This window comes from Pan troglodytes, chromosome 1 (assembly GCF_028858775.2).
Source record: "Pan troglodytes isolate AG18354 chromosome 1, NHGRI_mPanTro3-v2.0_pri, whole genome shotgun sequence".
NCBI classification, from domain to species: Eukaryota; Metazoa; Chordata; class Mammalia; order Primates; family Hominidae; genus Pan; species Pan troglodytes.
The window spans coordinates 205,538,370-205,824,030 of record NC_072398.2 but is presented as its reverse complement, the minus strand read 5'-3'; the positions used below and the strand labels follow the sequence as shown (position 1 = coordinate 205,824,030).

Sequence of the window (285,661 nt, the reverse complement as noted above, 5' to 3'; positions counted from 1 at the left end):
GAAAAAAAACAAAGAGTACATACTATAGACTCTATTCATACAAAATTCCAGAAGATGCAAACTAATGTATCTTAGTAGAAAGCAAATCAAGATCACCTGGGGACAAGAGGAATGGATTACTAAGCGCGTGAGGAAACCTTTAGGGGTGATGAAGCCATTCACTATCTTGATTGTGGTGATAGTTTAACAGGTACATACATATGTTAAAATTTATCAAATTGAGCACTTTAAATATGTGCAGTTTATTATATGTCAATTATACCTCAACAAAGCTGTAATAAAAGTTGTTGTAATTTTTTTGTATCTTCCTATATAAAAGCAATTTTTTTTACTTTTTTAATATAAAAAGGGAAGCCAAGCATGGCAGCATGTGCCTGTAGTCCCAGCTACTTGGGAGGCTAAGGTGGGAGGATTGCTTGAGCCCAGGAGTTTGAGAACAGCATAGGCAACATCCCAAGACCCCGTCTCTTAAAATAATGATAATAATAGGCTGGGTATGGTGGCTCACACCTGTAACCTCAGCACTTTGGGAGGCCGAGGTGGGCGGATTGCTTGAGGTCAGGAGTTCAAGATCAGCCTGACCAACATGGCGCAACCCCATCTCTACTAAAAATACAAAAATTAGCCGGACATGGTGGCATGCACCTGTATTCCCAGCTACTCAGGAGGCTGAGGAAGGAGAATCACTTGCCCGGGAGGCAGAGGTTGCAGGGAGCAGAGATTGCGCCACTGCACTCCAGCCTGGGCGACAGAGTGAGACTCCATCTCAAAAATAAATAAATAAATAAATAAATAAATAAATAATATGGCGTGGGGTTTTGTTTGTTTGTTTGTTTGTTTTTTTGTTTTGAGACGGAGTTTTTCTCTTGTTGCCCAGGCTGGAGTGCAATGGCACAATCTCGGCTCACCACAACCTCCGCCTCCCAGGTTCAAGTGATTCTCCTGCCTCAGCCTCCCGAGTAGCTGAGATTACAGGCATGCGCCACCACGCCCAGCTAATTTTTGTACTATTAGTAGAGACGGGGTTTCACCATGTTGGCCAGGCTGGTCTTGAACTCCTGACCTCGTGATCCGCCCGCCGTGGCCTCCCAAAGTGCTGGAATTACAGGCATGAGCCACTGCGCCCAGCCATAAATAAATAAATAACATGTTTTAAATGTTCTCTTAGCCTTAGTGCCACCTTCTTAGAAACCTACTTGCCATGAGAGCCAAACATAGGCTAAAACGCAAAAGAAGAAAGATGGGGCAGAGGTTCAAGCCTGTGTACCCATGGAGGCAGAGGGAGTGCCAGAGGCTGAGGACACTGGTACAACCGTTGGACTGCGTGCTACTGTCTACAACTTGTCTTTCAATGGATCCAGAACATCCATCACCATCTGATCACCAAGAGCACCTCTAAGAGATCCCCCTTGGTCACCAAAGCAGTCCCTTTTGTCCTCTGCCCTGGACCTGGGACAGCCTGGACTAGTTCTGTTCTCAGTGGTGGCTGAGTGTAACACATATACACTAAATCATCTCTTCCGTTGTCGCAGCCAAAGAATCAAAAAAAATTTAAAAAGGGGAGGGGATGACAAGTAAAAGAAGAAACACAAGGAGGAAAACAAGGTACTAGAAATGGTGTCAGGATGCAGAATATAAGCCATGCTACCTGCTAGAGGTGGGACTCAAATTTGTTTCTAAGTTTTCTAGCAGTGAAGGCAAAGAAGAGGAGGGATATTAACGTGATTCCAAGTCCAGGAGCTAGAAATGAAATCAGTTGTTTAGGAAGACCCACTCCTGAGCACATAAGGCTGTTGGTCTCATAATTTCTCTGAAATAGTACACACCCATTGTCAACGAGATTCTTAATAGTGCAGGCAGAAGCTGTGGTGTGCTAGTAAATGTCTAACAACAAGCTCATGGGGTGGACTGGGTGATGTGTAGTGTTTGCCAGTTTCTGTGGTGTAAATACTCCCACCACAGCCAATTTCAAGCTACTTAAGTGAAGTCACCGAACACCAGGTAAAATAACCTCAAGAGTATAATAATAGCAAAATGTAGAAAAATCATTAGGCCGTGGGGAGTTTTGATACTTATTGTCTTTTTAAATATAATCCAATTGTAAGCTTATATAATTTGATTTTGTTTTGTTTTGTTTTAGACAGGGTCTCACTCTGTCACCCAGACTGGAGCACAATGTTGCTGTCACAGCTCACTGCATCCTCAACCTCCTGGGTTCAAGCGATCCTCCCACCTCAGCCTCCTGAGTAGCTGGGACCCCAGGCCTGGGCCACCACGACTGGCTAATTTTTGTATTTTTTTGTAGACACAGGGTTTTGCCATGTTGCCCAAGCTGGTCCCAAACTCCTGGACTCAAGCCATCTGCCCACTTCAGCCTCCCAAAGTGCTGGGATGACAGGTGTGAGCCACCGCACCTGGCCTATAATTTGATTTTTAATGCTGCTGGCTCATGAAATGCCTGAAGATTGAACGAAGTTGAGCACACCAACTTAGACGCTGTGGCCAAATCCAAAGTTCCCACGTGTCCCAAGTCCCGTGGTTGGATGTGGCGATCCCAGCTGGGTGGCAAGGGAGGTGACAGAAGACACCTGTCAGACACAGATGGAGATGGTGCTGTACGTGGTACTAAGGCTGTGCAGTAACAAGGAGCTAGTTGGCTGCTCCGTGGGCCCTCAGGGAGCGACAGACCAGCAACCTCTGAGGATTAAGTCAGGGGCTCCCAGCTGAACACATGCTTCAGAAATGCCCTCAGCCACGGGAAGTTTCTCTGTGTGTCTGGATATAGACTCACAGGATCCAGGGCAGGCAGGGCCTTCCGAGGACAGCCCAGTGAGTCCCTAATGCATGCGTGCCATCTATGGTAGCTCTTTGCTTGAAAACTTCCACTGCCGGGGACCTCACTGCTTCCCATCATTCATTCTCCGAGCGCATTTCTCGAGTGCCCTCTTGCGCCAAGCACTGTGTTAGCACTGACTGGACAGTGGTGATCCTCCATACAGGGAAACTTAAAGTCTCATCCAGCTGTTACAGAATGCCACTGGGGGCTGTAGAGTCAGACCCCCCACCAGGCTTTCTCTCAGCTCCACCTCCTCCCAGCTATGCAACCCCGGGAAATTGCTCACCTTCTGAGTCTGTTTCTTCCCTTGTGGAAGGAGGCTGATAGACCTTGCTGCAATGTAATGTTTGAAATATCTGGTACAGGACAGGTGCGGTGGCTCACACCTGCAATCCCAGCACTTTGGGAGGCCAAGGCAGGCCGATCACCTGAGATCAGGAGTTCGAGACCAGCCTGGCCAACATGGTGAATCCCCGTCTCTACTAAAGAGACAAAAAATTAGCCGGGCTTGGTGGCGCCTATAGTTCCAGCTATTCGGGAAGCTGAGGCAGGAGAATCACTTGAACCCAGGAGGTGGAGGTTGTGGTGAGCCTAGATGGCACCATCAACTCCAGCCTGGGCAACACAGCAAGACTCCGTCTCAAAAAAAAAAAAAAATGAAATGTCTGGTACAGGGCCTGGCTCACAGTGAATGTTTGCAGGGGCCTTGCTCTACCCTTCAAAGCCACACAAAGTGTGATTCCTTCTGTACATGAGATCCCTCCAAAAAGTGGAAGCAGCCCTCTTAATAATAATAGTAATAATAATAACACAGAGAGATCGAATTCTGTGTGCCAGGGGCTGTTCTTGAGGCTCTGTGTTAAAACACTGAATGATTTCATCGACCATGGAAGATGGCTACTATCATTATGCAAATGAAAAAATGAAGGGCCAGAGAGGTTGAGTAACTTCTCAAAGTCACACAGCAAGGAATTAAGTGGTGGCCTCAGGACTTATATGCAGGGGAAGCAGACTCCAGCCAGACATCCCCTCCTCCTGAAGCAGGGTCAGGTACCACACCCACCCAGTTTCTCTCCCCTTCCCACTGCCCCAGAACAGGACTCACTGCTCCACACAGGTTTCCACCACCCCAGTGTGGAAGGCGCAGGGCTGATGGTCCCTGCCCATTGCTGGGCTCACCCCACCGTGGCTCCCAACCCCTAGGTCCTGGAAAGATGCCTCCCCCCTCTCCGCCTTGAGGACATTTTCACTGGCTGAAGGCATAAAATGTTCTAGTAAAGTTATCGACTTTTCTTTGTTAGAAAATACTGCTTTTTAACCTGGCATATGTTGCTTGCTTTTTTTTTTTTAAGGTCCTTTCTTTTATGACATGATGCCTCAACTGGCAAAATAAACAAGCTGTCACCTCAAGTTGTCCTGAGATTGAGAAAGGTGGATTTTTACAAATCCGTGAAAGCCCAAAGCCAGGGACTCGGCTGTCCCCCTTGGGCTGGGACTCTCCTCGAAAGGCCACTAGGGTCCCGGCGCCACCCCAGTGGGATGGTCTCATGGAGGACCCCTGCCTCTTCAGTGTCTACTTTGGGGTGGCTCAGCCTCACCTCCCTCCCAAGAATTCCAGAGAAAATTACTCCCATCCACCACTACTGGCCCATTTGCAAAAAGGCTCTGGTAGCTCCACTGACCCACTGAGGACAGAACCCTTGCTCCCCAGGTTGCGCCCTGAGGGTCCAGTTGACGGGTTGGCTCAGAGGAGCCCCACTGTCCCTGGCAGGGGGAGCAGAAGTAGGGCTTCACCCTGGAAGGAGGGTAGCATGAGGGTGGTCCTGAGAGCTTGGCCTAAAAACCTGTATGCCCAGAGCTGGGGGCAAGGGAGGGAGGAGGAGACTGAAGGAGGTGCTGCTGCCAGGACCCAGGCAGCGGGGCCGGGGGATGGGCATGAGGACAGCTCCGGGGCTCTCAGGAGTCGGGGATAAAGTCCACAGAGGAGCTTTCCTTCCGCCCCAACTGGGGGATCCAACAGAATTCCTCTCTCTCCCTCTCATACCAGCCCCCCAGACACCCTCAGACGTGTGCACACACACTGCTTCTCACACACACACATTCTCACTCATATTCACTCTCACACTCACACAGACACACACCCACTCTCATCCACACACTCTCATAACACACCCTCACGCATATAGTCACACACTCATACTGACATGCTCATACACCCACAGAACACACACACTCATGCTCACACAGTCACTGACACACTCACACTGACACACAGTCTCACATTCTCACACTCATTTACTTTTTTTCTTTTCTTTTTTAAATGATCTTTGGGAAATCTTTTTTTTTTTTTTTTTGAGATGGAGTCTCACTCTGTCGCCCAGGCTGGAGTGCAGTGACGCCGTCTCGGCTCACTGCAACCTCTGTTTCCCAGGTTCAAGTGATTCTCCTGCCTCAGCCTCCCGGGTAGCTGGGATTACAGGCACCCACCACCATGCCCGGGTAATTTTTGTATTTTTTAGTAGAGATGGGGTTTCAGCATGTTGGCCAGGCTGGTCTCGAACTCCTGACCTCAAGTCATCTGCCCACCTTGGCCTCCCAAAGTGCTGGAATCACAGGTGTGAGCCACAGCACCAGGCCAACACTGTAATTTAGTCACACACACTGACACATTCTTACACTCATATAATCACACATTCTCACTCATATGCACACTCTCATGCTAACACACAGCCATATTCATTCACCCACCCTCATAACATTCTCACGCATATATTCACACACTCTCCACACTCATACTGACACACACTGACACCCACGGCACACACCTCCATGCTCACACACACTCCCACCCACACCCTCACACCCACAATCATGTACGCACTCTCCACACTCACACTGACACACTCACACTCACCCACAGCACACACACCCATGCTCACACACACTCCCACCCACATCCTCGCACCCACAATCATGTGTACACTCTCCACACTCACATTCACACGCACACACACACACACTCTACTCCAAAATCTTTCCACCAAGTCGTCCCAGGCACATCCCCACAGCTATGCCAGCCACGCCCCAAAGTCCCCCCACCTGGGTCTAATCTGGCTCAGGGAGCTGGCTTTCCTGTGGCTCAGACTCAGCCCTGCTGGGGTAACACTGAACCCTGATTTGACATTTCAGTCACTGCCTGCGTCAGGTCTGGCGGGGGAACAAAGGGACGTCAACAGGGAATGGAGCTGCACCGTCAGCCAGGGCCCTGTCCCTGCATGTCCATAGATGCCTTCCCCCAGGGCTGCGGCAGCCGCGTGACAGCTCAAGCTGCTGCAGTCAGTGAGAAACGCAGGAGTGACAGGCCGGCTCCTTCTTGCATAGGGGGAAACACCAAGGCCACTTGGCAAATGCCACGTCAGCTCTACACAAATGCCAGTGTCATGAGATGGTGGAAGGTCATGCCTACTCAGGCCTCTAGAGAAACAGCACCAGCAAAACTTCCGTTCCACAGAAGGAGACACCGAGGCTGGGCTGTGACCTGGTACCCTGCCAGCTACCTGTCCTCACTCAGCTCCAGAGCAGGTGCTGCTGCAGCCTCCGCACCCGGCCGAGGAGCCCAGGGAAGAACCAAGTCTCAGAGCTCAGCTGCATCTTCCCATCCCATCCTGGCAGCACCCCCTCCCATCCCATTCTGGCAGCACCCCCCAGAATAGGGATTGGGAACGCTCCCATTTTGCAGATAAGGAAACTGAGACTCAGCGAGGTGGGGTCAGTTGTCAGTAATCAACCTGCAGGTGGTAGAACCCGGAGCTGAGCGCGGGCCGGGCCAGCCCAGCCCAGTGCCTGAGCAGCTCAACACCATGCCTATGGATGAGAGAGTAGACACTCAATTAATATTTGGGGGATGAATTTTTTGAAGTTCCCTGGGTGATTCAGAAGAAATTTCCGTCACAGATGGCGAATGGTCCCACCCAAGCTCCCAGTGGACACTGGACTTTCCCACAAAAATGGGGCCCATCCACCCCGCCCCTGTCCTGATTCCTAATAAAACAACAAACATTCAGTACTGGCTTCCTCCATGCCAGGCACGGTCCTGGACGCTTTCTGTGACAGAACTCACTGAATCCTCCATTATAGCCCTGTAGTGTAGGAATTGTTATTATCCCCATTTGATAGATGAGGAAACTGAGGCACAGCACAGCCAATAGGAGGCAGGGCTGGGCTTTAGAGCCAGGCAGGGCAGCTCCACCCTCCACCCTGGGTGGTGACCCTTGGCACTGCCCCCCTGGCACATCCCTGAGGCTGTCAGCAGCCAGGGCAGCAGCATTGTTGAGCAGTGTGATTTTTATCTTGACAAGTGGCCCTTTCACAATTGCTATTTCCCCTCCACAGCCCAGGGCGGAAATGAGAAGGGGAGAAAAAGAAAGAGGGGGCAGCGGAGCCTGATGGATGTGCCGGGCAGGATCACACCTTGAAACCAAAAATCCATTCTCTTTTGTCTACATAAACAATGCGTGCAAGCAGTGGGCCGGAAGCAAAGGCACACCCCAGCCACCCCCAACCAGAGAGCTTGGCACACCTCTGGTGCCCACGCAGACACCCTCCTTCCTAGGGACAGTGGGGGCAGGGGAGGGGCAGGTGCACACAGGTTCTAAGCAGATGGTAATGTCAGGGAGGAGTGGAGCAGGTAGCGTGACAGCCCAGAGGACAGGCCTCAGGGAAGACGCCCAAGTGCCCCAGAAGGACAAGCTGGAGAGACACCTTTCAAACCACCAGGCCACAGCCCTCCCATCTGCAAACAACCAGGAAAGAGTATCAGGAAAAACCTTTCCTATGTGGCCTCAAGTCCCCAAGAAACCCAGCCTGCCCCTCCCAGGCTACAAGACTCAGGGAACCTGGGGACCTGGGGGTGTGCGGACCAACACCCGGGTCAATTTGACACTGAAGCCTTGTCTGTGCTCCTCCTACATGCAATGCCTAAGGAACAGAGAGGTCTTTAAGGGCTCCCAGAAATGAGCTAGATGGCTGGGCATGGTGGCTCAAGCCTGCAATCCCAGCACTTTGGGAAGCTGAGGCAGGTGGATCACTTGAGGCCAGGAGTTCGAGACCAACCTGGCCAACCTGACAAAGCCCCATCTCTATAGATATTACAAAAATTAACTAGGCATAGTAGGGGGGGTGCTTATAATCCCAGCTTACTCAGGAGGCTGAGGCAGGAGAATTGCTTGAACCCGGAGGTGGAGGTTGCAGTGAGCTGAGATGACAGCACTGCACTCAAGCCTGGGCAACAGAGCGAGACTCCATCTCAAAAAAAAAAAAAAAGAGCTAGACACACACATTAAGTGTGACACCAGGCAGTCCGTCTCACCGAAAGGACTGGCAGGTAGTGTCTGACGAGCTGGCACAATGATGATAATAACATAAATAAAAAGTTCACGTTTATCAACCATTTGCTACGGGCCAGGCACTTACATGGGTTATCGCATGCAATCCTACAACAACCCTACAACCACGTAGGCACTTCTGTAAAAACCTGCCCCTTACAGATGAGAGAATGAGGCCCAGGGTGGTTAAGTGATGTGTCCAAGAGCACACAGCAGTGAGTGACAGAGCAGGAAGCTGAACGGGCAGCCTGGCTCCAGAGGATGAATGAATACCAGCAGGGATGGGGATTTGGAGGGCTGGTGGTGGGGACGAGCCAGGGCACGGAGCAGGTGGAATCTGGGTGGAGAGGCAGTGTCCCTGCCCCGGCCCTGAGACCTGCCATTTAGGAACCCTAAGGATCCATGTCTGCTAATACAACCAAGCCAGAGGTTGTTCTAAGTGTGCAAAGCCACCCCGGGCCGGGGTGGGTTGGAGGGGTGGGAGGTGGAGGCAGCCTGGGAATGGAATAGCTGGGAAGAGCCGTGGGGCAGTGAGGACTCGCTCCACCCCACTGGGCAGCCCGGGAGTCAGGATCCCGGCTCAGCCCCCTGCCTGAGTGTTGAGGGCAGGAAAACAGTGCATAGAGCGCTCCTAGCCCCACGCCTGGGTAAACAGCAGCAGCCACCAGTCCCATTAAGGGACCACACGCCCTCTCTCATGCTGACTAAGACTTGCTGTCTTTGAGCCACCCGTGTGGCCATCATTTGCTGTGTTGGGCAACTCCGTATCTTTTAATGCCTGCGCTGGTAACCTGTGGCTCCCCCAAAACTATGGCTGGGCCCATAAATCCTCACCCGGCACCTCCAAGATGTCAGCCGGCCCCTGGGACACCCCGCTGAATTTACGAGCTCTGAAGTCCAGATTTGCTCTGATGAGGGAAGCAAAGGATCATGTTGCCCATCTGGGACCTGGTGCTCAGAAGCCATAAACCACGCTGGTGACAGCGCCATGACAGGTCGAGGGCCCTCGGCGGGTCATTTGCACGCTGGTTAATGGCCACGATGATGAGGCAGTAGCTAGCTGCTTGAGAACCCCTTGTGGGCCACTAATGAAGCTTTAAATCTGTCACGGGAGGTTAAGGGAGGAGGTGCCTATTTTATCTTCTTTTTGGGGTGTTTAATCCCAGCTTTTGTCTTTTTTCTCTCTTACTCCTTTTTGTTCGTTCTACCTGGGCAGGCGCAATCTCACCACGGCCCTCTGAACACACACGTCGAATTCTAACTTGAAGGCACTGGGGAGTGACAGCCACTACATTTCCCAATCTTTTTTTATTGTCTTTGGAACAATAGTCTGCTGTGTTCCAAAGCACACAGGCTCATCTCAGATGGGGCAAAACAGAAGGAATGGGGAAGTCTGCGGGGAGCAGCAGCTGAGCGGGCAGAGGAGAGAAAGCTGCCTGGGGGCAGTGCCCACCTGGAAGCAACGATGGGGAAGTCAGGGGCACTAATGTCCCCACCGGTCCTGCCAGCCTTAGCATGGCCTCAGCCACCACTCCCTTGACTCCTCTCTCCCTGGACCCAAACCTCAAGCCCACAGGACTAAATAGCCATTGGAGAAAAGAGCCGGGACTAACTCTCTTGCCTTGTCCTGGGGCAAAAACTATCAAGAGTCTTAACCAAGGAAATTACTAACAACTAGTACTCTTATTTGATCTAAGACTCTGTGGGCGTGGGTGTGGATGTGAGTCTGTGAGAGAGGAAGAGAGAAACAGACAGAGACACAGATAGACAAAAAGAGAGAGGCAGAATTGAGGGCAAAAGAGGGGTATAAGAGGAACTATTTGTTGGCACAGGAAAGAAAGATCTAGCATCTCTTGGCAGGCTGTGAATACCCTTTAATTAAGTAATAAATTTGGAACCAGGGAAATAAGCATCAGTAGGGAAACACTCGGTTTAATTACCCATTCATCTGCTTGGCTCTGCCAGGGCGCTGCTGGGCCACTGTTGCCAAGACACACCAGCTCGTGGGCACTCGGGACTGAGGCTGCCCAAGCACACATTCCAGTTTGGTTCCAGCTCCTTCCGTGTTGACAGAGAGAAAGAGAAACAGAGGTTGAGCGAGACGGAGGCAGAGAGACAGCGACGGCCCAGAGGAGCAGCTATAATTCCATCAAAGGGCTCTGGGGACCCTGTAAGCCACCAGACACAACCAGAGTGGTTTGTCACCAGAGCCCCAGTGGAATTGACTCAGAAGGCATTGTTGCAGATTTTTCCAACGTGAAGCCAAAATACAGAGGCTGAGTGTGTTCTCGGAGCCGTGCGTTATTGCGAAGGAGCAAACCCGGCAGGGTTGATCCCGTGTTCACCTCCTATAGCCACTGCAGTGAGCAGTGTAGCCAGCCACACACTGTGTGCGCCTCCACCAGGGACTCAGAGCCCCGCAGAGGGCGAGGCAGGGTCCGGGGACACAGCCTAGAAACCAGGAGCAAAAAGCCTTCAGGATTCTATTTCCATGTCCAGGGTAGAGCTGAAAGACCTGAGGCTCTGGGCCTAATTACAGAGCTTGGGGTCCTGGGTCAGTGCCACAGAAGCCACTCACAAGGCCCTCCCAAGGTGTCGTGCAGAAGGAGAAGGTGGGAGGAGCCGAGAGGAAGGGAAGACTCCCCTGAGCAACGTGAGACCAAGGCTCGTGAGACCTACACTGCCTTGTAGGTCTCTGGGGTCTGTGGCTTTGAGTTCGGCAGCATTTCTAGAATCCAAGAGAAGAGAAAAGTGAGGAGGCTTTGGGAGACATCTCTAAGGTGCCCAGGGGTGACGGAGGAGGTACTTCCTGACCTCCACCAGGGATCCCAAGCCTCAGTCCCCTGTTTCCAGGGCTTCTCCCCACGTGGAGGATGGGGGGAGGTGTGCTTAATGGGATGGACCTAACCTTTCTTGCTTTAGCCTCTGATTCCTAAAATCTGCTCTTATAAACAGCTCTCGCCCAGCAGGCCCCTTGTGATGTGTCAAGAGTAAACGAATCTGAAACAGCAAAGGAGATCGCCTTCCAAATAGTCTTGACTTTAAAAATTAAGGCAAAGAAAGCATTTGCCGAAGGACGTTTCCAATTTGGCCAAATCCAGGGCTTTGGAAAAATATCTTAAGACATTTCACCAAACCCAGAGCAAAGCCGGCAGGGCCCCACTCTGGTCATTATGAGTTATTTGCAGCTTGTTTCTTGCTGAAATCATTTTCTTCTATCTGCAGGCTGAGCTCTTCTGAGCCAGCTTGATTTCTGCAGCTGTTATGCACAACTCTTCGCCTTTACAACCTGACAGGCATTTGGAGACAGTGCTGGCAGGCAGCAGGAATGTGAGGGCCCCCACTCCAGCCCGAGCCCTCAAGGACCCTGGCCCAGTCTCTTTGTGCTACAGAGGCATCCACCATAGTGCCCTGGGACGGCGTGCTCACAGGACGACACGAGTCGACATTCGCCCAAGCCGGGCATGGCCAGGCTGGCAAAGGCCTGCCTATCTGGGCCAGGCCCAGATAGGGGAGAAGCATCTACGGGAGAAGGCCAAGTACCACGTGGTATCCAAGCTCTGACAGGCAGGGAGTCAGGACAGATGGCAGGGGCACTGGGAGAGGGTATGCGGGCACCTGGAGCTTCCGAGAAGAGCCTTAATGAACAGGCAGGGCTGAGAGGAAGTGTGGCTTGGTGGATGAGCAATGCGGCTTTGGCAGCCGATAGGGCTGGATTCGAAGCCTCACCTTGCCACTCACAGCAGTGTGGTCTGGAACCGGTAGCGTAAACCTCTGAGCCTTTGCTCCCTTGTCTGGAGGGCAAGGACCACCACAGTGCCCAGCCATAGGGCTCTCACGCTCCGAAAATCAGCTTCTGTGTGTGAAGTTTTCTCTACGTGAGTGGAGTGGCTCTTTAGGCTCCCGCTTGGTGTGTGTTTGTTTGTCTGTTTGCTTTTTGAGACACGGTCTCACTCTGTCATCCAGGCCAAGGCTGGAGTGCAGTGACGTGATCATGGCTCACTGCAGCCTCAACCTCCCAGGCTCAAGTGATCCTCCCACCTCAGCCTCCCAAGTAGCTAGAACTACGGGCAGGCACCACCACACCTGGCTAATTTTTTTTACTTTTTATAGAGATGAGGTCTCACTATGTTGCCCAGGCTGGTCTCAAAATCCCAGCCTCAAGCCATCCTCCTGCCTTATCCTCCCAAAGCATGAGGATTACAGGTATGAGCCACCATATCTGACCCCTCTGCATCTTTTCTGCATTTCTTGATCCTCCCACCTCATCATATTTAGTCCCTCCTCTGTTACAGTTGTTCCTGGACTTGCCACTCCCCTGAGCTTCATTCCATCCCACACGGGCCTGCCCATCCAGTAGACCCCACTGCAGCTCCTCTGACAGTCATGGCCATCAGCTTCCATGTTCACCCTTCACCCACAGCGCTGGAGGTCGCCTGTCGGGAACAGGCTCTCTGGAGCCCTCCACAAGATCCGGTCAACAGGTAAACAAATCCCCGGGAATGTGTCCTCTGAAACTGCCTCCTCTCCCTCAGTAATGTGATCCTAAAGGCCTGTCCCACACCTTTGTTCTCCAATAGCGTGGCCAATTGAGAAATAGGGAGGACTTGAGGCCAAGGAAGGATCTAATTACCAACAGCTTATGCTCATAAGCCACCTACCTATTTCACCTTCCACACCTCCTGCAAAAAATGAGAGTGGGGGCTATTGAGAACCAGGGGATGTCTTTCTATACGGTTTGGATGTTTGTTTGTTCCCCCCAAATCTCACACTGAAATATGATTCCTAATGTTGGGGGTGGGGCCTGGTGGGAGATGACTGGACCACCAGGGCAGATCCTTCATGAATGGGTTAACGACATCCCCTTGGTGATAAGTGAGTTCTTGCTCCATGAGTTCACATGAGTTCCGGTTCTTTAAAAGTCTGGAACCGCCCCCCAACCCCACTCTTTTGCTCCCACTCTCGTGCCTGCTCCCCCTTTACCTTCCACCATGATTGTAAGCTTCCTGAGGTCCTCACCAGAAGCCGAGCAGATGTTGGCACCATGCTTCTCATACAGCCTGCAGAACCGTGAGCCAATTAAACCTCTTTTTATAAATGACCCAGCCTCAAGTATTCATTTACAGCAATGCAAAAACAGCTGGCCAGATGCGGTGGATCACTTTGGAGGGCCACTTGGCACTTTGGAGGGCCAAGGCAGACAGATTGCCTGAGCCACAGGAGTTCGAGACCAGCTTGGGCAACATGGCAAAACCCCGTCTCTACTAAAAATACAAAAAAAAAAAATTAGCTGGGCATGGTGGCGGGCACCTGTAATCTCAGTTACTCAGGAGGCTGAGGCAGGAGAATCGCTTGAACCTGGGAGGCAGAGTTTGCAGTGAGCTAAGATCGCACCACGACACTCCAGCCCGAGCGACAGATCAAGAGTCTGTCTCAAAAAAAAAAAAAAAAACAGCCTAGCACACCTTTCCTCAAGAGCACCCACAAACACTTTTGTTATTACTTCTGCCTTGTGTACCTGTCAACACTTCCCAAGACAACAAACATAGAACGCTGGGGAATAAAACACCAACATGCCCCAGCACATTTATTTCCAGATGCCCTAGTGTGACTCTGCTTACAAAAGGGACCTTTTTCCAGCAGTCAAAGTCAGTCTCGGGGTGGGATCATGAGCCCACTCCTAGGCAGGGTAATGCGTTCCTCTACAGGCCAACACTGAGAGTTAAAAACTAGCCCTGGATCTAACAAATCGTCCTGACCGTGCATTTGTTTTTTGCCTCGTTTCCTTCCCATGGCCTTCCGACGATGGCAAGCTGCAGGTACATCTGTTCTGAAGAGCAGCCTCCCGCCCTTGGTCACTCTGTCCCGTGTCTCTCAGATGTTTAGTCCCGCGGACTGGGACTGCTACACTTGGGCCAAGGCTTCTGGCTTCTCTCACTAAAGGCCTCAATTTAACTTAATGGACTAAATAAGGAACCATTTCTATATGATTAATTAATTAGGGTTCTGCTAGGAAGGATAATAATATAATAACGTAAGTAAGACTGCAAGGCCTAGCTACCAGCCTATAAAAAGAACACCAAGCATAGCACAATTAGGAAGACATTCAAGATGGAGGAAGCTTGGAGCCGTGGACTCAGCTCTGACAAATGCCAAGATTGGTTCATGGGGTTCAAATTCAGGGTCCAGCTGGCCTGCCTTAGAGAGTTACCTGACTTTTTTTTTTTTTTTTTTTTTGACAGAATTTTGCTCTTACTGCCCAGGCTGGAGTGTAATGGCATGATCTCGGCTCACCGCAACCTCCGCCTCCCAGGTTCAAGTGATTCTCCTGCCTCAGCTTCCCAAGTAGCTGGGATTACAGACATGAGCCACCACACCCAGCTAATTTTGTATTCTTAATAGAGATGGGTTTCCTCCATGTTGGTCAAGCTGGTCTTGAACTCCCGACCTCAGGCAATCCACCTGCCTCAGCCTCCCAAAGTGCTGGGATTACAGGTGTGAGCCACCACGCCCGGCTGAGAATTACCTGACTTCTCTGAGCTGTTGCCTTCTTCTGAAAGATAGAAGAATTGATGTGTATTTGTCAGAGTATTGTGGAAATTCAATAAATGCAATATATGAAAATTACCCAGCACAAAATAGGCTCAAAACACCTGGAAAATATTGCTTAAGAAATTCCAGACTGGGCGCAGTAGCTCACACCTGTAATCCCAGCACTTTGGGAGGCTAAGGCAGGCAGATCATCTGATGTCAGAAGTTCGAGACCAGCCTTACTAACAAGACAAAACCCTGTCTCTACTAAAAATACAGAAATGGTGATGCATGCCTGTAGTCCCAGCTACTGTGGAGGCTGAGGCAGGAGAATCACTTGAAGCCAGGAGGCAGAGGTTGCAGTGAGCCGAGATCACATCACTGCACTCCAGCCTGGGCAACAGAGTGAGACTCTGTCTTAAAAAAAAAAAAAAAAAAGAAAAGAAAGAAAAAGAAAAAAAAAAAAGAATGAAATTCCAGTGCAGTAGCTGGTACTAAAGATGGAAATAAATGCAAAGAGGTTTGTGTAATGTGGTCCATTCTGTTTTATTGGCAAATGTCTTCTTTTTCTCTGCACTTTTAATATGCACACTCACAAGTCCTTTGAAAGAAAGTGCATGAAAATTTAAAACAGATGTAAATTAAAATCCCAACAGGAATCATCTTCATTGATTACAGATGGATAAATAGTTGTTATTTACAGATGAGCCAAGGTGATCCTAATTGGTGGGTTTTCTGGTTGGTATTTGTATTTGAGGGCATTAGCATAGCAATTGAAAGCCTCTCGATATCCCCTTTCCACGCCTCACCCAAGCCTCTTATCTCCTCCATACTGCTCCTACTCTCTCCCCACCCCCCAAAAACACTCTTGGCCACTTCAGTACTCAAGGTCTCCCACCTTGGGTCCCTCAACTCTCCTGGAGCTAATGACCCAATTCCTCAAGGCCTTGCTAAATAACCTCTGCATCTATCTAACCCTTTTTCTGCAAAGAGCCAGATAGTAAATATTTTAGGCCATCTGTCAACTCTGCCACTGTAAGCTGAAAGTAGCCACAGACAATATGCAAATAAGTGTGGCTGTATTCCAATAAAACGTTATTTACAGGCCGGGCTTGGTGGCTCACGCCTGTAATCCCAGCACTTTGGGAGGCCGAGGCAGGCAGATCACGAGGTCAAAAGATCGAAACCATCCTGACCAACATGGTGAAACCCCGTCTCTACTAAAAATACAAAAATTATCTGGGTGTGGTGGTGTGAACCTGGCTGAGACAGGAGAATCACTTGAACCTGGGAGGTGGAGGTTGCAGTGAGCCAAGATTGTGCCACTGCACTCCAGCCTGGGCCACAGAGCAAGACTCCGTAAAAAAAAAAAAAAAAAAAAAAAAAATTAACCGGGCGTGGTGGTGCACACCTGTAATCCCAGCTACTCGGGAGGCTGAGGCAGGAGAATCACTCGAACCAGGGAGGCAGATGTTGAAAGTGAGCCGAGATCACGCCACTGCACTCCTGCCTGGGCGGCAGAGTGAGACCTTGTCCAAAAAAATAAAAATAAAAATAAAAAGCAGATTGCTGGGCCCCACTGCCAGAGCTTCTGATTCAGTAGGTCTGGGTGGAGGCCAGAGAATTCACATTTTTAACAAATTCCTGGGTGCTGCTGTTCCAGGGACGACACTATGGGAACCACTGGCTGCATGTTAAAAAACCTGAAAGTACACTGCCACCTAGTGGGCAGTTCCTAGAAGTACCCTATGCCAAATATTGCTTTGATTTTAGAATATACAAAAAATTGCATTATCTTTTGCCATGGAGAAGAATCAAATTCACAAAGCCAATTTGTCATTCATATACTTGGGATTCCATAACCACATTCCAAGCTTCTCTCAAGAAATGAGGTGTCACATTATTTACAATAACATGGCAGTGATTTAAAATCAAGTTAAACCAGAAACATATTATTTTCCACCAGGGGAAAAACACTTTAAATAATCTAAATAGAATAAAACTGCTGCTGGCTCTGTTCTCTGGCCACTCTCCCATTGCCAGACGCACAGACCTCTCCTGAGAAGCAAAATCTACACCCGATCCGAGCTGAGGCAGCTGATGAAATTCAGCAGGAGATGGGTCAAAATCAGCTCGTGTCAGACCCCAGAGTCTGTGATCTTTGGACACACAGAACTGTATTAGTGGTGAAGGACCCCATTAATAGGCAACTGTTAAATATTTGCTACACATGGTAGAAAACAATGAAAGCTTCTTGTTAAAGCTGAGAGCTCCTGCTCACCTCTGGTTTTCGTTTCTCACATCATATTTACATTAACCCAAATTTGTCACTGGTTTCCACCGTGCATTCAAAATTTCCACAAAAGCACTTCTGTTTTCCCCATGAAAACTGCATTCCAACATGCCGGAAGTGAAATTACCCACTCCTACCTATCTGTCCCAGCAAAAGACCTGGGTCTCTAACTCTACCTCTCACAAAGTAAAAGGGTGTTACAGTCACCAATGGCAGATGACTTGGGAGTCCATGCTTAGCACAGCAAGCTGCAGGGTTTTGGCAGCATAGAGAAATGTATTAGAGCCATGCTACAAAAGATGGCCTGGTACCAGGAGAACGGAAATGACAGGGACCGGAATGGTTTTTGAGGCCAAAAATTTATATTTGATCTCCAGATGTGATGCAGCTGACAGCTAATTAGTTTGACTTAGATCTACACAAATCCAACCCCCCTTTCTTCCACACATGCTGTGGGGATGCTGGTGTGAAAATGTGTCTGCCTGGGGTCGCGCTTTGATTGAGAATTCTCTGGAATGAACACACTTGGAATACCTGAGAACACTGAAGTCCCAGCACGTGGGACATCTGGTGAGATGCTCTTTCTCCTTTCTTGACCCAAGAGCAGGTAATGAAGTGGTATTCTTTATTCAAGTGGCTGATTCCATCCTAACAAGGCTGGAGTAAACTGTTCAGCTTCATGTTTCAGTGTGCGAGGCCACCATTAACTGCAAACCTCAGTGGTCAAGAGCTACCGGATGTGAATGCTGCGGCTACTAATGAAAAAGCAATTGTGGTACATTAGCTGCAGAGCTGTTTGTGAGCAATGAGAAAGACACACAGAGCAAGATGGGGGCCCTCCCTGGTAGGACACACTGAGGCAGACACAGGTCCTGCTTGTCCAACTGCCATTCCTCCCTGCTTCCTTGCTGGTTAGGATGTTATAGCTATCGAGGACAGCAGAAGTACCAAGACCTTAGCTACCCCAGAGGATCAGAGCTAACACTTATGGCACCTTACTATGTGCAAGGCAATTTTAGAAGCACATTTTTTTTTTTTTTGAGACGGAGTCTCGCTCTCTGGCCCAGGCTGGAGTGCAGTGGCACAGTCTCGGCTCACTGCAACCTCTGCCCCCTGGGTTCAAGCAATTCTCCTGCTTCAGCCTCTCAAGTAGCTGGGATTGCAGGCGCCCACCATCTACGCCCACTAATTTTTGTATTTTTAGTAGACACGGGGTTTCACCACGTTGGTCAGGCTGGTCTCAAACCCCTGACCTCAGGTGATCCACCCACCTTGGCCTCCCAAAATGCTGGGATTACAGGCATGAGCCACCGCGCTGGGCCTAGAAGCACATATTAATATAATCATCGCAACAACCCTAAGAGGTAGTACTGTAACTACCCTCATTTTACAGATGACGAACCCGAGGCTCAGAGACATAAACAAATTGCTCGAGGACAAATAGCTAGCAGGAGGAGAAGCTGGGATTTGATCCTAGAAGTTCAACTCTACAGCCCATGCTCTTAACCACTACACCATATAACTTCATAAGTTGTGCTTGGACTAAGCTGTTCATGGCAATCCCAAATCCTGTTGACTGGTCTCGGGAAAGGCAGGATGTTTGGCCTTGAGTCCCCAGTAGGGGAATGATACCTGTACCCCTTATCATGTCTTCATGGAAGACTAAGTGGATTTCCTGCCCCTTTGACTTTGGTCTTGGCCACATGACTTGCTCCAGCCAATGGGACATTTCATAATATCAAGCAGGGGTTTGAAATGTGCTTGTGGCTGGGCGCGGTAGCTCATGCCTGTAATCCCAGCACTTCTGGAGGCTGAGGTTGGTGGATCACTTGAGGTCAGGAGTTCAAGGCCAGCCTGGTCAACATGGTGAAACCCCGTCTCTGCCAAAAAAATATAAAAAATTAGCCAGGTGTGCTGGTGCGTGCCTGTAATCCCAGCCACTTGGAAGCCTGAGGCAGGAGAATCGCTTGAACCCAGGAGGTGGAGGTTGCAGTGAGCCAAGATCATGCCGCTGTACTCCAGCCTGGGCCACAGAGCGAGACTTCATCGCAAAAAAAAAAAAAAAGAAAGAAATGGCTTGTGCCATTGGTGTGTCCTCTTGCGCTAATGGGCCCCAGAACGAGACCCATGGAGCCCACCCAAACCAGACCTGAAGCCTAGAGCCACACGCAACTGAGCCCAGCCTGAATCAGCAAACCCCAACCAACCCAATGAGTGTTCACTGCACACCAGCATGGGGCTGATACACCTCATGATCCTGTTCTAGTCAATGACACCAGGAAAGATTTCCAGAATAAGCAGAGCCTCCAGAGGAGAAACATTTTTGCCCCTGCCCCTCTGCTCCCTACTGGGCACTGCTATGAGGACATAATGTTTAGTGCCTGGTGACCACAGGCAACCAGGACAAAGGCAACAGGCCAATACGCTGAGGATCCCCAAGCAGAAAAGACTGAGCCTAGGGCCGTGATGATCTTGTCCAGCCACTGAGCAATCACTCATCTCTATATTTTTGTGAAAAAAACAATCTCCTCTGTTTCCAAGCCTTTGTTAGTTGAGATTTCTGCTGCTAACGGCCAAAGCCATTCCTCACTGCTGTTGACTTTCCCAGGTATGGCAAAATCTTTTACAGATGCTAGATCTTTATATATCCTGCTTTTTTCTTTGGATTGGCTTGTTCCCCCCCACACCTTAGAATAGCAGGAAGGAAGTCACAAATTCTTTTTTTTTTTTTTCAGACGATTAGACTTTATAGGAGTTACCTGCTTTTGTTCTTTGAGAGGGTAATAATGTAGAAAAGATAATAAAACACCAGCCTGAATTATTACAAGTACATTAAATGGACTCTGAACTTAAAGGTACAGTTGGGAGCTAGGAAAACTGTAAAAACTGTTATAATTTTTTTTTTTTTTTTAGTATTTATTGATCATTCTTGGGTGTTTCTCAGAGAAGTCACAAATTCTTGCTAATATCATTCAATCAATACCTGCTGCTACTTGCCCCAGAGGGAGCAATTTAGAGTTGACCATGTGAGAAGCTGCATCTCCATCAACCTAAAAACATCAACCCTTGAATTCAGAGCTGCTGCATTTCTACTTGAAGCTCAAGCTCAAGTTCTGTTTTCTCTGCTCATCTGGATCCACTCCAGCCACACTGGCCTCCTTGCTGCTTCTCAAAACACACCAGCCTCATTCCTGTATCTAGTTCTATGTTTTTGTTTTGCCATAGCACTTAAAACCTTTGGACATAGTATATCATTTACTTATTCATTATGTTTCTTTTTTATTTGTTTGTCTTCCCCTGCTAGAAAGTAAGCCAAAGACAGGAATCTTTGTTCTGTTCATTGATATAGCCAAGGTTCTAAAGCACTTCCTAGCATATAATGGGTGCTCAATATAGCTTGTTAAATGAATGATTTAATTGATTTATTGATCTTTCTCTGCATGGGCAATCACTTGTGTCTCTTGAGAATCTGTTTTGGCTGCTTTGTCTTTGTCTTCTCAAGGCGCCCCCTAGAAATCATAGCCAAGTGAATTCTGCAGAGACCACACAGCCTACATATCAAGCAGACCTTCCAAACTCAGTGGAAGTCTTTTCACAGTATGGTTACAAACAGAAACCATAGCAGCTTTATTGAGATATAATTCACTTACCTTAAAACTTACCCTTCTAGGGGCCGGGCACAGTGGCTCACGCCTGTAATCCCAGTACTTTGGGAGGCCAAGGCGGGCAGATCACAAGGTCAGGAGATCGAGACTATCCTGGCTAACACAGTGAAACCCCATCTCTACTAAAAATACAAAAAAATTAGCCGGGCGTGGTGGTGGGCGCCTGTAGTCCCAGCTACTCGGGAGGCTGAGGCAGGGGAACGGTGTGAACCCGGGAGGTGGAGCTTGCAGTGAGCCGAGATCGCATCACTGCACTCCAGCCTGGGTGACAGAGCAAGACTCCATCTCAAAAAAAAAAAAAAACTTACCCTTCTAGAAGGCACAGTTCCGTGATTTTTACATATTCACAGGGTTACGCAACCGTCACCACAATATAATTCTAGAACATTTTCATTATCCCAAAAGGAAACCCCATATCCATAAGCAGTCACTACCCTACCTCACCCAACCCCTGGCAACCACTAATGGACTTTTTGTCTTTTATGGGTTTGCCTATTCTGGACATTTCATACAAATTGAATCATACAGTATGTAGTCTTTTGTGTCTGACTTCTTTCACTTATCAAAATGTTTTAAAAGTTCATGCGTATTGTATCATGAGTCAGTACTTCATTCTGTTTGTTTGTTTGTTTGTTTGTTTGTTTGTTTGTTTTGAGATGGAGTTTCTCTCTTGTTGCCCAGGCTGGAGTGCAATGGCGCAATCTCAGCTCACTGCAACCTCCACCTCCCGGGTTCAAGCGATTCTCCTGCCTCAGCCTCCCGAGTAGCTGGGATTACAGGCATGCACCACCATGCCTGGCTAATTTTGTATTTTTAGTAGAGACAGGGTTTCTCCATGTTGGTCAGGCTGGTCTCTAACTGCTGACCTCAGGTGATCCGCCCGCCTTAGCCTCCCAAAGTGCTAGGATTACAGGTGTCAGCCACCGTGCCCAGCCAGTACCTCATTCTTTTTTATGGCTAAATAATATTCTGTGACCCTGGTCACCAAAATCTGTGGAGATTTCTCCCCACCAACCACCAATCAATTCTGTGGCCACGCCAGCTGGATGTCCTAGAATGTAACCCAGTTCTGACAGTATCTACCTGGAGACAGCATCGGATCCCACAGGTGAGGGCTCAGTCCCACAAGACTGCCCCCACTCCACATACCAATTGCAAGTAATAGGTTGTCACCTACACTTCTGACCAACTGGCTATAAATTGGAGTTCCTACTACCCCCTCCCTGGGTTCAATTTCATTTGCCAGGACAGGTCATAGAACTCAGGGGAACACATTTGCCAGTTTATTATAATGGATGTGATAAAGGATAGAGATTAATGGCCAAATGGGCAAGGTAATGGAAGGGGCACAGAGTTGCCATGCCCTCTCTCGGGCGCCACCCTCCAGGAGCCTCCATGTGTTCAGCTGTTGGGAAGCTCTCTGAACCCTGTCCTTCTGGGATTTTATGAAGGCTTCACTATGTAGGCATGACTGATTAAATCATTGGCCACTGATGATCAGCTCAATCTCAGCCCTTCGCCCCCCTCCCCTCCCTGAGGTCTGGGGGTGGGAGGAAGGAGAGACTGTGGGGAGGAGTTGAAAGTTCTAACCTTCTAATCAATCACTTGTTTAGTTCCCCTGGGAACCAGCCCCCATCTGAGGCTCTCCAGGAGCCCACCAAGTCACTTCACTAAAACAAAAGATACTCCTATCACCCAGGAAATTCCAAAGGATTTAGGAGCTTTGTGTCACATGCTCCTATCACTCAGAAAATTACAAAGGCATTAGCAACTCTGTGGCAGGAACTGGGGTCAAAGACCAAATATTAAAACAAAAGATTCCCCTAGTGCCTCTTCTACATGGGTTTTAGTACCTCTGTCTCAGGAACCAGGGGCAGACACCAAATATATATTTTACAATATCAGCCAGGCACAGTGGCTCACACCTGTAACCCCAGCACTTTGGGAGGCCAAAGAAGGAGGATTGCTTGAGGCCAGGGGTTCAAGACCAGCCTGGGCAACATGGTGAGACCCAGTCTCCAGCAAAAAATACAAAAATTAGCCAGGTATGATGGTGTACACCTGTAGTCTCAGCTACTCGGGAGGCTGAGGTGGGAGGATCACCTGAGCCCCAGAGGTTGAGGCTACAGTGAGCTGTGATCATGCCACTGCACTCCAGCCTGAGTAACAGAGCAAGATTCTGTCAAGCAAGCAAGCAAGAAAGAGAGAGAGAGAAAGAAAAAAGAAAAGAAAAGAAAAGAAAAAAGAAAAAGGGAAGAAAGAAAAGGAAAGAAAAGAAAAGAAAAATCAACCCTACCAGCATCTTGGTTTAGGGCTTTTGCCCTCCAGAACAGTGAGACAATACGTTTGTTATTTGGTCCACTAGTTTATTGTACTTTTTTTTCACATCTTAAGACCCCTTTTTTTTTTAAGACAAGGTCTCACTCCAGTGCCCAGGCTGGAGTGCAGTGGTGTGATTAGGGCTCACTGCAGCCTCAACCTCCCGGGCTCAAGTCATCTTCCCACCTCAACCTCCTGAGTAGCTGGAACTACAGGTGCATGCCACCATGCCCAGCTAATTTTTGTATTTTTGTACAGATAGGGTTTTGCTTTGTTGCCCAGGCTGGTCTCGAACTCCTGAACTCAAGCGATCCTCCCACATCAGCCTCCCAAATTGCTGGGATTACAGGCATGAGCCACTGTGCCCAGCCTTGGTACCTTTTTACAGCAGTCCCAGGAAACTCGTATGTCACTTCCTGATGGAGGACCATCAGCGCCATATTGCAAGAAGGGCACAGATGTTGGTGTGGCCAACCTCAGAAACTACAATCCTCCGCAGCCTGTCCTCTGGCCACAAACATTTATAGTCCTCCCACACGCAAAATACATTCGCCCCCCTCATTCAAAGTCACCAGTCTCATCCCTTTCAGCATCAGCTCAAAGTCCGGAATCTTTTTTTTTTTTTTTTTTTTTTGAGACAGAGTTTCACTCTTGTCGGCCAGGCTGGAGTGCAATGGTGTGATCTCGGCTCACTGCAACCTCTGCCTCCCAGGTTCAAGCGATTCTCCTGCCTCAGCCTGCCGAGTAACTGGGATTACAGATGCCCACCACTGTGCCCAGCTAATTTTTGTATTTTTAGTAGAGACAGGGTTTCGCCATGTTGGCCAGGCTGGTCTGGAACTCCTGACCTCAGGTGATCCATCCGCCTCGGCCTCCCAAAGTGCTGGGATTACAGGCGTGAGCCACCACGCCCAGCCCGGAACGTTGTCCTCTAAATCGAGTCCACCTGAAGTTGCAGCTTCAAAGAACAGTTAAAGAAGACGGCTCCTCTCAACCTGAAGAGTTGTCAGTTAAAGAGACAAGTTATCTGACCCTCCCCCCACCTCCCGACAAGCCACACACAATCGTGGGACAAGTCATTGAAGACTTCGCCTTTCAAAGTAATCATTATTCTCCTGAAGAGCTTGAGGCCATCAACTCTAAAACGACATCAAGGATCTCTCTCCAATTTTATTCTTCCCTCATTTCCTCCCTTCTTACAGAATCAGGCAGTCTCAAAGTTGGAAAGCAATTTAAAGTTGAAGCTAGTCCTACACACAGCCTGGACAAACTTCACAGACAAAATGCTGAGCAAAGAAAGTCAGACTCAAAAGAGTAAATACTGTAGGATTCCATTCGTAGGAAGTTCAAAAACTGGCCAACAAATCCAAGGTGATAGAAGTCAGAACATATTTCTGGAATTTTCCACTTAAAAAAATGCCTGTAGTCTCAGCTACTCAGGAGGCTGAGGTGGGTGGATCACTTGAGCCCAAGAATTCAAGGCGTTGGGCAACATATTAAGACCCCATCTCTATGAAAAATAAGAATTAAAAAAAATGCTTATAAAAGAAGTCAGGGCCAGCTGCAGTAGCACACGCCCATAATCCCAGCACTTTGGGAGGCCAAGGTGAGTGGATCACCTGAGGTCAGGAGTTTGAGACCAGCCTGGCCAAGATGGCAAAACCTCATCTCTACTAAAAATACAAAAAATTAGCCAAGCATGGTGGTGTGCACCTATAACCCCAGCTACTCAGGAGGCTGAGGCAGGAGAATCACTTGAACCCGGGAGATGGAGGTTGCAGTGAGCCCAGATTGCACTACACTCCAGCCCGGGCAACAGAGAAAGACTCTGTTTCACAAAAAAAAAAAAGTCAGAATAATGGTTACCTTTGAGGGATGGTTTGACTGGGAGATGTTATGAGGGATCCCTCTACAGTTTGAGCTACTTGGTGGTTGCACAGATTCACAAGTATGTAAAAATGTATCCAAATATACACTCAAGAGGGTGTAGTTTATGGTTTGTAAATTTTATCTTAGTATTTTTTAAAGAGTATAAGTAGTCCTGTGGTTCCCATACTTCAGTATTTCATAAACCAATAAGACTTCACACTTCCCTCAATCCCTCTCTTCAAAATCAGAGGAAGTAACTTTATACAATGACTATGGATTAATATTATAACTCAAAAAAATGCCTTTTTTTTTTAAGGCTCTCCCATAACAACGCCTCTAGTGGAATGCTTGCTGCTTGGGTTTTAAAAATACAGAACTGGGGCCAGGCGCAGCGGCTCATGCCTGTAGTCCTAGCACTTTGGGAGGCTGAGGGAGGCGGATCACCTGAAGTCAGGGATTCGAGACCACCTTGGCCAACATGAAGAAACCCCGTCTCTACTAAAAATACAAAAATTAGCCAGGCATGGTAGCACATGCCTGTAATCCCAGCTACTCGGGAGGCTGAGGCAGGAGAATTGCTTGAACTAAGGAGGCAGAGGTTGCAGTGAGCTGAGATCGTGTCACTGCACTCCAGCCTGAGTGACAGACTGAGACTCCATCTCAAAAAAAGAAAAAAGCAGAACTGGGCCAGGCAAGGTGGCTCAAGCTTGTAATCCCAGCACTTTGGGAGGCCGAGGTGGGAGGATGGCCTGAGACCAGGAGTTCAATACCAGCAAGACCGCATCTCTAAGAAAAAAAAAAACTTTGCTGGGCATGATGGTGCGTGCCTGCAGTCCAATCTGCTCGGGAGGATGAAGTGGAAGGGTCACTTGCGCCCAGAAGTTCAAGGTTATGGTGAGCCATGATTGTGCCAGTGAACTCCAGCCTGAGTGACAGAGTGAGATCCTGTCTCTAAAAAAAAAAAAAAGAAAAAAAAAATTTGATTTTGAAACTATGCTTCTCCAATCATCCCATAAAAGGGCGATAAACCGTTGCCGTGCTCACTTCAAGGAGCTGTTTAATTTTTCCCAGATTCCCAAAGGGGAATGCTCGGTCACTAAACACACGGGCCTCTGAGCAACAGGAAAGGACTAAGCTGGTCTTTATTCAAAGGCTCCTATTATAGTAATAAGAATGAGAAATGGCTCACGCCCGTAATCCCAGCAATTTGGGAGGCTGAGGCAGGCGGATCACCTGAAGTCAGGAGTTCGAGACCAGCCTGGCCATCAAGGTGAAATATTGGCTGTCTCCCGTCTCTACTAAAAATACAAAAAATTAGCCGGGCATGGTGGGGCATGCCTGTAGTCCCAGCTACTCAGGAGGCTGAGGCAGGAGAATGCTTGAGCCCAGGAGGTGGAGGATGCAGTGAGCCAAGATCGGGCCACTGCACTCCAGCCTGGGCCACAGAGCAAGACTCCATCTCAAAAAAAAAAAAAAAAAAAAAAAGAATGAGAAATGCCAAGACAGGATTTCTAAAAATTGTGGTATATTTTAAATGTTTTACTTTAACCTTTACATATATGTGGTGAATACCTTACACACATTCTAGGGTGTATTTCTGAAATTACTGGGTATTTTCTGCATCTCTCCCCAGTGGACCATTTCCAGCTGAAGAAACACGCACATCTGCCCCCTGACTCTCACATACACTCGTGCACCAGACAGGCGAGACGTCAGTATCTCCCAATTTCTTGTGGTCCCTCCAGCCTGTAGAGCTCCCAACAGCCTGTAGGTTTCCAAACAAAAACTCAACAACCCCATCCACAGGGACAAGATTGAATCCAAAGCTAGATGATTCATCCAAAATGGGACTTTTTTTTTTGAGACAGTCTCACTCTGTCGCCCAGGCTACAGTGCAGAGGCACAGTATCAGCTCACTGCAACCCCCGCCTCCTGGGTTTAAGTGATCCTCCCACCTCAGCCTCCTGAGTAGCTGAGACTACAGCCATGCACCAATAGGCCCAACTAATTTTTATATTTTTAGTAGAGACGGGGTTTCACCATGTTGGCCAGACTGGTCTCAAACTCCCAACCTCAAGTGATCCACCCACCTCACCTCCCAAAGTGCCAGGATTACAGGCATGAGCCACCATGCCCGGCCTTAAAATGTGAACATTTTTAAAAGATATTTTGGATTGTTGTTTTTAACAAATTTACCTGAAGTGCTGCTTCTGTTCCAGCAAAAAGCCAAGGAGAACCTCCAGCCCTCAGATCCCTGGGTTCTGCAAAGAGTCGCCATTTCTCAGAAACTAGATTTTGACTCTAACTGCTTTGGATTGGAGAAGCCGACCAGCGAGCGTGTAAAATTAATCTTGCATAAGTAATGAGCTTATAAAGAGAGCCCCAGGGGAATGAGGCTAGCACACTGCAAAGCATCACTTAGCTATTGCTACCTGGCCGAGTGTTGCAGGAGAAGAGATTCTGGGGAAGGGAGGCTTCAAAGCTCCCGGATGTCCTATCGTTTCAAACCATCAGATTGGCAGAAAGAGGAAGTCTCTGCTAGTTCTTCTTGAGAAAACGGCCAACACCTTCATGAGCAGGGAGCAAGTCACATGGGAATTCTACCCCCCTTGATGATTTCTGAAAGTTCAGTTTGGCATTATCCTGATTTGGAGGTGAGGAAAGAAGAGCAGATAGAATGCAGGAAATGTCCATGAGGATGATACTACTTACTGATTATATTATTACTATAAATGGCTTCTTAGCCTTTTGGCTAAGATCAAGCGATGTATTATTACTATAATGACTCAAACTGCCGGGCCCAGTGGCTCACACCTGTAATCCTAGCACTTTGGGAGGCCAAAGCGAGCAGATCACAAGGTCAGGAATTCGAGACCAGCCTGGCCAACACGGTGAAAACCCCGTCTCTACTAAAAATACAAAAAAAAAACTAGCCAGGCATGGTGGCAGGCACCTGTAGTCCCAGCTACTTGGGAGGCTGAGGCAGGAGAATCGCTTGAACCCAGGAGGCAGAGGCTGCAGTGAGCAGAGATCGCACCACTGCACTCCAGCCTGGATGACAGAGTGAGACTCTGTCTCAAAAAAAATAATAATAAAAAAATAAAAATAAACAACTCATACCATGCCCACTTTGAAGCAGGCACTGCTCTGTACACGTCACACTCATCTGATGCTCACAATAACCCTCTGAGGTAGGTATTAATAACACTTTTTAAATCTGGGGAAACTGAGGCACAAAGTGGTTGGGTGATGATATGCACTGAATTGTGTCCCCTTAATGTATCTGTTGAAGCTTTAACCCCCAATGCGACTGTATTTGGAAACAGGGACTTTCAGGAGGTAATAATTAAGGTCAAATGAGGTCATGAGGGTGGAGCCCTAATCTAATAGGACTGATGTCCTTATAAGAGGAGGAAGAGACACCAGGAATGTGAAGGCAGAGGACAGGTCATGTGAGGACACAGGGAGGAGGCAGCCATCTGCAAAACAGGGAGAGGGACCTCACCAGAAGCCAACCCTGCCGGCACCTTGGTCTTGAACTTCCTGTTTTCCAGAACCATGAAAACATGAATTTCTGTTGTTTGAGCCACTCAGTCTGTGGTATTCTGTTATGGCAGCCCAATTGGACTAACAGAGTGAGTTGCCGGAGATCTTTCACCCAGCAAATGGAAGAGCTGGCATTTGAATCCAGGCCGTTTGGCACCTGAGTCTGTGCTTTTTATCAGCTACGGAGTGCTCTGGAGAAAGGAGAGAGTAAGAGTGAGAACTATTGGAGAACATGACAATGATCATAGGAGCCGCCAACACTCGTGGGCATTGACTCTGCACCAGCCCACCTCGAGAAGCACTTCCCATGGATTAGCCACTTAATCCCAACAACAATCCCATGAGGTTAGTATTATCATCGCCCCCATGTCACCAAGGCCTGAAGAGAATTCCAGTGGGGCACACTCCCACCAGAGCCATCCCAGAATACGATGCTCTACTGCAAGCCATTCTAAGGATGAGACCATTTTGTTGTGCTCAGCTCCACCACCTGGCCAAAAGCTGTGCAACTGTGCCTCCGACAGAGAGAACAGTGTTGAGTCAAGTCATAATGAAGCCCACATCTCTGAGGAGGTCTTTGAAATAAATGGGCTAATGAGGAAGGCATCTTCACCAAGATGTCACACCCTTGGAGAAAAAGGGCCCATGGGGAGGCAACCCTTCCCTGATGGGCAGGAGCAGGGCAGAGGGGAGCACCATGAGAGGAGCAGAATTAGCCAGGACTGTTGCAGCTGGGGGTGAACACAGCCGCCCTTCCTCCCTTGAAATAAGCAATGGCTGACAAGGATTCAGCAGCAGTCAGGTGAGAGTCAAGGGTGGCTTAACATCATCCCTGTCCCCAGCCACATCCACCTAGAGAGAGAGAACACCCCATTTCCATTTCCACCACTCTCCTGTACCTCCCCGCAAATAGGCCTTGTTTCCTTGTTTAGGTGCCCAATTTTGTCAGTCCCATGGATAGGTTAGGAAGGACTGAAATAAAAGCTCTCCATTCTGTGGGCACAGCATTTTCCAAAGGGTTAGATGTGTCTCACAGGTAGGCACACCTGAGACAGGCCCTTTGCAATTCTTCCTCACTCTTGCCTAGTCAGTGCCCAGGAGAAAGCCTCAACTTGGTGCTAACATATCTTTCGTACACCTCTCATATTTGCTCATATTTGAACAGAGAACAGATTTGAGATCCAGAGCCTTCCACGGGGGGCAGCGTCTGCCCTTCTACCTTTGAGGAACTCCAGATCACACGTACAGGGTCCCATGATTCACGGAGGCTTTGTTCCTATTTCTTCATTCTTTTTACTCTCTGTGCTTCACGTTGGATGGTTTCTGTTGCTATATCTTCAAGTTCACTAATCTCTTCTGTGATATGTCAACTGCAGTCAAATCCATGCTGTACATTTCCCATCTCAGAAATTGTCGTGTGCATGTCAAGAATCTCAGTGTGGGTCTTTTTATATCCCGTGTCTCTTTTTAACTTTTCGATGATATAGAGTACAGTGATAACTTTTAATTTCCTTGCCTCTAACTCTAACATTTGTGTCAGTTCTTGGTTAGATGGATTGATTTTTCTTCTCCTTATGGGTCCTATTTTCCTGTTTCTCTTATGAGACACTGGGCATTGTGAATGTGACGTTCTTGGGTACTGAAGGTTTCTCTGTTTCTTTATAATTATTCTTGGTCTTTATTCTGGAATGCAGCTAAATTATTTGCAAACAGTTGGATTATTTCAGGTCTTTGAAGATTTGTTGGGCAAGACTCAAGCAGTGTTTAGCCTAGGGCTAATTATTTTCCACTGCTGAGGCAAGAACCTTCTAAGTATTCTATCCAATGCCCCGTGAATTACGATAATCATAGGAGCCGCCAACACTCGTGGGCATTGACTCTGCACCAGCCCACCTCAAGAAGCACTTCCCATGGATTAGCCACTTAATCCCAACAACAATCCCATGAGGTTAGTATTATCATCACCGTATTTTCCATTCTGGCTGGTGGGAAAAGCACTATTCCTGGCCATGAGTGCCAAGTACTGTCCCCTCTTAATCTTTTCAGGTGGTTCTTTCCCTCGCCTCTAGGAGTTCCTTGCCTACACATGCTGATCAGTACTCTGCCTGGTATTTGAGGGGACCCTCTACAGACATTCTTGTAGCTCTCTTCTCCCCAGTGCTCTGTACTGCGAGCTCTTGCCTTGGTCCCTCTAGACTTTCAGCTCTAGCTCCTAAACTAAGGGAGTCTTCTGGGCTCCTCTGGGTTCTCTCTCCACACACCACAGCCTACACAGCCTGAAAGTTCTCCAAAGACAGTAAGCTGGGGCATTCATAGCTGGCTTTCCCTTGGGCATCACTCTTCTTCTGTGTCTCATTTCCTGTATCTTGAAAACTGCTGTTTTATATATGCCATCCTTTTTTCTTTTTTTTTGGTTGTTCCACTGGGAAGGTAAACCCACTCTTTGTTAGTCCTTCTTGGTTTGAAGCAGAAGTCTCCTATTTACTCTGTTTTTGTTTTTGTTCTTGAGCCGAGTCTCACTGTCACCCAGGCTGGAGTGCAGTGGCGCAATCTCAACTCACTGCAACCTCTGCCTCCCGGCAGAGTTCAAGCGATTCTCCTGCCTCAGCCTCTCGAGTAGCTGGGATTACAGGTGCATGTCACCACACCTGGCTAATTTTTGTATTTTTAGTAGATACAGGGTTTCGCCATGTTGGCCAGGCTGGTCTTGAACTCCTGACCTCAGGTGATCCGCCCGCATCAGCCTCCCAGTGTGCTGGGATTACAGGCGTGAGTCACTGCGCCCAGCCCTGTTTACTCTCTCAATCAGATTTTATAATCTTCTTCACATAGATCCTGTGCTTTCTCATTAAATTTGTGCCTAAATATCATTTTTGTTGCTATTATAACTGGACTATTTATTTCCTCCCCTTCTCCATTTCTAGGTACTTACTTCTAGAGTGGAGAAAAACTATTGATGTTTGCTTTCATTTACATTTAATTTGTTGACATTTGCCCTGAAATTGAACCACCCATGGGTAGGCTACCACAAAAGTAACTGCCATTTTTGCTATTGAAAGTAATGGCAAAGGCCGGGCACGGTGGCTCACACCTGTAATCCCAGCACTTTGGGAGGCTGAGCTGGTGGATAACATGAGGTCAGGAGTTTGAGACCACCCTGGTCAACATGGGGAAACCCCATCCCTACTAAAAATACAAAAATTAGCCAGGTATGGTGGCAGGTGCCTGCAATCCCAGCTACTTGGGAGGCTGAAACGGGAGAACTGCCAGAACCCGGGAGGCGGAGGTTGCAGTGAGCCGAGATTGTGCCACTGCACTCCAGCCTAGGTGACACAGCAAGACTCCACCTCAAAAAAAAAAAAAAAAATAGTAATGGCAAAAACTGCAATTACTTTTGCACCAACCTAATAAATTTATTCAACAGCAAGTAAGGGTAAAAGAGGTGAGCATCCAGGTGCAGATGCTCAGCACTGCAACACAAGCTTTACTCCACTCTCCTCTTCACGCTGACTTTCGCCCTCATGCTTGCTACTTCATGACACAAAAGGGCTTCTGCAACTCCAGGCCTCCTGGATGTGATCCAACGAGGAAGGCAGGAGAAAGGGAGGAGCAGCACCTCCTCCCATATCAGGAAAGAAAAGGTTTCTCAAGATAAATTTAGCGTGTGTCCTATTAGCCAGAATTACAACATCTGACCACCTATAATAGTAAGTCAGCCTGGGGAACTAAGCGTTTACCTGGAAATATTACAACAAATTCACAAAAAAATCTGCGTGCTGGTTGGTAATAAAGAATTAAATTAGGCCGAGGCAGGTAGATCACAAGGTCAGGAGTTCAAGACCAGCCTGACCAACATGGTGAAACCCCATCTCTACTAAAAATAGAAAAATTAGCCAGGCGTGGTGGCGCAAGCCTGTAGTCCCAGCTACTCAGGAGGCTGAGGCAGGAGAATCGCTTGAACCTGGGAGGTGGAGGTTGCAGTGAGCTGAGATCATGCCACTGCATTGCAGCCTGGGCAACAGTGCGAGACTCTCTCAAAAAAAATTAAATTAAACCAGGCAATTCATAGTCTAAAACACTACTCTTGCATTCTTAGAACAAACCCTGCTGAGTCACAGTGAATTGTTCCTTTAAATACATTGCCATATTCTATTCAACAATATTTTTAAGGTGTTCTTTAAGGCTATTGCGATATTCAGGATCAAAGACCTAAGAAATGGGAATGGGAATAAAAAGATTGAAACATAGTCAAAGTATTTGCAGAGGCATCAGTGCTTTGTGATAGATCTGTGATTAAATGCACATAGAAATGCCAGGAGAGGAGCTGGGCTCAGTGGCTCATACCTGTAATCCCAGCACTTTGGGGAGGCCAAGGCAGGAAGACAGCTCGAGCCCAAGAGTTTGAGACCAGCCTGGGCAACATGGTGAGACCCCATCTCTACAGAAAAACAAATAACCTTCTGTTATGTCCTTTTTCACGTTGCAGGTGGGTATGAAAAAAAAAAAAAGAAATGCCAGGAGAGGAAACAAAGGGAGAACAGAAATTTTTTCTAAAGTGCTACTAATTTAAAAAGAGAATAATTAATCACCAGTGGCATCATATGTTATGTTGTCTTTAAACACTAAAGTTGAAGTATTTGAATTTTTTTTCGAGACAGAGTCTTGCTCTGTTACCCAGTCTGGAGTATAGTGGCGTGATCTCGGCTTAGTGCAACCTCTGCCTCCCAGGTTCAAGCAATTCTCCTGCCTCAGCCTCCCAAAGTGCAGGGATTACAGGCACCCACCACCACGCCCAGCTAATTTTTGTATTTTTAGTAGAGATGGGACTTCACCATGTTGATCACACTGGTCTCAAACTCCTGATCTTAAATGATCTACCTGCCTCAGCCTCCCAAAGTGCTGGGATTACAGGCGTTGAGCCACCACACCCGGCCAATATTTGAAATTTTCTGAGCTTCAGATTTCTTTGAATTTAAAATATCCCAATTAGATATTTAGCATTTAATTCAACATAGAGAAAAAATAACAACCTTTCCCTCTGGAGTTTTATAAAAATAAATCTATTGCAGTGATAATAGTATTGTGGTCATTTAAGTCTTTATCTTTCAGAGATACATACTAAAATATTTATAGATGAAATTATATATCTAGTATATGCATCAAAATAAGAGTCATGAAGAAAGTAAATGGAAATAAAGATGAAGCAGGACTGGCCATGAGTTGATGATTGTTGAACAGGGTACTGGGTATATGGGACTCACCAAGGGTATTGGGTGTATGGAATTTCCCATAATAAAATGTTCTTTCAGTGTTTGTAGAATGGAAGCATGTATGTATATAAGCAAATGTATATATACAAATGTTTGTTTTAAATGATAGACTAAAAATGTTAGAAATTCTAATCCCAAGCATTTATTGCTTTTTAAAAAGGGAACTGTACATGATCAGATCATGGAAGGATAGCTCCACTCCTCCCTGACCTTGGTCACAGGCCGCCATGAGGAGGGACTGCTCCAGTCCTCCAGTGGCCACTGCCATCTTCCTCATCACTGTCCTTAGCTTTGGAGTCCACAACTCCAAGTGGCCCGAGTCTAGACTCTATCAAATTCCACACTGATAGCAACAATGACTGCATCTGATGTGTGTGCTGGCAATCTTAAGCCCAAAATGCTTCAAAGATTAAACAGCCATATACATTTAAAATACATAGAAAAATAATATAATTAGAATGTATACAAAGTAGATTACAAAACAACTTCACTACAAGAAATACATCTTATATCCAAGCACAAAAATGTGGAAATATACATGAAAGGATATACGTTTAAGAAACCACATTTTTATTTCTAAATGCTGAGTGAGAAGGCATAGACTACTAAATTCTGGATTACTGATAAAATTTCAAAAAGAACTTGATTTTGCTAGCAGAAATTTTTACCCCATTCTCAAGCTTCTATAAACAGTTCTTGAAGGGATTAGACAGCTGTTCCTCTTTCCAAATTCTGTTTAATTTCAGCTGTGTATTTCCCATAGAATCTTTCAGCTTTCTTGTTGAATTTGGCATTCCTTTCATTAATGTAGTCGATATCTGCATCATCATTATAAGGACGTCTCCGGCTATATTTGTCTCGTTTTTCAATCCTGGGGAAAGAAGAAAATTTACAAAATTCAAAATCGCCTTCTCTTTTATCTTAATAAAACACGACCAAACAGGAATATAATCTACGTTTAGAATAGCACATGTTGTGAGGGCTAGAGGAAGCCAGGACAGTTTTCATCAAGTTAAAGTTGAAACTGAATTAATGGCACAACTCAGAATAGGAACTGTGAAATCCAGTAAATACAAATTCATCTTCAGAATGCTAGAGCAATGACTCATTGTTGGGAACTTGACTGTACTGAAGAACCACTTAAAAGAAGATAACTATTGGCTGGGCATGGCGGCTGCAATCCCATGCCTGTAATCCCACTACTTTTGGAGGACAAGGCCTCCCAAAAGGTCCTCTGGGAGGATCACTTGAGCCCAGGAGTTCCAGACCAGGGCCTGGACAACATAGGGAGACTCCATCACTATAAAAAAAATTTTTTTGAATACATTTTCTAAAAAAGAAGATAACTATAACAATATTAAATAGGCCAGGCACAGTGGCTCATGCCTGTAACCCCAGCACTTTGGGAGGCCAAGGCAGGTAGATTACCTGAGGCCAGGAGTTTGAGACCAGCCTGGTCAACATGGCGAAACCCCGTCTCTACTAAAAATACAAAAATTAGCCAGGAGTGGTGGTGCACGCCTGTGGTCCCATTTACTCAGGAGGGTGAGGCAAGAGAATCACTTGAAACTGGGAGGCAGAGGTTGTGGTGAGCCAAGATCGTGACACTGCGCTCCAGCCTGGGCAACAGAGTGAGACTCCGTCTCAAAAAAAAAAAAATTATATTAAATAATAACCACAGCTAATACTGAGCGCATAATATGTGCCAGACACTTTTTTTTTTTTCCTGAGATAGGGTCTCGCTCTGTCGCCCAAGCTGGAGTGCGGTGATGCAATCACAGTTCACTGCACCCTCCACTTCTTGGACTCAAGTGATCCTCCTGACTGGGTCTCCCAAGTGGCTAGGACTACAGGCACGTACCACCATGCCCAGCTAATTCCTGTATATTTTTTGTGGAGAAAGGGTTTTGCCATGTTGCCCAGGCTGTTCTCAAAGTCCTGGGCTCAAGCAATCCTTCTGCCTCAGCCTCCCAAAGTGCTAGGATTATAAGCAGGAGTCTCCACGCCCAGCCCAGACACTATTCTTAATACTTTTCATGTATTAACTCCTAAAATATATTTTCATTCTGCTCTACTTAATAGTCGCCCCTATCAGTATTAAGAAACACAAACCTAAGCGAGGAACATTTACTACAACATTCTTGCTTCTTCAAATCAAACAGGGGAGTGGTTAAAGTAAAATCCTTAAAGAAGGATCATTTTTTTTAGACCTTTCCCCTTCAATATTAACAATTCAGTTTCATCAACATTCTTCATCTCCATTCCAAATCAGATACATTCAACCCATACTTGCTATCCATCCCCAAACCACTATAGACAGGTCAAAAATTAGCAAGTATAACTGTACAATTTCTATCTTTTGAATTCATTCTAAGCACGTCAGATATAGGTGCATATTCTAAATGCATTTTGTCATGAAGTATTTACAACGTCAAGCTGCTCTACTGAATACTTACTGTTTTTCCAGATCTATGACCATCCTGTCAATTTCCTCTGTGGAAGGCACATGTGTTCCATGAAGAAGACTATTGGATGTTGGGAAAAACTCTTCTCCACTGAAAAGGCAGCAAAATGAACTTACAGTAACACTATAAATGCTCCATTTTCAAATTTCAAACTAAAGTACCATACATGATAAGAAAGTATACACATATATTTACTGTGAGATCCTACTTTAATATTTTTTTAAAAAAAACATACAGGCTGGGTGCAGTGGCTCACGTCTGTAATCCCAGCACTTTGGGAGGCCAAGGCAGGCAGATCGTTTGAGGTCAGGAGTTCAAGACCAGCCTGGCCAACATGGCAAAACCCAGTAGAGACTGAAAATATAAAAATTAGCCGGGCGTGGTGAAACACACCTGTAGTCCCAGCTACTTGGGAGGCTGAGGCAGGAGCAGCACTTGAACCCGGGAGGTGGAGGCTGCAGTGAGCCAAGATCACCCCACTGTGCTCCAGCTTGGGCGACAAAGTAAGACTCCGTCTCAAAAAAAAAAAAATTTTTTTAATTAAAAGAATTAAAATAGGACCATATGGAGGCCAGGGGCAGTGGCTCACGCCTGCAATCCCAGCACTTTGGGAGGCTGAGGCAGGCGGATCACAAGGTCAGGAGTTTGAGACCAGCCTGGCCAACATGGTGAAACCCCATCTCTACTAAAAATACAAAAATTAGTTTGGCGTGGTGGCAGATGCCTGTAATCCCAGCTACTTGGGAGGCTGAGGCAGGAGAATTGCTTGAACCCGGGAGGCGGAGGATGCAGTGAGCCGAGATCACGCCACTGCATTCTAGCCCAGGCGACAGTGCAAGACTGTCTCAAAAAAAAAAAAAAAAAATAGGGCCGTGTGCAGTGGCTCACGCCAATAATCCCAGCACTTTGGGAGGCCAAGGGGGGCACATCACCTGAGGTCAGGAGTTCAAGACCAGCCTGGCCAACATGGTGAAACCCCGTCTCTACTAAAAATACAAAAAAATTAGCCAGGCGTGGTGGCGGGCACCTGTAGTCCCAGCTACTCGGCAGAAGAATCACTTGAACCCAGGAGGCGGAGGCTGCAGTGAGTCAAGATCGCACCACTGCACTCCAGCCTGGGCGACAGAGCGAGATTCTATCTCAAAAAAAATAAAAAATAAAAATAAAAAATAAAAAATTACAGAATTGAAAGGAACCTAAGACATCATCTATGCCAACACCTTCACTGTACAGATCAAACAGCCAACAGGCAGACAGGCTCCAGGACTTATCGGAGGTCACAAAGTGCTAGGAACAGAGCTGGGATTAGAGCTCCATCCTGAGGATATTTCCTTTTCCACTAAAACAAGCTGCCAAACTACAGCAGCCCACCACCTGTTTATGAAAAGAGGCTTCATTTATGAATTCTCTGCAGCTGCTTTTGCACTGCAGCAGCACAGCTGAATAGCTGTGACAGAGACTGTATGGCCCACAAAGCTAAAATATTTACTATCTGGTCCTTCACAGAAAAAGTTCACCAACCCCAGCACTAAAGCATTCTGCCTCCTAAAATAATATCTAAGTAACTACGACAATCAGGGTGTTAACCAATCAACAACCAGTCTTAGAATGCCCAGTTAAGAACAAAACAAAAAACAGGTGATTAATTTAATTGCTGTGAAGTAAGCGATAAACAGTGCTGTCAAAACAGAGACTAGGCCTGGCACAGTGGCTCACACCTGTAATCTCAACCATGTGGGAGGCCAAGGATGGAGGATCACTTGAGGCCAGGAGTTTGAGACAGCCTGAGCAACACAGTGAGACCCCGTCTCTACAAAAAAATTAATTAGCCAGGAATCATGGCACATGCCTGTAATCCTAGCTACTGGGGAGGCTGATGTGGGAGGATCCCTTGAGGCCACAAGTTTGAGGTTACAGTGAGTTATGACAGTGTCAATGCACTCCAGCTTAAGCAACAGAGTGAGACACTGTCTCTTAAAAAAAAAAAACAAGGAAGGGCCGGGCGCAGTAGCTCACGCCTGTAATCCCAGCACTTTGGGAGGCTGAGGTGGACGGATCACTTGAGGTCAGGAGTTCAAGACCAGCCTGGCCAACGTGGTGAAACCCCATCTCAGCTAAAACTACAAAAATTAGTTGGGCGTGGTGGCGGGCGCCTGTAATCCCAGCTACTCAGGAGGCTGAGGCAGAAGAATTGCTTGAACCCAGGTGGCGGAGATTGCAGTGAGCTGAGACCACACCATTCACTGCACTCCAGCCTGGGTGAGAAAGCAAGACTCCATCTCAAAGGAAAAAAATATCCAGAAAAAACAGAGACCATCCTTAGACAACTATTAATAACCCATACCTTAGCATTAAAGCATGTTTCTATTTATGTACATGTATACACACACACACACACACACACAAATACATCCACATCACCTCAGGTTGAAAAAGGACTTACTGTTTTTCTCTCAGTCTCTCATATGTTTCCATGTCAGGTTTGATCTGCTTGGTCAACCGATGATACTGGCGTAACTGGGCAGCAGCATAATCTAAAAATATAAAATGAGAATCAGCGATAATATATTTCCTTGTTTGGACCTTCCTATTGAGAGAAAAATCTAAATTATGACAGGTGAGTATCTTTTATCCAAAATGCTTGGAATCGGAAGTGTTTCTGCTTTTTTTCAGATTTTTGAATATCTTTATTGTACTTAAATTCAAAATCTGAAATGCTCCAATCAGCATTTCCTTTGAGCATCATAGCACCATGTTGGCATTCAAACAGTTTTGGATTTTGCAACATTTTGGATTTCAGATTTTCATACTAGGGATACTCAATCTGTGTGAAGTAATATATGCCCATAACACTATTCTAAGCATAGCTTCTATCCTGAAGATGCTGACAAACAGACTTTGATAAATTTTATCATCAAGTATTTAAAAACCTAGCTAACTGAAGTACAGCCTTTTTTTTTAACTTCTCTCCTAAGAGACATATTTGTACTTTTCTTGGTCTTAAGCCTCATCAAGAATATCCCATGAAGCACAAGAGGCACATCCTTTCTTGAAACCAGAAACAATGAAGGAAATGACTAACAGCCCAGTCAGTAAGGTTCAATAAAGGTCAATCTGACCTGAAAATCCCAGATCAGGGTTTTTCCTCTTCTTTTTCCTCTCCCATCTTTCTGCATCTTCTGCACTGATCTCCAGCAACTTCACTTTCTCATAGTCTTCTCCTCTTGCTGCACATTCCTAAAAAGAAGAAAAAAGCTGACACCTACAATTATGATACATGCAATAATTTGATCTACTTTACATCAAGAAAGATCCAATAAATATCAACCAATACTTTAATAGTATTTTTTTAGTTGGAGTTTCACTCACTCTGTCACCCAGGCTGGAGTGCAGTGGCACAATCTCAGCTCACTGCAACCTCCACCTCCCAGGTTCAAGGGATTCTCATGTCTCAGCCTCCCAAGTAGCTGGGACTACAAGCACATGCCACCATGCCCGGCTAATTTTTGTATTTTTAGTAGAGATGGGGTTTCACCATGTTGGCCAGGCTGGTCTCAAATTCCTGACCTCAAATGATCTGCCAGTCTCGGCCTCCCAAAAGTGCTGGGATTACAGGCATGAGCCACTGCACCCGGCCACTTTAATAGCATTTAAAGGAAATTTGGGAATATACTATGGTATATAAGTGAGCACATGATACTTATTGAGTGTTTATCAGGTGTCAGACCTTGTTTTAAATGTTTTACATGCATTAACTCACTTAATTCATAATGAACTCAAATAATTATTGTTACAGTCCCTGTTTTATTGATGAGAAAACAGAGGTACAGAGAAGTTAAATAAACTCACCCAACGTGTTGCAGTCGGTACTGAGCAGAGCCAGAATTTCAATTCTGGCAGCTTGGCCTAAGAGCCAGTGTATACAACCACCATGTTGTAGTGTCTTGATACAACAGAATGATTGACTAAATCACTTATGAAGATAGAATAGTTCCTAACCTTTTTCTTTTCTTCTTCCTGTAGTTCCCACTCCAAACGAGCTTTTTTGGCTTCCCAATTTGCAGGTAATTTTAGTCTTTTATCTTCTTCCACAACTTCCTGGTGATTTAATTTACGAGCTTCATTCTAAAACCATAACACAAGAAGTCTGTCAGCTAAAACATGAAAATAAATCCAGATACATCTTGCCTGAGGAGGGTCAGGCAGGACATATTAATAAGCTGACCCCATTTTATCCTAAAAGCAATAGAGAGCCATCATAGGATTTTACGCCAGGGAATAGCCTAATAGGGTCTACGTTTTTATGCAGTCAAGAAAAATGTGTTGAGTTGCACTGGTTTGCTGTTCCAGAGCCCTGGAGGTTAAAATCAGCTTTGCCTCTATTGAGTTGTGTGGTCCCTTTTTATTGGATCAGAATAAGGTTTTGCAGTATTGGAGACCATACTATAGTGGCACTTAAGTAGACTTTATTTGGCATTACTATTAAATTGGCCAGGCGCAGTGGCTCACGCCTGTAATCCTAGCACTTTGGGAGGCTGACGCAGGTGGATCACCTGAGGTCAGAAGTTCAAGACCAGGCTGGCCAACATGGCGAAACCCCATCTCTACTAAAAATACAAAAATTAGCCGGGCATGGTGGTGCGCACCTGTAATCCTAGCTACTCGGGAGGCTGAGGCAGGAGATTCACTTGAACCCAGGAGGCGGAGGTTGCAGTCAGCCGAGATTGCACTACTGCACTACAGCCTGGGTGACAGAGCGAGACTCCATCTCAAAAAAAAAAAAAAAAAAAATTATGTCACATGATGTGAAAGACACTCTAATTCTTTTTTTTTTTGAGACAGAGTCTCACTCTGTCACCCAAGCTGGAGTACAGTGGAGCCATCTCAGCTCATTTCAACTTTCGCCTCCGGGGTTCAAACAATTCTCATGCCTCAGCCTCCCGAGTAGCTGGGGTTACAAGCGTGTGCCACAATGCCTGGCTTATTTTTTTGTATTTTTGGTAGAAACGCGGTTTTGCAGTTTGGCCAGGCTGGTCTCAAACTCCTGGCCTCAAGTGATCTGCCCGCCTCGACCTCCCAAAGTGCTGGGATTACAGGCATGTGCCACCACACCAGGCCTCAATTATCTTTTAATCCTAATTCAAGAAAAAAGCCTCAATTTGGGTTAGAGGATTTAAAACCTATCTTAATGCCTCTAATGCTTTCCAAGTTCCCCTCCTTTTAAATATTTTCACAGTTTGCATTGACAAATGAAAAATGAAAGGAATTTTCCATCTGAAGTACCACTGAAGAGTCTTTTTTTTTTTTTTTTGGAGCTGGGGTAGCAGGGAGAAGAGTCTATTTTTAAATAAATTTAATTGCATAAAGCAAAATGAGTGTATCGTCTTAAGGAAAACTTGAGTTAGACATTCCTTAGGTCATAAGCTGGTGGCAGTTTGTCCAGGAAGCCCCGCCTCCTAATTTCCAGACATGTGTTCCTTACACAATCACTCTAAATATTTAAGCATGTCTTTTTAATTGTTTATTAGATTAACTTTCCCTCGGCAAAGAGAGATACTCCTCCCAACTACCATCCCTAGTATATTCTTGGCCCTGGAAGAGCCCTGCAATTAAAGACACCAAGAACACACCTATGGTCAACAAAGTTGAGTCTGTTGCACAGAAGAGAGCAAACCACAGGGAACCGTGGGCATTTGAGTGACAGGGTGTTAGGAAGGGCTTGTTCCAGGATTTGGGTTTGTATCAGGTGACTGAGGGGAGGGTTAAGGATGTGGATTGGGTACTGTCAGAAAGCAGGGGCTTTCTACAATTAGGTACCTTAGATTTTTTTTTTTTTTTTTTTTTTTGAGACAGAGTCTCGCTCTGTCGCCCAGGCTGGAGTGCAGTGGTGTGATCTCGACTCACTGCAAGCTCTGACTCTCGGGCTCACGCCATTCTCCTGCCTCAGCCTCCCGTGTAGCTGGGACTACAGGCGCCCACCAGCACGCCCGGCTAATTTTTTCTATTTTTAGTAGAGACGGGGTTTCACCGTGTTAGCCAGGATGGTCTTGATCTCCTGACCTTGTGATCTGCCCTTCTCGGCCTCCCAAAGTGCTGGGATTACAGGCGTGAGCCACCGCGCCCAGCCCAGTATTTTACATTTTTATATAGGAGGCAGAAGTAACAGAGTGAGACTAATGCTGTATTTGTTAGTCACTGATGTTAGCCAGAAGAAAGAAATATGTGGTCATTCTTGTGATTTGAAAAGTCTTCTTTGTTTTGTCTTACTACAACAGTCAGAGTGATTTTGGGGTTTTGTGAAACCATGGCCTAGCTGTCAGGTCACTCCACGGTGAAACAGGGGCTGCTTTTCTCTTTCTCTGCTCCAACTGCAGCAAGCTATTTGCTGGACTCTTATCCCTAATACAAATTCTCTTTCTTTGAATTTGTTCCCTTTGCTTGGATATCTCTTTCTCTAACTCCTTTAGTTGTCTGGCTTTCAAACAGTAGTTTAGGTGTCACCTACTACATGAGGCACCCCCTGGAGACCCACAAACTGCATTCCTCTCTCCTCCTCTGCACTTCCAGGGCACTTAAACATCCGATTCCCTATCAACTGGCTGAACTACCACACTGTAGACTTTCAAAAGTTTGCCACTTTTTTTTATTTTTATTCTTTTCCCCCAGAAGTCCTAAAAACAGATGATTATTTTCTTTTCACTCAAACAGATTCTGACAGAAGATTATTATTTTTTAAAGTGAACCAGGTCTCTTACTGACACTAGACAAGTTTCTTCCTGTCTCTAGCTCTACATATTTCCCTAGGTAAAATGAAGAATTTGTTAGAATCACGGAGCAGGGAGGTTGTTAGTAATGGAGACTCCCAAACCTAACCCAGATACATTAAATTGGATGTGGGTGGGAGGGGGGCTGGAGTGAACAGTTATATTTTCAAATGTTCTCAGAATGATCCCAATGTGCTGCCAGGGTTGAGTACCACCGAACAGAGCTTTCCTCTCAGATGATCCTGCTCTGTTGGTCTGTCAGATGCAGTGGTGTGGCTTCCTCGTCCCCTCTACAAAAGCGCACAGGCTTGGCCAGGTGACGGATCTGAGCCGGCCTCCAAGACTACTCACCCGCATCAGGTGCAGCTCCCGGAATTTGCGCAGTCTCTGTTCGCGCTTCTGAGCGGCCAGCTCCGCCGCCGCAGCGAGGGACCCCTCTTCCGCGCTGTCCACCAGCACCTGCGGCAAGGAGAACTGGCTTCAGGCAGAGCCGGCTCAGCTTCTCCCAGGACTGCCCAGGCCGAGTCCCCGCCGGTCCCCACAGACTGGGCCTAGGGCCTCCACCGCGGACTTGACCCCACAGTGTCTGAGCCTCCCTGAAGCGAAACTAGACTTCGCCTCCACCTCTCTCCAGGCCGCTCCCCGGAACCCTCACCAACAAAACCCCCGGTGTACGGTCGGTCGAACTCACCTCGGATGCAGCGATAGCCGCCATCACAACCTTTCTCTCTTCCCACTTCCGGCAACAAGATAAAGCACTTCCGTCAACCTTCAGACAACCGGGGCGATGCGTAAGAATGGGCTACCATAAGCCCCGCCCCTTCCGGGAGGTCTCCGGAAGTTGGGACCCTTTTAGCTTTGAAATATTTTGGATTGCGTAGAGTCTTGCGCAGCCGCGAAAAGTAGCGTGGGCCAAGACAGCGGGAGGTAAGTCGCCAAGAAAAGGGTTGGGAAGAGCTCAGAATCGGACGGCTAGGAAGAAATGACCCAAAGGAGCCTGATAGAAAGCCCCCTATTCTGCACGCTGTTCCTGGAAACCGCCTTTGCAAAGACAGTGAGAGAAATCTAACATGGCTCACTCCATCTTGCTTCTAGCCTCTCAGGCCGGCTGTCTTCGCTCATTCCTGGGCATAAACCAAGCTAACCATGGGAGAATTTATAGTTTAACTTTTAAGCAAGGATTATCATAGTCCCTTCCTTAAACAGGGCTCCTCCTTGTTTGGGGGCTGAAACTGCCTTTATAAAACTAATGAAAGACCGGGAGGTTGGGATTATGAGGGGAGAATTCTGCTAAAATGTAGTAAACGATAACCAGCCATTGTTTCGGAGGACATCGGATATGTAACTTCCCCAATTATTCCTGTAGATAACGTTATCGTAGCACCTAAGATTGGTCTTTTGAGGCATTTTTCAGACTTTCGCATTTCTGGCAACTAACTGACCCCACCCAGACTCGTGACCCATGACCCAACCGCTTCTTCTGCCCCACTCCTCCCCCAAGAGGCGGACTCAGCTGTTGAGGAGTGTAGTCCACACCCCTGTGATTGCATCTCCAACCAATCAGCAGCACCCATTCCCTAGTGCCCTGCCCACACCAAACTATGAAATACCCTAACCTCTGAGCTGACCCTTCAGGAAAACTTACTTGAGTGGTAACCCTTCTTCCCTGAGGCCAGCCTCAGGTTAATACAACTCTATACTGCAGTAGCACTTTTCAGTGAATTGGTTTTGTCTGCAGTAAGCAGGAAGAACCTGTACTGCCATTCATTCCCATAAGTGGAAAGTTCTTTCCATTTAGAGCTTAAGGTGTTGTCACTTTCTCCAAGAAGCAGGTCTTGCCCTTGGCCCGGTGTGGTGGTTCATGGCTGCAATCCCAGCACATTGCGGGGCGGAGGCGGGAGGATTGCTTGAGCCCAGGAGTTCAAGACCAGCCTGGACAACAAAGTGAGAATCAGTTTCTAAATTAAAAAATAAAAATAATTTTTTTTTGTTTTTTTGTTTTGAGACAGAGTCTTGCACTATCACCCAGGCTGGAGTGCAGTGGCACCGATCTTGGCTTACTGCAACCTCCGCCTCCCGGGTTCAGACGATTCTCCTGCCTCAGCTTCCCGAGTAGCTGGGATTACGGGTGCCCGCCACCATGCCCAGCTAATTTTTGTATTTTTAGTAGAGATAGGGTTTCACCATGTTGGCCAGGCTGGTCTCGAACTCCTGACCTCATGATCTGCCCACCTCAGCCTCCCAAAGTGCTGGGATTACAGGCATGAGCCACTGTGCCTGGCCATAAAAATAAATTTTTAAAAATAGAAGCAGGTCTTCCCTGACTACCCTGTCTCACTTTTAGTACTGTAATTTGACACTATTTTAATTCTCTCCAATTGCATAAGTTTTATTTTTGTCTGTTGATTTTCCATTTTTCTCATCAGCGTTATTACTGGAGAACAGCAGGGTCCACCCATCTTGTTTACTCTTACATGCTCAGCGGAGAGGCAATGCCAGAATTACTAACAGTGCTAAAGTTACTAAGATAATTCAGTAAGGTGCTGGATATAAGAGGAATATATGAAAATTATCTTTTTCTGCACTAACAACTACTAGTTAGATACAGAAATGAAAAAGTAGGCCAGGTGCAGTGGCTCACGCCTGTAATCCCAATACTTTGGGAGGCCAAGGCGGGCAGATCACGAGGTCAGGAGATCAAGACCATCCTGGCTAACACGGTGAAACCCCATCTCTACTAAAAATACAAAAAATTAGCCAGGCGTGGTGGCGAGCGCTTGTAGTCCCAGCTACTCTGGAGGCTGAGGCAGGAGAATGGCGGGAATCCGGCAAGCAGAGCTTGCAGTGAGCCGAGATTGTGCCACTGCACTCCAGCCTGGGCAACAGAGCGAGACTCTGTCTCAAAAAACCAAAAAAAAAAAGAAAAGTAATCCCTAAAATGAAAAGATATCTAGGTACAAAATTTAAATGGTAACATAAAAATAAAAGATAATTTGAAGTAAATTAAATCTGAATAAATGGTGGATAACCTATTTTCTGGTTGGAAGACTTAATATTATAAAAACAATATCACAAAGGAGTATCTCAAATGAGTTTATAAATGTCATGTTATTCCCATCAGAACCTCAGTGGGTCATTGTTTTTGTTTTTTGGAACTGGAAAATAATGTGGCAAAAATCTTTAAAGTTCAGTAACACATTGTGTTGATGAGACCGAAGAAAAATGAATCCTACACATACTGCTGGTAGGACTAAAAATTGATTGAACCCCTAGGGAAGACAATTTGGCAATATCTGTAAAAATTAAGGCATTTACTCTTTGACTCAGCTATCATAATTCTGGGAATTTATGTTACAGATACAATTACACATTGAAAGGAAAATAAATCTTGGGGCCCCAAAATCACTAAGCCAAAGGGAAAAGTCAAGCTGGAACTGCTTAGGGCAAACCTACCTCCCATTCTATACCTGAAAAAGCCACTAAGATAAAAAAGCTACCTACCTTCCTCACAGGGAATGTCCTTGTGGACAAAGGACAGACAGAGGCAGGCGGATCACCTGAGGTCAGGAATTCAAGACCAGCCTGGCCTACACGGTGAAACCCGTCTGTACTAAAAATACAAAAATTAGCCGGGCGTGGTGGTGCGCAGCTGTATTCCCAGCTACTAAGGAGGCTGAGGCGGGAGAACTGCTAGAACCTGGAAGGCAGAGGTTGCAGTGAGCCAAGATCGCTCCACTGCACTCCAGCCTGGGCGACAAAGGGAGACTCCATCTCAAAAAAAAAAAAAAAGCCATCATCTGTTTTGGGGATGTAATAAGATATATGTACTTCTGAACCATTTAAGTATTTCGGCCAGGCGCCTTGGCTCACACATGTAATCCCAGCACTTTGTGAGGCCGAGGCAGGCGGATCACCTGAGGTCAGGAGTTCGAGGCCAGCCTGGTCAATATGGCAAAACCCCGTCTCTACAAAAAATAAAAAAATAAAAAAATTTAGCCTGGCGTGGTGGCGGGCACCTGTAATTCCAGCTACTCTGGAGGCTGAGGCAGGAGAATTGCTTGAACCGGGGAGGTGGAGGTTGCAGTAAGCCGAGATCACGCCATTGCACTCCAGCCTGGGCAACAAGAGTGAAACTCCGTCTCAAAAAATAAATAAAAAATAAGTATGTCAATTCTAAAATTAAAAAAAATTTAAAAGTTTGTATGGAAAAACTAAGAATAGTCAACAGTATTTCTGAATAAAAAATAGAATCGCGGCTGGGCGCAGTGGTTCACGCCTGTAATCCCAGCACTTTGGGAGGCCAAGGCGGGTGGATCACGAGGTCAGGAGATCAAGACTATCCTGGCTAACATGGTGAAACCTTGTCTCTACTAAAAAATTAGCCGGGCGTGGTGGCGGGCGCCTGTAGTCCCAGCTACTCAGGAGGCTGAGGCAGGAGAATGGCGTGAACCCGGGAGGCGGAGCTTGCAGTGAGCCCAGATTGTGCCACTGCACTCCTAGGAGACACAGTGAGATTCCGTCTCAAAAAAAACAAAACAAAACACAATTACATGTGGTTTTGTGCCTCTTGGATTTCTCAGGAAATCCAATAGTTATTGGGGAAGAGTAGTGCTTATATCCTTCTTATTTTAGTGTTATTAAGAATCCTGGCTGGCACGGTGGCTCAAGCCTATAATCCCAGCACTTTGGGAGGCCAAGGCAGGAGAATCCTTTGAGCCCAGGAGTCCAAGACCAGCCCTGGCAACATAGCGAGACCTCATCTCTACAAAATAAAAAAATAGCCAAGCATGGTAGCCTGCCCCGGTAGTCCCAACTACTCGAGAGGCTGAGGTGAGAGGATTGCTTGAGCCTGGGAGGTTAAGGCTGCAGTGAGCCCTGATCGCACCACTGCACTTCAGCCTGGGTGACAGAGCGAGACCCTGTCTTGAAAAAAAAAAAAAATCCTATTCCTGCCAGTAAAATTGGGCTCTATATTACCAATTTGTTTATATTGCAAATTAAAATCTGCAAATCTGGACTTAAAAAAATTGAAATGTTTGTAATTAACTAAAGAAGTTTCTGGAAGTGATAAGCAGTATAGAAAGGAAAGATGTGGTAAAAATTGCTCAACTGATTTTGTAAGGATTTATTAAGAGTATTCACAGGATTTTCCATGTTGCTTTTCTGTGCAATATGATAATTTGTGTGATTTTTAAAAACTGGGCTGGGTACAGTGTCTCACGCCTGTAATCCCAGCACTTTGGGAGGCCGAGGTGGGTGATTTGCCTGAGCTCAGGAGTTTCACACCAGCCTGGTCAACACAGTGAAACCCCGTCTCTACTAAAAATACAAAAAATTAGCCAGGCGTGACTGCGTGTGCCTGTAGTCCCAGCTACTCGGGAGGGTGAGGCAGGACAATCACTTGAATCCAGAAGGCGGAGGTTGCAGTGAGCTCAGATGGCGCCACTGCACTCCAGCCAGGGCGACACAGCGAGAGTCCGGCTCAAAATAAAAATAAAAAAAAAGTTATGAACTGTATCATTTCTCTATTGTGGCATAACAAATCACCCCAAAACTTGGTACCTTAGCACAAATATTATTTTATTATTATCTCTCATAGGTCTGAGAATTGGTGTGGTTCTCACACAGGGTCTCTCATGCAGTTGCAGTCAGATTAGGGGCTGGGGCTGGAATCATTGTAAAGGTTTCCTCACTCAGAAGTCTTGTGGTTGATGTTGGCTGTAGGCCTGAACGCCCACAGCTGGCCTCTCCATTGGCCTGGACTTCCTCAAAGCATGGGGGCTGGGTTTTAAGAACAAGTATCCCAAGAGAACTAGGTGGAATCTGTTTCACTTTTTATGACTTAGTCTCAGAATTGACAGTGTCACTCCCTCCATAGTCACAGATTCAAGGATTCCCTAATCCTTGAATCCTACTTCTAGATAGAAGGAGTGCCAATGTCACATTGTAAGACTAGCACATAGGATGGAAGATCTTCCAGCATCTAGAAAAATTCAATTAGACACATCACTTGTTCTGTTCTTTGTTAATAAATATGTATAAATATAATTTGAACAGACTTCTTATAAGACTCCGATTTTTTAATTGTTGCCATGTCCTGTTGAAAAAAAATTTGTGCTACATATTTTCTGTCTGCCCTGTTAGAACTACTCTCCATTGGTCTCCATGTTCTGTGTCCCTGAGTGCTAGCCTGAATGGACTGCATCAGTAAACTCTCTTGCCCTCTACCTTCTTGGGTCCTGCCAATGCATAGTACCTACATAAGATCAGAGGTTTGGAAGAAATGAGGTCAAGGTATTTATTCCCTGGCTGGATTATGGATTTGGTATATTTCCGTAGTCACCGCTTCTGTCTGAAGACTATCTTCTATCCCTCCTGTCTCAGCCTCCCGAGTAGCTGGGACTACAGGCACCTGCCAACATGCCCGGCTAATTTTTGTATTTTTAGTAGAGACAGTTTCACCTTGTTGATCAGGCTGGTCTCAAACACCTGACCTCAGGTGATCCACCCGCCTCGGTCTCCTAAAGTCTTGGGATTACAGGCGTGAGCCACCGCGCCCGGCCTAGCCCTATACTTTCTGGATTCCCATTGCTGCTCCCTTCTTTTGCCTCTTTTGGGATAGTAGTAGTGATGGATCCCCCTATTGCTAGCCCTGGTATGCTTCACTCTTGGGTTGGTTTTTCTTACCCAGTCTACAACTTTGTAAACAGTCCCTTTATTAAGCTCTCCTTAATTACTTAGCATATGTAAGCCTAGTAACATAACTTTCAAAACCTGTAATTCTGATAAGTGATCTTACTGAAAATAATTTTATAATTGACTTTATTTTTAAAAGACAGGGTCTCATTATGTTATTTAGGCTGGTTTTGAAATCCCAGCCTCAAGTGATCCTCCATCCTCAGACTCTTCCTCTGAGTAGCTGGGATTACAGGCATGAGCCACCATGCCTGGTTTATAATTGACATTTTTGTATTCTTAAAGAATGTAAATACCTGTAATATTGCTTTATCAAATCATCTATAACATAGAGAAAATTCCTGTTACTCTGCTATATTTGCTTTTTTTTTTTTTTTTTTTTTTTTGAGACAAGGTCTTGCTCTGTTGGCTAGGCTGGAGGGCAGTGGCGCAATCTTGGCTCACTGCAACCTCTGCCTCCTAGAGGATACTCCCATCTCAGCCTCCCGAGTAGCTGCGACTACAGGCACCTGCAACTATGTCCAGCTAATACTTCAATTTTGAGGGGGTGGCAGGGTCAGAGGTAGGGGACGGGGTCTTGCTCTGTTGTCCAGGCTGGTCTTGAACTCCTGGGCTTAGGTAATCCTCCCACCTCAGCCTCCCAAAGTGCTGGGATTACAGGAGTAAGCCACAGTGCCTGGCCAAATATTTGCTATTTTAATAGAGGTTAAGAAATGTCTCATTTAAATTAACTACATTAGGCCGGGTTCAGTGGCTCATGCCTGTAATCCCAGCACTTTGTAAGGCCTAGGCGGGCGGATCACTTGAGGTCAGGAATTCCAGGCCAGTCTGACCAACGTGGTGAAACCCGTCTCTACTAAAAATACAAAATTTAGCCGGGCTTGGTGGCGGGCGCCTGTAATTCTAGCTACTCGGGAGGCTGAGACAGGAGAATCACTTGAACCCAAGCGGCAGAGGTTGCCGTGAGCTGAGATCGCGCCACTGCACTCCAACCTGGGCGACAGAGCGAGATCCGTTCAAAATTTGGGGTTCAGAAAAACCCCAAATTAACTACATTAAACAAGCAACTCCACACTTATGTAATTACATTTATGTAAGTGCTGCAAAGAAGAAAATGTAAAAATGTATGAAGAGCTGTAACGGGAAACTGACTTAAAAGTGGTGAGCTGGCTTCCCTAAAGAAAGGCATTTAAGGAAATCTGAGGACGGAGGGGGATACGTCTGCCTTCAGGTTTTTGTTTTTGAGATAAGGTCTCACTGTCACCCAGGCTGAGATCATAGCTCACTGCGTCCTCGCGTCTCCAGCACTGGTCCAGGTTTCTCCACCCAATGCGCCTGCGCACAGGCCTAGCCCAATCGGACGCAGCCCAGGACTGCCAGGGGCGGGGATTGCCTAGGTCCCCCAGGAAGGGCCGGGTTACGTCCGGAAAAGTGAGGCCCGGGGTTCCAGTTAATTGTTACCCGAAGTGGAGGGAAGCGTTGCCAGGGGAGGGCGGAGACTGTGGCTGACAAGATGGGTGGCAGGCCCTTCCCTGGGGGTATCGAGGTAGGGACGTTTGTGGCTACGTCTGTCCTAGAGAAGGAGGCGATGGCAGGGGAGAGGGAGGCGCAGACACTGGGACTGGGTCGCTAGCCGAGGGCCTCGGAGGCCAAGCCACCCCGTCTGAAGACGCTTCTCTTCACGGAGCCCAGAAGCGCGAACGGAGACCGCGCAAATCCCGGGCGCTGCGCCGGAAACGGATAGTCTCGGACTTCGGCTCAGACCTGCCGCCTGGCCAGGTCCGTGCGCGTTTGTAGTTTGTAAAGAAATGTTCTAATGTGTATATTTCCACGTTTATCTGTTGGGTTGTCTTCTGTTTGTGTTTAATGTGAAGCCTAGAGTTGACCTTGGGAGCTTCAGAGGCAGGGCGCTAATTTTTCTTGCAAGCTATGTAGGTAGTGAAAGGAAGGCGACAATGACTACAGGAAATTCACCCTAGTCCCTCTTCTTCCCCAGAAGTGGTCACAATTACAGGGGCTTTCCTGTTCCATGCTCTATTGCGTAGCCCAGGTGCATTTATGGGAACAAAACCATGGAGATAGAGACTCATCTCTAATAACATTCTGTAAAATGCCATCCTTCAAAAACCAAATATCCTTGTAAGAAAGTTAAAACATTTGGTCAAACTATTATTTTAGGCCAGGCACAGTGGCTCACGCCTATAATGCCTACACTTTGGGGGCGCCGAAGCAGGACTGCTTGAAGCCAGAAGTTCAAGACCAGCCTAGGGTAACAGAAATCCCACTCATCTTTACCCCCAAAAAATTAGCCAAGTGCGGTGGCATAAGCCTGTATGGTAGAGGCTGTGGCAGGATTCCCTGGAGTTCAAGGTTGCAGCAAGCTGTGACTGTTTGCACTACAGCCTGGGTGATGGAGCAAGAAACCCCTTCTCTAAAAAATAGTCTATAAAAATCAGTCTTACTTAGACCAGCTGTCTAGATTCTCTAGTTCATAAAGTGTAATACCCACTTAAAATTTTATGTGCTTAAGGGTCAGGCGCGGTGGCTCACGCCTGTAATCCCAGCACTTTCGGAGGCCGAGGCTGGTGGATCACCTGAAGTCGGGAGTTCCAGACCAGCCTGACCAACATGGACAAACCCCATCTCTACTAAAAATACAAGCTTGTAATCCCAGCTACTCGGGAGGCTGAGGCAGGATAATCGCTTGAACCCAGGTGGTGGAGGTTGCGATGAGCCAGGATTGTGCCATTGCACTGCAGCCTGGGCAACAAGAGCAAAACTCCGTCTCAAAAAAAAAAAAAAAAAAATCATGTGCTTCATATTCTTCCCAGCCGGGTGCAGTGGCTCACACCTGTAACCCCAGCACTTCGGGAGGCTGAGCAGGGTGGATCACCGGAGGTCAGGAGTTCTAGACCAGCCGGGCCAAGATGGCAAAACTCCGTCTCCACTAAAAATACAAAAATTAGCTGGGTATGGGGGCACATGCCTGTAGTCCCAGCTACTCAGGAGGCTGAGGCAGGAGAATCGCTTGAACCCGGGAGGTGGAAGTTGCGGTGAGTGGAGACTGTGCCACTGCACTCCAGCCTGGGTAAGACAGAGAGACTCGGTCTCCAAAAAAAAATCCTTCCCAGTTACAGTAGCACCAATAAATTTCAAATTAAGAGTTTATTTAGAATACTTTGGCCGGGTGCAGTGGCTCACACCTGTAATCCCAGCTCTTTGGTAGGCCAAGGCGGGCGGATCACAAGGTCAGGAGATAGAGACCATCCTAACACGGTGAAACCCCATCTCTACTAAAAATACAAAAAAATTAGCCAAGCGTGGTGGCAGGCGCCCGTAGTCCCAGCTACTCAGGAGGCTGAGGCAGGAGAATGGCGTGAACCCAGGTGGAGCTTGCAGTGAGCCCAGATCGCACCACTGCACTCCGTCTCAAAAAAAGTTTATTTAGAATACTTTTGAAAGCATAATAATTTTAACTATACCTCAGATTTTACAGCTTAATGAGGCATTCTATTCCTCCTCTTTCTGGCTTAGTTTCTTGCCTTGAAGCCCAGTATTCCATAAATTTTTTAGGGCAATTTTTCAAGTTGAAGTATTGACCTCAATTGGGAATATTGTTAAAATTCAGTTTCTAATTCAGCAGGTCTAGGGTAGGGACTTGAGATTCAGCATTTCTCAAAATCCCAGGTAGGGCCAGTCAGCCTTGGACTTGGGATTAACAGGGCTTTAATCAACACACACCTCCTTATATCTCTACATTAAATAAAGATCCATTAGGTTATATATATACAATAAAGACTGTAAGAATGAAAACAAATTTATTAAATATACAAAACAGGAATACAGTTCAATTACTGTGTCTAAAAAATTTCATTTTTACATAACCAAGACAATATTTACAACTATATACAAAAGACTCCCACCTGTGCATAACCTTTGGTCCATCTGTGCTATCTCTCATATCTGCAAGAGAAACCTAAAATGTTAATATTTGAGTGTTAAGTATTTACATCTTTTTGTGTTGGTTTTTAAATGCACAAGTACCCCTGAATGGCTCAAAGGGATGGGATAATGCTAGAAACACTAACTTGCAATAAAGTGCAGTTTTCATGCAAACTTAGCCATCAGTTTTCTTCTTTTAGATAGGTATCCACAGTCCATATGGACTTTTTTTCTGATCTATTTTTGGTGATCTTGAAGATGCCTCTTCTGTGGCAGCTTTAGCTGATTTTTGTATTGGCTTTGCTACAGAATTCTGTAAAAGAACAAATTCAGTCAGCTTCCCAAACATACATTGTACACTTTTTTCACACAAAAAAGTACATTAAATAATCCCATGTATGAGCCTTAGAGATATTATCAATTGCTGGGCGTGCTGGCTCACGCCTGTAATCCCAGCACTTTGGGAGGCTGACAAGGGCGGATCACGAGGTCAGATGTAGACCATCCTGGCCAACATGGTGAAACCCTGTCTCCTAAAAATACAAAAATTAGCCGGGCGTGGTGGCATGCGCCAGTAGTCTCAGCTACTCGGAAGGCTGAGGCAGGAGAATCGCTTGAACCCAGGAGGCAAGCAGAGGCTGCAGTGAGCCAAGATTGCACCACTACACTCCAGCCTGGGCGACAGAGCAAGACTCTGTCTCAAAAAAAAAAAAAAAAAGGATTATCAACCAAACACATGGTGTGAACGTTAATTGTAGCTTGATTCAAAAAGTGAAGTGAAGATACTGGGGCAGCAGGGAGACACTGGACATACACAAGATACACAAGGTATAATGATTTTGAGGCTTCGTTTTTGAAACTCTTATTTTTAAAACATTGTGATTAAGGAGTATTCTAAAGATTTCCCTTTAAAATATTTCAATAAAAAAGGGGGGACACTTAAAAGAATGGCAAAATATCGGAACTAATGTGAATGTTATATATATTATGAACCCATTATAATGGCCACTTATAAAAGTGGCTCAAAAACAAATGATTTTAATTCTATTTAAAAAGTGTGTCAGTAGGCCCCCAACTATCACCACAAAGATAAAAACACAAAGATGCAAAAATACATCCTAAATCCAATTTTTGAGTGTTCAATGCCTGGATGTACTTACATTAGAGCTAAAAGCTATGCTTCTTTGCTGGGTAGGTTTTTCATTGGGATTTCGAGTTCCATCTTCTGTTACCTTTTCCGACAGCTAGACAGGTTAAGAAAAAGTGTAATTTTAAAACACATACCCTTGGTTTCTAAATCCTATATTTAAAAATAGCCTAATTGTATACAAAATTTAGTTGTCGACACAAAAATCAACTTGGATCTAACAGCCTAAGTAACAGAACTATTGAGTTTTCCCCTTAACAAAACTGATTTAATATTAGGCTTAAGACACTCTTCCCATAATTATTTTACTTCCCTGCTGGCAAATTTAAACTAATTTTTTAATCAGTTTTCTCAGGTTGAATCAAGTTAACTTTTGAAAAGTAAAGCCACATCAGAAAATACGTTTTAAGAAACTAAGGCATTTGCCAGTTAGGCACCTAATTGTCTGAACGAAGACCTTGTCTACTAATACTGAGCAAACCCACATCTGGGCCCAATTACACAGATTCATTTAGATACAGCATCTTTTTTTTTTTTTTTTTTTTTTAAGCCCCCGAGACGCGAGTCTTGCTCTGTCACCCAGGCTGGAGTGAAAAGTACAGTGCAATTTGCTAATGCACATCCTGCACATTTCTGGAGTATTATAATAAACTTATCTGCAAGTGAAGCAGGCCTCCTCTTCTGTAATCTCTCAAAACATCTGGAATATATTGCACATATTATGAAAGGGACATCTTTTTCACAGATGCCCCACCGTTACAACGTGTACCTTTGCTTAGTTTAAAAATTGACTTTAATACTTTATGCAAATAGTACCTGTCCCAAATTCTAGCATGCACATGGATCTACCAACAAAAAAACTAAGTTTTCAGTGTGTAAACATAAACTTCAAATTAAACCTCTGATGCTTTAGCCCATGTATCAATTACCAACAGATTATCTTCATCAATGTCTGCAGACCACATTCATGATTTCTATAAGACAGAAATAGAGCAGATAAACTATACTGTATATGCTGAGTACAGAATTTGTGGGAACATAATGCTGCAAATGAAAGCTACAAACACTCTGTAAATCGCTTAGAAAAACTAGTAATAGAAATCACCAAAGTACCAGCTAATAACGGTGTTATAAGAGTACAGTGTTAACTGAAAATGAAAAAAATAAATGTATTTTTTGAGACAGGGGCTCGCTCTGCTGCCCAGGCTAGAGTGCAATGGTGCCATCTTGGCTCACTGCAACCTTAGCATCCTAGGCTCAAAGATCCTCCTGCCTCAGCCTCCCAAACAGCTGGGACTACAGGCATGCACCACCATGCCTGGCTAATTTTTGTATTTTTTGTAAACACGCGGTTTTGCCACATTGCCCAGGCTAGTCTTGAACTCCTGGACTCAAGCCATCTGCCTCATTACAGGCATGAGGCACCATGCACGGCCAAATAAAGCTCATTAATCTCCCATTTTCATGGGTATGACATTGCCTATCTTCAGATTTGCTACTTTGAATTTAGCACATTACATACATCTCTAGACTTCCCAAAAAGTATAATCTAAGATATAAGTGGCTAATCAGATTTGACAGTTGGCTTTCTGAAAGTTTTGTTCCGACAAACCTAGAATACTTACTTCAGGCTTTGCACCATTACTTGATACACCTATTCCACGGCTTGTTTCTTTGGCTAAAGCAACAGTTCTGAGACTAGCTGGCAAGTCAATGTTGGTTGTTCCTAAAGCTTTCGCTGCATTGGTTTTTGCTATTTCTAACAGCTCCATTCGATCTAAAAAAAAAAAAGAGAGAGACTTTAAAATACTCATTAATCTGGTAGTTATTTCCCAAGAGAACTCAGAATTACACAATAAATATGTTATTTTGTGGTATTAAATATATTAAGTCACTTGTTTTATAATAGATAAACTAAGGTTGCCCTTGAACACTAGTAGCTGTGCTCGTCCACTTTATACTTGTTTTTCTTCCCCCTTACTAAATGCAGATAGAAAGTACCACAGTGTTTGAGAGACTGTAAACCCCAAGTGTGCGCGAGGGTTCCATATGCGTCCTGGCACCAATCCCCCGAGTGAACAGAGGGACAACTGTGTAACTTTATTCACTGAAAATTCTATTCTCCAGCTCATTTCTTGCTGAAAAGAATAAAATTCTTAAATTATCTCAACAATTAGTTTTCAGTTTTCTTAAGGCCTGAGCGTCCTATTATTTTGTCTTTTTGTTGTACTTAATTTTCTCTAGCTAATAGTGATATTATTTTGCTTTCTCTTCAAAGATGTATTTCTGAAAACCAGGGTTTTCTGCTATAGATTCTTTATATAATTATCACAACCACTGAACCAATACTGATACACTACTAAAGTGTATTTCCACCACCACCCCCGGCTAATTTTTGTACTTTTACTAGACAGTGAGCTATGTTGGCCAGGCTGGTATGGAACGCCTGGCCTCAAGTGACCCACCCGCCTACGCCTCCCAAAGTGCTGGGATTACAGACGTGAGCCACCGCGCCCGGCCTCCTAGGTCATTTAGGATGCTCGACAATCCAATTTTATTCAGTAATAATGTCAACTAAAAGAAGGCGTGTTTTGATATTGTTCTTCCCAATCACGTTAACTTAGAACCTTTAACTTAATCATAACATTTAAAAGGCTCCACCCACTAAGAACAGTCAGCCAATAGGAAAAAAGTTCCCTACATCCTGAGCCATTTAACATCCAGTTGACCTTTAACCCTAAAGAGAATGCTGTCCACTTAAATACAGGTAATGTCCTCCCTCTTTCCTCCAACAAAAAAGATTTCGGGCACTAAAGGAACTAATATTGAAACTACACAGCAACGTTGGTTCCCTAGCCTACTCATATACTGTCGCCATACATTACCACAAATGGAAAGGTAAATGACCCACCCACCTTTTTCACTTAAGCGAAAGGGGGTTCTGCTCCGCGACCTCGTCCTGGATCTGTCCCTCCATCTGCTGTGCTGCTCCGGGTACACTGTGCGACCAAAGCCGTAGTAGCGCTGCCCCCGCGCGATCGCGTACGCCCTGCCGCAGTACGACCTTCCCCGAGAGCGCGACCTGCTACGGGACCGGGACCGGGACCGGTACCGCGAAGGAGACCGGTAGTATCTCCTGGAGAACCCGTAGCGCCTCTCTCGGTAACGGCGGCTGCGGGATCGCGACCGGCTCCGCGAGTATGACCGCGAGTAGCGCCTGTACTTCCGCTGGTGGCGCCTTCGGGAACGGGACTTTGACCTGCTCCTCCGACTCCTGGACGAAAACCGGCTCGAGACGCGGGAATGGGACCGAGAGCTTCTGGAAAAAGAGCGGCTCCTAGACCGCGACGAGCGCCGGCTGGACCCGACCGACCGCGAAGTCGAGGGCGAATCCTTCTCCTGCGGCGAGCCCGGCCACATGTCGTTCACGTAGTTGGACATCTTCACCTGCGGCTTTAGCCTGCGCTTTCTCCGGAAAGGATCCCGCAAGCCTCAACTCAGGACTTCCTAAAAAACCGAGAGAAAAACAAGTCGAGTCGCGGAAGCCGGCGCCTGGCCACCCGGAAGCCACAGTCGGGGAACCTCCGGGAGGCGGAGCCACGGCGCGGGCGGCGACCGCCGCGACAGGAACCGAGCCCTAGAAACCCCGCTCGGCGCCCTGAGGCCGCAGCCTTGAAGCAAAACGCTGCGTTCCCCAAACGCGGGGCCCGGCACGTTTCCCGTCCCTCACTCCAGAGAGACCACTGCGGTGGTCCTGAGAGACCCCGTCAGCAGAAAACTTACCGCAGGCCGTCGACGCCTCCCTCACGACTGAGAGAAAGGCCCAACAGACGCCTTCCTTTCGAAACGTAAGACGAAGTGGGGCTTTACGTCCCTGCTTTCGAACGGCGAATTCCAAAACCTCCCCCTCCGACGTCCGGATGCGCACTGAGGGACTACGTTAGCAGACGCGTCAAAAGTACCAGAAGCTGGCCCCCCCCAGCGCATGCGCAGAGATGTTCCGTGGTGGGCGTGGCTCTCCTCTTGCCCAACCACCGCCCTGCCTCCTCCCTCCCCAAGCCGCGCCCTGTGCCTCGCGCTCTTGCCTCCAGGGGGCGGTGCTTGATACATCAGGGTGTCCCGTTGCCCTTGGCTTCCCCCCCGATCTGAGATAATTGCGGGACCGACCCAGTCACCAGAAAACTTCGAAGATGGGACGGCCCCGCGTGGGGCTACACCAGGCTCTGGCCTCACTGCACGGGCGGGGCTTGACGTCAGTGCCGGGCGGGGAGTAGGGCCGGGAGGGGAGCGGCTGCAGGCTGGAGAGGGCTCGCAGCCGGGCTCGGAGCTGGGGCCGTCTGACGGGCTGGTGCCCACAGGGTCGTTGCCGCCACCCACCGGCAAGTCGCAGACCCGGCCTGAGCCTCCCTGGACCCTTTCTGGCCTCTTCCTCCTGTCCTAGGTACCGCGGCGCCAGGAGAAGGCGACCGCGTCCACACCCCGCCATGACAGAGGAGGGACCGCACCCTCCCCCGGAACACCCCAAGATCCCTGGAAATGCAGTATTAACGTAGAAAAGATGTTTTACTTCCATGTTTTGGCTAGGAAGGTAATAAGGTCGAAACAAAATAAAAAGACTCAAAACTGACCTTTAATCTGGGGATAATAATGAAGTCTGCGATATCTCTTCCAAAAACTGTGTTTGGTGTGAGTGTAAACAAAGGTGACTATTTTACTTCTAGGGATCTACAAATGGTATGCATTTCAAACACTTCTTGTAATAAAGCATAACAATTGCCTTGAAAATTGTGGGTTAATTGCCTTTTTTTTTTTTTTTCTTTGAGACAGGGTCTCACTCGCCCAGGCTGGAGTGTGGTGGGGCCATCACGGTTCACTGCAGCCCAGGCTCCCGAAGAGCTGGAACTACAGGCATGCATCACCATGCTAATTTTTGTACTTTTTTACCCACGGGATCTAACTGTGTTGCCCAGGCTGGTCTCCAACTCCTGGGCTCAAGCGATTCTTCCGCCTCAGCCTCCTGAAGTTTTGGGATTACAGGCGTGAGCCACTTTGCCCAGCCTATACACTTCTTTACAAGTACATTTTGACAAAAGCCACTTTCTTTAGAGGGAGATACAAACTCACTCATCTCTTGTTCATCTTCACCCCACATCTCCGCAGTTCATCCACATCTCCTGAGGATGCATCATGATGGAAGTAGTTCTTAAACAGTTTCTTCTCTAAATCTCAAGACAGTGAAGATACAATGCCCATCCATCAGAAACCTTTGCCGAAAGTTCTCATAAAGCTGTGTGAGTGGACAGAAAAATAACACAAGGCCAGTCGCGGTGGCTCACGCTTGTAATTCCAGCACTTTGGGAGGCCGAAGCGGGAAGATCCCCTAAGATCAGGAGTTCGAGACCAGCCTGGCCAACATGGCAAAACCCCATCTCTACTAAAAATGCAAAAATTAGCTTGACATAGTGGCGGGCGCCTGTAATCCCAGCTACTCGGGAGGCTGAGGCAGGAGAATTGCTTGAACCTGAGAGGCGGAGGTTGCAGTGAGCTGAGATTGCAACATTGCAATCCAACCTGGGCAACAAGAGCAAAACTCCGTCTCGAAACAAATAATAATAATAACAACACGAGTTTCACATTTGTCAAGTATAAAAATGATGTGTTAGGGGAACTAAAGTTAAAGTATACTTATGATACAGTTTTGAGCTCTTGGTTATGAATAGGAAAGGATGGAACAACTCTCCGTAGACAGTTCAAAGTATCAGTCAATGTGTGCCTAAAAAATGGTGACCAGAAAAATCCTAATTTTTTTTTAAGACAGTCTCGCTTTGGCCCCCAGGCTGGAATGCAGTGGTGTGATCTTGGGCTCACTGCAACCTCTGCATACTGGGTTCACACAATTCTTGTGCCTCAGTCTCCCGAGCATCTGGGTTTACAGACGTGCACCATCATGCCCAGCTAATTTTTTTTGTATTTTTAGTAGAGATGGGTTTTCGCCATGTTGGCCAGGCTGGTCTTGAACTCCTGACCTCAAGTGATCTGCCTGCCTCGGCCTCCCAAAGTGCTGGGATTACAGGCGTGAGCCACTGTGCCCAGCAAATCCTGGATATTAACAGGATTTTGGAAACAGTGGGAAACATTACTTTGCCCTCGTGCAGAATGCTGGTGTATTTGTCTCAAAAACATACGCGGTCTACCTGAGTTAAAGGCTGCAAAGTCACCTTCCTTTATTTCTCTAAACAATATATATTCTCTGAGCATCTATCCACTCACCTAATGAAAAAAATTCAACTTTAGTTATTAGAACATCTAGCACCGAATTTGTAGGCTAATGTAGGCAGAAATAACATCTTTACAATAGCAAATCTTCCCATCTAAGAATGTGACAATGTTGTAAACAAGCGAGTTATAGAGAAACGCCACACTTGGAGACAAATTATGGAGTCCTTTATTAGCCGGCGACCAAGAGACAGCTAGCGCTCAAAATTCTCTCGGCCCTGAAGAAGGGGCTAGATTTTCTTTTATACTAAGGTCTAAATAGGGGAGGGGGGTTTAACTGAAGCAGTTTTACAGAAGCAGAATAGGCAAAAAGTTAAAAAAATTAATTGGTTATAGAAGCAGTTACAAAAAATAAACAGTTCCAGGTACAGGGGCTTAAACTATCACTAAGAGAGAAATGCAGGGGCTTTAGGTACCTTCCACCGAGCACATTCCCAGGAGCTGCTGGTACAGCCTGCCTCAATATCTTATCAGCAGGTGAATTCCTGGATGTGCTTGGAGTCAGCTTGCACTAGTTACTCCCTTAGGGGGATAAAGGGGGCTGCAAGCAAAGAAACTAAAATGGAGTCTGTCCAGCTCTCTCTGCTAGGAGAGTCACTCAGGTTTAAACAAGGTAGGGTATCACAACAAGTTTTAAATGTGCCATTTAAGTTGGTTTTTTTGTTTATGTCCTTCATTATGGCTGGCAAACCAATCGCCTCCCAAACATGTCCATTCCCTAATTTCCTGGAACCTGTGAATATGTTACCTTAAGGTGACAAAAGGAATTATGCAGATGTAATTAAGGTTAAGGATCTGGAGATGAGATTATTCTGAAGTATCTGGGTAGGCCCAATCTAATCTCAGGAGAGAGTCAAAGCATGAGAAGAATTCCATGCCCTGTTGCTGCTTCTGAAATGTAGGGGCGGGCCAGGCGCGGTGGCTAACGCCTGTAATCCCAGCACTTTGGGAGGCCAAGGCAGGCGGATCACCAGGTCAGGCATTTGAGACCAGCCTGGTCAACATGGTGAAACCCCATCTCTACTAAAAATACAAAAATTAGCTGGGTGAGGTGGCGTCCGCCTGTAATCCCAGCTACTCAGGAGGCTGAGGCAAGAGAATCACTTGAATCCAGGAGGCGGAGGTTGCAGTGAGCTGAGATCACACCACTGCACTTCAGCCTGGGCAACACAGCGAGACTCCATCTCAAAGAAAAAAATAATTAAAAAAAAAAAGAAAGAAAGAAATGTAGGGGCTTATGTGCAAGGGCAGGGAGAGAACTCCAGGGGCTAATGGTGGCTTCCAGCTGACAGCCAAGAAACAGACCTCAATCCCACATCATAGAACTGAATTCGGCCAACACATGGATGAGCAAGTGTTGGGGATCTTCCCCTAGAGCCTCCAAAAAGAAACAAAATGTGACTGACACCTTGACTTTAATCTGGTGAGACTCCTCACCTATAGAACTATGAGATATTAAATTTAGGTTGTTTTAAGCCACTAACATTATGGTTATTACCACAGCAATAGGAAAATAAAACATTCAGTTTAATTTATAGTTTTCCTTTTTTTTTTTTCTTTTTTGAGACGGAGTTTCACTCTGTTGCCCAGGCTGCAGTGCAATGGCGCAATTTTGGCTCACTGCAACCTCCACCTCCTGGGTTCAAGCGATTCTCCTGCCTCAGCCTCCTGAGTAGCTGGGATTACAGGCACCGGCGCCACACCCAGCTAATTTTTGTATCTTTAGTACAGACGGGGTTTCACCATGTTGGCCAGGCTGGTCTTGAACTGACCTCAGGTGATCTGCCTACCTTGGCCTCCCAAAGTGCTGAGATTACAGGCATGAGCCACCATACCTGGGCTTTTTATTTATTTATTTATTTATTTTGAGACAAGGTCTTGCTTTTTTGCCTAGGCTGGAGTGCAGTAGTGCAGTCACACAGCTCATTGCAGCCTTCTGAGGCTTAAGTGATCTTCCCAGCTCAGCTGCCTGAGTAGCTGGGACTACAGGCCTACAGCACTGCACACAGCTAATTTTATTTTTTGTAGAGATAGGGTCTCCATTATGTGACTAAGGCTGGTCATTAACTCCTAGGCTGAAGCAATCCTCCCACCTCAACCTCCCCAGGTGCTGGGATTATAGGCATGGGCCACCACACACCCCAGCCCTATAGCATTTTTCTTTCTTTCTTTCTTTCTTTCTTTTTTTTGAGACAGAGGCTTGCTCCATGGCCCAGGCTGGAGTGCAGTGGCACAATTTCAGCTCACTGCAACCTTCGCCTCCTGGGTTCAAGCAATTCCTCTGTTTCAGCTTCCCAAGTAGCTGGGACTACAGGCGGACACCACCATGCCCGGCTAATTTTCATATTTAGCGGGATTTCATCATATTGGTCAGGACAGGATTTCACCATATTGGTCAGGCTGGTCTTGAACTCCTGACCTTATGTGATTCACCAGCCTCGGCCTCCCAAACTGCTGGGATTACAGGCGTGAGCCACTGCGCCCAGCAACTATAGCATTTTTCATACACATCTTGCACATGTCTTGTTAGGTATATTCTGAATTTTTTTTTTTTTTTGAGACAGAGTCTCGCTCTGTCGCCCAGGCTGGAGTGCAGTGGCACGATCTCAGATCACTGCAACCTCCACCTCTTGGGTTCAAGTGATTCTCCTGCCTCAGCCTCCCAAGTAGTGGGAATTACAGGCACGCACCACCACACCAGGCTAAGTTTTTGTATTTTTAGTAGAGACAGGGTTTCACCGTGTTAGCCAGAATGGTCTCGATCTCCTGACTTCGTGATCTGCCCACCTTGGCCTCCCAAAGTGCTGGGATTACAGGCGTGAGCCACCACACAAGGGCGTATTCTGAAATATTTTAACAATATTTGTAGAATGTGAATAAGATTTTTGTTCTTAGATGTTCACTTTGGTTTTTGTTTTTGTTTTTGTTTTGAGATGGAGGCTTGCTCTGTTGCTCAGGCTGTAGTGCAGTGGCACAATCTCAGCTCACTGCAACCTCCACCTCCCAGGTTCAAGCAATTCTCCTGCCTCAGCCTCCCAAGTAGCTGGGATTACAGGCACCCGCCACCACACCCGGCTAATTTTGGTATTTTTAGTAGAGACGGGGTTTCACCATGTTGGCCAGGCTGATCTCGAACTCCTGGCCTCAGGTGATCTGCCTGCCTCGGCCTCCCAAAGTGCTGGGATTACAGGCATGAGCCACTGTGCCCTGCCTAGATGTACACTTTGTTTTAAATGTTTCAGCAGGTGAACTATACCTCCTAGCTGAGTTAGATGAATAACATCTAGCTGAGTTTTTAAAGCCAATATGAAGTTATTTTCCTTGATAGGTAAATTCAACCCTTTTACATTTATTGGAACAAGTGCAGTGTTGACCTTATCCCTTTTATTGGTGTCTATTATTCATTACAGACTTTGTTTTTTTCACTTTTTCCCATTTTATTTTGCCAGCTTATCAAGTATCTTTTTTCCTCCCATCCACTGTTTTTTGTTTTTTGTTTTTGAGACGGAGTCTCACTCTGTTGCCCAGGCTGGAGTGCAGTGGTGCGATCTCAGCTCACTGCAAGCTCCACCTTCTGGGTTCACGGCATTCTTCTGCCTCAACCTCCCGAGTAGCTGGGACTACAGGCGCCTGCCACCACACCCGGCTAATTGTTTTTTATATTTTTAGTGGAGACAGGGTTTCACCGTATTAGCCAGGATGGTCTCGATCTCCTGACCTCGGGATCCACCCGCCTCGGCTTCCCAAAGTGCTGGGATTACAGGCGTGAGCCACCGCGCTCGGCCCCATCCACTGTTTTTTAAAGGTTCTACAATGTTTCATCGTTGCCATTAATGGTTATCTTTTTATTGCTACCAAACATACTTAACTAAGCCTGTTCCTCCTTCTCTTGTCTCTCCTTTCTCAAATATTTATAGAATATTTATTGATTTATTTTATTAGGTGCTGTTGGGTAGGTTAAGAAAAATTTAGTCATCCTTTACCTACCAAAATTAAAATTTATATATTTTTTTGAGACAGAGTTTCACTCTTGTTGCCCAGGCTGGAGTGCAATGGCTTGATCTTGGCTCACTGCAACCTCTGCCTCCCGGATTCAAGCAATTCTCCTGCCTCAGCCTCCTGAGTAGCTGGGATTACAGGCTTGTGCCACCATGCCTGGCTTATTTTGTATTTTTAGTAGAGACGGGGTTTCTCCATGTTGGTCAGGCTGATCTCCAACTCCCAACCTCAGGTGATCCGCCCACCTCAACCTCCCAAAGTGCTGGGATTACAGGCGTGAGCCACTGCGCCCGGCTCAAAGTTAATATTTTTGTTAATTTTAATGACAAAACTAATTTTTTATCAGGTAAAGGAATCCAAAGATGTATACAAGCTAACGATCATTCCCTAGAGGTATAGAATCCTCTAAAAGAGGTCTCCATCCTTCTTCCTATCTTAGAGATAATCAATGTTAACAGTTTAACGAGTGCCCTTCCACAGTTTTCTTCAAGACATGTCAAATATACCCACATATAGATTTTTTTTTTTTTTGAGACAGAGTCTCGCTCTCTTGCCCAGACTGAAGTGCAGTGGTGCAATCTCGACTTACTGCCACCTCTGCCTCCCTGGTTCAAGTGATTCCCATGCCCCAGCCTCCCAAGCAGCTGGGAGTACAGGTGCACGCCACCACGCCTGGCTAATTGTTGTTGCTGTTGTTGTTTTGTGAGACAGAGTCTCACTCTCTCACTCAGGCTGGAGTGCAGTGGCATGATCTCGGTTCACTGCAACCTCCCTCTCCCAGGTTCAAGTGATTCTCGTGCCTCAGCCTCCCAAGTAGCAGGGATTACAGGCACATGCACCACACCTGGCTAATTTTTTTTTTTTTTCAATAGAGACATGTTCTGTGTGGGGAGTGCACAGGTAAAAGCAAACACATAGCACTCACACATAAGTGCAGATTGTAAACTACTTTAGGTTCATTTAAGTATAAAATAGAAGGTGCATTGAGCAAATAGCAGTGAGGAAAAAAAAACAATCAGCATATATACACTCACCAGACAATGGAGGATTCATCACCAGACCGGGAAGCAACAGCCTGGGCTCCAGAGTCAGCCACTGGTCCATGCACAGAGAAGGAGAGGTCTCGTGGAGCTTCAGCGTAGTCTGGGACCCTGATCTTTTTTTTTTTTTTTTTTTTTTTGAGACGGAGTTTCACTCTTGTTGCCCAGGCTGTAGTGCAATGGCACGATCTCGGCTCACTGCAACCTCCGCCTCCTGGGTTCAAGGGATTCTCCTGTCTGAGTCTCCTGAGTAGCTGGGATTACAGGCACCAGCAACTACGCCCAGCTAATTTTTGGTATTTTTAGTAGGATGGGGGTTTCACCATGTTGGCCAGGCTGGTCTCGAACCTCTGACCTCAGGTGATCCGCCCACCTTGGCCTCCCAAAGTGCTGGGATTACAGGCATGAGCCATCGCACCTGGCCTGACCTTTTTATAGTATTCTTTTTGGCATGAGGCCTAGGCACAAGGGCCTTTTGTCATTGGACTCAAGGAACACGGAAAGGTCAGCCTATTTTCAAGGTTTTGTTTATTGCCTCGAGGCAGATGATGTATTTATCAAGAACAATCAGTATGTCCATCCGTTCCTGAGCAAGTGCCCAGGGACAGATTTCTGGCACGTAACCATTCCTTGTGTTCAAGTCCAATTGAGTTCAAATTTAACATTTAACTTTTACTCCACAAGAAGGGGTTTCACCATGTTGGCCAGGCTGGTCTCGACCTCTTGACTTCAGGGGATCTGTCCACTTTGGCTTCCCAAACTGCTGGGATTACAGGCATGAGCCACCACATCGGTGCATACAGAATTTTTGATGAATATGGGCTCGTTCTAAACAAGTTGAAACTTATAATCAACATCCTTTAAGAGAAATCACATAGATCTAATGTGTTTTGGTTTATCAGCTGTATCGTATTCCATAGTTTAGAAGTACTAGAAATTGGTCTATCCCATTGTTTTGTTTTTTTGTTTGTTTGTTTTTGAGATGGAGTTTCGCTCTTATTGCCCAGGCTGCACGGTCTTGGCTCACTGCAACCTCCGCCTCCCGGGTTCAAGCGATTTTCCTGACTCAGCCTCCCGAGTAGCTGGGATTACTGACATGCGCGACCACGTCCAGCTAATTTTGTATTTTTAGTAGAGATGGGGTTTCTCCATGTTGGTCAGGCTGGTCTCGAACTCCTGACCTCAGGTGATCCGCCCACCTCGCCTCCCAAAGTGCTGGGATTACAGGTGTGAGCCACGGCGCCCGGCCTATGCCCCATTTTTTATTCATGGACATGCATATGGTTTCGTTTTTTCACTAAATACAATGCCTCAGAACCATCCACAGATATCAGAGCAGTCACAGAGCTCCTCCACAGGCCCCTAATCCACAAGCCCAAGGTCAAAGAGCCATGTACAAGACAAAGTTGGAGCAGCTGATTGCAGTGAAAACCCCAGCACTGCTCCAGGAGTTTCCTCCAACGGTGGTGGGGGTCAGCTTAGCTCTTTCAGACAGGATTAGAGGAGCGTATCCAAAGTGTGAGAGCTACAAAGAGGAAAAAGGAGCTCTGAGTGATTTTGACACAGATGATACATTTGTTGATCTTAGATCAGAGATTAGTTGAGATTAGACATCTCCGTTGTTAGGGCCGCTATAGAATCATAGCTACAGTCACCAGTAAAGCATTCAAGGCAATTAACACATCAACAAACATGGCCTTTTTTAGGATGTCCCAAGGAATTCCTGCTGCTGGGTGAACCATCACCCCATAGGAGCTCACTCCACTGTTTGCAATTACTGAGCCTTGGTGTAAGTCAGCTGATCTTCCTACTGCTCCTCTTAGTGATGGTTTCCTGGGTTGGTAGCTGTAGTGTGGAAATATCAGGCTTGCAGTGCTATACAGGAGGCACCCTTGATAAACTTAACACATCTGTTCCCTGCCATGAATACCTAGTATGTGAAGATGCTATCTGTAATATTCACCAGGGAAGCCGATGACTCTGTCCAATTACAGCCACCATATAGAGATGTTATGAATAGGTTTTTGTTTTGTTTTGTTTTGTTTTGTTTTGAGACGGAGTCTCACTCTGTCGCCCCGGCTGGAGGGCGGTGGTGTGGTCTCAGCTCACTGCAACTTCCACCTCCCCAGTTCAAGCGATTCTCCTGCCTCAGCCTCCTAAGTAGCTGGGATTATAGGCGCCTGCCACCATGCCAAGTAATTTTTTGTATTTTTAGTAGGGACGGGGTTTCACCATGTTGACCAGGCTGGTCTCGAACTCCTGATCTCGTGATCTGCCCACCTCTGCCTCCCAAAGCACTGGGATTACAGGCGTGAGCCACCACGCCCAGCCGAATAGTTCTGTATCACATCATTCAGCTTTGGGGGGTGTCTACTGAAACCAGGGCAAGCAAAAGGACAACACACAAATCCAGATATGTATTTGTCAATATTATTCTTGATAAGTCATACAGGTGCAATTACTGGTAGTGTCACTACAACGGAAGAACCGATTGGAGCCTCTGTGTAACTGAGAATGAGACAGTCACGTCCGTGCCTAATGGCCATCTGTATTGCTTGAGGACTGGTCTGCTTTGCACAAAATATAACTCTTCCACGCACACTTTTGCTCACTAGGGTGTTGCTACTCAGTCAGAAGAGCCATCTCAACCATACCCACCTTAACATCAGAGGAACCATTATTAACCATATATGGATTATGTTACACAAACTTCACAGGGAATTTAACTTCGGTGATGGCACAGTCATGGGCAATGGAATAACTGGAGAATGTCAACCGGGTCCAGAACAGAAAAACGAGAAATACTATAGAAGGCTAAGTTACTGATGCTATAAGAGGCTTCCTTTTTGAAGGTTATATGCAGTCTACTTTGTGTCCTGCTCCCCCAAATCCTTTCACAGCCTCTACTTGATCATACTTAATTTTTGCAACTTTGACTCAACAACCAAATGATCACAGGTAATGTCTTAGGAGATTTAGCACTTGTCTGGCCCTGTGTAAAGATGAACTGTTCGATCCTCATGCTGACAACAAATAACCTTTACTTCAAGGTACAATGCAATGAAGCCATTATTTTTACAACCAGTGAAATGGGATCTTATAGAGCAGCAGTCCCCAACCCTTTCGGCAACAGGGACCAGTTTCGTAGAAGACCATTTTTCCACAGCTGGGGGTGGGGGGTTGTTCTGGGATGATTCAAGTGCATTACATTTATTGTGCACTTTATATTATTATTACATTGTAATATATAATAAAATAGTTATACAACTTGCCATAATGTAGAATCAGTGGGAGCCCTGAGCTTGTTTTCCTGCAACTAGACAGTCCCATCTGAGGGGATGGGAGACAGTGACAGATCATTAAGCACTAGATTGTCATAAGGAGTGGCAATCTAGATTCCTCGCATGCACAGAGTTCGCTCCTGTGGGAATCTAATGCTGCGGCTGATCTGACGAGAGGTGGAGCTCAAGCAGTAATGCAAGTGATAGGGAGTGGCTGTGAATACAGATGAAGCTTCACTCACCCACCGCCTGCCTCCTGCTGTGCGGCCTGGTTCCTAACTGGCCACAAATGGGGGGTTGGAGACCACCTTCCATTGGCAAAGGGTGATACATATCAACCATTCGGGCCAATAAAACAAATGTGCTCAGAGAACCAGCTCTGAACGTTGTTCCCATGTTCAGCAACTGTTTCGTTAAACGCTATTAATGGATACGTTTTTCCTGGAAGTCTTCTATCCGGATCTTTTTTTTTTTTTTTTTTTTTTTTAAGAGACAGAGTCTCACTAGCTCTGTTATCCAGGCCGGAGTGCAGTGGCGCCATCCTAGCTCACTGCAGCCTCAAATTCCTGGGCTCAAACGATCCTCCCGCCTCAGCCTACTGAGTAGCTAGGACTACAGGCATGCGCCACTACACCTGACTAATTTTTAAAAAGAGTGTTTGGTAAAGTCCATGTAGCCCAGGCTGTTCTCACACTCCTGGCCTCAGGCAAGATCTTCCATCCCAGTCAGCTAAAGCACTGCGATTACAGGCATGAGCCACCATGCTGGGTCCCATTGAGATTTTGTTGCTGTTATTAGACAGAGTCTCACTCAGTCACCCAGGATGGAGTGCAGTGGTGTGATCATGGCTCACTACAGCCTCAACCTTCCAGGCTCAGGTGATCCTCCTACCTCAGCTCCCACCAGTAGCTGGTACTACAGGCACACACCACCACCATACCCAGCTAATTTTTTTTGTATTTTTTTCTAGAAATGGGGTTTCACCATGTTGCCCAGGCTAATCTTGAACTCCTGGGCTCAAATGATCCTCCAGCCTTGGCCTCCCAGAATGCTGAGATTACAGGCGTGAGTCACCGTGCCTGGCTGCCCCATCGAGATCTCACAGGAGGCCCTCACGTGCTTGACTTCTTGTATTATGCTATTGGACCTAAATCTGATTTCTCTGGAATGCATCAGGCATCTCACAATGAGTCCACTCACTTGAACAGTTCTTTATGGCGTGTCAAGTTACCTTCACTTGCTTTCCTCAGTCTATTAGACTGGTTTCTGGATTTGACCTTTTGGGCAGCCTGGCTTGGAGGGATATTATGCTTTGTAACACCTGCAACTTCACTGGGAGCCAAAGCCACATGCTGCTTTAAGTAGTATTACTTTTATTGCTATATTACTTTTATTCCTAAAGTGGAACAGCTATGTCGAAGGAGCTGTGTCATTTAATACACTTCAGTATTGCCTTCCAAAAAAGGTTGTCACAACAATGTATGGGAATGCCTTCTTGATCTCCCAGACAGGTTTTCCTCCAATTATAGGTTATCCTGCTTTCCTGTGCCTCCTATTTTTAGCATTTATCACGCTTGTAATTAAATAATTAAGGTTTTAATTTATTTTTAATGTGTGTTTCCTCCCAGAATATAAATTACATAAGGAGAGAAACTTGTTCTTACTCTACCCCAGCATTCCAGACAGTGTATTTCATTTGGCATTCAATTGGTGTTTACTGAATGAACAAATGAAAAAGAATCTCAAATAGGTCTGAAGGGAACAGGCAGAGGGAAAATAATATTTTAGAAACAAAAGTCTTAGCAAACTTGGAGTTAGAAATGCCCATTTTAGAATTTGGGGATAGAAGATAAACTAGCTTGACTAGAGCAAAGGGTTTATTGTGGAGAATTTTGGAAAATAAGGCTGGAGATGCAGATTTTTTTTTTTTTTCTTTTTTGAGTCAGAGTCTCGCCCTGTTGCCCAGGTTGAGTGCACTGGTGCAGTCATGGCTCACTGCAGCCTCAACCTCCCAGTCTCAAGTGATCCTCCCACCTCAGCCTCCCAAGTAGCTGGGGCTACAGGCACACGTCTCCATGCCCAGCTAATTTTTTGTTGGTGATGGTATTTTTTGTAGACATGGGGTTTCTCCACATTGCCCAGGCTGGTCTCAAACTCCTAGGCTCAAGTGATCTGCCCACCTCAGTCTCCCAAAGTACTGGGATTACAGGCGTGAGCCACCATACCTGGCCCACAGAAATAGATTTGAGGCAGACTTTGGGGAGCCATGAGTGTCAACATCTACTTGTGAAGCAGCAGGATCCTCATTCATCAGAAATAATCTATTTCCTAAAAGCTGACTGAATACACTGAGATGGCAAGTAGCTTTACCTAACTGGATGGGAGGAAAGAAAACGCTTGCAGGATGTGGGGGCAGAGTGTTCCAAAGGCTTTTAACCTTAACATATGCTTTGCTTAAACAAATACCTGAAACACCTACACTACAAAAATGCATAATCTCATTATTTATTTATTTATTTATTTCAGACAGAGTCTCGATCTGTTGCCCAAGCTGGAGTGCAGTGGCACAATCTCGGCTTGCTGCAACATACGCCTCCCAGGTTCTAGTGATTCTCCTGCCTCAGTCTCCTGAGTAGCTGGGATTACAGATGTGCACCACCATGCTGGCTAATTTTTGTATTTTTTGTAGAGATTGGGTTTCATCATGTTGGCCAGGCTGGTCTTGAACTCCTGACGCTGTGATCCACCTGCCTGGGTCTCCCAAAGTGCTGGGATTACAGGTGTGAGCTACCGTGCCCAGCCGGCAACTAGTGTTCTCATGGGAGAAGAAGACTTTTTGGAAGACCCTGTCATTGCGTTTGTGAGACTGGCTCCTGCTGTCCTCCTCTCAAAGCTATCTGAGGTTTCTGTTGCTATGACATAAATAATTAGTTCCAATTATTCTCTCAGTAGGTTCAAAACCAAAAATTTTTATCTACTGAATGAACAAGAATACTGCTTTATGTAATAAAAACTCATTTAAATTTTTAATATTCAGTCATTATACCAAATACTTTGAGTATTAAAGCATAAAGAATTATCTTTCTTTCTGGAACCAAACAATGAAATAAATATCTCTTAAAAAAAAAACTGCATTTGTACTCTTATAAGAAGTTTGGCATCACAGGAGATTTGGCCTAGAAAACACTTTGTCATTTTAGAGGTGTTATCCAATGTTCGCGCAGGCACTGGAGTCAGAGAAAATGGAGTTGAATCCTTTCTCTGCCACTCTTTGAGGAGAATCTCACCATTTATTATGCACTGTAGAATACAACAATAAAATACAGCCATGTACCACATAACAACATCTTGGTAAACAACAGACTGCATATATGGTGGTGGTCATCCAGTAAGCTAAGGTTAATTTATTATTATTCCTTTTTTTTTTTTTTTTTTTTTTTTTGAGATGTAGTCTTACTCTGTCACCCAGGCTAGAGTGCAATGGCATCATCTTGGCTCACTGCAACCTCTGCCTCCTGGGTTCAAGCGAATCTCCTGCCTCAGCCTCCAAAGTAGCTGGGAATTACAGGCACCCACCACATCTGGCTAATTTTTTGTATTTTTAGTAAAGATGGGGTTTCACCATGTTGGCCAGGCTGATCTCAAACTCCTGACCTCAAGTGATCTGCCTGCCTCGGCCTCCCAAAGTGCTGGGATCATAGGCCTGAGCCACTGTGCCCGGCCTTGTTTGCTTTTTTAACAGATAACAGTGTGCTCATAGAAACTGCTTTGACATGACTGCAATCATGTGCTTCATAGAAACTTAATTAGATTATACCACTAGAGTCTTCAGATTTTTATACTTTTTTTTTTTTTGAAACGGAGTCTCACTCTGTCACCAGGCTGGAGTGCAGTGCCACAATCTCGGCTCACTGCAACCTCCGCCTCCCAGGTTCAAGCGATTCTCCTGCCTCAGCCTCCCGAGTAGCTGGGATTACAAGTGCGCACTACCACGCCCAGCTAATTTTTGCATTTTTACTAGACAGGGTTTCACCATGTTGGCTAGGATAGTTTCACCAGGATCTCTTGGCCTCATGATCAGCCTGCCTCGGCCTCCCAAAGTGCTGGGATTACAGGTGTGAGCTACCGTGCCCAGCCTATACTTCCCTTTTTGAATACCACTTCGTGTTTTGAAGAATTAACAGCTTTGTGAACGTGGCAGTGCTTGTGATTCAGGCTTCCATTGAGACCAAGAGGAGAACCTGGTTGCAGGACAAACAGATGGACAGCGTGTGGCAGTGTTTAAATGCTCTTCTGAAGGCTGATACGACAGCTCTCTGTACACTGATTGCATATGCATCCCAAGATTATATTATTGTTTTCTATTGCTATGTGTCACACTTTGCCAAACAGGATGTGGAAAATGAATAAGCAGTTTTCTTAGGCACTTCTTAACAGACAATTGGTCAAAATGAACTCCATTGCTTAAGAAACACATAAACACCATTTAGTCACTGAATATAGATATATGTATGGTTGTTACTATGGGGAATCTTGTTTTGCCAATTTTCTTTGAAAATTCTGGCAGACCAAGGTTCTTTTTGTTTACATAATACTTGAAAAATAAAAATGAACAAGCTAACAAACTACCAAGTTTTCACTTACATAAATGTAGTTGCATACAGAAAATGTGACTGTGAATTAATTTTTCTAGGACTTTTAAACTATAAGCACTATTTGCACGAAAGAGAACCAATCTATCAATTACAAACTCACATAATTTTACAGATTTTTTTTTCCCTACACAGCACATAAAACAGAAGGAATTTGAAGCCACCCTCCAAACACAGGGGAAGGAGGCTGTGTGTATATCCTCATTGTCTTTCACATTCTAAGGTGGGGTTCTACTCAGTGACTGAAATCCTTAAGTGTTGTATTAGTCTACTTGGGCTACCATAACAGCAGCTTAAACTGTTCTTAAGCCACTCAGACTTAAACAACAGAAATTTATTTCCTTATAGGTCTGGAGGCCGGAAGTTCAAGGTGCCGGCAAGGTTGGTTTCTGGTGAGACCCCTCTCCCTGTCTTGCAGATGGCTGCCTCCTCCCTGTGTCCTCATAGAGCCTGTCCTCTGCTTTTACACTTCTGGTGTCATCTTCCTTTTTTTTTTTTTTTTTGAGACAGAGTCTCGCTCTGTCGCCCAGGCTGGAGTGCAGTGGGCCGATCGATCTCAGCTCACTGCAACCTCTGCCTCCCAGGTTCAAGCAATTCTCCTGCCTCAGCCTCCCAAGTGGCTGGGACTACAGGTGCCCGCCATCATGCCTGGCTAATTTTTGTATTTTTAGTACAGACAGGGTTTCACCATATTGGCCAGGCTGGTCTCCAACTCCTGACCTTGTCATCTGCCTGCCTCGGCCTCCCAAAGTGCTAGGATTACAGGCGTGAGCCACCGCACCCGGCCTCTTCCTCTTCTTATAAGGACACCAGTCCTATTAGATTAGGGCTCCACCCTCATGACCTCATTTGACCTTAACTATTATTTCTTTAAAGCACCTATTTCCAAATATAGTCACTTTAGGGGTTAGGGCTTCAAAATATGAATCTGAGGGAGATCAATTCAGTAAATAGCAGTAGTCATTAATGGACAATATATACAAAGATAATTTCGTGATTACTGTCCTATGCATGAACGTCCTCAGTGTTCCACTGCCTTTATCCAGATTTACTATCACAAAGACTTTGCTCTGAGAAAAATGTGATTTCTTTTTTTTTTTTTTTCAGACAGTCTCGCTCTGTCACCCAGGCTGGAGTGCAGTGGTGCAATCTCGGCTCACTGCAACCTCCACCTCCCGGGTTCATGCCATTCTCCTGCCTCAATCTCCCGAGTAGCTGGGACTACAGGCATCTGCCACCATGCCCAGCTAATTTTTTGTATTTTTAGTAGAGACGGGGTTTCACCATGTTAGCCAGGATGGTCTCAATCTCCTGACCTCATGATCCACCTGCCTCAGCCTCCCAAAGTGCTGGGATTACAGGCATGAGCCATCACGCCCAGCAGATTTCTCTTTTTTTTTTGAGATGGAGTCTTGCTCTGTTGCCCAGCCTGGAGTGCAGTGCTATGATTTTGGCTCACTGCAACCTCTACCATGTTCAAGCGATTCTCCCACCTCTGCCTCCCGTGTAGCTGGGATCACAAGCACACGCCACCACACCTAGCTACTTTTTGTATTTTTAGTAGAAATGGGGTTTCACCATGTTGGCCAGGATGGTCCCGAACTCCTGACCTCAAGTGATCCTCCTGCCTTGGCCTCCCAAAGTGCTGGGATTACAGGTGTGAGCCACTGTGCCTGGCCAAAAATGTGACTTCTTATTTCCCACATTGCCAATTCCATTTCAATTAACTATAATAGCTATGTCTATTGAGCACTCAAGTGTATTCTAGAAACTATTCCTGATTCTGGGGATATATCCATGAATCAACTATAGTCCCTGTTATTAAGTAATCTGTAGTCTGACTAAACCATTAGAAATTTTAAAAATGGCTACTTTCAAAGACATCTTGGAGTTCAGGAGTCCCACACTGTGAGCCATATTACCTAATAATCCAACCTGCTTGTAATTCACTTATTTAACCAATATTTATTGAGTGCCAACTTTGAGCCTAAGATACAGCAGTAAACAAATGGATAAAGTCCCTGTCCTCATGAAACTTGTATTCTAATGGAAGAAACAGAAAACAAACAGATATAGGATGCAATATCAGGTAGGGATAAATACTTTGAATTCAAACAAAAGTATACATAGTCAGGGTTTGCCAAAGAGACACAGCCAATCGGATACATAGATATATAAGAGAGGGTTTATGAGTTAGAAAGGACTCACATGATTACAGAGGCTGAGAAGTCCCACAACAGATTGTCTGCAAGCTGGAGACCCAGGGATACTGGTAGCATGGCTCAGTCCAAGTCCCAAAGCCTCAGAATCAGGAAAGCTGATGATATAATTCTTAGCCCAAAGGCCTTAGAACCCCAGCGGTGACAGAAAGGCTGGTGTAGGTCCTGGAGTCCTGAGACCCAACAGCCTGGGATCCTGAAATCCAAGGGCAGGAATGGAAGCGTGTATTCTACCTCCAAGACAGTAAGACCAATTTGCCTTTCTTCCGTTTTTGTTTCAAGCCAACTGCACGTTGAGGGCGGATGGTTCCCTCTTAGTCCATTCAGTCATATATCAATCTCTTCTGGAAATACCCTCACAGACACACTAACAAATAATGCCTTTCCAGTTCTCTAGGTATTCTTTAATCCAGTCAAGCTGACACCTAAAATTAACCATCACAAAAGTTAAGGAGAAAGAAGACAACTTGTAGGGGAGGCTGCTATGCAAGACAGTGTGTGAAGGAAGGGCTCTCTGAAGAGGTTAATATCTGAGCAGAGACTTGAATGAAGTGAAGAAGTGAGCCATGTGGGTATGGGGAATACAACTTCCAGGTAGAGAAGACAAGTGTGGTGTGTATCAGGGTCAGCAAAGAAGCCATGTGACAGAGAAGGGTGGGCCAGGGAGAGAGGGATAAGTGATCTAACTCCTGAGGAGGTAGCCTGGCCAGGAGCTAGAGCATGAGGATCTCATAGGATTTTATTCTGCAAGGTGAAAAGCCATTGTATTAGTCTGTTCACAAACCCGAGACTAGGCAATTTACAAAAGAAAGAGAGGTTTAATGGACTTACAGTTCCACATGGCTGGGGAGGCCTCACAATCATGGCAAAAGGCAATGAGGAGCAAGTCACGTCTTACGTGGATGGCAGGCAAAGACAAAGACAGCTTGTGCAGAGAAACTCCCCCTTATAGAGCCATCAGATCCTGTTAGACTTATTCACTATCCCAAAAACAGCACAGGAAAGACCTGTCCCCATGATTCAGTTACCTCCCACTGGGTCCCTCCCACAACACATGGGAATTCAGGATGAGATTTGGGTGGGGACACAACCAAACCCTATCATTCCCCCCATGGCCCCTCTCAAATTTCATATCCTCACATTTCAAAACCAATCACACCATCCCAACAGTCCCTCAGAGTCTTAAATGATTTCAGCATTAACTCAAAAGTCCACAGTCTAATGTCTCATCTGAGACAAGGCAGGTCCTTTCCATTTATGAGCCTATATAATCCAAAGCAAGTTAGTTACTTCCTAGATACAATGGGGGTACAGACATTGGGTAAATACAGCCATTCCAAATGGGATAAATTGGTCAAAACAAAGAGGCTACAGGCCCATGAGAGTCCAAAATCCAGTGGGGCAGTCAAATCTTAAAGCTCCAAAATGATCTCCTTTGACTCCACATCTCACATCCAGGTCACGCAGATGGAAGGGGTGGGTTCCCATGGTCTTGGGCAGCTCTGCCCCTGTACCTTTGCAGGGTACAGCCTCCCTCTCAGCTGCTTTCATGGGCTGGCATTGAGTGTCTGCAGCTTTTCCAGGTACATGGTGCAAGCTGTCGGTGGATCTACCATTCTGGGGTCTGGAGGACCTCTTCTCACAGCTCCACTAGGTGGTGCCCCAGTAGGGACTCTGTGTGGGGTCTCTGACCCCACATTTCCCTTCTGCACTGCCCTGGCAGAGGATCTCCATGAGGGCCCTGCCCCTGCAGCAAACTTCTGCCTGGGCATCCAGGCATTTCCGCACATCCTCTTTAATCTAGGCGAAGGTGTCCAAACCCCAATTCTTGACTTCTGTGTACTCGCAGTCTCAACACCACATGGAAGCTGTCAAGGCGTGGGGCTTGCACTCCCCGAAGCTACAGCCCAAGCTCTACCTTGCCTCCTGTCAGTCATGGTTGGGAGTGGCTGGGATGCAGGGCACCAAGTCCCTAGGCTGCACACAGCATGAGGACCCCGGGCCTGGCCAACAAAACCATTTTTTCCTGATACCTTTGGGCCTGTGATGGGAGGGGTTGCCATAAAGACCTCTGACATGCCCTGGAGACATTTTCCTCATTGTCTTGGGAATTCGCATTTGGCTCCTGTTACTCATGCAAATTTCTGCAGTCAGCTTGAATTTCTCCTCAGAAAATGGGAATTTTTCTTTTCTATCACATTGTCAGGCTGCAAATTTTCCAAACTTTTATGCTCTGCTTCCCTTATAAAACTGAATGTCTTTAACAGCACCCAAGTCACCTCTTGAATGCTTTGCTGCTTAGAAATTTCTCCTGCCAGATACTCTAAATCATCTCTCTGAAGTTCAAAGTTCTACAAATATCTCGTGCAGGGGCAAAATGCCGCCAGCATCTTTGCTAAAACATAACAAGAGTCACCTTTGCTCCAGTTCCCTACAAGTTCCTCATTTCCATCTGAGACCACCTCAGCCTATGGACTTTATTGTCCACAGTGCTATCAGCATTTTGGGCAAAGCCATTCAACAAGTCTCTAGGAAGTTCCAAACTTTCCCACATTTGCCTGTCTTCTTCTGAGCCCTCCAAACTGTTCCAAACCCTGCCTGTTACCCAGTTCCAAAGTCACGTACCCATTTTTGAGTATCTACAGCAGCACCCCACTCTACTGGTACCAATTTAGCCACTGAAGTAGTTGGAGAACAGAAATAATAGACTCTGGTTTACATTGTAAAAGCTCCTCTGTGGCTGCTGTGTGAAGAAAATATATGAGAATGAAGCCCCAAGATGAAGCAGGGACACAGTTGCAGTGGTTAGAGTAAGAAATGCTGCTGGCTGGCACTGAAGTGATAGCCTGGAGGTTTGTGTGTGCACATGCATGTGTATGTGTTTTATGATACTAGGCCCAACAGATACTGTAATCCACACTTTTTTTTTTTTTGAGACAGAGTCTCACCTGTTGCCTAGACTAGAATGCAGTGGCACAATCTTGGCTCACTACAACCTCCACCCCCCAGGTTCAAACGACCCTTGTGCTTCAGCCTCCCGAGTAGTTGGGATTACAGGTGTGTGCCACTGTGCCCAGCCATATTTTTTGTATTTTTAGTAGAGACGGGGTTTTGCCACATTGGCCAGGCTGGTCTTGAACTCCTGGCCTCAAGCAATCCTCCCACCTTAGCCTCCCAAAGTGCTGAGCCACCACACCTGGCCGCAACTGATTTTTAATCATGAAATGACACATACATTTAAAAAAACCAATACCTATAATATTCCTGGCTAGTACTCTTCACATCTATATCATCAAAAACAAAGAAAGGATGTGAAACTGACACAGCCAAGGGGAGACTAAGGAGACATAACAATTAACTGTAATGTGGTATTCCGGAGGGGATCCTGGAACAGAAAAAGACATTAGGCAAAAAACTAAAGAAATCTGAATAAAATGTGGATGTCAGTTAATAATAATGTATCATATTAGTCCAGTAATTGTAACAAATATACCACAATAATGAAAGCCATTAATTATAGGGAAAATGGAGGGGTTAATATGGGTGGCTGGCTTTTGCTATTTCTAGCAGCTCCATTTTATCTACAAAAGACAAACATTCATTAAGTCCCAAAAAGGTAAAGAATGACAAATTAAGCATGTATCTTATTAATAAGAGTAATATAAAGATGCTCACTCATATTTATAAATATTTGACAATCATGTTAAGGCCAGAAAAGAGAAAAAAGGGTAGGGGCAAAAAACGCAAAGAGAAAGGAGTTAGCAGTCATTAGCTATTAAAAGAGGATGTTTGTTTAAAGCTGCTCAGAGCTAGTAAACTAATGTTAAGTCACTAACGGGAATTTAAAAAGTTTCATTAAGAACTGCCTGCACTAGATTCCTCCACCCTGAGACATTAAACAATCACGATAAACCTCCTGAGTGGTAAGAACGTGTTCATTTAAAAATAGGCTATAGATTGTATCATGCAGTTTTATCTACTAATCGGCTAATGCCCCGCCAAAAACAAACAAAAAACCCCAAAGGGATATAAGTTTCATCCATCAAAGGAAACAACAGTCACCTTGGTTCCCATCCCACTCATATACTGCCGCCGTACATGTCAATCAGATGAACCTGTGCGTTATCTCTTAACGACAATTGACCCACCTTTTTGACTGAAGTGAAAGGGGGTTCTGCTCCGCGACCACTTCCTGGATCTCCCCCTCCACCCTCTGTGTTCTTTCGGGTGCACCATCGGGTCAAAGCCGCAGCAACGCCGTCTCTGTGTGATCGCATGTGCATTTCTGCACACGACCTTCCCCCGAGAGTGACCAGCTACCGGACAGGCACCAAGGAGGGCTACCGAGCACCTCCCGGACCGGCGGCTGCAGGATAGCGAGCGCCTCCGCTAGGGAGACCGCACGTTGCGCCTGTGCTTCCTGCGGTGGCGCCTTCTGCAAGGAGACCTCGACCCTGCTCCCTCTCCGGGGCTGGATCTAACTCCTTGACGGTGATTCCAGACGCGAGACCCAAACTGACGGCTTCTAGAAGAGGGGCGAGCCTGGCCACAAGTCTTTCACGTAGCTAAGTCATCGTTGCTTCCGGCTTCTTACCGTTCTCCCCTTTGTAAACGGTTACCTCCCGAAAACCCAGGCTCTCCTCCAACAGTGGTTCTCAAGCGAGGCGATCTTCCCCGGGAGGGGATATTTGGCAAAGTCTGGGGGCATTTTTGGTTCACTGGGGCTGCTACTTGCATCCACCGGGTAGAGGCGGGCGATGCAGCTACACAACCTGCGAAGCACGGGACAGCACCCTCCCCAACCCAGACAGAATTAGCCGGCCCAAAACCTCAGCAGTGCCCAGGCTGACAAACCCTGCCTTAAACAAACAGCAAAGAAAGGCCAAGTCCCATAAGTGGGTCACCGAGCCGAGACTGGGGTCCACGGGACACCCCAGCCACGCCAAGCCGGGAAGTCCCCGCCTCCTGGAGCTGAACCCGCCCCTCTCCCAGAGGTGGAGCTGCGGGGGCGGGAACAGGCACGGAGAAAATAAACAACACTAAAAAGTCCTGAGTAGCGCTGTGTGGCCGCAAACCTGAACCCACCTTTTGCACCACGCGGGACCCGGCACTCTTCCTGCCACCCACACCTGAGACGGCTGCGGGGCCGACCCCAGTACTAGAAAACACGCGTCACCTCACTCAAGACAGGTACAAAGGCCAACGGACGCCTTCCTTTAGAAAGCTCAGCACACAGAGCAACTTCTCACGCATACTCTCAAAGGGTGTACTCCAAACTAGCACTTCCGACGTCCAGCTGTGAACCCAGAGCGGCGGAAAGCCCCTGAGCCCAGCGCCCGGGCATGCGCAGACGCGTTGGCGTCGTGGGCGTGGCTCCCTCCGGACCCGGCGCCCCGCCCTCCGGACCCGGCGCCCCGCCCTCCGGACCCGGCGCCCCGCCCTCCGGACCCGGCGCCCCGCCCTCCGGACCCGGCGCCCCGCCCTCCGCCCCGTGTCCGCATGCGCGACTGAGCCGCGGGAGTGGTACTGCTGAATCCGGGTGTCTGAAGATCCGATGAAATAACATATGCAAAAAGAGTGGTTCCGTGCTTGGCAATCCAGAAATGGTAGCTGTTATTCAGCCAACAAATATTTATTGAGCACCTACTATGGACTTCCCTGGTGCTGAGAATACAACAGCAACCACAGCAGTCAAAAGTCCCTGTCTTCATGTTGCTCAGATTCTCACAGGGGAAAGCAAATAATGAACAAATACATGGCCGGGAGCAGTGGCTCAAGCCTGTAATTCCAGTACTTTGCGAGGCCAAGGTGGGCAAATCACCTGAGGTCAGGAGTTCGAGACCAGACTAGCCAACGTGGTGAAACCCTGTCACTACTAAAAATACAAAAACTAGCGCGGTGTGGTGGCTCATGCCTGTAGTCCCAGCTACTTGGGAGGCTGAGGAAGGAGAATCGCTTGAACCTAAAAGGCAGAAGTTGCAATGAGCCGAGATCGTGCCACTGTATTCCAGCCTGGGTGACAGAGTACTCCGTCTAAAAAAAAAAACCTAAATACACAAGTAAAAATATAGACCTCGTCAGATGCTAGTAAGTGCTGTGAAGGAAACTAAAAGGGGAACACAAGGAACCCTTGTCAAGGGGAGAAGAAAGGGGAGTTGATGCTGTCCTTTTAAATAGGGCAGTCAGAGGCTGGGCACAGTGGCTCACACCTATAATCCCAGCACTTTGGGAGGTTGAGGTGGGTGGATCACTTGAGGTCAGGAGTTCAAGACCAGCCTCCCAACGTGGTGAAATCCTGTCTCTACTAAAAATACAAAAACTAGCCGGGTGTGGTATCACGCGCCTATAATCCCAGCTACTCCGGAGGCTGAGGCGGGAGAATCGCTTGAACCTGGGAGGTGGAGGTTGCAGTGAGCCGAGATTGTGCCATTGCAGTCCAGCCTGGGCAACAAGAGCAAAACTTCATCTCAAAAAAAAAAAAAAAAAAAAAATAGGGCAGTCAGGGAAAACTTTCCTGAGAAGGGGATGGTGGAGTACAGATCCAGGGAGGTGAGGTGGGGAGCAAGCCAGTACACTTGTTCCTTGACTTTCGATGGGGTTTTGTCCTGATAAAGCCATGGTAAGTAGGAAATATTGTAAGTCAAAAATGCATTTAATACACCTAACCTACGGAACATCATAGCTTAGTGTCACCTACCTTAAACATGCTTAGAACACTTACATTAGCCTACGGTTGGGCAAAATCATCTAACACAAAGCCTATTTTATGATAAAGTATTGAATATCTCATGTAATGTACTGAGTACTGTATGGAAAGTGAAAGACGGAGTGGTGGGATGGGAACTCTAAGCGCGGCTTCCACTGCGTGTGTGTTGCTTTCGCGCCATCATAAAGTTGAAAAGCGTTAAGTCAAACCATCGTACGTCGGAGGCCATCTGTATCTGGTAGGAGGAGTGTTTCACACAGAGAGAACAGCAGGTGCATAGAGTGCTTTTTTCCCAGCATTTTATTATGAAAAATTTCAAACGTCTACCACAAAAAGTTGAAAGACTTGTACGGTGAAAAGCCATACATCTCACAGCTAGAATCAACAATTAACATTTTACTGTATTTGGTTTTTGACTTATCTATCCTAGATCCCTTGTGCTTTCTGTAGCAGGTGACCTGCCTTGAAGATTTAAAGACAGAATATCAGGAAATGTAGTCAGAAAATGGGGCCTTTTATAAGAGTCAGAGGGGAAGAGCAAAAACTCTGCTTTTGACAAATCTGTCGGGAGAGGCCAACTGCAGGGATACCTCCCTTTTTTTTTTTTTTTGTCCATGAGGCATTTTATTTGTAAATATATGTATTACATCCCTAGAAAAAGAATCCCAGGATTTTCCCTCCTGTGTGTTTTCGTCTTGCTTCTTCATGGTCCATGACGCCAGCTGAGGTTGTCAGTACAATGAAACCAAACTGGCGGGATGGAAGCAGATTATTCTGCCATTTTTCCAGGTCTTTGAGTTGCACGTCAAATCTGGGGCTGATCACCCCACACTTGTTTAGCCTGCCTGTGAGGTTCACAACAATTTTCCCAGCTCTGTGGTCATCAATGATTTCAAATTCACCAATGTAACCATGCTTCATCATCACAGTGAGAAACCGGACGATGACTTTGGAGCATGGCCTAATAAGCACCTGGCATTTGCCTCTCTTTTCGGCATTGTTGATGCTCTTGAGAGCATCTGCCAGGACATTCATGCGCACTATTGTGGCGGCGCGGAAAGATGGCGGAAAGAGGATACCTCCCTTTTTTAATGAAAGCATTTCTGTTCTGCGAGGAGCGGGATCCTCTTGTCAAGCACTCAGTCCCTGCTGCTTCCTTACTGGGGCAGGATCAGGACGCACAGGGATTTGGAGTGCCTTGGAACCAACCACCACCCACGCTGTTTGCCAGCTGGTAAACATGCCCGTCAGGTCTGGGGTTGGCATTGCCTGGAAATCTTTAGTGTTCATCTTGCTGACATCTGGTGCCCTCGGGCAGGTAGGTGCAGTTGGCTGCCTGGTTTACAGAGCTTGTACTGGGCCCAGGTTAGCAGAGGTCACATCCCTTTATCCCACTGCACAGGGGAGTTCCTTCTCAGGAAACCCAGTTTATAAGAAGTACTGACTGCCAGAAATAGAGCAGAAATGAGAACCAGGAGGTAATTGTGAGAGGAATGGAGACTTCTGACCTCTGGGGATTGGGGTACCCTCCCCCTTAATTGCTGTTGGGGTAGCAGAGGGCTTAGAAGCCCATGTTCCTAGACTTTTAGAATTGGAAGAAGACTTAGAAGTAATCTAGGCTGGGGGTCCCCAACCCCCAGGCTGTGGCCCGTTAGGAACCTGACCGCACAGCATGAGGGGTAGGCCAGCGAGCACTACCGCCTGAGCTCCGCCTCCTGTCACATCAGCAGCCGCATTAGATTCTCATAGGGGCACAAACCCTATTGGGAACCACGCATGAGAGGGATCTAGGTTGCGTGCTCCTTAGGAGAATCTGACTAATGCCTGATGATCTGAGGTGGAACAGTTTCATCCCCAAACCATCCCTCCAACCTCACCCCGGTCCATGGAAAAATTGTCTTCTACAAAACCCGTCCCTGGTGCCAAAAAGGTTGGGGACCCCTGATCTAGGCTACAGTTAAGTGGTCAAACACCCAGGTCCTGAAGTTAGGCTGCCAGGGTTTAAATCCCAGCTCTACTACTTACTAGCCCTGTGACCTTGAGCAAGTCACTTAGTTTTTCTGTGCCTCAGTTTACTCATTTGTAATAAAAGCCTAATAGTACCCATCCCAGTGTCATGAACTAAGTTCATATATGTAAAGTGCTTAGAATGGTGCCTAGCAAGTACTTAATAACAGTTAACTCTGAAAATGTATAAAGCAAAATTAACCAATGTTTTAGTGGTTTGCAGCCAACTTTTTTCTATGCGTGTGCTAACATATTATTTTATAAGAGTGGGAATATATTGTACATGCTATTATATAACTTGCTTTTTCACTAAACAGTCTATCCTCTGTGTCAGTTTTGATAAAAGCGTTTTCCTCTTGCTTTTCCTGCATATGTTCAGAACCATCATATTGGTAGCAAGTTTCATGTCCTGTAGTTTTCTTAACCAACCCCCTGCTAGTGGACATTTAGGTTAGTCTCAGTTTTTTCCTTCTGTAAATAAAGCTGCACTGAGCAAGAAGTGACCGATGCCAAGTGACTAGATGACCTTAGGTATGACCTCTCTGGGTCTTGGTTTCTTGGTCTAAAAACAAAATGACAGGATTCGACTGGGTGATTCAAATCTCCTCTGATCTACATAGGAATTGTTTTCAAGACATTTCTGCATTCCTCTAGTGACAGGGTGCTCACTACCTCAGAGTATTTCAGTGGACAACTGTAATGGTCAATAAAGTATCCACTTTCCACCTCCCTGCAGCTCCTGGCCCTGGCTTTATTCTCTGGGGCTCCACACATTCGGTTTACACTCAGTGGCCAGTGGCTCGGGCCATTGTAGAAAATAAGGAAACTCCAATTCCTTCCTTCTTTTCTTCCTCTTTCATCCCTTCCTCCCTCCCTACATCCCTCTCTCTCTTCCTTCCTTCCTTGACACTTACCATGTACGAGACCTTCTGCCAGGCACATGGATGGGAGCACAGGGGAAGTTGGCTGCAGGGTTAGAACTAAGTCCCAAGCCCCCTAAAGCTCATGCCAGGGGACTGGACTGTCCAGTACTGAGGGATGGGGATGCTGAGGCTGGTGGCCTTCCTCAAATGCACTGTAGTGCCCCAGGCAGAGTCCTGGGCTGCCCTGTGAGGAGGTGACCAGAGGTAGAGCAACTTCACCCTAAGGCTGGATCAGGATCCCCTCCAGGTTTTTACTAGAGCCAAACCCACATCTCTTTTCTCTTCTGCCACCCCCCTTTAAAATGCTTAGAAACACATAGATTTAAATACAAATTCAAATGTAAGTAATTTCAACTGTGTAACTATGAGGAGTCAATCCTACGTGGGTCCTATCTGTATCCTCCCCAGGGCTCAGCTCCATTCTTTGCTTTCATTCATTCTCATTCAATACATTGTTGTTAAGAGCTCACTGGGTGCCCTCTCTGGCATGTAGTAAGGTTTTAAAAAGAAAGCCTCTTCTGAGCTTCAGTTTCCTTATTCATAAAATAAGAGTATTGATCCGTTCCTTGCTTTTCTTACAAGGATATGCTGAAGATGACTGAAGTACAGAGTAAAGAAGGATTATGTTTGGCTGTCAAAGGAATAGAATGCCCTCTTTCAAACTGAGCACAGCAGGAACCTGTAACAGGAACACAGCAACTTGTTGAATGAATGACAATATTGGAAAACATACATTTCCTCCTCTCCCCATCATAGTCCCTCTGCTTCCGTGTTAACTCCATAGACAGGCCAGCACAACCAGCCTTGCAGCCTGAGATAAGGCCTTTGGCGGGTGTCTCCCCTATCGCTCCCTCAAGCCCTCAAGTAGGTGTTGGAGAGAGGGGTGATGCCTGGTGCTGGTGGAACCCCTGCACAGAGACGGACACAGGATGAGCTCTAAGTACCCGCAGTCTGTCCGGTGCTGCCTGCCCCTCTGCGCCCTAACACTGGAAGCAGCTCTCATTCTCCTCTTCTATTTTTTTACCCACTACGACGCTTCCTTAGAGGATCAAAAGGGGCTCGTGGCGTCCTATCAAGGTGAGAGTTCATTGGAAAAGTGGTCACAGGAGCAAATAGCAGGGGCAGGGGCAGGGGAGGCCTATGGTTCTCCAGGGGCACAGATGTTCCTTTCTAAAAAATCCCAAGGAAAAAGATTCCCCCATCTTCTTCCGTAGATTGCACCGAAATTCAGCCAACAATGTAAGCTTTCCTTCAGAAGCAGCCTGGGCATGCCCTCTTCTGTGAAGCCTGCCTTGATTTTTCAGCACAGTGAGAGGCGTCCTCTTTGGTGTTCCTCAAATTCCCTCTGCCAAATGGTCTTCATAATTCTCTGCTTCTCTGCTTCCCCTTCTCTCTCCTTAGTGGCAAGGAATTTTTTTATTTTTATAGATTTAGGGGATACAAGTGCAGCTATCTTATGCAAGCAATTTCATGTTGTTGGGTTTTTGGTTTTTGTTTCCTTTTTGTGGCCTCGCGCTCATTTCTTCTTTCTTTTTGAGACAGGGTCTCACTCTGTTGCCCAGGCTGAAGTGCAGTGGCATGATCATGGTTCACTGCAGCCTTGACCTCCTAGGCTCAAGCAATCTTCCCACCTCAGCCTCCCAGGAAGCTGGGACCACAGGAGGGCACCACCATGCCTGGCTCATTTTTTTTTTTTTTTTTTGGTAGAGATGTGGGTCTCCCTGTGTTTCCCAGACTGGTCTCAAACTCCTGGACACAAGCGATCCTCCAGCCTCAGTCTCCCAAAGTGCTGGAATTACAGGCGTGAAGCACTGTGCCCAGCTCTCTTGCTCATGTCTATACTACTTTTCTTTTGGAAGCTTCAGCCTGTTGCTACCCCCCACCCCCACCCCCACCGACCCCAGCTTTCTTCTCATTTAGGGGCTGGGAAGTCTGCATGCTGTCTGTAAATCCAGAACCAGAAGGTATGGCTGAAGGGGAGGGTAGGATGATGGTTATTTTATATTCAGCTAAAAATATTCCCAGACTGTGATGAGACAACTGTAAATAAGACAGATGTCCACAATGGTGTGACTTTGCTTTTTTAAAAATATTGAAATGAGTTTCAGGCATCTCAGTGGGCTGATAGGTTGTTGATAATGGACAGGGCCTCCTTGAAGAATGTCCCTGAGACAAAGTTGAAGCTTGAGCCTGGTTGAGTGCTTGCTTGTTCCTAGGTTGATATGAACGGCTAGTTAACTGGAAGCAAAGAGAAGTCATCCTGGGGGCCATGGCAGTGACAAGTACGACTTAGGGAGGGAAGCCCTTATACCATTTAAGGGGCTGGCCCAGAGAGGAGCCTTCAGTGACAGACAAACAAGAGCTGGCACAATTTTAATTCATTTCAATTTACCTTAATTCATTTCAATCCAATACAATTCAATGCATTCCATTCATTCAACCATGTATGACATCCAATGTGGGATCCAGACACATGATGATTAGAGCTGATATTTATGAGCACTTACTATGTACCAGGCACTATTCTACATGCTTTACATTAAACCCTCACAACAACCCAATGAGGTGGGTACTATTATGATCTTCGGTTTTCATATGAGGAAACTAGGCATATGGATGTTGAGTTATTTGCCCAAGGTCGCTCAGCTAGCAATAGCGCAGCATATTTAAATTTAGCCACCCTGGATTTAGTTTCCTTACACTTAACCATTATGCATCATGGCCCCATTTTACAGTGGGGTTGAGTCATTTGTCATATAACCCAGTAGGTGTAGCAGCCACTATTCCAACCCCGTAGATTGACTCTAGGGTCCATGTTCTTTACCCCTGCACGGTGCTACTAACGTAGGTACAAAATGTCCTCAGAAACTCACTTTATAAGGAAGCTCAGAGGAGGGTCCACAACCCAGGCAGGGGAGATGATGGTGTCAGGGGAGGCTTCTGGAGGGAGGTGACTGCCCAGCCAGGTCTTGAAGGCTCAGTAGGAATTACCTGTGGGACAAAGGAGGGTCATCCGAGTGAGGGCACAGTGGGTGCCGTTGCGTGTGCACACGCTAGAGCAGACTGAGCTTGGGCTTAACATTGCATTGCCCTGGAGCCTAAAAAGAGAAGCAAGGGGCTGGGCGGGGTATCTCACACCTGTAATCCCGGCACTTTGGGAGGCCAAGGCTGGAGAATCACCTGAGGTTAGGAGTTCAAGACCAGCCTGGCCAACATGGCAAAACCCCATCTCTACTAAAATTATAAAAACTAGCCGGGTGTGGTGGCACACGTCTGTAATCCCAGCTACTTGGGAGGCCATTACACTCCAGCCTGGGCGACAGAGCAAGACTTCATCTCAAAAAACCAAACAAAAACAACAACAACAAAAAAAACAAAGAGGAGAGCAGGGACTGGGCATGGTGGCTCATGCCTGTAATCCCAAACACTTTGGGAGGCCAAGGCGGGCAGATCACCTGAGGTCAGGAGTTCGAGACCAGCCTGGCCCATATGGTGAAACCCTGTCTCTACTAAAAATACAAAAATTAGCCAGATGTGGTGGCACGTGCCTGTAGTCCCAGCTGCTTGGGAAGCTGAGGGAGGAGAATTGCTTGAACCCAGGAGGCAGAGGTTGCTGAGCTGAGAATACGCCACTGCACTCCAGCCTGGGTGACAGAGTGGGACTCTGTCTGAAAAAAATAATAGTAATAAATAAAAATAAAGAGGGAAGCAGCGGGTGGCAGACTCACTGGGCTGCATACGGAGTTTGGCTTCAGTCTGAGGTCCGGATAGTAAACAGGAGCGCGACAAGTTTGGGTTTGGGTCGTGGCAGACGCCATGCCAGAGCTGGTGTTGGGCACAGGGAAAGGGGCATGGCTTGAGACACAAGACCAGCGTGGAGGCTGTAGTGTAGTATTGACCCAAGGGCTTCAACCTTTTGATGGTGTACACACCATTTTTTGAGCATGTACCATGGTTATATGTTACACTTTAAGTATTACTACGTTAATATATTTTGTATGTTATAATAAATACATACAAATTAGGAAAATTGAAAGAGATCAAAATGAAATATATAATATTTTCAAATTACTAATCATAATGGTGTCAATCTCCAGGCAGGGTCCATTGCTACAGTTGACGATAGTGGATGAAAATTTGCTCCTCAGAGTCTTCTTGATAATTTGAAATTGTCTTGATTGACTTGTCAGATCTGATTAGATTGACATTTTTTAAATCTCGAATGTGACTGACAGCTTGTACGAGAAGTTTCACTCTGCCTTTTCCTTTTTGTTCACTTGACTGCCATTATTTCTATGCTTCCAATCTGTGTTTTTCTGCACGAGTTGGTTAAGCCATTACTTCATTTTGTGAAAGTTTGTTGAGTTAAACTTAGGTAACTTAATCTGTCAATCCACTTAATTGAATTCAGTCCTGGTAAACTATAATAGATTATTCAAACCTGCCAATTCTAAAAAGGCATTTTGAGACAAACAGGAAATCTGAATATAGCATGAATATCTTATGATATACAAGAATTATTGTTAATTTTGTTAGGTATGATAAAAGCATGGTGAGTTTTGTTTTTGTTTTTGTTTTTTAAGGCTCCATCTGCTAGAGAGGCACATTGAAATGGCATGATATCTGGGGTTTGCTTTTATGCCAGAAAAAAGGAAAAGTAGAGAAGGATTATAGAAACAAGACTGGTCTCACGTGACAATCATCAGAGTTTGGAGATGGGCATGTAGGGTCATCGTGCTGTTCTCTCTGTTTTCGTATATGCTTTAAAAGTTCTGTAATAGTTAATTTAAAAAAAAAAAACACCCTGGCTGAGCATTTAGGGAGGCCAAGTGGGGAGGATCGCTTAAACCAAGGAGTTCAAGACCAGCCTAGGAAACATAGGGAGACCACCTCCCATCTCTAAAAAAAAAAAAACTTTAAAATTTAACCCAGTGTGGTGGCACATGCCTGTAGTCCCAGCTACTCAGTAGGCTGAGGTGAGAGGCTTGCTTGAGCCTGGGAGCTTGAGGCTGCAGTAGGACGGGATTGTACCAATTCACTCCAGCATGGGCGACAGAGCAAGACCTTGTCTCAAAAAAAATAAAAATATTTGAGGTGAAGCGAGGCTGTAATAACAAATTTAAAAATAGAAATAAAACATAAAGGCTGGGCACAGTGGCTCACGCCTGTAATCCCAGCACTTTGGGAGGCCGAGGCAGGCACATCACAAGGTCTGGAGATGGAGACCATCCTGGCTAACACGATGAAACTCCATCTCTACTAAAAATACAAAAAAATTAGCCGGGTATGGTGGCGGGTGCCTGTAGTCCCAGCTACTTGGGAGGCTGAGGCAGGAGAATGGCGTGAACCCAGGAGGCAGAGATTTCAGTGAGCTGAGATTATGCCACTGCACTCCAGCCTCAGCAACTGAGCGAGACTCCATCTCAAAAAAAAATGAAAATAGAAATAAATAAAACATAAAACGCTGCCATTAGTTGCAACATGAAGAATATAGAGAAATGCATATCAAATCCTTCTCATTGGACCAATATTCCCTTAGGGCACCTTCCAAAGCTAGGAGACTCAAGGCTGTATGACATCCTGAGCAAGTGAGGGGTGGCTTCCGCGTGAATCTGAATATTAAATATTTGCAGAATTGAAAACTTCACAAAGTACCTTTAGAGATAGAATAGCCTAGATCCATGTTTCTCAAAGTGTGGTCCCCAGACCTGCTGCCTCAGCATCTCCTGGAAATTTAGTAGAAATGCAGATTCTCAGGCCCTAGGCCAGACCTACCGATCAGAAGCTCTGGGCCTGGGGCCCAGCAATCTGTGTTTTCACAAGCCCTCTGGGTGATTCTTCTGTGCATGAAAGTTCGAGAATTCCTGGAGCTAGACTGATTCAAATCTTGCCTCTGTATCTTAGAGACCTTGGGTAGATTAGTCAACCTCTTTCTGTCTCTGTTTCAACTTCTGTCACAGGATGATAGCACTTGTTTCATTAAGTTGTTGAAAGGATAAATGAATTGACACACATAAAGAGTATTAGCTTTTATTATCAAAAGCTTTTTTTTTGAGACAGAGTTTTGCTCTTATTGCCCAGGGGAGTGCAGTGGTGCGATCTTGGCTTACCGCAACCTCCGCCTCCCAGGTTCAAGTAATTCTCCTGCCTCAGCCTCCCGAGTAGCTGGGATTACAGGCATGCACCACCACGCCCGGCTAATTTTGTATTTTTAGTAGAGATGGGGTTTCTCCATGTTGGTCAGGCTGGTCTCGAACTCCCAACCTCAGGTGATCCACCCGCCTCGGCCTCCCAAAGTGCTGGGATTACAGGCGTGAGCCACCGCGCCTGGCCGAAAACCTTTAATTTCTTATTTTTTTAAATAAAATTAAATAAAACTAGAATTGCTTGTTTTCTTCCAGCTACCCTGGTGATTGTATTGAGCATTTTCTGGGGTGTGTGTTCTTTGCTGTAATGACTACTGGTCTGGATGACCTGTGATGAGATCAGATGGGCAGGGGCAGTGGAGGAGATTCTAGAGATATTTAGGAGATAAAGTCAGCTGTACTTGATGGAAAGAGTGGGGAGTTAAGGCTGGCTGCAGATGTATGATTTGGCATAGAGAGGTGCCAGTTCCTGAGATGAGAGACAGAAGGGGAGGGACAGGTTGTGAGGATGAATGAACAATGATATGTTCATTCTGGGCTTGGAGTTAAGGGGCCTATGATATGCTTAGGGGAAGCAGAGAGTATCAATTACCTATTGCTGAGTAACAGCCACCCCAAACTTAGTGGCTTAAAATAGCAACCTTTTAATTTACTCATGATCATGATTCTGTGGTGCAACAACTGGGCTGGGTTCAGCTGGGCAGTTCTTCTGTTAGTTTCACCCAGGGTCATTCATGCATCTGCAGTTTGGGGTGGGATGGCCTCAGATGACCTCATTCACGTGTTTGGCAGTTGGTGATTCACTGGGGGCCATTACTGTAACAATCACCTACCAGGCAGAGCTTCCCTAAGGCTACCAAACTGGGAGACTATCCTGGGTCCTGTGCTGTGGATACCACTCAGTCCCCCATCCCCACCCCATACTCCTCAAAGGCAGACAGAGGGGCTACTAGAAGACAGAGGAGTTTTCCCAGTGACATGTAAACACTCCAAACCCTGGCACCTTCCACACTGCAGCTTTGGTCTGCCCCTTTGGGAAATCTCTGTTTTTCTTCCCAGGCTGCTGGAGGGGTGAGAGTCGCCGGTAGAGTAGAGACTGTGGGCGAGGAGGTGGCGGCAGCCTGAGGCTGCAGTGGTCTTCCCAGGCAGCAGTGGGAGCACAGTGTGGAGGTCAACCCTAGAGCCTGGGGGAGGGAAGCTGGGTCTGCCTTCAGAGCTGTTGGTGCTGAAGTTTCTGCAGGCCAGAGGGAGGGGCAAGAGTGGGAGGGGGCGCAGATCCAGAATCACAGAGGCAGCTGACCGGAGGAAGCAGCTGCCCACGGGGATGGACTCAGAAGGCCAAAGTGCTGTTATCCAAATGAACTCTTTGCAAGTGGTCTCTTTGCAACAGGCCTCGGGGACAGCAGTCTTGCCTAAAGTCACACCGCTAATCAGCGGCCGGCACGGGGTAACAGTTACTAACACTCACTACGTACCCAATGCTGGGCGAAGTGACTTGCATGAGCCAGCGAGCTCAATGCTCATGGCAATCCTCTGAGCAGGTGGCATTGTTTCATCTCAATTTTACAGCTCAGGAAGCTGGGACACAGAGGAAGAGCCAGGCTCTGAACACTGACAGCCTGATTCAGAGACCCACACTGTTCATCACCGTTACGCTATATATGCTGTATAGAAAGGCAGGATGGCATAATGGTTAAACCTAGGTAGGTAGGGTTTGAATCCTCCTGCTACCATTTACTAGCTCTGTGACTTGGACTAGTTATAGCACCTCTCTGTGCCTCCCTTTTCTCATCTCTAAAATGGGGATAATAAATCGTACCTCCTACCTGAGGCTGTTGTGGGCTAAGTCTGTAAGGCACGTAGAACAGTGCCTGGAACGTGGGGTACTGTCTATCTGTGTGCCTGCTGTTACAACGATGGTGAGTATTGCCTTATCTCTCGCTGCTGAACTACCAGGTTAGACTTCTTTCTGCAAGTCATGAGGCTTTCATAAACTTTTCCTGAAGGCTTTCCGTAGAATGTACAATTCCCCTCTGGGCCCAGGCATGGGCGCCCGGGTAGCACATCCACTTCTTATCACCCCTGAACACCTTAGAGCCCATCAGCTTATCAAACCAGCAGCTGATGTGAGTGCAGAGCAGACTGTGAGAGGTGGAGGCTGATACCAGTGAGGATGCTCCAAGCTGGGACCCAGCCCTGAAGCGGGAGCCCAGATAATGGACGGGTGGAAATGGGCCTGGAGCCCAGGAGAGGTGGGAGGATGAGGGGCAGGGGGAGGAGAAGCCTGAAATCCAATGTTATTTCCTGACCAGTTTGGGGTGCATGAGCTCTGTCAACAGCTCATGGAAACTGCTGCCCTAATTTCATCTTGTTGGCTGAGGCACAATTCCTCTCTCAGGGACAGTGTAGAGCCTTGGGGAGGAAGGCCCTGAGCGCATATACCTGGAATCAGGGAATCGGAATCAGGGAATCGGGATCAGGGGCAGCAGCTGTGCCCGATAAAGCCCCCACCCAGGATCCTCTGACTTCCTCATCTCTCTCTTTTTTTTTTTTGAGCCAGAGTCTCACTCTGTCATCCAGGCTGGAGTACAGTGGTGCGATCTCGGCTCACTGCAACCTTCTGGGTTCAAGCAATTCTCCTGCCTCAGCCTCCTGAGTAGCTGGGATTACAGGCATGCGCCACCATGCCAGGCTAATTTTATATTTTTAGTAGAGACGGGGTTTCACCATGTTGGCCAGGCTGGTCTCAAACTCCTGACTTCAAGTGATCTGCCCACCTCAGCCTCCCAAAGTGTTAGGATTACAGGCATAAGCCACTGTGCCCGGCCTTTTTTTTTTTTTTTTTTTTAAACAGAGTCTCCCTTTGTCGCCCAGGCTGCTGGAGTGTAGTGGTGTGATCGCGGCTCACTGCAGCCTTAACCTTCTAGGCACAAGCCATCCTCCCACCTCAGCCTCCCGAGTAGCTGGGACTACAGGCACTCGCCACCACGCCCAACTAATTTTGTATTTTTTGTAGAGACAAGGTCTTGCTATGTTGCCTAGGCTGGTCTTGAACTCCTCAGCTCAAGCAATCCTCCTTCCTTGGCCTCCCAAAGTGCTGGGATTGTGCTGGGATTACAGGTGTGAGCCACCACACCTGGTCTGACTTCCTCATCTTTAGGGCCCCAACTCTGCCCTTATCCAGGCAACTCTCCTCTCCCCATCTTCCACTAACTTCTTTGGAATATTCCAGAGCTGTAAAAGCCTTAGAGAGTATCAAGTCCGACTCCTATGTGTTACAGGCAGGGAAACTGAGGCCTAAAGAGGGTAATGGACTTGCCTAAGATCACTTAGTGAGGTGAGAGAAAAAAGAGCTAGAGACAGCCTAGCCTGTGCAAGGACATAGTTCCAGGCATTCAGAGCTGGGCTCTGCTGCCGGCATGTTTTGGGGCCTGGTAGTTAGTTCACTGCTGAACTACCAGGTTAGATTTTCTTTCTCCAAGTTGTGGGGCTTTCATAAACTTTTCCTGAAGGTCTTCCTTAGAATGTACAATTCTCCTCTGGGCCCGGTCATGGGCGCCCCTCACAGGCTCTCTCTGGTCCACTTCTGTAAAATGAGAGGAAAATGGAAGAATTGCTCTACTCATGGAATCTTCAGTAAGTCTGGAACCTATGCATATAGCATTGCTACAAAATGGCAGATGCACTTTAACAATCGTGTTTAATAAAAGGTTGAATGTGCATATCTTAAGTGAGGCATGCAGTCTCCAACTGAACACAAGCCTCACTGCTCCCACATGTGCACTGCACCTTCATATACATATTTCCTGCTTGGCTCCTGAGGGAAGCTGAGTAATCCCAAGAGGAACCCCTGTAGAAAAATGTCCCCTGGCCACACACCCCCATTCCTAAGGATGCAAGCAGGAGATAGAAACATTCCCTGCACCTCCCTCCTTGCTGTCAGAAGAAGTGCAAAGAGTTGAATCCTTCCTAATGCCCACTTCTCACCCACGCCCCAAATCCCCAGGTCCCGTGGAGGTCCTTGGGGGTCTCCTATATCCTGGTGGTAGTCTTGATTTGAACCCAAATTTGTCTCGTTCTGGAGCTCAAGCTGCTAAACCTTTTTCAAAACTGGAATTAAACCAAAGTGCTCACCCTCCGCTTTGCTGGGCCCCTCCCTGCCCTCAGGTGCGTCTCTTCCACTCACCTGCCAAAGCAGCCTCTGCTCAGGGTCTGAGACTGGGAAAGGTGAGGGCTACCCAGGTGGCCCTGATGTTTTCTGCCAGCCAGCTCACCAGGTCCCTCGCAGCAGGCGGCAAAGGGAGGGAGGTTTGCTGTGAAGATTATGTGGTTCCCAACAACAAGAGCACTGGGCCTATCTCTGCCCTCTCTTTTCTGTGCGTCCTGGGCCAAGTCACTTGGCTTCTGTGGCCTTATTTTCTCATGTGCCCGGCCAAGGGGTTGGCCCTGATATGCAATAAGAGCAGCAATGACCTTTACTGACTGTCCATGTGCATCAAGCACGTGTGCTTTGCACTTGTTCTTATTATCAGGTTTAATAATAGAATAATTGCCACATTTACTGAGCACTCATTATGGGCCAGGCCCTGCCCTAAGTGCTTAATTAGCTTTAGCTCCTCTAATCCTTACCTTATCCCCACACGGCATGTTATGTTATCCCCATTATTCAGTTGAGAACATTGAGGCTCAAAGAGGCAAAGTAACTTGACCAAATACTTGTAAACGATCTCGCATGTCCCTTCCAGCTGCCGTTTTGTAAGACTCTAATTTCACACCACCCTAAATCTCGTCTGCTTCCCCCTCCTTCTTCTCGCCATCTCCCCACCAAGCAGTTGGCCGAGATCTGACTGTGATGGCGGCCATTGGCTTCGGCTTCCTCACCTCGAGTTTCCGGAGACACAGCTGGAGCAGTGTGGCCTTCAACCTCTTCATGCTGGCGCTTGGTGTGCAGTGGGCAATTCTGCTGGACGGCTTCCTGAGCCAGTTCCCTCCTGGGAAGGTGGTCATCACACTGTTCAGGTATTGGGATGGTGGCTGGATCACTTCTGGGTCATAGAGGGAATGGATCCCGAAAGGACAGGTTCCAGAAGATCTGGGATATTGCCCCCTCTCTGTCTAGCACCAATGCTGTGCAATATTTAGGACATCCTTATGCTAAAAGATTATTCATTGTTTAAAATTCAAATTTAACTGGGCATCCTGTATTTTACTGGACAGCCCTACTCCGTGTATCACAAGGAGTCCAGGCCTACATTCCTCCTGCATCCTTTCTTTCCTGTTATTGTCGATTATGATTTTGTAAAGTTACATAATCAATATAAGTTTATGGAAAACGTAAGAAGGAAACACGTTAGACAGAGAGAAATAAGCATGCCACACCTAGAGAGACATTCCTTTTTTTTTTTTTTTTTTTTGAGACGGAGTTTCACTTTTGTTGCCCAGGCTGGAGTGCAATGGCGCTATCTCAGCACACCACAACCTCAGCCTTCTGGGTTCAAGCGATTCTCCTGCCTCAGCCTCCTGAGTAGCTGGGATTACAGGCATGTGCCACCGCGCCTGGCTGATTTTTTATTTTTAGTAGAGATAGGGTTTCTCCGCGTTGGTCAGGCTAGTCTCAAACTCCTGACCTCAGGTGATCCGCCCACCTCGGCCTCCCAAAGGGCTAGGATTACAGACATGAGCCACCGCGTCCAGCCTGAGAGACATTCTCTTGACAAGAAAGGACTTTCAGCCTCCTAAAGCTGCCAGACAAGAAAGAGCCATGCCTTTATTTTCATTAAATTACCTGTGCTTTGTTTAGATGCATTTGTGCGAAATGCTAAGAGCCATCACAACTAATGTATGGTGCCAGAAGTCAGAATAGTGGTTACCTGGGCAGGAGGTGGATATTGATTAGGAAGGAACACAAAATAACCTCATGGGGTGCAGAAAATGTTCTCTGTGTTCACCTGGGTGATGGTTACACATCAAGCTACACATGTTTTAAAAGGGCATTGGCACTTAATAGAAGGAACTAGGCTAAATTTGTTCCTGAAACATTGTTTTGTTTTGTTTTGTTCAACTCTGAATCTCTGTGCTGCCCAGATGATGGTAAACGTCATCCTGGGCATCTTGGGGACCTCTCAAGGCCTCTCAGGGCCATTCCAGCCTCCCCTTCTAAGACCCTGCTAAACCTCTGGGCACTGCTGTTAAGCATTTCTCTATGAGCCAGGAACTGTGCTGAGCACTCCACAAATATTATTTTGTTTAACTCTTCCAGGTAGGGATCTAACCTGGTATACAGGTAAGGAAGTGGAAGCTCAGAGAGGGCAAGGCACTTGCCTAGGGCCACACAGCTAAGTGGTGGAGATGGCTCCAACTTTTTATTATAACCTTTTCCACATGATCCAGAGTGGTCAGAACATGAAACACAGTCTAGCCGGCTCCCATTTGGCCCTGGAGGAAAAAAACTTTATATATTTTTCTTTTTTAAAAGGTTTAGAGGCTGGGCATGGTGGTTCACACCTGTAATCCCAGTACTTTTGGGAGCCGAGGTGGGCAGATCACTTGAGCCCAGGAGTTTAAGACCAGCCTGAGCAATGCAGTGAGACCCTGTCTCTGCAGAAAATAGAAAAATCAGCTAGGCGTGGTGGTGTACACTCACAGTCCCAGCTACTTGGGAGGTTGAGGCAGGAGGATCACCTGAACCCAGTGAGACTGAGGCTGAGTGAGCCATGATCGTGCCACTTCACTCCAGCCTGGACAACAGAGTGAGACCCTGTCTCAAAAAACAGTTTTAGGGGCCGGGCGCGGTGGCTCATGCCTGTAATTGCAGCACTTTGGGAGGCCGAGGCGGGCGGATCATGAGGTCAGGAGATGGAGACCGTGCTGGCTAACTTGGAGAAACTCTGTCTCTACTAAAAATACAAAAAATTAGCCAGGCATGGTGGCGGGCGCCTGTAGTCCCAGCCACTCGGGAGGCTGAGGCAGGAGAATGGCGTGAACCTGGGAGGCGGAGTTTGCAGTGAGCCGAGATCGTGCCGCTGCACTCCAGCCTGGGCGACAGACCAAGACTCCGTCTCAAAAAAAAAAAAAAAAAAAAAAAAAAAAAAACAGTTTTAGGCCAGGCGCGGTGGTTCATGCCTGTAATCCTAGTACTTTAGGAGGCCTAGCAGGTGGATTACCTGAGGTCAGGAGTCCGAGACCAACCTGAGCAACATGGTGAAATCCTGTCTCTACTAAAAACACAAAAATTAGCTGGGTGTGGTGGCAGGCACCTGTAATCCCAGCTACTTGGGAGGCTGAGGCAGGCGAATCACTTGAACCCGGGAGGCGGAGGCTATAGTGAGCCGAGATCGCGCCATTGCACTGTAGCCTGGGCGACAGAGTGAGGCTCTGTCTCAGAAACAAAACAAAACAAAACAAAAACAGTCTTTGAGTTAATTCCCACCGGAATTCAATACACACACTCACGCACGCACGCACGCATACACACACTGTGTCCACCTGGGAAGTGACAAAGGGCACCCTGGGGGAATTCAAATGGTGGTGGCCCTGGTTTGGTGTCGCTGCCTTAGCTTAAGGTCACACCAGCCTTCAGCCTCCTGCCCCACAGTCTAGGGCTGCTCCCTTCATCTGATGTCCACAGGGACCTGTTTGTTCTTGACTCAATCCAGGAAGACGAGAAGGGAGAGAAGTCACTAGCAGCCCGAGTGAACTCCCCTGCCCCACCCCTGACTGCTTGGATCCCCCTAGGGGTGACCCCTGCTGAAACTGGCTCCTTCCTGACCGGTTCCCGTCAGGGCTGTGCTGATGGGTGGTGCCCAGGCCTGCCCCTGGGGATGGGGTACTCACCCTTGGCAACACTCCAGCTTATGCCACTTGATTTGGGACTGATTTGGTTCTGTTTTGAGTCCCTTCAGGGGAGGGGCCTATCTTATTCAACGTTGTTCTTTGTTTTCCTCACATACTGATAACTTAGCAAATGGCTATTGGAACAAAAATGAAAATAAATGGAACCCTGAAGTGGGATGTTTTAAATTTTTATTTATTATTTTTTTAGAGACAGGGTCTTGCTCTGTTGCCCAGTCTGGAGTGCAGTGGTACAATCATAGCTCATTGCAGCCTCTGCCTCCTGGGCTCAAGTGCTCCTCCCACCTCAGCCTCCTGAGTTAAATTTTTTTACAGGAGCCCCCTACCATACCTGGCTAATTTTTGTATTTTTAGTAGAGAAGGGGTTTCACCAGGTGGGTCAGGTTGGTCTGGAACTCCCGACCTCAAGTCATCCACCTGCCTAGGCCTCCCAAAGTACAGGGATTACAGGCTTGAGCCACTGTGCCCGGCCTAAAACTGTTTTTGAGACAGGGTCTCACTCTGTTGTCCAGGCTGGAGTGAAGTGGCACGATCATGGCTCACTCAGCCTCAACCTCACTGGGTTCAGGTGATCCTCCTGCCTCAGCCTCCCAAGTAGCTGGGACTGTGGGTGCACACCACCACGCCTAGCTGATTTTTCTGTCTTCTGCAGAGACAGGACCTCACTGTGTTGCTCAGGCTGGTCTTAAACTCCTGGGCTCAAGTGATCTGCCCACCTCAGCTTCGAAAAGTACTGGAATTACACCCTCCTGAGTAGCTGAGACCACAGGCACACACCACCACACCTAGCTTTTTTTTTTTTTTCTTTTTGTAGAGATGGAGTCTCACTATGTTGCCCAGGCTGGTCTCAAACTCCAGGCCTTAAGCAATCCTCCCATCTCAGCCTCCCAAAGTGCCAAGATTACAGGTGTGAGCCACCATTCCTGGCCTTAAAAGTGTGATATTTTTAATGTATTTTGAAATCTGCAGGACTCTCCCTAGAAGATAATAGCAATAACCAACTCCTTTATTGTGCTTGACATATATCAACTCACTTTGCCCTTACCGTGGCTCCAGAGGCATTGGGTCCACCTTATAAATGGAGGCACCAAGGCACAGAGTGATTAAATAAGTTGCCCAGGATCACACAGCCAGAAAGTGGCTGAGTCAAGATTCCAGCCCAGGCAGCCTAGACCTGAGAATACGCTCCTGACCACTGCACATCACTCTCTTAGCACCTCCTCAGCACAAACTGGCCCTTGAGGAATGAAATACCGCCACTGGCACACACGCTCCTGAGTTAAGCCTTTGTCAATGAAATGAACACCCACTTAAAAGGAATAACCTGTCCAGGCACGATGGAACATTGAGTAACCCCTTATTCTAAATTCCTGGTCCCTGTAAGACTCCTTCCCCATGCCCTTGCCCTTTTCTGACCTTCCCCTAAAGTCCTTGAGGCTTAAGCGGGCATAGTCTGCAGCAAACACTGGGGAAGCTGAGTCCAGACTTCAGAGCACAGGCTTTGGATCTAGGCCAGCTGGATTTGAAACTCACATTTGTGATCAGCTGGCATGACTGTTTCCAAAAAGTCAATTTTAATCCTCTACATGAACCTCTGTAAAATGGGGATACTGAATGGTGAGCTAGCACGATTTTACAGAGAGTTAATTTTTTTTTTTTTTTTTTTTTTTTTTTTTTTTTTTTGTGAGACAGAGTCTTCTCTGTCGCCCAGGCTGGAGTGCAGTGGTGCAATCTCGGCTCACTGCAACCTCTGCCTCCCGGGTTCAAGCGACTGCCATGCCTCAGCCTCGAGAGTGGCTGGGATTACAAGCATGCACCACCATGCCCGGGTAATTTTTGTATTTTTAGTTGAGACAGAGTTTCACCATGTTGGCCAGGCCACTCTTGAACCCCTGGCCTCAAGTGATCCACCTGCCTTGGCCTCCCAAAGTGCTGGGAGTACAGGCATGAGCCACTGCACCCAGCCTTATAGGGTTAAAATTTAAAAGAGGCGATGCTGTTACAAGCCTGTTTTACAAAATGCTCTTATAATACATCATTATCATCACTGTTGCTGTGGTTGTAGCATCGTCATCATTAACTCCCAGAGGGAGGAGGGAGTCTCAGAGCAAGCTGCTCAGGGGAGACTGGATGGCCATGGATTGTCCAGCTCAGTACCACTTCCTCCAGGAAGTCCTCCCTGATAAGTCCAGTCAGCATCACCCTCTCCTTCCAATGAACCCCACTAGCCTTGTGATATCACAGATATTCTTAGTTGACAGGCTCGTGGTGTAGCCTGTCTGGATCATAAGTACATTTTTTTTTTTTTTGGATCATAAGTGCCTTCAAGACAAAAATCATTTTCTCCTCCTGAGCATGCTCATTGGTCAAGGGAAGGAAGGAATCGTAATAGTGTTAATAAGGCTAGCATCTTTTCAGGAGTTGGTTCTTTGTGCCAGTCTTGGTGCTAGACACACCGATAGGAAGAATACTCCTTCACATCCCCAGGACACCAACATGGGATACGTTTGATCATCATTCTTAATTTGCAGAAGGAGAAATAGGCTCAGTGAGATGAAATAGCCACTCCAGTGGCAAGGCTGGGACTGGAAGCCAGGCTTGTCCTGATTCCAAATCCAGTTTCTTTCCACTGCCACAGAGAGGGAGAGAAGGGACAGTGGCGCCTGATGAGGATGGGGGTGACTGGATGTGGGCAGGCCTGCGGGGGAAGAGTGCCCTCTGTTGAGCATCTGAATGATGGCAGCAGAAAAGAAGACTGGACAGAATCCCAGTTGTCAGATCCCCTGAGGGAACAGTCACCCCGATCATCCTCAGTCGGATGAGTGTGTGTAGATCAATGCCTCATAGATGAAGGCACTGAGGCACAGAGTGGTTAAGTCATCTGCCAGACCACATGGCTCAGGGTGCAGAGGCCACCTTAACGGGAGAAGAGATGGCCACTCCACTCTGCAGCATCAGCGCCCAGGTGGGTAGAAATTTTGTCTTCTATTCCCACAGAAAGTAGGTGCCCAACAGTGTTTGTTGAATGAATGAATGAATGAATGAATGAATGAGTGAGAGGCATCCTTCCTTCTCAGTCATCCTGGCTCTCCCTCTCTCCCCCAGTATTCGGCTGGCCACCACGAGTGCTTTGTCGGTGCTGATCTCAGCGGGTGCTGTCCTGGGGTACGTCAACTTGGTGCAGTTGGTGGTGATGGTGCTGGTGGAGGTGACAGCTTTAGGCACCATGAGGATGGTCATCAGTAATATCTTCAACGTGAGTCACGGTGCTGGGAGGAGGGACCTGGGAGAAAAGGGCCCAAAGCTCCATTTGGTGGGGTTTCTGGGGTTTTGAAAAATAAAGACAACCTGTAATCCCAGCTACTTGGGAGGCTGAGGAGGGAAGATCACTTGAGGCCAGGAGTTTGAGACCAGCCTGGCCATCATAGCAAGATCCTCATCTCTAAAAAGTAATTTTTTCTAAATTATCCAGTTGTGGTGGCATGCACCTGTAGTCTCAGTTACTCAGGAGGCTGAGGTGTGAGTTGGAAGGATTGCTTGAGCCCAGGAGTTAGAGACGAACCTGGGCAACATAGCAAGACCTCATCTCTAAATAAATATGTAGGTGGATAGATAGATAGATAGATAGATAGACAGACAGACAGACAGACAGACAGACAGGCTGGGTACAGTGGCTCACACCTGTAATCCCAGCACTTTGGGAGGCCAAGGAGGGCAGATCACCTGAGGTCAGGAGTTCAAGACCAGCCTGGTCAACATGGTGGAACCTCATCTCTACTAAAAATACAAAATTTAGCTGGGCGTGGTGGCAGGTGCCTGTAATCCCAGCTACTCAGGAGGCTGAGGCAAGAGAATCGCTTGAACCCGGGAGGTGGAGGTTGCAGTGAACCGAGATTGTGCCGTTGCACTGCAGCCTGGGGGACAAGAGCAAGACTTCATCTCAAATTTAAAAAAAAGAAAAAAGAATAGAAAAGATTGATAGATAGATAGATACCCAAATGAGGTTACAAAAGTGTTGTCTGTGCAAATGTTTAAACACAACAAACCAGTCCTTTAACTACTACAGTATAATCCTGTAGGATTGTGCTATTCATGATGTAATTATGGTTGTATAAAAGTAATTAATTCTCAGAGCCTCACCAGCAGTGGGTCCAGCAGGTTTGTACAGCCAGCATCTTCTTTCAGTCAGTGCGTGTCAGTAACTGCACATGTCCTCTCATTGGGAGAGCCTGTCGAAAGTCTAAGTTTGAAGGCAGCTGTGAAGGTAAGGCCAATCCAAATGGCTCTCCCAGCTCCTCTGCTGTAACCCTGACCCTGAGTGAGGACATAGCCAACCTTCCCATCTCATAGGTGAGAAAGCTGATGCCTGGAGAGGGGAAGGGACTGCCCAAGATCACATAGCAAGATAGCGGCAGAACCCAAGCGAGAACCCACAGTTCCAGCCTGGCTTAGAAGAAAGTGCACTGGACTTGGAGTCAAAGGCTGGGGTTTGCATCCCAGCTCTGCCATAAATCCCCGTGTGACTCTGGGCAATTTAACCTCTTAGAGCTTTAGTTTCTTCGTCCGTAATATGAGGGTAGCAGTACTACCACATAGGGTTTTGAGGGAGTAATTGAATTAATCACATGAGATGATGCATGTTTACAAAAAAAGGCATGAAGCCCCTTTACTGTGCCTCAGTGTCCCAAAGGACTTTGGATTTTACTCTGAGAAATACAGGGAGAACTAGGGAGTGTTGGGCAGAGGAGAGCTATGATCTGACTTATGTTTTAAGATACTCTGGCTTCTGGGTTCAGAAAAGACTGAAGGGGCAAGAGAGGAAGCAGGTGGAGACCAGAGCGGCAGTGATGGCCATCATCCAGACTCAGACTAGGACAATAGCTGTGAGAGTGGTGGGAAGTGATTGGATCCTGACTATATTTTAATAGCAGAATTGACAGGATTTGCTGATAGACTGCACGTGGGGTGAGAGAGGGTCAAGATGACTTCAAGGTTCTCATCTCGCACAACTCAGCGGCTGCTGGTGCCATTTACTGAGATGGGGAATATTGGGGTGGGATAGATCTGGAGGGGAAAACTCAGAGTTCAGTGTCAAATGTGGTAGCGTTAGGGTCAAGTTTGGGCAGGGGTAGAGATGTGTATGAAACATCCCAGTGGAGACACTGAATGGAGATGTACAAGTCTGAAGCTTAGTGGAAAGGTCAGGGCTAGGGATATAAATTTGGGAGTTGTTACAATACAGATGGTGTTTAAAGCCATGAGACCCAAGGAGATCACTCAGGAGTGAGGATAAAGAGAGATGGGAAGAAGTCTGAGGACTGAGTCCTAGAACACCCTGCATTTTAGAGGGGGGACATGTGTAAGAGCCAACAAAGGAGACAGAATTGTGCTTGGAGAGGCAGGAGGAAGCCCAGGAGAGCGTGAGGTCCTGGAAGGCAAGGAAAGAGAGGGCCCCAGGTGGGCCGAATGCTGCTGAGAGGTCACGTAGGATGAGGGCTGAGAAGTAGCCATTGGATTTGGCCAGGAGACCTTGGCATGCATGGTTGTAGAGGAGGATGAAGGCAAAAGCCTGGCTTGACTGATTCAAGAGCAGGAGATGAGAAAGTGGAGACAGCATGCAGGGGCAGCCCTGCCAAGGACTTTGCTCTAAAGGGGAACAGAGAAATGGAGGAGAAGCAGGAGGGCAATAATCCGATAGAGAGAGGAACAACCTGATGATACAGAAGAGAGATGAACTGCAAGAGTCAAGCCTTTGAGTTGGAAAGCAGGAGTGGGATTTTGAGCACTGATACCTTTAGGGCGATGCAGGGACAGTTTATCTTTTTTTTTATATATATATATACAACATTTTACTTAAAAAAATTATTTTCATAGAATACATTTTCACATTAGAGATTCCCATTGTGCGAAAATAACAGTTTATTACTTATAGTTTTATATTTGTGGACAGATTGTTTTAGAACAAGTAGAATACATTTGAGAATTAAATCTCAGTTTACAATGGGTAATATTTTGATACGTCTACGGGGAAACTTGCCCTTAAATGGAACTTCTGTATCTTCAGAAGCACTCCAAGCGTTTCTTCCTAGGATTTAGAAATTTATAATATGAGATATCAGCATTTCCTAATTTTAAAGTTTCCCTAGTATATGTAACCATCAGTAGGTGGTATCTGCTGACTAGAGAGGGAAGTTTTCGAAAATTAAACACTGTCTAATTTTCTGCAAAGTTTTTATTCATGAATTAAGAGTACTTCCCTTCGTCCATTATTCCCAAGGCAAATATGGAAGTTTGATCATATGTTAATCATAATAAAGCTGGATTGTCTTTAAGAGATTGAGAAATTAAAAGGCAAAAGCTGATATATCATGTTTAGTTATACTGTGAGTCTTATAAGAAGCTGGGAAGCAACCCCATTAACTCACCAGAATACAGAACTCAGTCTCACAACTTAGATATAATTCCTCTCAAACCTTTTCCTCAAAGATTAAATTCTGAAAATAATCTTGTGATTAAGAGAAGAAGGCTGTCCACCAATGGACTTATCTGTTATTTCTTCCTTATTGTGAGCTTAACGGCATGACAAAGCAGAGGCAAAGAGGCATACATCAATTCTTCAAAGTAGGAAGTCAAAAAGGTCAGAGCTTCCACAGCATGGCAACAGCTTTGCAGATGCCCACATCGTGATAGTTGAAATAGCAAAGCCCAGCAAAGGTTAAAGCTGAAAGTGCCAAAAGCCCTGCCTTGGCAGCTTTCTGCGAGGCATCCCCATGAACATAGTCAGTAACAACTTGTCCAAGGCCCCAGTGACCATGAAGAGTGAGGGCTGCAGCCAGGGAATAGTCCATCGCAGAGCAAGGATTCAAATAAGCAGCCGGAAGCAGACCCAGGAGCAAAACACTGACAAACCTCTCGCTAGTCCAGTGGAGAGATGCAGCCTTGGAGCCAGAATGGTGGCTCGGTGACAAGTGTATGTGCTGCACTCCACACCATTCCGGGATAGGTCAGTCCTGAAGAAATGCTGAGATATGAGCAGGTCTGACCACTGGAGTTCGCAGCAACAGAGCTCGGCCTCCTTGGGCACCGCAAACGGCACTCAGCCTCCAGAGAACCACCATCTCGTTCCTGAGGCGGACAGTTCATCTTAACGAGAGAAATGGCAGGGACTGTGAATAGGCCGGCAGATTTGGTGGTGGGTGCCACAGGTTGAGTCTCCCGCAGGGAGAGGAGAAAATGCCTTACTAATTCCTTGTATTTTCTCAGAGAAACAAGAGGCACCATCATCAGCCTCATGTGAGGGTGGGAAGGAGGGATGGGGTTTGCGGAGAGGGAAAGTGTGGTATGGTCATCTGTGGGAGTGGAAGAGAGTGAGAGGGCTGCAGGGGTGCAGCGGGACTGCAGGCTGGCACCAGGGTCCCTAGGGATTGTAGTTGGTGGAAAGTGCATCACTGACCAGGGCTGTGTGCAGCTGCTCTGGGCAGGTGTGGAATAAGCAGAGTTGAACTTGCCCAGCCTGGGGTGCTGCCCAGAGTGAGCCCAAAGCCCAAGGGAGACCGGAGATGGGGCTGTTTGCAAAGGAGGGAGTATAACGGTAGCCCACAAAATCTGAGCTGGTTAAGAAAGGAGAGAGAGTGAAAATGGGGAGCCCAGCCTGGCAGCCTGGGTACACATCTCAGCTCAACCCACACTAGCTGAATCCATTTGGGCCCCTTAGTTGACCTCTCTGTGCCTCAGTTTCCCTATCTACAGAATGGGGATAAGAATAATGCTACTTCCTAGGGCTGTTGGGAGAATTGAACAAGAGAACGAACACTTGTTCAATTTTGAACACTGTTGTAAAGCATTTAGGACAGTGCCTGGCGTGGGGTAAGTGTTGCAGCAGTGCTGTTATTTTCATCATCAGCATTGTTCTCAGGCTGCGTTGACTGGAGCTGCTGAAGGGAGGCAATTTAAGGAAGTGAGCCGGACAGATAGGAGGTGGGTGGTTATCAGGTGCGATGCTTGAAACTGAGGCTTCGGAGGCAACAGTTACCGGTAATGACAAGGTCTAAGGCTTGACAGTGGGTGGCAGAAGTGTAACGTAGGGAAAGAGACGAGCGGTCAAGGAGCCGAGAGGGAAGGAGTTGGGTGGACTAAGATCATTTGTGGAAGAATGATGGAGAGAAAGGCTGAAGGGCAGGAGCTGACATCATCAGTGACCAAGAGGCGGCCAGGAGGCTGAGACCGCAGCAAGAAAGGGAGAGTGTGATGGCATCTTCTTCAAGGGAGCTGGGGATGTTTGGGGTGGAAAAAAGAACAATGGTCTGGGAGGGAATATGGGAAGTTTTTTTTTTTTTTTTTTTTTTGAGATGGAGTTTCACTGTTGTCACCCAGGCTGGATTGCAATGTTGCAGTCTCGGCTCACTGCAACCTCTGCCTTCCAGGTTCAAGTGATTCTCCTGTCTCAGCTTCCCGAGTAGCTGAGATTACAGGCACACACCACCACGCCTGGCTTACTTTTGTATTTTTAGTAGAGACGGAGTTTTGCCATGTTGGCCAGGCTGGTCTCAAACTCCTGACCTCAGGTGATCCACCCGCCTTGGCCTCCCAAAGTGCTGGGATTAGAGGTGTGAGCCACCGCGCCCAGCCTGGAAGTTTGTATTTATTAATTTTTGGTTGTCTTCATCTGTGTAGGTGACTTTAACCCCTAAATACTTCAGTGTACATTTCTTTTCTTTTTTTTCTTTGAGACAGAGTCTTGCTCCATCAATCACCCAGGCTGGAGTGCGGTGGTGTGATCTCGGCTCACTGCAACCTCCGCCTCCTGGATTCAAGCAATTCTTGGGCCTCACCCTCCCGAGTAGCTGGGATTAGAGGCATGCCACCATGCCCAGTTAATTTTTGTATTTTTAGTAGAGATGGAGTTTCACCATATTGGCCAGGCTGGTCTTGAGCTCCTGGCCTCAGTTGATCCACCTGTCTCAGCCTCCCAAATTGCTGAGATTACAGGTGTGAGCCACCATAACTGGCCTCAGTGTATATTTCTGATGCAGTTGGGTTCTGTATCCCCCTCCAATCTCATCTTGAATTGTAATCCCCACGTGTTGAGGGCAGGACCTCGTGGGAGGTGATTGGATCACAGGGGTGGTTTCCCCCATGCTGTTCTTGTGACAGTGAGTGGGTTTTCAGGAGAGCTGATGGTTTGAAAGTGTGGCACTTCCTCTCTCTCTTTCTCTCTCTCTCTCACCTGCCACCACGTAAGATGTGCCTTGCTTCCCTTTCACCTTACACCGTGATTGTAAGTTTCCTGAGGCCTCCCTGGCCGTGCCAAACTGTGAGTCAATTCAGCCTCTTTTGTTTATAAATTACGCAGTCTCAGGAAGTATCTTTATAGCAGTGTGAAAACAGACTAACACAATTTCCTAAAACATGGGGACATTCTCTTACATAACCATTGTTCAGTTAACAAAAATGAGAAATTGACATTGATATATTATGATTACCTTATTCTCATTTAACCAATTTTCTCAATAATATCCTTTCTAGAAAAAAATACATATTTTTTGTGGTCGAGGATTACATCTTGCATTTAGTTCTCATGTCTTATTCAATTCCATTAATCTGGAACAGTTTCTTCATCTTTCTTTATCTTTCATGACCTTGACATGTTTTGACGTTTCCAGCCAGTTCTTTTGTAGAATATGGGTTTGTCTGCTGTTCCTCAAGATTAGATTGTGGGTATGCATTTTTGGTAGGAATTCTCCAAGAGCCGTGTGTGCCCTTCTTAGTATATCATATCAGAAGACATGCTATCCATTTGCCCCATTACTGGGTGTGTTAACTGTGATCATTGGGTTAAGATGGTACCTGCCAGGATCTTCCACTGCAAAGTTACTATTTTCCCCTTTGTAATTAATAAACATCTTGTGAGGAGATAATTTCCTATAGAAATCCTGTTGATCATCCAACTTTCACCCACTGATTTTAGTGTTCATTGATTCTTCCCTGAATAAATTAGTACTATAATAATTGCCAATGGTGGTTTTCTAATTCCATCTTTCCTTCAATAGTTGGCATTCTTCTGTAAGGAAAAGCTTTCGCTTCTCCGTTCATCCACTCATCTATGTATTTGTTTATATCACCATGGGCTCCTGGATTCCAGTTTACACACTTCCATTTTCTGCCTTTTCTCTCTGCTTAATATAAGGATTAATGAGAACTCCCTGATTCCCAGGAAGAAAATGTCACCAGAGCTTTCTTAGGCGGAATGAAGAGAATTCAGTGTAAGAACCATAAAGGTGTATCTGTGTAGTATGGACAGTTTTAAAAACCAAACAAACACAAAGAACCTCCAAGGGCAGGAGGTGCTGCCAGACTCAGGAGGGCACTAGAACTGGCTATGAGAAGCCACTGAGATGCCAGGTAGTCTGTGCTCTCCATCTTTTGGCTCTGATTCTCTCTGTACATCTAACATCTCTGTACACCAGCTTTCTCTTTAGCGAAACACGTGTCCCCTCCACCCACCCATCCACCTCCACTTGTTCCTGCATTTCTATGTCCCAGATCCTGCAGAAAACAACTCTTTCCTCTCAGTTAGTCTCAATTCTGTAGTCCAGGGAGAGAGAATCTGATCAGTCCCCTGGGTCATTTTTCCACCCTGGTCCAAGCAGCTGCAGCTGGCATGGGAAATAGTTCACACAGTAAAAACATGGCTGTCAAGAAGAGGAGTAAATTTCAGAGGCAGAACACTCCCTGTGAGCCCGAACCTCTTCCTGCTTTGTTGCAGTCTTCATAACGATTGCTTTAAAAGACTGCATTGATATAACATCATCTCCTCTCTTCTCTGCATCTTTGACTTGCTAGCTTCACTGGTCTAGAGGAGGGCTTAGCACTGATTTTGAGTGTTCATTTTCCTGAAAACTTCAATTCAGCCTGGGTTTCTTCAGCAGGAGGGCTCGGGGGAACCAGAACCAGGGACCAGAGTCATTTCAGTGCAGGCAGCTCAAGAAATGAATATTCCAGGCCAAGAATCCCCAAGTGTTCTTCCTGAACTCCTTCCTGGTGGAGCTCAAAGAGATGAAAAACGCAAGCCCGCTTTTCAGTTCTTATCAGGAAACTGCATAGACTTTCCTCTTTATGTATGACTGAGGGCTTTTTACCATCATTTGTTCACTTCACAGATATTTATTTGGTATTTACTGTATACCAGGCACTCTTGTGGCAGTGGAAAATACAACTCTCATGGAACGTCTGTTCCAGAAGGAAAGACTGCCAATAAGCAATAAAATAGGCAAAAGATATAGCATGTTAGAGAGTGGTAAGTACCACAGAGAAAAATGAAATGGAGAAAAGAAACACGAAAAGTTGGGGAGAGAGGATAACTGTTTGAGAGGGTGGCCAGGGGCAGCTTCATCTCATCAAGGGGGTGATTTTTTTTGAGTACAGACCTGAAGGTAAGGAGTGCACAAGCCACATGGGTACCTGAGAACAGCGGCAGAACAATGGCAGGGTGCTGGGAGGGCTGTTTACCACCCACGCTGTTTAGAATTGTCAGCACATGGTGATAAAAAAAAAACATAGGCCGGGTGCGGTGGCTCATGCCTGTAGTCCCAGCACTTTGGGAGGCCAAGGCGGATGGATCACTTGAGGTCAGGAGTTAGAGACCAGCCTGGGGAACATGGTGAAACCCCGTCTCTACTAAAAATATAAAAACTAGCTGGGCACGGTGGTGGTCGCCTGTAATCCCAGCTACATGGGAGGCTGAAGCAGGAGAATCGCTTGAACCCAGTGGGTGGAAGTTGCAGTGAGCCAAGGTGGCACCACTGCACTCCAGCCTGGCGACAGAGCGAGACTCTGTCTCAAAAATAAATAAATAAACAAATAAATAAATAAATACATACATACATAAAAATAAAAAGCAGACAGACTTTTTAGTTGGCTTTGGAATTGTTAGACACCCTCTACAGACAAGGCACCCCGATTGCTTGCACCCAGGGTGGACTACTCCCTCCACCCTGCCCTTGTTACACCCTGGCTGGGGGTCAGCATCTAAGGCAGCTGAATGACCCAAAGTGGGAACACGCTAGTGGGTTTGAGGATGATCAAGTGGAGGAGGGCAATAGGAGGTGACGCCCGAGAGGTCAGGTGAGAGTGGATCCTGCAGGGTCGTGGCAAGAACATGGACCTTGACTTTGAGTGACATGGGAGCCGCTGGAGGCTTCTGAGCAGAGGAGTAACATGATCTGACTTGCATTTTATCTTGTTTATTTATTTGACGCAGAGTCTCACTCTGTTGCCGAAGCTGGAGTACAGTGGCGCCATCTCAGCTCACTACAGCCTCCGCCTCCCAGGTTCCAGTGAATCTCATGCCTCAGCCTCCCAGGTAGATGGGATTACAAGCAAGCATCACCACGCCCGGCTAATTTTTGTATTTTTAGTAGAGACAGGGTTTTGCCATGTTGGCCAGGCTGGTATCAAACTCCTGACCTCAGGTGATCCACCCACCTCAGCCTCCCAAAGTGCTGGGATTACAGGCGTGAGCCACCACGCCCGGCCTGACTTGCATTTTAACAGGGTCACTCTGCCTGCTGTGTGGAGAACAGTCCGCAGGAAGACAAGGGTGGAAATGGGGAGACCAGTTAGGAGGTTATTGTAACAATTTGGGGTAGTGGTGATGGTGGCTTAAACCAAGATGGGGTCAGTGGGAAATGGTGCTAAAAATCCTGCCAATTCTGGGTATTTTTAGAAAGCACAGCTGACAGCTTTCTCCAGTAGCCCACTAAATAAGTTATGAAGCATTACTAAAATGTGATAGTCATGATGCAGAATTAGAATACACCTAGAATTTACCGAAGACCTTAGTTTGGTATTATAAGAAGTCTGGTTGCTTCATGTTGCAAAATTTATATCACTCATCACTCCTGCAGAGTTAAAATTCCGCTGAGAAGTAGGAATCAGTGAGGTGCGTGTCCATCTGGGTTTTTGCCACACCTAAGTGAACCTTGGTCAAAAGCATATAAGAGCTACTGATAGGCTGGGTGTGGTGGCTCATGCCTGTAATCTCAGCACTTTGGGAGGGAAGGATCTCTTGAGCCCAGGAGTTCGAGACCAGCCTGAGCAACATAGCGAGATTCCATCTTTACACAAAATTTAAAAATTGGCCAGGCATGGTTGTGCACTCCTGTAATCCCAGCTACTCAGGAGGCTGAGGTGGGAGGATTGCTTGAGCCTGGGAGTTGGAGACTACAGTGAGCTGTGACCACACCACTGCACTCCCGCTTGAGCAATGGAGCAAGACTGTCTCAAAAAAAAAAAAAAAAAAAAAAAAAAAAAAAAAAAAGCCAGGCGCAGTGGCTCATGCCTGTAATTCCAACACTTTGGGAGGCCGAGGCAGGTGGATCGCCTGAGGTCAGGAGTTTGAGACCAGCCTGGCAAACATGGTGAAACCCCATCTCTACTAAAAATACAAAATTAGCCCAGCGTAGTGGCGCATGCCTGTAATCCCAGCTACTAGGGAAGCTGAGGCAGGAGAATCGCGTGAACCTGGGAGACAAAGGTTCCAGTGAGCCGAGATCGTGCCATTGCACTCCAGCCTGGGCAAAGCCTGCTGGATTGGGCTGGGTAAGCTCTGAACACCAGTTTCATGGCTTCAAGTCACACCTCCTAAGTGAAGCTCTGAACTTTCTCCAAGGACCATCAGGGCTTGCCCCTGGGCAGAGGATGCGAACACTCACTGCTCTTACTGGGTTTTATTGCAGACAGACTACCACATGAACATGATGCACATCTACCTGTTCACAGCCTGTTTTGGGGTGACTGTGGCCTGGTGCCTGCCAAAGCCTCTACCCGACGTAAAGGAGGATAAAGATCAGATAGCAACGATACCCAGTTTGTCTGCCATGCTGGGTAAGGACAAGGTGGAGTGAGTGGTCTCATACTTGGGCTGAGCAGAATGGCTCAGAAAAGGCTCTGGCTGAAAAAATCTCCCTCCTTTACCAAGTTCCCCTGGGTGTCTGAAGCGCTTCCATCATGATTCACTTCTTTGAGCAGTGTTTGCTAAATTCACACCTTTGAATTAAGCACTTCACAGAGCAGGTTCAGGAGCAGGTTCAGGAGGCCTGGGGTATGCAGATTTCAACCCTCTTGGCCTTTGTTTCCTTGTCTGTAAAATGTGGTTAGCTGGTATCAGCTTGAGAGCTCAGAGGGGAGACGTGACTTCCCCATCTAACTCTAAGTGAAAAGGCTGAGACTCTCCAGCCCTAGGATTCTCTTCCAAAACCCCTCAAGGCTCAGACCTTTGGAGCAGGAGTGTGATTCTGGCCAACCACCCTCTCTGGCCCCCAGGCGCCCTCTTCTTGTGGATGTTCTGGCCAAGTTTCAACTCTGCTCTGCTGAGAAGTCCAATCGAAAGGAAGAATGCCGTGTTCAACACCTACTATGCTGTAGCAGTCAGCGTGGTGACAGCCATCTCAGGGTCATCCTTGGCTCACCCCCAAGGGAAGATCAGCATGGTGAGCAGGGCGCTGCCCTTGGGCAGCACTTGTGTCTAACAGGACTAACACATATATTTATGCCCCTCCCCACCCCAGGGCCAGCGTGGGTTGGGAGAGGGCATGCCGGGTGGTGGAGCTGTGCCTGCCTCTACAGTGGAGCTCTAGGTAGAATGTTGGGTGGTCACAGTGGGCCTGGGACTCAGGAGACTGTCCAGTGATCAAAGGCTTTCTGGGGGGAGTGATTAAATCCATCCATGCTAACATGAAACAGACCTGAGTTTGAACCCCATTTCTGCTAGTTGCTAAAGTCAGTCACCATGAGCGAGAGTCAGCAGCAACAGACTAGACTAGAATTAGCCAGCCTCTCTCTTCCCCCCAACAAATTTCAAGAATGGAACCACAGAATCAGAAGTAGAGAAGTATGTGACACTAGCCATGTGGCTCTGGTCAAGCCACTTCAACGTTTTGAGTCTCAGTGGCCTCATCTGTAAAGTGGGAATTAAGAGATGGTGCATGTAAAGTGCTTAACGGGGAGTAAATGGTAGGCAAACATTAGCTGCTGCTATTAGTACAGAGAGACGATGGTGTGTGTGAGTCTTGTGGGCAGAGATGGGTGAGAGGGGAGACAAAACAAGTTCTCGTGATGATGGGGGCAGGGGGTCCAGCTGGTGATGTTGGAGGGAAGTCTGGACAGACCAGTGGTGGGGCTGGGGTGGGAGGCACTGGGGGCGCTGCAGTGGAAAGAATGTGGCCACAGATGACAGCTTCACAGCAGAATTCAGTGCTAAGAGGAAGTGAGTGGCCATGAGTTCCATGGTGACAGAAAGTCTAAGACACCCAGCAAGGCAGGAGTGGGTGTCAGCTCAGGGAAGCCCAGAGGCTAATCCTAGGTGAGAGCTGAGAGTGTCAGATAAGAGCAAGGCAAGGCTCCAGTTCTGGAGCAGTGAAGAACATAGCAGAGCTATGACCCAGGAACAAGGCCCAGCTCATTGGAACTGCGCCTAGTCACACAGGGTGGCACAGGCACCAAGTAGCCAATAATAATAATAAAAACAATAACAATGATTTGTGTCTACTGGGCATTTATTCATGTTCTATGCCAGACACTGGGCTAAGAGCTTCATATGTGGAAACTCATTTAATCCTTACAATAACCTTATGAAGAAGGTACATCCAAAACCCCATTCTTCTAGGCCAGGTGCAGTGGCTCACACCTGTAATCCCAATATTTTGGGAGGCTGAGGCAAGAGGATTGGTTGAGGCCAGGAGTTCAAGACCAGCCCAGGCAACATAGCAAGACCCTGTCTCTAAAAAATAAAACAAAAACCCATTCTTCCCACTGCCCAGGGACACACCACTAATGAGTGTGATGGGTGACTAGGATGCTGAGCACCTGGACTTCCCAGCTCATTCCCTAAATGCTGCACAATCAGGGTAACTGTGCCCTGAGCCTAAGAGGCAGTAGTGAGCTGGCCCATCATGTCCACTGATGAAGGACACGTAGCCCCAACACAGGGGAGAGGTGGTTTCAGGATCAGCAAAGCAGGGAGGATGTTACAGGGTTGCCTTGTTCCCGGCGTGCTGGTCACTTGCAGCAAGATGCTGTTCTCTCTCTACCTTGCTTCCTTTACCCACAAGCTATTTCTTTGCAGAGTTATATGCACAATGCGGTGTTGGCAGGAGGCGTGGCTGTGGGTACCTCGTGTCACCTGATCACTTCTCCGTGGCTTGCCATGGTGCTGGGTCTTGTGGCTGGGCTGATCTCCATCGGGGGAGCCAAGTACCTGCCGGTAAGAAACTAGACAACTAAACCCCTCTGCTTTGGCTGAAGGCCAGCAGGACGCTGGGACCTGATGGGCCACTGTGCAGTGCACAGCTGCATTAGGCAGGTGTCGGCGCATTCTCTTATTGGCTTCAACGCCTAGCGAGGGATCCATCCTGGCTCGGTGGCGCATTTGTTAAGATGCTCGGGAGCAGGTGGCAGAACCCATTTGAGCTTGCTTGGGCATTGGGGAGAATTTGTTATCAGGCTACTGGGGTGTCACAGAACTCAAGGACAGGGACTGGAGTGTTGTGGGGAGCCCAGAAGCCCCTGTTTTACTTCTTTCTTTGCTTTTCCTGAATATCTGCTTTATTCTTACTCTATAGACCTGCTGCCTCCTCTTACACCCCACATTGTGGGGTGTAGTCTTTTGCTTCAAGAAAGCAGCCTGGTGGATGGAATCTCTTGGCCCCAATCCCAAATTCTCTGGAGAAGGGGCTCTTTGGTTTAACTTGGATAATGTTGTCTTCAGCAGGGGGTGGGCACATCGTGCATATGTGGCTGCTGCCGGGGAACCACGTGGATGATGTGAGAGGAGCAGCACCCAGAAGCGGGAGTACTGGGCTGATGGTCCAGGTCGTGTCCACTTCTGATTGTTTAATTCTTCTTCTAAGTGGATGGATCTTTCTCCAATACTCAGCAAATCCTGATCATTCCAGAACACTTCATTATAGCCAATTGGTTATCATGTGCTTCTCGAAGAGAAATATTTAGGGACAACAAATCTTCATGGGTTTGAAGACTTGATGGAGGAAAAAGGAGTAGATTTTCGAAGGCTGGATTTGGATGAACAGGGGCTATTCAGGGAGTGCATTTCAATCTAAAATTAGGAAAAACTGGCTGGGCGCAGTGGCTCACGCGCTTTGGGAGGCCGAGGCGGGCAGATGGCCTGAGGTCAGGAGTTCAAGACCAGCCTGGCCAACATGGTGAAACCATCTCTACTAAAAGTACAAAAATTAGCCAGGCGTGGTGGCGGGCACCTGTCACCTTAGCGACTCAGGAGGCTGAGATGGGAGAATCACTTGAACCTGGGAGACAGAGCTTGCAGTGAGCCGAAATTGCGCCACTGCACTCCAGCCTGGGCGACAGAACAAGACTCTGTCTTAAAAAAAAAAAGTGGTTTATATACACAGTGGAATATTATTTAGCCATAAAAAGAATGAAATCCTGTCATTTGCAGCAACATGGATGGAACTGGAGGTCATTAAAAAATAAAATAAAATAAATAAGGAAAAACGTATCAATACTTCGATTGACCAAAACCAGGGCAAATCTGATTTTCATCTTTGCAAGGGGAACAAATTTCTTTTATCTCCTCTGGCTTTGAAACCCTGAAATGAAAGGAGGAAGGGCAGAAAAAAGAACACATAGCAATTACCATCAGGCTCAGCGCCCATCGCATTCCCTGAGCTTGTTTCCTTGACTTCATCACTGGCAGGACTATTCAAAAATGATTCGCTAGTTCATTCATATATTCATTCATTCATCATTCCTTCATTCAACACATACGTTTTAACACTCATCTTGCTTTTCAAGCTATAGTTTAGTGAGGGAAATGGATACACACAATACAGTGTGAGAACAGCTAGAGGGCACATCCGAGCTAGCCTGGGATGGGTCCGGAAATGCTTCCTGGAGCAGAGGAAACAGTTGACAGCCAAGTGTTGACAGATAAGTAGTATTAGCCAGGCAGAGACATGGGGAATGTATTCCAGGCAGAAGGCACAGTGTGTATGAAAGCTTATTGGTAAGAAGAGTGTGTGGCCCAACCAGGAAACAGACATTCTAAAGGCATAGGGTCCACCCAAGGAGCATGGTGGACCCAGATCCCTGAAAGATGGGAGGTGCTCAGGCACACTTCCTCGGCTAGTTGAGGAGTCTGGATATTTATTTATTTATTTATTTATTTATTTATTTATTTATTTTTGAGACAGAGTCTCGTTCTGTCACCCAGGCTGGAGTGCAGTGGTGCAATCTCAGCTCACTGCAACCTCCACCTCCCGGGTTCAAGTGATTCTCCTACCTCAGCCTCCTGAGTAGCTGGGATTACAGGTGCCCACCACCATGCCTGGCTAATTTTCGTGTGTGTGTGTGTTTTGTTTTTTTGTTGTTTTTGTTGTTGTTGAGACGGTGTCTCGCTCTTTTGCCCAGGCTGGAGTGCAGTGGCACCGTCTCCGCTTACTGCAAGCTCCGCCTCCCGGGTTCACACCATTCTCCTGCCTCAGCCTCCTGAGTAGCTGGGACTACAGGCGCCCACCACCACGCCCAGCTAATTTTTTGTGTTTTTAGTAGAGACGGGGTTTCGCCATGTTGGCCATGCTGGTCTTGAACTCCCGACTTCAGGTGATCCACCCACGTCCGCCACCCAAAGTGCTGGAATTACAGGCATGAGCCACCGTGCCCGACCTGCATTTTTATTCTGAAGACTAACGGGGATCCTAAGGAAGGAACCAGCCTGATTGAATTTGCATATGTGTCCACATCTGCTGGCTCACGGCTGTGTGGGAGGCTGAGTAATGGGGAGGAAGGATTACTGAGTAGGGATCTGGAGGTGTGGCCTCATGCTTTGTTTCTAAGCAGCTGTGTTGTCTTTGGGATGGTGCTTAAATTTGGGCTAGACCAGTGGTTCTCGGTCACCCCCAGGGGACATCTGACAATGTCTGGACGCGTTCTTGGTTGACACAGTGGGGTGAGGGCTGCTACTGGCAGCTCGTGGGGAGAGACCAGGAATGCTGCTTAACATCCTACAGTGCACAGGGCAGCCCCCACCACAAGGAATTATCAGCTGAAATTGTGAATAGTGCCTACACTAGACCCTTGCTACTCAGTGTGTGGTCCGTAGACCAGCAGCATTGGCATCACCTGGGACCTTGTTAGAAATGCTCTTAGACCCCACCCCACATCCACTAAAGCCAACTCTTCATTTCAACAAACTCCCCGATGATGTGAGTGCACATTCAAGTCTGAGAAGGGCTTCTTTGAGGTGAGCCTTAGTGCCCATCCCCATTTGGTGGCCCGGGATACCAAGGGTGTGTGAAAGGGGTGGGTAGGGAATATGGGTCTCACCTGCCAATCTGCTTATAATAACACTTGTCCACAGGGGTGTTGTAACCGAGTGCTGGGGATTTACCACAGCTCCGTCATGCACTACAACTTCAGCTTGCTGGGTCTGCTTGGAGAGATCATCTACATTGTGCTGCTGGTGCATCATACCGTCTGGAACGGCAATGGCATGTGGGTCACTGGGCTTACCCCCCATCCCCTTAACACTCCCCTACAACTCAGGAAGAAATGTGTGCAGAGTCCTTAGCTGGGGCATGTGCATTCAGGGCCAGGTGCTCAGTAGGCTTCGGTGAATATTTGTTGGCTGATTTATTCAGAAATTCTGTCCAGCCCCTACCTTGGATTGATTTATCACCTCTCCAGGCCACCTCTTCTTTCCAAATCGGGCCACCTAGGTATAGGACAAAGACGCAAAATCTTTTGTGACCCCACAAACACAGAGCAGGTCAAATAGGCCCAAGCCAATTGAGACTGTGGTTCAGGTCATGATGCAGAGCTTTGCTGTGGACCTGCTCCCACTGCGTACTAGCTGGGCATGCGGCTTAACCTTTCTCAGCCTCAGTCGCCCCATTGTAAATGGAGATAATGATACTATTTCCCCTCACAGAGCTGTTGGGATGCTACTGGATGTAATAAGCTAATGCAGGGACATGCTAAGCACAACCCATCCCTGAGGCCCAGAGAGGGGTGGGCCTTGGCTGAGGTCTCACTGTGAGGTGGGAATGTGGGCCTCCAGACCAGAGGTAGGTCCTGTGGCCCCTAGACAGTGGACAGCAATGGTCAGTTTGACACACCAGAGCCCTAGCCATTACTTCCTGGATGTAGTGTGAATATTTTCTGGACATGGCTTATATAAAATGAAAAAGTGAATTGGGCACGATATAGGGATAGATTTTTAGAGATGAACTGATAGCATGATGATAATCATATTCACTGATAACATTTACTACTGTTATTGACTGCTTTAAAAGTGTTGGGCATTGTGCTAGAAACCATTATATGCATTATCTCCTTGAATTCTCACAACCGCCTACGGAGGTATTCTCAGACTCTAAGAAATGAGATTTAAGAGAAGTCATCTGCCCAAGGTCACTCGGCTGGAACCTGGCTGTAAAAATGGCTGAAGCAGGTGATGAGGAGCTGATGCATTTGGAGGTGTCTCAGAGAAATCATGGAGGCGCTGCGGTTCCTTCCGGTTCTTGGATGCCTTCTACAGAGACAACCATAGCCCCAAATTATAGGGATAACATATCAGTGGGTGAGACATCCTTGCTTGGGATGAGGAGGGGATGACCTGTGTGAAGCAAGGTGCCTCTGTAATGGGTTCCAGTGATGTGTCTGCCACTGTCTTAATAACTGTGCAATTCTAAGCAGAACCTTTCGTGTCTCTGGGCCTGAGAGTTCCCCTCTGTAAGATGAGGACTTGACCTAGCAAGGTCCTACTCAGATGCCTGTAGAGAACAGGCAGGGGAAGTTAGAAAAAAAAAAAGCCAGTGAAGGAAGGGAGCTCTTCAGCTTGCACCCACCATCACAGTGCAGGGACCCAGGCTCAGTGTTGCCAGCCAATGACTTCTCAAGAGCTCAAAATCTAGAGTTTTGCATGTGCTCTCCCAAGTACTGGCAGAAAATTCAAGATTGTTAGTAACACTGTGTGGCTAAATTCTGCTTGTGGGCTGCCTAGATTCCCAATTCTGTGATTCTGTGGTTCTCTGGAAGCATTGGTTCTCCACAGCACCTGCATCACCTGGAAACTTGTTAGAAATGCAAGCCCTACCTACGGCCCCACCCCAGACGTACCCAGTTAGAAATCTGGGAGTGGGACCTACCAGTCCATGTTTGAACAAGCCCCATAAGTTTCTCTTGCAAGCTCAAGTTTTAGAACCACTGACCTATAGCCAAAAAAGAAAAAGCCAATCAGTGGTTTTCTGGTAAAGGATTAACTTAACAACTGGCTTTCCAAGAAAATAAAGCCTTGATTGGCAGCACTTGCAATTTCTATGGTACAAACGCTTCCCGCATGACTGAGTTCAAGCTATCAAGGAGACATCACTACACATGGACTTGGGAAGAGATGAGAACAATCAGCCCACTGAGCCTATGGGAACTGGCTCCAGCACATCCCTGCAAGTCAACTCTCATCAGGGTGAGTGAGTTGAGGACCAAGAAGCAGTTATCCTTTTGCCTTTGCAGGACCCACGCAAAGGGAAGGGCATAGTGACAGTGATGATCTCTCTTCCAGAAACCTTTGGTTTGCTGAGAGTAAAAGGCGTGGGCTTCACCAGTGGTGAAGCCAGTCATGCAGCCTTAGTCCTGGTACTCAAACTCCCTAAATCTCAGTTTTCTATCTGTAAAATGGGAAAATAAGACCAATGTCACAGGGTTGCTGTGCAGATTTAGCAATAGAACATAGCCCCGTTCTTTATGATGACTGATGCTGCATACATATGAGGACATCTCTATGTAATGGAAAGATGGAGAGAGGATTGATTAAGTGCAAAGTCACAACACTTAATGGGAACTGTGGATTAGCTACTTGGTGGCATTGGGCAAGTCAGTTGACTTTGCATTAATTCCACAAACAGTATTTCCCAATTTCCTATTCAGATGAGCATATGTGATTGAGTCAGATGCTGTGATCAGAGCCAGGATGGAGCATTTCCCACAAACTGTGGGATTTTTAAGTGATGGGAAGGCACACTGAAATGGCATTGAATCATGCAGTTGCAGATACTCTTTTTCAATTCTCAGTCCTTTGATTACGTCAGGGAGAAAAGAAAGTCCCCACTTGGGCTGAGAATCTCTGCACCCTTCTAGCTCTTGTTAACCACTCTTTTGAATAGCAGAGAAAACCTCAGACTGCCATATCTGGGAGAGATTTTAGCAACATTTTGTTTTCATTGTATCTCTTTTTACAGCTACCTCCCATTTCCCTTCTATTTCAAGCTAGTAACACAGTTTTCTTTTAAATTCATTTATTTAAATGTAAAAATAAGTCTATTTGGAGAAAAAAAATTTAATAGCATCTCTGGAATGCCAGTATGGCTAAATTCGTGAATGTTGTCCTCAAATGCTGAAATCTGGGAAGCATCTGGCCAAGCTTTGTGGACAGGCCTGCCTAGTTTGAATCCCAAGAGCCACCCATTCCAAGCCACAAAACATTGGAATTCTTGGTTCACTTCCCTAACCTGAACTTGCCCTCTGTGAAATAGGGACACTAATAGCTCACTCACAGGGCTGCTGTGAGGACATGTGTTGAGCTGAGGGTCTGGCCAGGGGAGACCCTGTGCAGGGAGACTGTTATCATGGTGATGGATTTCTGCTTCATTCATTTCTTTTTCCAGACAGCATCATATAGAATGAGTTGTGGGGTGGCAGTCAGCAGGTTTGGGTTTATCCTCTATTCTGCCACTTATTACTTAAAAAAAAACAAACAAAACCCAACTTATATAGTGTAATCTATATCCAGAAAAGTGCAAATATCATACAAGTACCATTTGATGAATCTTCTGATATCCCCACATAATCAACACCCAGAACCCCTTTTTGTCTCATTCCAGGATAACCACTAACCTGACTTCTAACAGCATCAGTCAGTTTTGTCTGTTTTTGTACATTATATATGTGATGGTTTGAATGTGTCCCCCAAATTTCATGTGCTGGAAACTTAATCTGTCAATTCATATGTTGATGGTATTTGGAGGAAGGGCCTTTGGGAAGTAATTAGGATTAGATAAGGTCATGGGGTGAGGTATGATGGCACTGGTGACTTATAAGAAGAGAAAGAGAAATCTGAGCTGGCATGCTCTTGCCCTCTCACCGTGTGATGACTTCTCCATGTTATGATGCAGCAAGAAGGCCCTCACCAGATGGTGGCACCATGCTTTTGGACTTCCCAGCCTCTAGAACTGTGAGCTAAATAAATTTATTTTCTTTATAATCACTCAGTTTGATATTTTGTCATAGCAACATAATATGGACAAAGAAAGAAAATTAATGCAAGAACTAGAGTTTTTACTGTAACAGATTCCTGAAAATGTGGAAGTGGCATTGGAACTGGGTGATGGGAATAGGTTGGAAGAGTTTTGAGGAGCAGGCTAGAAAAAGCCTGTATTGTCAAGAATGGAGCATTAGGCCAGGCACGGTGGCTCAGGCTTATAATCCCAGCACTTTGGGAGGCCAAAGCAGGTGGATCACCTGAGGTCAGGAGTTGGAGACCAGCCTGGCTAACATGGTGAAACGCTGTTTCTACCAAAAATACAAAAAATTAGCTGGGCGTGATGGTGCACACCTGTAATCTCAGCTACTCAGGAGGCTGAAGCAGGAGAATCACTTGAACCCAGGAGGCAGAGGTTGCAATGAGGTGAGATCGTGCTATTGCACTCCAGCTTGGGCAACAAGAGCAAAACCCCATCTCAAAAAAAAAAAAGAAAAACAATGGAGCATTAAAGACAGTTCTGCAGTTCTGGTGAGGGCTTAAAAGAAGACCCCAGAACTAGGGAAAGTCTGGAACTTCTTAATGGTTACTTAAGTCGTTGAGATCAGAGTGCTGATAGAAATATGGCTGGTAAAGGCCATTCTGATGAGGTCTCAGATGGAACTGAAGAACCACATGTTGGAAACTGGAGCAAAGGTCATCCTTTTTATAAAGAAGCAAAGATCTTAGTTGAACTTTGTCTGTGCCAGAGTCATTTATGGAAGGCAGAAAATCTGTAGGTCAGCCATGTTGTAGAGAATGAAAGAACATTTTCAGCTGAGAAAACTGAGAGTGTGACCCAGCTACCGATTGATAAGAAAACTAGTACACATAAATTAGCCATGCGTGGTGGTGGGCGCCTGTAGTCCCAGCTACTTGGGAGGCTGAGTCAGGAGAATGGCATGAACCCGGGAGGCAGAGCTTGCAGTGAGCCGAGATCACGTCACTGCACTCCAGCCTGGGCGACAGAGCAAGACTGTATCTCAAAAAGAAAAAAAAAAAAAAAGGAAGAAAGAAAATTAGTACACATAGAACAAAGCCAGAGACTGTTCATCAGGACAAGGGAGAAAAACTCCAAAGCCATTTCAGAGATCTTCAAGACTGCCCCTCCCATTACTGGCCCAGAGCTCTAAGAGGGCAGAATGGTTTGGAATGACCAGCTGCTGCCCAGGGCTGCCTTGGGTCTCTGCTCCCCACATTTCTGGTGCAGCATTCCTCAGCCATCCCAGCTGTGGCTCAAGTGGCCACAGTTGTGATGTGGAAGGTAAAAGTCATAAACCTTGGCAGCATACACATGGCACTAATTTTGCAGGTGTGCAGAATGCAAAAGCTGAGGGGGCATGCCTTCTTCCACCTACATTTCCAAGGGTGCTGTGAACGGCCACCCCAGAGACCCCCAGTAGAGCAGGGTCTAGTGGAGCTACAAGGGTGGAGCCACCGCCAAGACCCCAGAACGGTAGAGCTGTCATAGTGCAATGCCAGCTTGGGAGAACTGCAGGCATGAGACTCCAACCTGTGAGAACTGCAACATGGGCAGAGCCCAGCAAAACCACAGGGGCAGAGCTCCCCGAAGCTTCGGGGGTCCAAATTCCATAGTGTGTCCAGGAGGTGGCATATAGAGTAAAAGATCATTCTGAAGGTTTAAGGTTTAGTGTTGTTTTCTATGTTGGGTTTTGTACTTTCTTGGAACCAGTTACCCTTTTTCCCTTGCCTCTTTTTCCTTTTAGAATGGGAATGTCTGTCCTATGCCTGTTCCACTGTTGTATTTTGGAAGTCAATAACTTGTTTTGACTTTACAGGCTTACAGCCAGAGGGAATCTCCCATAGAATGAATTGTACCTTAAGTCTCACCCACATCTGATTTAGATGAGACCATGGACTTTGGACTTTTGAGTTGGTGCTGGAACAAGTTAAGACTTTGGGGGTTGTCTAAGTGTGGTGTTTCATGCCTGTAATCCCAGTGATTTGGGAGGCCGAGGTGGGAGGATTGCTTGAGCCCAGGAGTTCAAGACCAGCCTGGGCAACATAGTGAGACCTGTCTCTACAAAAAATAAAAATAAAAAAATTAGCCAGGTATTGTGGCATGTGCCTGTAATTCTAGCTACTCAGGAGGCTGAGGTGAGAGGATCACTTGAGCCCAGGAGTTTGAGGCTGCAGTGAGCTATGGTCATGCCACTGCATTCCAGCCATGGCAACAGAGTGAGACTCTGTCTCTACTAATAAAATTAAATGAACATAGCTGGATATGGTGGCACACATCTGTAGTCCTAGCTACTCAGGAGGCTGAGACAGGAGGATTACTTGAGCCAAGGAGTTTGAGGCTGCAGTGAGCTATGTTCATGCCACTGCATTCCAGCCTGGATGATAGAGCAAAATCCCATCTCTTAAAAAAAAAAAAAAAAAAAAAAAATACTTTGGTGCTCTTGGGATGAATTTTGCATGTAAGAAGGACATGCATTTTGGGGGCTGGGGCAGAATGCTATGGTTTGAATGCATCCCTCAAATTTCATGTGTTGGAAACTTAATCTCCAAATTCATATGTTGATGAAATTGGAGGTGAAGCCTTTGGGAGGTAACTAGGATTAGATAAAGTCATCAGGGTGGGGCCCCTATGATGAGACTGGTGGCTTACAAGAGGAAGAGAGACCTGAGCTGACATGCTCTTTCCCTCTTGCCATGTGATACCCTCTGCCATGTTATGGCACAGCAAGAAGGTCCTCAACAGATGCCAGCAGCATGCTCTTGGACTTCCCAACCTCCAGAACCATGAGCTATATATACTTATTTTATAAATTACCCATTCTGTGGTATTCTGTTATAGCAATAGAAAATGAACTGAGATAATATACATGGAATCATACAGTAAGTCTGTGCTTTTGTATGCTTCTTTTACTCAACATTGTAGTTGTGAGATTCATCCAGGTTGTTAAGCATTGCTGTACCCTTTTTCCACTGGGATATAGTGTTCTGTCATGCTTGGGTCTTAATTTATAAAGGTGACTGAGTGGCATTTTCTTCCAGTATTATTGGAAGGAAAGTTTTGTTGTTCACAGTTCCCCTGTAAACAAGAGGCAGAACATGTCATGCAGGGCCACACAAAACTGTATCATCCAGGGACCAGGCAGCAGAAAGAGAGGGGGAACTGGGACTATGCCTTTATGAAAAAGAGTGATGGGAGAGTAACTGGGTGAGGGCATCCACTAATGGGCAGGAAGTGAAAACACATATGTTAGAATTTGTAGCTGAGGGATTTATAATATGAGTTTCCCATGCCTGAGAAAGCTGACTTGCAAGAAAACGAGATAAACAACTTTGGCCATTAGTGTGGCCCTGTGATAAATGAATGCCAGATAGACAAATAGAGAATCTAAGAAAAGATAGTTGGAACGAGTGTTCCATTGTGTGAATGCAGCAGAATTTACTTATCCATTATTGAGGAGGATTTGGGTAGTTTCCAGTTTGGAGCTATTATGAATATTCTAGTATTGCTCCTATGAATATTCTAGCACTTTTTTATTTTTGGAGCACACAAATGCACTTCTGTTGATTATATGCCTAGAAGTAAAATTGTTGAATTATACAGTATTCACACAGTCAGCTTTAGTGGCTACTGCTAAACAATTTTCTCTAGTAGTTTGCACCAATCTAATCACCAGTAGTGTATAGAAGCTCCTTTTACTCCACATTTTGCCAACACTTGGTGTTTTCCTTCTTTTTGGTTAGTCATTTAGCAATCAAACCTATTGTTTACATTTTGATATCTCCAATAACTAACTAAATGGAGCACTTTTAATATGCTTTTTGGACAGTTGAATATCTTTTCTTGTGAAATGTCTATTTAAGTTAGTTTGCCCATTTTCTATTGTGGTGTTCTGTCTTTTTCTTATTGATTTGTAGGAATTCCTTACGTATCCTGGATATGAATCCCACTTTGTGCGTTACCTTTTTCCTTCTTTCTTTCTTTTTGAAACAGAGTCTCCTTCTGTCACCCAGGCTGGAATGCAGTGGCGCTATCTCAGCTCACTACAACCTCTGCCTCCCAGGTTCAAGCAATTCTCATACTTCATCCTCCTGAGTAGCTTAGATTACAGGCGCATGCCACCATGCCCAGCTAACTTTTGTATAGACAAAATAATTTTTGGTAGAGACAGGGTTTTGCCATGTTGGCCAGGCTGATCTTGAACTCCTGGCCTGAACTTTGGCCCACCTTTGCCTCCCAAAGTGCCAGGATTACAGGTGTGAGCCACCATGACCAGCCCACCTTTTACTTTCTTAATGGTGTCTTTTGAACAAGAGAGGTTCTTTATTTTAATATAGCCCAATTTATCATTGTTCCCTTTATGTTTTGTTCTTTTATGTCCTGTTTAAGAATTTTTGCAGCCAGCGCGGTGGCTCACACCTGTAATCCCAGCACTTTGGGAGGCTGAGGCTGGCGGATCACAAGGTCAAGAGATCGAGATCATCCTGGCCAACATGGTGAAGCCCTGTGCCTACTAAAAATACAAAAAATTAGCTGGGTGTTGTGGCTCTTGCCTGTAGTCTCAGCTACTCGGGAGGCTGAGATCGCGCCACTGTATTCCAGCCTGGTGACACAGCAAGACTCCATCTCAAAAAAAAAATTTTTTTGCGAGGTCATGCATATGTCCCCGTGATTTATTTTCCTAAAAATCACTTATTATTAGATCAATGAATTGAGTAATTGACTCAATTTTTCAGTCATTCAACAAACATTTTTGATAACCTGAACTGTGTTTGGAGCTGGGGAGGAAGCAAACTATTGAGGATATACAAAGATGGCAAAGATGAGGGCCTGGAGCTTGCCACACGGAAGGGGGGATGGCTGCCTGAATGGTTGGGCAGGTAGTTGTTGACATCTGCACTCCCTACATGAGCAGCAGGGTGGCAACTCTTTTTATCTTTTTAATTTATTTTTCTTTTCTTTTCTTTCTTTTTTTTTTTTTTGAGATGGAGTCTTGCTCTGTTGCCCAGGCTGGGGTGCAGTGGCGTGATCTCAGCTCACTGCAAACTCCACCTCCCAGGTTCACGCCGTTCTCCTGCCTCAGCCTCCTGAGTAGCTGGGACTACAGGCGCCTGCCACCACTCCCAGCTAATTTTTTCTATTTTTAGTAGAGACGGGGTTTCACTGTGTTAGCCAGGATGGTCTCCATCTCCTGACCTCATGATCCGCCCGCCTCGGCCTCCCAAAGTGCTGGGATTACAGGCGTGAGCCACCACGCCCGGCCTTAATTTATTTTTCTAGTCTGCGGGTAATTCTTTTTAATTCTCTCCACTCTCCCATGATCTTATGAGGTAGGGACTGTGATTATTTCTCCCACTTTATAATGAACAATCAGTAAAGACAGGGAAGATAACCAAATGACATACAAGGTGGGGTCCACCCCATGAGGCTGCAGGCTTGGAGCTTTCCTTTGTCTTAAAAATGAGAACATGAGCTGCCCACCTGTTGAGACAAGAAACAGGAAAGGCTTTAAAAAACTGGCTTGTTGTGTACAACTATCCGTGGGGATGCAGTGAAGGGGCTGGCAGCGCCCAGGTGCAGGCTGAACCCTGGGACAATCACATTCAGCATCCAAGGGCCCCCGTAATAGCTTAATGTTTGAATTGAACCCCTGGGGTTGCCTTGAAGGAGAGAGGTCCTGGAAGTATGTTCAAGGGGTAGGGATGGGCAGGGGAGATTGGTCTGAAAGCCAAGCTCTACCCCACCCACCTTGCCTCAAGAGAAACAGAACCTTCATCTTTAATTGCCTAACGAGAAAACTGGGGCTGGCCACACGTGGTGGCTCATGTCTGTAATCCCAGCACTTTGGGAGGCCGAGGCGGGCAGATCACTTGAGGTCAGGAGTTCGAGATCAGCCTGGTCAACATGGTGAAACCCTGTCTCTATTAATAATACAAAAATTATCCAGGTATGGTGGCGCATGCCTGTAGTCCCAGCTACTTGAGGCACAAGAATCGCTTGAACCTGAGGGGCAGAGGTTGCAGTGAGCCGACCACTACACTCCAGTCTGGACGACAGAGTGAGACTCCATCTCACAAACAAAAACAGAAAAAAAAAAAAAAAAAAAAAAAAAAAAAGAGAGAGAGAAAACTGGAGGCTCTGAGAGGTTGAGGGACTTGCCCAGGGTCTTGCAGCTAGTAAGTGACAGAGCTGGGACTTGAGCTTGGGTTTTCTGACTCCTGGTCTGGTTCATTATCCATGAGGTGCTGGGAACTGAAATAAGCCACAGACAATCTTGGAATCTCCTTCGCCTCCCTCCCTCCCACATGTCTGCATGGCTTTTTGGGAAAATGCCAGGGGAATGTACCAGCCAGGAAGAGGACCCTTGTTTTCCTCATGGCCCTTCCTGGCAATGGCACTACTGACACCGACAGTCCTTTATGTCCCTGATGACCTCTGCTGCCTGATGCCCAAGTGACCACCTCTGCTTTGTCATTTCTAGGATTGGCTTCCAGGTCCTCCTCCGCATTGGGGAATTCAGCTTGGCCACGACGATAGCTCTCACGTCTGGTCTCCTGACAGGTCAGTGTGAGGCCACCTTTCTTCCACCATTGCCAGGACACAGCACCCATGTCCAGAGCGCACCCTGCCATGTGGCTGGATGTCTGTGTGCCCCATCTCCTTCCCTGAGGATCACATAATTTCAGAATTGGAAAGGTTCTTAGAGGTCACCTGCTGCTAATGTGGACTGTGAGGCCAGGGCAGGGAAGGGACATCCCTGAGGTTATAAGTAGGGTGAGTGGCAACGTTGCAGACTTTTGAACCCAGGGCTGGTGATCACACTCAGTTTTGCACAGAAGCCCGAGAAAATCCTTACACCCAAAAGCCTACCTTTTATTTCTGAGGACATCCATAATACTATTTTATTCAACAGATATTTATTCCATATCCACTATGAGCCAGGCACTGGGGACATAGCAGTGAGCAAAACAAATTCCCTGACCTCATGGAATTGACCTTCTAGTGGGGGAAGGTATTAGCAATAAATAGACAAATAAGTGTCTACTACGTCAGATGGGAAGAAGTGGCTGTGAAGACAGAGCAAACTAGAGAAACACAGAGTCAATGTGGGATGGGGTGTTCTTTTAGGGGGGTGGTCAGGGAAGGCTTATCTGAGTAGTTAGCTTTTAAGCAGAGGCCCCAGTGAAGAGGAGGGAGATATGCGATGCATTTAGTTAGGGGAAGAACATTCCATGAAAATAGGATAGCAAGTGCAAAGGCCCTGAGACAGGAGCATGCTTTGTGTGTTGAGGGAACGGTAAGGAGACCAGTGTGGTTGGTGTGAATGGAGTGAGAACGAGCGGCAGGGGTTGAGGGCAGAATGGTAGCGAGGAGCAGGCCCTTATAAAAGATGGGAAGCCACTGGAGATCTTTCAGCAAAGGGGAAAAGTATGTTTCTGTTCTTGCAATAAAATAGAGCAGCAGAAAATCTAGGGGAGTTGCTAATTAGCCAGTTTTACTTATATGCCAGGTGAAAATATGTGGCTAGGTGCAGTGGCTCATACCTGTAATTGCAGCAGTTTGGGAGACCGAAGTGGGCAGATCATCTGAGATCAGGATTCAAGACCTGCATGGCCAACATGGGGAAACCCCATCTCTACTAAAAATTAAAAAATAAGCCAGGCGTGGTGTTGGATCCCAGCTACTTGGGAGGCTGAGGTAGTAGAATTGCTTGAACCCGTGAGGCAGAGGTTGCAGTGAGCCGAGACTCTGTCTAAAAAAAAAGAAAAAAAGAAAATACACATTCAGGCCAGGTGCAGTGGCTCACGCCTGTAATCCCAGCACTTTGGGAGGCTGAGGCAGGTAGATCACTTGAGGTAGTCTCAGCTGCTCCGGAGGCTGAGATGGGAGGATCAGTTGAGCTTGGGAGGCAGAAGTTGCAGTGAGCTGAGATCGTGCCACTGCACTCCAGCCTGGACAACCGAGCAAGACCCTGTCTCAAAAAAGGAAACAAAACAACTTGGACAATGGAAGGGGGAAAAAGTTCCTCAAGCAGCCAAAATTGCACCAAATGGACTCCCAGAAGACAAGCATTTAACTTGTTAATTGAGCCCTCTATGGGCCTGTCTATACTTATTTAAGAAACAATCCTATCAAGCATAGTTATTGGGTTTCTCAGCCCAGGTAGATCAGAAATAGTAGATTAGAGGTGGGCTAGGTTTCTAGAAGTAAAGTACACCAGCAGAAGTTAGAAGTGAAAGCAAAGAGCCTAACAGAGGAAGAGAAATTCTTTTTTTTTTTTTAGACACAGTTTTGCTCTTGTTGCCCAGGCTGGAGTGCAATGGCGCTATCTCAGCTCACCCCAACTTCCGCCTCCTGGGTTCAAGTGATTCTCCTGCCTCAGCCTCCTGAGTAGCTGGGATTACAGGCATGCACCACCACGCACGCCTAATTTTGTATTTTTAGTAGAGACAGGGTTTCTCCATGTTGGTCATGCTGGTCTCGAACTCCTGACCTCAGGTGATCCACCCACCGTGGCCTCCCAAAGTGCTGGGATTACAGGCATAAGCCACTGCGCCTGGCCGAGAAACTCTTAAAACTGGACACAAGAACACAAAACGCTTGGGCTGCTGAGAGATTAGACCAACAACCCTCCACGGCTACACACCTTTTCCACGTTATGTGGCACATTATAAGTGGGTGTTCCTAGTAATGGTTCTGATTTTTTTTAAAAAAGTCTAAATATGTTTAATGTTGTCTCAGAAGACAAAATATATTTTAGACAGATATTCCTCAGTGATGAGTAAGCCTCAGCTATCTGGAAAATTCATGCAGGCGCCAGAGATCTTTACTGAGTAATTCAAGCTAACTGCGTCATGCTGGTTGTACCCTGCATGCCAATATCAGCTAAAAGCAGAACCACGAAAGGGAAATACAAATCTCACTAAGCACTCACCCATTCTTGTTAAGGACACTGGAACTGATCATCCTTAATAATACACAGATAAATCTATCAGGAGCATTTCCTTGCTTCCTGTGAAAGGAAGCACTCATTCCATGTGTCCTGTGAAATTCAGCCAACTTCGGGAAGCTGGAGGAATACATATGGCCAAGCTATCTGGGCAGAGAGTAGACAGGGAATGGACGTTGGGCACAGTGGCTCACACCTGTAATCGCAGCCCTTTAGAAGGCAAAGGCGGGCAGATCACTTGAGCTCAGGCGTTCAAGACCAGCCTGGGCAACATGGCTAAACCCCGTCTCTGCAAAAAATACAAAAAAATGAGCTGGATATGGTAGCACACACCTGTGGTCCCAGCTACTTGGGAGGCTGAGGTGGGAGGGTTGCTTGAGCCCGGGAGTTTGAGGCTGCAATGAGCTGTGATTGTCCCACTGCACTCCAGCCTGGATAATAGAATGAGACCCTGTCCCAAAAATAAAAAATAAAATCAAAGACACTTAAAAAGATCGGGAAAAGGAAGGACAGGCACTAAAGCAAGTTATAAGCTACTTTCCTAACTACACAAGTGGAATCTTAAGCTGAGGTTCCCAGGAGTTGACTGGAGCCAGAGAAGACAGACCTATAGGAGCACCCAATTGGAGTGACCCTCCATAGTAGCCCGTATGTCTTACATGGATCAGCTTTCGTAGGGCCCTTCTACTCCGTCTGGGGAAGGGCGTAAGATCTGTGGCTCTCATGTACTGCTCAGTACACTGCCATTCCCAGTTCTTTTTTTCAAAAAAAAAAAAAAAAAATCTACAGAATCAGCCGGGTGTGGTGGCTCATGCCACCAATTTGGTAGGCTGAGGTAGGTGGATCACCTGAGGTCGGGAGTTCGAGACCAGCCTGGCCAACATGGTGAAACCCCATCTCTACTAAAAAAAACAAAAAAAAAACCAAAAAAAAATTAGCTGGATGTGGTGGCAGGCGCCTATAATCTTAGCTATTTGGGAGGCGGAGGCAGGAGAATCGCTTGAACCCGGGAGGCAGAGGTTGCAGTGAGCCGAGATCACGTCATTGTACTCCAGCCTGGGCGATAGAGTGAGACTCTGTCTCAAAATAAATAAAATAAAATAAAATAAAATAGTCTACAGAATTAAGCTGGTCCAGGAATGACAGGGCTTCCATTTAGTTATCTTTCAATTGTGGGAGAAAAAGGATTTCTGTTGAGACACTGTCGTTTTGACACACAATATTTCGATTAATCTTGAGATTAAAAATCCTGTGCTCCAAATGTTTTAACATTAAATTATGCATTTAAACAGGTTTGCTCCTAAATCTTAAAATATGGAAAGCACCTCATGCGGCTAAATATTTTGATGACCAAGTTTTCTGGAAGGTAAGATTTTTCACCTATTAATGTGATAGATTTTGAGTGCATGAACTTAAAAACATACCTGGGTATATATGTTGACTTGCTGTTTATGAGTAAAACAAAAACAAAAATGGAGTAAGGAGCATTGCAGGAGGAACTGGAGGAGGAACAAATAAATCCATGATATGCATGTGTTGGGGGGAGGGTTGCGGGGAGGTGGTAAAGGTCACCATTTCCCTGATACCTCAAATTCATTCAGAGTCAGGGATGAGACAGCTTTCACTGGCCACACATCCCCTCCCCCTATCTGCAGTCCTCAGTGTAGCCAAATAGTCTGACATGAGGGTGACAGAACCCCGCAATGCAAAAGCTGGAAGAAATCTCAAGCCTTGGAGTCCAACCCCTTTTTTGACAGGTGCTAAGAGTGGAGACATGACTTATCAAGATCTTACAGCTGGCTGGGCACGGTGGCTCACGCCTGTAATCCCAGCACTTTGGGAGGCTGAGGTGGGGCGATCACCTGAGGCCAGGAGTTCGAGACCAGCCTGGCCAACGTGTCCAAACCCCATCTCTACTAAAAATACAAAAGTTAGCTAGGCGTAGTGACACATGCCTGTAATCCCAGTTACTCAGGAGGCTGAGGCAGGAGAATCGCTTGAAATCAGGAGGCAGAGGTTGCAGTGAGCTGAGATCCCGCCACTGCACTCCACCCTGGGCGACAGGAGCTGACACTCTGTCTCAAAAACAAACAAAAAAAATCTTACAGTGTGTGAGTATCCAGGCTGAGTCCTGAACACAGCTCTTGATAAATGATAACAAGCAGGCACAAAAAAAATTGTAGTACAGGAGTCTGAGGTCACTTAGCAAAGGGACATAGAGCTCAAACAACTCAGCAGCTGCTGAGGGTCCCGTGTTACATTGTAGCGTTTGTTGTTGTGACTGGGCTAGAAAGAAGGTGAAGAAGGTTGGGGCTCACTCCCTGCCTCCCCTCCCACTCTCCTCCCTTTGACCTACACTCATAGTTCACGCAGCACTCTGATGTGTCCCCTTAGGCCATCCTCTAGTCAATGCTGTGGGTAGGCTGGACCAGCAGGGACCAGTATTGTCACAGCAAGTCCAGGCCAACAGTGGTCAAGCTGCTGCCTGGTGTTGTCCCTTTGTGAGTGGCAGAGCCAAGACCGGAACCCAGGCCTTCAGAGTCCCAGGCCAATGCTTGCCCCACCCAGCATCCAAGATGTTGCTCACTAAAGAGATAGAGAAGCAGCCTTATTATGGGCCTGGACACCTGTGCATGAGGGGTCAAGCAGAGAGGACCTGGGGAGAGACCCTGCCCCTTCTTTTCCTTCTCCTTCCTCTCCTTTCTCTTCTTCTTCCTCTTCAAATAGCTATTTGAGGTGTAACTGGCATACAATCAATTGTACATATTTAGGCTGGGTATGGTGGCTCACGCCTGTAATCCCAGCACTTTGGGAGGCCAAGGTGGGTGGATCACTTGAGGTCAGGAGTTTGAGACCAGCCTGGGCAACACGGTGAAACCCCGTCTCCACTAAAACTACAAAAATTAGCCAGGCGTGGTGGCAGGTGTCTGTAATCCCGGCTACTTGGGAGGCTGAGGCAGGAGAATCACTTGAACCTGGAAAGCGAAGTTTGCAGTGATCTGAGATCATGCCACTGCACTCCAGCCTGGGTGACAGAGCGAGACTTTGTCTCAAAAACAAAACAAAACAATTGTACATATTTAAAGTGTTGTAACCAACTTAGCTACAGAGAAACACACTTTGAGACTAATTCAGGAGTCCTTTATTAGCCGGCGACCGAGAGATGACTAGTGCTCAAAATTATCTCGGCCCCAAAGAACGGGCTAGATTTTCTTTTATACCTTGGTTTAGAAAGGGGAGAGGGAATTGAGCTGAAGCAATCTTACAGAAGTAAAACAGGCAAAAAAGTTAAAAAGACAAATGGTTACAGGAAAACAAACAGTTCCAGGTGCGGAAGCTTTAAATCCATCACAAGGTGACAGGTGCGGGTGCTCTGGGTGCTATCTGCAGGACACAAACACGGGGGCTTTAGAGTACTATCACCCGGGCAAATTCCTGGGAACTGCGGACACAGCTTGCCACAGTACCTTATCAGCTAATTGCACTCTTTGATGTGCTGGGAGTCAGCTTGCACAAGTTAAGTCCTTGAGGAAGGGGGTGGGTAAGGAGCCCTTAACGTCTTGCAAATGAAGGAGCCGAATGGAATCCCTCTGGCTTTCTTAGCTAAGAGAGAGTCAATCAAGTTAATACAAGTTAGGGTATCACAAAAGTATATAATCTGATACATTTTAACGTATTTATCCACTGAAGAGACCATCACCACCATCAAGACAAGGAGCACACCCATCACTTCCACACTTCCTCCTGCTCCTTTGAAATTCCTCCCTCCCTACCCACCTGGTCCCACCCAAAGGCAACCACTGAACTACTTTCTGTCACTAAGGTTTGCGTTTTCTGTAATTTTTTTGTTTGAGACAGGGTCTCACTCTGCCACCCAGACTGTAGTGCAGTGGCACCATCATGGCTCACTATAGCCTCAACCTCCCCAGGCTCAAGTGATCCTTCCCCCTCAGCCTCCTGAGTAGCTAGGACCACAGGTGTAGGCCACCATGCCAGGCTAATTTTTGTATTTTTTTGTAGAGATACGGTTTCACCATATTACCTAGGCTGGTCTCGAACTCCTGGGTTCAAGCAATCCTCCTGCCTTGGCCTCTCAAAGTGCTGGGATTATAGGCGTGAGCCACTGTGCCCAGCCCTCTGTAATGTTACACAAAGGGAATCATGCGGCACGTACTGCCCTTGGTCTGGCTTCTTTTGCTCAGCATGATTATTCTGAGGATCATCCGTGTTGTTGCGTGTAACTGACTTCATCAGCTTCTCTCTGCAGCTGTCAGCTCCTGGCTTCTCCCAACAGCCAATCTCTCTTTGTCCCCTGCAAGTGTTCTTGCCTATTTAGCAGGATCAGGGTACTCTATCGAAAAGACTCGGAAAATTGGTTTCATCTATTCATTCATTCCTCAAGTATTTATTGAATAACTATTCTATACCAAGTACTATGCTAATCAACCAAGGATAGCACAAACAGGACAAATCTCCAGCTCAGTCACTTGAGTTGCAATAAATATTTGCTGGATAGGTCAGGTGCAGTGGCTCACACGTGTAATCCCAGCACTTTGGGGATTACTGAGACGGGAGGATCTCTTGAGCCCAGGAGGCCAAGGCTGCAGAGAACCATGACCATGCCACTGCACTCCAGCCTGGGTGACAGAGTGAGACCCTGTCTCTGAAAAAAAATATTTGCTGGATAAATTAAGGAAATCTGAGGAACCCCATCACTAGCCATTGCAGCAACAGGTAAAGTAGAACGAGTGTGAATTTGGAATGAGGAAACCCGATGTTAGCCATCATTCTGTAATGTCATGTATTATGTAATGTATTATGTATTAATGTATGTATTACGTAGGCAAGTTCCTTGACCTCTCTCACTGGTAAAATAAGAGTAGTAATCTTTGTTCTACTTCACTGGGTTATTTTAAAGATCAAGTGAGGTAATAATGTCTGTAACAACATTCTGTAAAATGCAAACCGCCACATGAATGTGAAAGTTTATTACTAGGGATTTAGCCAACCACAAGGGAATGTGTGAGCATAAGAGCTATCATATTGCAAGCCTACAGTTTCTGATTTTGTGCTAGGTGCTTTTCCATATGACCTGCTTTTATCCTCACAACAGTCCTGCATAAAAGTAAGTATCTCGCCCAGGTGCGGTGGCTCATGCCTATAATTCCAGCACTTTGGGAGCCTGAGGTGGGCAAATCACTTGAGGTCAGGAGTTTAAAACCAGCCTGGTCAACGTGGTGCAACCCTGTCTCTACTAAAAATACAAAAAAAAATTAGACAGGCGTGGTGGTGGATGCCTGTAATCCCAGCTACTTGGGAAGCTGAGGCAGGAGAATTGCTTGACCCCGGGAGGTGGAGATTGCAGTGAGACGAGATTGCACCACTGCACTCCAGCCTGGGTGACAGAGCAAGGCTATGTTTCAAAAAAGAAAAAAAAAAGTAAGTATCTCAGTCTTGAAGATGATGAAATGGAGGCCTAGAGAGATTAAGTAACTTGCCCAAAATGACGGAACTAATGCATAGAAAAGAAGAAATGTGATGTCTTTTGGCTCCAAAGACACCCCACATATGTGTTGGGTACAGTTACTAGAGAAAAGTTATTCCACCCCCACCCCACCCCACCCCCAGAAATCTTCTGACTTGTTTTCTCGCAGTTGAGTAGGACCATTTATTCGGCAGTGTACCATTCTCAGCTTGCAGTTGAAAGCCAAATATCCATTAAAGAGGCAAGGATGCAAACTTGCAAAGCTGATAAAGCCAGGGGTGATTTTTTTTTTTTTTTGCAAACCATCCAACAAGACATTTTAAATACTCATTGAATTTCACAGAACTGACTGCCAGGATTGGAACGACATTAAAGCCAGCTCAGCCACTGCCTCGCTGGTTGGCCAGACCACGCCTGGCACTTCTGGGAGGGAGCACTCACCACCCCCCAAGGGCACCCATCTCATCCTCTGATGGTTTATGAAAATGCACTCATCATTTGCTAATTCATTCCACTACGTGCATTACCTAATTTGTGACATGGTGTGAAGTACCAGAGAGATAATTCTAAATAAAATATAGTTATGGGTTTCAAGGAGCCAGATATGCTAATCTCCTATCCTCCTGCAGTTTACAGTGGTCCTCACCAGATACTTATTTACAAAAATTCGGTTTATTATTTTATTATTTTATTTTTTTGAGACAGAGTCTTGCTCTATAGCTCAGGCTAGAGTGTAATGGTGTGATCTCGGCTCACTGCAACCTCTGCCTCCCGGGTTCAAGCGATTCTCCTGCCTCAGCCTCCCAAGTAGCTGGGACTACAGGCACCTGCCACCACGGCTAATTTTTGGAGTCTTAGTAGATACGGTTTCACCACATTGGCCAGGCTGGTCTCGAACTCCTGACCTCAGGTGATCTGCCCACATCAGCCTCCCAAAATGTTGGGATTACAGGCGTGAGCCACCATGCCCGGCCAAAACTTCAGTTTATAACACAATCTTTCATGTGTCTTCTGCTTTCACTAAAAGAATAAACAGTTCCCTTCTTTCAGTTTAATAAACCATGGATTTTATTTCATGCTTTGCAAAACACAAGGGCTCACTGACATGCACTTCTTAAACTAATTCTGGCTGGTCGCCTGTAATTCCAGCACTTTGGGAGGCTGAGGCCGACAGATCACTTCAAGTCAGGAGTTCAAGACCAGCCTGGCCAATATGGTGAAACCACGTCTCTACCAAAAATATAAAAAATTAGCCAGGTGTGGTGGTGCGTGACTATAATCCCAGCTACTCAGGGGGCTGCGGCAGAAAAATCACTTGAACCCGGGAGGCGGAGGTTACAGTGAGCTGAGATCGCGCCACTGCACTCCAGCCTGGGCGACAGAGTGAGACTCTGTCTCAAAAAATAAATAAATACAAATAATGTAAAACACGAAACAAGCAATCCTGGCAGTAGCTGCTGGAATGAGAGGAGGGAGAAGTCATAGGGAGGTGGGGGAGAATGGAGCATGGAGTTGTGTTGGATTTGGCTAAGCAGCAGGAAGTGCAAGGCATTCCAAGCAAGAGGAGGGGGGCGGGTGGGGAGCATCTGCAAGAACAGAAGCAGCCTGAGCAACCTGGCTCGGCAGTGTGTGAAAAGGCTGAAAGGTGGCTAGAGCCACTTCAATTTCATCCTTCAGGCAAATGGGAAACTCCCAAAGGTTTGAGTGGGGAAGCAATGCCTACAATGAAAGTTTGAGAGTGAAGCAGAGTGATCGAATTAAGCATGTAGGCCGAATTCTGAAATAACTGCAATGTGCTGAAGATCAGCCATTGGCTTCTGAATGAGTATTTGCAGTTTATTTTTTAAAATGATTTTATTGCCAAGAAATATAAACACTACTGTTTTGGTACAAAACATAACAAAATGTGTTGAGTCCCTCTTGCTGTTTTACGCAAAGTTTTAAAAACCTACTCTTGTCACAGTGGTATCACCCCTACTTCTGATTTCAAATAAATATTCTAGAGACACAGTAAGGGCCCAACAAATGCTTGTTCAACAACACAAGGAGAGCCAGCTTTTAAAGTAAAGTAGGAAAACAGGCCGGGCGCAGTGGCTCACACCTGTAATCCCAACACTTTGGGAGGCTGAGGTGGGCAGATCACTTGAGGTCAGGAGTTCAAGAACAGCTTGGTCAACATGGTGAAACCCTGTCTCTACTAAAAACACAAACATTAGCCAGGCGTGGTGGCACACACCAGTAGTCCCAGCTATTCAGGAGGCTGAGGCAGGAAAATGGCTTGAACTGGGGAGGCAGTGGTTGCAGTGAGCTGAGATCGTGCCACTGCACTCCAGCCTGGGGGACAGAGGGAGACTCCATCTCAAAATAAAACAAAACAAAACAAAATCATACAAAAACATTAGCTGGGTGTGGTGGTGCACACCTGTAATCCCAGCTACTTGGGAAGCTGAGGCAGAATTACTTGAACCCCCGGGGGGAGGTTGCAGTGAGCTGAGATCGTGCCACTGCACTCCAGCCTGGGCAACAGAGTGAGGAGACTCTGTCTCAAAAAATATATATATTAAAAAAAAGAAAAAAAAAGTAAAGTAGGAAAACACATCAGCAGCCTGCCAACAGACTCCCCTAGCCTCGGTGAGGGCCAGTGTTCTGGGAGGCAGATCTGAATTCTAGTCCTAGTTCACCCACTGGCAGGCTGGTGCCCTTGGGCAGGTCGCTTCTCTGGGGCTCAGTTTCTTCCTCTATAAAATGAGATCAAATCCCATGTTCTAAGAGTTTGTGCTCTGGAGTCAGACAGATCTGGGTTCTACCACTGCCAGCTCTGTGATCTTGTAGCTTCAGTCTCGTCATCTGACATGGAGATAACAGTAACTGTCTCACTGTGTTGTTAGGGTTTAAAGGAGACAATGTATGTGAAATGTTAGCAAACAAGTGTTAGCTACCCTGATTTCCGGTTTCAGAGTTCTGTGGTCCCAGTTTATGCCACATGCAGTGACGTTGTGTGGTAGGCTGTGGTGTGGCACCACTTCGGAACTCAGCGCATGCACAGCTTGCAGAAGAGAAGGCCAGAGGAGACCTAAGAAGGCTCTTCGAACACTTGAAAGACTGGCATGTAGGCCGGGCCCGGTGGCTCACGCCTGTAATCCCAGCAGTTTCGGAGGTCGAGACGGGTGGATCACCTGAGTTTGGGAGTTTGATACCAGCCTGACCAACATGGTGAAACCCCGTCTCTACTAAAAAATACAAAAATTAGCTGGGCATGGTGGCAGGTGCCTGTAATCCCAGCTACTCGTGTGGTTGAGGCAGAATTGTTTGAACCCAGGAGGCAGAGGTTGCAGTGAGCTGAGACTGCATCACTGTACTCCAGCCTGAGACAAGAGCGAAACTCCATCTCAAACAAAACAAACAAACAAACAAACAAAACCAAAAAAAAAAAACTGGCATGTAGAAGAAAAATACTTTTTCTCTACACTTCTCCAAAGAATTTAACTAGGTCCAGGGGAGGTGCAGTATAAATTTCTAACAATCTCAACTGTCTGCCAAATGGAATGAGCTACTTCATATGGCAGTAGTGAGTCCTCTGTCTTTGGAGGCATTCAAATAAAAGCCAGATGGCCATTTATCAACAATCCATGTAAAACGTTACATGAAATAAAACCTATATATCCAAGATCTCTTCCAATTCATATTTTATGAAAGAATTTCTAAGGTCTTTGTAATGAGACATTTAGGCTGTTTCAAGAGATCAAGCCAAAATCAGTATGTGGATTCATCTGCAATAAAAATGTTTGTTTTGCTTTTACAGTTTCCTCATTTGGCTGTTGAATTTTAAGCAAAAGCATCCAAGAAAAACAAGGCCTGTTCAAAAACAAGACAACTTCCTTTCACTGTTGCCTGCATTTGTACGTGAGAAACGCTCATGACAGCAAAGTCTCCAATGTTCGCACAGGCACTGGAGTCAGAGAAAATGGAGTTGAATCCTTTCTCTGCCACTCTTTGAGGAGAATCTCACCATTTATTATGCACTGTAGAATACCACAATAAAATACAGCCATGTACCACATAAGAACATCTTGGTAAACAACAGACTGCATATATGATGGTGGTAATCCAGTAAGCTAAGGTTAATTTATTATTATTACTTTTCTTTTTTTTTTTTTTTGAGATGTAGTCTTACTCTGTCACCCAGGCTAGAGTGCAATGGCACCATCTTGGCTCACTGCAACCTCTGCCTCCTGGGTTCAAGCGAATCTCCTGCCTCAGCCTCCAAAGTAGCTGGGATTACAGGCACCCACCACATCTGGCTAATTTTTTGTATTTTTAGTAAAGATGGGGTTTCACCATGTTGGCCAGGCTGATCTCAAACTCCTGACCTCAAGTGATCTGCCTGCCTCGGCCTCCCAAAGTGCTGGGATCATAGGCCTGAGCCACTGTGCCCGGCCTTGTTTGCTTTTTTAACAGATAACAGTGTGCTCATAGAAACTGCTTTGACATGACTGCAATCATGTGCTTCATAGAAACTTAATTAGATTATACCACTAGAGTCTTCAGATTTTTATACTTTTTTTTTTTTGAAACGGAGTCTCACTCTGTCACCAGGCTGGAGTGCAGTGCCGCAATCTCGGCTCACCGCAACCTCCGCCTCCCAGGTTCAAGCGATTCTCCTGCCTCAGCCTCCCGAGTAGCTGGGATTACAAGTGCGCACTACCACGCCCAGCTAATTTTTGCATTTTTACTAGACAGGGTTTCACCATGTTGGCTAGGAATAGTTTCACCAGGATTTCTTGGCCTCATGATCAGCCTGCCTCGGCCTCCCAAAGTGCTGGGATTACAGGCGTGAGCCACCGTGCCCAGCCTATACTTCCCTTTTTGAATACCATTTGGTGTTTTGAAGAATTAACAGCTTTGTGAACGTGGCAGTGCTTGTGATTCAGGCTTCCATTGGGACCAAGGGGAGAACCTGGTTGCAGGACAAACAGACGGACAGCGTGTGGCAGTGTTTAAATGCTCTTCTGAAAGCTGATACGACAGCTCTCTGTGCATTGATTGCATATGCATCCCAAGATTATATTATTGTTTTCTATTGCTATGTGTCACACTTTGCCAAACAGGATGTGGAAAATGAATAAGCAGTTTTCTTAGGCACTTCTTAACAGACAATTGGTGAAAATGAACTCCATTGCTTAAGAAACACATAAACACCATTTAGTCACTGAATATAGCTATATGTATGGTTGTTACTATGGGGAATCTTGTTTTGCCAATTTTCTTTGAAAATTCTGGCAGACCAAGGTTCTTTTTGTTTACATAATACTTGAAAAATAAAAATGAACAACCTAACAAACTACCAAGTTTTCACTTACATAAATGTAGTTGCATACAGAAAATGTGACTGTGAATTAATTTTTCTAGGACTTTTAAACTATAAGCACTATCTGCACGAAAGAGAACCAATCTATCAATTAGAAACTCACATAGTTTTACAGATTTTTTTTTCCCTACACAGCACATAAAACAGAAGGAATTTGAAGCCACCCTCCAAACACAGGGGAAGGAGGCTGTGTGTATATCCTCATTGTCTTTCACATTCTAAGGTGGTTCCACTCAGTGACTGAAATCCTTAAGTGTTGTATTAGTCTGCTTGGGCTACCATAACAGCAGCTTAAACTGTTGTTAAGCCACTCAGACTTAAACAACAGAAATTTATTTCCTTATAGTTCTGGAGGCTGGAAGTTCAAGGTGCCGGCAAGGTTGGTTTCTGGTGAGACCCCTCTCCCTGTCTTGCAGATGGCTGCCTCCTCCCTGTGTCCTCATAGAGCCTGTCCTCTGCTTTTACACTTCTGGTGTCATCTTCCTTTTTTTTTTTTTTTTTTTTTTTTTTGAGACAGAGTCTCGCTCTGTTGCCCAGGCTGTAGTGCAGTGGCCCGATCGATCTCAGCTCACTGCAACCTCTGCCTCCCAGGTTCAAGCAATTCTCCTGCCTCAGCCTCCCGAGTAGCTGGGACTACAGGTGCCCACCATCATGCCTGGCTAATTTTTGTATTTTTAGTAGAGACAGGGTTTCACCATATTGGCCAGCCTGGTCTCGAACTCCTGACCTTGTCATCTGCCTGCCTCGGCCTCCCAAAGTGCTAGGATTACAGGCGTCAGCCACCGCACCCGGCCTCTTCCTCTTCTTATAAGGACACCAGTCCTATTAGATTAGGGCTCCACCCTCATGACCTCATTTGACCTTAACTATTATTTCTTTAAAGCACCTATTTCCAAATATAGTCACTTTAGGGGTTAGGGCTTCAAAATATGAATCTGAGGGAGATCAATTCAGTAAATAGCAGTAGTCATTAATGGACAATATATACAAAGATAATTTCGTGATTACTGTCCTTATGCATAAATGTCCTCAGTGTTCCACTGCCTTTATCCAGATTTACTATCACAAAGACTTTGCTCTGAGAAAAATGTGATTTTTTTTCTTTCTTTTTTTTTTTTTTTTTGAGACAGAGTCTCGCTCTGTCACCCAGGATGGAGTGCAGTGGTGCAATCTCGGCTCACTGCAACCTCCGCCTCCCGGGTTCACGCCATTCTCCTGCCTCAGTCTCCTCAGTAGCTGGGACTACAGGCGTCCGCCACCATGCCCAGCTAATTTTTTGTATTTTTAGTAGAGACGGGGTTTCACCATGTTAGCCAGGATGGTCTCAATCTCCTGACCTCGTGATCCACCTGCCTCAGCCTCCCAAAGTGCTGGGATTACAAGCATGAGCCATCACGCCCAGCAGATTTCTTTTTTTTTTTTTTTTTTTTTTTTTGAGATGGAGTCTTTCTCTGTTGCCCAGCCTGGAGTGCAGTGTTATGATTTTGGCTCACTGCAACCTCTACCATGTTCAAGCGATTCTCCCACCTCTGCCTCCCGTGTAGCTGGGATCACAGGCACACGCCACCACACCTAGCTACTTTTTGTATTTTTAGTAGAAATGGGGTTTCACCATGTTGGCCAGGATGGTCCCGAACTCCTGACCTCAAGTGATCCTCCTGCCTCGGCCTCCCAAAGTGCTGGGATTACAGGTGTGAGCCACTGTGCCTGGCCAAAAATGTGATTTCTTATTTCCCACATTGTCAATTCCATTTCAATTAACTATAATAGCTATGTCTATTGAGCCCTCAAGTGTATTCTAGAAACTGTTCCTGATTCTGGGGATATATCCATGAATCAACTATAGTCCCTGTTATTAAGTAATTTGTAGTCTGACTAAACCATTCGAAATTTTAAAAATGGCTACTTTCAAAGACATCTTGGAGTTCAGGAGTCCCACACTGCGAACCATATTACCTAATAATCCAACCTACTTGTAATTCACTTATTTAACCAATATTTATTGAGTGCCAACTTTGAGCCTAAGATACAGCAGTAAACAAATGGATAAAGTCCCTGTCCTCATGAAACTTGTATTCTAATGGAAGTAACAGAAAACAGATATAGGATGTAATATCAGGTAGGGATAAATACTTTGAATTCAAACAAAAGTATACGTAGTCAGGGTTCCCCAAAGAGACACAGCCAATCGGATACATAGATATATAAGAGAGGGTTTATGAGTTAGAAAAGGCTCACATGATTACAGAGGCTGAGAAGTCCCACAGCAGATTGTCTGCAAGCTGGAGACCCAGGGATACTAGTAGCATGGCTCAGTCCAAGTCCCAAAGCCTCAGAATCAGGAAAGCTGATGATATAATTCTTAGCCCAAAGGCCTTAGAACCCCAGCGGTGACGGAAAGGCTGATGTAGGTCCTGGCGTCCTGAGACCCAACAGCCTGGGATCCTGAAATCCAAGGGCAGGAATGGAAGCGTGTATTCCACCTCCAAGACAGTAAGACCAATTTGCCTTTCTTCCGTTTTTGTTTCAAGCCAACTGCACGTTGAGGGCGGATGGTTCCCTCTTAGTCCATTCAGTCATATATCAATCTCTTCTGGAAATACCCTCACAGACACACTAACAAATAATGCCTTTCCAGTTCTCTAGGTATTCTTTAATCCAGTCAAGGTGACACCTAAAATTAACCATCACAAAAGTTAAGGAGAAAGAAGACAACTTGTAGGGGAGGCTGCTATGCAAGACAGTGTGTGAAGGAAGGGCTCTGTGAAGAGGTTAACATCTGAGCAGAGACTTGAATGAAGTGAAGAAGTGAGCCATGTGGGTATGGGGAATACAACTTCCAGGTAGAGAAGACAAGTGTGGTGTGTATCAGGGTCAGCAAAGAAGCCATGTGACAGAGAAGGGTGGGCCAGGGAGAGAGGGATAAGTGATCTAACTCCTGAGGAGGTGGCCTGGCCAGGAGCTAGAGCATGAGGATCTCGTAGGATTTTATTCTGCAAGGTGAAAAGCCATTGTATTAGTCTGTTCACAAACCCGAGACTAGGCAATTTACAAAAGAAAGAGAGGTTTAATGGACTTACAGTTCCACATGGCTGGGGAGGCCTCACAATCATGGCAAAAGGCAATGAGGAGCAAGTCACGTCTTACGTGGATGGCAGGCAAAGACAAAGACAGCTTGTGCAGAGAAACTCCCCCTTATAGAGCCATCAGATCCTGTTCGACTTATTCACTATCACAAGAACAGCACAGGAAAGACCTGTCCCCATGATTCAGTTACCTCCCACTGGGTCCCTCCCACAACGAATGGGAATTCAGGATGAGATTTGGGTGGGGACACAACCAAACCCTATCATTCCACCCATGGCCTCTCCCAAATTTCATGTCCTCACATTTCAAAACGAATCACACCATCCCAACAGTCCCTCAGAATCTTAAATGATTTCAGCATTAACTCAAAAGTCTACAGTCTAATGTCTCATCTGAGACAAGGCAAGTCCTTTCCATCCATGAGCCTATAAAATCCAAAGCAAGTTAGTTACTTCCTAGATACAATGGGGGTACAGGCATTGGGTAAATACAGCCATTCCAAATGGGATAAATTGGTCAAAACAAAGAGGCTACAGGCCCATGAGAGTCCAAAATCCAGTGAGGTAGTCAAATCTTAAAGCTCCAAAATGATCTCCTCTTGACTCCACATCTCACATCCAGGTCACGCAGATGGAAGGGGTGGGTTCCCATGGTCTTGGGCAGCTCTGCCCCTGTACCTTTGCAGGGTACAGCCTCCCTCTCAGCTGCTTTCACAGGCTGGCATTGAGTGTCTGCAGCTTTTCCAGGTACACGGTGCAAGCTGTCGGTGGATCTACCATTCTGGGGTCTGGAGGACCTCTTCTCACAGCTCCACTAGGTGGTGCCCCAGTAGGGACTCTGTGTGGGGTCTCTGACCCCACATTTCCCTTCTGCACTGCCCTGGCAGAGGATCTCCATGAGGGCCCTGCCCCTGCAGCAAACTTCTGCCTGGGCATCCAGGCATTTCCACACATCCTCTTTAATCTAGGCGAAGGTTTCCAAACCCCAATTCTTGACTTCTGTGTACTCGCAGTCTCAACACCACATGGAAGCTGTCAAGGCTTGGGGCTTGCACTCCCCGAAGCTACAGCCCAAGCTCTACGTTGCCTCCTGTCAGTCATGGTTGGGAGTGGCTGGGATGCAGGGCACCAAGTCCCTAGGCTGCACACAGCATGAGGACCCTGGGCCTGGCCAACAAAACCATTTTTTCCTGATACCTCTGGGCCTGTGATGGGAGGGGTTGCCATAAAGACCTCTGACATGCCCTGGGGACATTTCCCCCATTGTCTGGGGAATTAGCATTTGGCTCCTGTTACTCATGCAAATTTCTGCAGCCAGCTTGAATTTCTCCTCAGAAAATGGGAATTTTTCTTTTCTATCACATTGTCAGGCTGCAAATTTTCCGAACTTTTATACTCTGCTTCCCTTATAAAACTGAATGTCTTTAACAGCACCCAAGTCACCTCTTGAATGCTTTGCTGCTTAGAAATTTCTCCTGCCAGATACTCTAAATCATCTCTCTGAAGTTCAAAGTTCTACAAATATCTCGTGCAGGGGCAAAATGCCACCAGTATCTTTGCTAAAACATAACAAGAGTCCCCTTTGCTCCAGTTCCCAGCAAGTTCCTCATTTCCATCTGAGACCACCTCAGCCTATGGACTTTATTGTCCACAGTGCTATCAGCATTTTGGACAAAGCCATTCAACAAGTCTCTAGGAAGTTCCAAACTTTCCCACATTTGCCTGTCTTCTTCTGAGCCCTCCAAACTGTTTCAAACCCTGCCTGTTACCCAGTTCCAAAGTCACGTACCCATTTTTGAGTATCTACAGCAGCACCCCACTCTACTGGTACCAATTTAGCCACTGAAGTAGTTGGAGAACAGAAGTAATAGACTCTGGTTTACATTGTAAAAGCTTCTCTGTGGCTGCTGTGTGAAGAAAATATATGAGAATGAAGCCCCAAGATGAAGCAGGGACACAGTTGCAGTGGTTAGAGTAAGAAATGCTGCTGGCTGGCACTGAAGTGATAGCCTGGAGGTTTGTGTGTGCACATGCATGTGTATGTGTTTTACGACAGTAGGCCCAAGAGATACTGTAATCCATACTTTTTTTTTTAGACAGAGTCTCACCTGTTGCCTAGACTAGAATGCAGTGGCACAATCTTGGCTCACTACAACGTCCACCTCCCAGGTTCAAACGACCCTTGTGCTTCAGCCTCCCGAGTAGTTGGGATTACAGGTGTGTGCCACCGTGCCCAGCTATATTTTTTGTATTTTTAGTAGAGATGGGGTTTTGCCACATTGGCCAGGCTGGTCTTGAACTCCTGGCCTCAAGCAATCCTCCCACCTTAGCCTCCCAAAGTGCTGAGCCACCACACCTGGCCGCAATTGATTTTTAATCATGAAATGACACATACATTTAAAAAAACCAATACCTATAATATTCCTGGCTAGTACTCTTCACATCTATATCATCAAAAACAAAGAAAGGATGTGAAACTGACACAGCCAAGGGGAGACTAAGGAGACATAACAATTAACTGTAATGTGGTATTCTGGAGGGGATCCTGGAACAGAAAAAGACATTAGGCAAAAAACTAAAGAAATCTGAATAAAATGTGGATGTCAGTTAATAATAATGTATCATATTAGTCCAGTAATTGTAACAAATATACCACAATAATGAAAGCCATTAATTATAGGGAAAATGGAGGGATTAATATGGGTGGCTGGCTTTTGCTATTTCTAGCAGCTCCGTTTTATCTACAAAAGACAAACATTCATTAAGTCCCAAAAAGGTAAAGAATGACAAATTAAGCATGTATCTTATTAATAAGAGTAATATAAAGATGCTCACTCATATTTATAAACATTTGACAATCATGTTAAGGCCAGAAAAGAGAAAAAAGGGTAGGGGCAAAAAACGCAAAGAGAAAGGAGTTAGTATCTTTTCTCCCGCAGTCATTAGCTATTAAAAGAGAATGTTTGTTTAAAGCTGCTCAGAGCTGGTAAACTAATGTTAAGTCACTAACGGGAATTTAAAAGGTTTCATTAAGAACTGCCTGCACTAGATTCCTCCACCCTGAGACATTAAACCATCACGATAAACCTCCTGAGTGGTAAGAACGTGTCCATTTAAAAATAGGCTATAGATTGCCATGCAGTTTTATCTACTAATCGGCTAATGCACCGCCAAAAACAAACAAAAAAACCCAAAGGGATATAAGTTTCATCCATCAAAGGAAACAACAGTCACCTTGGTTCCCATCCCACTCATATACTGCCGCCGTACATGTCAATCAGATGAACCTGTGCCTATCCCTTAACGACAATTGACCCACCTTTTTGACTGAAGTGAAAGGGGGTTCTGCTCCGCGACCACTTCCTGGATCTCCCCCTCCACCCTCTGTGTTCTTTCGGGTGCACCATCGGGTCAAAGCCGCAGCAACGCCGTCTCTGTGTGATCGCATGTGCACTTCTGCACACGACCTTCCCCCGAGAGTGACCAGCTACCGGACAGGCACCAAGGAGGGCTACCGAGCACCCCCCGGACCGGCGGCTGCAGGATCGCGAGCGCCTCCGCTAGGGAGACCGCACGTTGCGCCTGTGCTTCCTGCGGTGGCGCCTTCTGCAAGGAGACCTCGACCCTGCTCCCTCTCTGGGGCTGGATCTGACTCCTTGACGGTGATTCCAGACGCGAGACCCAAACTGACGGCTTCTAGAAGAGGGGCGAGCCTGGCCACAAGTCTTTCACGTAGCTAAGTCATCGTTGCTTCCGGCTTCTTACCGTTCTCCCCTTTGTAAACGGTTACCTCCCGAAAACCCAGGCTCTCCTCCAACAGTGGTTCTCAAGCGAGGCGATCTTCCCCGGGAGGGGATATTTGGCAAAGTCTGGGGGCATTTTTGGTTCACTGGGGCTGCTACTTGCATCCACTGGGTAGAGGCGGGGGATGCAGCTACACAACCTGCGAAGCACGGGACAGCACCCTCCCCAACCCAGACAGAATTAGCCGGCCCAAAACCTCAGTAGTGCCCAGGCTGACAAACCCTGCCTTAAACAAACAGCAAAGAAAGGCCAAGTCCCATAAGTGGGTCACCGCGCCGAGACTGGGGTCCACGGGACACCCCAGCCACGCCAAGCCGGGAAGTCCCCGCCTCCTGGAGCTGAACCCGCCCCTCTCCCAGAGGTGGAGCTGCGGGGGGCGGGAACAGGAACGGAGAAAATAAACAAGACTAAAAAGTCCTGAGTAGCGCTGTGTGGCCGCAAACCTGAACCCACCTTTTGCACCACGCGGGACCCGGCACTCTTCCTGCCACCCACACCTGAGACGGCTGCGGGGCCGACCCCAGTACTAGAAAACACTCGTCACCTCACTCAAGACGGGTACGAAGGCCAACGGACGCCTTCCTTTAGAAAGCTCAGCACACAGAGCAACTTCTCACGCCTACTCTCAAAGGGCGTACTCCAATCTAGCACTTCCGACGTCCAGCTGTGAACCCACAGCGGCGGAAAGCCCCTGAGCCCAGCGCCCAGGCATGCGCAGACGCGTTGGTGTGGTGGGCGTGGCTCCATCCGGCCCCGGCGCCCCGCCCTCCGCCCCGTGTCCGCATGCGCGACTGAGCCGCGGGGGTGGTACTGCTGCATCCGGGTGTCTGGAGGCCGTGGTCGTTTTGTTTTCTTGGCTAAAATCGGGGTAGTGAGGCGAGCCGGCGCGGCGCGACACCGGGCTCCGGAACCACTGCACGACGGGGCTGGACGTAAGTGTCGGGCGGGGAGTGGGGGCAAGAGAGTAGCGGCCGCAGGCTGGAGAGGCCTCGGAGCCGGGGCCGTCTGACGGGCTGGTGCCCACAGCACAGGCTCGTTGCCGCCACCCTCCCGGAAGCCGCAGACCCGGGCTGAGCCGCCGCGGACCTCTCCTCTCCTGGGTCCGGCGGCGCCAGGAGAAGGCGACGGCGTCCAGACCCCGCGAAGACGGAGAGGGGACCGCGCCCTCCCCCAGGACACCCCAGGATCCCTGGAAAATCCCCCGATCCCCCACTTCACAGCTGGACAAGCCGAAGCCCCGAGAAAGGAGCGTGCCCCGGCCGGCTCCCTCAGCGAGGGGTGCCCGGGCTAAAGGTGGCTCCCCCATCTTCCAGCGGCGTCCCTCGAGACCTAAAAGTCCCAGAGTTTGGAGGGCGGGGTCTGGCTTGAGCGTGCCAGTCGTCGTGCAAAGAAAAATGGATTCGGGGTGGGGCCATTGGGATGAACCGAAAATAACACTTATTGAATTGCAGTTCTTCCCTGGGAAGAATCAAATGAGTGCATTTCCTAAGTTGAACTTGTCCCAAAGGCATCTTAGCACTGGCTGTAATCATATATTTTAATATTTAATTTTTAAAAGAGAAGTTAAAAATGGGAGACGTTGCTCTTTTGTAGGGTGTCATATATTTGAACAACCATTATTGCTGGCTACAAAGTAACTTAAGGAACTCAAGTTCGCTGTGGGAGTTTGGGTGTTGTTATTCGCAAGTCATACGTATTTCAGGCTTTTTCATACTCTTAAAAAGAGATAACATGGCTGTTATCTCAGGTCTCTACTGCTCGGCTTACAGGAATGTTTTATATAATTTGTAAAGACAGCTTGGGTCGGCTATATTTAAATAGCAGTTGGATTTTTGTAATCTGAATTAATATTAACCACGATTCTGTGCTTGCTTTTGGCTGGAAACACACGTTAGGATCAGAGATAGGGATATTAAAGTGGATGTTCTTTATATAGAAATGACACCAAAAGGCAGGCTTGCAGAAAGAAAAATAATGAATGAAGTGAAAGGAAATGATGTGGGTAGAGGTAAGAACTGCAGTGCATTGTTTAATTTCTTGATTAAGTGTGAAGAAACACACGTTCTGTGATAAAATATGTAAATTAGAGAAATATTTTTCATTTGAATCTGTACTTCCACTCAGAGCCAAAGTTTATCACTTGTCTCTCTACTAATGTTAGTGCTTCTGGACTGTAAATATCAAATTCGTTTAATAAGTTGGGAATCAAAATGATACAAAAGAGCTCTTGTGGATTAGTAATCATATACTTGGTATTAAAAGTATCACCTAAACTAATTTAATACCTACTTAGAAATAATAGGATGTGACAGATTTTCAGGAGGAGGTCAACCAGTAGTTAAAATTTTTTCAATATTTGGAGACCCACCTTTGTTAATACTGCTTAAATATATCCAAACCATTTATTTCTATTTATTTATTATTATTTTTGAGACAGAGTCTTGCTCTGTCGCCCAGGCTGGAGTGCAGTGGCACGATCTCGGCTCACTGCAACTTTCAACTCCCAGGTTCAAGCGATTCTCCTGCCTCAGCCTCCTGAGTAGCTGGGATTATAGGCACCCGTCACCACGCCCGGCTAATTTTTGTATTTTTAGTAGAGATGGGGTTTGCCATGTTGGCCAGGCTGGTCTCAAACTCCTGACCTCAGGTGACCCACCCAGCTCAGCCTCCCAGATTGGTAGGATTACGGGCATGAACCACCACGCCCGGCCCCCAAACCATTTTTTACATTAAAAAAGATACTAAAGGAATCCAGATGTTACTTTCCAAAGTTATAATGTGGAAATTCATCAAAAACTAAATCAAATATTCTGAAGAAGTATGTGGAACCAAAATAAAGCATTTGTAATTTCACTTTTATCTAATTATTCCTGAGCTATTAATTATTTTTTGGGTTTGAAGCAAGTAAATGGAAGTACTTATTTAATTGTTTGTTTGTTTGTTTTTAAGTGACCTGAAAAAAATGTCTGGATTTCTAGAGGGCTTGAGATGCTCAGAATGCATTGACTGGGGGGAAAAGCGCAATACTATTGCTTCCATTGCTGCTGGTGTACTAGTAAGTGTCATTGATTATTTGGGCCTTATTTTTTGGTGCGTTTGTGTTTATGGGTTTTGAATTCTGCAGGATGTTTTAAAATATGTACTATTTATTTTATATTTGACCACTTTGACCATGTTGATATTTTGTTGTTTGTGGAGAGTTATTAGTTCCACTTTAAGAGTTTATGGTTTAAAATTTGATTACCAGAGTGGTTGGGTTGTTTTAACTGCATGGTAAAAATGGCATAATAAAACATTTGTTCATTATATGGATTATATCTCCTTTTAATGAGTATATTAAGGTACAAGGAAGTGTTTAAGACGCAGTCAGGTCAAAACCAGTCAATAGATGTGATTGCATTTCTCCATAATCCAGTTAACTTTCTTCTCAGTCTCAGGGAAAAAAAAGTGCTCGCTTTGGCAACACATACACTAAGATTGGAATGATACGAAGAAGATTAGCATGGCCCCTTAAAATTTTTTTTAAAAAAGCAAAAACAAAAAGGAAACTCATTAAAATACATTGTGTAGAAGTAATTTACAGAATAAAATTCTTATTTACACTTCAGATCCCTCAAGGGATCTGCTATTAGTTTTTTATGATCATATGGTGTCATAGGCTCTAAAGAGTAATTTTTTATTTTTATTTTTTGAGATAGAGTTTTGCTCTTTTTTGTTGTTGTTGTTGTTTTTGTTTTTTTTTGAGACGGAGTCTCGGTCTGTCGCCCAGGCTGGAGTGCAGTGGCGCAATCTCGGCTCACTGCAAGCTCCGCTTCCCGGGGTTCACGCCATTCTCCTGCTTCAGCCTCCCGAGTAGCTGGGACTACAGGCGCCCGCCACTGCGCCCGGCTAATTTTTTTGTATTTTAGTAGAGACAGGGTTTCGCCGTGGTCTCGATCTCCTGACCTCGTGATCCGCCCGCCTCGGCCTTGCAAAGTGCTGGAATTACAGGCGTGAGCCACCGCGCCTGGCCTTGCTCTTGTTTTAGTAGAGACGGGGTTTCTCCATGTTGGTCAAGCTGGTCTTGAACTCCCGACCTCAGATGATCTGTCTGCCTCGGCCTCCCAAAGTGTTGGGATTACAGGCGTGAGCCACCGCACCAAGCCATTTTTTCTTAAGCTTTAAGATTTATTTATTTTCGAGACAGGGTCTCACTCTGTCTCCCACGCTGGAGTACAGTGGTGAAATCACTGCTCATTGCAACCTCCACCTCCCGGGCTCAGGTGATCCTCCCACCTCAGCCTCCGGAGTAGCCTGGACCACAGATGAAGGCCACCACACTGGGCTAATTTTTGTGGTTTTTTTGTTTGTTTTTTTTGTAGAGATGGGGTCTCTCCATGTTGCCCAGGCTGGTCTCCTACTCCTGGGCTCAAGTGATTCACTGGCCTTGGCCTCCCAAGGTCCTGAGATTACAGGCTATTGCACCTGGCCAAAAAGCTTTGAGTTTTTAGTCTATGAAGAAAATATCTTAAATACATTGAGCTGAGGGTAAAAAGAAAGGCATATGTACTCATGCTAGCCATTAAAAATGTTATTAATCGAGTATGGATCTGTCTGTAACCTGATAAAAGTAATTTGACTAGCCTAAAATTGTTATTTTAAAATAATTGCCAGAAGATGTCAGTTCCCAGAGCTAACTGAGTCAGGGTTTGGTGTGGGGATAGGAAAGGGGGTTACTTTTAAAATCTTCTAGGCTACTTGTCAGAATTTGGTTAATATAATTTTATTGTAAATATCTGCTCAGATGATAAAAACTGTTTTTGAAGTTTTGGCGTTATTTTGTTATACCTTTGCCCTTGATAATATCTAGAGCCAAATTCAATTAGATAAATTGTAATCTGGTGTTTAAATTAAATTTAAAATCACACCTGAAACCATCTTTAGACTGCACTGGAATTCATCAAAAGCAGAACCTCAGAGCTATTATTTCACACCAAGAAGATAGCTAAAATTCTGTGAACAATAGTTGTTCTCCATATTAATTTGAATGCTTTTTTCTTGATTTTGGGGAATATTTCTCTGGAAGCTTATCATATATCAACAGGACACTTCTGTCAGTTGGAATTTGAGTCACTTTTTTCCTTTCCCCCTCCACGAGATAACTGGTTTCTAGTTCACCAAATTAGATTACAAGGCTTTATTATGATAAAAATTAAATAATGATTGAAGTAGGCTTAGAGAAAAGTTACGTTAATAAATATAAATTGCTCTCAGATTTAAGGGTACCTAATCAGCTATTAGGCCATGTGCAAATTACATGTGGGAAAAAGCTAGAACATTTTTGAAATGTATTAAAAGGGATCTCCTCACTTAAATACCTTGCTTTTAGCCAGTGAGATACAGAATTGCTATGATTTCTCATTGGTATCACCTTTGTTTTAGTTTTTTACAGGCTGGTGGATTATCATAGATGCAGCTGTTATTTATCCCACCATGAAGGATTTCAACCACTCATACCATGCCTGTGGTGTTATAGCAACCATAGCCTTCCTAATGTAAGTGTCATCATAATTGGCATTACTTACATAGCTTGCCACAAAATAAAAATGTTTCAAATATAGTTGCACAGATTTAAAATTCTAAATATTATCAGATTAACATACTGGACATGATTTAAAAGTCACACAGTAGAGATGGACTTACACAGAAAAGCAGCAGTCCTCTTTATTCTTTTTGTGTACCTCTCCACTCCCTCCCAGCTTCTCTCAGCTATTCTTTTATTTTATACCCCCAGGGTTTATAGCTTTATATTTAAGTCAGAAACTGTATTTTGTCTAAGGGATAATTCTTTCAACAACGTTTATTAAGCTTTTATATTCCAGATTCTGCTCTAGGTACAAGACATAAAGTAGTTAATTAAACAGGAAAAATCCATGTCTTTTTATCATTTAAAATAAGTGCAAAGGAGAAAAAAATAGAGAAAGGAGATATGTGCAAATAAGTGCAAAGGAGAAAGGGATGTCAATAGGAGGGATAGAAATTTAAAAAAAAATTTTTTTTATAGAGAGGGTGTCTCATTATGTTGCTCAGGTTGGTCTCTTGGGCTTAAGTGATCCTCCCACCTCAACCTCCCAAAGTGCCAGGACTACAGGTGTGAGCCACCACACGTGGCCAGAAATTTTCAGCAGAGTCAGAGAAGGTCTCACTAAGAAGGTGACTTGGAGTAAAGACTTGACCAAGTGAAGGAGCTGACCAGGGGATGGGGATATATAAGAGAGGTTCATTCCAGGCAGGTGAAACAGCAAGTACAAAGGCTTTACGGCAAGGAGACCAGTATAACTGCAGTAGCAAGATCAAGGGAAGGAGAAATTGATGAGGTCAGAGAAGTGGTGGAGAGGGACAGATGGTATAGGGCCTTGAGAAGCATTATAAGAACTTTACTTTCAGCTGGATGCAGTGACTCATGCCTGTAATTCCAGCACTTTGGGATACCGAGGTGGGTGGATCACTTGAGCTCAGGAATTTGAGACCAGCCTGGGCAACATGGTGAAACCTCATCTCTACCAAAATACAAAAATTGGTAGAGCATGCCTGTGGTCCCAGCTGCTCCGGAGGCTGAGGCGGGAGGATTGCCAGAGCCTGGGAAGTCAAGTCGAGGTTACATTGAGTCATGATTGTGCCACTGCACTTCAGTCTGGGTAACAGAGCGAGACCCCATCACAAAAATAAGAACTTTACTTTCATTGTAAGCGTAATGGAAGCCATTGGAAGGTTTCGAGCAGAGGAATGAAATGACCTTATATTTTAATAGAAGCATTCCTGTTGAAAAATTTTTAAAACCAGTAAACAAAATTTATTGCAGTGCCAAACAGAATAAGCACCATGACTCTGTGCTTCTCAAATTTATCAATGTATTTTGAAAATATTCTTGTATTCTTAACAGTTTCTCAAATTCATAAAATCGTTTAGTTTGCTTCATACTTGGGCTATGACTTTGTTATTTAGTATTGTTTTTTCCTATAGTTTTTTTTATCTTCTTTAATTAAGACGAGGTCTCACCTTGTTTGCCAGGCTGGTCTTGAACTCCTGGGCTCAAGCAATCCACCTGCCTTGGCCTCCCAAAGTGCTAGGATTATAGGTGTGAGCCACTGTGCCCGACCTTTCCTGGAGTTTCTGATTGCTTTTTTTTTTTTTTTTTTTGGTGGTTGTTGGTAGAAAGAATATATATTTTCTTTAGGATTCATTTCATTCTTCTTGAATGCTGCAGTTCTAATTTGGACAGTTACTATGTGGACTGTAGTAGCCTTGTTCAGTTTTTTGTTTTTCCTAGAGTTTCTTGCTGCCTTTTCTTTGTTTTCTTGCATTTTCTACTATTATCACATCTTTATTTTTTTCCCAAATTCTCAATTATATTCTTTAATGTATTATAACCTCTTTTGTTTTAGAAAGCAACATCCCAGAAGCCCATATCTGTCTGTTTCATTATGAATTGATGACTGTGTAAGGCTGCTGCAGCACTGTCACCATGGGACTTCCCTCCTCTGTTGATCAGGGTTGATCAACACCACATCTTCTTTTTTTTTTTTTTTTTTTTTTTGGATACAAGAAGTATTTACTTTGGCCGGGCATGGTGGCTCACGCCTGCAATCCCAACACTTTGGGAGGCCAAGGCGGGCAGACCACCTGAGGTGAGGAATTTGAGACCAGCCTGGCCAACGTGGTGAAACCCCATCTCTACTAAAAATAATTTAAAAAGGCTGGGCGCAATGGCTCACGCCTGTAATCCCAGCCCTTTGGGAGGCCGAGGCAGGCAGATCACGAAGTCAGGAGATCGAGACCATCCTGGCTAACACAGTGAAACCCTGTCTCTACTAAAAATACAAAAAATTAGCCGGGTATAGTGGCATGCGACTGTGGTCCCAGCTACTCGGGAGGCTGAGGCAGGAGAATCACTTGAACCCAGGAGGCAGAGGTTGCAGTGAGCAGAGATCATGCCACTAAACTCCAGCCTGGGCGACAGAGTGAGACTCTGTCTCAAAAACTAAAAAATAGCCAGGCACGGTGTTGCGTGCCTATAGTCCCAGCTACTCGGGAGCCTGAGGCACAAGAATCACTTGAACCTGGGCAGCAGAGGTTGCCGTGAGCCGAGATCACACCACTGCACTCCAGCCTGGGCGACAGAGGGAGACTCCGTCTCAATACATTTAAAAGAAAAAAGTATTTGTTTTAGTTTGTTTATTTATTTATTTATTTTTTTGAGATGGAGTTTTGCTCTGTCACCGAGGCTGGAGTGCAATGGCATGATCTCTGCTCACTGCAACCTCCACCTCCCAGGCTCAATCGATTCTCCTGCCTCAGCCTCCCCAAGTAGCTGGGATTACAGGCACATGCCACCATGCCTGGCTGGTGTTTGTATTTTCTATAGAGACGGCTTTCACCATGTTGGCCAGGCTGGTCTTGAACTCCTGACCTCAAGTGATCCGCCCGTCTGGACCTCCCAAAGTGCTGGGATTACAGGCGTGAGCCACCACACCCGGCCAATATGTTTTCTTAGAATTCTCATCTCTTTATCTTTTTATTTTATATTCCAATCTGTTAAACATTTTTGCATTTCAGTTCTCATGTTTTAATTTCTAAGGGCCTTTTTTTGTTTCCTTAATTATGAATGCTTCCTTTAGGGATCAACTCTCTCTGTGGGCCTTTCTTTTTTTTTTTTCTTTTCTTTTCATGTTAGACGTGTAAGGTGCTGATGTAAGAACAAGGTTTGAGGGAGGCACATCTCAAACATGCACGTGAACACCCAATCATCATGCCTAAGAACTACAAAAGAATCAGGTTTTCCTTTTAAATTAAAAAAAAAAAATGTTTTAGAAGTAGGGCCTTACTTTGTCACCCAGGCTGGAGTGCGATGGCATGATCATAACACACTACTGTCTCAAAATCCTGGGCTTAAGCAGTCCTCTGGCCTCAGCCTCCCCAGTAGCTAGGACTACTTGCACATACCACCACACCCAGCTATTTTTTAAAGAGTTTTTTTGTAAAGACAGGATCTCACTATGTTGCCCAGGCTGTTCTTGAACTCCTGGTCTCAAGTGATTCTCCTGCCTTGGCCTCCGAGAGTGCTGGATGATAGATGTGAGTCACTGTGCCTCTCTGCCTTTATTATTTTAAAAATGTAATATAAAATGCATTCTGGCCAGGCATGGTGGCTCACACCTGTAATCCCAGCACTTTGGGAGGCCAAAGTGGGCGGATCACTTGAGGTCAGGAGTTCAAGACCAGCCTGGCCAACATGGTGAAACCCTGTCTCTACAAAAAAATACAAAAATCAGCCGGGCATGGTGGTGCATGCCTGTGGTCCCAGCTACTCAGGAGGCTGAGGTGGGGAATCACTTGAATCTGAGAGGCAGAGATTACAGTGAGCCAAGATCGCGGCACTGGATTCCAGCCCAGAGTGAGACTCTGTCTCAAAACAAACAAACAAACAAACAAACAAAACGCATTTAGTGAGATACATAAAGTGCACAAGTCATATATACATCTCAACAAATTTTTACTTATATATACACCCATGTAAACAGCATCTAGATCAAGATTTAAAACATCACCCCAGAACATTCTCAATCAGCACTTCCATCACACCTGTATAGCCCCCATCCTGACCTCTACCATTGTCCATCAGCTTTCTGTAGACCTTTTTTTTTTTCTTTTGAGGTAGGCTTTCACTCTGTTGCCCAGGCTGGAGTGCAGTGGCATGATCTCGGTTCACTGCAACCTCTGCCTCCTGAGTTCAAGCAATTTTCCTGCCTCAGCCTCCTGAGTAACTGGGATTACAGACGCCCACCACTGTGCCCAGCTAATTTTTGTATTTTTAGTAGAGACAGGGTTTTGCCATGTTGGCCAGGCTGGTCTCGAACTCCTGACCTCTCAGGTGATCCACCTGCCTTGGCCTCCCAAAGTGCTGGGATTACAAGCGTGAGCCACCATGCCCGGCCTTCTGTAGACTTTTAATTTAGGTTGTAGAGTCATCTCATACAGGCTTCCAGGTAATCCAAGTTGAAAATTACACACATTTTTAAATTTTGCTACAGTTACTTAAGTGTAAACACAGTAACTTGTATTTTCAGAGTAAAGCAAGTGGCTAAGGGCAGCCAGTTTGACTGTGCCTGGCGTGGAGTCAGTGCCAGAGTAGTTATTCATTCGCAGAAGTAAAGGTCTGACTTCAGAAGCCACTGATAGCAAAGGGCTGTGGTCTTTTTCTTTGAAGTTCAGCCAGTATGCAGCTATTTCTAGTTCTTTCCATTTTGTTGCAATTTATTTTATCGTAATAATGATGCTGTTAGAATTCTTTTAGAAAGCTGACACCTAAATTTCAACATTGGTTTAGATTTAAAAGTTTTATTTTTGTGATTGTATTTTTGTCCTGCTTTTGTTCTCAGATCTTTAACAAATTATTTTGTTCCATTTTGAAGCAGTAGCAAGTCTGATTATGGAGGGGCAGTATAGCTGTATATGAGCTTGAATGTACTATTCAAACGTGTTTCTTGCTAAACTTACATTCTGTTGCATTAACATAATTATAGCAGAGCTGACTTCATGTCTTTAAATGTTTATCATCTATTTGGCTTCAGTTTACATCTTTTTATTATAGTGTCAGATAGTGTCAGGCCATAATTTTAAACAAAAACTGTTAGTTAATTATAATTCAAATGGGTAGGAGTCCAAAAGCAGCTATTCTTTCATTAATGACTTTATTATTTTTTCTCTTATTACAAAAGTTCTCTGATTTTGTGGCTTTAAAAATGTTAATACATGTTCTGTGTATTACTCTGTATTTTTTAATTTTAAAAATGTGGGGTACGCCGGGCACGGTGGCTCACGCCTGTAATCCCAGCACTTTGGGAGGCCGAAGTGGAAGGATCTCGAGGTCAGGAGATTGAGACCATCCTGGCCAACATGATGAAGCCCCGTCTCTACTAAAATACAAAAAATTGGCTGGGTGTGGTGACACGCGCCTGTGGTCCTAGCTACTCAGGAGGCTGAGGCAGGGGAATCACTTGAACCCGGGAGGTGGAGGTTGCAGTGAGCTGAGATTGTGCCACTGCACTCCAGCCTGGCGACAGAGCAAGACTCCATCTCAAAAAAAAAAAAAAAAAAAAAGTAGCATATGCCAATAAGCAAAAACGAAGTTGCCTATAATCTCACCAAACTATAACATTTTGACAGATATTCTACCAGTGTTTTCTTCTGTTTTCTCTTTCTCTAACACACATCTATATGTTTTAAAAGTAATATTTAACTCTTCTCCACTTCCTTTCCTCTTCCTGGAAAAATTCAGTCCAAAAACTATTAGGTGAGGTCAAGCATGCCAGGCATCCTCTATAGAAAGACAAGTTGTGGTGGCCCAGAGCAGGCTGCTGGGCTCAGGCAGGGTGGGAAGGGGCAGCTCAGCATGGGCTCAGATCCTGAGCAGGGTGAGGAGGGGATCCATGCAGCGGAGCGCGGGATGGAAGAAGGCAGCCCTACATGGGATGCTGGAGTCTGAGCAGGGTGAAGAGGCTGTCCAGATGGGGCAGGGGAAGCAGTGTGGCAGCTCTGTCCGCTAAGAGTGCCCAGAACAGCTACACCCCAACACCAGGAGCACACCTATAGCCCCCAGTTATGGAGCATCATGTTGACAAATACCAGACGTTTCAGTAAAAAGATTATTTAACTAGTAACTTTTCTATAAATTGGAGAACATACATAAAAATAGTCATAGCAGAGAACAAATAGAGATTGTTCATTCCAAAGTGTCCCTAATAGTGAAGACAGGATTGTGGTGGCTCACAGAGGGCTCTGAAGTTTATTCAGATGGCTCAGCAAGGAAAACAAGAGCTGAGAACCAGTAACCCAAGAACATTTATTTGTGTTTTACTTTTAAATACGAAACCTGTTTTTAACGTATCTATTTTATATACAAAATAATTTAGTACTGTACAGAGATCACTGAAAATAATTGAGTATTTTGATCATTCTGAAACTTAGATTTGTATGAATAAATTAAGACATCATATTACTGTGAAAAAAACTAGGATTCCTATATTCATTTTTTTTTTTTTTTCATAGATACAAGGTCTTACTATGTTGCCCAGGCTGGTCTCAAAGTCCCGGGCTCAAGCAATCCTCCTACCTTGGCCTTCCAAAGTGCTGAGATTACTGGCACAAGCTACCAGGCCTGACCTAAACACATTTATTGAGCACCTACTATGTGCAAAGCCCCTAGCCTTGTGCTAGGCATTGAGAATGAAAATGAGAAACAAGACAGACAATGGCTCCTGTCCTCATGAAGCTTATATTCTAGTGTTAGACACACACAACTAAATGGGTATATATATCATAGGTATAATGTTTTGTAACTTTAACTTGATGTATTGTGAACGTTTTCCCATGACATTTGGAATGTTTGAAAGGATACTTCTAAAGAAAGCAAGCCTATCTCAATTTAGAGTGGTATACTATGAAAAGTTAGTAAAACACTTCTTATGTTTAGAGCCTGTATCATGGATTTAAAAAACAAGATTTTACCACTTGAATCTCTATTCGATAATGTCTTCAGAGCAAAAAGTTATTGTGTTGTTTGAAATATAATGATTTCTCCAAACATTTGACATCAGTACAAAATTACTACAAAAAAATTTATTCCAAAGCCAATTTTAAGAAATATTTGGATTATCTAGGGCCCATTTTCTCCCTTTGCCATTGCCATACATGAGTACATGTTATGTCTGATATATACAAATGGAATATCAGATAGAACCAAGCGAAATTATCTTTTTACCTGTTCCAATCTTAGCAAAAGAAAATTTTGAGAATTTTGTTCCCGATTTTTTTTTTTAAGAGATGGAGTTTCACTCTTGTCGCCCAGGCTGAATCGCAATGGCGCGACCTCAGCTTACCACAACCTGTTTCCCGGGTTCAAGCAATTCTCCTGCCTCAACCTCCCGCGTAGCTGGGATTACAGGCATGCGCCACCATGCCCAGCTAATTTTGTATTTTTAGTAGAGATGGGGTTTCTCTGTTGGTCAGGCTGGTCTTGAACTCCTCACCTCAGGTGATCCGCCCACCTTGGCCTCCCAAAGTGCTGGGATTATAGGCATGAACCACCATGCCCAGCCTCGTTCCCAAATTTTAACAATCCAGACTCACCTGAAAGACTTGTTAAAACTCAGATTTCTGGGCCCCATGCCCAGAGTGTCTGCTTTGCTAGGTTTGGGTTAGGGCCAGAGAATTTTCTTGTCAAATAGGTTGCCAAGTAATGCTGATTCTGCTAGTCTGGGGCCCATGACCACTGCTCTAGAGAGTATCTGGCCGGGCTCAGTGGCTCACACCTGTAATCCCAGCACTTTGGGAGGCCGAGGCGGGCAGATCACAAGGTCAGGAGTTCGAGACCATCCTGGCTAACACGGTGAAACCCCATCTCTACTAAAAATACAAAAAAAATTAGCCGGGCATAGGTGGTGCATGCCTGTAGTCCCAGCTACTCGGGAGGCTGAGGCAGGAGAATGGCGTGAAACCTGGGAGGCAGAGGTTGCAGTGAGCTGAGATCGTGCCACTGCACTACAGCCTGGGAGACAGAGCAAGACTCTGTCTCAAAAAAAAAAAAAAAAAAAAGGGTATCTGGTTGAGGAGACCAGTCATATGAACTCTTTACTCAAGAACTGAAGGCTTATGAGCCAGGTGTGGTGGCACTTTGGGAGGTCAAGGCAAGGAGGATCTCTTGAGACCAGGAGTTTGAGACCAGCCTGAGCAACATAGCGAGACTTTGTCTCTACAAAAAATTTTTAAAAATTAGCCGGGCGTGGTGGTGCACACCTGTAATCCCAGCTAACTCAGGAGGCTGAAGTGGGAGGATCACTTGAGCCCGGGATTTCAAGGCTGCAGTAAGCCATGGTTGTGCCACTGCATTCTAGCTTGAGCAACAGAGTGAGACCCTGTATCTTTAAAAAAAAAAAAAAAAAAGACTTTCAGGCCTAACCTTACATTTGAGAAACTGTAGATTATTGTTTCTGGTAATTGGTGTCATGGACCCTGATTTCTTGGTTTTATTTTATTCATACAGGATTAATGCAGTATCGAATGGACAAGTCCGAGGTGATAGTTACAGTGAAGGTTGTCTGGGTCAAACAGGTAAATAGGTGCAAACAGCATCTTATTATACATGCTGAAATCCTTAAGATGAGAATTTCACATGGAAATACCACTTTTCTATTTGTTTTAATATATCTGTGAGTAACAGCTTATTATTTTGAATCTATTTTATGTTTTGGGCTTGAAATTGGGAATTAATATATAACATTCTATTTGCTGTGCTTTATTGAGCTGTAGGCAGTGTTTTTATTAAAATGTATTTATGCAAATTAAAGAGGCCCTATCAGAATTCATTTTAGGCAGTCATGACTCCATTTATTATTTATAGCAAATCTTCATAAACATGTTAATGTGATTTGAAAGTTGCCTGTCCTCCTCTGTTAACATAATTTTAATGCAACCTTCCTAAGTTCTAGTCACAGTAAATTTGAATTTATTTTGCTGCCTAACTTCCCTGAAAGTGAAATATGGTAGCTTTGAGATTCGTATATCACTGAATGTGAATTTTTTACTGTATGTCTGTGTTACTGTTTGAAAGTACTCTTGGAAGATCTGGGAGCGGCCGGGCGCAGTGGCTCACGCCTGTAATCCCAGCACTTTGGGAGGCCAAGGCAGGCAGATCACAAGGTCAGGAGATCGAGATCATCCTGGCTAACACAGGGAAACCCCGTCTCTACTAAAAATACAAAAAAATCAGCTGGGCGTGGTGGTGGGCGCCTGTAGTCCCAGCTACTCTGGAGGCTGAGGCAGGGGAATGGCATGAACCTGGGGGGTGGAGCTTGCAGCGAGCCGAGATTGCACCACTGCACTCCAGCCTGGGAAACAGAGCAAGACTCTGCCTCAAAAAAAAAAAAAAAAATGTGGGAGCATTGTCTATATAAAAGCATAAGGAGAATGAGCCTCTAAATATGGTGAAACAGATTTTATGAGATGTTTTATAGGAAGGTTGAGTATAGGTTTTCTCAGTGTTGGCAGTTGGGGAAAGTAAGTATATGCACTTATACAGACTCATAAATAATTTTTAAAAATCTATACAGACCAACCAAGAAGAAAAAGGCCAACAGGTACACTGATGATGTTTAACACATCCTTTACTGTTCTCACATCAGACTTTAATGGCAGTTGCACTTTTTTTCTGTTTGGGTTTTGTTTTCTTTTTGAAAGTTAATTGTACTGCCCTATAAGAAAGAATTCTGGTAAAATATTATTTCTTTCAAGGTGCTCGCATTTGGCTTTTCATTGGTTTCATGTTGGCCTTTGGATCTCTGATTGCATCTATGTGGATTCTTTTTGGAGGTTATGTTGCTAAAGGTAAGAGAAAACATAGGCTACAATTTACTTCAGTGGAATACTGGAATTTTGCATTAAAGTTGGTTATTTTAGAATAAAACTTTTTTCCTATAGATGGGCCAACTACTAGTGATGCATTTATATCTGGGACCCCCCACCCTCCACTGACAGTGTTTGGTTTTCTTTGTCTTATGTATTTTTAGTATTCCTTTCTTCAGTCATTTTTCTTCTTATCCAGAGCCTGGAAGGGATGAGACAGCTCTAAACACTGCTTTTCTTTGGCTTCCAAAAATCTCAAAAGCAGAACATATGTTATCTAGCTAGTTAGCAAGCTTTGTTTCTTTTTTAGAGACAAGAGTCTCACTATCACCCAGGCTAGAGTGCAATGGCATGATCATGGCCCACTGCAGCCTCAACCTCCTGGGCTCAAGCCATCCTCACACTTCAGCTTCCCAGGTAGCTAGGGCCACAGGCACACACAACCACACCCAGCTAATTTTTAAATTTTTTGTAGAGATGGATCTTGCCATGTTGCTAAGGCTGGCCTTGAACTCCTGGCCTCAAGCCTGGCCTAACAAGTTCTGACTTTCAGAATATCTGTGCAAAGCTCTAACATCCCAGAATTGAGATTTATTCAGTTAAGCCTCCCTGGTAATATGATGTCACCTTTCAGACAGAAAAGTAAACTAACATTTAATATACATCCGCTATATAAGGCCACTTTAAGGCAAGCTCAGGAAAAGGTATACTGTTAGACCCTGGGAGAAATTTCACCTTGAGGGACCCTAGAAAAATAGAAAACCCATTTAATGGTCCAGGTAAAATTGCTATGGCTGTCATAGTAAAAATACAGTATTAATGATTTATAAAAACAGGACCAGGTTATATATATTCTGCTCATATTTTAACACTTATTTGAATAAATTGTAACTTTTAGATTAAAATAATGTTTCCTAAATTTTTATTAAAATGATTTAATCTCATAGACGAGAGTAATAGATATTTCCAAATATTTGTATTTTTAATTTTATTTTAATTTTTTTTTCAGTTTTTGAGACAGGGTCTTGCTCTGTCACCCAGGCTGGAATGCAGTGGCACAATCTCAGCTTACTGCAACCTCCACCTCCCAGGCTCAAGCAATCCTCCCACTCAGCCTCCTGAGTAGCTGAGATGACGGGCGCATGCCACCACGCCCTGCTAGTTTTGTATTTTTTGTAGAGATGGGGCTTCACCATGTTGCCCAGGCTGGTCTCAAACTCCCGGGCTCAAGTGATCTGCCTGCCTCAGCTTCCCAAAGTGCTGGGATTACAGGTGTGAACCACTAGGCCTAGCCATGTGTAATTTATTATTAAAATCATGTTACCAAAATTGTAGAAAATAAAAAAGGGTGGGTGCAGTGTAATCCCAGCACTTCAGGAGGCCAAGGAGGGAGTACTGCATGAGGCCAGGATTTTGAGACCAGCTTGGACAACATAGGGAGACCCCATCTCTACAAATAATAAATATTTAGCCGAGTATGGTGACGTGCACGTGCGGTCCCAGCTACTCGGGAGACTGAGGTGAGAGGATCACCTGAGCCCGGGAGGCAGAGATTGCAGTGAGCTGTGATTGTGCCACTGTACTCCAGCCTGGGTGACAAAGTGAGACCCTGTCTCAAAAAAAGAGAAAAGAAAAAAAGAAAAAGAAGTAATAATTTCACCACTCTTAAATATTTTGGTTTATTTCCTTTTGTTCTCTTTTCTTATGTTTTTAGTTATTATCATAATTTTTATCCCGTTTGCATTTCACATGATATTATAAGTTAGTTGTTCTTTTGCTGCTATAAAATCTGTTTTTTATATGTATATTTGTTGCCCAGGCTGGAGTGCAGTGATGCGATCTCAGCTCACTGCAACCTCCGTCTCCCAGGTTCAAGCGATTCTTCTGCCTCAGTCTCCCAAGTAGCTGGGATTACAGGCGCCTGTCGCCATGTCCAGCTAATTTTTGTATTTTTAGTAGAGACAGGGTTCCGCCATGTTGGCCAGGCTGGTCTTGAACTCCTGACCTCAGGTGATCCACCTGCCTTGGCTCCCAAAGTGCTGGGATTACAGGAGTGAGCCACCACGCCCAGCCATATATATATTTTAAAATGTATATATTTTGAGTTTGAGACCAGTCTGGCCAACATGGCAAAACCCCATCTCTACTAGAAATAAAAATTAGCCAGCCATGGTGGCGCACACCTCCAATCCCAGCTACTTGGGAGGCTGAGGCACGAGATCTCTTGAACCTGGGAGGTGGAGGTTGCAGTGAGCTGCGATCACGCCACTGCACTGCAGCCTGGGCAACAGAGGGAGACCCTCTCAAAAATCAAAACAAGAAAAAAAGGAAAAAAATTACCTTTTATCATGGGAATTGCATAATGCTTATTCATTATAGAAAACTAAGAATGTAAAAGAACTCAAGAAAGTGAAATTACTGATAATTCTTTCCCAGATACAACTATTAATACAGGGCCCCTTTTTATAGGAATGTCTTTATCTCATAATTTTAGGCTATTTTCCTGAAAGCTTCTGGAGCAAGGTTATGTTTTGAGAATTATTAGCAGCAGATCTGTAATTTTATAAAGTTGGCTTTATAACATTTTTAGAAGCCATTCTGGTGGTAGTGGTTATTTAACGTGAAATAGTGGTGAAGACCTATGCAAACCATCTGTTATGTTAATCAGATTAACCAAAGCTGTTCTGAAATGAGAAAAATTTGACAGTTCACCTATTTATTGTGCCTCTGTCAATGAGCAGTCATTAACAATTCCAGTAGTAGAAATTTATGAGAATTTCAACTTCACTTCTAGATACAATCAGAAAAAAATGTTGCTCCAGCAGTCCTTCCAATCTTAGTTAATGGCTGGCTACTCTATCTTTCCAGGTGTTTAGGCCAAAAGCCCTGGATGGGGAAGGCCTGTCAAAGATGACACTTGTCTTCCTCCCACACCCCATATCCAATCTATCTGCAGATCATGTTGACTGTGCTGTAAAATATATCCTGAGTCTAACCACCATTTACCATCTCTCCATTGCTACCACCCTGGTTCAATCCATCATAATCTCTCACCTGATTTCCTGGAAGAGCCTCCTAACTGGTTTCTGTTTCCTCTCTTGCCTCCTTTAATCTACCCTCAGCACAGCAGCCAGAGGGATCCTCTTAAAATATGTCAGCTCAGATCACTTTTCTGCTCACAACCCAGTGGCTTCTCGTCTCACTCAGAGTAAAAATCAGAGTCCTCACTGTGACTGCCAGGTCTCCGCTGTCCAGTTGCCCTCTTTCTTTACCCTGTCCCTGCTCTTCCCTCTTGTGCCTACGTGGCTGTTCCTGTAATTCACTGGCGTGCTCCCTCAGGGCGTGTGCATGGCTTCTGCCCCACTTCCTGCGTGTCCTTACTCCAGTGTCACCTTCTCATGGGGTCTTCCTGGCCATCTGTGTCCGATGTCACACTACACTTCTCCACCTTTCCTGCATTATTTTATCTTCTTTTTATTCAGTATATTCTCTAGTTCCATGAGGGCAAAAAAAATTTTACCTGTTTGTTTATTGCAGTATCCTCAGCATTAAATAGGGCCAGCATACAGTATGTCCCCAGTAAATATTTGTTAAGTGAACTAAGGGAGCTATCATTTACTAAAGCCATGCTAGACTCTGTTACACATTATGTCTTTTAATACTCAAGCCAACCCTAATTCTAAGAAAAATCAATCTTCTAGGCAGAAAAACTGGTATTTGCCAATATATCTGAAACTAAATGTTTTGAGATCATAGCCCTCTAAACACTGCAATTATTTTTACAGAAAAAGACATAGTATACCCTGGAATTGCTGTATTTTTCCAGAATGCCTTCATCTTTTTTGGGTAAGTTTGTTTTGCATTCTTTATCTTATCTTTTTTTTTTTAAATGGCTTCTTTTATATCATTTTCTATATTTAGTTGCCTAATTACTCATCCAATGCCCCTCCCCCATGATATTTTCATAAAACATGGAGAGTAAGGTTGAGAAGGATATTTTAAATAGATGAGTTGGTTTGCTGCCAACCTTAGGAGCATATATTAATTTTTAAGATTGCTACCACGCCCCCTTTTAATGAGTGAGTAACTATGATTCATGAAGATTTAGTTATATAACACTGGTGATGTTCATTTTAAACTTAGATCTCTAACAGTTGCTTTAAGTGAAAGCCTGCCTAAAACCATTTATCCTTAAATTTTGGTTTCTGATATATTTTATAGTTCTTCTGTCCTTGATATCGTAGAGTTTGTGAGTGAGATTTGAGGTGTGGAGGAAAAGCCCAAACATTTTTTTATCCTTCCCTTTCAATTACAAATGAAAAGATGACGAAAACCTCTAAAAACCTCAAGGCTTTTATCAGTAATCTTCTCCGATGTTCATCTTTCCTAGAAATTTAGGCCTGCCCTTTTCTCTACCCATGCTGTTCCTCCAACCACCACCACCACCCCCTCCAGCCCCCACAACCTACCCCCGTCACTGGCTGAAAAACCCCACAAACAAAACAGCCCAACAGCTCTTAATCCTCCGCATCAGGAGTTTGTGTGTGTGTGTGTGTGTGTGTGTTTTTGTTTTGTTCTGTTTTGTTTTGAGACAGGAGTCTCAGTCTCTCACCCAGGCTGGAGTGCAGTGGCACGATCTCAGCTCACTGCAACCTCCGCCTCCCGGGTTCAAGTGATTCTCCTGCCTCAGCCTCCCGTGTAGCTGGGACTACAGGCACACGCCATCACGCCTGGCTATTTTTTTTGTATTTTTAGTAGAGACGGGGTTTCACCATATTGTCCAGGATGGTCTTGATTCCTGATCTCATGATCTGCCTGCCTCAGCCTCCCAAAGTGCTGGGATTACAGGCATGAGCCACCACACCCAGCCTGCATCAGGAGTTCTTTTTTTTTTTTTTTTTTTAGAGGGAGTCTCGCTCTGTCGCCCAGGCTGGAGTGCAGTGGCGTGATCTTGGCTCCCTGCAAACTCTGCCTCCCAGGTTCAAGTGATTCTCCTGCCTCAGCCTCCCAAGTAGCTGGGATTACAGGCACCTGCCAGCACGCCCAGCTAATTTTTTGTATTTTTAGTAGAGACAGGGTTTCACCATGTTAGCCAGGATAGTCTTGATCTCCTGACCTCGTGACCCACCGCCTTGGCCTCCCAAAGTGCTGGGATTACGGGCATGAGCCACCATGCCCGGCCAAGAGTTCTTAACCTTTATTCTTTCAGTAGCCTTCTGAAGGTGAGGTATCACCAGACATTTCCATATGCAGGAAATTGGTGTTTTGTGTATTTCTGGAAAGAGATAGTCTGTGGCTTTCATCAGATTTTCAAAGAAGTCCCTAATCCAAAAAAGGCTAGGAATCTGATGTATATTATAGGACTTTTCCTTCCCCTTCCCTTCCCACCCACCTCCAAAAAAGAAACAAAAATCCCATGTCTACTGAAGCCCTCTTGAAATAGTAATAGTTGCCCTTCAGAAAGAGCCACCAGTTGGTATTCACACCTATTCTATTCCATCACCAGGCATTTTTGCCATTTTGTAAAATCAGTTTGGAAATAAGAAAAATGTAAACTTAGATGTGACAAGATGCACAGCCTCTTTGGGTTATACCTTGTATCCTGTAAGCAGATTGAACCCCAGGTAATTTTGACAGTGTAGGAGGGACTGGTCCCTGGCTCTTGCCCAGGAAACTCTTCAGATTAGAGTTCATATCTTGTGACGAGTATTCTGAAGTTACAGCATCTCTTTTAAGCTATTTGGACAGTAGAGGCCTCTAATAACCAACTTCAGTTTTTCTTTGTTACAGCAGTAGATCCTATATTAACTAGAAGAGCAGAGATCTGGGATTACAGGCGCATGCCACCATGCCCGACTAATTTTTGTATTTTTTGTAGAGATGGGGTTTTGCCATGTTGCCCAGGCTGGTCTCAAACTCCTGGGCTCAAGCGATCCGCCCGCCTTGGCCTCCCAAAGTGCTGGGATTACAGGCATGAGCCACTGTGTCTGGCTCATAGCCCCCATTTCATTTGGTGCCTGGGACTGTGCACCAGCTGCCCCATAGAGCATGCAGGCAGGCAGCCCCATAGAGCATGCAGGCAGGCATCTGCACTCTGGCTCATCTAAGGCACCTGTGGGTAATGTGCCACCCTTGGCAATTGGCTTTCCAAAGCCTGGCTGTGTCCATTCCCTGCCTCCTCATGGCCAACCGTAATCTGGCCATGGTGGATTCTTCCTTGTTCTGTTAACACCTCAGGTATCATTTTATGCATACAGTTGCCCTCTTGCCTCTTTTAAATTGAAGCCTTAAGGACAACTGTAGACATTCCCACACCAAAACCCTAGACCAGGGGTGTCCAATTTTTTGGCTTCCCTGGGCCATATTGGAAGAATTGCCTTGAGGCACTCATAGAATACACCAACAATAGCTGATGAGCTTTAAAAAAAAATCACAAAATAAATCTCAGAATGTTTTAAGAAAGTTTACGAATTTGTGTTGGGCCTCATTCAAAGCTGTCCTGGGCCACATGTGGCCCACACTTTGTGGGCTGGACAAGCTTGCCCTGGACTGTAAGCTCTGTGAGGGCAAATTCCTGTCATACTAGTCTCCTGGGCTTTTCCAGAAGCCCCATGCTTTTTTATGCCTCTTTCCCCTTTGATGTACTGTTTCCTGTCCCCGAAACACCTGCCTTCATCATCCCGCTAGGTCTTGTTCCTACCAATCTCCCATTCAAACCCCTGTTTTTCCACAAAAGCCCATCTCAGATATTACCACCTCTGTAAATCCTTTTCTAACTTATTCAGGGCGACTGAATTCTGTGTTTCTGTGCCCCCTTAATACTTGGTATATAAGTCTCCTTCCCCAACCACCCCCACACTTACCACGTCACGTTAACAAGAATGAGAGCAATTTCAGGGCAGTGGCTTTGTATCTTATTTTATAGCCCTGGCACCAAAACAGTGTGTTGAATGAATTTGATAAAATCAGACGTATAGGGCTGGGCACGGTGGCTCATGCCAGTAATCCCAGCACTTTGGGAGGCCGAGGCAGGCGGATCACGAGGTCAGGAGATCGAGACCATCTTGGTTACCATGGTGAAACCCCATCTCTACTAAAAATACAACCGGGTGTGGTGGCGGTTGCCTGTAGTCCCAGCTACTCGGGAGGCAGAGGCAGGAGAATGGCGTGAACCCGGGAGGCGGAGCTTGCAGTGAGCCGAGATCGCGCCACTGCACTCCAGCCTGGGCGACAGAGCAAGACTGTGTCTCAAAAAAAAAAAAAAATCAGACATATAACGGTTACATAGTAAACACTGGTAACTTTTTAAAAGTCACAGGTGTCTTCAGTACTCGAAAGTTAAGGTTGTTGGGAATATGGTGGTTAATAGCACAGTTGAACATAATGGAAGAATTCACTGCCTTAGAATGATCAGTTTCTGTTTTGATACATTTCGTACCAAAGTTTCTTCTACAACTCATCAATTATTCTTTGTTGTTTGTTTCACACCATTCTCGAAATCTCACATACTCTTTTCTCAAATTCAGGGAGTCATGTGATATTTCTTGTTTTATTCACAGAGGGCTGGTTTTTAAGTTTGGCCGCACTGAAGACTTATGGCAGTGAACACATCTGATTTCCCACAGCACAACAGCCCTGCATGGGTTTGTTTGTTTTTTTACTGCTCACTCCCAACCTTTTGTAATGCCATTTTCTAAACTTATTTTTGAGTGTAGTCTCAGCTTAAAGTTGTGTAATACTAAAATCACGAGAACACCTGAACAACAACCAAAAATCTATTGTGGTATGCACTTGATTAACTTATAAAATGTTAAAGGAAACTTTCACATGAATAATTTTTGTCAAATTTTATCATGGTATAATTTGTAAAAATAAAAAGAAATTACAAAAGAAATTATGGATTTGTCAATGTAAGTATTTGTCATATCTGAGGTCCAAAACCACAATGAAAGTGCTCTGAAGATTTAATGTGTTTATTCAAATGTGGTCTCTTCTGTGTCAAATGTTAAATGAAATATAAACTTTTTTAGTTTTTAAAATATTCCATGGTCAAAATTCTTCCTCACTATAATTGGTATTTACTTTTACCAAAAATTCTGTGAACATGTAATGTAACTGGCTTTTGAGGGTCTCCCAAGGGGTGAGTGGACGTGTTGGAAGAGAGAAGCACCATGGTCCAGCCACCAGGCTCCCCGTGTCCCTTCCGTGGGAAGCTCTTCCGCTGTGCCTCTCATTCCAAGGGCAGGAAGATGTGACTCAGCCATGACACGTGGTTCTGGTGGGATGCACAGTCACTCCACATCCACCACTGAAGGAAAGGAAAGAAGGGCAGAGACTTGACACTCCAGTCTTAGACAGGGGACAATTTCTTTGTAGTTGTTCTGATAATAAACTGGGTTCCATGTTTCATTTCATCTGTGTACTGAACCACTAGCCTAATAGACCAGCACGGTCAACTAGAATGACAAACATTAGCTACTGGGAACTCTTGTTGTCTCTTCCTCTTCAGAACTGTTGTCCCCACAGGCTCCCCACCTCTGCAAGATGGGATACACTCTTCAGGACCACAGTTTGAAATATCTTTCATAAAATGTGCTACAATTAGCCTTCGGAATATTTGCTGGGTGATTTAAATGTGTGGGTCTCATTTCCATGCTAGCCATCGTCATCCGACAGTCTCTATGCTGTGAATATTGCCTGGTGATCAAGACTCTCCTCAAAGAAATGACTTGCTGTCATCCCACATGAACTCCTGATGTTTTTTCTACAAAGGTCCATAAAATGTGACAACTGGAGAAGATCTTAGAGGTTGAAGTCCACCTTCTCTTTTCACATAGGAGGGAACAGACCATGGAAATTTAAACGACTTCCTCACGGTCACAGAACTAGTTTTTTAATCCTCAGGCAGTGCATCCCCCCACCCTACAACTGAGCAGAACCTCTTTCCCCACAGTGCAATTCAGAATATGCTCAGGGAATGCCAGCCACCTTGTAAAACTGCTGGGAGAAAAGCATGATTCCCACAAGGACTAAGTATCAGTGATTTGTAATTTTCCTGTTTTGTATTATCTGCTTTGCTGATGTAGACAAGAGTTAACTGAGTAGCATGCTTTATTAAGCATGAGAAAGAATCTTAAGAATTGTCAATAAAATTAACCCAAAACTTTAATAATGTGTCTGTAACCAAGAAAATATTGATAGCATCATCCTAATGAAACTAAACATTTATTTTAAACTTATTAAATTGACTCAAACTAAGTTTTTAGTCTTTTATTTTTCAATATCAAATCTGTCTCTGACCTTGTTTCATTATACATAAGGAGACTTTGCTGTCATGAGCATTTCTCACGTACAAATGCAGGCAACAGTGAAAGGAAGTTGTCTTGTTTTTGAACAGGCCTTGTTTTTCTTGGATGCTTTTGCTTAAAATCCAACAGCCAAATGAGGAAACTGTAAAAGCAAAACAAATATTTTTATTGCAGATGAACCCACATACTGATTTTGGCTTGATCTCTTGAAACAGCCTAAATGTCTCATCACAAAGACTTTAGAAATTCTTTCATAAAATCTGAATTGGAAGAGATCTTAGATATATAGGTTTTATTTCATCTAACGTTTTACATGGATTGTTGATAAATGGCCATCTGGCTTTTATTTGAATGCCTCCAAAGACAGAGGACTCACTAATGCCATATGAAGTAGCTCATTCCATTTGGCAGACAGTTGAGATTGTTAGAAATTTATACTGCACCTCCCCTGGGCCTAGTTAAATTCTTTGGAGAAGCGTAGAGAAAAATATTTTTCTTCTACATGCCAGGTTTTGTGGGGTTTTTTTTGTTTTGTTTTGTTTTGTTTTTGAGATGGAGTTTCGCTCTTGTCTCAGGCTGGAGTACAGTGATGCAATCTCGGCTCACTGCAACCTCTGCCTCCAGGGTTCAAGCAATTCTGCCTCAACCACCCGAGTAGCTGGGATTACAGGCACCTGCCACCATGCCCAGCTAATTTTTGTATTTTTTAGTAGAGACGGGGTTTCACCATGTTGGTCAGGCTGGTATCAAACTCCCAAACTCAGGTGATCCACCCGTCTCGACCTCCGAAACTGCTGGGATTACAGGCGTGAGCCACCGCGCCCGGCCTACATGACAGTCTTTCAAGTGTTCGAAGAGCCTTCTTAGGTCTCCTCTGGCCTTCTCTTCTGCAAGCTGTGCATGCGCTGAGTTCTGAAGTGGTGCCACACCACAGCCTACCATACAGCCTCACTGCATGTGGCATAAACTGGGACCACAGAACTCTGAAACCGGAAATCAGGGTAGCTAACACTTGTTTGCTAACATTTCACATACATTATCTCCTTTAAACCCTAACAACACAGTGAGACAGTTACTGTTATCTCCATGTCAGATGACGAGACTGAAGCTACAAGATCACAGAGCTGGCAGTGGTAGAACCCAGATCTGTCTGACTCCAGAGCACAAACTCTTAGAACATGGGATTTGATCTCATTTTATAGAGGAAGAAACTGAGCCCCAGAGAAGTGACCTGCCCAAGGGCACCAGCCTGCCAGTGGGTGAACTAGGACTAGAATTCAGATCTGCCTCCCAGAACACTGGCCCTCACCGAGGCTAGGGGAGTCTGTTGGCAGGCTGCTGATGTGTTTTCCTACTTTACTTTTTTTTCTTTTTTTTAATATATATATTTTTTGAGACAGAGTCTCCTCACTCTGTTGCCCAGGCTGGAGTGCAGTGGCACGATCTCAGCTCACTGCAACCTCCCTCCGGGGGTTCAAGTAATTCTGCCTCAGCTTCCCAAGTAGCTGGGATTACAGGTGTGCACCACCACACCCAGCTAATGTTTTTGTATGATTTTGTTTTGTTTTGTTTTATTTTGAGATGGAGTCTCCCTCTGTCCCCCAGGCTGCAGTGCAGTGGCATGATCTTGGCTCACTGCAACCACTGCCTCCCCAGTTCAAGCCATTTTCCTGCCTCAGCCTCCTGAATAGCTGGGACTACTGGTGTGCGCCACCACGCCTGGCTAATGTTTGTGTTTTTAGTAGAGACAGGGTTTCACCATGTTGGCCAAGCTGTTCTTGAACTCCTGACCTCAAGTGATCTGCCCACCTCAGCCTCCCAAAGTGTTGGGATTACAGGTGTGAGCCACTGCGCCCGGCCTGTTTTCCTACTTTACTTTAAAAGCTGGCTCTCCTTGTGTTGTTGAACAAGCATTTGTTGGGCCCTTACTGTGTCTCTAGAACATTTATTTGAAATCAGAAGTAGGGGTGATACCACTGTGACAAGAGTAGATTTTTAAAACTTTGCGTAAAACAGCAAGAGGGACTTAACACATTGTGTTACGTTTTTGTACCAAAACAGTAGTGTTTATATTTCTTGGCAATAAAATCATTTTAAAAAATAAACTGCAAATACTCATTCAGAAGCCAATGGCTGATCTTCAGCACATTGCAGTTATTTCAGAATTCGGCCTAATGCTTAATTCGATCACTCTGCTTCACTCTCAAACTTTCACTGTAGGCATTGCTTCCCCACTCAAACCTTTGGGAGTTTCCCATTTGCCTCAAGGATGAAATTGAAGTGGCTCTAGCCACTTTTCAGCCTTTTCACACACTGCCGAGCCAGGTTGCTCATGCTGCTTCTGTTCTTGCAGATGCTCCCCACCTGCCCCCCTCCACTTGCTTGGAATGCCTTGCACTTCCTGCTGCTTAGCCAAATCCAACACAACTCCATGCTCCATTCTCCCCGACCTCCCTATGACCTCTCCCTCCTCTCATTCCAGCAGCTACTGCCAGGATTGCTTGTTTCGTATTTTACATTATTTGTATTTATTTATTTTTTGAGACAGAGTCTCACTCTGTCGCCCAGGCTGGAGTGCAGTGGCGCGATCTCAGCTCACTGTAACCTCCGCCTCCCCGGTTCAAGTGATTTTTCTGCCTCAGCCCCCTGAGTAGCTGGGATTATAGTCACGCACCACCACACCTGGCTAATTTTTTATATTTTTGGTAGAGACGTGGTTTCACCATATTGGCCAGGCTGGTCTTGAACTCCTGACTTGAAGTGATCTGTCGGCCTCAGCCTCCCAAAGTGCTGGAATTACAGGCGACCAGCCAGAATTAGTTTTAAGAAGTGCATGTCAGTGAGCCCTTGTGTTTTGCAAAGCATGAAATAAAATCCATGGTTTATTAAACTGAAATAAAGAAGGGAACTGTTTATTCTTTTAATGAAAGCAGAAGACACATGAAAGATTGTGTTATAAACTGAAGTTTTGGCCGGGCATGGTGGCTCACGCCTGTAATCCCAACATTTTGGGAGGCTGATGTGGGCAGATCACCTGAGGTCAGGAGTTCGAGACCAGCCTGGCCAACGTGGTGAAACCCTATCTCTACTAAAACTCCAAAAATTAGCCGTGGTGGCAGGTGCCTGTAGTCCCAGCTACTTGGGAGGTTGAGGCAAGAGAATCGCTTGAACCTGGGAGGCAGAGGTTGCAGTGAGCCGAGATCACACCATTACACTCTAGCCTGAGCCATAGAGCAAGACTCTGTCTCAACAAAATAAATAAAATAATAAACTGAATTTTTGTAAATAAGTATCTGCTGAGGACCACTGTAAACTGCAGGAGGATAGGAGATTAGCATATCTGGCTCCTTGAGACCCATAACTATATTTTATTTAGAATTATCTCTCTGTGTCACAAATTAGGTAATATACGTAGTGGAATGAATTAGCAAGTGATGAGTGCATTTTAATAAACCATCAGAGGATGAGATGGGTGCCCTTGGGGGGTGGTGAGTGCTCCCTCCCAGAAGTGCCAGGTGTGGTCTGGCCAACCAGCGAGGCAGTGGCTGAGCTGGCTTTAATGTCTTTCCAATCCTGGCAGTCAGTTCTATGAAATTCAATGAGTATTTAAAATGTCTTGTTGGATGGTTTGCAAAAAAAAAAAAAAAAATCACCCCTGGCTTTATCAGCTTTGCAAGTTTGCATCCTTGCCTCTTTAATGGATATTTGGCTTTCAACTGCAAGCTGAGAATGGTACACTGCCGAATAAATGGTCCTACTCAACTGCGAGAAAACAAGTCAGAAGATTTCTGGGGGTGGGGTGGGGGTGGAATAACTTTTCTCTAGTAACTGTACCCAACACATATGTGGGGTGTCTTTGGAGCCAAAAGACATCACATTTCTTCTTTTCTATGCATTAGTTCTGTCATTTTCGGCAAGTTACTTAATCTCCCTAGGCCTCCATTTCATCATCTTCAAGACTGAGATACTTACTTTTTTTTTTTCTTTTTTGAGACAGCCTTGCTCTGTCACCCAGGCTGGAGTGCAGTGGCGCAATCTCGTCTCACTGCAATCTCCACCTCCCGGGGTCAAGCAATTCTCCTGCCTCAGCTTCCCTAGTAGCTGGGATTACAGGCATCCACCAGCACGCCTGTCTAATTTTTTTTTGTATTTTTAGTAGAGACAGGGTTTCACCACGTTGACCAGGCTGGTTTCAAACTCCTGACCTCAAGTGATTTGCCCACCTCGGGCTCCCAAAGTGCTGGGATTATAGGCATGAGCCACCGCACCTGGGCGAGATACTTACTTTTATGCAGGACTGTTGTGAGGATAAAAGCAGGTAATGTGGAAAAGCACCTAGCACAAAATCAGAAACTGTAGGCTTGCAATATGATAGCTCTTATGCTCACACATTCCCTTGTGGTTGGCTAAATCCCTAGTAATAAACTTTCACATTCATGTGGTGGTTTGCATTTTACAGAATGTTGTTACAGACATTATTACCTCACTTGATCTTTAAAATAACCCAGCGAAGTAGAACAAAGATTACTACTTTTATTTTACCAGTGAGAGAGGTCGAGGAACTTGCCTACATAATACATACATTAATATATAATACATTACATAATACATGACATTACAGAATGATGGCTAACATCGGGTTTCCTCATTCCAAATTCACACTCGTTCTACTTTACCTGTTGCTGCAATGGCTAGTGATGGGGTTCCTCAGATTTCCTTAATTTATCCAGCAAATATTTTTTTTCAGAGACAGGGTCTCACTCTGTCACCCAGGCTGGAGTGCAGTGGCATGGTCATGGTTCTCTGCAGCCTTGGCCTCCTGGGCTCAAGAGATCCTCCCGTCTCAGTAATCCCCAAAGTGCTGGGATTACACGTGTGAGCCACTGCACCTGACCTATCCAGCAAATATTTATTGCAACTCAAGTGACTGAGCTGGAGATTTGTCCTGTTTGTGCTATCCTTGGTTGATTAGCATAGTACTTGGTGTAGAATAGTTATTCAATAAATACTTGAGGAATGAATGAATAGATTAAACCAATTTTCCGAGTCTTTTCGATAGAGTACCCTGATTCTGCTAAATAGGCAAGAACACTTGCAGGGGACAGAGAGAGACTGGCTGTTGGGAGAAGCCAGGAGCTGACAGCTGCAGAGAGAAGCTGATGAAGTCAGTTACACGCAACAACATGGATGATTCTCAGAATAATCATGCTGAGCAAAAGAAGCCAGACCAAGGGCAGTACGTGCTGCATGATTCCCTTTGTGTAACATTACAGAGGGCTGGGCACAGTGGCTCACGCCTATAATCCCAGCACTTTGAGAGGCCAAGGCAGGAGGATTGCTTGAACCCAGGAGTTCGAGACCAGCCTAGGTAATACGGTGAAACCCCATCTCTACAAAAAAATACAAAAATTAGCCTGGCATGGTGGCCTACACCTGTGGTCCTAGCTACTCAGGAGGCTGAGGGGGGAGGATCACCTGAGCCTGGGGAGGTTGAGGCTATAGTGAGCCATGATGGTGCCACTGCACTACAGTCTGGGTGACAGAGTGAGACCGTGTCTCAAACAAAAAAATTACAGAAAATGCAAACCTTAGTGACAGAAAGTAGTTCAGTGGTTGCCTTGGGGTGGGACCAGGTGGGTAGGGAGGGAGGAATTTCAAAGGAGCAGGAGGAAGTGTGTGGAACTGATGGGTGTGCTCCTTGTCTTGATGGTGGTGATGGTCTCTTCAGTGGATAAATACGTTAAAATGTATCAGATTATATACTTTTGTGATACCCTAACTTGTATTAACTTGATTGACTCTCTCTTAGCTAAGAAAGCCAGAGGGATTCCATTCGGCTCCTTCATTTGCAAGACGTTAAGGGCTCCTTACCCACCCCCTTCCTCAAGGACTTAACTTGTGCAAGCTGACTCCCAGCACATCAAAGAGTGCAATTAGCTGATAAGGTACTGTGGCAAGCTGTGTCCGCAGTTCCCAGGAATTTGCCCGGGTGATAGTACTCTAAAGCCCCCGCGTTTGTGTCCTGCAGATAGCACCCAGAGCACCCGCACCTGTCACCTTGTGATGGATTTAAAGCTCCCGCACCTGGAACTGTTTGTTTTCCTGTAACCATTTGTCTTTTTAACTTTTTTGCCTGTTTTACTTTTGTAAGATTGCTTCAGCTCAATCCCCCTCCCCTTTCTAAACCAAGGTATAAAAGAAAATCCAGCACCTTCTTTGGGGCCGAGAGAATTTTGAGCACTAGCCGTCTCTCGGTCGCTGGCTAATAAAGGACTCCTGAATTAGTCTCAAAGTGTGGTGTTTCTGTATAACTCCGTTGGTTACAACACTTTAAATATGTACAATTGTTTTGTTTTGTTTTTGAGACAAAGTCTCGCTCTGTCACCCAGGCTGGAGTGCAGTGGCATGATCTCAGATCACTGCAAATTTTGCTTCCCAGGTTCAAGTGATTTTCCTGCCTCAGCCTCCCAAGTAGCCGGGATTACAGGCAACTGCCACCACCATGCCTGGCTAATTTTTGTAGTTTTATTGGAGACGGGGTGTCACCGTGTTGCCCAGGCTGGTCTCAAACTCCTGACCTCAAGTGATCCACCCGCCTTGGCCTCCCAAAGTACTGGGATTACAGGCATGAGCCACCATACCCAGCCTAAATATGTACAATTGATTGTATGCCAGTTACACCTCAAATAGCTATTTGAAGAGGAAGAAGAAGAGAAAGGAGAGGAAGGAGAAGGAAAAGAAGGGGCAGGGTCTCTCCCCAGGTCCTCTCTGCTTGACCCCTCATGCACAGGTGTCCAGGCCCATAATAAGGCTGCTTCTCTATCTCTTTAGTGAGTAACATCTTGGATGCTGGGTGGGGCAAGCATTGGCCTGGGACTCAGAAGGCCTGGGTTCTGGTCTTGGCTCTGCCACTCACAAAGGTACAACACCGGGCAGCAGCCTGACCACTGTTGGCCTGGACTTGCTGTGACAATACTGGTCCCTGCTGGTCCAGCCTACCCACAGCATTGACTAGAGGATGGCCTAAGGGGACACATCAGAGTGCTGCGTGAACTATGAGTGTAGGTCAAAGGGAGGAGAGTGGGAGGGGAGGCAGGGAGTGAGCCCCAACCTTCTTCACCTTCTTTCTAGCCCAGTCACAACAACAAACGCTACAATGTAACACGGGACCCTCAGCAGCTGCTGAGTTGTTTGAGCTCTATGTCCCTTTGCTAAGTGACCTCAGACTCCTGTACTACAAATTTTTTTGTGCCTGCTTGTTATCATTTATCAAGAGCTGTGTTCAGGACTCAGCCTGGATACTCACACACTGTAAGAATTTTTTTTTTTTTTTTTGAGACAGAGTGTCAGCTCTTGTCGCCCAGGCTGGAGTGCAGTGGCGCGATCTTAGCTCACTGCAACCTCTGCCTCCTGATTTCAAGCGATTCTCCTGCCTCAGCCTCCTGAGTAACTGGGATTACAGGCATGTGTCACCACGCCCAGCTAACTTTTGTATTTTTAGTAGAGATGGGGTTTCCACACGTTGGCCAGGCTGGTCTCGAACTCCTGGCCTCAGGTCATCACCCCACCTCAGCATCCCAAAGTGCTAGGATTACAGGCGTGAGCCACCGTGCCCGGCCAGCTGTAGGATCTTGATAAGTCATGTCTCCACTCTTAGCATCTGTCAAAAAAGGGGTTGGACTCCGAGGCTTGAGGTTTCTTCCAGCTTTTGCACTGGGGGGTTCTGTCACCCGCATGTCAGACTATTTGGCTACGCTGAGGACTGCAGATGGGGGGAGGGGAAGTGTGGCCAGTGAAAGCTGTCTCATCCCTGAGTCTGATTGAATTTGAGGTATCAGGGAAATGGTGACCTTTACCACCTCCTCGCCACCCTCCCCCCAACACATGCATATCATGGATTTGTTCCTCCTCCAGTTCCTCCTGCAATGCTCCTTACTCCATTTTTGTTTTTGTTTTACTCATAAATAGCAAGTCAACATATATACCCAGGTATGTTTTTAAGTTCATGCACTCAAAATCTATCACGTTAATAGGTGAAAAATCTTACCTTCCAGAAAACTTGGTCATCAAAATATTTAGCCGCATGAGGTGCTTTCCATATTTTAAGATTTAGGAGCAAACCTGTTTAAATGCATAATTTAATGTTAAAACATTTGGAGCACAGGATTTTTAATCTCAAGATTAATCGAAATATTGTGTGTCAAAACGACAGTGTCTCAACAGAAATCCTTTTTCTCCCACAATTGAAAGACAAATAAATGGACGCCCTGTCATTCCTGGACCAGCTTAATTCTGTAGACTATTTTATTTTATTTTATTTTATTTATTTTGAGACAGAGTCTCACTCTATCGCCCAGGCTGGAGTACAATGGCGTGATCTTGGCTCACTGCAACCTCTGCTTCCCAGGTTCAAGCAATTCTCCTGCCTCAGCCTCCCAAGTAGCTAAGATTATAGGCGCCTGCCACCACATCCAGCTAATTTTTTTTTTTTTTTTTTTTTTTTAGTAGAGATGGGGTTTCACCATGTTGGCCAGGCTGGTCTCTAACTCCCGACCTCAGGTGATCCACCCACCTCAGCCTTCCAAATTGCTAGTATTACAGGCATAAGACACCACACCCAGCCGATTCTGTAGACATTTTTTTTTTTTTTTTTAAAGAACTGGGAATGGCAGTGTACTGAGCAGTACATGAGAGCCAGAGATCTGACGCCCTTCCCCAGACAGAGAAGGGCCCCACGAAAGCTGATCCATGTAAGACATATGGGCTACTATGGAGGGTGACTCCAATTGGGTGCTCCTATAGGTCTGTCTTCTCTGGCTCCAGTCAACTCCTGGGAACCTCAGCTTAAGATTCCACTTGTGTAGTTAGGAAAGTAGCTTATAACTTGCTTTAGTGCCTGTCCTTCCTTTTCCCCATCTTTTTAAGTGTCTTTGATTTTATTTTTTATTTTTGGGACAGGGTCTCATTCTATTATCCAGGCTGGAGTGCAGTGGCACAATCACAGCTCATTGCAGCCTCAAACTCCCGGGCTCAAGCAACCCTCCCACCTCAGCCTCCCAAGTAGCTGGGAACACAGGTGTGTGCTACCATACCCAGCTCATTTTTTTGTATTTTTTGCAGAGATGGGGTTTAGCCATGTTGCCCAGGCTGGTCTTGAATGCCTGAGCTCAAGTGATCTGCCCACCTTTGCCTTCTAAAGGGCTGCGGTTACAGGTGTGAGCCACTGTGCCCAACCTCCATTCCCTGTCTACTCTCTGCCCAGATAGCTTGGCCATATGTATTCCTCCAGCTTCCCGAAGCTGGCTGAATTTCACAGGACACATGGAATGAGTGCTTCCTTTCACAGGAAGCAAGGAAATGCTCCTGATAGATTTATCTGTGTATTATTAAGGATGATCAGTTCCAGTGTCGTTAACAAGAATGGGCGAGTGCTTAGTGAGATTCGTATTTCCCTTTCGTGGTGCTGCTTTTAGCTGATATTGGCATGCAGGGTACAACCAGCATGATGCAGTTAGCTTGAATTACTCAGTAACGATCTCTGGCGCCTGCATGAATTTTCCAGATAGCTGAGGCTTACTCATCACTGAGGAATATCTGTCTAAAATATATTTTGTCTTCTGAGACAACATTAAACATATTTAGACTTAAAAAAAAAAATCAGAACCATCACTAGGAACACCCACTTATAACGTGCCATATAACATGGAAAAGGTGTGTAGCCGTGGAGGGTTGTTGGTCTAATCTCTCAGCAGCCCAAGCGTTTTGTGTTCTTGTGTCCAGTTTAAAGAATTTGTCAGCCGGGCGCAGTGGCTTATGCCTGTAATCCCAGCACTTTGGGAGGCCAAGGTGGGCGGATCACCTGAGGTCAGGAGTTCGAGATCAGCATGACCAACATGGAGAAACCCTGTCTCTACTAAAAATACAAAATTAGCCGGGTGTGGTGGTGCATGCCTGTAATCCCAGCTACTCAGGAGGCTGAGGCAGGAGAATCACTTGAACCCAGGAGGCGTAGGTGGCGGTGAGCCGAGATAGCGCCATTGCACTCCAGCCTGGGCAACAAGAGCAAAACTCCGTCTAAAAAAAAAAAAAAGAATTTCTCTTCCTCTGTTAGGCTCTTTGCTTTCACTTCTAACTTCTGCTGGTGTACTTTACCTCTAGAAACCTAGCCCACCTCTAATCTGCTATTTCTGATCTACCTGGGCTGAGAAACCCAATAACAATGCTTGATAGGATTGTTTCTTAAATAAGTATTGACAGGCCCACAGAGGGCTCAATTAACAAGTTAAATGCTTGTCTTCTGGGAGTCCATTTGGTGCAATTTTGGCTGCTTGAGGAACTTTTTCCCCCTTCCATTGTCCAAGTTGTTTTGTTTCCTTTTTTGAGACAGGGTCTTGCTCGGTTGTCCAGGCTGGAGTGCAGTGGCACGATCTCAGCTCACTGCAACTTCTGCCTCCCAAGCTCAACTGATCCTCCCATCTCAGCCTCCGGAGCAGCTGGGACTACAGGTGTACCACCACGCCTGGCTAATTTTTGTATCTTTTGTAGAGATGGGGTCTCACTATGTTGCCCTGGCTTGAACTCCTGGCCTCAAGCTATTCTCCCACCTCAGCTTCCCAAAGTGCTGGGATTACAAGTATGAGCCACCCAAGTTGTTTTTAATCACCAGTTTGCTCATGTCAAAAACAACATGTAAAGAAGAAAGCTTGTTGGTCTTAACTCTTAAAGGAACAATATGATTGTCTTTTCCTCTATTCTCTTTTTTGACTCCAGTGAAGCATAAGAAAAGACCCCCGGGTACTTTGCAAGACAGAGGGCAAGTCAGCACCACTTCGAACATACCAGTGATAACAGTGAATAGTGTGAGTCCCAGGACAGGGTTGCCAAATAAAATGCAGGATACCCAATTCATTTCGAATTTAAAAACAGACACCTTGCATTTTTGCTAAATCCGGCATCCTTTCCCAGGGTTGGATTGCCAGCTGCCACGAACTGAACGTTAACTTATGGAATTAACTCTACTCCGCCTCTGCTTTTTCACACAGACTCTGCCAAAAGCTAAGGCCAGACATTGGTATATTAAAGCAATTCTAGCCAATCTCACACTCAAAAATTACCCAGGTAACTCCAAAAAGTACCTCCATACAGTTTGTTAAAGCTGGAAGGAAGCCAGCTTAGTTACCATAATCCTTTCATTTTACACAGAAGCTAACCAAGGCTCAGAGGGAGTGAAGTGACATGCCCAGTGTCACCACACAACTCATAGTGTCTTATGCCATTTGTCTCTTATTTGGCATCCACCTCCTGCTTAGGGATACATATATGGGTGTCTAACCAATAAAAGATGTTTGCTTGTAGAATAAAGGTGAACATTCTGGATGGAATGTATATTTTCTTTCTTTTTTTTTTGAGACAGTCTCACTCTGTCACCTAGGCTGGTGCAACCTTGCCTCACTATAACCGCCATCTACTGGGGTCAAGCCATTCCCCTACTTCAGCCTCCCGAGTAGCTGGGACTACAGGCGCCTGCCACCATGCCTGGCTAATTTTTGTATTTCTGGCAGAGACAGGGTTTTGCCATGTTGGTCAGGCTGGTCTTGAACTCCTGACCTCAGGTGATCTACCTGCCTCAGCCTCCCAAAGTGCTGGGATTACAGGCGTGAGCCACTGTGCCTGGCCTGAATGTGTATTTTCTTTTTTTTTTAGACAGAGTCTCGGCTCACTGCAACCTCTGCCTCCCAGATTCAAGCAATTCCCCTGCCTCAGCCTCCCAAGTAGCTGGGATTACAGGTTGTCTTTATTTTTCAAAACCCCGGAAACCCCACCAAATGGAGCTTTTGGCCCTTTTCTCCCAGGTCCCTCCTCCCAGCACCGTGACTCACTTTGAAGATATTACTGATGACCATCCTCACGGTGCCTAAAGCTGTCACCTCCACCAGCACCATCACCACCAACTGCACCAAGTTGACGTACCCCAGGACAGCACCCACTGAGATCAGCACCGACATAGCACTCATGGTGGCCAGCCGAATACTGGGGGAGAGAGGGAGAGCCAGGATGACTGAGAAGGAAAGATGCCTCTCACTCATTAATTCATTCATTCATTCATTCATTCAACAAACACTGTTGGGCACCTACTTTCTGTGGGAATAGAAGACAAAATTTCTACCCACCTGGGCGCTGATGCTGCAGAGTGGAGTGACCATCTCTTCTCCCGTTAAGGTGGCCTCTGCACCCTGAGCCATGTGGTCTGCCAGATGACTTAACCACTCTGTGCCTCAGTGCCTTCATCTATGAGGCATTGATCTACACACACTCATCTGACTGAGGGTGATTAGGGTGACTGTTCCCTCACGGGATCTGACAACTGGGATTCTGCCTAGTCTTCTTTTCTGCTGCCATCATTCAGATGCTCAACAGAGGGCACTCTTCCCCCGCAGGCCTGCCCACATCCAGTCACCCCATCCTCATCTGGGGCCACTGTCCCTTCTCTCCCTCTCCGTGGCAGTGGAAAGAAACTGGATTTGGAATCAAGACAAGCCTGGCTCCCAGTCCCAGCCTTGCCACTGGAGTGGCTATTTCATCTCACTGAGCCTATTTCTCCTGCAAATTAAGAATGATGATCACACATATCCCATGTTGGTGTCCTGGGGATGTGAAGGAGTATTCTTCCTATCGGTGTGTCTAGCACCAAGACTGGCACAAAGAACCAACTTCTGAAAAGACGCTAGCCTTATTAATGCTATTACGATTCCTTCCTTCCCTTGACCAATGAGCATGCTCAGGAGGAGAAAATTATTTTGGTCTTGAAGGTACTTATGATCCAAAAAAAAAAAAAAAAAAAGTACCTATGATCTAGACAGGCTACACCACGAGCCTGTCAACTAAGAATATCTGTGATATCACAAGGCTAGTGGGGTTCATTGGAAGGAGAGGGTGATGCTGACTGGACTTATCAGGGAGGACTTCCTGGAGGAAGTGGTACTGAGCTGGACAATCCATGGCCATCCAGTCTCCCCTGAGCAGCTTGCTCTGAGACTCCCTCCTCCCTCTGGGAGTTAATGATGACGATGCTACAACCACAGCAACAGTGATGATAATGATTTATTTTAAGAGCATTTTGTAAAACAGGCTTGTAACAGCATCACCTCTTTTAAATTTTAACCCTATAAGGCTGGGCGCAGTGGCTTATGCCTGTACTCCCAGCATTTTGGGAGGCCAAGGCAGGTGGATCACTTGAGGCCAGGGGTTCAAGACTGGCCTGGCCAACATGGTGAAACTCTGTCTCAACTAAAAATACAAAAATTACCCGGGCATGGTGGTGCATGCTTGTAATCCCAGCCACTCTCGAGGCTGAGGCACGGCAGTCGCTTGAACCCGGGAGGCAGAGGTTGCAGTGAGCCGAGATTGCACCACTGCACTCCAGCCTGGGCAACAGAGTAAGACTCTGTCTCACACACACACACACACACACACACACAAATTAACTCTCTGTAAAATCGTGCTAGCTTACCATTCAGTATCCCCATTTTACAGAGGGTCACGTAGAGGATTAAAATGGACTTTTTGGAAACAGTCATGCCAGCAGATCACAAATGCGAGGTTCAAATCCAGCTGGCCTACTCTGAAGTCTGGACTCAGCTTCCCCAGTGTTTGCTGCAGACTATACCCGCTTAAGCCTCAAGGACTTTAGGGGAAGGTCAGAAAAGGGCAAGGGCATGGGGAAGGAGTCTTACAGGGACCAGGAATTTAGAATAAGGGGTTACTCAATGTTCCATCGTGCCTGGACAGGTTATTCCTTTTAAGTGGGTGTTCATTTCATTGACAAAGGCTTAACTCAGGAGCGTGTGTGCCGGCGGCGGTATTTCATTCCTCAAGGGCCAGTTTGTGCTGAGGAGGTGCTAAGACAGTGATGTGCGGTGGTCAGGAGCGCGCTCTCAGGTCTAGGCTGCCTGGGCTGGAATCTTGACTCAGCCACTTCCTGGCTGTGTGATCCTGGGCAACTTATTTAATCACTCTGTGCCTTGGTGCCTCCATTTATAAGGTGGACCCAATGCCTCTGGAGCCACGGTAAGGGCAAAGTGAGTTGATATATGTCAAGCACAATAAAGGAGTTGGTTATTGCTATTATCTTCTAGGGAGAGTCCTGCAGATTTCAAAATACATTAAAAATATCACACTTTTAAGGCCAGGAATGGTGGCTCACACCTGTAATCTTAGCACTTTGGGAGGCTGAGGTGGGAGGATTGCTTAAGGCCTAGAGTTTGAGACCAGCCTGGGCAACATAGTGAGACTCCATCTCTACAAAAAGAAAAAAAAAAAAAAAGCTAGGTGTGGTGGTGTGTGCCTGTGGTCTCAGCTACTCAGGAGGCTGTAATTCCAGTACTTTTCGGAGCTGAGGTGGGCAGATCACTTGAGCCCAGGAGTTTGAGACCAGCCTGAGCAACGCAGTGAGATCCTGTCTCTGCAGAAGACAGAAAAATCAGCTAGGCGTGGTGGTGTGCATCCACAGTCCCAGCTACTTGGGAGGCTGAGGCAGGAGGATCACCTGAACCCAGTGAGGCTGAGGCTGAGTGAGCCATGATCCTGCCACTTCAGTCCAGCCTGGACAACAGAGTGAGACCCTGTCTCAAAAACAGTTTTAAGCCGGGCACAGTGGCTCACGCCTGTAATCCCAGTACTTCAGGAGGCCTAGGCAAGTGGATCACTTGAGGTCGGGAGTTCGAGACCAACCTGACCCACCTGGTGAAACCTCTTCTCTACTAAAAACACAAAAATTAGCCGGGCATGGTAGCGGGCGCCTGTAAAAAAATTTAACTCAGGAGCCTGAGATGGGAGGATCACTTGAGCCCAGGAGGCAGAGGCTGCAATGAGCTATGATTGTACCACTGCACTCCAGACTGGGCAACAGAGCAAGACCCTGTCTCTAAAAAAATAAATAAATAAAATTTTAAAACATCCCACTTCAGGGTTCTGTTTATTTTCATTTTTGCTCCAATAGCCATTTGCTAAGTTATTAGTATGTGACGAAAACAAAGAACAACGTTGAATAAGATAGGCCCCTCCCCTGGAGAGACTCAAAACAGAACCAAATCAGTCCCAAGTCAAGTGGCACAAGCTGGAGTGTTGCCAAGGGAGAGTACCCTGTCCCCAAGGGCAGGCCTGGGCACCACCCGTCAGCACAGCCCTGATGGGAGGAACCGGTCAGGAAGGAGCCAGTTTCAGCAGGGGTCACCTCTAGGGGGATCCAAGCAGTCAGGGGTGGGGCAGGGGAGTTCACTCAGGCTGCGAGTGACTTCTCTCCCTTCTCGTCTTCCTGGATTGTGTCAAGAACAAACGGGTCCCTGTGGACATCAGATGAAGGGAGCAGCCCTAGACTGCGGGGCTGAAGGAGGCTGAAGGCTGGTGTGACCTTAAGCTAAGGCAGCGACACCAAACCAGGGCCACCACCATTTGAAAGGGCTCCCCCAGGGTGCCCTTTGTCACTTCCCAGGTGGATGCAGTGTGTGTATGCGTGTGTGTGTGTGTGTGTGTGTGTGTGTGTGTGTGTGTGTGTATTGAATCCCCGTGGGAATTAACTCTAAGACTGTTTTTGTTGTGTTTTGTTTTGTTTTGTTTTTGAGATGGAGCCTCGCTCTGTTGTCCAGGCTACAGTGCAATGGCGCGATCTCGGCTCACTATAGCCTCCGCCTCCTGGGTTCAAGTGATTCGCCTGCCTCAGCCTCTCAAATAGCTGGGATTACAGGCGCCTGCCACCATGCACAGCTGATTTTTGTGTTTTTAGTAGAGACAGGATTTCACCATGTTGTTCAGGTTGGTCTCGAACTCCTGACCTCAGGTAATCCACCTGCTAGGCCTCCCAAAGTACAGGATTACAGGCAGGAACCACTGCACCTGGCCTAAAACTGGTTTTGTTTTGTTTTTTTGAGATGGAGTCTTGTTCTGTCGCCCAGGCTGGAGTACAGTGGCACAATCTCAGCTCACTGCAAACTCCGCCTCCAGGGTTCACGCCATTCTCCTGCCTCAGTCTCCCGAGTGGCTGGGACTACAGGTGCCCGCCACCACGCCCGGCTAATTTTTTGTATTTTTAGTAGAGACAGGGTTTCTCCGTGTTAGCCAGGATGGTCTCCATTTCCTGACCTCATGATCTGCCGCCTCGGCCTTCTAAAGTGCTGGGATTACAGGTGTGAGCGATCGCGCCCGGCCCCTAAAACTGTTTTTGAGACAGGGTCTCACTCTGTTGTCCAGGCTGGAGTGAAGTGGCACGATTATGGTTCACTCAGCCTCAACCTCACTGGGTTCAGGTGATCCTCCTGCCTCAGCCTCCCAAGTAGCTGGGCCTGTGGGTGCACACCACCACGCCTAGCTAATTTTCCTATTTTCTGCAGAGACAGGGTCTCACTGCGTTGCTCAGGCTGGTCTCAAACTTCTGGGCTCAAGTGATCTGCCCACCTCGGCTCCCAAAAGTACTGGGATTACAGGTGTGAACCACCATGCCCAGCCTCTAAACCTTTTAAAAAAGAAAAATACATACAGTTTTTTTCCCCCAGGGCCAATCGGGAGCTGGCTAGACTGTGTTTCATGTTCTGACCACTCTGGATCATGTCGAAAAGGTTATAATAAAAAGTTGGAGCCATCTCCACCACTTAGCTGTGTGGCCCTAGGCAAGTGCCTTGCCCTCTCTGAGCTTCCACTTCCTTACTTGTATACCAGGTTAGATCCCTACCTGGAAGAGTTAAACAAAATAATATTTGTGGAGTGCTCAGCACAGTTCCTGGCTCATAGAGAAATGTTTAACAGCAGTGCCCAGAAGTTTAGCAGAGTCTTAGAAGGGGAGGCTGGAGTGGCCCTGAGAGGCCTTGAGAGGTCCCTAAGATGCCTAGGATGATGTTTACCATCATCTGGGCATCACAGAGATTCAGAGTTGAACAAAACAAAACAATGTTTCGGGAACAAATTTAGCCTACTTCCTCCTGTTAAGTGCCAATGCCCTTTTAAAACATGTATAGCTTGATGTGTAACCATCACCCAGGTGAACACAGAGAACATTTTCTGCACCCCATGGGGCTATTTTGTGTTCCTTCCTAATCAATATACACCTCCTGCCCAGGTAACCACTATTCTGACTTCTGGCACCATACATTAGTTGTGATGGCTCTTAGCATTTCACACAAAGGCATCTAAACAAAGCACAGGTAATTTAATGAAAATAAAGGCATGGCTATTTCTTGTCTAGCAGCTTTAGGGGGCTGAAAGTCCTTTCTTTTCAAGAAAATGTCTCTCAGGCCGGACGCGGTGGCTCATGCCTGTAATCCCAGCACTTTAGGAGGCCGAGGCGGGCGGATCACCTGAGGTCAGGAGTTTGAGACTAGCCTGACCAACACGGAGAAACCCTATCTCTACTAAAAACACAAAATCAGCCAGGTTTTGTGGCACATGCCTGTAATCCCAGCTACTCAGGAGGCTGAGGCAGGAGAATCGCTTGAACCCAGAAGGCTGAGGTTGTGGTGTGCTGAGATAGCGCCATTGCACTCCAGCCTGGGCAACAAAAGTGAAACTCCCGTCTCAAAAAAAAAAAAAAAAAAAAAATGGAATGTCTCTCTAGGTGTGGCATGTCTATTTCTCTCTGTCTAACGTGTTTCCTTCTTTCGTTTTCCATAAACTTATATCGATTATGTAACTTTACAAAATCATTATCGACAATAATAGGAAAGAAAGGATGCAGGAGGAATGTAGGCCTGGATTCCTTGTGATACACAGAGTAGGGCTGTCCAGTAAAATACAGGATGCCCAGTTAAATTTGAATTTTAAACAATGAATAATCTTTTAGCATAAGGATGTCCTAAATATTGCACAGCACTGGTGCTAGACAGAGAGGGGGCAATATCCCAGATCTTCTGGAACCTGTCCTTGAGGGGTCCATTCCCTCTATGACCCAGAAGTGATCCAGCCACCATCCCAATACCTGAACAGTGTGATGACCACCTTCCCAGGAGGGAACTGGCTCAGGAAGCCGTCCAGCAGGATTGCCCACTGCACACCAAGCGCCAGCATGAAGAGGTTGAAGGCCACACTGCTCCAGCTGTGTCTCCGCAAATTTGAGTTGAGGAAGCCAAAGCCAACGGCCGCCATCACGGTCAGATCTCGGCCAACTGCTCAGTGGGGAGATGGTGAGAAGGGGGAGGGGGAAGCAGACGAGATTTAGGGTGGTGTGAAATTAGAGTCTTACAAAACGGCAGCTCGAAGGGACATGCGAGATCGTTTACAAGTGTTTGGTCAAGTTACTTTGCCTCTTTGAGCCTCAATGTTCTCAACTGAATAATGGGGATAACATAACATGCCGTGTGGGGATAAGGTAAGGATTAGAGGAGCTAAAGCTAATTAAGCACTTAGGGCAGGGCCTGGCCCATAATGAGTGCTCAGTAAATGTGGCAATTATTCTATTATTAAACCTGATAATAAGAACAAGTGTAAAGCACACGTGCTTGACGCACATGGACACTCAGTAAAGGTCATTGCTGCTGTTATTGCATATGAGGGCCAACCCCCTGACTGGGCACATGAGAAAATAAAGCCACAGAAGCCAAGTGACTTGGCCCAGGACGCACAGAAAAGAGAGGGCAGAGATAGGCCCAGTGCTCTTGTTGTTGGGAACCACATAATCTTCACAGCAAACCTCCTTCCCTTTGCCACCTGCTGCGAGTGACCTGGTGAGCTGGCTGGCAGAAAACATCAGGGCCACCTGGGTAGCCCTCACCTTTCCCAGTCTCAGACCCTGAGCAGAGGCTGCTGTGGCAGGTGAGTGGAAGAGACGCACCTGAGGGCAGGGAGGGGCCCAGCAAAGCGGAGGGTGAGCACTTTGGTTTAATTCCAGTTTTGAAAAAGGGTTAGCAGCTTGAGCTCCAGAACGAGACAAATTTGGGTTCAAATCAGGACTCTGGCACCCTCTAACTGTGTGGTCTTGATCTAGTTACTTAACATCTCTGAGCTTTATAACAGCCTACATTTCTTAAGCGTTTACCATGTGCCTACGCTGTTTTAATCACTTTACATAGACTATCTTGTTTCGTTCTCACAACCACACTTTGACGTGGGTGCTGTTACTGTCACCATTTTACAGATATGAAAACCAAGGCACAGAGGAGTTACGTAACTTGCCCCGGTGGGTAGAGCTAAGATTTTTTTTTTTTAATTTCGAGGTAGAGTTTCACTCGTCACCCAGGCTGGAGTACAGTGGCAAGATCTCGGCTCACTGCAACCTCTGCCTCCTGGGTTCAAGTGATTCTCCTGCCTCAGCCTCCCAAGTAGCTGGGATTACAGGTGCCCGCCACCGTGCCCGGCTAATTTTTGTATTTTTAATAGAGAACGGGTTTCACTATGTTGGCCAAGCTTGTCTCAAACTCCTGACCTCAAGTGATCTGCCCACCTCGGTTTCCCAAAGTGATGGGATTACAGACATGAGCCACAGGGCCTGGCCTACAGCCAAGATTTAAACCTAGGTAATCTGCTGGAGCCTGTGCCTTGGACTACCACACCATCTGCCCTCCCTCTTCTTGTTCCTGTCTGTTAAATAGGGGAAATGATCATACTCCTTCATTAGGTTGCCAGAATCAAATGGTAGATGTAATGCACATAATTGCTCCAAACTCTAAAAGCTATTTTATCAATGATCACCAACTGTTTTCGCACATGAATAAATGACTGGAGACAGAGAGATCTTGAAGAATTTAACTTTCGGAGATGTTTTACTTTTTTAGTTTTAGTGTTTAAATTTTCTGCAACCAGCATGTAGACAATTTTTTTTTTTCGAGACAGAGTCTCTCTGCTGCCCAGGTTGGAGTGCAGTGGTGCGATCTCGGCTCGCTGCAACCTCCGCCTCCCGGGTTCAAGTGATTCTTGTGCTTCAGCCTCCTGTGCCTCAGTGGGAACCACAGGCGCGCGCCACCACACCTGGCTAATTTTTGGCCAAGCTGGTCTCGAACTCCTGACCTCATGTAATCCACCCACCTCCGTCTCCCAAAGTGCTGGGATTACAGGCATGAGCCATCGTGCCCAGCCTAGACAATGTTTTTCAAAAAGGTGGAAGGGGAAGCATAGGCTTTGAGTTCACATAGCTCTGTTCGATCCCAGCTCTATCATTTCCTATTAGATTAAAGCTCACTAAATTGCCACCAGTTGACTCTTTTGGACATATAAAAATACCAATTTAGGAGGCTGAGGTGGGCAGATCATGAGGTCAGTAGTTCGAGACTAGCCTGGCCAACATGGTGAAACACCGTCTCTACTAAAATTACAAAAAAATTAGCTGGATGTGGTGGTGGTCACCTGTAATCCCAGCTACTCGGGAGGCTGAGGCAGGAGAATCGCTTGAACCCGGGAGGCAGAGGTTGCAGTGAGCTGAGACCGCACCACTGCACTCCAGCCTGGGCGACACAGTGAGACTCCGTCTCAAAATAAATAAATAAATAAATAAAATGAAATATCAATTTATGTGTTTCAACTTCATAGCCCTGTGGTCTTCTAAGTTGCTTACTTTCCTTATCAGCTGAATAAGGGTAATTAGAGCCACCTGAGAGGTTTCTGGGAAATCCAAAGGAAATAATGTTTAGTACAGTGCCTGGCACATGGAGAACGCTCAATAAATAGTGGCTGTTCATCAACATCATCATGACAAACACAGCAATAGGAACTCACCTGCCACTGGTCTCCAGCCCTGGCTTTGATAACAATGAGAAGCTCTCATTACTGGAACTCTCCAAAGTCTCAGAAAAAGTCTTTGATTTATAAAGTACATTTAAATTCACTTCCATTGAAACATACACACACCCAGGGTCTGCCAGAGAGGACAAGGGAGGACACTGACATTTCCAAATCAACCTGACACCACCAGGATATAGGAGACCCCCAAGGACCTCCATAGGACCTGGGGATTTGGGGCGTGGGTGAGAAGTGGGCATTAAGAAGGATTCAACTCTTTGCACTTCTTCTGACAGCAAGGAGGGAGGTGCAGGGAATGTTTCTGTCTCCTGCTTGCGTCCTTAGGAATGGGGGTGTGTGGCCAGGGGACATTTTCTACAGGGGTTCCTCTTGGGATTACTCAGCTTCCCTCAGGAGCCAAGCAGGAAATATGTATATGAAGGTGCAGTGCACATGTGGGAGCAGTGAGGCTTGTGTTCAGTTGGAGACTGCATGCCCCACTTAAGATATGCAAATCCAACCTTTTATTAAACACGATTGTTAAAGTGCATCTGCCATTTTGTAGCAATGCTATATGCATAGGTTCCAGACTTACTGAAGATTCCATGAGTAGAGCAATTCTTCCATTTTCCTCTCATTTTACAGAAGGGGACCAGAGAGAGCCTGTGAGGGGCGCCCATGACCGGGCCCAGAGGAGAATTGTACATTCTAAGGAAGACCTTCAGGAAAAGTTTATGAAAGCCCCACAACTTGGAGAAAGAAAATCTAACCTGGTAGTTCAGCAGTGAACTAACTACCAGGCCCCAAACATGACAGCAGCAGAGCCCAGCTCTGAATGCCTGGAACTATGTCCTTACACAGGCTAGGCTGTCTCTAGCTCTTTTTTCTCTCACCTCACTAAGCGATCTTAGGCAAGTCCATTACCCTCTTTAGGCCTCAGTTTCCCTGTCTGTAACACATAGGAGTTGGACTTGATACTCTCTAAGGCTTTTACAGCTCTGGAATATTCCAAAGAAGTTAGTGGAAGATGGGGAGAGGAGAGTTGCCTGGATAAGGGCAGAGTTGGGGCCCTAAAGATGAGGAAGTCAGACCAGGTGTGGTGGCTCACACCTGTAATCCCAGCACAATCCCAGCACTTTGGGAGGCCAAGGAGGGAGGATTGCTTGAGCTGAGGAGTTCAAGACCAGCCTAGGCAACATAGCAAGACATTGTCTCTACAAAAAATACAAAATTAGTTGGGCGTGGTGGCGAGTGCCTGTAGTCCCAGCTACTCGGGAGGCTGAGGTGGGAGGATGGCTTGTGCCTAGAAGGTTAAGGCTGCAGTGAGCCGCGATCACACCACTACACTCCAGCAGCCTGGGCGACAAAGGGAGACTCTGTTTAAAAAAAAAAAAAAAAAAAGGCCGGGCACAGTGGCTTATGCCTGTAATCCTAACACTTTGGGAGGCTGAGGTGGGCAGATCACTTGAAGTCAGGAGTTTGAGACCAGCCTGGCCAACATGGTGAAACCCCGTCTCTACTAAAAATATAAAATTAGCCTGGCATGGTGGTGCATGCCTGTAATCCCAGCTACTCAGGAGGCTGAGGCAGGAGAATCGCTTGAACCCAGAAGGCTGAGGTTGCAGTGAGCCGAGATCGCACCACTGTACTCCAGCCTGGATGACAGAGTGAGACTCTGGCTCAAAAAAAACAAAGAGAGAGACAAGGAAGTCAGAGGATCCTGGGTGGGGGCTTTATCGGGCACAGCTGCTGCCCCTGATCCCGATTCCCTGATTCCAGGTATATGCGCTCAGGGCCTTCCTCCCCAAGGCTCTACACTGTCCCTGAGAGAGGAATTGTGCCTCAGCCAACAAGATGAAATTAGGGCAGCAGTTTCCATGAGCTGTTGACAGAGCTCATGCTCCCCAAACTGGTCAGGAAATAACATTTGATTTCAGGCTTCTCCTCCCCCTGCCCCTCATCCTCCCACCTCTCCTGGGCTGCAGGCCCATTTCCACCCCTCCATTATCTGGGCTCCCGCTTCAGGGCTGGGTCCCAGCTTGGAGCATCCTCACTGGTATCAGCCTCCACCTCTCACAGTCTGCTCTGCACTCACATCAGCTGCTGGTTTGATAAGCTGATGGGCTCTAAGGTGTTCAGGGGTGATAAGAAGTGGATGTGCTATCCGGGCGCCCATGCCTGGGCCCAGAGGGGAATTGTACATTCTACGGAAAGCCTGGGCCCAGAGGGGAATTGTACATTCTACGGAAAGCCTTCAGGAGAAGTTTATGAAAGCCTCATGACTTGCAGAAAGAAGTCTAACCTGGTATTTCAGCAGCGAGAGATCATGATCATGAGTAAATCATGATCATGAGTAAATTAAAAGGTTGCTATTTTAAGCCACTAAGTTTGGGATGGCGGTTATGCAGCAATAGGTAATTGATACTCTCTGCTTCCCCTAAGCATATCATAGGCCCCTTAACTCCAAGCCCAGAATGAACATATCATTGTTCATTCATCCTCACAACCTGTCCCTCCCCTTCTGTCTCTCATCTCAGGAACTGGCACCTCTCTATGCCAAATCATACATCTGCAGCCAGCCTTAACTCCCCACTCTTTTCATCAAGTACAGCTGATTTTATCTCCTAAATATCTCTAGAATCTCCTCCACTGCCCCTGTCCATCTGATCTCATCACAGGTCATCCAGACCAGTAGTCATTACAGCAAAGAACACACACCCCAGAAAGTGCTCAATACAATCACCAGGGTAGCTGGAAGAAAACAAGCAATTCTAGTTTTATTTATTTTTATTTAAAAAATTAAGAAATTAAAGCTTTTGGGCCAGGCGCGGTGGCTCACGCCTGTAATCCCAGCACTTTGGGAGGCTGAGGTGGGTGCATCACCTGAGCTTGGGAGTTCGAGACCAGCCTGACCAACATGGAGAAACCCCATCTCTACTAAAAATACAAAATTAGCCGGGCGTGGTGGCGCATGCCTGTAATCCCAGCTACTTGGGAGGCTAAGGCAGGAGAATTACTTGAACCTGGGAGGCGGAGGTTGCGGTAAGCAAAGATGGCACCACTGCACTCCCCTGGGCAATAAGAGCAAAACTCTGTCTCAAAAAAAAAGCTTTTGGTAATAAAAGCTAATACTCTTTATGTGTGTCAATTCATTTATCCTTTCAACAACTTAGTGAAACAAGTGCTATCATCCTCTGACAGAAGTTGAAACAGAGACAGAAAGAGGTTGACTAATCTGCCCAAGGTCTCTAAGATACAGAGGCAAGATTTGAATCAGTCTAGCTCCAGGAATTCTCGAACTTTCATGCACAGAAGAATCACCCAGAGGTCTTGTGAAAACACAGATTGCTGGGCGCCAGGCCCAGAGCTTCTGATCAGTAGGTCTGGCCTAGGGCCTGAGAATCTGCATTTCTACTAAATTTCCAGGAGATGCTGGGGCAGCAGGTCTGGGGACCACACTTTGAGAAACATGGATCTAGGCTATTCTATCTCTAAAGGTACTTTGTGAAGTTTTCAATTCTGCAAATATTTAATATTCAGATTCACGCGGAAGCCACCCCTCACTTGCTCAGGATGTCATACAGCCTTGAGTCTCCTAGCTTTGGAAGGTGCCCTAAGGGAATATTGGTCCAATGAGAAGGATTTGATATGCATTTCTCTATATTCTTCATGTTGCAACTAATGGCAGGGTTTTATGTTTTATTTATTTTTATTTTCATTTTTTTTGAGATGGAGTCTCGCTCTGTTGCCCAGGCTGGAGCGCAGTGGCGTAATCTCAGCTCACCGAAAGCTCCGCCTCCTGGGTTCATGCCATTCTCCTGCCTCAGCCTCCCAAGTAGCTGGGACTACAGGCACCCGCCACCACACCCGGCTAATTTTTTTGTATTTTTAGTAGAGATGGGGTTTCATCGTGTTAGCCAGGATGGTCTCCATCTCCAGACCTCGTGATCTGCCTGCTTTGGCCTCCCAAAGTGCTGGGATTACAGGCGTGAGCCACCGTGCCCAGCCTTTATGTTTTATTTATATTTTTAAATTTGTTATTACAGCCTCGCTTCACCTCAAATATTTTTATTTTTTTTTGAGACAGGGTCTTGCTCTGTCGCCCATGCTGGAGTGAAGTGGTACAATCCTGTCCCACTGCAGCCTCAAGCTCCCAGGCTCAAGCAATCCTCTCACCTCAGCCTACTGAGTAGCTGGGACTACAGGCATGTGCCACCACACTGGGTTAAATTTTAAAGTTTGTTTTGTTTTGTTTTGTTTTTTAGAGATCGGGGAGGGGGTGTCTCCCTATGTTTCCTAGGCTGGTCTTGAACTCCTTGGTTTAAGCGATCCTCCCCACTTGGCCTCCCTAAGTGCTCAGCCAGGGTGTTTTTTTTTTTTAATTAACTATTACAGAACTTTTAAAGCATATACGAAAACAGAGAGAACAGCACGATGACCCTACATGCCCATCTCCAAATTCTGATGATTGTCACATTAGACCAATCTTGTTTCTATAATCCTTCTCTACTTTTCCTTTTCTCTGGCATAAAAGCAAACCCCAGATATCATGCCATTTCAATGTGCCTCTCTAACAGATGGAGCCTTAAAAAACAAAAACAAAAACAAAACTCACCATGCTTTTATCATACCTAACAAAATTAACAATAATGCTGGTATATCATAAGATATTCATGCTATATTCAGATTTCCTGATTGTCTCAAAATGTCTTTTTAGAATTGGCAGGTTTGAATAAGCTATTATAGTTTACCAGGACTGAATTCCAGTAAGTGGATTGACAGATTAAGTTACCTAAGTTTAACTCAACAAACTTTCACAAAATGAAGTAATGGCTTAACCAACTCGTGCAGAAAAACAGAGATTGGAAGCATAGAAATAACGGCAGTCAAGTGAACAAAAAGGAAAGGCAGAGTGAAACTTCTCCTTGTACAAGCTGTCAGTCACATTTGAGATTTTAAAAATGTTGATCTAGATGAGAGGCTCGCACGCCTCCAGCCCGGCCCCGGCCCCCCGGGACGGAGAGCCGAGCAGCCCCGGCTCTGGGCTACGGACTATGGGCGAATAGCTCTGACCACCCGGCGAAGCATGCCGCCTGCCTTGGCCTCCCAAAGTGACGAGATTGCAGCCTCTGCCCGGCCGCCACCCCGTCTGGGAAGTGAGGAGCGTCTCTGCCTGGCCGCCCATCATCTGGGACGTGAGGAGCCCCTCTGCCTGGCTACCCAGCCTGGAAAGTGAGGAGCGTCTCTGCCCGGCCGCCATCCCATCTAGGAAGTGAGGAGCGCCTCTTCCCGGCCGCCATCACATCTAGGAAGTGAGGAGCTTCTCTGCCCAGCCGCCCATCGTCTGAGATGTGGGGAGCGCCTCTGCCCCGCCGCCCCATCTGGGAAGTGAGGAGCGCCTCTACCCGGCCGCGACCCCGTCTGGGAGGTGAGGAGCGTCTCTGCCCAGCCGCCCCGTCTGAGAAGTGAGGAGACCCTCCGCCTGGCAACCACCCCATATGAGAAGTGAGGAGCCCCTCCGCCCGGCAGCCACCCCGTCTGGGAAGTGAGGAGCGTCTCTGCCCGGCAGCCACCCCATCCAGGAGGGAGGTGGGGGTCAGCCCCCACCAGGCCAGCCGCCCCGTCTGGGAGGGAGGTGGGGGGGTCAGCCCCCCGCCCGGCCAGCCGCCCCATCCGGGAGGGAGGTGGGGGAGTCAGCCCCCTGCCCGGCCAGCCGCCCCGTCCGGGAGGTGAGGGGCGCCTCTGCCCGGCCGCCCCTACTGGGAAGTGAGGAGCCCCTCTGCCCGGCCAGCCGCCCCGTCCGGGAAGGAGGTGGGGGGGTCAGCCCTCCGCCCAGCCAGCCGCCCCATCTGGGAGGGAGGTGGGGGGGTCAGCCCCCTGCCTGGCCCGCCGCCCTGTCCGGGAGGGAGGTGGGGGGGTCAGCCCCCCGCCCGGCCGGCCGCCCCGTCCGGGAGGTGAGGGGCACCTCTGCCCGGCTGCCCCTACTGGGAAGTGAGGAGCCCCTCTGCCCGGCCAGCCGCCCTGTCCGGGAGGGAGGTGGGGGCGTCAGCCCCCCGCCAGGCCAACCGCCCCGACCGGGAGGGAGGTGGGGGGGTCAGCCCCCCGCCCGGCCAGCCGCCCCGTCCGGGAGGTGAGGGGCGCCTCTGCCCGGCCACCCCTACTGGGAAGTGAGGAGCCCCTCTGCCCGGCCAGCCGCCCCGTCCGGGAGGGAGGTGGGGGCGTCAGCCCCCCGCCAGGCCAACCGCCCCGACCGGGAGGGAGGTGGGGGGGTCAGCCCCCCGCCTGGCCAGCCGCCCCGTCCGGGAGGTGAGGGGCGCCTCTGCCCGGCCACCCCTACTGGGAAGTGAGGAGCCCCTCTGCCCGGCCAGCCGCCCCGTCCGGGAAGGAGGTGGGGGGGGTCAGCCCCCCACCCGGCCAGCCGCCCCATCCGGGAGGGAGGTGGGGGGGTCAGCCCCCCGCCTGGCCAGCCGCCCTGTCCGGGAGGGAGGTGGGGGGGTCAGCCCCCCGCCCGGCCAGCCGCCCCGTCCGGGAGGTGAGGGGCGCCTCTGCCCGGCCGCCCCTACTGGGAAGTGAGGAGCCCCTCTGCCTGGCCAGACGCCCCGTCTGGGAGGGAGGTGGGGGTGTCAGCCCCCCGCCCGGCCAGCCGCCCCGTCCGGGAGGTGAGGGGCGCCTCTGCCCGGCCGCCCCTACTGGGAAGTGAGGAGCCCCTCTGCCCGGCCACCGCCCCGTCTGGGAGGTGTACCCGGCAGCTCATTGGGAATGGGCCATGATGACAATGGCGGTTTTGTGGAATAGAAGCGGGGGAAAGGCGGGGAAGGGATTGAGAGATCGGATGGTTGCCATGTCTGTGTAGAGGGAGGTAGACACGGGAGACTTTTCATTTTGTTCTGTACTAGGAAAAATTCTGCCTTGTGATCCTGTTGATCGGTGACCTTACCCGCAACTCTGTGCTCTCTGAAACATGTGCTGTGTCCACTCAGGGTTAAATGGATTAAGGGCGGTGCAAGATGTGCTTTGTTAAACAGATGCTTGAAGGCAGCATGCTCGTTAAGAGTCATCACCACTCCCTAATCTCAAGTACCCAGGGACACAAACACTACGGAAGGCCGCAGGGTCCTCTGCATAGGAAAACCAGAGACCTTTGTTCACTTGTTTATCTGCTGACCCTCCCTCCACTATTGTCCTATGACCCTGCCAAATCCCCATCTGTGAGAAACACCCAAGAATGATCAATAAAAATAAATAAATTAAAAAAAAAATGTTGATCTAATCAGATCTGACAAGTCAATCAAGACAATTTCAAATTGTCAAGAAGACTCGGAGGAGTGAATTTTCATCCACTATCGTCAAGTGTAGCAATGGACCCTGCCTGGAGATTGACACCATTATGATTAGTAATTTGAAAATGCTATATATTTCATTTTGATCTCTTTCAATTTTCCTAATTTGTATGTATTTATTATAACATACAAAATATATTAATGTAGTAATACTTAAAGTGTAACATATAACCATGGTACATGCTCAAAAAATGGTGTGCACACCTTCAGAAGGTTGAAGCCCTCGGGTCAATACTACACTACAGCCTCCACGCTGGTCTTGTGTCTCAAGCCATGCCCCTTCCCCTGTGCCCAACACCAGCCCTGGCATGGCGTCCGCCATGACCCAAACCCAAACTTGTCGCGCTCCTGTTTACTATTCGGACCTCAGACTGAGGCCAAACTCCGTATGTAGCCCAGTGAGTCTACCACCCACTGCTTCCCTGTTTATTTTTATTTATTACTATTATTTTTTTCAGACAGAGTCCCACTCTGTCACCCAGGCTGGAGTGCAGTGGCGTATTCTCAGCTCAGCAACCTCTGCCTCCTGGGTTCAAGCAATTCTCCTCCCTCAGCTTCCCAAGCAGCTGGGACTACAGGCACAGGCCACCACATCTGGCTAATTTTTGTATTTTTAGTAGAGACAGGGTTTCACCATATGGGCCAGGCTGGTCTCAAACTCCTGACCTCAGGTGATCTGCCCGCCTTGGCCTCCCAAAGTGTTTGGGATTACAGGCATGAGCCACCATGCCCAGTCCCTGCTCTCCTCTTTGTTTTTTTTTTTGTTGTTGTTGTTGTTTGGTTTTTTGAGATGAAGTCTTGCTCTGTCGCCCAGGCTGGAGTGTAATGGCCTCCCAAGTAGCTGGGATTACAGACGTGTGCCACCACACCCGGCTAGTTTTTATAATTTTAGTAGAGATGGGGTTTTGCCATGTTGGCCAGGCTGGTCTTGAACTCCTAACCTCAGGTGATTCTCCAGCCTTCGCCTCCCAAAGTGCTGGGATTACAGGTGTGAGCTACCTCGCCCAGTCCCTTGCTTCTCTTTTTAGGCTCCAGGGCAATGCAATGTTAAGCCCAAGCTCAGTCTGCTCTAGTGTGTGCACACGCAACGGCACCCACTGTGCCCTCACTTGGATGACCCTCCTTTGTCCCACAGGTAATTCCTACTGAGCCTTCAAGACCTGGCTGGGCAGTCACCTCCCTCCAGAAGCCTCCCCTGACACCATCGTCTCCCCTGCCTGGGTTGTGGACCCTCCTCTGAGCTTCCGTATAAAGTGAGTTTCTGAGGACATTTTGTACCTACGTTAGTAGCACCGTGCAGGGGTAAAGAACATGGACCCTAGAGTCAATCTACAGGGTCGGAATAGTGGCTGCTACACCTACTGGGTTATATGACAAATGACTCAACCCCACTGTAAAATGGGGCCATGATGCATAATGGTTAAGTGTAAGGAAACTAAATCCAGGGTGGCTAAATTTAAATATGCTGTGCTATTGCTAGCTGAGCCACCTTGGGCAAATTACTCAACATCCATATGCCTAGTTTCCTCATATTAAAACCGAAGATCATAATAGTACCCACCTCATTCGGTTGTTGTGAGGGTTCAATGTAAAGCATTTAGAATAGTGCCTGGTACATAGTAAGTGCTCATAAATATCAGCTCTAATCATCATGTGTCTGGATCCCACATTGGATGTCATACATGGTTGAATGAATGGAATGCATTGAATTCTATTGGATTGAAATGAATTAAAGTAAATTGAAATGAATTAAAATTGTGCCAGCTCTTGTTTGTCTGTCACTGAAGGCTCCTCTCTGGGCCAGCCCCTTAAATGGTAAAAGGGCTTCCCTCCCTAAGTCCTACTTGTCACTGCCATGGCCCCCAGGATGACTTCTCTTTGCTTCCAGTTAACTAGCCGTTCATATCAACCTAGGAACAAGCAAGCACTCAACCAGGCTCAAGCTTCAACTTTGTCTCAGGGACATTCTTCAAGGAGGCCCTGTCCATTATCAACAACCTATCAGCCCACTGAGATGCCTGAAACTCAATTCAATATTTTTAAAAAAGCAAAGTCACACCATTGCGGACATCTGTCTTATTTACAGTTGTCTCATCACAGTCTGGGAATATTTTTAGCTGAATATAAAATAACCATCATCCTACCCTCCCCTTCAGCCATACATTCTGGTTCTGGATTTGCAGACAGCATGCAGACTTTCCAGCCCCTAAGTGAGAAGAAAGCTGGGGTCGGTGGGGGTGGGGGTGGGGGGTAGCAACAGGCTGAAGCTTCCAAAAGAAAACTAGTATAGATATGAGCAAGAGAGCTGGGCACAGTGCTTCACGCCTGTAATTCCAGCACTTTGGGAGACTGAGGCTGGAAGATCGCTTGTGTCCAGGAGTTTGAGACCAGTCTGGGAAACACAGGGAGACCCACATCTCTACCAAAAAAAAAAAAAACAATGAGCCAGGCATGGTGGTGCGCTCCTGTGGTCCCAGCTTCTTGGGAGGCTGAGGTGGGAAGATTGCTTGAGCCTAGGAGGTCAAGGCTGCAGTGAACCATGATCATGCCACTGCACTTCAGCCTGGGCAACAGAGTAAGACCCTGTCTCAAAAAGAAAGAAGAAATGAGCCAGAGGCCACAAAAAGGAAACAAAACCCGAAAACCCAACAACATGAAATTGCTTGCATAAGATAGCTGCACTTCTATCCCCTAAATCTATAAAAATAAAAAAATTCCTTGCCAGTAAGGAGAGAGAAGGGGAAGCAGAGAAGCAGAGAATTATGAAGACCATTTGGCAGAGGGAATTTGCGGAACACCAAAGAGGATGCCTCTCACTGCGCTGAAAAATCAAGGCAGGCTTCACAGAAGAGGGCATGCCCAGGCTGCTTCTGAAGGAAAGCTTACATTGTTGGCTGAATTTCGGTGCAATCTACGGAAGAAGATGGGGGAATCTTTTTCCTTGGGATTTTGTAGAAAGGAATATCTGTGCCCCTGGAGAACCATAGGCCTCCCCCGCCCCTGCCCCTGCTATTTGCTCCTGTGACCACTGTTCCAATGAACTCTCACCTTGATAGGACGCCACGAGCCCCTTTTGATCCTCTAAGGAAGCGTCATAGTGGGTAAAAAAATAGAAGAGGAGAATGAGAGCTGCTTCCAGTGTTAGGGCGCAGAGGGGCAGGCAGCACCGGACAGACCGCGGGTACTTAGAGCTCATCCTGTGTCCGTCTCTGTGCAGGGGTTCCACCAGCACCAGGCATCACCCCTCTCTCCAACACCTACTTGAGGGCTTGAGGGAGCGATAGGGGAGACACCCGCCAAAGGCCTTATCTCAGGCTGCAAGGCTGGTTGTGCTGGCCTGTCTATGGAGTTAACACGGAAGCAGAGGGACTATGATGGGGAGAGGAGGAAATGTATGTTTTCCAATATTGTCATTCATTCAACAAGTTGCTGTGTTCCTGTTACAGGTTCCTGCTGTGCTCAGTTTGAAAGAGGGCATTCTATTCCTTTGACACCCAAATATAATCCTTCTTTACTCTGTACTTCAGTCATCTTCAGTATATCCTTGTAAGAAAAGCAAGGAACGGATCAATACTCCTATTTTATGAATAAGGAAACTGAAGCTCAGAAGAGGCTTTCGTTTTAAAACCTTACTACATGCCAGAGAGGGCACCCAGTGAGCTCTTAACAACAATGTATTGAATGAGAATGAATGAAAGCAAAGAATGGAGCTGAGCCCTGGGGAGGATACAGATAGGACCCACGTAGAATTGACTCCTCAGAGTTACAGAGTTGAAATTACTTACATTTGAATTTGTATTTAAATCTCTGTGTTTCTAAGCATTTTAAGTGGGGGTGGCAGAAGAGAAAGGAGATGTGGGTTTGGCTCTAGTAAAAATCTGGAGGGGATCCTGATCCAGCCTTAGGGTGAAGTTGCTCTACCTCTGGTCACCTCCTCACAGGGCAGCCCAGGACTCTGCCTGGGGCACTACAGTGCATTTGAGGAAGGCCACCAGCCTCAGCATCCCCATCCCTCAGTACTGGACAGTCCAGTCCCCTGGCATGAGCTTTAGGGGGCTTGGGACTTAGTTCTAACCCTGCAGCCAACTTCCCCTGTGCTCCCATCCATGTGCCTGGCAGAAGGTCTGGTACATGGTAAGTGTCAAGGAAGGAAGGAAGAGAGAGAGGGATGTAGGGAGGGAGGAAGGGATGAAAGAGGAAGAAAAGAAGGAAGGAATTGGAGTTTCCTCATTTTCTACAATGGCCCCAGCCACTGGCCACTGAGTGTAAACCGAATGTGTGGAGCCCCAGAGAATAAAGCCAGGGCCAGGAGCTGTAGGGAGGTGGAAGGTGGAAAGTGGATACTTTATTGACCATTACAGTTGTCCACTGAAATACTCATGAGGTAGTGAGCACCCTGTCACTAAAGGAATGCAGAAATGTCTTGAAAACAATTCCTATGTAGATCAGAGGAGATTTTAATCACCCAGTCGAATCCTGTCATTTTGTTTTTAGACCAAGAAACCAAGACCCAGAGAGGTCATACCTAAGGTCATCTAGTCACTTGGCATCGGTCACTTCTTGCTCAGTGCAGCTTTATTTACAGAAGGAAAAAACTGAGACTAACCTAAATGTCCACTAGCAGGGGGTTGGTTAAGAAAACTACAGGACATGAAACTTGCTACCAATATGATGGTTCTGAACATATGCAGGAAAAGCAAGAGGAAAATGCTTTTATCAAAACTGACACAGAGGATAGACTGTTTAGTGAAGAAGCAAGTTATATAACAGCATGTACAATATATTCCCACTCTTATAAAATAATATGTTAGCACACGCATAGAAAAAAGTTGGCTGCAAACCACTAAAACATTGGTTAATTTTGCTTTATACATTTTCAGAGTTAACTGTTATTAAGTACTTGCTAGGCACCATTCTAAGCACTTTACATATATGAACTTAGTTCATGACACTGGGATGGGTACTATTAGGCTTTTATTACAAATGAGTAAACTGAGGCACAGAAAAACTAAGTGACTTGCTCAAGGTCACAGGGCTAGTAAGCAGTAGATCTGGGATTTAAACCCAGGCAGCCTAACTTCAGGACCTGGGTGTTTGACCACTTAACTGTAGCCTAGATCAGGGGTCCCCAACCTTTTTGGCACCAGGGACGGGTTTTGTAGAAGACGATTTTTCCATGGACCGGGGTGAGGTTGGAGGGATGGTTTGGGGATGAAACTGTTCCACCTCAGATCATCAGGCATTAGTTAGATTCTCCTAAGGAGCACGCAACCTAGATCCCTCTCATGCGCGGTTCCCAATAGGGTTTGTGCCCCTATGAGAATCTAATGCGGCTGCTGATCTGACAGGAGGCGGAGCTCAGGCGGTAGTGCTCGCTGGCCTACCCCTCATGCTGTGCGGTCAGGTTCCTAACGGGCCACAGCCTGGGGGTTGGGGACCCCCAGCCTAGATTACTTCTAAGTCTTCTTCCAATTCTAAAAGTCTAGGAACATGGGCTTCTAAGCCCTCTGCTACCCCAACAGCAATTAAGGGGGAGGGTACCCCAATCCCCAGAGGTCAGAAGTCTCCATTCCTCTCACAATTGCCTCCTGGTTCTGATCTCTCCTCTATTTCTGGCAGTCAGTACTTCTTATAAACTGGGTTACCTGAGAAGGAACTCCCCTGCGCAGTGGGATAAAGGGATGTGACCTCTGCTAACCTGGGCCCAGTACAAGCTCTGTAAACCAGGCAGCCAACTGCACCTACCTGCCCGAGGGCACCAGATGTCAGCAAGATGAACACTAAAGATTTCCAGGCAATGCCAACCCCCGGACCTGACGGGCATGTTTACCAGCTGGCAAACGGCGTGGGTGGTGGTTGGTTCCAAGGCACTCCAAATCCCTGTGCGTCCTGATCCTGCCCCAGTAAGGAAGCAGCAGGGACTGACTGCTTGACAGGAGGATCCCGCTCCTCGCAGAACAGAAATGCTTTCATTAAAAAAGGGAGGTATCCTCTTTCCGCCATCTTTCCGCGCCGCCACAATAGTGCGCATGAATGTCCTGGCAGATGCTCTCAAGAGCATCAACAATGCCGAAAAGAGAGGCAAATGCCAGGTGCTTATTAGGCCGTGCTCCAAAGTCATCGTCCGGTTTCTCACTGTGATGATGAAGCATGGTTACATTGGCGAATTTGAAATCATTGATGACCACAGAGCTGGGAAAATTGTTGTAAACCTCACAGGCAGGCTAAACAAGTGTGGGGTGATCAGCCCCAGATTTGACGTGCAACTCAAAGACCTGGAAAAATGGCAGAATAATCTGCTTCCATCCCGCCAGTTTGGTTTCATTGTACTGACAACCTCAGCTGGCGTCATGGACCATGAAGAAGCAAGACGAAAACACACAGGAGGGAAAATCCTGGGATTCTTTTTCTAGGGATGTAATACATATATTTACAAATAAAATGCCTCATGGACAAAAAAAAAAAAAAAAAAAAAAAAAAGGGAGGTATCCCTGCAGTTGGCCTCTCCCGACAGATTTGTCAAAAGCAGAGTTTTTGCTCTTCCCCTCTGACTCTTATAAAAGGCCCCATTTTCTGACTACATTTCCTGATATTCTGTCTTTAAATCTTCAAGGCAGGTCACCTGCTACAGAAAGCACAAGGGATCTAGGATAGATAAGTCAAAAACCAAATACAGTAAAATGTTAATTGTTGATTCTAGCTGTGAGATGTATGGCTTTTCACCGTACAAGTCTTTCAACTTTTTTTGGTAGATGTTTGAAATTTTTCATAATAAAATGCTGGGAAAAAAGCACTCTATGCACCTGCTGTTCTCTCTGTGTGAAACACTCCTCCTACCAGATACAGATGGCCTCCGACGTACGATGGTTTGACTTAACGCTTTTCAACTTTATGATGGCGCGAAAGCAACACACACGCAGTGGAAGCCGCGCTTAGAGTTCCCATCCCACCACTCCGTCTTTCACTTTCCATACAGTACTCAGTACATTACATGAGATATTCAATACTTTATCATAAAATAGGCTTTGTGTTAGATGAGTTTGCCCAACTGTAGGCTAATGTAAGTGTTATAAGCATGTTTAAGGTAGGTGACACTAAGCTATGATGTTCTGTAGATTAGGTGTATTAAATGCATTTTGACTTACAATATTTCCTACTTACCACGGCTTTATCAGGACATAACCCCATCGAAAGTCAAGGAACAAGTGTACTGGCTTGCTCCCCACCTCACCTCCCTGGATCTGTACTCCACCATCCCCTTCTCAGGAAAGTTTTCCCTGACTGTCCTTTTTTGTTGTGGTTTTTTTTTTTTTTTGAGATGAAGTTTTGCTCTTGTTGCCCAGGCTGGACTGCAATGGCACAATCTCGGCTCACTGCAACCTCCACCTCCCAGGTTCAAGCCATTCTCCCGCCTCAGCCTCCCGAGTAGCTGGGATTATAGGCACGCGATACCACACCCGGCTAGTTTTTGTAGTTTTAGTAGAGACAGGGTTTCACCACGTTGGCCAGGCTGGTCTTAAACTCCTGTCCTCAAGTGATCCACCCGCCTCAACCTCCCAAAGTGCTGGGATTATAGGTGTGAGCCACTGTGCCCAGCCTCTGACTGCCCTATTTAAAAGGACAGCATCAACTCCCCTTTCTTCTCCCCTTGACAAGGGTTCCTTGTGCTCCCCTTTTAGTTTCCTTCACAGCACTTACCAGCATCTGACGAGGTCTATATTTTTACTTGTGTATTTAGGGTTTTTTTTTTAGACAGAGTACTGTGTCACCCAGGCTGGAATGCAGTGGCACGATCTCGGCTCATTGCAACTTCTGCCTTTTAGGTTCAAGCGATTCTCCTTCCTCAGCCTCCCAAGTAGCTGGGACTACAGGCATGAGCCACCACACCGCGCTAGTTTTTGTATTTTTAGTAGTGACAGGGTTTCACCATGTTGGCTAGGCTGGTCTCGAACTCCTGACCTCAGGTGATTTGCCCACCTTGGCCTCGCAAAATACTGGGATTACAGGCGTGAGCCACTGCGCCAGGCCCTGTATTTGTTTATTATCTGCTTTCCCCTGTGAGAATCTGAGCAACATGAAGACAGGGACTTTTGACTGCTGTGGTTGCTGTTGTATCCTCAGCACCAGGGAAGTCCATAGTAGGTGCTCAATAAATATTCGTTGGCTGAATAACAGCTACCATTTCTGGATTGCCAAGCACAGAACCAACCATTTTGCATATGTTATTTCATCGGATCTTCAGACACCCGGATGCAGCAGTACCACCCCCGCGGCTCAGTCGCGCATGCGGACACGGGGCGGAGGGCGGGGCGCCGGGTCCGGAGGGAGCCACGCCCACCACACCAACGCGTCTGCGCATGCCCGGGCGCTGGGCTCAGGGGCTTTCCGCCGCTCTGGGTTCACAGCTGGACGTCGGAAGTGCTAGTTTGGAGTACGCCCTTTGAGAGTAGGCGTGAGAAGTTGCTCTGTGTGCTGAGCTTTCTAAAGGAAGGCGTCCGTTGGCCTTTGTACCCGTCTTGAGTGAGGTGACGAGTGTTTTCTAGTACTGGGGTCGGCCCCGCAGCCGTCTCAGGTGTGGGTGGCAGGAAGAGTGCCGGGTCCCGCGTGGTGCAAAAGGTGGGTTCAGGTTTGCAGCCACACAGCGCTACTCAGGACTTTTTAGTCTTGTTTATTTTCTCCGTGCCTGTTCCCGCCCCCGCAGCTCCACCTCTGGGAGAGGGGCGGGTTCAGCTCCAGGAGGAGGGGACTTCCCGGCTTGGCGTGGCTGGGGTGTCCCGTGGACCCCAGTCTCGGCGCGGTGACCCACTTATGGGACTTGGCCTTTCTTTGCTGTTTGTTTAAGGCAGGGTTTGTCAGCCTGGGCACTACTGAGGTTTTGGGCCGGCTAATTCTGTCTGGGTTGGGAAGGGTGCTGTCCCGTGCTTCGTAGGTTGTGTAGCTGCATCCCCCGCCTCTACCCAGTGGATGCAAGTAACAGCCCCAGTGAACCAAAAATGCCCCCAGACTTTGCCAAATATCCCCTCCCGGGGAAGATCGCCTCGCTTGAGAACCACTGTTGGAGGAGAGCCTGGGTTTTCGGGAGGTAACCGTTTACAAAGGGGAGAACGGTAAGAAGCCGGAAGCAACGATGAGTTAGCTACGAGAACGACTTGTGGCCGGGCTCGCCCCTCTTCTAGAAGCCGTCAGTTTGGGTCTCGCGTCTGGAATCACCGTCAAGGAGTCATATCCAGCCCCCGAGAGGGAGCAGGGTCGAGGTCTCCTTGCAGAAGGCGCCACCGCAGGAAGCACAGGCGCAACGTGCGGTCTCCCTAGCGGAGGCGCTCGCGATCCTGCAGCCGCCGGTCCGGGAGGTGCTCGGTAGCCCTCCTTGGTGCCTGTCCGGTAACTGGTCACTCTCGGGGGAAGGTCGTGTGCAGAAGGGCACATGCGATCACACAGAGACGGCGTTGCTGCGGCTTTGACCCGATGGTGCACCCGAAAGAACACAGAGGGTGGAGGGGGAGATCCAGGAAGTGGTCGCGGAGCAGAACCCCCTTTCACTTCAGTTAAAAAGGTGGGTCAATTGTCGTTAAGAGATAAGCACAGGTTCATCTGATTGACATGTACGGCGGCAGTATATGAGTGGGATGGGAACCAAGGTGACTGTTGTTTCCTTTGATGGATGAAACTTATATCCCTTTGGGTTTTTTTGTTTTTGGCGGGGCATTAGCCGATTAGTAGATAAAACTGCGTAATACAATCCATAGCCTGTTTTTAAATGGATACGTTCTTACCACTCAGGAGGTTTATCGTGATGGTTTAATGTCTCAGGGTGGAGGAATCTAGTGCAGGCAGTTCTTAATGAAACCTTTTAAATTCCCGTTAGTGACTTAACATTAGTTTACCAGCTCTGAGCAGCTTTAAACAAACATCCTCTTTTAATAGCTAATGAGTGCGGGAGAAAAGATACTAACTCCTTTCTCTTTGCGTTTTTTGCCCCTACCCTTTTTTCTCTTTTCTGGCCTTAACATGAGTGTCAAATATTTGTAAATATGAGTGAGCATCTTTATATTACTCTTATTAATAAGATACATGCTTAATTTGTCATTCTTTACCTTTTTGGGACTTAATGAATGTTTGTCTTTTGTAGATAAAATGGAGCTGCTAGAAATAGCAAAAGCCAGCCACCCATATTAACCCCTCCATTTTCCCTATAATTAATGGCTTTCATTATTGTGGTATATTTGTTATAATTACTGGACTAATATGATACATTATTATTAACTGACATCCACATTTTATTCACATTTCTTTAGTTTTTTGCCTAATGTCTTTTTCTGTTCCGGGATCCCCTCCAGAATACCACATTACAGTTAATTGTTATGTCTCCTTAGTCTCCCCTTGGCTGTGTCAGTTTCACATCCTTTCTTTGTTTTTGATGATATAGATGTGAAGAGTACTAGCCAGGAATATTACAGGTATTGGGTTTTTTAAATGTATGTGTCATTTCATGATTAAAAATCAGTTGCTGCCAGGTGTGGTGGCTCAGCACTTTGGGAGGCTAAGGTGGGAGGATTGCTTGAGGCCAGGAGTTCAAGACCAGCCTGGCCAATGTGGCAAAACCCCATCTCTACTAAAAATACAAAAAATATAGCTGGGCACGGTGGCACACACCTGTAATCCCAACTACTCGGGAGGCTGAAGCACAAGGATCGTTTGAACCTGGGAGGAGGAGGTTGTAGTGAGCCAAGATTGTGCCACTGCATTCTAGTCTAGGCAACAGGTGAGACTCTGTCTCAAAAAAAAAAAAAAAAAAAAAAGTGTGGATTACAGTATCTGTTGGGCCTATCGTAAAACACATACACATGCATGTGCACACACAAACCTCCAGGCTATCACTTCAGTGCCAGCCAGCAGCATTTCTTACTCTAACCACTGCAACTGTGTCCCTGCTTCATCTTGGGGCTTCATTCTCATATATTTTCTTCACACAGCAGCCACAGAGAAGCTTTTACAATGTAAACCAGAGTCTGTTACTTCTGTTCTCCAACTACTTCAGTGGCTAAATTGGTACCAGTAGAGTGGGGTGCTGCTGTAGATACTCAAAAATGGGCACGTGACTTTGGAACTGGGTAACAGGCAGGGTTTGGAACAGTTTGGAGGGCTCAGAAGAAGACAGGCAAATGTGGGAAAGTTTGGAACTTCCTAGAGACTTGTTGAATGGCTTTGTCCAAAATGCTGATAGCACTGTGGACAATAAAGTCCATAGGCTGAGGTGGTCTCAGATGGAAATGAGGAACTTGTAGGGAACTGGAGCAAAGGTGACTCTTGTTATGTTTCAGCAAAGATACTGGCGGCATTTTGCCCCTGCACGAGATATTTGTAGAACTTTGAACTTCAGAGAGATGATTTAGAGTATCTGGCAGGAGAAATTTCTAAGCAGCAAAGCATTCAAGAGGTGACTTGGGTGCTGTTAAAGACATTCAGTTTTATAAGGGAAGCAGAGCATAAAAGTTTGGAAAATTTGCAGCCTGACAATGTGATAGAAAAGAAAAATTCCCATTTTCTGAGGAGAAATTCAAGCTGGCTGCAGAAATTTGCATGAGTAACAGCAGCCAAATGCTAATTCCCCAGACAATGGGGAAAATGTCTCCAGGGCATGTCAGAGGTCTTTATGGCAACCCTTCCCATCACAGGCCCAGAGGTATCAGGAAAAAATGGTTTTGTTGGCCAGGCCCAGGGTCCTCATGCGGTGTGCAGCCTAGGGACTTGGTGCCTGCATCCCAGCCACTCCCAACCATGACTGACAGGAGGCAACGTAGAGCTTGGGCTGTAGCTTCGGGGAGTGCAAGCCCCAAGCCTTGACAGCTTCCATGTGGTGTTGTGACTGCGAGTACACAGAAGTCAAGAACTGGTGTTTGGAAACCTTCGCCTAGATTAAAGAGGATGTGTGGAAATGCCTGGATGCCCAGGCAGAAGTTTGCTGCAGGGGCAGGGCCCTCATGGAGATCCTCTGCCAGGGCAGTGCAGAAGGGAAATGTGGGGTCAGAGACCCCACACAGAGTCCCTACTGGGGCACCACCTAGTGGAGCTGTGAGAAGAGGTCCTCCAGACCCCAGAATGGTAGATCCACCAACAGCTTGCACCGTGTACCTGGAAAAGCTGCAGACACTCAATGCCAGCCCGTGAAAGCAGCTGAGAGGGAGGCTGTACCCTGCAAAGGTACAGGGGCAGAGCTGCCCAAGACCATGGGAACCCACCCCTTCCATCTGCGTGACCTGGATGTGAGATGTGGAGTCAAAGGAGATCATTTTGGAGCTTTAAGATTTGACTGCCCCACTGGATTTTGGACTGTCATGGGGCCTGTAGCCTCTTTGTTTTGACCAATTTATCCCATTTGGAATGGCTGTATTTACCCAATGCCTGTACCCCCATTGTATCTAGGAAGTAACTAACTTGCTTTGGATTTTACAGGCTCATAGATGGAAAGGACTTGCCTTGTCTCAGATGAGACATTAGACTGTGGACTTTTGAGTTAATGCTGAAATCATTTAAGACTTTGAGGGACTGCTGGGATGGTATGATTCGTTTTGAAATGTGAGGACATGAAATTTGGGAGAGGCCATGGGTGGAATGATAGGGTTTGGTTGTGTCCCCACCCAAATCTCATCCTGAATTCCCATGCGTTGTGGGAGGGACCCAGTGGGAGGTAACTGAATCATGGGGACAGGTCTTTCCCGTGCTGTTCTCGTGATAGTGAATAAGTCTAACAGGATCTGATGGCTCTATAAGGGGGAGTTTCTCTGCACAAGCTGTCTTTGTCTTTGCCTGCCATCCACGTAAGACGTGACTTGCTCCTCATTGCCTTTCGCCATGATTGTGAGGCCTCCCCAGCCATGTGGAACTGTAAGTCCATTAAACCTCTCTTTTGTAAATTGCCTACTCTCGGGTTTGTGAACAGACTAATACAATGGCTTTTCACCTTGCAGAATAAAATCCTATGAGATCCTTATGCTCTAGCTCCTGGCCAGGCTACCTCCTCAGGAGTTAGATCACTTATCCCTCTCTCCCTGGCCCACCCTTCTCTGTCACATGGCTTCTTTGCTGACCATGATACACACCACACTTGTCTTCTCTACCTGGAAGTTGTATTCCCCATACCCACATGGCTCACTTCTTCACTTCATTCAAGTCTCTGCTCAGATATTAACCTCTTCAGAGAGCCCTTCCTTCACACACTGTCTTGCATAGCAGCCTCCCCTACAAGTTGTCTTCTTTCTCCTTAACTTTTGTGATGGTTAATTTTAGGTGTCAGCTTGACTGGATTAAAGAATACCTAGAGAACTGGAAAGGTATTATTTGTTAGTGTGTCTGTGAGGGTATTTCCAGAAGAGATTGATATATGACTGAATGGACTAAGAGGGAACCATCCGCCCTCAACGTGCAGTTGGCTTGGAACAAAAACGGAAGAAAGGCAAATTGGTCTTACTCTCTTGGAGCTGGAATACACGCTTCCATTCCTGCCCTTGGATTTCAGGATCCCAGGCTGTTGGGTCTCAGGACACCAGGACCTACATCAGCCTTTCCATCACCGCTGGGGTTCTAAGGCCTTTGGGCTAAGAATTATATCATCAGCTTTCCTGATTCTGAGGCTTTGGGACTTGGACTGAGCCATGCTACCAGTATCCCTGGGTCTCCAGCTTGCAGACTATCTGCTGTGGGACTTCTCAGCCTCTGTAATCATGTGAGCCCTTTCTAACTCATAAACCCTCTCTTATATATCTATGTATCTGATTGGCTGTGTCTCTATGGCGAACCCTGACTACGTATACTTTTGTTTGAATTCAAAGTATTTATCCCTACCTGATATTACATCGTATATCTGTTTGTTTTCTGTTTCTTCCATTAGAATACAAGTTTCATGAGGACAGGGACTTTATCCATTTGTTTACTGCTGTATCTTAGGCTCAAAGTTGGCACTCAATAAATATTGGTTAAATAAGTGAATTACAAGCAGGTTGGATTATTAGGTAATATGGTTCGCAGTGTGGGACTCCTGAACTCCAAGATGTCTTTGAAAGTAGCCATTTTTTAAATTTCTAATGGTTTAGTCAGACTACAGATTACTTAATAACAGGGACTATAGTTGATTCATGGATATATCCCCAGAATCAGGAACAGTTTCTAGAATACACTTGAGTGCTCAATGGACATAGCTATTATAGTTAATTGAAATGGAATTGGCAATGTGGGAAATAAGAAATCACACTTTTGGCCAGGCACAGTGGCTCACACCTGTAATCCCAGCACTTTGGGAGGCCGAGGCAGGAGGATCACTTGAGGTCAGGAGTTCGGGACCATCCTGGCCAACATGGTGAAACCCCATTTCTACTAAAAATACAAAAAGTAGCTAGGTGTGGTGGTGTGTGCCTGTGATCCCAGCTACACGGGAGGCAGAGGTGGGAGAATTGCTTGAACATGGTAGAGGTTGTAGTGAGCCAAAATCATAACACTGCACTCCAGGCTGGGCAACAGAGCAAGACTCCATCTCAAAAAAAAAAAAAAAAAGAGAAATCTGCTGGGCGCGGTGGCTCATGCCTGTAATCCCAGCACTTTGGGAGGCTGAGGCAGGTGGATCACGAGGTCAGGAGATTGAGACCATCCTGGCTAACATGGTGAAACCCCGTCACTACTAAAAACACAAAAAATTAGCTGGGCATGGTGGCAGATGCCTGTAGTCCCAGCTACTCGGGAGATTGAGGCAGGAGAATGGCGTGAACCCGGGAGGTGGAGGTTGCAGTGAGCTGAGATTGCACCACTGCACTCCAGCCTGGGTGACAGAGCGAGACTGTCTCAAAAAAAAAAAAAAAATCACATTTTTCTCAGAGCAAAGTCTTTGTGATAGTAAATCTGGATAAAGGCAGTGGAACACTGAGGACGTTTATGCATAAGGACAGTAATCACGAAATTATCTTTGTATATATTGTCCATTAATGACTACTGCTATTTACTGAATTGATCTCCCTCAGATTCATATTTTGAAGCCCTAACCCCTAAAGTGACTATATTTGGAAATAGGTGCTTTAAAGAAATAATAGTTAAGGTCAAATGAGGTCATGAGGGTGGAGCCCTAATCTAATAGGACTGGTGTCCTTATAAGAAGAGGAAGAGGCCGGGTGCGGTTGCTCACGCCTGTAATCCTAGCACTTTGGGAGGCCGAGGCAGGCAGATGACAGGTCAGGAGTTGGAGACCAGCCTGGCCAATATGGTGAAACCCTGTCTCTACTAAAAATACAAAAATTAGCCAGGCATGATGGCGGGCACCTGTAGTCCCAGCTACTCGGGAGGCTGAGGCAGGAGAATTGCTTGAACCTGGGAGGCAGAGGTTGCAGTGAGCCGAGATCGATCGGGCCACTGCACTCCAGCCTGGGCGATAGAGCGAGACTCTGTCTCAAAAAAAAAAAAAAAAAAAAGGAAGATGACACCAGAAGTGTAAAAGCAGAGGACAGGCTCTATGAGGACACAGGGAGGAGGCAGCCATCTGCAAGACAGGGAGAGAGGTCTCACCAGACACCAACCTTGCCGGCACCTTGAACTTCCAGCCTCCAGAACTATAAGGAAATAAATTTCTGTTGTTTAAGTCTGATTGGCTTAACAACAGTTTAAGCTGCTGTTATGGTAGCCCAAGCAGACTAATACAACGCTTAAGGATTTCAGTCACTGAGTGGAACCACCTTAGAATGTGAAAGACAATGAGGATATACACACAGCCTCCTTCCCCTGTGTTTGGAGGGTGGCTTCAAATTCCTTCTGTTTTATGTGCTGTGTAGGAAAAAAAAAAATCTGTAAAATTATGTGAGTTTCTAATTGATAGATTGGTTCTCTTTCATGCAAATAGTGCTTATAGTTTAAAAGTCCTAGAAAAACTAATTCACAGTCACATTTTCTGTATGCAACTACATTTATGTAAGTGAAAACTTGGTAGTTTGTTAGCGTGTTCATTTTTATTTTTCAAGTATTATGTAAACAAAAAGAACCTTGGTCTGCCAGAATTTTCAAAGAAAATTGGCAAAACAAGATTCCCCATAGTAGCAACCATACATATAGCTATATTCAGTGACTAAATGGTGTTTATGTGTTTCTTAAGCAATGGAGTTCATTTTGACCAACTGTCTGTTAAGAAGTGCCTAAGAAAACTGCTTATTCATTTTCCACATCCTGTTTGGCAAAGTGTGACACATAGCAATAGAAAACAATAATATAATCTTGGGATGCGTATGCAATCAGTGCACAAAGAGCTGTCGTATCAGCTTTCAGAAGAGCATTTAAACACTGCCGCACGCTGTCCGTCTGTTTATCCTGCAACCAGGTTCTCCCCTTGGTCTCAATGGAAGCCTGAATCACAAGCACTGCCACGTTCACAAAGCTGTTAATTCTTCAAAACGCCAAATGGTATTCAAAAAGGGAAGTATAGGCTGGGCACGGTGGCTCACACCTGTAATCCCAGCACTTTGGGAGGCCGAGGCAGGCTGATCATGAGGCCAAGAGATCCTGGTGGAACTATCCTAGCCAACATGGTGAAACCCTGTCTAGTAAAAATGCAAAAATTAGCTGGGCATGGTAGTGTGCACTTGTAATCCCAGCTACTCGGGAGGCTGAGGCAGGAGAATCGCTTGAACCTGGGAGGCGGAGGTTGCGGTGAGCTGAGATTGCGGCACTGCACTGCCGCCTGGTGACAGAGTGAGACTCCGTTCCAAAAAAAAAAAAAGTATAAAAATCTGAAGACTCTAGTGGTATAATCTAATTAAGTTTCTATGAAGCACATGATTGCAGTCATGTCAAAGCAGTTTCTATAAGCACACTGTTATCTGTTAAAAAAGCAAACAAGGCCGGGCACAGTGGCTCAGGCCTATGATCCCAGCACTTTGGGAGGCCGAGGCAGGCAGATCACTTGAGGTCAGGAGTTTGAGATCAGCCTGGCCAACATGGTGAAACCCCATCTTTACTAAAAATACAAAAAATTAGCCAGATGTGGTGGGTGCCTGTAATCCCAGCTACTTTGGAGGCTGAGGCAGGAGATTCGCTTGAACCCAGGAGGCAGAGGTTGCAGTGAGCCAAGATGGTGCCATTGCACTCTAGCCTGGGTGACAGAGTAAGACTACATCTCAAAAAAAAAAAAAAAAAAAAAAAGGAATAATAATAAATTAACCTTAGCTTACTGGATTACCACCATCATATATGCAGTCTGTTGTTTACCAAGATGTTCTTATGTGGTACATGGCTGTATTTTATTGTTGTATTCTACAGTGCATAATAAATGGTGAGATTCTCCTCAAAGAGTGGCAGAGAAAGGATTCAACTCCATTTTCTCTGACTCCAGTGCCTGTGCGAACATTGGAGACTTTGCTGTCATGAGCGTCTCTCACGTACAAATGCAGGCAACAGTGAAAGGAAGTTGTCTTGTTTTTGAACAGGCCTTGTTTTTCTTGGATGCTTTTGCTTAAAATCCAACAGCCAAATGAGGAAACTGTAAAAGCAAAACAAACATTTTTATTGCAGATGAACCCACATACTGATTTTGGCTTATCTCTTGAAACAGCGTAAATGTCTCGTTACAAAGACCTTAGAAATTCTTTAATAAAATCTGAATTGGAAGAGATCTTAGATATATAGGTTTTATTTCATCTAACGTTTTACATGGATTGTTGATAAATGGCCATCTGGCTTTTATTTGAATGCCTCCAAAGACAGAGGACTCACTAATGCCATATGAAGTAGCTCATTCCATTTGGCAGACAGTTGAGATTGTTAGAAATTTATACTGCACCTCCCCTGGGCCTAGTTAAATTCTTTGGAGAAGCGTAGAGAAAAAATATTTTTCTTCTACATGCCAGTTTTTTTGTTTTGTTTTTTCTGTTTGTTTGTTTGTTTTGTTTGAGATGGAGTTTCGCTCTTGTCTCAGGCTGGAGTGCAGTGATGCAATCTCGGCTCACTGCAACCTCTGCCTCCTGGGTTCAAGCAATTCTGCCTTAACCACCCGAGTAGCTGGGATTACAGGCACCCGCCACCATGCCCAGCTAATGTTTGTATTTTTTAGTAGAGATGGGGTTTCACCATGTTGGTCAGGCTGGTATCAAACTCCCAAACTCAGGTGATCCACCCGCTTCGTCCTCCAAAACTGCTGGGATTACAGGCGTGAGCCACCGCGCCCGGCCTACATGCCAGTCTTTCAAGTGTTCGAAGAGCCTTCTTAGGTCTCCTCTGGCCTTCTCTTCTGCAAGCTGTGCATGCGCTGAGTTCTGAAGTGGTGCCACACCACAGCCTACCACACAACGTCACTGCATGTGGCATAAACTGGGACCACAGAACTCTGAAACCGGAAATCAGGGTAGCTAACACTTGTTTGCTAACATTTCACATACATTGTCTCCTTTAAACCCTAACAACACAGTGAGACAGTTACTGTTATCTCCATGTCAGATGACGAGACTGAAGCTACAAGATCACAGAGCTGGCAGTGGTAGAACCCAGATCTGTCTGACTCCAGAGCCTAAACTCTTAGAACATGGGATTTGATCTCATTTTATAGAGGAAGAAACTGAGCCCTAGAGAAGTGACCTGCCCAAGGGCACCAGCCTGCCAGTGGGTGAACTAGGACTAGAATTCAGATCTGCCTCCCAGAACACTGGCCCTCACCGAGGCTAGGGGAGTCTGTTGGCAGGCTGCTGATGTGTTTTCCTACTTTACTTTTTTTCTTCTTTTTTTTAATATATATATTTTTTGAGACAGAGTCTCCTCACTCTGTTGCCCAGGCTGGAGTGCAGTGGCACGATCTCAGCTCACTGCAACCTCCCCCCGGGGGTTCAAGTAATTCTGCCTCAGCTTCCCAAGTAGCTGGGATTACAGGTGTGCACCACCACACCCAGCTAATGTTTTTGTATGATTTTGTTTTCTTTTGTTTTGTTTTATTTTGAGATGGAGTCTCCCTCTGTCCCCCAGGCTGGAGTGCAGTGGCAGGATATCAGCTCACTGCAACCACTGCCTCCCCAGTTCAAGCCATTTTCCTGCCTCAGCCTCCTGAATAGCTGGGACTACTGGTGTGCGCCACCACGCCTGGCTAATGTTTGTGTTTTTAGTAGAGACAGGGTTTCACCATGTTGGCCAAGCTGTTCTTGAACTCCTGACCTCAAGTGATCTGCCCACCTCAGCCTCCCAAAGTGTTGGGATTACAGGTGTGAGCCACTGCGCCCGGCCTGTTTTCCTACTTTACTTTAAAAGCTGGCTCTCCTTGTGTTGTTGAACAAGCATTTGTTGGGGCCTTACTGTGTCTCTAGAACATTTATTTGAAATCAGAAGTAGGGGTGATACCACTGTGACAAGAGTAGGTTTTTAAAACTTTGCATAAAACAGCAAGAGGGACTCAACACGTTGTGTTATGTTTTTGTACCAAAACAGTAGTGTTTATATTTCTTGGCAATAAAATCATTTTTAGAAATAAACTGCAAATACTCATTCAGAAGCCAATGGATGATCTTCAGCACATTGCAGTTATTTCAGAATTTGGCCTACATGCTTAATTCGATCACTCTGCTTCACTCTCAAACTTTCACTGTAGGCATTGCTTCCCCACTCAAACCTTTGGGAGTTTCCCATTTGCCTGAAGGATGAAATTGAAGTGGCTCTAGCCACCTTTCAGCCTTTTCACACACTGCCGAGCCAGGTTGCTCATGCTGCTTCTGTTCTTGCAGATGCTCCCCACCTGCCCCCCTCTGCTTGCTTGGAATGCCTTGCACTTCCTGCTGCTTAGCCAAATCCAACCCAACTCCATGCTCCATTCTCCCCCACCTCCCTATGACCTCTCCCTCCTCTCATTCCAGCAGCTACTGCCAGGATTGCTTGTTTCGTATTTTACATTATTTGTATTTATTTATTTTTTGAGACAGAGTCTCACTCTGTCGCCCAGGCTGGAGTGCAGTGGTGCGATCTCAGCTCACTGTAACCTCCGCCTCCTGGGTTCAAGTGATTTTTCTGCCTCAGCCCCCTGAGTAGCTGGGATTATAGTCACGCACCACCACACCTGGCTAATTTTTTATATTTTTGGTAGAGACGTGGTTTCACCATATTGGCCAGGCTGGTCTTGAACTCCTGACTTGAAGTGATCTGTCGGCCTCAGCCTCCCAAAGTGCTGGAATTACAGGCGACCAGCCAGAATTAGTTTTAAGAAGTGCATGTCAGTGAGCCCTTGTGTTTTGCAAAACATGAAATAAAATCCATGGTTTATTAAACTGAAAGAAGGGAACTGTTTATTCTTTTAATGAAAGCAGAAGACACATGAAAGATTGTGTTATAAACTGAAGTTTTGGCCGGGCATGGTGGCTCACGCCTGTAATCCCAACATTTTGGGAGGCTGATGTGGGCAGATCACCTGAGGTCAGGAGTTCGAGACCAGCCTGGCCAACGTGGTGAAACCCTATCTCTACTAAAACTCCAAAAATTAGCCGTGGTGGCAGGTGCCTGTAGTCCCAGCTACTTGGGAGGTTGAGGCAAGAGAATCGCTTGAACCTGGGAGGCAGAAGTTGCAGTGAGCCGAGATCACACCATTACACTCTAGCCTGAGCCATAGAGCAAGACTCTGTCTCAACAAAATAAATAAAATAATAAACTGAATTTTTGTAAATAAGTATCTGCTGAGGACCACTGTAAACTGCAGGAGGATAGGAGATTAGCATATCTGGCTCCTTGAGACCCATAACTATATTTTATTTAGAATTATCTCTCTGTGTCACAAATTAGGTAATATACGTAGTGGAATGAATTAGCAAGTGATGAGTGCATTTTAATAAACCATCAGAGGATGAGATGGGTGCCCTTGGGGGGTGGTGAGTGCTCCCTCCCAGAAGTGCCAGGTGTGGTCTGGCCAACCAGCGAGGCAGTGGCTGAGCTGGCTTTAATGTCTTTCCAATCCTGGCAGTCAGTTCTATGAAATTCAATGAGTATTTAAAATGTCTTGTTGGATGGTTTGCAAAAAAAAAAAAAAAAAAAAATCACCCCTGGCTTTATCAGCTTTGCAAGTTTGCATCCTTGCCTCTTTAATGGATATTTGGCTTTCAACTGCAAGCTGAGAATGGTACACTGCCGAATAAATGGTCCTACTCAACTGCGAGAAAACAAGTCAGAAGATTTCTGGGGGTGGGGTGGGGGTGGAATAACTTTTCTCTAGTAACTGTACCCAACACATATGTGGGGTGTCTTTGGAGCCAAAAGACATCACATTTCTTCTTTTCTATGCATTAGTTCTGTCATTTTGGACAAGTTACTTAATCTCTCTAGGCCTCCATTTCATCATCTTCAGGACTGAGATATTTACTTTTTTTTTTTTTTTTTTTTTTGAGACATAGCCTTGCTCTGTCACCCAGGCTGGAGTGCAGTGGCGCAATCTCGTCTCACTGCAATCTCCACATCCCGGGCTCAAGCAATTCTCCTGCCTTAGCTTCCCAAGTAGCTGGGATTACAGGCATCCACCACCATGCCTGTCTAATTTTTTTTTGTATTTTTAGTAGAGACAGGGTTTCACCACGGTTGACCAGGCTGGTTTCAAACTCCTGACCTCAAGTGATTTGCCCACCTCGGGCTCCCAAAGTGCTGGGATTATAGGCATGAGCCACCGCACCTGGGCGAGATACTTACTTTTATGCAGGACTTACTTTTATTGCAACTTACTTTTATTGAGATACTTACTTTTATTGCAACTTACTTTTATTGAGATACTTACTTTTATTGCAACTCAAGTGACTGAGCTGGAGATTTGTCCTGTTTGTGCTGTCCTTGGTTGATTAGCATAGTACTTGGTATAGAATAGTTATTCAATAAATACTTGAGGAATTAATGAATAGATTAAACCAATTTTCCGAGTCTTTTGGATAGAGTACCCTGATTCTGCTAAATAGGCAAGAACACTTGCAGGGGACAGAGAGAGATTGGCTGTTGGGAGAAGCCAGGAGCTGACGGCTGCAGAGAGAAGCTGATGAAGTCAGTTACACGCAGCAACATGGATGATTCTCAGAATAATCATACTGAGCAATAGAAGCCAGACCAAGGGGAGTACGTGCCGCATGATTCCCTTTGTGTAACATTACAGAGGGCTGGGCACAGTGGCTCACGCCTATAATCCCAGCATTTGGAGAGGCCAAGGCAGGAGGATTGCTTGAACCCCGGAGTTCGAGACCAGCCTACGTAGTATGGTGAAACCCCGTCTCTACAAAAAAATACAAAAATTAGCCTGGCATGGTGGCCTACACCTGTGGTCCTAGCTACTCAGGAGGCTGAGGGGGGAGGATCACCTGAGCCTGGGGAGGTTGAGGCTACAGTGAGCCATGATGGTTCCACTGCATTACGGTGTGGGTGGCGGAGTGAGACCCTGTCTCAAACAAAAAAATTACAGAAAATGCAAACCTTAGTGACAGAAAGTAGTTCAGTGGTTGCCTTGGGGTGGGACCAGGTGGGTAGGGAGGGAGGAATTTCAAAGGAGCAGGAGGAAGTGTGTGGAAGTGATGGGTGTGCTCCTTGTCTTGATGGTGGTGATGGTCTCTTCAGTGGATAAATACGTTAAAATGTATCAGATTATATACTTTTGTGATACCCTAACTTGTATTAACTTGATTGACTCTCTCTTAGCTAAGAAAGCCAGAGGGATTCCATTCGGCTCCTTCATTTGCAAGACGTTAAGGGCTCCTTACCCACCCCCTTCCTCAAGGACTTAACTTGTGCAAGCTGACTCCCAGCACATCAAAGAGTGCAATTAGCTGATAAGGTACTGTGGCAAGCTGTGTCCGCAGTTCCCAGGAATTTGCCCGGGTGATAGTACTCTAAAGCCCCCGCGTTTGTGTCCTGCAGATAGCACCCAGAGCCCCCGCACCTGTCACCTTGTGATGGATTTAAAGCTCCCGCACCTGGAACTGTTTGTTTTCATGTAACCATTTGTCTTTTTAACTTTTTTGCCTGTTTTACTTTTGTAAGATTGCTTCAGCTCAATTCCCTCTCCCCTTTCTAAACCAAGTTATAAAAGAAAATCTAGCCCCTTCTTTGGGACCGAGAGAATTTTGAGCACTAGTCGTCTCTAGGTCGCCGGCTAATAAAGGACTCCTGAATTAGTCTCAAAGTGTGGTGTTTCTCTGTAACTCACTTGGTTACAACACTTTAAATATGTACAATTGTTTTGTTTTGTTTTTGAGACAAAGTCTCGCTCTGTCACCCAGGCTGGAGTGCAGTGGCATGATCTCAGATCACTGCAAACTTCGCTTCCCAGGTTCAAGTGATTCTCCTGCCTCAGCCTCCCGAGTAGCCGGGATTACAGGCAACTGCCACCACCACGCCTGGCTAATTTTTGTAGTTTTATTGGAGACGGGGTGTCACCGTGTTGCCCAGGCTGGTCTCAAACTCCTGACCTCAAGTGATCCACCCGCCTTGGCCTCCCAAAGTGCTGGGATTACAGGCATGAGCCACCATACCCAGCCTAAATATGTACAATTGATTGTATGCCAGTTACACCTCAAATAGCTATTTGAAGAGGAAGAAGAAGAGAAAGGAGAGGAAGGAGAAGGAAAAGAAGGGGCAGGGTCTCTCCCCAGGTCCTCTCTGCTTGACCCCTCATGCACAGGTGTCCAGGCCCATAATAAGGCTGCTTCTCTATCTCTTTAGTGAGTAACATCTTGGATGCTGGGTGGGGCAAGCATTGGCCTGGGACTCAGAAGGCCTGGGTTCTGGTCTTGGCTCTGCCACTCACAAAGGTACAACACCGGGCAGCAGCCTGACCACTGTTGGCCTGGACTTGCTGTGACAATACTGGTCCCTGCTGGTCCAGCCTACCCACAGCATTGACTAGAGGATGGCCTAAGGGGACACATCAGAGTGCTGCGTGAACTATGAGTGTAGGTCAAAGGGAGGAGAGTGGGAGGGGAGGCAGGGAGTGAGCCCCAACCTTCTTCACCTTCTTTCTAGCCCAGTCACAACAACACACGCTACAATGTAACACGGGACCCTCAGCAGCTGCTGAATTGTTTGAGCTCTATGTCCCTTTGCTAAGTGACCTCAGACTCCTGTACTACAATTTTTTTGTGCCTGCTTGTTATCATTTATCAAGAGCTGTGTTCAGGACTCAGCCTGGATACTCACACACTGTAAGAATTTTTTTTTTTTTTTTTTTTTTTTGAGACAGAGTGTCAGCTCTTGTCGCCCAGGCTGGAGTGCAGTGGCGCGATCTCAGCTCAGTGCAACCTCTGCCTCCTGATTTCAAGCTATTCTCCTGCCTCAGCCTCCTGAGTAACTGGGATTACAGGCATGTGCCACCACGCCCAGCTAACTTTTGTTATTTTTAGTAAAGATGGGGTTTCCACACGTTGGCCAGGCTGGTCTCGAACTCCTGGCCTCAGGTGATCGCCCCACCTCAGCCTCCCAAAGTGCTGGGATTACAGGCGTGAGCCACCGTGCCCAGCCAGTTGTAAGATCTTGATAAGTCATGTCTCCACTCTTAGCATCTGTCAAAAAAGGGGTTGGACTCCAAGGCTTGAGGTTTCTTCCAGCTTTTGCATTGCGGGGTTCTGTCACCCGCATGTCAAACTATTTGGCTACGCTGAGGACTGCAGATAGGGGGAGGGGAAGTGTGGCCAGTGAAAGTTGTCTCATCCCTGACTCTGAATGAATTTGAGGTATCAGGGAAATGGTGACCTTTACCACCTCCCCGCCACCCTCCCCCACACACATGCATATCATGGATTTGTTTCTCCTCTAGTTCCTCCTGCAATGCTCCTTACTCCATTTTTGTTTTTGTTTTACTCATAAACAGCAAGTCAACATATATACTCAGGTATGTTTTTAAGTTCATGCACTCAAAATCTATCATGTTAATAGGTGAAAAATCTTACCTTCCAGAAAACTTGGTCATCAAAATATTTAGCCTCATGAGGTGCTTTCCATATTTTAAGATTTAGGAGCAAACCTGTTTCAATGCATAATTTAATGTTAAAACATTTGGAGCACAGGATTTTTAATCTCAAGATTAATCGAAATATTGTGTGTCAAAACGACAGTGTCTCAACAGAAATCCTTTTTCTCCCACAATTGAAAGACAAATAAATGGAAGCCCTGTCATTCCTGGACCAGCTTAATTCTGTAGACTATTTTATTTTATTTATTTTGAGACAGAGTCTCACTCTATCGCCCAGGCTGGAGTACAATGGCGTGATCTCGGCTCACTGCAACCTCTGCCTCCCAGGTTCAAGCGATTCTCTTGCCTCAGCCTCCCAAGTAGCTGAGATTATAGGCGCCTGCCACCACATCCAGCTTTTTTTTTTTTTTTTTTAGTAGAGATGGAGTTTCACCATGTTGGCCAGGCTGGTCTCGAACTCCCGACCTCAGGTGATCCACCCACCTCAGCCTTCCAAAGTGCTAGTGTTACAGGCATGAGCCACCACACCTGGCCGATTCTGTAGACATTTTTTTTTTTCTTGAAAAAAAGAACTGGGAATGGCAGTGTATTGAGCAGTACATGAGAGCCACAGATCTGACGCCCTTCCCCAGACGGAGTAGAAGGGCCCCACGAAAGCTGATCCATGTAAGACATATGGGCTACTATGGAGGGTGACTCCAATTGGGTGCTCCTATAGGTCTGTCTTCTCTGGCTCCAGTCAACTCCTGGGAACCTCAGCTTAAGATTCCACTTGTGTAGTTAGGAAAGTAGCTTATAACTTGCTTAAGTGCCTGTCCTTCCTTTTCCCCATCTTTTTAAGTGTCTTTGATTTTATTTTTTATTTTTGGGACAGGGTCTCATTCTATTATCCAGGCTGGAGTGCAGTGGCACAATCACAGCTCATTGCAGCCTCAAACTCCCAGGCTCAAGCAACCCTCCCACCTCAGCCTCCCAAGTAGCTGGGACCACAGGTGTGTGCTACCATATCCAGCTCATTTTTTGGTATTTTTTGCAGAGACAGGACTTAGCCATGTTGCCCAGGCTGGTCTTGAACGCCTGAGCTCAAGTGATCTGCCCGCCTTTGCCTTCTAAATGGCTGCGGTTACAGGTGTGAGCCACTGTGCCCAACCTCCATTCCCTGTCTACTCTCTGCCCAGATAGCTTGGCCATATGTATTCCTCCAGCTTCCCGAAGCTGGCTGAATTTCACAGGACACATGGAATGAGTGCTTCCTTTCACAGGAAGCAAGGAAATGCTCCTGATAGATTTATCTGTGTATTATTAAGGATGATCAGTTCCAGTGTCGTTAACAAGAATGGGCGAGTGCTTAGTGAGATTCGTACTTCCCTTTCGTGGTGCTGCTTTTAGCTGATATTGGCATGCAGGGTACAACCAGCATGACGCAGTTAGCTTGAATTACTCAGTAACGATCTCTGGCGCCTGCATGAATTTTCCAGATAGCTGAGGCTTACTCATCACTGAGGAATATCTGTCTAAAATATATTTTGTTTTCTGAGACAACATTAAACATATTTAGACTTTTAAAAAAAAAAATCAGAACCATCACTAGGAACACCCACATATAACGTGCCATATAACGTGGAAAAGGTGTGTAGCTGTGGAGGGTTGTCAGTCTAATCTCTCAGCAGCCCAAGCGTTTTGTGTTCTTGTGTCGTTTTAAGAATTTGTCGGCCGGGCGCAGTGGCTTATGCCTGTAATCCCAGCACTTTGGGAGGCCAAGGTGGGCGGATCACCTGATGTCAGGAGTTTGAGACCAGCATGACCAACATGGAGAAACCCTGTCTCTACTAAAATTACAAAATTAGCCGGGCGTGGTGGTGTATGCCTGTAATCCCAGCTACTCAGGAGGCTGAGGCAGGAGAATCACTTGAACCCAGGAGGCGGAGGTTGCAGTGAGCTGAGATAGCGCCATTGCACTCCAGCCTGGGCAACAAGAGCAAAACTGCGTCTAAAAAAAAAAAAAAAAAAGAATTTCTCTTCCTCTGTTAGGCTCTTTGCTTTCACTTCTAACTTCTGCTGGTGTACTTTACCTCTAGAAACCTAGCCCACCTCTGATCTGCTATTTCTAATCTACCTGGGCTGAGAAACCCAATAACTATGCTTGATAGGATTGTTTCTTAAATAAATACAGGCCCATAGAGGGCTCAATTAACAAGTTAAATGCTTGTCTTCTGGGAGTCCATTTGGAGCAATTTTAGCTGCTTGAGGAACTTTTTCCCCCTTCCATTGTCCAAGTTGTTTTGTTTCCTTTTTTGAGACAGGGTCTTGCTCTGTTGTCCAGGCTGGAGTGCAGTGGCACGATCTCAGCTCACTGCAACTTCTGCCTCCCAAGCTCAACTGATCCTCCCATCTCAGCCTCCGGAGCAGCTGAGACTACAGGTGTACCACCACGCCTGGCTAATTTTTGTATCTTTTGTAGAGATGGGGTCTCACTATGTTGCCCTGGCTTGAACTCCTGGCCTCAAGCTATTCTCCCACCTCAGCTTCCCAAAGTGCTGGGATTACAAGTATGAGCCACCCAAGTTGTTTTTAATCACCGGTTTCCTCATGTCAAAAACAACATGTAAAGAGGAAAACTTGTTGGTCTTAACTCTTAAAGGAACAATATGATTGTCTTTATTCTCTTTTTTGACTCCAGTGAAGCATAAGAAAAGACCTCCTGGTACTTTGCAAGACAGAGGGCAAGTCAGCACCACTTCGAACATAGCAGTGATAACAGTGAATAGTGTGAGTCCCAGGACAGGGTTGCCAAATAAAATGCAGGATACCCAATTCATTTCGAATTTAAAAACAGACACCTTGCATTTTTGCTAAATCCGGCAGCCTTTCCCAGGGTTGGATTGCCAGCTGCCACGAACTGAACATTAACTTAAGGAATTAACGCTACTTCGCCTCTGCTTCTTCACAAAGACTCTGCAAAAAGCTAAGGCCAGACATTGGTATATTAAAGCAATTCTAGCCAATCTCACACTCAAAAATTACCCAGGTAACTCCAAAAAGTACCTCCATACAGTTTGTTAAAGCTGGAAGGAAGCCAGCTTAGTTACCCTAATCCTTTCATTTTACAGAGAAGCTAACCAAGGCTCAGAGGGAGTAAAGTGACATGCCCAACGTCACACAACTCATAGTGTCTTACGCCATTTGTCTCTTATTTGGCATTCACCTCCTGCTTAGGGACACATATATGGGTGTCTAACCAATAAAAGATGGTTGCTTGTAGAATAAAGGTGAACAGTTCTGGATGGAATGTATATTTTCTTTCTTTTTTTTTTTTTGAGACAGTCTCACTCTGTCACCTAGGCTGGAGGGCAGTGGGGCAACCTCGACTCACTATAACCTCCACCTCCTGGGGTCAAGCCATTCCCCTCCTTCAGCCTCCCTAGTAGCTGGGACTATAGGCACACGCCACCACGCCTGGCTAATTTTTGTATTTCTGGTAGAGACAGGGTTTTGCCATGTTGGTCAGGCTGGTCTCGAACTCCTGACCTCAAGTGATCTACCTGCCTCAGCCTCCCAAAGTGCTGGGATTACAGGCGTGAGCCACTGCACCTGGCCTGAATGTGTATTTTCTTTTTTTCTTTTTTTTTAGACAGAGTCTCGGCTCACTGCAACCTCTGCCTCACGGGTTCAAGCAATTCTACTACCTCAGCCTCCCAAGTAGCTGGGATCCAACACCACGCCTGGCTTATTTTTTAATTTTTAGTAGAGATGGGGTTTCCCCATGTTGGCCATGCAGGTCTTGAATCCTGATCTCAGATGATCTGCCCACTTCGGTCTCCCAAACTGCTGCAATTACAGGTATGAGCCACTGCACCTAGCCACATATTTTCACCTGGCATATAAGTAAAACTGGCTAATTAGCAACTCCCCTAGATTTTCTGCTGCTCTATTTTATTGCAAGAACAGAAACATACTTTTCCCCTTTGCTGAAAGATCTCCAGTGGCTTCCCATCTTTTATAAGGGCCTGCTCCTCGCTACCATTCTGCCCTCAACCCCTGCCGCTCGTTCTCACTCCATTCACACCAACCACACTGGTCTCCTTACCGTTCCCTCAACACACAAAGCATGCTCCTGTCTCAGGGCCTTTGCACTTGCTATCCTATTTTCATGGAATGTTCTTCCCCTAACTAAATGCATCGCATATCTCCCTCCTCTTCACTGGGGCCTCTGCTTAAAAGCTAACTACTCAGATAAGCCTTCCCTGACCACCCCCCTAAAAGAACACCCCATCCCACATTGACTCTGTGTTTCTCTAGTTTGCTCTGTCTTCACAGCCACTTCTTCCCATCTGACGTAGTAGACACTTATTTGTCTATTTATTGCTAATACCTTCCCCCACTAGAAGGTCAATTCCATGAGGTCAGGGAATTTGTTTTGCTCACTGCTATGTCCCCAGTGCCTGGCTCATAGTGGATATGGAATAAATATCTGTTGAATAAAATAGTATTATGGATGTCCTCAGAAATAAAAGGTAGGCTTTTGGGTGTAAGGATTTTCTCGGGCTTCTGTGCAAAACTGAGTGTGATCACCAGCCCTGGGTTCAAAAGTCTGCAACGTTGCCACTCACCCTACTTATAACCTCAGGGATGTCCCTTCCCTGCCCTGGCCTCACAGTCCACATTAGCAGCAGGTGACCTCTAAGAACCTTTCCAATTCTGAAATTATGTGATCCTCAGGGAAGGAGATGGGGCACACAGACATCCAGCCACATGGCAGGGTGCGCTCTGGACATGGGTGCTGTGTCCTGGCAATGGTGGAAGAAAGGTGGCCTCACACTGACCTGTCAGGAGACCAGACGTGAGAGCTATCGTCGTGGCCAAGCTGAATTCCCCAATGCGGAGGAGGACCTGGAAGCCAATCCTAGAAATGACAAAGCAGAGGTGGTCACTTGGGCATCAGGCAGCAGAGGTCATCAGGGACATAAAGGACTGTCGGTGTCAGTAGTGCCATTGCCAGGAAGGGCCATGAGGAAAACAAGGGTCCTCTTCCTGGCTGGTACATTCCCCTGGCATTTTCCCAAAAAGCCATGCAGACATGTGGGAGGGAGGGAGGCGAAGGAGATTCCAAGATTGTCTGTGGCTTATTTCAGTTCCCAGCACCTCATGGATAATGAACCAGACCAGGAGTCAGAAAACCCAAGCTCAAGTCCCAGCTCTGTCACTTACTAGCTGCAAGACCCTGGGCAAGTCCCTCAACCTCTCAGAGCCTCCAGTTTTCTCTCTCTCTTTTTTTTTTTTTTTTTTTTTTTTTTTTCTGTTTTTGTTTGTGAGATGGAGTCTCACTCTGTCGTCCAGACTGGAGTGTAGTGGTCGGCTCACTGCAACCTCTGCCCCTCAGGTTCAAGCGATTCTTGTGCCTCAAGTAGCTGGGACTACAGGCATGCGCCACCATACCTGGATAATTTTTGTATTATTAATAGAGACGGGGTTTCACCATGTTGACCAGGCTGATCTCGAACTCCTGACCTCAAGTGATCTGCCCGCCTTGGCCTCCCAAAGTGCTGGGATTACAGACATGAGCAACCACATCTGGCCAGCCCCAGTTTTCTCGTTAGGCAATTAAAGATGAAGGTTCTATTTCTCTTGGGGCAAGGTGGGTGGGGTAGAGCTTGGCTTTCAGACCCATCTCCCCTGCCCATCCCTACCCCTTGAACATACTTCCAGGACCTCTCTCCTTCAAGGCAACCCCAGGGGTTCAATTCAAACATTAAGCTATTACGGGGGCCCTTGGATGCTGAATGTGATTGTCCCAGGGTCCAGCCTGCACCTGGGCACTGCCAGCCCCTTCACTGCAGCCCCACGGATAGTTGTACACAGCAAGCCAGTTTTTTAAGCCTTTCCTGTTTCTTGTCTCAACAGGTGGGCAGCTCATGTTCTCATTTTTAAGACAAAGGAAAGCTCCAAGCCTGCAGCCTCATGGGGTGGACCCCACCTTGTATGTCATTTGGTTATCTTCCCTGTCTTTACTGATTGTTCATTATAAAGTGGGAGAAATAATGACAGTCCCTACCTCATAAGATCATGGGAGAGTGGAGAGAATTAAAAAGAATTACCTGCAGACTAGAAAAATAAATTAAGGCCGGGCGTGGTGGCTCACGCCTGTAATCCCAGCACTTTGGGAGGCCGAGGCGGGCAGATCATGAGGTCAGGAGATGGAGACCATCCTGGCTAACACAGTGAAACCCCTTCTCTACTAAAAATACAAAAAATTAGCTGGGTGTCGTGGCAGGCGCCTGTAGTCCCAGCTACTCAGGAGGCTGAGGCAGGAGAACAGCGTGAACCCGGGAGGTGGAGTTTGCAGTGAGCTGAGATCACGCCACTGCACCCCAGCCTGGGCAACAGAGCAAGACTCCATCTCAAAAAAAAAAAAAAAAAAGAAAGAAAAGAAAAATAAATTAAAAAGATAAAAAGAGTTGCCACCCTGCTGCTCATGTAGGGAGTGCAGATGTCAACAACTACCTGCCCAACCATTCAGGCAGCCATCCCCGCTTCCGTGTGGCAAGCTCCAGGCCCTCATCTTTGCCATCTTTGTATATCTTCAATAGTTTGCTTCCTCCCCAGCTCCAAACACAGTTCAGGTTATCAAAACCTCAGGGAAATGTTTGTTGAATGACTGAAAAATGCAGTCAATTACTCAATTCATTGATCTAATATTAAGTGATTTTTAGAAAAAAATTCAGGGGGACATATGCATGACCTTGCAAAAAAAATTTTTTTTTGAGATGGAGTCTTGCTGTGTCACCAGGCTGAAATGCAGTGGCGCGATCTCAGCCTCCCAAGTAGCTGAGACTACAGGCAAGAGCCACAACACCCAGCTAATTTTTTGTATTTTTAGTAGGCACAGGGCTTCACCATGTTGGCCAGGATGATCTCGATCTCTTGACCTTGTGATCAGCCAGCCTCCGCCTCCCAAAGTGCTGGGATTACAGGTGTGAGCCACCGCGCTGGCTGCAAAAATTCTTAAACAGGACATAAAAGAACAAAACATAAAGGGAACAATGATAAATTGGGCTATATTAAAATTAAGAACCTCTCTTGTTCAAAAGACACCATTAAGAAAGTAAAAGGTGGGCTGGGCATGGTGGCTCACACCTGTAATCCTGGCACTTTGGGAGGCCAAGGTGGGCCAAAGTTCAGGCCAGGAGTCCGAGATCAGCCTGTCCAACATGGCAAAACCCTGTCTCTACCAAAAATTATTTTGTCTATACAAAAGTTACCTGGGCATGGTGGCATGTGCCTGTAATCTAAGCTACTCAGGAGGCTGAAGTATGAGAATTGCTTGAACCTGGGAGGCAGAGGTTGTAGTGAGCTGAGATAGCGCCACTGCATTCCAGCCTGGGTGACAGAAGGAGACTGTTTCAAAAAGAAAGAAAGAAGGAAAAAGGTAACGCACAAAGTGGGATTCATATCCAGGATACGTAAGGAATTCCTACAAATCAGTAAGAAAAAGACAGAACACCACAATAGAAAATGGGCAAACTAACTTGAATAGACATTTCACAAGAAAAGATATTCAACTGTCCAAAAAGCATATTAAAAGTGCTCCATTTAGTTAGTTATTGGAGATATCAAAATTTAAACAATAGGTTTGATTGCTAAATGACTAATCAAAAGAAGGAAAACACCAAGTGTTGGCAAAATGTGGAGTAAAAGGAGCTTCTATACACTACTGGTGATTAGATTGGCGCAAACTACTAGAGAAAATTGTTTAGCAGTAGCCACTAAAGCTGACTGTGTGAATACTGTATAATTCAACAATTTCACTTCTAGGCATATAATCAACAGAAGTGCATTCATGTGCTCCAAAAATAAAAGTGCTAGAATGTTCATAGGAGCAATACTAGAATATTCATAATAGCTCCAAACTGGAAACTACCCGAATCCTCCTCAATAATGGATAAATAAATTCTGCTGCATTCACACAATGGAACACTTGTTCCAACTATCTTTTCTTAGATTCTCTATTTGCCTATCTGGCATTCATTTATCACAGGGCCACACTAATGGCCAAAGTTGTTTATCTCGTTTTCTTGCAAGTCAGCTTTCTCAGGCATGGGAACCTCATAAACCCCTCAGCTACAAATTCTAACATATGTGTTTTCACTTCCTGCCCATTAGTGGATGCCCTCACTCAGTTACTCTCCCACCACTCTTTTTCATAAAGGCATAGTCCCAGTTCCCCCTCTCTTTCTGCTGCCTGGTCCCTGGATGATAGTTTTGTGTGGCCCTGCATGACGTGTTCTGCCTCTTGTTTACAGGGGAACTGTGAACAACAAAACTTTCCCTCCAATAATACTGGAAGAAAATGCCACTCAGTCACCTTTATAAATTAAGACCCAAGCATGACAGAACACTATATCCCAGTGGAAAAAGCGTACAGCAATGCTTAACAACCTGGATGAATCTCACAACTACAATGTTGAGTAAAAGAAGCATACAAAAGCACAGACTTACTGCATGATTCCATGTATATTATCTCAGTTCATTTTCTATTGCTATAACAGAATACCACAGAATGGGTAATTTATAAAATAAGTATATATAGCTCATGGTTCTGGAGGCTGGGAAGTCTAAGAGCATGCTGCTGGCATCTGTTGAGGACCTTCTTGCTGTGCCATAACATGGCAGAGGGTATCACATGGCAAGAGGGAAAGAGCATGTCAGCTCAGTTCTCTCTTCCTCTTGTAAGCCACAGTCTCATCATAGGGGCCCCACCCTGATGACTTTATCTAATCCTAGTTACCTCCCAAAGGCTTCACCTCCAATTTCATCAACATATGAATTTGGAGATTAAGTTTCCAACACATGAAATTTGAGGGATGCATTCAAACCATAGCATTCTGCCCCAGCCCCCAAAATGCATGTCCTTCTTACATGCAAAGTTCATCCCAATAGCACCAAAGTTTTTTTTTTTGTTTTTTTTTTTTTTTTTTTTTAGAGATGGGATTTTGCTCTATCATCCAGGCTGGAATGCAGTGGCATGATCATAGCTCACTGCAGCCTCAAACTCCTGGGCCCAAGTAATCCTCCTGTCTCAGTCTCCTGAGTAGCTAGGACTACAGATGTGTGCCACCATATCCAGCTACGTTTATTTAATTTTATTTGTAGAGACAGAGTCTCACTCTGTTGCCGTGGCTGGAATGCAGTGGCACGACCATAGCTCACTGCAGCCTCAAACTCCTGGGCTCAAGTGATCCTCTCACCTCAGCCTCCTGAGTAGCTAGAATTACAGGCACATGCCACAATACCTGGCTAATTTTTTTATTTTTATTTTTTGTAGAGACAGGTCTCACTATGTTGCCCAGGCTGGTCTTGAACTCCTGGGCTCAAGCAATCCTCCCACCTCGGCCTCCCAAATCACTGGGATTACAGGCATGAAACACCACACTTAGACAACCCCCAAAGTCTTAACTTGTTCCAGCACCAACTCAAAAGTCCAAAGTCCATGGTCTCATCTAAATCAGATGTGGGTGAGACTTAAGGTACAATTCATTCTATGGGAGATTCCCTCTGGCTGTAAGCCTGTAAAGTCAAAACAAGTTATTGACTTCCAAAATACAACAGTGGAACAGGCACAGGACAGACATTCCCATTCTAAAAGGAAAAAGAGGCAAGGGGAAAAGGGTAACTGGTTCCAAGAAAGTACAAAACCCAACATAGAAAACAACATTAAACCTTCAGAATGATCTTTTACTCTGTGTGCCACCTCCTGGACACACTATGGAATTTGGACCCCCGAAGCTTCGGGGAGCTCTGCCCCTGTGGTTTTGCTGGGCTCTGCCCATGTTGCAGTTCGCACAGGTTGGAGTCTCATGCCTGCAGTTCTCCCAAGCTGGCATTGCACTATGATAGCTCTACCGTTCTGGGGTCTTGGCGGTGGCCCCACCCTTGTAGCTCCACTAGACCCTGCTCTACTAGGGGCTCTCTGGGGTGGCCGTTCACAGCACCCTTTGAAATGTAGGTGGAAGAAGGCATGCCCCCTCAGCTTTTGCATTCTGCACACCTGCAAAATTAGTACCATGTGTATGCTGCCAAGGTTTATGACTTTTACCTTCCACATCACAACTGTGGCCACTTGAGCCACAGCTGGGATGGCTGAGGAATGCTGCACCAGAAATGTGGGGAGCAGAGACCCAAGGCAGCCCTGGGCAGCAGCTGGTCATTCCAAACCATTCTGCCCTCTTAGAGCTCTGGGCCAGTAATGGGAGGGGCAGTCTTGAAGATCTCTGAAATGGCTTTGGAGTTTTTCTCCCTTGTCCTGATGAACAACCTCTGGCTTTGTTCTATGTGTACTAATTTTCTTTCTTCCTTTTTTTTTTTCTTTTTGAGACGGAGTTTTGCTCTGTTGCCCAGGCTGGAGTGCAGTGACGCGATCTCGGCTCACTGCAAGCTCTGCCTCCCGGGTTCATGCCATTCTCCTGCCTCAGCCTCCCAAGTAGGTGGGACTACAGGCGCCTGCCACCACGCCTGGCTAATTTATGTGTACTAGTTTTCTTATCAATCGGTAGCTTGGTCACACTCTCAGTTTTCTCGGCTGAAAATGTTCTTTCATTCTCTACAACATGGCTGACCTACAGATTTTCTGCCTTCCATAAATGACTCTGGCACGGAAAAAGTTCAGCTAAGATCTTTGCTTCTTTATAAAAAGGATGACCTTTGCTCCAGTTTCCAACACGTGGTTCTTCAGTTCTATCTGAGACCTCATCAGAATGGCCTTTACCAGCCATATTTCTATCAGCACTCTGATCTCAACGACTTAAGTAACCATTAAGAAGTTCCAGACTTTCCCTAGTTCTGGGGTCTTCTTTTAAGCCCTCACCAGAACTGCAGAACTGTCTTTAATGCTCCATTCTTTTTCTTTCTTTCTTTCTTTTTTTTTTTTGAGATGGAGTTTTGCTCTTGTCGCCCAAGCTGGAGTGCAATAGCACGATCTCACTTCACTGCAACCTCTGCCTCCTGGGTTCAAGTGATTCTCCTGCTTCAGCCTCCTGAGTAGCTGAGATTACAGGTGTGCACCACCACGCCCAGCTAATTTTTTGTATTTTTGGTAGAAACAGTGTTTCACCATGTTAGCCAGGCTGGTCTCCAACTCCTGACCTCAGGTGATCCACCTGCTTTGGCCTCCCAAAGTGCTGGGATTATAATCCTGAGCCACCGTACCTGGCATAATGCTCCATTCTTGACAATACAGGCTTTTTCTAGCCTGCTCCTCAAAACTCTTCCAACCTATTCCCATCACCCAGTTCCAAAGCCACTTCCACATTTTCAGGAATCTGTTACAGTAAAAACTCTACTTCTTGCATTAATTTTCTTTCTTTGTCCATATTCTGTTGCTATGACAAAATATCAAACTGGGTGATTATAAAGAAAATAAATTTATTTAGCTCACAGTTCTAGAGGCTGGGAAGTCCAAAAGCATGGTGCCACCATCTGGTGAGGGCCTTCTTGCTGCATCATAACATGGAGAAGTCATCACACAGTGAGAGGGCAAGAGCATGCCAGCTCAGATTTCTCTTTCTCTTCTTATAAGTCACCAGTGCCCTCATACCTCACCCCATGACCTTATCTAATCCTAATTACTTCCCAAAGGCCCTTCCTCCAAAAACCATCAACATATGAATTGACAGATTAAGTTTCCAGCACATGAAATTTGGGGGACACATTCAAACCATCACATATATAATGTACAAAAACAGACAAAACTGACTGATGCTGTTAGAAGTCAGGTTAGCGGTTATCCTGGAATGAGACAAGAAGAGGTTCTGGGTGTTGGTTATGTGGGGATATCAGAAGATTCATCAAATGGTACTTGTAAGATATTTGCACTTTTCTGGATATAGCTTATACTATATAAGTTGGGTTTTTGTTTTTGTTTTTTTTAAGTAATAAGTGGCAGAATAGAGGATAAACCCAAACCTGCTGACTGCCACCCCACAACTCATTCTATATGATGCTGTCTGGAAAAAGAAATGAATGAAGCAGAAATCCATCACCATGATAACAGTCTCCCTGCACAGGGTCTCCCCTGGCCAGACCCTCAGCTCAACACATGTCCTCACAGCAGCCCTGTGAGTGAGCTATTAGTGTCCCTATTTCACAGAGGGCAAGTTCAGGTTAGGGAAGTGAACCAAGAATTCCAATGTTTTGTGGCTTGGACTGGGTGGCTCTTGGGATTCAAACTAGGCAGGCCTGTCCACAAAGCTTGGCCAGATGCTTCCCAGATTTCAGCATTTGAGGACAACATTCATGAATTTAGCCATACTGGCATTCCAGAGATGCTATTAAAAATTTTTTTCTCCAAATAGACTTATTTTTACATTTAAATAATTGAATTTAAAAGAAAACTGAGTTACTAGCTTGAAATAGAAGGGAAATGGGAGGTAGCTGTAAAAAGAGATACAATGAAAACAAAATGTTGCTAAAATCTCTCCCAGATATGGCAGTCTGAGGTTTTCTCTGCTATTCAAAAGAGTGGTTAACAAGAGCTAGAAGGGTGCAGAGATTCTCAGCCCAAGTGGGGACTTTCTTTTCTCCCTGACGTAATCAAAGGACTGAGAATTGAAAAAGAGTATCTACAACTGCATGATTCAATGCCATTTCAGTGTGCCTTCCCATCACTTAAAAATCCCACAGTTTGTGGGAAATGCTCCATCCTGGCTCTGATCACAGCATCTGACTCAAACACATATGCTCATCTGAATAGGAAATTGGGAAATACTGTTTGTGGAATTAATGCAAAGTCAACTGACTTGCCCAATGCCACCAAGTAGCTAATCCACAGTTCCCATTAAGTGTTGTGACTTTACGCTTAATCCTCTCTCCATCTTTCCATTACATAGAGATGTCCTCATACGGATGCAGCATCAGTCATCATAAAGAACGGGGCTATGTTCTATTGCTAAATCTGCACAGCAACCCTGTGACATAGGACTTATTTTCCCATTTTACAGATAGAAAACTGAGATTTAGAGAGTTTGAGTACCAGGACTAATGCTGCATGACTGGCTTCACCACTGGTGAAGCCCACGCCTTTTACTCTCAGCAAACCAAAGGCTTCCGGAAGAGAGATCATCACTGTCACTATGCCCTTCCCTTTGCGTGGGTCCTGCAAAGGCAAAAGGATAACTGCTTCTTGGTCCTCAACTCACTCACCCTGATGAGAGTTGACTTGCAGGGATGTGCTGGAGCCAGTTCCCATAGGCTCAGTGGGCTGATTGTTCTCATCTCTTCCCAAGTCCATGTGTAGTGATGTCTCCTTGACAGCTTGAACTCAGTCATGCGGGAAGCGTTTGTACCATAGAAATTGCAAGTGCTGCCAATCAAGGCTTTATTTTCTTGGAAAGCCAGTTGTTAATTTAATCCTTTACCAGAAACCACTGATTGGCTTTTTCTTTTTTGGCTATAGGTCAGTGGTTCTAAAACTTGAGCTTGCAAGAGAATACTTGTGGGGCTTATTCAAACATGGACTGATAGGTCCCACCCCCAGATTTCTAACTGGGTAGGTCTGGGGTGGGGCCATAGGTAGGGCTTGCATTTCTAACAAGTTTCCAGGTGATGCAGGTGCTGTGGAGAACCAATGCTTCCAGAGAACCACAGAATCACAGAATTGGGAATCTAGGCAGCCCACAAGCAGAATTTAGCCACACAGTGTTACTAACAATCTTGAATTTTCTGCCAGTACTTGGGAGAGCACATGCAAAACTCTAGATTTTGAGCTCTTCAGAAGTCATTGGATCAGGCAACACTGAGCCTGGGTCCCTGCACTGTGATGGTGGGTGCAAGCTGAAGAGCTCCCTTCCTTCACTGGCTTTTTTTTTTCTAACTTCCCCTGCCTGTTCTCTACAGGCATCTGAGTAGGACCTTGCTAGGTCAAGTCCTCATCTTACAGAGGGGAACTCTCAGGCCCAGAGACACGAAAGGTTCTGCTTAGAATTGCACAGTTATTAAGACAGTGGCAGACACATCACTGGAACCCATTACAGAGGCGCCTTGCTTCACACAGGTCATCCCCTCCTCATCCCAAGCAAGGATGTCTCACCCACTGATACGTTATCCCTATAATTTGGGGCTATGGTTGTCTCTGTGGAAGGCATCCAAGAACCGGAAGGAACCCCAGCGCCTCCATGATTTCTCTGAGACACATCCAAACACATCAGCTCCTCATCACCTGCTTCAGCCATTTTTACAGCCAGGTTCCAGCCGAGTGACCTTGGGCAGATAACTTCTCTTAAATGTCATTTCTTAGAGTCTGAGAATACCTCAGTAGGCGGTTGTGAGAATTCAAGGAGATAATGCATATAATGGTTTCTAGCACAATGCCCAACACTTTTAAAGCAGTCAATAACAGTAGTAAATGTTATCAGTGAATATGATTATCATCGTGCTATCAGTTCATCTCTAAAAATCTATCCCTATATTGTGCCCAATTCACTTTTTCATTTTATATAAGCCATGTCCAGAAAATATTCACACTACATCCAGGAAGTAATGGCTAGGGCTCTGGTGTGTCAAACTGACCATTGCTGTCCACTGTCTAGGGGCCACAGGACCTACCTCTGGTCTGGAGGCCCACATTCCCACCTCACAGTGAGACCTCAGCCAAGGCCCACCCCTCTCTGGGCCTCAGGGATGGGTTGTGCTTAGCATGTCCCTGCATTAGCTTATTAAATCCAGTAGCATCCCAACAGCCCTGTGAGGGGAGATAGTATCATTATCTCCATTTACAATGGGGCGACTGAGGCTGACAAAGGTTAAGCTGCATGCCCAGCTAGTACGCAGTGGGAGCAGGTCCACAGCAAAGCTCTGCATCATGACGTGAAACACAGTCTCAATTGGCTTGGGCCTATTTGACCTGCTCTGTGTTTGTGGGGTCACAGAAGAGTTCGCGTCTTTGTCCTATACCTAGGTGGTCCTATTTGGAAAGAAGAGGTGGCCTGGAGAGGTGATAAATTCATCCAAGGTAGGGGCTGGACAGAATTTCTGAATAAATCAGCCAACAAATATTCACCGAAGCCTACTGAGCACCTGGCCCTGAGTGCACACGCCCCAGCTAAGGTCTCTGCACACATTTCTTCCTGAGTTGGAGGGGAGTGTTAAGGGGATGAGGGGTAAGCCCAGTGACCCACATGCCATTGCCGTTCCAGATGGTATGACGCACCACCAGCACAATGTAGATGATCTCTCCAAGCAGACCCAGCAAGCTGAAGTTGTAGCCCATGACGGAGCTGTGGGGAATCCCCAGCACTCGGTTACAACACCCCTGTGGACAAGTGTTATTATAAGCAGATTGGCAGGTGAGACCCATATTCCCTACCCACCCCTTTCACACACCCTTGGTATCCGGGGCCACCAAATGGGGATGGGCACTAAGGCTCACCTCAAAGAAGCCCTTCTCAGACTTGAATGTGCACTCACATCATCGGGGAGTTTGTTGAAATGAAGAGTTGGCTTTAGTGGATGTGGGGTGGGGTCTAAGAGCATTTCTAACAAGGTCCCAGGTGATGCCAATGCTGCTGGTCTACGGACCACACACTGAGTAGCAAGGGTCTAGTGTAGGCACTATTCACAATTTCAGCTGATAATTCCTTGTGGTGGGGGCTGCCCTGTGCACTGTAGGATGTTAAGCAGCATCCCTGGTCTCTCCCCACGAGCTGCCAGTAGCAGCCCTCACCCCACTGTGTCAACCAAGAACGCCTCCAGACATTGTCAGATGTCCCCTGGGGGGTGACCGAGACCCACTGGTCTAGCCCAAATTTAAGCACCATCCCAAAGACAACACAGCTGCTTAGAAACAAAGCATGAGGCCACACCTCCAGATCCCTACTCAGTAATCCTTCCTCCCCATCACTCAGCCTCCCACACAGCCATGAGCCAGCAGATGTGGACACATATGCAAATTAAATCAGGCTGGTTCCTTCCTTAGAATCCCCATTAGTCTTCAGAATAAAAATCCAGGTCGGGCACGGTGGCTCATGCCTGTAATCCCAGCACTTTGGGAGGCCGACGTGGGTGGATCACCTGAAGTCGGGAGTTCAAGACCAGCATGGCCAACATGGTGAAACCCCGTCTCTACTAAAAACACAAAAAATTAGCTGGGCGTGGTGGTGGGCGCGTGTAGTCCCAGCTACTCAGGAGGCTGAGGCAGGAGAATGGTGTGAACCCGGGAGGCGGAGCTTGCAGTAAGCTGAGATGGTGCCACTGCACTCCAGCCTGGGCAAAAGAGCGAGACACCGTCTCAACAAAAATAACAACAACAACAACAACAACAAAAATACACACACACACGAAAATTAGCCAGGCATGGTGGTGGGCACCTGTAATCCCAGCTACTCAGGAGGCTGAGGTAGGAGAATCACTTGAACCCGGGAGGTGGAGGTTGCAGTGAGCTGAGATTGCACCACTGCACTCCAGCCTGGGTGACAGAACGAGACTCTGTCTCAAAAAATAAACAAACAAACAAACAAATAAATAAATAAATAAATAAAAATCCAGACTCCTCAACTAGCCCAGGAAGTGTGCCTGAGCACCTCCCATCTTTCAGGGATCTGGGTCCACCATGCTCCTGGGTGGACCCTATGCCTTTAGAATGTCTGTTTCCTGGTTGGGCCACACACTCTTCTTACCAATAAGCTTTCATACACACTGTGCCTTCTGCCTGGAATGCATTCCCCATGTCTCTGCCTGGCTAATACTACTTCTCTGTCAACACTTGGCTGTCAGCTGTTTCCTCTGCTCCAGGAAGCATTTCTGGACCCATCCCAGGCTAGCTCAGATGTGCCCTCTAGCTGTTCTCACACTGTATTGTGTGTATCCATTTCCCTCACTAAACTATGGCTTGAAAAGCAAGATGAGTGTTAAAACGTATGTGTTGAATGAAGGAATGATGAATGAATGAATATATGAATGAACTAGCGAATCATTTTTGAATAGTCCTGACAGTGATGAAGTCAAGGAAACAGGCTCAGGGAATGCGATGGGCGCTGAGCCTGATGGTAATTGCTATGTGTTCTTTTTTCTGCCCTTCCTCCTTTCATTTCAGGGTTTCAAAGCCAGAGGAGATAAAAGATATTTGTTCCCCTTGCAAAGATGAAAATCAGATTTGCCCTGGTTTTGGTCAATCGAAGTATTGATACGTTTTTCCTTATTTATTTTATTTTATTTTTTAATGACCTCCAGTTCCATCCATGTTGCTGCAAATGACAGGATTTCATTCTTTTTATGGCTAAATAATATTCCACTGTGTATATAAACCACTTTTTTTTTTTTTTAAGACAGAGTCTTGTTCTGTCGCCCAGGCTGGAGTGCAGTGGCGCAATTTCGGCTCACTGCAAGCTCTGTCTCCCAGGTTCAAGTGATTCTTGCATCTCAGCCTCCTGAGTAGCTAAGATGACAGGTGCCCGCTACCACGCCTGGCTAATTTTTGTACTTTTAGTAGAGATGGTTTCACCATGTTGGCCAGGCTGGTCTTGAACTCCTGACCTCAGGCCATCTGCCCGCCTCGGCCTCCCAAAGCGCGTGAGCCACTGCGCCCAGCCAGTTTTTCCTAATTTTAGGTTGGAATGGACTCCCTGAATAGCCCCTGTTCATCCAAATCCAGCCTTCGAAAATCTACTCCTTTTTCCTCCATCAAGTCTTCAAACCCATGAAGATTTGTTGTCCCTAAATATTTCTCTTAGAGAAGCACATGATAACCAATTGGCTATAATGAAGTATTCTGGAATGATCAGGATTTGCTGAGTATTGGAGAAAGATCCATCCACTTAGAAGAAGAATTAAACAATCAGAAGTGGACACGACCTGGACCATCAGCCCAGCACTCCCTCTTCTGGGTGCTGCTCCTCTCACGTCATCCACGTGGTTCCCTGGCAGCAGCCACATATGCACGATGTGCCCACCCCCAGCTGAAGACAACATTATCCAAGTTAAACCAAAGAGCCCCTTCTCCAGAGAATTTGGGATTGGGGCCAAGAGATTCCATCCACCAGGCTGCTTTCTTGAAGCAAAAGACTACACCCCACAATGTGGGGTGAAAGAGGAGGAAGCAGGTCTATAGAGTAAGAATAAAGCAGATATTCAGGAAAAGCAAAGAAAGAAGTAAAACAGGGGCTTCTAGGCTCCCCACAACACTCCAGTACCTGTCCTTGAGTTCTGTGACACCCCAGTAGCCTGATAACAAATTCTCCCCAATGCCTAAGCAAGCTCAAATGGGTTCTGCCACCTGCTCCCGAGCATCTTAACAAATGCGCCACCGAGCCAGGATGGATCCCTCGCTAGGCGTTGAAGCCAATAAGAGAATGCGCCGACACCTGCCTAATGCAGCTGTGCACTGCACAGTGGCCCATCAGGTCCCAGCGTCCTGCTGGCCTTCAGCCAAAGCAGAGGGGGTTAGTTGTCTAGTTTCTTACCGGCAAGTACTTGGCTCCCCCGACGGAGATCAGCCCAGCCACAAGACCCAGCACCATGGCAAGCCACGGAGAAGGGATCAGGTGACATGAGGTACCCACAGCCACGCCTCCTGCCAACACCGCATTGTGCATATAACTCTGCAAAGAAATAGCTTGTGGGTAAAGGAAGCAAGGTAGAGAGAGAACAGCATCTTGCTGCAAGTGACCAGCACGCCGGGAACAAGGCAACCCTGTAACATCCTCCCTGCTTTGCTGATCCTGAAACCACCTGTCCCCTGTGTTGGGGCTATGTGTCCTTCATCAGTGGACATGATGGGCCAGCTCACTACTGCCTCTTAGGCTCAGGGCACAGTTACCCTGATTGTGCAGCATTTAGGGAATGAGCTGGCAAGTCCAGGTGCTCAGCATCCTAGTCACCCATCACACTCATTAGTGGTGTGTCCCTGGGCAGCGGGAAGAATGGGTTTTTCTTTTATTTTTTAGAGACAGGGTCTTGCTATGTTGCCTGGGCTGGTCTTGAACTCCTGGCCTCAACCAATCCTCTTGCCTCAGCCTCCCAAAATATTGGGATTACAGGTGTGAGCCACTGCACCTGGCCTAGAAGAATCGGGTTTTGGATGTACCTTCTTCATAAGGTTATTGTAAGGATTAAATGAGTTTCCACATATGAAGCTCTTAGCCCAGTGTCTGGCATAGAACATGAATAAATGCCCAGTAGACACAAATCATTGTTTTTATTATTATTATTGGCTACTTGGTGCCTGTGCCACCCTGTGCGACTGGGCTCAGTTTCAATAAGCTGGGCCTTGTTCCTGGGTCATAGCTCTGCTATGTCCTTCACTGCTCCAGAACCGGAGCCTTGCCTTGCTCTTATCTGACACCCTCAGCTCTCACCTAGGATTAGCCTCTGGGCTTCCCTGAGCTGACACCCACTCCTGCCTTGCTGGGTGTCTTAGACTTTCTGTCACCATGGAACTCATGGCCACTCACTTCCTCTTAGCACTGAATTCTGCTGTGAAGCTGTCATCTGTGGCCACATTCTTTCCACTCCAGCCCCCCCAGTGCCTCCCACCCCAGCCCCACCACTGGTCTGTCCAGACTTCCCTCCGACACCACCAGCTGGACCCCCTGCTCCCATCATCACGAGAACTTGTTTTGTCTCCCCTCTCACCCATCTCTGCCCACAAGACTCACACACACCATCGTCTCTCTGTACTAATAGCAGCAGCTAATGTTTGCCTACCATTTACTCCCCATTAAGCACTTTACATGCACCATCTCTTAATTCCCACTTTACAGATGAGGCCACTGAGACTCAAAACGTTGAAGTGGCTTGACCAGAGCCACATGGCTAGTGTCACATACTTCTCTACTTCTGATTCTGATGGTTCCATTCTTGAAATTTGTTGGGGGGAAGAGAGAGGCTGGCTAATTCTAGTCTAGTCTGTTGCTGCTGACTCTCGCTCATGGTGACTGACTTTAGCAACTAGCAGAAACGGGGTTCAAACTCAGGTCTGTTTCATGTTAGCATGGATGGATTTAATCACTCCCCCCAGAAAGCCTTTGATCACTGGACAGTCTCCTGAGTCCCAGGCCCACTGTGACCACCCAGCATTCTTCCTAGAGCTCCACTGTAGAGGCAGGCACAGCTCCACCACCCGGCATGCCCTCTCCCAACCCATGCTGGCCCTGGGGTGGGGAGGGGCATAAATATGTGTGTTAGTCCTGTTAGACCCAAGTGCTGCCCAAGGGCAGCGCCCTGCTCACCATGCTGATCTTCCCTTGGGGGTGAGCCAAGGATGACCCTGAGATGGCTGTCACCACGCTGACTGCTACAGCATAGTAGGTGTTGAACACGGCATTCTTCCTTTCGATTGGACTTCTCAGCAGAGCAGAGTTGAAACTTGGCCAGAACATCCACAAGAAGAGGGCGCCTGGGGGCCAGAGAGGGTGGTTGGCCAGAATCACACTCCTGCTCCAAAGGTCTGAGCCTTGAGGGGTTTTGGAAGAGAATCCTAGGGCTGGAGAGTCTCAGCCTTTTCACTTAGAGTTAGATGGGGAAGTCACGTCTCCCCTCCGAGCTCTCAAGCTGATACCAGCTAACCACATTTTACAGACAAGGAAACAAAGGCCAAGAGGGTTGAAATCTGCATACCCCAGGCCTCCTGAACCTGCTCTGTGAAGTGCTTAATTCAAAGGTATGAATTTAACAAACACTGCTCAAAGAAGTGAATCATGATGGAAGTGCTTCAGACACCCAGGGGAACTTGGTAAAGGAGGGAGATTTTTTCAGCCAGAGCCTTTTCTGAGCCATTCTACTCAGCCCAAGTAGGAGACCACTCACCCCACCTTGTCCTTACCCAGCATGGCAGACAAACTGGGTATCGTTGCTATCTGATCTTTATCCTCCGTTCCCTTGGGTAGAGGCTTTGGCAGGCACCAGGCCACAGACAGCCCAAAATAGGCTGCAAACACGTAGATGTGCATCAGGTTCATGTGGTAGTCTGTCTGCAATAAAACCCAGTAAGAGCAGTGAGTGTCGGCATCCTCTGCCCAGGGCAAGCCCTGATGGTCCTTGGAGAAAGTTCAGAGCTTCACTTAGGAGGTGTGACTTGAAGCCATGAGACTGGTGTTCAGAGCTTACCCAGCCCAACCCAGCAGGCTTTGCCCAGGCTGGAGTGCAATGGCACGATCTCGGCTCACTGGAACCTTTGCCTCCCAGGTTCACGCGATTCTCCTGCCTCAGCTTCCCTAGTAGCTGAGATTACAGGCATGCGCCATTACGCTGGGCTAATTTTGTATTTTTAGTAGAGATGGGGTTTCACCGTGTTTGCCAGGCTGGTCTCAAACTCCTGACCTCAGGCGATCCACCCGCCTCGGCCTCCCAAAGTGCTGGGATTACAGGCATGAGCCACTGCATCTGGCCTTTCTTTATTTTTTGAGACAGAGTCTTGCTCCATTGCTCAAGCTGGAGTGCAGTGGTGTGGCCACAGCTCACTGTAGTCTCCAACTCCCAGGCTCAAGCAATCCTCCCACCTCAGCCTCCTCAGTAGCTGGGATTACAGGAGTGCACAACCATGCCTGGCCAATTTTTAAATTTTGTGTAAGGATGGAATCTTGCTATGTTGCTCAGGCTGGTCTCGAATTCCTGGGCTCAAGAGATCCTTCCCTCCCAAAGTGCTGAGATTACAGGCATGAGCCACCACACCCGGCCTATCAGTAGCTCTTATATGCTTTTGACCAAGGTTCACTTAGGTGTGGCAAAAACCCACATGGACACGCACCTCACTGATTCCTACTTCTCCGTGGAATTTTAACTCTGCAGGAGTGATGAGTGATGTACATTTTGCAACATGAAGCAACCAGACTTCTTATAATACCGACCTAAGGTCTTCAGGAAATTCTAGATATATTCTAATTTTGCCTGTAATCCTAGCACTTTGGGAGGCCGAGGTGGGTGGATCACCTGAGGTCAGGAGTTCTATACAAGCCTGGCCAACATGGCAAAACCCTGTCTCTACTAAAAATACAAAAATTAGCCAGGCGTGGTGATGCTAGCTTGTAATCCTATCTACCTGGGAGGCTGAGGCAGGAGATTCACTGGAACCTGGGAGGCGGAGGCTATAGCGAGCTGAGATGGCGCCACTGCACTCCAGCTTCGGCGACAGAGTGAGACTCTGCGTCAAATAAATAAATAAAATAAAATGCAAGTCAGATCATGTTACTCCTCTGCTCAGAAGCCTCCAGCGGCTCCCATGTCACTCAAAGTCAAGGTCCATGTTCTTGCCACGACCCTGCAGGATCCACTCCCATCTGACCTCTCGGGCGTCACCTCCTATTGCCCTCCTCCACTTGCTCATCCTCAAACCCACTAGCGTGTTCCCACTTTGGGTCATTCAGCTGCCTGAGATGCTGACCCCCAGCCAGGGTGTAACAAGGGCAGGGTGGAGGGAGTAGTCCACCCTGGGTGCAAGCAATCGGGGTGCCTTGTCTGTAGAGGGTGTCTAACAATTCCAAAGCCGACTACAAAGTCTGTCTGCTTTTTATTTTTATTGATTTATTTATTTATTTATTTATTTATTTATTCATTTATTTTTGAGACGGAGTCTCACTCTGTCGCCAGGCTACAGTGCAGTGGTGCCATCTTGGCTCACTGCAACCTCCACCCGTTGGGTTCAAGTGATTCTCCTGCTTCAGCCTCCCAAGTAGCTGGGATTACAGGCACCCACCACCGTGCCCGACTAATTGTTGTATTTTTAGTAGAGACGGGGTTTCACCATGTTCCCCAGTCTGGTCTCTAACTCCTGACCTCAAGTGATCCATCCGCCTTGGCCTCCCAAAGCGCTGGGATTACAGGCATGAGCCACTGCTCCCAGCCTGTTTTTTTTTTTTTTTAATCACCATGTGCTGACAATTCTAAACAGCATGGGTGGTAAACAGCCCTCCCAGCACCCTGCCATTGTTCTGCCGCTGTTCTCAGGTACCCATGTGGCTTGTGCACTCGTTACCTTCAGGTCTGTACTCAAAAAATCACCCCCTTGATGAGATGAAGCTGCCCCTGGCCACCCTCTCAAACAGTTATCCTCTCTCCCCAACTTTTCGTGTTTCTTTTCTCCATTTCATTTTTCTCTGTGGTACTTACCACTCTCTAACATGCTATATCTTTTGCCTATTTTATTGCTTATTGGCAGTCTTTCCTTCTGGAACAGACGTTCCATGAGATTTGTATTTTCCACTGCCACAAGAGTCCCTGGTATATAGTAAATACCAAATAAATATTTGTGAAGTGAACAAATGATGGTAAAAAGCCCTCAGTCATACATAAAGAGGAAAGTCTATGCAGTTTCCTGATAAGAACTGAAAAGCGGGCTTGCGTTTTTCATCTCTTTGAGCTCCACCAGGAAGGAGTTCAGGAAGAACACTTGGGGATTCTTGGCCTGGAATATTCATTTCTTGAGCTGCCTGCACTGAAATGACTCTGGTCCCTGGCTCTGGTTCCCCCAAGCCCTCCTGCTGAAGAAACCCAGGCTGAATTGAAGTTTTGAGGAAAATGAATACTGAAAATCAGTTCTAAGCCCTCCTCTAGAACAGTGAAGCTAGCAAGTCAAAGATGCAGAGAAGAGAGATGATATTATATCAATGCAGTCTTTTAAAGCAATCGTTATGAAGACTGCAACAAAGCAGGAAGAGGTTCGGGCTCACAGGGAGTGTTCTGCCTCTGAAATTTACTCCTCTTCTTGATAGCCATGTTTTTACTGTGTGAACTATTTCCCATGCCAGCTGCAGCTGCTTGGACCAGGGTGGAGAAATGACCCAGGGGACTGATCAGATTCTCTCTCCCTGGACTACAGAATTGAGACTAACTGAGAGGAAAGAGTTGTTTTCTGCAGGATCTGGGACATAGAAATGCAGGAACAAGTGGAGGTGGATGGGTGGGTGGAGGGGACACGTTTTTCGCTAAAGAGAAAGCTGGTGTACAGAGATGTTAGATGTACAGAGAGAATCAGAGCCAAAAGATGGAGAGCACAGACTACCTGGGATCTCAGTGGCTTCTCATAGCCAGTTCTAGTGCCCTCCTGAGTCTGGCAGCACCTCCTGCCCTTGGAGGTTCTTTTGTTTGTTTGTTTTTTAAAACTGTCCATACCACACAGATATACCTTTATGGTTCTTACACTGAATTCTCTTCATTCCGCCTAAGAAAGCTCTGGTGACATTTTCTTCCTGGGAATCAGGGAGTTCTCATTAATCCTTATATTAAGCAGAGAGAAAAGGCAGAAAATGGAAGTGTGTAAACCGGAATCCAGGAGCCCATGGTGATATAAACAAATACATAGATGAGTGGATGAACAGAGAAGTGAAAGCTTTTCCTTACAGGAGAATGCCAACTATTGAAGGAAAGACGGAATTAGAAAACCACCATTGGCAATTATTATAGTACTAATTTATTCAGGGAAGAATCAATGAACACTAAAATCAGTGGGTGAAAGTTGGATGATCAACAGGATTTCTATAGGAAATTATCTCCTCACAAGATGTTTATTAATTACAAAGGGGAAAATAGTAACTTTGCAGTGGAAGATCCTGGCAGGTACCATCTTAACCCAATGATCACAGTTAACACACCCAGTAATGGGGCAAATTGATAGCATGTCTTCTGATATGGTATACTAAGAAGGGCACACACGGCTCTTGGAGAATTCCTACCAAAAATGCATACCCACAATCTAATCGTGAGGAACAGCAGACAAACCCACATTCTACAAAATAACTGGCTGGAAACGTCAAAACATGTCAAGGTCATGAAAGATAAAGAAAGATGAAGAAACTGTTCCAGATTGATGGAATTGAATAGGACATGAGAACTAAATGCAAGATGTAATCCTCGACCACAAAAAATATGTATTTTTTTCTAGAAAGGATATTATTGAGAAAATTGGTGAAATGAGAATAAGGTAATCATAATATATCAATGTCAATTTCTTATTTTTGTTAACTGAACAATGGTTATGTAAGAGAATGTCCCCATGTTTTAGGAAATTTGTTAGTCTGTTTTCACACTGCTATAAAGATACTTCCTGAGACTGCGTTATTTACAAACAAAAGAGGCTGAATTGACTCACAGTTTGGCATGGCCGGGGAGGCCTCAGGAAACTTACAATCATGGTGAAAGGTGAAAGGGAAGCAAGGCACATCTTACGTGGTGGCAGGTGAGAGAGAGAAAGAGAGAGAGGAAGTGCCACACTTTCAAACCATCAGCTCTCCTGAAAACCCACTCACTGTCACAAGAACAGCATGGGGGAAACCACCCCTGTGATCCAATCACCTCCCACGAGGTCCTGCCCTCAACACGTGGGGATTACAATTCGAGATGAGATTGGAGGGGGATACAGAACCCAACTGCATCAGAAATATACACTGAGGCCGGTTATGCTGGCTCACGCCTGTAATCTCAGCAATTTGGGAGGCTGAGACAGGTGGATCAACTGAGGCCAGGAGCTCAAGACCAGCCTGGCCAATATGGTGAAACTCCATCTCTACTAAAAATACAAAAATTAACTGGGCATGGTGGCATGCCTCTAATCCCAGCTACTCGGGAGGGTGAGGCACAAGAATTGCTTGAATCCAGGAGGCGGATGTTGCAGTGAGCTGAGATCACACCACTGCACTCCAGCCTGGGTGATTGATGGAGCAAGACTCTGTCTCAAAGAAAAAAAAAAAAAAGAAATGTACACTGAAGTATTTAGGGGTTAAAGTCACATACACAGATGAAGACAACCAAAAATTAATAAATACAAACTTCCAGGCTGGGCGCGGTGGCTCACACCTCTAATTCCAGCACTTTGGGAGGCCAAGGCGGGTGGATTACCTGAGGTCAGGAGTTTGAGACCAGCCTGGCCAACATGGCAAAACTCCGTCTCTACTAAAAATACAAAAGTAAGCCAGGCGTGGTGGTGTGTGCCTGTAATCTCAGCTACTCAGGAAGCTGAGACAGGAGAATCACCTGAACCTGGAAGGCAGAGGTTGCAGCGAGCCAAGATTGCAACATTGCAATCCAGCCTGGACGACAACAGCGAAACTCCATCTCAAAAAAAAAAAAAAACAAAAAATAAAAACTTCCCATATTCCCTCCCAGACCATTGTTCTTTTTTCCACCCCGAACATCCCCAGCTCCCTTGAAGAAGATGCCATCACACTCTCCCTTTCTTGCTGCGGTCTCAGCCTCCTGGCCGCCTCTTGGTCACTGATGATGTCAGCTCCTGCCCTTCAGCCTTTCTCTCCATCATTCTTCCACAAATGATCTTAGTCCACCCAACTCCTTCCCTCTCGGCTCCTTGACCGCTCGTCTCTTTCCCTACGTTACACTTCTGCCACCCACTGTCAAGCCTTAGACCTTGTCATTACCGGTAACTGTTGCCTCCGAAGCCTCAGTTTCAAGCATCGCACCTGATAACCACCCACCTCCTATCTGTCCGGCTCACTTCCTTAAATTGCCTCCCTTCAGCAGCTCCAGTCAACGCAGCCTGAGAACAATGCTGATGATGAAAATAACAGCACTGCTGCAACACTTACCCCATGCCAGGCACTGTCCTAAATGCTTTACAACAGTGTTCAAAATTGAACAAGTGTTCGTTCACTTGTTCAATTCTCACAACAGCCCTAGGAAGTAGCATTATTCTTATCCCCATTCTATAGATAGGGAAACTGAGGCACAGAGAGGTCAACTAAGGGGCCCAAATGGATTCAGCTAGTGTGGGTTGAGCTGAGATGTGTACCCAGGCTGCCAGGCTGGGCTCCCCATTTTCACTCTCTCTCCTTTCTTAACCAGCTCAGATTTTGTGGGCTACCGTTATACTCCCTCCTTTGTAAACAGCCCCATCTCTGGTCTCCCTTGGGCTTTGGGCTCACTCTGGGCAGCACCCCAGGCTGGGCAAGTTCACCTCCGCTTCTTCCACACCTGCCCGGAGCAGCTGCACACAGTCCTGGTCAGTGATGCACTTTCCACCAACTACAATCCCTAGGGACCCTGGTGCCAGCCTGCAGTCCCGCTGCACCCCTGCAGCCCTCTCACTCTCTTCCACTCCCACAGATGACCATACCACACTTTCCCTCTCCGCAAACCCCATCCCTCCTTCCCACCCTCACATGAGGCTGATGACGGTGCCTCTTGTTTCTCTGAGAAAATACAAGGAATTAGTAAGGCATTTTCTCCTCTCCCTGCAGGAGACTGAACCTGTGGCACCCACCACCAAATCTGCCGGCCTATTCACAGTCCCTGCCATTTCTCTCGTTAAGATGAACTGTCCGCCTCAGGAACGAGATGGTGGTTCCCTGGAGGCTGAGTGCCGTTTGCGGTGCCCAAGGAGGCCGAGCTCTGTTGCTGCGAACTCCAGTGGTCAGACCTGCTCATATCTCAGCATTTCTTCAGGACTGACCTATCCCGGAATGGTGTGGAGTGCAGCACATACACTTGTCACCGAGCCACCATTCTGGCTCCAAGGCTGCGTCTCTCCACTGGACTAGCGAGAGGGTTGTCAGTGTTTTGCTCCTGGGTCTGCTTCCAGCTGCTGATTTGAATCCTTGCTCTGCGATGCACTATTCCCTGGCTGCAGCCCTCACTCTTCATGGTCACTGGGGCCTTCGACAAGTTGTTACTGACTATGTTCATGGGGATGCCTCGCAGAAAGCTGCCAAGGCAGGGCTTTTGGCACTTTCAGCTTTAACCTTTGCTGGGCTTTGCTATTTCAATTACCACGATGTGGGCATCTGCAAAGCTGTTGCCATGCTGTGGAAGCTCTGACCTTTTTGACTTCCTACTTTGAAGAATTGATGTATGCCTCTTTGCCTCTGCTTTGTCATGCCGTTAAGCTCACAATAAGGAAGAAATAACAGATAAGTCCATTGGTGGACAGCCTTCTTCTCTTAATCACAAGATTATTTTCAGAATTTAATCTTTGAGGAAAAGATTTGAGAGGAATTATATCTAAGTTGTGAGACTGAGTTCTGTATTCTGGTGAGTTAATGGGGTTGCTTCCCAGCTTCTTATAAGACTCACAGTATAACTAAACATGATATATCAGCTTTTGCCTTTTAATTTATCAATCTCTTAAAGAGAATCCAGCTTTATTACGATTAGCATATGATCAAACTTCCATATTTGCCTTGGGAATAATGGACAAAGGGAAATACTCTTAATTCATGAATAAAAACTTTGCAGAAAATTAGACAGTGTTTAATTTTCGAAAACTTCCCTCTCTAGTCAGTAGATACCACCTACTGATGGTTACATATACTAGGGAAACTTTAAAATTAGGAAATGCTGATATCTTATATTATAAATTTCTAAATCCTAGGAAGAAACACTTGGAGTGCTTCTGAAGATACAGAAGTTCCATTTAAGGGCAAGTTTCCCCGTAGACGTATCAAAATATTACCCATTGTAAACTGAGATTTAATTCTCAAATGTATTCTACTTGTTCTAAAACAATCTGTCCACAAATATAAAACTATAAGTAATAAATTGTTATTTCCGCACAATGGGAATCTCTAATGTGAAAATGTATTCTATGAAAATAATTTTTTTGAATAAAATGTTGTATAATAAAAAAATAAAAAAATAAAAAAGATGAACTGTCCCTGCATCGGCCTAAAGGTATCAGTGCTCAAAATCCCACTCCTGCTTTCCAACTCAAAGGCTTGACTCTTGCAGTTCATCTCTCTTCTGTATCATCAGGTTGTTCCTCTCTCTATCGGATTATTGCCCTCCTGCTTCTCCTCCATTTCTCTGTTCCCCTTTAGAGCAAAGTCCTTGGCAGGGCTGCCCCTGCATGCTGTCTCCACTTTCTCATCTCCTGCTCTTGAATCAGTCAAGCCAGGCTTTTGCCTTCATCCTCCTCTACAACCATGCATGCCAAGGTCTCCTGGCCAAATCCAATGGCTACTTCCCAGCCCTCATCCTACGTGACCTCTCAGCAGCATTCGGCCCACCTGGGGCCCTCTCTTTCCTTGCCTTCCAGGACCTCATGCTCTCCTGGGCTTCCTCCTGCCTCTCCAAGCACAATTCTGTCTCCTTTGCTGGCTCTTACACATGTCCCCCCTCTAAAATGCAGGGTGTTCTAGGACTCAGTCCTCAGACTTCTTCCCATCTCTCTTTATCCTCACTCCTGAGTGATCTCCTTGGGTCTCATGGCTTTAAACACCATCTGTATTGTAACAACTCCCAAATTTATATCCCTAGCCCTGACCTTTCCACTAAGCTTCAGACTTGTACATCTCCATTCAGTGTCTCCACTGGGATGTTTCATACACATCTCTACCCCTCGCAACCTTAACCCTAACGCTGCCACATTTGACACTGAACTCTGGGTTTTCCCTCCCAGATCTATCCCACCCCAACATTCCCCATCTCAGTAAATGGCACCAGCAGCCGTTGAGTTGTGCCAGATGAGAACCTTGAAGTCATCTTGACCCTCTCCCACCCCACGTGCAGTCTATCAGCAAATCCTGTCAATTCTGCTCTTAAAATATAGTCAGGATCCAACCACTTCCCACCACTCTCACAGCTATTTTCCTAGTCTGAGTCTGGATGATGGCCATCACTGCCGCTCTGGTCTCCACCTGCTTCCTCTCTTGCCCCTTCAGTCTTTTCTGAACCCAGAAGCCAGAGTATCTTAAAACATAAGTCAGATCCTAGCTCTCCTCTGCCCAACACTCCCTAGTTCTCCCTGTATTTCTCAGAGTAAAATCCAAAGTCCTTTGGGACACTGAGGCACAATAAAGGGGCTTCATGCTTTTTTTTGTAAACATGCATCATCTCATGTGATTAATTCAATTACTCCCTCAAAACCCTATGTGGTAGTACTGCTACCCTCATATTACGGACGAAGAAACTAAAGCTCTAAGAGGTTAAATTGCCCAGAGTCACACGGGGATTTATGGCAGAGCTGGGATGCAAACCCCAGCCTTTGACTCCAAGTCCAGTGCACTTTCTTCTAAGCCAGGCTGGAACTGTGGGTTCTCGCTTGGGTTCTGCCGCTATCTTGCTATGTGATCTTGGGCAGTCCCTTCCCCTTTCCAGGCATCAGATTTCGCACCTATGAGATGGGAAGGTTGGCTATGTCCTCACTCAGGGTCAGGGTTACAGCAGAGGAGCTGGGAGAGCCACTTGGATTGGCCTTACCTTCACAGCTGCCTTCAAACTTAGACTGTCGACAGGCTCTCCCAATGAGAGGACATGTGCAGTTATTGACACGCACTGACTGAAAGAAGATGCTGGCTGTACAAACTTGCTGGACCCACTGCTGGTGAGGCTCTGAGAATTAATTACTTTTATACAACCATAATTACATCATGAATAGCACAATCCTACAGGATTATACTGTAGTTAAAGGCACTGGCTTGTTGTGTTTAAACATTTGCACAGACCACACTTTTGTAACCTCATTTGGATATCTATCTATCTATCAATCTTTTCTGTTTTCTTTTTTTTAAATTTGAGATGAAGTCTTGCTCTTGTCCCCCAGGCTGCAGTGCAATGGTGTGATCTCGGTTCACTGCAACCTCCACCTCCCGGGTTCAAGCGATTCTCTTGCCTCAGCCTCCTGAGTAGCTGGGATTACAGGCGCCTGCCACCATGCCCAGCTAAATTTTGTATTTTTAGTAGCAATGAGGTTCCCCCATGTTGACCAGGCTGGTCTTGAACTCCTGACCTCAGGTGATCTGCCCTCCTTGGCCTCCCAAAGTGCTGGGATTACAGGTGTGAGCCACTGTACCCAGCCTGTCTGTCTGTCTGTCTATCTATCTATCTATCTATCCACCTACCTATTTATTTAGAGATGAGGTCTTGCTATATTGCCCAGGTTCATCTCTAACTCCTGGGCTCAAGCAATCCTTCCAACTCACACCTCAGCCTCCTGAGTAACTGAGACTACAGGTGCATGCCACCACAACTGGATAATTTAGAAAAAATTACTTTTTAGAGATGAGGATCTTGCTATGATGCCCAGGCTGGTCTCAAACTCCTGGCCTCAAGTGATCTTCCCTCCTCAGCCTCCCAAGTAGCTGGGATTACAGGTTGTCTTTATTTTTCAAAACCCCAGAAACCCCACCAAATGGAGCTTTTGGCCCTTTTCTCCCAGGTCCCTCCTCCCAGCACCATGACTTACATTGAAGATATTACTGATGACCATCCTCACGGTGCCTAAAGCTGTCACCTCCACCAGCACCATCACCACCAACTGCACCAAGTTGACCTTCCCCAAGACAGCATCCACTGAGATCAGCACTGACAAAGCACTCGTGGTGGCCAGCCGAATACTGGGGGAGAGAGGGAGAGCCAGGATGACTGAGAAGGAAGGATGCCGCTCACTCATTCATTCATTCAACAAACACTGTTGGGCACCTACTTTCTGTGGGAATAGAAGACAAGATTTCTACCCACCTGGGCGCTGATGCTGCAGAGTGGAGTGACCATCTCTTCTCCCGTTAAGGTGGCCTCTGCACCCTGAGCCATGTGGTCTGGCAGATGACTTAACCACTCTGTGCCTCAGTGCCTTCATCTATGAGGCATTGATCTACACACACTCATCTGACTGAGGGTGATCGGGGTGACTGTTCCCTCAGGGGATCTGATAACTGGGATTCTGCCCAGTCTTCTTTTCTGCTGCCATCATTCAGATGCTCAACAGAGGGCACTCTTCCCCCGCAGGCCTGCCCACATCCAGTCACCCCATCCTCATCTGGGGCCACTGTCCCTTCTCTCCGTCTCCATGGCAGTGGAAAGAAACTGGATTTGGAATCAGGACAAGCCTGGCTTCCAGTCCCAGCCTTGCCACTGGAGTGGCTATTTCATCTCACTGAGCCTATTTCTCCTTCTGCAAATTAAGAATGATGATCAAACGTATCCCATGTTGGTGTCCTGGGGATGTGAAGGAGTATTCTTCCTATCGGTGTGTCTAGCACCAAGACTGGCACAAAGAACCAACTTCTGAAAAGACGCTAGCCTTATTAACGCTATTACGATTCCTTCCTTCCCTTGACCAATGAGCATGCTCAGGAAGAGAAAATGATTTTGGTCTTGAAGGTACTTATGATCCAAAAAAAAAAAAAAAAGTACTTATGATCTAGACAGGCTACATACACCACGAGCCTGTCAACTAAGAATATCTGTGATATCACAAGGCTAGTGGGGTTCATTGGAAGGAGAGGGTGATGCTGACTGGACTTATCAGGGAGAACTTCCTGGAGGAAGTGGTACTGAGCTGGACAATCCATGGACATCCAGTCTCCCCTGAGCAGCTTGCTCTGAGACTCCCTCCTCCCTCTGGGAGTTAATGATGACGATGCTACAACCACAGCAACAGTGATGATAATGATTTATTATAAGAGCATTTTGTAAAACAGGCTTGTAACAGCATCACCTCTTTTAAATTTTAACCCTATAAGGCTGGGTGCAGTGGCTCATGCCTGTACTCCCAGCACTTTGGGAGGCCAAGGCAGGTGGATCACTTGAGGCCAGGGGTTCAAGAGTGGCCTGGCGAACATTGTGAAACTCTGACTCAACTAAAAATACAAAAATTACCCGGGTATGGTGGTGCATGCTTGTAATCCCAGCCACTCTCGAGGCTGAGGCACGGCAGTCGCTTGAACCCGGGAGGCAGAGGTTTCAGTGAGCCGAGACTGCACCACTGCACTCCAGCCTGGGCGACAGAGTAAGACTCTGTCTCACAAAAAGAAAAAAAAATTAACTCTCTGTAAAATCGTGCTAGCTCACCATTCAGTATCCCCATTTTACAGAGGGTCAGGTAGAAGATTAAAATGGACTTTTTGGAAATAGTCATGCCAGCTGATCCAAATGTGAGTTTCAAATCCAGCTGGCCTAGATCCAAAGCCTGTGCTCTGAAGTCTGGACTCAGCTTCCCCAGTGTTTGCTGCAGACTATGCCCGCTTAAGCCTCAAGGACTTTAGGGGAAGGTCAGAAAAGGGCAAGGGCATGGGGAAGGAGTCTTACAGGGACCAGGAATTTAGAATAAGGGGTTACTCAATGTTCCATCGTGCCTGGACAGGTTATTCCTTTTAAGTGGGTGTTCATTTCATTGACAAAGGCTTAACTCAGGAGCGTGTGTGCCGGCGGCGGTATTTCATTCCTCAAGGGCCAGTTTGTGCTGAGGAGGTGCTAAGACAGTGATGTGCAGTGGTCAGGAGCGCGCTCTCAGGTCTAGGCTATCTGGGCTGGAATCTTGACTCAGCCACTTTCTGGCTGTGTGATCCTGGGCAACTTATTTAATCACTCTGTGCCTTGGTGCCTCCATTTATAAGGTGGACCCAATGCCTCTGAAGCCATGGTAAGGGCAAAGTGAGTTGATATATGTCAAGCACAATAAAGGAGTTGGTTATTGCTATTATCTTCTAGGGAGAGTCCTGCAGATTTCAAAATACATTAAAAATATCACACTTTTAAGGCCAGGAATGGTGGCTCACACCTGTAATCTTGGCACTTTGGGAGGCTGAGGTGGGAGGATTGCTTAAGGCCTGGAGTTTGAGACCAGCCTGGGCAACATAGTGAGACTCCATCTCTACAAAAAGCAAAAAAAAAAAAAAAAAAAAAAAAAAAAAGCTAGGTGTGGTGGTGTGTGCCTGTGGTCTCAGCTACTCAGGAGGGTGTAATTCCAGTACTTTTCGGAGCCGAGGTAGGCAGATCACTTCAGCCCAGGAGTTTGAGACCAGCCTGAGCAACACAGTGAGGTCCTGTCTCTGCAGAAGACAGAAAAATCAGCTAGGCGTGGTGGTGTGCACCCACAGTCCCAGCTACTTGGGAGGCTGAGGCAGGAGGATCACCTGAACCCAGTGAGGTTGAGGCTGAGTGAGCCATGATTGTGCCACTTCACTCCAGCCTGGACAACAGAGTGAGACCCTGTCTCAAAAACAGTTTTAGGCCGGGCACAGTGGCTCACGCCTGTAATCCCAGTACTTTGGGAGGCCTAGGCAGGTGGATCACTTGAGGTCAGGAGTTCCAGACCAACCTGACCCACCTGGTGAAACCCCTTCTCTACTAAAAATACAAAAATTAGCCGGGCATGGTAGGGGGTGCCTGTAAAAAAATTTAACTCAGGAGGCTGAGGTGGGAGGATCACTTGAGCCCAGGAGGCAGAGGCTGCAATGAGCTATGATTGTACCACTGCACTCCAGACTGGGCAACAGAGCAAGACCCTGTCTCTAAAAAAATAAATAAAAATTTAAAACATCCCACTTCAGAGTTCCGTTTATTTTCATTTTTGCTCCAATAGCCATTGCTAAGTTATTAGTATGTGAGGAAAACAAAGAACAACGTTGAATAAGATAGGCCCCTCCCCTGAAGGGACTCAAAACAGAACCAAATCAGTCCCAAGTCAAGTGGCACAAGGTGGAGTGTTGCCAAGGGAGAGTACCCTGTCCCCAGGGGCAGGCCTGGGCACCACCCGTCAGCACAGCCCTGATGGGAACCGGTCAGGAAGGAGCCAGTTTCAGCAGGGGTCACCCCTAGGGGGATCCAAGCAGTCAGGGGTGGGGCAGGGGAGTTCACTCAGGCTGCGAGTGACTTCTCTCCCTTCTCGTCTTCCTAGATTGAGTCAAGAACAAACAGGTCCCTGTGGACATCAGATGAGAGGAGACGCCCTAGACTGTGGGGCAGAAGGCTGAAGGCTGGTGTGACCTTAAGCTAAGGCAGCGACACCAAACCAGGGCCACCACCATTTGAATTCCCCCAGGGTGCCCTTTGTCACTTCCCAGGTGGACACAGTGTGTGTATGCGTGGGTGTGTGTGTGTGTGTGTGTGTGCGTGCGTGCGTGCGTGTGTGTATTGAATTCCGGTGGGAATTAACTCAAAGACTGTTTTTGTTTTGTTTTGTTTTTGAGACAGAGCCTCACTCTGTCGCCCAGGCTACAGTGCAATGGCGCGATCTCGGCTCACTATAGCCTCCGCCTCCCGGGTTCAAGTGATTCGCCTGCCTCAGCCTCCCAAGTAGCTGGGATTACAGGTGCCTGCCACCACACCCAGCTAATTTTTGTGTTTTTAGTAGAGACAGGATTTCACCATGTTGCTCAGGTTGGTCTCGGACTCCAGACCTCAGGTAATCCACCTTTCTAGGCCTCCTAAAGTACTAGGATTACAGGCATGAACCACCACGCCTGGCCTAAAACTGTTTTTTTTGTTGTTTTTTTTTTTGAGACGGAGTCTCGCTCTGTCACCCAGGCTGGAGTGCAGTGGCACGATCTTGGCTCACTGCAAACTCCGCCTCCCGGGTTCACGCCATTCTCCTGCCTCAGCCTCCCGAGTGGCTGGGACTACAGGCGCCCGCCACCACGCCCGGTTAATTTTTTGTATTTTTAGTAGAGACAGAGTTTCTCCGAGTTAGCCAGGACGGTCTCCATCTCCTGACCTCATGATCCGCCCGCCCCCGCCTCCCAAAGTGCTGGGATTACAGGCATGAGCCACCGCGCCCGGCCCCTAAAACTGTTTTTTGAGACAGGGTCTCACTCTGTTGTCCAGGCTGGAGTGAAGTGGCACGATCATGGCTCACTCAGCCTCAACCTCACTGGATTCAGGTGATCCTCCTGCCTCAGCCTCCCAAGTAGCTGGGACTGTGGGTGCACACCACGACGCCTAGCTGATTTTTCTATTTTCTGCAGAGACAGGGTCTCACTGCGTTAGTCAGGCTGGTCTTAAACTTCTGGGCTCAAGTGATCTGCCCACCTCGGCTCCCAAAAGTACTGGGATTACAGGTGTGAACCACCATGCCCAGCCTCTAAACCTTTTAAAAAAGAAAAATATATAAAGTTTTTTTCCTCCAGGGCCAAATGGGAGCTGGCTAGACTGTGTTTCATGTTCTGACGACTCTGGATCATGTGGAAAAGGTTATAATAAAAAGTTGGAGCCATCTCCACCACTTAGCTGTGTGGCCCTAGGCAAGTGGCTTGCCCTCTCTGAGCTTCCACTTCCTTACCTGTATACCAGGTTAGATCCCTACCTGGAAGAGTTAAACAAAATAATATTTGTGGAGTGCTCTGCACAGTTCCTGGCTCATAGAGAAATGTTTAACAGCAGTGCCCAGAGGTTTAGCAGGGTCTTAGAAGGGGAGGCTGGAATGGCCTTGAGAGGCCTTAAGAGGTCCCTAAGATGCCTAGGATGACATTTACCATCATCTGGGCAGCACAGAGATTCAGAGGTTTGAAAAAAACAAAACAATGTTTCAGAAAAAAAATTTAGCCTACTTCCTCCTATTAAGTGCCAATGCCCTTTAAAACGTGTATAGCTTGATGTGTAACCATCACCCAGGTGAACATAGAGAATATTTTCTGCACCCCATGAGGTTATTTTGTGTTCCTTCCTAATCAATATCCACCTCCTGCCCAGGTAACCACTATTCTGACTTCTGGCACCATACATTAGTTGTGATGGTTCTTAGCACTTCACACAAATGCATGTAAACAAAGCACAGGTAATTTAATGAAAATAAAGGCATGGCTATTTCTTGTCTAGCAGCTTTAGGGGGCTGAAAGTCCTTTCTTTTCAAGAGAATGTCTCTCAGGCTGGACGCGGTGGCTCATATCTGTAATCCCAGCACTTTGGGAGGCCGAGGCGGGCGGATCACCTGAGGTCAGGAGTTTGAGACTAGCCTGACCAACACGGAGAAACCCTATCTCTACTAAAAATACAAAATCAGCCAGGCGCAGTGGCACATGCCTGTAATCCCAGCTACTCAGGAGGCTGAGGCAGGAGAATCGCTTGAACCCAGAAGGCTGAGGTTGTGGTGTGCCGAGATAGCGCCATTGCACTCCAGCCTGGGCAACAAAAGTGAAACTCCGTCTCAAAAAAAAAAAAAAAATAGAATGTCTCTCTAGGTGTGGCATGTCTATTTCTCTCTGTCTAACGTGTTTCCTTCTTACGTTTTCCATAAACTTATATTGATTATGTAACTTTACAAAATCATAATCGACAATAACAGGAAAGAAAGGATGCAGGAGGAATGTAGGCCTGGACTCCTTGTGATACACAGAGTAGGGTTGTCCAGTAAAATACAGGATGCCCAGTTAAATTTGCATTTTAAACGATGAATAATCTTTTAGTATAAGGATGTCCTAAATATTGCACAGCACTGGTGCTAGACAGAGAGGGGGCAATATCCCAGATCTTCTGGAACCTGTCCTTGAGGGGTCCATTCCCTCTATGACCCAGAAGTGATCCAGCCACCATCCCAATACCTGAACAGTGTGATGACCACCTTCCCAGGAGGGAACTGGCTCAGGAAGCCGTCCAGCAGAATTGCCCACTGCACACCAAGCGCCAGCATGAAGAGGCTGAAGGCCACACTGCTCCAGCTGTGTCTCCGGAAACTCGAGGTAAGGAAGCCAAAGCCAATGGCCGCCATCACGGTCAGATCTTGGCCAACTGCTTGGTGGGGAGATGGCGAGAAGGAGGAGGGGGAAGCAGACGAGATTTAGGGTGGTGTGAAATTAGAGTCTTACAAAACGGCAGCTCGAAGGGACATGCGAGATCATTTACAAGTATTTGGTCAAGTTACTTTGCCTCTTTGAGCCTCAATGTTCTCAACTGAATAATGGGGATAACATAACATGCCGTGTGGGGATAAGGTAAGGATTAGAGGAGCTAAAGCTAATTAAGCACTTAGGGCAGGGCCTGGCCCATAATGAGTGCTCAGTAAATGTGGCAATTATTCTATTATTAAACCTGATAATAAGAACAAGTGTAAAGCACACGTGCTTGACGCACATGGACACTCAGTAAAGGTCATTGCTGCTGTTATTGCATATGAGGGCCAACCCCCTGACTGGGCACATGAGAAAATAAAGCCACAGAAGCCAAGTGACTTGGCCCAGGACGCACAGAAAAGAGAGGGCAGAGATAGGCCCAGTGCTCTTGTTGTTGGGAACCACATAATCTTCACAGCAAACCTCCCTCCCTTTGCCACCTGCTGCGAGTGACCTGGTGAGCTGGCTGGCAGAAAACATCAGGGCCACCTGGGTAGCCCTCACCTTTCCCAGTCTCAGACCCTGAGCAGAGGCTGCTGTGGCAGGTGAGTGGAAGAGACGCACCTGAGGGCAGGGAGGGGCCCAGCAAAGCGGAGGGTGAGCACTTTGGTTTAATTCCAGTTTTGGAAAAGGGTTAGCAGCTTGAGCTCCAGAACGAGACAAACTTGGGTTCAAATCAGGACTCTGGCACCCTCTAACTGTGTGGTCTTGATCTAGTTACTTAACATCTCTGAGCTTTATAACAGCCTACATTTCCTAAGCATTTACCATGTGCCTACGCTGTTTTAATCACTTTACATAGACTATCTTGTTTCATTCTCACAACCACACTTTGACGTGGGTGCTGTTACTGTCACCATTTTACAGATATGAAAACCAAGGCACAGAGGAGTTACATAACTTGCCCCGCTGGGTAGAGCTAAGATTTTTTTTTTAATTTTGAGATAGAGTTTCACTCATCACCCAGGCTGGAGTACAGTGGCAAGATCTCGGCTCACTGCAACCTCTGCCTCCTGGGTTCAAATGATTCTCCTGCCTCAGCCTCCCAAGTAGCTTGGATTACAGGTGCCCGCCACCGTGCCCGGATAATTTTTGTATTTTTATTAGAGAAGGGGTTTCACTATGTTGGCCAAGCTGGTCTCGAACTCCTGACCTCAATTGATCTGCCCACCTCGGTTTCCCAAAGTGATGGGATTACAGACATGAGCCACAGGGCCTGGCCTACAGCCAAGATTTACACCTAGATAATCTGCTGGAGCCTGTGCCTTAGACTACCACACCATCTGCCCTCCCTCTTCTTGTTCCTGTCTGTTAAATAGGGGAAATGACCATACTCCTTCATTAGGTTGCCAGAATCAAATGGTATATGTAATGCACATAATTGCTCCAAACTCTAAAAGCTATTTTATCAATAATCGCCAACTGTTTTCGCACATGAATAAATGACTGGAGAGAGAGAGATCTTGAAGAATTTTTTTTCCGTCATTAATATTGTCTCTAAGTTTGGGAGATGTTTTACTTTTTTAGTTTTAGTGTTTAAATTTTCTGCAACCAGCATGTAGACAATTTTTTTTTTTTTCGAGACAGAGTCTCTCTGTTGCCCAGGTTGGAGTGCAGTGGTGCGATCTCGGCTAGCTGCAACCTCCGCCTCCCGGGTTCAAGTGATTCTTGTGCTTCAGCCTCCTGTGCTTCAGTGGGAACCACAGGCGCGCGCCACCATGCCTGGCTAATTTTTGGCCAAGCTGGTCTCGAACTCCTGACCTCATGTAATCCACCCACCTCCGTCTCCCAAAGTGCTGGGATTACAGGCATGAGCCATTGTGCCCAGCCTAGACAATGTTTTTCAAAAAGGTGGAAGGGGAAGCATAGGTTTTGAGTTCACATAGCTCTGTTCGATCCCAGCTCTATCATTTCTTATTAGATTAAAGCTCACTAAATTGCCACCAGTTGACTCTTTTGGACATATAAAAATACCAATTTAGGAGGCTGAGGTGGGCAGATCATGAGGTCAGCAGTTCGAGACTAGCCTGGCCAACATGGTGAAACCCCGTCTCTACTAAAATTACAAAAAAATTAGCTGGATGTGGTGGCGGGCACCTGTAATCCCAGCTACTCGGGAGGCTGAGGCAGGAGAATCGCTTGAACCCGGGAGGCGGAGGTTGCAGTCAGCTGAGACCGCACCACTGCACTCCAGCCTGGGCGACACAGTGAGACTCCGTCTCAAAATAAATAAATAAATAAAATGAAATATCAATTTATGTGTTTCAACTTCATAGCCCTGTGGTCTTATAAGTTGCTTACTTTCCTTATCAACTGAATAAGGGTAATTAGAGCCACCTGAGAGGTTTCTGGGAAATCTGAAGGAAATAATGTTTAGTACAGTGCCTGGCACATGGAGAACGCTCAATAAATAGTGGCTGTTCATCAACATCATCATGACAATCACAGCAATAGGAACTCACCTGCCACTGGTCTCCAGCCCTGGCTTTGATAACAATGAAAAGCTCTCATTACTGGAACTCTCCAAAGTCTCAGAAAAAGTCTTTGATTTATAAAGTACATTTAAATTCACTTCCATTGAAACATACACATACCCAGGGTCGGCCAGAGAGGACAAGGGAGGACACTGACATTTCCAAATCAACCTGACACCACCAGGATATAGGAGGCCCCCAAGGACCTCCACGGGACCTGGGGATTTGGGGCGTAGGTAAGAAGTGGGCATTAGGAAGGATTCAACTCTTTGCACTTCTGACAGCAAGGAGGGAGATGCAGGGAATGTTTCTGTCTCCTGCTTGCATCCTTAGGAATGGGGGTGTGTGGCCAGGGGACATTTTCTACAGGGCTTCCTCTTAGGATTACTCAAATTCCCTCAGGAGCCAAGCAGGAAATATGTATATGAAGGTGCAGTGCACATGTGGGAGCAGTGAGGCTTGTGTTCAGTTGGAGACTGCATGCCCCACTTAAGATATGCAAATCCAACCTTTTATTAAACACGATTGTTAAAGTGCATCTGCCATTTTGTAGCAATGCTATATGCATAGGGTCCAGACTTATTGAAGATTCCATGAGTAGAGCAATTCTTCCATTTTCCTCTCATTTTACAGAAGGGGACCAGAGAGAGCCTGTGAGGGGCGCCCATGACCGGGCCCAGAGGAGAATTGTACATTCTAAGGAAGACCTTCAGGAAAAGTTTATGAAAGCCCCACAACTTGGAGAAAGAAAATCTAACCTGGTAGTTCAGCAGTGAACTAACTACCAGGCCCCAAACATGCCGGCAGCAGAGCCCAGCTCTGAATGCCTGGAACTGTGTCCTTGCACAGGCTAGGCTGTCTCTAGCTCTTTTTTCTCTCACCTCACTAAGCGATCTTAGGCAAGTCCATTACCCTCTTTAGGCCTCAGTTTCCCTGCCTGTAACACATAGGAGTCGGACTTGATACTCTCTAAGGCTTTTACAGCTCTGGAATATTCCAAAGAAGTTAGTGGAAGATGGGGAGAGGAGAGTTGCCTGGATAAGGGCAGAGTTGGGGCCCTAAAGATGAGGAAGTCAGACCAGGTGTGGTGGCTCACACCTGTAATCCCAGCACAATCCCAGCACTTTGGGAGGCCAAGGAGGGAGGATTGCTTGAGCTGAGGAGTTCAAGACCAGCCTAGGCAACATAGCAAGACATTGTCTCTACAAAAAATACAAAATTAGTTGGGCGTGGTGGCGAGTGCCTGTAGTCCCAGCTACTCAGGAGGCTGAGGTGGGAGGATGGCTTGTGCCTAGAAGGTTAAGGCTGCAGTGAGCCGCGATCACACCACTACACTCCAGCAGCCTGGGCGACGGAGGGAGACTCTGTTTACAAAAAATACAAATAAAATAAAAAAAAAAGGCTGGGCACAGTGGCTTATGCTGTAATCGTAGCACTTTGGGAGGCTGAGGTGGGCAGATCACTTGAAGTCAGGAGTTTGAGACCAGCCTGGCCAACATGGTGAAACCCCGTCTCTACTAAAAATACAAAAATTAGCCTGGCATGGTGGCGCATGCCTGTAATCCCAGCTACTCAGGAGGCTGAGGCAGGAGAATCGCTTGAACCCAGAAGGTTGCAGTGAGCCGAGATCGCACCACTGTACTCCAGCCTGGATGACAGAGTGAGACTCCGGCTCAAAAAAAAAAAAAAGAGAGATAAGGAAGTCAGAGGATCCTGGGTGGGGGCTTTATCGGGCACAGCTGCTGCCCCTGATCCCGATTCCCTGATTCCAGGTATATGCGCTCAGGGCCTTCCTCCCCAAGGCTCTACACTGTCCCTGAGAGAGGAATTGTGCCTCAGCCAACAAGATGAAATTAGGGCAGCAGTTTCCGTGAGCTGTTGACAGAGCTCATGCACCCCAAACTGGTCAGGAAATAACATTTGATTTCAGGCTTCTCCTCCCCCTGCCCCCTAATCCTCCCACCTCTCCTGGGCTCCAGGCCCAATTCCACCCGTCCATTATCTGGGCTCCCGCTTCAGGGCTGGGTCCCAGCTTGGAGCATCCTCACTGGTATCAGCCTCCACCTCTCACAGTCTGCTCTGCACTCACATCAGCTGCTGGTTTGATAAGCTGATGGGCTCTAAGGTGTTCAGGGGTGATAAGAAGTGGATGTGCTACCCGGGCGCCCATGCCTGGGCCCAGAGGGGAATTGTACATTCTACGGAAAGCCTTCAGGAAAAGTTTATGAAAGCCTCATGACTTGCAGAAAGAAGTCTAACCTGGTAGTTCAGCAGCGAGAGATAAGGCAATACTCACCATCGTTGTAACAGCAGGCACACAGATAGACAGTACCCCACGTTCCAGGCACTGTTCTACGTGCCTTACAGACTTAGCCCACAACAGCCTCAGGTAGGAGGTACGATTTATTATCCCCATTTTAGAGATGAGAAAAGGGAGGCACAGAGAGGTGCTATAACTAGTCCAAGTCACAGAGCTAGTAAATGGTAGCAGGAGGATTCAAACCCTACCTACCTAGGTTTAACCATTATGCCATCCTGCCTTTCTATACAGCATACATAGCGTAACGGTGATGAACAGTGTGGGTCTCTGAATCAGGCTGTCAGTGTTCAGAGCCTGGCTCTTCCTCTGTGTCCCAGCTTCCTGAGCTGTAAAATTGAGATGAAACAATGCCACCTGCTCAGAGGATTGCCATGAGCATTGAGCTCGCTGGCTCATGCAAGTCACTTCGCCCAGCATTGGGTACGTAGTGAGTGTTAGTAACTGTTACCCCGTGCCGGCCGCTGATTAGCGGTGTGACTTTAGGCAACACTGCTCTCCCCCAGGCCTGTTGCAAAGAGACCACTTGCAAAGAGTTCGTTTGGATAACAGCACTTTGGCCTTCTGAGTCCATCCCCATGGGCAGCTGCTTCCTCCGGTCAGCTGCCTCTGTGATTCTGGATCTGTGCCCCCTCCCACTCTTGCCCCTCCCTCTGGCCCGCAGAAACTTCAGCACCAACAGCTCTGAAGGCAGACCCAGCTTCCCTCCCCCAGGCTCTAGGGTTGACCTCCACACTGTGCTCCCACTGCTGCCTGGGAAGACCACTGCATCCTCACGCTGCCGCCACCTCCTCGCCCACAGTCTCTACTCTACCGGCGACTCTCACCCCTCCAGCAGCCTGGGAAGAAAAACAGAGATTTCCCAAAGGGGCAGACCAAAGCTGCAGTGTGGAAGGTGCCAGGGTTTGGAGTGTTTACATGTCACTGGGAAAACTCCTCTGTCTTCTAGTAGCCCCTCTGTCTGCCTTTGAGGAGTATGGGGTGGGGATGGGGGACTGAGTGGTATCCACAGCACAGGACCCAGGATAGTCTCCCAGTTTGGTAGCCTTAGGGAAGCTCTGCCTGGTAGGCGATTGTTACAGTAATGGCCCCCAGTGAATCACCAACTGCCAAACATGTGAATGAGGTCATCTGAGGCCATCCCACCCCAAACTGCAGATGCATGAATGACCCTGGGTGAAACTAACAGAAGAACTGTCCAGCTGAACCCAGCCCAGTTGTTGCACCACAGAATCATGATCATGAGTAAATTAAAAGGTTGCTATTTTAAGCCACTAAGTTTGGGGTGGCTGTTATGCAGCAATAGGTAATTGATACTCTCTGCTTCCCCTAAGCATATCATAGGCCCCTTAACTCCAAGCCCAGAATGAACATATCATTGTTCATTCATCCTCACAACCTGTCCCTCCCCTTCTGTCTCTCATCTCAGGAACTGGCACCTCTCTATGCCAAATCATACATCTGCAGCCAGCCTTAACTCCCCACTCTTTTCATCAAGTACAGCTGACTTTATCTCCTAAATATCTCTAGAATCTCCTCCACTGCCCCTGCCCATCTGGTCTCATCACAGGTCATCCAGACCAGTAGTCATTACAGCAAAGAACACACACCCCAGAAAATGCTCAATACAATCACCAGGGTAGCTGGAAGAAAACAAGCAATTCTAGTTTTATTTATTTTTATTTAAAAAATTAAGAAATTAAAGGTTTGGGGCCAGGCGCGGTGGCTCACGCCTGTAATCCCAGCACTTTGGGAGGGCGAGGCGGGTGCATCACCTGAGGTTGGGAGTTCGAGACCAGCCTGACCAACATGGAGAAACCCCGTCTCTACTAAAAATACAAAATTAGCCGGGCGTGGTGGCGCATGCCTGTAATCCCAGCTACTCGGGAGGCTGAGGCAGGAGAATTACTTGAACCTGGGAGGCGGAGGTTGCGGTAAGCCAAGATCGCACCACTGCACTCCCCTGGGCAATAAGAGCAAAACTCTGTCTCAAAAAAAAAGCTTTTGATAATAAAAGCTAATACTCTTTATGTGTGTCAATTCATTTATCCTTTCAACAACTTAATGAAACAAGTGCTATCATCCTCTGACAGAAGTTGAAACAGAGACAGAAAGAGGTTGACTAATCTGCCCAAGGTCTCTAAGATACAGAGGCAAGATTTGAATCAGTCTAGCTCCAGGAATTCTCGAACCTTCATGCACAGAAGAATCACCCAGAGGGCTTGTGAAAACACAGACTGCTGGGCCCCAGGCCCAGAGCTTCTGATCAGTAGGTCTGGCCTAGGGCCTGAGAATCTGCATTTCTACTAAATTTCCGGGAGATGCTGAGGCAGCAGGTCTGGGGACCACACTTTGAGAAATATGGATCTAGGCTATTCTATCTCTAAAGGTACTTTGTGAAGTTTTCAATTCTGCAAATATTTAATATTCAGATTCACCCAGAAGCCACCCCTCACTTGCTCAGGATGTCATACAGCCTTGAGTCTCCTAGCTTTGGAAGGTGCCCTAAGGGAATATTGGTCCAATGAGAAGGATTTGATATGCATTTCTCTATATTCTTCATGTTGCAACTAATGGCAGCGTTTTATGTTTTATTTATTTCTATTTTCATTTTTTTTTTGAGATGGAGTCTCGCTCTGTTGCCCAGGCTGGAGTGCAGTGGCGTAATCTCAGCTCACTGAAAGCTCTGCCTCCTGGATTCACGCCATTCTCCTGCCTCAGCCTCCCAAGTAGCTGGGACTACAGGTACCCGCCACCACACCCGGCTAATTTTTTTGTATTTTTAGTAGAGATGGGGTTTCATCGTGTTAGCCAGGATGGTCTCCATCTCCAGACCTCGTGATCTGCCTGCCTTGGCCTCCCAAAGTGCTGGGATTACAGGCGTGAGCCACTGTGCCCAGCCTTTATGTTGTATTTATATTTTTAAATTTGTTATTACAGCCTCGCTTCACCTCAAATATTTTTATTTTTTTTGAGACAAGGTCTTGCTCTGTCACCCATGCTGGAGTGAAGTGGTACAATCCCGTCCCACTGCAGCCTCAAGCTCCCAGGCTCAAGCAAGCCTCTCACCTCAGCCTACTGAGTAGCTGGGACTACAGGCATGTGCCACCACACTGGGTTAAATTTTAAAGTTTTGTTTTGTTTTTTAGAGATCGGGGAGGGGGTGTCTCCCTATGTTTCCTAGGCTGGTCTTGAACTCCTTGGTTTAAGCGATCCTCCCCACTTGGCCTCCCTAAATGCTCAGCCAGGGTGTTTTTTTTTTTTAAATTAACTATTACAGAACTTTTAAAGCATATACGAAAACAGAGAGAACAGCACAATGACCCTATGTGCCCATCTCCAAACTCTGATGATTGTCACATGAGACCAATCTTGTTTCTATAATCCTTCTCTACTTTTTCTTTTTTCTGGCATAAAAGCAAACCCCAGATATCATGCCATTTCAATGTGCCTCTCTAACAGATGGAGCCTTAAAAAACAAAAACAAAAAAAACCCACCATGCTTTTATCATACCTAACAAAATTAACAATAATTCTTGTATATCATAAGATATTCATGCTATATTCAGATTTCCTGATTGTCTCAAAATGTCTTTTTAGAATTGGCAGGTTTGAATAATCTATTATAGTTTACCAGGACTGAATTCAATTAAGTGGATTGACAGATTAAGTTACCTAAGTTTAACTCAACAAACTTTCACAAAATGAAGTAATGGCTTAACCAACTCGTGCAGAAAAACACAGATTGGAAGCATAGAAATAATGGCAGTCAAGTGAATGAAAGGGAAAAGGCAGAGTGAAACTTCTCCTCGAACAAGCTGTCAGTCACATTCGAGATTTAAAAAATGTTGATCTAATCAGATCTGACAAGTCAATCAACACAATTTCAAATTATCAAGAAGACTCTGAGGAGTGAATTTTCATCCACTATCGTCAACTGTAGCAATGGACCCTGCCTGGAGATTGACACCATTATGATTAGTAATTTGAAAATATTATATATTTCATTTTTATCTCTTTCAATTTCCCTAATTTGTTTGTATTTATTATAACATACAAAATATATTAATGTAGTAATACTTAAAGTGTAACATATAACCATGGTACATGCTCAAAAAATGGTGTGTACACCATCAGAACGTTGAAGCCCTTGGGTCAATACTACACTACAGCCTCCACACTGGTCTTGTGTCTCAAGCCATGCCCCTTCCCCTGTGCCCAACACCAGCCCTGGCATGGCTTCCTCCATGACCCAAACCCAAACTTGTTGCGCTCCTGTTTACTATTCGGACCGCAGACTGAAGCCAAACTCCGTATGCAGCCCAGTGAGTCTGCCACCCGCTGCTTCCCTCTTTATTTTTATTTATTACTATTATTTTTTTCAGACAGAGTCCCACTCTGTCACCCAGGGTGGAGTGCAGTGGCGTATTCTCAGCTCAGCAACCTCTGCCTCCTGGGTTCAAGCAATTCTCCTCCCTCAGCTTCCCAAGCAGCAGGGACTACAGGCACGTGCCACCACATCCGGCTAATTTTTGTATTTTTAGTAGAGACAGGGTTTCACCATGTTGGCCAGGCTGGTCTCGAACTGCTGACCTCAGGTGATCTGCCTGCCTTGCTCTCCCAAAGTGTTTGGGATTACAGGCATGAGCCACCACGCCCAGTCCCTGCTCTCCTCTTTGTTTTTTTGTTGTTGTTGTTGTTTTTGTTGTTTGGTTTTTTGAGATGAAGTCTCACTCTGACGCCCAGGCTGGAGTGTAATGGCCTCCCAAGTAGCTGGGATTATAGACGTGTGCCACCACACCCAGCCAGTTTTTATAATTTTAGTAGAGATGGGGTTTTGCCATGTTGGCCAGGCTGGTCTCGAACTCCTAACCTCAGGTGATTCTCCAGCCTTGGCCTCCCAAAGTGCTGGGATTACAGGCGTGAGCCACCTCGCCCGGCCCTTGTTTCCCCTTTTAGGCTCCAGGGCAATGCAATGTTAAGCCCAGGCTCAGTCTGCTCTAGTGTGTGCACACGCAACGGCACCCACTGTGCCCTCACTTGGATGACCCTCCTTTGTCCCACAGGTAATTCCTACTGAGCCTTCAAGACCTGGCTGGGCAGTCACCTCCCTCCAGAAGCCTCCCCTGACACCATCGTCTCCCCTGCCTGGGTTGTGGACCCTCCTCTGAGCTTCCGTATAAAGTGAGTTTCTGAGGACATTTTGTACCTACGTTAGTAGCACGGTGCAGGGGTAAAGAACATGGATCCTAGAGTCAATCTACGGGGTTGGAATAGTGGCTGCTACACCTACTGGGTTATATGACAAATGACTCAACCCCACTGTAAAATGGGGCCATGATGCATAATGGTTAAGTGTAAGGAAACTAAATCCAGGGTGGCTAAATTTAAATATGCGGTGCTATTGCTAGCTGAGCGACCTTGGGCAAATTACTCAACATCCATATGCCTAGTTTCCTCATATGAAAACCAAAGATCATAATAGTACCGACCTCATTCGGTTGTTGTGAGGGTTCAATGTAAAGCATGTAGAATAGTGCCTGGTACATAGTAAGAGCTCACAAATATCAGCTCTAATCATCATGTGTCTGGATCCCACATTGGATGTCATACATGGTTGAATGAATGGAATGCATTGAATTGTATTGGATTGAAATGAATTAAAGTAAATTGAAATGAATTAAAATTGTGCCAGCTCTTGTTTGTCTGTCACTGAAGGCTCCTCTCTGGGCCAGCCCCTTAAATGGTATAAGGGCTTCCCTCCCTAAGTCGTACTTGTCACTGCCATGGCCCCCAGGATGACTTCTCTTTGCTTCCAGTTAACTAGCCGTTCACATCAACCTAGGAACAAGCAAGCACTCAACCAGGCTCAAGCTTCAACTTTGTCTCAGGGACATTCTTCAAGGAGGCCCTGTCTATTATCAACAACCTATCAGCCCACTGAGATGCCTGAAACTCATTTCAATATTTTTAAAAAAGCAAAGTCACACCATTGTGGACATCTGTCTTATTTACAGTCGTCTCATCACAGTCTGGGAATATTTTTAGCTGAATATAAAATAACCATCATCCTACCCTCCCCTTCAGCCATACCTTCTGGTTCTGGATTTACAGACACCATGCAGATTTCCCAGCCCCTAAGTGAGAAGAAAGATGGGGTCGGTGGGGGTGGGGGTGGGGGGTAGCAACAGGCTGAAGCTTCCAAAAGAAAACTAGTATAGATATGAGCAAGAGAGCTGGGCACAGTGCTTCACGCCTGTAATTCCAGCACTTTGGGAGACTGAGGCTGGAGGATCACTTGTGTCCAGGAGTTTGAGACCAGTCTGGGAAACACAGGGAGACCCACATCTCTACCAAAAAAAAAAAAAATTAGCCAGGCATGGTGGTGCCCTCCTGTGGTCCCAGCTTCTTGGGAGGCTGAGGCGGGAAGATTGCTTGAGACTAGGAGGTCAAGGCTGCAGTGAACCATGATCATGCCACTGCACTTCAGCCTGGGCAACAGAGTGAGACCCTGTCTCAAAAAGAAAGAAGAAATGAGCGAGAGGCCACAAAAAGGAAACAAAAACCAAAAACCCAACACCGTGAAATTGCTTGCATAAGATAGCTGCACTTGTATCCCCTAAATCTATAAAAATAAAAAAATTCCTTGCCATTAAGGAGAGAGAAGGGGAAGCAGAGAAGCAGAGAATTATGAAGACCATTTGGCCTAGGGAATTTGAGGAACACCAAAGAGGACGCCTCTCACTGCGCTGAAAAATCAAGGCAGGCTTCACAGAAGAGGGCATGCCCAGGCTGCTTCTGAAGGAAAGCTTACATTGTTGGCTGAATTTCAGTGCAATCTACGGAAGAAGATGGGGGAATCTTTTTCCTTGGGATTTTGTAGAAAGGAACATCTGTGCCCCTGGAGAACCATAGGCCTCCCCTGCCCCTGCCCCTGCTATTTGCTCCTGTGACCACTTTTCCAATGAACTCTCACCTTGATAGGACGCCACGAGCCCCTTTTGATCCTCTAAGGAAGCATCGTACTGGGTAAAAAAATAGAAGAGGAGAATGAGAGCTGCTTCCAGTGTTAGGGCGCAGAGGGGCAGGCAGCGCCGGACAGACCGCGGGTACTTAGAGCTCATCCTGTGTCCGTCTCTGTGCAGGGGTTCCACCAGCACCAGGCATCACCCCTCTCTCCAACACCTACTTGAGGGCTTGAGGGAGCGATAGGGGAGACACCCGCCAAAGGCCTTATCTCAGGCTGCAAGGCTGGTTGTGCTGGCCTGTCTATGGAGTTAACACGGAAGCAGAGGGACTATGATAGGGAGGGGAGGAAATGTATGTTTTCCAATATTGTCATTCATTCAACAAGTTGCTGTGTTCCTGTTACAGGTTCCTGCTGTGCTCAGTTTGAAAGAGGGCATTCTATGCCTTTGACACCCAAACATAATCCTTCTTTACTCTGTACTTCAGTCATCTTCAGCATATCCTTGTAAGAAAAGCAAGGAACGGATCAATACTCCTATTTTATGAATAAGGAAACTGAAGCTCAGAAGAGGCTTTCGTTTTAAAACCTTACTACATGCCAGAGAGGGCACCCAGTGAGCTCTTAACAACAATGTATTGAATGAGAATGAATGAAAGCAAAGAATGGAGCTGAGCCCTGGGGAGGATACAGATAGGACCCACGTAGAATTGACTCCTCATAGTTACACAGTTGAAATTACTTACATTTGAACTTGTATTTAAATCTCTGTGTTTCTAAGCATTTTAAGGGGGGGTGGCAGAAGAGAAAGGAGATGTGGGTTTGGCTCTAGTAAAAACCTGGAGGGGATCCTGATCCAGCCTTAGGGTGCAGTTGCTCTACCTCTGGTCACCTCCTCACAGGGCAGCCCAGGACTCTGCCTGGGGCACTACAGTGCATTTGAGGAAGGCCACCAGCCTCAGCATCCCCATCCCTCAGTACTGGACAGTCCAGTCCCCTGGCATGAGCTTTAGGGGGCTTGGGACTTGGCTCTAACCCTGCAGCCAGCTTCCCCTGTGCTCCCATCCATGTGCCTGGCAGAAGGTCTGGTACATGGTAAGTGTCAAGGAAGGAAGGAAGAGAGAGAGGGATGTAGGGAGGGAGGAAGGGATGAAAGAGGAAGAAAAGAAGGAAGGAATTGGAGTTTCCTCATTTTCTACAATGGTCCCAGCCACTGGCCACTGAGTGTAAACCGAATGTGTGGAGCCCCAGAGAATAAAGCCAGGGCCAGGAGCTGCAGGGAGGTGGAAAGTGGAAAGTGGATACTTTATTGACCATTACAGTTGTCCACTGAAATACTCATGAGGTAGTGAGCACCCTGTCACTAGAGGAATGCAGAAATGTCTCAAAAACAATTCCTATGTAGATCAGAGGAGATTTGAATCACCCAGTCGAATCCTGTCATTTTGTTTTTAGACCAAGAAACCAAGACCCAGAGAGGTCATACCTAAGGTCATCTAGTCACTTGGCATCGGTCACTTCTTGCTCAGTGCAGCTTTATTTACAGAAGGAAAAAACTGAGACTAACCTAAATGTCCACTAGCAGGAGGTTGGTTAAGAAAACTACAGGACATGAAACCTGCTACCAACATGATGGTTCTGAACATATGCAGGAAAAGCAAGAGGAAAACGCTTTTATCAAAACTGACACAGAGGATAGACTGTTTAGTGAAAAAGCAAGTTATATAACAGCATGTACAATATATTCCCACTCTTATAAAATAATATGTGAGCACACGCATAGAAAAAAGTTGGCTGCAAACCACTAAAACATTGGTTAATTTTGCTTTATACATTTTCAGAGCTAACTGTTATTAAGTACTTGCTAGGCACCATTCTAAGCACTTTACATATATGAACTTAGTTCATGACACTGGGATGGGTACTATTAGGCTTTTATTACAAATGAGTAAACTGAGGCACAGAAAAACTAAGTGACTTGCTCAAGGTCACAGGGCTAGTAAGCAGTAGAGCTGGGATTTAAACCCAGGCAGCCTAACTTCAGGACCTGGGTGTTTGACCACTTAACTGTAGCCTAGATCAGGGGTCCCCAACCTTTTTGGCACCAGGGACGGGTTTTGTAGAAGACAATTTTTCCATGGACCGGGGTGAGGTTGGAGGGATGGTTTGGGGATGAAACTGTTCCACCTCAGATCATCAGGCATTAGTCAGATTCTCCTAAGGAGCACGCAACCTAGATCCCTCTCATGCGCGGTTCCCAATAGGGTTTGTGCCCCTATGAGAATCTAATGCCGCTGCTGATCTGACAGGAGGCAGAGCTCAGGCGGTAGTGCTCGCTGGCCTACCCCTCATGCTGTGCGGTCAGGTTCCTAACGGGCCACAGCCTGGGGGTTGGGGACCCCCAGCCTAGATTACTTCTAAGTCTTCTTCCAATTCTAAAAGTCTAGGAACATGGGCTTCTAAGCCCTCTGCTACCCCAACAGCAATTAAGGGGGAGGGTACCCCAATCCCCAGAGGTCAGAAGTCTCCATTCCTCTCACAATTGCCTCCTGGTTCTCATTTCTGCTCTATTTCTGGCAGTCAGTACTTCTTATAAACTGGGTTTCCTGAGAAGGAACTCCCCTGCGCAGTGGGATAAAGGGATGTGACCCCTGCTAACCTGGGCCCAGTACAAGCTCTGTAAACCAGGCAGCCAACTGCACCTACCTGCCTGAGGGCACCAGATGTCAGCAAGATGAACACTAAAGATTTCCAGGCAATGCCAACCCCCGGACCTGACGGGCATGTTTACCAGCTGGCAAACGGCGTGGGTGGTGGTTGGTTCCAAGGCACTCCAAATCCCTGTGCGTCCTGATCCTGCCCCAGTAAGGAAGCAGCAGGGACTGACTGCTTGACAAGAGGATCCCGCTCCTCGCAGAACAGAAATGCTTTCATTAAAAAAGGGAGGTATCCCTGCAGTTGGCCTCTCCCGACAGATTCGTCAAAAGCAGAGTTTTTGCTCTTCCCCTCTGACTCTTATAAAAGGCCCCATTCTCTGACTACATTTCCTGATATTCTGTCTTTAAATCTTCAAGGCAGGTCACCTGCTACAGAAAGCACAAGGGATCTAGGATAGATAAGTCAAAAACCAAATACAGTAAAATGTTAATTGTTGATTCTAGCTGTGAGATGTATGGCTTTTCACCGTACAAGTCTTTCAACTTTTTTTGGTAGATGTTTGAAATTTTTCATAATAAAATGCTGGGAAAAAAGCACTCTGTGCACCTGCTGTTCTGTCTGAAACACTCCTCCTACCAGATACAGATGGCCTCCGACGTACGATGGTTTGACTTAACGCTTTTCAACTTTATGATGGCGCGAAAGCAACACACACGCAGTGGAAGCCGCGCTTAGAGTTCCCATCCCACCACTCCGTCTTTCACTTTCCATACAGTACTCAGTACATTACATGAGATATTCAATACTTTATCATAAAATAGGCTTTGTGTTAGATTATTTTGCCCAACTGTAGGGTAATGTAAGTGTTATAAGCATGTTTAAGGTAGGTGACACTAAGCTATGATGTTCTGTAGATTAGGTGTATTAAATGCATTTTGACTTACAATATTTCCTACTTACCACGGCTTTATCAGGACATAACCCCATCGAAAGTCAAGGAACAAGTGTACTGGCTTGCTCCCCACCTCACCTCCCTGGATCTGTACTCCACCATCCCCTTCTCAGGAAAGTTTTCCCTGACTGTCCTTTTTTGTTGTGTGTTTTTTTTTTTTTTTTGAGATGAAGTTTTGCTCTTGTTGCCCAGGCTGGACTGCAATGGCAAAATCTCAGCTCACTGCAACCTCCACCTCCCAGGTTCACGCCATTCTCCCGCCTCAGCCTCCCGAGTAGCTGGGATTATAGGCACGCGATACCACACCTGGCTAGTTTTTGTAGTTTTAGTAGAGACAGGGTTTCACCACGTTGGCCAGGCTGGTCTTAAACTCCTATCCTCAAGTGATCCACCTGCCTCAACCTCCCAAAGTGCTAGGATTATAGGTGTGAGCCACTGTACCCAGCCTCTGACTGCCCTATTTAAAAGGACAGCATCAACTCCCCTTTCTTCTCCCCTTGACAAGGGTTCCTTGTGTTCCCCTTTTAGTTTCCTTCACAGCACTTACCAGCATCTGACGAGGTCTATATTTTTACTTGTGTATTTAGGATTTTTTTTTTAGACGGAGTACTCTGTCACCCAGGCTGGAATGCAGTGGCACGATCTCGGCTCATTGCAACTTCTGCCTTTTAGGTTCAAGCGATTCTCCTTCCTCAGCCTCCCAAGTAGCTGGGACTACAGGCATGAGCCACCACACCGCGCTAGTTTTTGTATTTTTAGTAGTGACAGGGTTTCACCATGTTGGCTAGGCTGGTCTCGAACTCCTGACCTCAGGTGATTTGCCCACCTTGGCCTCGCAAAATACTGGGATTACAGGCGTGAGCCACTGCGCCAGGCCCTGTATTTGTTTATTATCTGCTTTCCCCTGTGAGAATCTGAGCAACATGAAGACAGGGACTTTTGACTGCTGTGGTTGCTGTTGTATCCTCAGCACCAGGGAAGTCCATAGTAGGTGCTCAATAAATATTCGTTGGCTGAATAACAGCTACTATTTCTGGAATGCCAAGCATGGAACCAATCATTTTGCATATGTTATTTCATCGGATCTTCCTCTCAAGCCTGTGAGTGTAGGCATCATTACGCTTACAAAAGAGGAAACTGCTGCTCAGAGAGGTGGGGTGAGTACCCAAAGCCACACAGCTAATAAACGGCAGAGGTGGGACCTAACCCAGATCCATCTGACACCATGGCTTGTGTTGCTAATCACTTTGCAATTCTGCCTCCCAAGTTACTAAATCGCCCAGTCTCAATTTCCTTATGAGTCAAGTAAAATGTACTCTGGTCTCCTCACAGGGTTATTACAAACGTGAAAATTTGTCAGCAGGCCTGGCAGCCTGAGTTACGGAAATGAAGCTGAGCAAGTGGTGCTATGACCACGGCGTGCTGGTCTGAGCAGCCAGGCTTCCTGCAGGTGTGGTGAATCAAGCCAGGGAGCCCACAGCTTTCACGTGTAATCATGACTTTTCTGTAAACACCGGACTCCCTGAGAATACCTGCCATGCCCTCCTACCTGAGTCAAGCTCAGTCACTGGCAGTGACCAATGAGGTAGGAGGTCCTCTGGTCCCTCCCTGGAAATGTGTCCACGCCAAGGGTGTGACCTTGCTCTGGGCACGTTTGGCTAAAGTGCAGCTAAGTCAGTCGTTCATTGATTTAACACACATGAGCTTTGGAGTTAGGCAACCTGGTTCAAATTCTGGCTTTGGAATGAGCTGTGTGACCTTGGGTAAAACAGTCAGTGTCTCTGTGCCTGTTTCCTCATCTGGAAAGGCAGAAAATCAGTGTCAATCTCACTGGGTTGTTGTGAAGATTCAACGAGGCAGTGCATAAAGTGTCAGATGTGTAGAAAGCACTCCATAAATGTTAGCAATTATGATTATCACACAAGCTTGGCAAGTTTACTGTAGAAACTTTGAAAATACAGATGCATAAAGCTAACATAAAATGTCCATTTCAGTCTCTCCAAAAACCAGCACTATGTTTTGAGTGTATATCCTTTCAGATGTTTTTCTATTCCTGTCGATTTAGGCCTTGTTTTTCTCCCTACAAAAATGGGATTACACAGCACATACTGTTTGGTAACTTGCTATTTTCATGAACTGTATATCATAAGCAGTTTCCAAGCCAGGAAAATCTTTCTACAACAATATAACATGGTGGTTAAAGAGCCCAGGCTCTGAAAGCAGACTGCCTGGATTTGAATTCCCAACTCTGTTACTATGTGACCTTAGGCAAGTGCCTTAACTCCTCTGTGCCACAGTGTCCTCATCTGTAATATGGTGCCAGTAATCTCTATCTCATAGGATTGTTGTGAGGATTAAAACAAAATGTATCTGATACTTGGAGTGGTGGCTGCCATAGTTAGTGCTGTGTATAATCATCCTCCATGCCACACTGACTTCCATGGTAAGGATATGTGATAAAGTGTTTGGTCAGTCCTCTTCCAAACTAGCCCTGTTCTAAACACTACAGTGAACATCTTCCATTAACATGGTTCTGGCCTGGTGTGGTGTCTCACGCCTGTAACCCCAGCACTTTGGGAGGCCAAGGCAGGTGGATCACCTAAGGTCAGGAGTTTGAGACCAGCCTGGCTAACATGGCAAAACCCCATTTCTACTAAAAACACAAAAATTATCCAGGCGTGGTGGCGTGTGCCTGTAGTCTCAGCTACTCTGGAGGCTGAGGCAGGAGAATCACTTGAACCCAGGAGGCGGAGATTGCAGTGAGCTGAGAATGCACCACTGCACTCCAGCCTGGGTGACAGAGCAAGACTCCGTCTCAAAAAAAAAAAAAAAAATAGGTTTCTCTAGGGGATACAGGTACATGTGTTAAGAGGTGGCCATCGAAATGTTTGGACTTTTCTGTGATTCTTATAGGGCAGGAACAAAGCTCAAGACAGCTAGTGGGCTTGCGGGGATTGAATGGGCTGACAGAGGTGGGAATACCATTTCCTTCTATGTGAAACAGGGTTTAATGATCTGGCCTCTAGAGCTGTTCTGGGCTCAGCTGAAGCCCAAGTGCAAATCCCTTCATCAGAAAGTCCCAGAAGGAGGGACAAGCCTAAATTCCTATGTAGGCCTTGGTCTTTTGAATGAGGGCAAATTACTTCCCTTCCTTGTTTCACTCATTTGTAAAATGGCCACTGCTGATCTCTGCTTCCTGACTGGTGAAGGTGTGGGGAGCTGGGGCCTTCTGGCAGGAGGCCCACTTCTGTGCCCTTAGAATCCCAAAGGGCCATTTCAGGACTCAGAGGAAAAAGGCTGGCACTTGGCTGGAGCCAAAAGGGCTTGTGCTAGAGTGGGTCATGGAAAAAAGAGCTGGGTCTGGAGGAGTGAAAGAGGAAGAGTATGGAGATGGGCAGTCCTGCTCTGGCCTGTCCTTGGGTCTTGGCAAGAAGGCCATTCCCATCATTTCACCCCAACTCTACCCATCAATAGCTATATACAGGCACCACAGCTTGCTCAGCTTGCGCTTTGAGCTAGATTGCTCTACCACACCTATTACGTGACCTTGTTTCCTCTCAGCCTCAGTTTTCTCATTTGTAAAATGGAGCTAGCACGATCTGCTTCTAAACATAGAACTAGAAGCACCACCTCCAGAGGAGATCTTGGCACAGGGTGGGCTGGTGACTCAACCAAGGACACTGGTGAGTTGCCATGTGAATTGGGATTGGAACTTAGACCTCCAGACCTTCAGACTGTTTGTCAGCCATCACCCTAAGATTTTCTCTGCCCTTTCTCTGCTTCCACATAGTCCTAGAGCTCAACAGTAACTCTCAGCCACAACCTCCATTGCTCCCAGCCACTCCGCACTTTTGCCACAGCATGAGATGCCCTGTCAGGGTCTATTTAATAGTAGGCTAGACAGTGAGCCTCAGAAAGCTGGCATGTGTCCCCAGTGCCTCTCATCTTTTCTTTGGCTTACTCATCTAACCATCCCACTTAGTCTCTGGCCCAGGTAATCTGGAACACTGCAGTCATGGGGATGAGGGATATTCAAGTCTGGGGTTCCCATGGAGGCTGGAGCCAGGACTTTACCATGTACCTGTTCCTGCCCTCCCCAACGCCTTTAAGCTTCCATTTTGATTTGGTTCCCACCTGTATCTTCCTCAGTGAACCAATCTGCCTTGGCAGCTGAAGGCTTTTTTCTACTGCTCCACACATAGCATTCTGTTCATATCCTTTCTCAATGATGGGCAGGCCTTGGTGAAACTTTGAGCTCACAGAGTTTGTTTTCTTGGCCACCCGGTGCCACTTGATCAATATACTGAAGTAGAGTTAAGGCATGAGAAACAAGTATACTGCTAACAGCAGTTACTTTCTGTTACCTACTGCTTGTCTGGCTCTGAAGGCTCATTGTCCTCCAAGCCTTAAAACAAACCTGAGTGGAAACAGACTCTGAGAGATTTAGTAACTTGTCCAAGCTAGTAAGTGGCCAAGCTAGAATTTCAGCCCTACTCTGAAAAAGCAAGTACTTTGGCCATTTTTCTGAACTGTATCTCTGCAGGGTATAGATTTGATCTCCAAGAAGCTTTTTGCCTAAGTGGATGGATAAGCCTTGCCTAAGAAACCACACACCAGAAGCGGCACTGACAGGGATACTGTGTTGGGGCAGAGGCAGGAAGGGGGAAAGATCGGTTGCAGTGGATTTAAGGATAGTGAGAAAAACGGTTTGCTTGCCTGGCGTAGCCTGGAAAAGGAGGGTGGGTCCCCACTGTGACCAGCTCTGGATGCCCTTCGAAACAGAACGGGTTTTCTCTTCCAGGCATTGGGAGATCTTTGAAGGTTTGTGAGCAGAAGAAAGTAACACAGAGTCATGATTGAGGACAACGCATTTGGTGTAAAGTTTCTCCCTGGGGTAGATGTTGATTAAGGGAGGGGTGATTACAGGCCAGAGAGAGTTCTGTGAATCCCAGGACAAAACAAAATGGCATCTACTTCCTGGGAAGTTTTTTTTTTTTTTTTTTTTTGAGACAAAGTCTCGCTCTCCTGCCTCAGCCTCTCGAGGAGCTGGGACTACAGGTGCCCGCCACCACGGCCGGCTAATTTTTTGTATTTTTAGTAGAGATGGGGTTTCACCATGTTATCCAGGATGGCCTCCGATTTCCTGACCTCGTGATCTACCCGCCTCGGCCTCCCAAAGTGCTGGGATTACAGGCGTGAGCCACCGCGCCCAGCCCTTCCTGGGAAGTTTTAAAAATGCACTGGAAGACTAACTGCCCCATTGTCGTTGAGGGATTACACTGATAAAGCTACT

At 46.4% G+C, this 285,661-nt stretch overlaps 10 protein-coding genes, 1 non-coding gene and 1 pseudogene across 42 annotated transcripts; 4 read left to right on the top strand and 8 right to left on the bottom strand.

Moving 5' to 3' along the window:
• Window positions 1-33,839: 33,839 nt before the first annotated feature.
• On the bottom strand, window positions 33,840-43,673 carry SYF2 (SYF2 pre-mRNA splicing factor). The gene is made up of 7 exons (NM_001280375.1): window positions 43,634-43,673; window positions 43,294-43,401; window positions 40,178-40,303; window positions 39,298-39,415; window positions 38,622-38,712; window positions 36,170-36,268; window positions 33,840-34,584 (listed from the first exon to the last, which is right to left on the bottom strand). Exons 1-7 carry the CDS (start codon window positions 43,655-43,657, stop codon window positions 34,419-34,421), a joined length of 732 nt encoding a protein of 243 aa, NP_001267304.1. The 5' UTR covers window positions 43,658-43,673; the 3' UTR covers window positions 33,840-34,418.
• Window positions 43,674-53,437: 9,764 nt separating this feature from the next.
• Window positions 53,438-59,081, bottom strand: RSRP1 (arginine and serine rich protein 1). 4 transcript variants are annotated; one of them, XR_010157838.1, is made up of 6 exons: window positions 58,511-58,724; window positions 57,643-58,234; window positions 56,353-56,504; window positions 55,657-55,701; window positions 54,741-55,427; window positions 53,438-53,893 (listed from the first exon to the last, which is right to left on the bottom strand). XR_010157838.1 is itself a non-coding variant. In NM_001251891.1 (5 exon segments), coding segments are annotated over 4 exon segments (879 nt in total). In that variant the 5' UTR covers window positions 58,169-58,234; window positions 58,511-58,692; the 3' UTR covers window positions 53,440-53,776.
• A 24,403-nt stretch (window positions 59,082-83,484) lies between these two features.
• On the bottom strand, window positions 83,485-83,993 carry LOC112209447 (small ribosomal subunit protein uS8-like). The gene has a single exon (XM_054664003.2). The coding sequence runs from the start codon at window positions 83,933-83,935 to the stop codon at window positions 83,552-83,554; it is 384 nt and encodes a 127-aa protein (XP_054519978.1). The 5' UTR covers window positions 83,936-83,993; the 3' UTR covers window positions 83,485-83,551.
• Window positions 83,994-86,610: 2,617 nt separating this feature from the next.
• Window positions 86,611-143,984, top strand: LOC456645 (rhesus-like protein). Of its 7 annotated transcripts, XM_054680651.2 has the most exons (11): window positions 86,613-86,907; window positions 96,809-96,995; window positions 102,933-103,083; window positions 112,087-112,188; window positions 113,564-113,711; window positions 114,150-114,316; window positions 115,951-116,088; window positions 119,221-119,354; window positions 129,618-129,697; window positions 133,379-133,452; window positions 141,374-141,531. In XM_054680651.2, exons 1-11 carry the CDS (start codon window positions 86,760-86,762, stop codon window positions 141,398-141,400), a joined length of 1,356 nt encoding a protein of 451 aa, XP_054536626.1. In that variant the 5' UTR covers window positions 86,613-86,759; the 3' UTR covers window positions 141,401-141,531.
• On the bottom strand, window positions 105,667-106,969 carry LOC112207632 (succinate dehydrogenase [ubiquinone] cytochrome b small subunit, mitochondrial-like). Its single transcript, XM_024353617.3, is given in 1 exon segment — window positions 105,667-106,969. A coding segment is annotated over 1 exon segment (480 nt). The 5' UTR covers window positions 106,946-106,969; the 3' UTR covers window positions 105,667-106,465.
• On the bottom strand, window positions 115,364-151,223 carry LOC134807381 (uncharacterized). 15 transcript variants are annotated; one of them, XM_063784553.1, is made up of 4 exons: window positions 150,283-151,223; window positions 130,681-130,889; window positions 128,542-128,617; window positions 123,804-124,138 (listed from the first exon to the last, which is right to left on the bottom strand). In XM_063784553.1, exon 1 carries the CDS (start codon window positions 151,133-151,135, stop codon window positions 150,455-150,457), a length of 681 nt encoding a protein of 226 aa, XP_063640623.1. In that variant the 5' UTR covers window positions 151,136-151,223; the 3' UTR covers window positions 123,804-124,138; window positions 128,542-128,617; window positions 130,681-130,889; window positions 150,283-150,454. The 15 variants fall into 15 exon arrangements, with proteins under 15 accessions (XP_063640621.1, XP_063640637.1, XP_063640632.1 ...); XM_063784563.1 differs by having other exon boundaries at window positions 123,804-124,132; XM_063784551.1 differs by lacking the exons at window positions 123,804-124,138; window positions 128,542-128,617 and adding an exon at window positions 115,364-117,451 and having other exon boundaries at window positions 149,345-151,223.
• On the top strand, window positions 150,593-174,525 carry TMEM50A (transmembrane protein 50A). Of its 3 annotated transcripts, none has more exons than XM_024353606.3 (7): window positions 150,593-150,761; window positions 152,779-152,884; window positions 155,251-155,363; window positions 163,910-163,977; window positions 165,157-165,249; window positions 169,053-169,113; window positions 172,827-174,525. In XM_024353606.3, the coding sequence occupies exons 2-7, from the start codon at window positions 152,792-152,794 to the stop codon at window positions 172,870-172,872; spliced, it is 474 nt and encodes a 157-aa protein (XP_024209374.1). In that variant the 5' UTR covers window positions 150,593-150,761; window positions 152,779-152,791; the 3' UTR covers window positions 172,873-174,525. The 3 variants fall into 3 exon arrangements, with proteins under 3 accessions (XP_024209374.1, XP_024209376.1, XP_024209375.1); XM_024353607.3 differs by lacking the exon at window positions 150,593-150,761 and adding an exon at window positions 150,788-151,122; XM_024353608.3 differs by lacking the exon at window positions 165,157-165,249 and having other exon boundaries at window positions 150,621-150,761.
• LOC112207616 (small nucleolar RNA U13) lies at window positions 158,537-158,640 on the bottom strand. Its single transcript, XR_002942038.1, has one exon. It is a non-coding gene; the product is annotated as a small nucleolar RNA U13 (small nucleolar RNA).
• LOC107971361 (RH-like protein IC) lies at window positions 174,523-206,106 on the bottom strand. Its single transcript, XM_024357060.3, has 5 exons — window positions 205,658-206,106; window positions 192,538-192,724; window positions 186,455-186,605; window positions 182,623-182,696; window positions 174,523-174,717 (listed from the first exon to the last, which is right to left on the bottom strand). The coding sequence occupies exons 1-4, from the start codon at window positions 205,803-205,805 to the stop codon at window positions 182,685-182,687; spliced, it is 498 nt and encodes a 165-aa protein (XP_024212828.1). The 5' UTR covers window positions 205,806-206,106; the 3' UTR covers window positions 174,523-174,717; window positions 182,623-182,684.
• Window positions 206,107-208,557: 2,451 nt separating this feature from the next.
• On the top strand, window positions 208,558-209,093 carry LOC112209445 (small ribosomal subunit protein uS8-like). Its single transcript, XM_054664007.2, has one exon. It carries the CDS (start codon window positions 208,573-208,575, stop codon window positions 209,020-209,022), a length of 450 nt encoding a protein of 149 aa, XP_054519982.2. The 5' UTR covers window positions 208,558-208,572; the 3' UTR covers window positions 209,023-209,093.
• A 1,429-nt stretch (window positions 209,094-210,522) lies between these two features.
• Window positions 210,523-255,696, top strand: LOC112209444 (succinate dehydrogenase [ubiquinone] cytochrome b small subunit, mitochondrial-like; annotated as a pseudogene).
• Window positions 219,852-277,057, bottom strand: LOC112209443 (RH-like protein IIR). Of its 7 annotated transcripts, none has more exons than XM_054663933.2 (10): window positions 276,768-277,053; window positions 264,713-264,899; window positions 258,640-258,790; window positions 248,338-248,485; window positions 247,745-247,911; window positions 245,978-246,115; window positions 242,699-242,832; window positions 232,355-232,434; window positions 227,509-227,582; window positions 219,852-220,115 (listed from the first exon to the last, which is right to left on the bottom strand). In XM_054663933.2, exons 1-10 carry the CDS (start codon window positions 276,913-276,915, stop codon window positions 220,089-220,091), a joined length of 1,254 nt encoding a protein of 417 aa, XP_054519908.1. In that variant the 5' UTR covers window positions 276,916-277,053; the 3' UTR covers window positions 219,852-220,088. The 7 variants fall into 7 exon arrangements, 6 of the variants coding, with proteins under 6 accessions (XP_054519908.1, XP_054519940.1, XP_054519930.1 ...); XM_054663965.2 differs by lacking the exon at window positions 276,768-277,053 and adding an exon at window positions 267,463-268,709; XR_008538419.2 differs by lacking the exon at window positions 242,699-242,832.
• Window positions 277,058-285,661: the final 8,604 nt, after the last annotated feature.

Bases quoted from the DNA above. Each gene is read 5' to 3' on its own strand.
- LOC112209443 (XM_054663955.2), bottom strand. From the start codon at position 276,915: ATGAGCTCTAAGTACCCGCGGTCTGTCCGGCGCTGCCTGCCCCTCTGC. The intron at 258,791-264,712 runs GTATTGGGATGG...TCTCTCCCCCAG, and splicing joins GTGGTCATCACACTGTTCAG to TATTCGGCTGGCCACCACGA. The intron at 220,116-241,611 runs GTGAGACATCCT...TTGCTTTTACAG, and splicing joins TAGGGATAACGTATCAGTGG to TTTCCTCATTTGGCTGTTGG.
- SYF2 (NM_001280375.1), bottom strand. From the start codon at position 43,657: ATGGCGGCTATCGCTGCATCCGAG. The intron at 43,402-43,633 runs GTGAGTTCGACC...TCCTTGCCGCAG, and splicing joins CGGCTATCGCTGCATCCGAG to GTGCTGGTGGACAGCGCGGA. The intron at 40,304-43,293 runs GTGAGTAGTCTT...TTATGGTTTTAG, and splicing joins GGGAGCTGCACCTGATGCGG to AATGAAGCTCGTAAATTAAA.
- LOC107971361 (XM_024357060.3), bottom strand. From the start codon at position 205,805: ATGAGCTCTAAGTACCCGCGGTCTGTCCGGTGCTGCCTGCCCCTCTGC. The intron at 192,725-205,657 runs GTGAGAGTTCAT...CCCACTGAGCAG, and splicing joins GCTCGTGGCGTCCTATCAAG to TTGGCCGAGATCTGACCGTG. The intron at 186,606-192,537 runs GTATTGGGATGG...TCTCTCCCCCAG, and splicing joins GTGGTCATCACACTGTTCAG to TATTCGGCTGGCCACCATGA.
- LOC134807381 (XM_063784551.1), bottom strand. From the start codon at position 151,135: ATGGGGGAGCCACCTTTAGCCCGGGCACCCCTCGCTGAGGGAGCCGGC.
- LOC112209447 (XM_054664003.2), bottom strand. From the start codon at position 83,935: ATGAATGTCCTGGCAGATGCTCTCAAGAGCATCAACAATGCCGAAAAG.
- LOC456645 (XM_054680613.2), top strand. From the start codon at position 86,760: ATGAGCTCTAAGTACCCGCAGTCTGTCCGGTGCTGCCTGCCCCTCTGC. The intron at 112,189-113,563 runs GTAGATGGGATT...GTTTTATTGCAG, and splicing joins CTCATGCCTCAGCCTCCCAG to ACAGACTACCACATGAACAT. The intron at 113,712-114,149 runs GTAAGGACAAGG...TCTGGCCCCCAG, and splicing joins CAGTTTGTCTGCCATGCTGG to GCGCCCTCTTCTTGTGGATG.
- TMEM50A (XM_024353606.3), top strand. From the start codon at position 152,792: ATGTCTGGATTTCTAGAGGGCTTGAGATGCTCAGAATGCATTGACTGG. The intron at 155,364-163,909 runs GTAAGTGTCATC...TTATTCATACAG, and splicing joins GCAACCATAGCCTTCCTAAT to GATTAATGCAGTATCGAATG. The intron at 163,978-165,156 runs GTAAATAGGTGC...ATTTCTTTCAAG, and splicing joins AGGTTGTCTGGGTCAAACAG to GTGCTCGCATTTGGCTTTTC.
- LOC112209445 (XM_054664007.2), top strand. From the start codon at position 208,573: ATGCTTTCATTAAAAAAGGGAGGTATCCTCTTTCCGCCATCTTTCCGC.